Here is a 277,630-nt window from a genome sequence, read left to right as displayed (position 1 = left end):
TATCTGACTAAAGGACATAACCATAACCAGACAACTACGGCGTTCAAAGTTCAAAAAAGGGAGTAGTTTTCAATGACTACATTTTCAAGCATTATGAGATTGATTCTTCTTAGCACTCACTTCCTAAGAGGCACCATATTATTGTATTGACTACCTAAGACAAACTAGATCATAAATGAATTTCATAGACTGCTACAAGCAAATGAAGTCCCAGCGTGTCAGCAGAGTCTCAAATTACATCATTTCAGCACATCTCACCAGCCCCAGGCAAAGGGAGCTTAAAATACTCTACAGCCAAGTGCTGGTGGATACTGAAGTGCCTCTGTTGGATAGTCATTGGCTGCTCACTCAACTTTGGCCCCTTCTATATTTTTAAGTATATGTTTTGAGATTCTTCACACGTAATGGGAGAAAATGCAGTTCCCCAGGTTTACAGGTGTAAGCGTAACATCTCTATTGATTGGAGTTGCTTCCAATTCATACCAAGTGACGTGGAATCGGGAATGTATGTGGGATTATATCAAACAAGGAGATTATTTTCCTCTTTCCCCCATCAACTTTCATAAATCTGCAAAAGCCCCCTGTGTCCCGGAGAGGAAAGGGTCTGGGGGCCTCTGGGAACAGTGGAAGGGCATCCACAAGAGTGTTCGAGAGCATCTCGCTAAGCCAGACATTTCATAACACTGCACAAATTGTACGTCCAGCTTAGCGCGGGGATGCTGCAATGGTCTTTCACCCTTTGAGCCAATTGTTAGCTTTTCACAGGAACCAGCAGGGAAGCACATGTGAAACCTCTGTGGGGCTGGTGAGCGTCTCCATGCCTTGTGTGACTCTGCATGTAGATGAAGCAGCTTCGGCTTTCGGAGCTGCTGCTGCTTAGTTCTCAGAGAAGTCCTTTTCTCCCGCTTGGCTCCCCGCTGCGACAGTCCTTTTCAGTTTTTCTATCCCCCCCAGCCTCTTCTCCTGCACAACACAGTGAAACTTGATTGAAATAAAGACCCAAGAGAACATGGTTTATTTTCTTCTCTTCAGTCCATTTTAGAAAAGCTTTTTAATTGGTTTAAAAAAAGATACTAAACAAAATGCAATGTTTTTCAGTCTTCTTGAACAAGTAATAGATACCACTATTTAAGCATTGCTCAGAGGAACTAGCAGTCATGAGCAGTGACTGGGAATTTAAAGCAAAATGACAAACGTTTCTAATTTATTTTTTTTTAAAGTCTAACATGTTTACTCCCAAAACTTCTGCAAAGTACAAACAAGCTAGAAAAACAGAAGGTTTGAGAATGTGCCCTTCACACACTGCGTTAAAATAATACAGTTGCAATAAGAGGAGGGAAATCTGGGAAGCAGCTTTCATAAACCAATTTAACAGAGACATATACCTCAATGCATAATTAATAAGGTATCATCCCAGAAATGCTCTTCTTACACACATAGCCTACAGTAATTGTAGGAAGCTGCTTGCACATTAAGTATACTCTGCAAGTGATGTGACAACACTGTGTGAATACATAATCTGGGCCACAAAGATGGGAGCAGCAAAGCTGCACTGCCGGAATGCTCTCTGCTTCCCACTCATTCCTTGCTTGCACTTTCAACTGCTTTGTCATTCCCATTCTTAAGCTTTTCAAATCACCTGCGTTCGTATTTTGGGCCCCTGCAACTACTGACAGAAAAGGAAGCCAGGTACTGCCTCCCCAGCACGTTGCCAACAATTTCTCCCAGCACTGGGACACGTATGGTGTATGGTATGAGCCAGGACACTGTTTTTACAAGGAATGAGGAATGAACCTAAACCATGACCCCAATCCCACAGAGATTTGCGTCGGTTTGACCTCATGGAGCAGGTTAGTACCACTGATGTTACTCATGTACATTTAAAGCATTTATCTGCATCTCAAATTACAACCAAAACCCTTGAAACCAGCCATTCCTTCCAAATAAATTGCTCCCCAAGGGAACTAGTGATCTCAGAGGGAACTTCGAAGGGCAATGATTAACCAGCAGTATTATCTCCCTTGTGGGTTTCTCATTTGAGCTTAAAAGCCTTAAGAGTCTCCTTACCCACATTCAATCTTTTTCACAGTAAAGGTTCACAGCAGAGAACTCTTGGCCTTTTCCTGCATGAATCCACATCTTATACACAGTTGTGTTTGGTGTTTTTTTTTTTTTTTTTAAATGAAAGAAATAATCCCCAGATGACATGATTATCACAGAGAGCTCACAGGAAACAAACATGCTAGAAAGAGCCCTATGATCAGAACAGCAAAAGTAGGTCAGCATAAAAGGCCCTTCTAACCTCATGTCCGAATTTCTACAGTAGCCAATAGTGGACACTTAAAAGAAAAGAAAAAAAAGCATCAATCAAACAGTGACATTTCCTCAGAAAACTCTTTACCCTCCAACAATTTATGGCTTAAGTCACCATAATATTGGCTGTCAACCCAAAGTCTTCCAGCCTTGAGGGCATTTCAAACATTGCAAAGTACAAATCTCTAGCAACATGCATAAACTTGGCAAATATCTGAGAGCTTCAAGCCCGGCATCCTGCTTTCGGGGAGACTTGGGTGCCAACAAAAGTGCAACTAAGCAGCAAAATACATTCAGAGGACAGTGATAAAATGCAAAGCCTAATATTATAAATTCCTTGGACTACTGAGCCAAATCATGTTCTATTTTTTCCTGCTGATCTATGGGAATAATCATTTCCTAGTACTATGGGAATACCTAGCAATAGGTTAACGATTACATGAGATTACAGCTATCAAAAACAGGGTTGTGCAGCTGCACACAGCCAGCCTTTCTGTTCCAACTTACATGATAACAGAATCCAAGTTTGATATCAGAGGCTTCACATGGCACAGACAGCTCACTGGGAGAAATCTTTGTTCTCCCAGGTTGACAGCCACAAGGGGAACTTCAGGGTCTGTGGCATTACAATTTAGTTCAAAGTTCTAGATTTGAAAGGTCTTTTCACCAAACTATCTAATGAAAACAATACTCATGCATACATAACTGTTTCCAAGATATTAAAAATGACAAAAAAAAAAAAAAGAGTTCAGCCAGGCTGTGTTTCTCTACTTTTACCTGACACCAACTTTCAAGGTTTTCCTGTTAGCATGTTACTTATTCATGCAGATACTTTCACACACAGCACAGAATTCTAGTGAATGACAGGAAAAATGGCAAACAAAAAAGAAGCGTCCCTCCATGCTCGTCTCATTCAGTGCAAGCTTCAGAAACATTATTGCTTCTGATTTTCTTAAATCTTGTCAAGTCAAAAAAGTACAAATTGACAGGGCCAGAAAGAGATGTAAAATCTGGAGCCTTACTCACCTTTTTTTAATTAACACCTGATAATTTCAAGTTAAGAACAAATTAAAACCCTAGCATCCCCAATCGTACATTACTCAGAAATCAATTCTGAATAAGAAGGGAGCACATGCTTGAGCTAGGGATCAATTTGGAGTGTACTGCTCCTTAGTGAAATCAGAAAGCTCACTGCTTGCATGTTTGAAGTTTACATGCTAAAGGTTTAACCTGTTTCCTTTGTTAGTATTTCTAGGGCTAACTCCGTAAGATTCACCCTTAAATAATTAGATAATTAATGATGAATCCTTTGTGGTTATCCTAGAAATGTCTAACTGAATGAACAGCAGCAGGCTAGGATTAACTTGTCTGAATCAGAGACAATAGCACTAATACCACTGGCAGCACAGCAGTTATCAGCAAGACACAAAGCCCTCCACTGTCAAAATTATTACAGGAATAAGGCATCTCCCTCCTCGATTACTTTCTTACCTGAGGGGGGGCCTTCTTTAGCAGTACAAGAAGGGCTTGCAATACCAGATTAGAGAACCGTGGTCCAATTGGAACGTAATCTGAAATGAAAAATGCATTTTAATGCCCATTAAGCAGTTGCACATATAAACCACTTGACTGTAACAGAAAGCAGTTCAAAGCTCCTAAAGTAAACAGTTCCAAACCACTTCTGGTTTGTGATATTTCAATACTGCAAATATTTCAGTATTTCTGCACAACGGACAACACACTCCCCATTGTCCTAACTCACCTAGGAGTCTCTCAATGTCGTCCACAACAACACAGCTTAGCTGGGACTTGTACGCATCATCAAAGATCTAATAAAAACAGCAAAATGACTCACTGTTAAATCTCATCGGCAAAACTACAATAGTCACAATTGGAACTGTTGATTTGTTTTTAACTAAGCACAGCAATATTTAGAAGAATAAACAGAGAATAAAGAACATAAATACCACAAGACTAGACTCTACCTGCATTTAATAAAGCACTGACAATCTCAAATTCAGAGATGAGCTTTGTTTATTTACCCAATACATTTTGCAAAAAAGCCAGCTGCTGCTGCATTTGATTGTAAAGAATAGACAAAACAGAACACCCTTCCTTTGGTTTTTGGAGCTGGGGCAATACTGAGAATATAACAATACACACACAGACAAAAAAAACCCACCGCCACGATCATAATGCAATTATGAAGTTTTTATATACAGGCTGGATATTGGTTATAACAAGACCTAGTGATTAAGCCTCCATATCACCCTTTATAGAGCAGCAACTGCAAAGATTGGATTTAAACTACGAGTAGCACTAAGGACTTCAGTGGTATTGCAAGCCTACCTCCAGCATACCCTGGATTCAAGTGAAATCCAGAATGATCCTTTTAGAATCTAAATTACAAACTGGGCTTCCAGCTGTGAGCACACTGCTTCTCTTAAAAACTATGCAATCTTGCAATGGGTTATTTCTTTATTCTTAGAGTAACATATCTCATTTACCTGCCTAATCCAGTATAATTCAGCCAGAAGAGTAAATTGCTTTTGTAAATGAAATTTCTTTTCTTCCATTTGACTACTTGAAACAATCTAAGTTGTTCAATTTGTCTGCATTTCCCCTGCTCTCCAAGTTGTTAAACCTCTAATTTAAACTAACTTTGTCACCTCAAAACTGTTCCTAGTTTAATTCAGGCAGGATCTGCTCCTTCCAAGTGCAACCCTGAGCCTTTCCTATCTTCATCTTTGGAGACAAAGCTCCAGGCTTGCTCATCACTGCTCAGATGTTTTGTTCCATTTTTAGTTATGACTATATATCAGACCTGACTGGGCCAGAACCTTGACATTTTCCCTTCCAGAACCAAATAATCCATGCACAAACCACCCTGAGACTTTATTCAAAGCAATCACATGAAATCTCCTCAGCTGGGACAAAGCAAGCAAACATTTTTTTTGAAGACACATGAGCAAAAGGCCTGTGAGCTATAAATTTATACATGCTACTTTCAGCAAGATCCTTGCCTTCTTTCAGGTCTACCCTGTCAGGCACCCTGAAAACATCCAGAACAAATGTGATTCTTTCTATCTAAAGAGCTTCCTTTGATCTTTCAGTGCCTGGAACACAATTATCAAAGCAGCTAATTAACTCAATGGCAACATGCACAGGTAGCATCTTCAAAGGTGCCACTTCTTTGCTTTCTGTTCAGCAGCAGGAGTTTAACCAGAACCCTCTGCATTCATTTATTAGCAGATTATTAATTAGGAAAATAAATTCCAAACACACAATGAACATTTCTTTGTGATCACATATGGAATTACAACTGACCACAAGCAATACCAAAAAAAAAAGTTTTCCTGCAGCTAGAATAATCTATAATACTAGTGATTCTGCCATGGAACTTCAACTGAAGAGACTTCTATTGAATTAAATATAAAGAGAAGACTACTGTAGAATCTAAAGCATTTGGACACTACACACAACAACTGACTTTACTCTTCCAGAATTCCACAGTGCACTTGCTGAGTATTTGGGTGGCCTAGTACGTTATTACAGGCTTTCAGAAGATGGGGAATAGCACTGCTTTAACACAACACTGTTTTTACACAAAGCAATATATCCATTTACATTTTTTCACAACATCTGTTTGGTGATACATAGAGCTTACTGAACTGCTGTAATTTTGTTTAACAGTCACTGGCCAGTGTTTGCTGGGTTTTTCAAAAGGGTTTCTAAAGAAACTAAGTGTCATGGGATGAGTCACTGAGTGTCAGTGCCCCAAAAACATTCATTTAGTTTTATAAACAAACGTGTATAGGAATTTAGGACCTACAGAGGAAAGAAAGCACAATCTCAAGGAATATTCACTTTTCAATCTACTACAGCACACAGAATTGAATTGTCATCAAACAAAAGAGGAGGGTGCAGAAGTACCTTCTTCATAGCCTGGCACTTGGCTGTTTCAGAAAATCCAATCATCTTATCAGGAGAACAGATCTTGATAAAGGGGAAGTTGGATTCCTCAGCTATTTTTGCTGCTAAAGCAGTCTTCCCACTGTGGGGGGGACCTGATCCAAAGGAAAAACAAAATTAAAAAAAATCAAAGGAGAAAACAGTTCTGGTAAGGCTCAGCATGGATGATATTTTAAATATGATTATGATTTTTTTCACAGGTATTTGCAGTGTGAAGTGCCCTTTTCTTCTACTTGCAGAGGGAACGCTCCCTCATCTGGAGGACTGGATTGCAGAAAGAAGGAAATTAATGCAACTATTTGAGCACATGCAGTCTGATTTGCCATGAAACAAACACAAAAGAGAATGAGACATATTTTATAGAAGAGGGCACTGCAGCAAAATTAGTATGTGTTTGTATTTTGCAGAATCTTTCTGAACCACTTTCATGCCCCTTAGAGATATGTTTTCTGGAGGTACCATGGTAAACAAGCAAACAGCATGAATGCCAAGTAAATATTGACAAAGACAACTTATAATTTGTCTGAATTCACACTAGGATAATTCAAAGACCAAAACACATCTGAATCTATACACTGAGTACAAATCAATCTGGAATACAGTAAGGTATTGCATACAAGCAATATGTTGAAATATGCTGACCACAAACACAGAATTATTCAGGGGAAGCTATTCAGGGTTTAATTTCAAAGCAACAAACCACTAAGCAATAGAAGCAATCCAAACTTTTAGACTTCAGGAAAAAGAAAGAGGGAAGTAGTAAATAACGTACACTTTAACATCTGCAACAGAGATATTGAACTAGCTTCCTAGACTCTTCATAGTCAACAACAGTGCTGATGGAGGGCAATCCTCCTCTAACAGTACACACCTAAAAGTGGCCAGATGAACTGTTATTTGAACTCAGTTGATAACACTGTTGAGATCTCCAATGACTTGAAATCGAACAGTGATACCTAACTCAGCTAAAGATGTTTGAACTGTAAAACATCCACATTTAGATCAACCGCATACACTCACTTTTCTGTTGTTCCAAGACCAGGACTTAGATCATCCCCTCAAATTTCATGCTGAGAAGCCAGTGTTAATATCTAAACTAATTTCACCCAATATAGAGAAGGAAATTAATTCTATTTTTCCTCCTATATGTTACTTCTACATGCAGTTGCAGGATATAACAGCCACCATGTGGGCAACAGATAAAAATTATTTACACAAGTTTCTTTCTTTTTAAATACTTATTTATTTATTTATTTATTTTATAACTTTACCTTCTAGAAGAACGCTAACAAGTGGAGTACGGTCACTGTTCTTGGTCTGTTGAACAAGCAGCTCCCCATCATCCAATACCCTTGTTACTGGATCACCCCACTTAATAATACCATTCATGATATAACTCGCATAGTCTTCCTGGTTGGTTCCAAATGCCTATATTAAGAGAGGCAGCATTTATTTTACATGTATCCTCAGCACATATTCTAATCAGTGCAAGTCACCAATGTGTTTTGAATCTATGTCATTTAAATTCTCAAAATTTAAATTCTCAAAAACGGGGCTTAAGTCTCCTGTTACAGTCCGCATGAAAGCTGACATCAATTGACTGAAGTAGCATAAAAGGGAGAGTGTACATACAACAAGGAGAAGAAACTGTGCTGCTTTATTTGTTCTATTGCTTTTTAAGATTCTTGCATAGAAGAAAAGGTATAAAATAGAGCCTTACTGTTGCAGGCAGAGAGCAGCTCCCTGCTTTCCTTCCTACAACACAGGATACAATACTTCAGACCACAGTGAATTACAGCACATCTGATCCCAGAAGGAAGTTGCTCTCTTGCATCATTAACTGTTCTGCGTAACTCTATCACCCAAGTCGCATGCTGCCTACTCACCGGTTTGATGTCGTTCTCCAAAGACGCAAAGAAGTCTCCTCTTGTCACACGCAAGCTTTCTGCCTTCTCCATATCCACTTCCACTTTGTTGCTGGCCTGAAGAGGGCAACAAAACACAGTGAAGTGCAGCACTACTGCACCTGACCCCTTAGCAGCTTCCATCCAAGGATTCAACCCCATAGATGGTATGCAACAACAAAAATGCTTTTTAAAAGTTGTTGAACATCTGCTGAGTACCACCGGAGCAATCATCACCTTCAGATCCACAGCCATCCGCCGGCCCCCAAAAGTCATTGAGTAACAATTGTTACATCCCACTGGGTGAAAAGTGAAGAGCATGGCCATGATCCCACTGCTCAGAGAAGCAACCCCAGATATGAACAGGACAGAAGCTCTGCACCATCCTTGCTGCTGCCTTGCCTCTTTAAACCATCTGTCAGTGAAGCAGACACTAGTGCCGATATGGGACTAATCTCACTTAAATTTAGATTTCTGTAATGTAGAGGAGTTATGTAGGTTCCCCTTTAGAGTAAGGAACCACTCCCCCCCGGCCTTTAGAGGCTATAGAAATATTTCTTTATTGCACAGTCCAGGTGCTAGCTAGGAAGGTGGTGAAGCCTCTTCCATTTTGTGATTTTTTTTCAGAAAGACAAATTCAGGTTTGGTTAAACCCAACTCTAAATTTGCCCACTCCATTTTTGACAACTTCAAACGATTCACTTTCCTCTCCCTACATGAAAGTCTTTAAGGGGATTGGTAAATATTAGACTTCTTACTAGTTTGTCTTTATTTGCTTCAGTCCAACCAAAGCTGTGAATGTTCCCAAGGCAGCACTATCAGCAGCATTACTTGGAATAAACAAGCTACATTTGTTTACTAATTTGTTTACTAAGTAAGCTACAAAGCTCAGCTCACATTGCTCTCCTTTTTGGGCAGTTTGGGAACAGCAGCAGCATTTAAAACCTAGTGACTGGAAACAAACATACAGAAGACAAAGCACTACTGCGATCTTTTCTTGTAAATCATTTCTAGTACCCTCTAGTTGTGACTGAGGAGATAGCTCAAAGCTGCTCAGACTGGAGCTAGAAGAGGTTTTCAAGAATTAAAAACATATTGAGAGTAGCCTTTAAAGCTGTAGGCTTCATTCGGATGTATTACTGACTATGGCTGCAGCTCTACAATATGGAGCAGCTCCACTTACTAGGATTATTTCTAGATCTGCAAGTATATTGATTGCCTTGGGCAACAATCAGGAATTACATAGATTTGAAGCAACTTTTCCACTAAGTGTCGTACAAACACTGGTTATTACAGACTAATCCTATCGGTGCAGTCTGCTGAGAATCCTGAGTGGAGTTACAGATATCAGAAAGAGGATTAGTCACAAAAGGAGGGCAGAAGTTGGTCTGAGAAAAGCAATTCATCTAACTGCTAAGTGGCAAAGCAGAAACATTTTTTTTTAAACATATAAAGTAAATCGGAGATGAGGCAAAAGATCTAAATTCTCCTATGCTTGACTTACTGCTGTCTTGAAAGTCCTTTCATAATTTCTGTACTTCAAACTATACCATAAGAAATTCCTCTAGATTCCAAAACAACTTTCGTTGAAACTTACCTGCATCTTTCCACACTACATGCTTTTACCTGAGAGCATGATGGCCCTACATGATCTCTCTGTTCAGGAGGTAAAAACTTGGGATTTCAAGGCATTTCTCAGAAGGCAGAGAAACCTCTATCGCCTTTTCCTAAGACCAAGGTGATGGAAAAGTCAAATAATATTCCCTCTCAAACACATCTAAAAGACATTATCTTCTGACTAGCATGATCTACAAGAACAGGGACTGCACTTGAGCATGTGAAGGAAACACATTATGCTTATCTTGCAGAGTAACAAAAGCAGCTTCTAAACAGCAACTTCAGTAACCCAGACTGGCCTAAAAAATATTTGTAACCCAAGAACAGCTGAAATGATAGAGCCCCTCCTCACAAAAACGCTCACCCAGCAGAAACAGAGGATGCTAAGAATATAGAGGATCTTTAGTGCACGTTAATCACTCTTCTGTTTTGCAGAGGGAAGCAAATGTACTCAAAACGCTATTAATATATTCCTCAAGTTGTACACGTACAAATAGGAAGCTTCCTTTCTTTCCTAACCTTTAATGGATTGTACATTTTAATTTTTAACATTGAAGTATTTTGAAAGGTTATCAGAAGAACTTAAATGATTCAGAAGGATAATTCCATTTGATTTTCAAACGCTATTTGTTTTGTGGCTTCCACACAAGTGCTTCTGAAATCTAGGTCAGGCATGTGATGTATATTTTAAGTTTTGCAGTACTCATAGGAGAGAATGAAAGACCTTAGTGTATCATTTGGCTGAAGATGTCTTCATAATAAACAGTAAGATTATCCAAAAATACTGTCAAACTGTTTGAGAAGAAAAACAAGTGTGGTTGCTTGACATATGGAATACACATATTAATACATAGTAATAGTACACATAGTACATATAGTAATATGTACATTACTAAGATGTTAATCACATACACACCTAAAGGAGGAGACAGCTCTTTTATATTCATTATTGCCCTTGTCTCCTCTCCCACAGCAAAAGTTGGCACTGCAGGGATCATATCAAAATGCTAATAGTCCCAAAATTCACCCAAAATTCAAGCAAAGAAAATGCATCAATTCTAAGTTAAACTAATTATTAAACGGAAAACACTTTGCTTTTAAATGGATGAAAATATAAGGGGATGAAAATACCTCCAGATGTGATTTCTTTTTTGAGACAGAACACAAGAAAATGAGAAACTGTTCATGTTTGTGCTTTTGGTTATAGGAAACAAACAAATTTTCTTGGCTATATAAAACATAAGCAGAAAGAACAAGAGCTCCCAATAGATATAAATGTCAAAGCAACCAAATTATTTTTCTTGCTGAAATGAAAGCATAATTTGTTTTCTTCATATCTTAGGCTGAACAGACTTTTTATTTAAAAAAAATCAGTGCTGGGCAACTAATGTCAAAGGCTCTCTTCTGCAGTAATTCACACCAATTCTTGGCCGCTGGCGAGGTTACATCCTTCAGCCTCTTTCTTCATGAACTAATCATCTCATATTTCAACACCATCGAATACTGTGTTCTTCATCTGGATTAATATAACCTGACATTTCATGGTCCTTATAACTTCTTTCTACTTAAAGATACACTGACCTCCCATAATCAGCAAAGGATGGAAAAAAGCAAGGCAATCTTCCTCTAGAATGGAGGGAGCTGAGATGACATTATCCATTTGGAAGTAAACATACAATAAAAGACTCTACATATTTTCTCTTTTTCCTTCCCCTCAACATGAGATGATAGGACTGACCTTGATATGTCTGTTCATAGCAGTAGACTGAGCAGCTCGAACTAAGCCTTCTAATTCAGCACCACTGAAGTTCTTAGTCTCAACTGCCAGCTCTGCAATGTCCACATCTTCAGCCAGCAGCTGATGTTCCCGCATCCGTACTGTGTGGATATGGAGAATTTGAAATCTACCCTTCTCGTCCGGCAAACCTGAGATTTTAAACAGAGCGCATCCCAGTCAGTGTCTCAGCACAGCAGCTGCAGCAAAACCTTACCTCTCTTCAATGGTCCTGCTTCCAAAGGCTCTTTCTCAATATAAGCAATTCATTCATAAGTAGGATATTTTTAAAAAAATGTTTGAAAGTATGCAGTTTGCCCTTGGCATCACCCCCACACTACACAGAGAAACAGCCTAAATTTAATTTCCTTCAAGTTCATTGCTCTCAGGCTTCCATACCAGGAATTCACCGTACACAAGAGCAATCTGGTCAGCCTGGCATCCTTAAACGCAGTTCCACCTTGCAATTTTCATAAAATCTTAATTTTCTCAGATATAAGTGATTATTTCCCAGATTGCATCTTAGCAACATAGTGTTTTTCTTTAAAGTAAGGTGTCCATCTGGCACAACATTCTCTTGGTAAAACCACACTATACTTCAGCTCATTTTCCTCCAGAGCCTTTATTACAAGGATCCGATGTTCTAGGGAAGTCTTGCTCAGACTGCAATTTATTTAATTTAACTTTGTCAGCTAAAGATGCAAGTAATACACCTGCAACACAATAAATAAATAAATAACACAATAAATAAATAATAACTCTTACCTGGTTTTAGTAAAAACAGTTGCTCCTACACATTTGTTTTTAAGCACGAGATTGCACAAAGGCAACCACTATTATATATACAGTTCTTCATCCCTAAAACACACTTTCTTTGCTGAGACTTCCCTTCAATTCCTTGTAGCTGTGTCATTTTGTAAAGACTGTAAATGATAATTTTTGCTAGTGCTAGTTCTTTCTCATGATTATTCGTCAGCTTGGCCACTAACAACTCCATGCACTGCTCTACTCTTCTTTGTCCAAGTTTCCTTTTTTGCATACTATGCCAGGAATAGGCACAAGTCTCTTAATATTTTTTTTCCCGCATCCAACTGAATACCTTAGTCTCATAAGCCTTCTAAATTTTAGAAACCATCTGTGCTGCCTGTGCTCCACAAGATTTTAAGTCTTAGCTAGTGCTCCAGTTGCTTCTCTAGTCCTCACATCTCTGAGATATACGCACAATACTGCCTAATACAAACTATTTCCTGCAGTGATCAAATTCAGAGTAATTAGCATTAACTCTGGAGCATCGGCATCAGTTTACTGCCTAGGTTACCTCTGCGGCTGCCTTCATAGTCATCAGCTTCTCTTCTTTTGCCTAAAATCTTCACTTTTCAGCTATCACAAAATCTCTTTGTGTTTCTGGATCTTTGAAAGAGTGATGTTACCCTTTAAGGATAAGAAAAAAAATCCCTAGCAAACACTTAACATTACACTGAAAGTTCCATTTCAAGAGTTTCCCAACATTTTAGACCAATAATTACAAACTCTTATCTTCCCATGTAGTATGTCATATGATTTTTAGGGTTATATGGACATTTCCGTCTAATCTTCCGCAACTGAAAGGAAACTCGCCTTAGCAATGTTAATGGCCTTCTTTGCCTGCGATTCTCATACGGTTCACTACATTTTGAGATTTTATTTATTTTTACCTTTAGACTATTCAGTGCATAGGTCAGAGTACAGAAAATATTTCATAACATTTGTGTGTATGAAGTTCACAGGAAAATGTTTTATGGACTCTTTCAAATCACAAATCTAAAACTGTGCTTCCAACCTTTAAACACCCTTCAAGACTTCATCTTCACTAATGAGACTTTGTCTGTAAGATCAGAAGTTAAGACTTGTTTTCCTGAATCTAAGCTGATGCAGGCTTAATTTCTTAAAAAAAAAAAAAAAAAAAAAAAAAAAAACAACACATAGGTTATAATAAATAATCTATTAATTTGGAGTCGGTATCAAGTAAACGTGTACAATTAAAAAAGTCCCTTCTAAATTACTAACAGATATTAACCTTTTCCAAATCACTAAAAAAAATGGCTAAGAGCGCTCTTTCGCATGTTTTTAGTTCTGTTGTTGCAAGCAATCTAGACCTTCTGGAATAAGCAAGTCTGAAACGTTTAGCCAATGCTATTTAACATTTGCAGTTACTAAGGTTAAATTCACCATTATCACTTTATACAAATAGAAGGATGTTTCTCTAAGTCAAGAACTGCTCTCACACATTACAAGATCAACAGTTCTGCAGTTTCCACCTAGGAGTGGTCCAGTGCTTTCTTTGTTCCTTTCATTAGTGCAAGAGATTCAGGGTCCTGCCTGCCCATCCCTACCCAATTCTGCTGGACAGAATCTGATACTGCTTAATAGCAAGCTGAATACAACTCAGCAGTGAACTCAGGTGGCCAAGGCCAACAGCATCCCAGCTTGCATCAGAACTAGTGAAGCCAGCAGGACCAGGGAGGTGATCATCCCCCCATACACGGCTCTGGTGAGGCTGCACCTCAAACACTGTGTTCAGTTTTGGGCCTCTCACTAGAAGGACACTGAGGTGCTGGAGTATGCCTAAAGAAGGGCAACGAAGCTGGTGAACAGTCGTATGAGGAGTGGCTGAGGGGGCTGGGGTTGTTTAGCCTGGAGAAGCAGAGGCTCATTGCTCTCTTACAAGTACCTCAAAGGAGGCTGCCGCATGTTGGGCGTTGGTCTCTTCTCCCAACACTAGGACAAGAAGAAAGTCTGAAATTCCACCTGGGGAGGCTTAGGTTGTATATTAGGAAAAAAATTCTTCACCGAAGGGGTTGTAAAGCATTGGAACAGGCTACCCAGGAATGTAGTTGAATCACCATCCCTGGAGGTATTTAAAAGACTCACAGACGTGTTTCTGAGGGCCATAGTTTAGTGATAGACTTGTTATTGCTAGGTCAACAGTTGGCCTTGATGATCTTAGAGGTCTTTTCCAACCTAAATGATTCTATGATCAGGTCAATGGCTTATCAATTGGTAAATCTAAAATGGTATTTTAATTTGCTGACTAAGTTAATGTGAGCTTATGTATTGACATATACTAGTTTGCTTACCAATCTCCATTTTCACCTCAAGTCTCCCTGGTCTCAGCAGAGCTTCATCAATCAGGTCAGGTCTGTTGGTCATTCCTAAGTGCAAAATTAAAACCGAAATAAGCATTAACTCAGCTAACTAAATCGGCCTCCATCTCCTGAATATGCTCCCTAAAGCTAACACGAGACCTCAGAGTCTCAGAAAAACAAACAGGACAGACATTTTGAGAAATATTGGAAAAAGCCATGCCCTAAAGTAGAGTCAGGGCAATAGGGATCAAACCTACCCAAGTCCTGGCATCACAACAACTCAAAAAGATAGCTAAAAAAGCCCCAGTCCTTCATATGTCAATATAACAGTGCATACTATTCTTTGCAAGTTTTCTTAATCAAACACTTGCTATTAAAAGTGAAATGAGAAAAATCTTTAAAACAGTAATATCAGTCAATTACATCTCCCTTTAAATATGCCACTGTTGCTTGTCAAATAACAGTCATTCAGATGAGTCCAAACACATCCAATACCAGCAATGGTAAGTTAGCTGACCTGCAGCAAACAAAACAGCATTTTTCAACCTGACCCCATAATAAGAAAGACAGCATTATCATACCAATCACTAGGATGTTATTGAGTTGTTCTACTCCATCAATTTTAGACAGCAACTGGTTTACAACAGTATCGTGGACTCCAGTGCTACCCGCCATGCTTCCTCTCTGCTTGCAGATTGCATCAATTTCATCAAAAATGATGATATGAACACCGCTGTTTGCTCCAAGCTATTGGAGAGAAAAACATGTCAGGAATGCCATGTCACCATTGAAAGCAATCCAAACAAAACAGTAATTTCTCAATAAGATCAGACAGAGATACAAAACATTGATATCTGCAAGTGGTTTTAGTATCACATGCTATGCATCAGACCCCTTTTCAGAATATCATCTTGCTGTCTTGTTGGTGGGCTTTGTCCTAACACAAGATTTCACAGCTGACAGTCCTAAGAGAAGCAGTGTTTCAGTGGACAGGAGTAGAATGAACATGAAAAGCACAAGCCCAAAAGGCAGAAGACACAGCTCAAAGGTCACAGGACTTGGTATCTGTGGAAGCCAGCTGAAAAAGAGATGAAGAACAAAATACATCTGTGGAAGGATGCGCCCAATGTTGGAAATAGCCCAGGTCACAAAGTTAGGAAATACACATCTTGCCACAGTAACTGTGTTCTTAGTATTTTCAAGGAGTCCATTTGTTCAGTGCCAATCAGGAATAGAACTGCTTCTTCCCAGGTTCACTCAAAGGTGAAGCAGTTGCAGCTGGTAAAAGAACAGGATACTTTTTGTGACCATATTATGAAGCTTTTCCCCTTCAAATTCTACCTCTACAACAGCTACTGTGGACAGTGGAGACCATGCTAATAATGGGTAAATGTGCTGTCACTGGCAATCTGCCCCAGACACAAGTCATTACAATACCAACCTTTTTGAGACCTTTTTAATCTCACAACTTGTCATCAAGACCATCCCCTCCAGCCAATATAAAGTCTATTTTAACAGGTGTGTTATTGCAAAGGAAAAGCAGCTCACAGCTTTCAGTTATATCGCAACAACCAGAGAAAAGGAGATTGTTTACATCTGTATGTGTTCCCATGTAAAGCTCAGATTAATAAATCTTTTGCAGAAGAAAATTAAGTAATTTCAGAACCTGCAGCACTGTCTGACATAAAATTAAGGTATACAGTCTCCTTTGCTAATGTTTTCTGAACAGACATCACTACTTAGTAGCAATTTACCTGAAAATATAGCTTCTTTACCATAAAATCTTAATCACAATTAAGTGACAGGAAAAATTACTAAAGCACAAAGGAAAAAAAGTTTTTACACATTCAAAGACTAGGATTCTCATTGCCAGCTCAATCGATTGATTAAAAAAAAGTTTGGAAAAAAAAAACAAAATCTTTGTTTCCAGTTCCACTTTCAAAGATCCATACTCTGGTTCTGAGACAATATTCTTATCCATTAGTTTTCTGCTGAGAAAAATTAAGGGTGTATTGATTATAATTCTTATTATAATACTAAAATGTACACTTAATATTATTATAATGTACCTACACTATAATCCTGTAAACCAAAAACTTGAAGACATGAGAACTTACTTGAAATTTGTCCTAGTTTATGCACCACCTGAACCTACTAGCAAAACTCCAAATGGACTGTTTCAAAAAAAAAAAAAAAGACAGAAGAAAAGCAAAAAATGGAGCAAAATGTTTATGACCCTATTTTTAAGCACTTTCTGAGCAGCTGACACGTTGTATAATACAAAACACAGCAGGATGGGCCCTACTGTATTATCTTAAAATAACTCCACATGGAAGTTAAACAAACTGTCTATCTTCGGCATAGCTAATAGGAAGACCAGCTACCTTTTCAGGTGCTAATGGTTTAGGTTTTATTTTTCTTCCAACTGAAATTGTGTGAATCCGTAGAATACTAATATTCAGTGACTTGCAAGGAGTAACTATAATCACAAGTGAAGCAGTGACTCAATCTTTTAATGCAAGCAGCAATTTTCTGATTATAAACTTCCTTTCCAGTCATTCTTTAAGGCACATTCATCCTGACCATGCTATTTATCTATGTTTGCATTACCCTTCTTTGTTCTTCTTCTGCATCAGCAAACAGCTTGCGGATGTTGGCCTCAGACTCGCCCACGTATTTATTGAGGATTTCTGGACCATTGACCACCTTTGGTTCTCTGGCATTCAGCATCTTGCCAATCTGTCTCGCCATAAGTGTTTTACCACAGCCTGGAGGTCCATATAACAGAATGCCTTTCACATGCTTGCAGCCTAGAACAAGAGGGAAGAAGTTTAGAAAGCAGGCTTACAAAGGAAAGAGCAATACTGTAAAGAGGGAATTGCTGCTTACAATAAGGATGCTTTTACAGTGACCTTGCAGAGATGGGCATTAGCCTGAGCTCTGCATCACATCATCTTTAGCAGTGAAATACAAACATAGAATTGACAGACTGGATCAAACTCATTCCACCAATCTGGCAATGACCAACAAAAAATAACCCAAAGCTCATAACAGAACAAATGCTCACCCTATATATTAAGCATGCTAAATTAAGAGCTAAGGATTGAGAGCCTGAACTATAACTGCTTGTCAGCAGAATGCTCAATAAACAGGTGCCTGCTAAGCAGGTAAATAATATACTTCTCAGTTCAACAAAACCCCAGAGTAGGTTCTAGGATGATCATCATCCCCGGATAGTGAGGGGCTGCAGAAATTTTTTTTTTTTTTTTTTAAAACATCACCTATACACCATGAACACCAAGGAAAGATGCATTAACAATTTAGGACAATTAAATTAAATTAACAATTTAGGATATCTGATTCATTTCTCTCTTCTCTTACAGGGGCACAAAACACATATGAGCAGCATTCCTTTACAGAAGAGATTCAGCTGAGTTTAATTTTCAGATATGTAAGGAAAATGAAGCATCAGATCAAAGTTACTCAACTGATGCTGAACTCTCAACATAGATGTAAGTAAAGCAGATTAATCTGATTCATGAATCAGAAAAGCATGGGATATCATGTAATAATGCCTAACTTTTTAACCCTGCATTGGGCTTAAAGGAGTCTAGGTTTTTAGAACAAGTATTGAGAAAACTGAAAAGGGCTTCTAGGAACTATTAGAACCATTAGAGGCCAAAAAAAAAAAAAAAAGAGAGAACTTGACATGTAACTAGAAGACCTGAAAAACTCCAGTATTCTTACACTACTCTTACAGCTGAATACTATTCTTACAGTTATATTCTTATATTCTTACAGTTATAAAATACTCTTACAGAGTATTTTATGCTCTGCCTTATACTATGCTAAGAAGTTCATGGTACCAACATGTCTGCTATGAAACTGGTTTTAGTCATTTAATGGGACTACCAGCATTTAGACAAGATCTAGCCAGACAGAAAAAAACAAATGCATCAAAACAAAACTTTATTTTTCCTCCTGGAAGCAATCCAAAGGGACTAACTAGCATTGGAAAATCCTGAAACAAGAAAGCAATGATGATGTACAAGCACCGTATTTTAAATACTGAGCACCAGACCCCTCTAATAAACAGAAAGCCACAGCTTTATAGCAAAGGCATCTAACTATGAAAACAGAAAAGAAAAACAGACATCATCTAGAGAAATGAAGACATGGGAGCTATACATGTATGTTGCCCAAATTAAAAGGCATGTAGAAGACTGAGTTAGTAGAAGAGCAAGTTTGGATGTTGTCTGGTCAGACAGTGGTAAGGAAAAAGAAGAGAGATATATGTAACTTATTTTGTCTAGATCTTAGTATTTCCAATAGACCTCTATGTTTCGATTTTCTTATTATTTTTACCCAAAACTACAAGTAAAATTATTTTGAACTTTCAGGACACAGCAAGTGTTTTAATGATTTATTTCTTCCTAGCACAGGAAGAAGTGTTAGGTCCTCACTGTCTTTCCCATGGGCAAAGAAGAGATAAAGGTGTGCATGCAGAGAGTGAAACAGCCTGCGTGGATACCTGGTATTCTGGGATACTTCTGGATTATTCATGGATACCTGGATATTCTGACTGCAGACCACCCTCTCGTGTTTTAGATCCCTAGCCAGACACAGCACCAACACACTGGCAGAGCCTTCCTCCAGAGTCATCCTCACCTGCCAGACCCACAGGACATCCCAAGGAAAAAGACCTGGAGGAAGCTGTATCCACTGTCACCTATGGTTGGAATCTGCCCAGAGCAGCTTTCATCAGCAAGAAATCCCCACTTTGAACACAAGTGTTTAATTACAGGGCAAGGAATCCAGTGGCACCTTCTCCTTTGCTCTTGCTTCATCCAATTTCTGTGCAAAAACCCTACATGTGTTCTGGACAACGAGTGAGGAATACAAGATATCAGTATGTTTGAAGACAAAAAACTGTGTTTCCTTTCAAGAAGATTAGATTTATCTAAAACTTAGAAACTTTCAAGTACTAATTGTTTGTGGAAAAAACACACTTATTAGTGAAAACAGTTCCATACTGTAGACAACACTCATAAGGCATTAATTTTTAGATTGCATTCTTGCCATTTGACTTTTTAAAGCATGTAAAACATGCAACAAGTGCCCTGCAGTGCTTAAGATACACATTAACAACAACAACAACAAAAAAAAAAAAAAAAAGCAAACTGATGGCCCAGAGCTCAGACTTAGGGGACCTGAGTGCAGTTTCTAGCATCATCAAAAACTTAACGAGCTTGGGCCCATCAAGTTGTCATTCACACGGAATAACTATTCCCTCCTGCTTTCCATCTCATCTTAATTACATGCTAAGTTCCCCCCATGCTGCATACCTCACTAGCAAAGTCCTCACTGCTTCTCAGACCTCACAGCAACATCCTGCATTTAAAGAATGAGTGCTTTTCTCCTTCATTAACTTACCAATGCTCAAGTGTGATTTAATTGCATTAACTCACGAATCTTAGAGCGATAAAGAATTAATTTCAATCTGAATAACTGCTCAATACAAAATGTTTTCTATTATCTGCATGCGCTACTCACTCTTTCAGGTTGTTCATACATGAAAATAAAGCCTCAAGAGAACATCACTACGAAGAGCTTCTGATCCCTACCAAAACCTCCAAAAGAGACCCTGCTGCACCAGATAAGCACAATAATAAAGCTAAAAGATTTCTCTGTGCTTCTCTGCGCAGAAAAAAAAAAAAAAAAAAAAAAAGATCTGGTTAAGAGGAATTCATCAGTCAAATTTCAGGGAATCTTGAAGTCAAAAACTACAAACACCACATACTGTCAGCAAAGACCAGTTTCACACAGGAATGAATGAGGCATAGATAAATTAAAAGCTATTCCTGTCAAATCAATGTCATGAAAGGTATTGTTAACATGTTTTGTGGAGGAACATGATCACCTATGTAGCCAAATAGCACAAAGCAGGATTTTGATGATGAGTGAAGCTTTTAAAGGAAATCCTAAGCTAAGGCAGTCACTGGTGCTCAGAAAGCTCCAATGTGCTCAAAGAGGAGAGGCCATCAGAAGGCTACCAACAAGTTGGGGCACGTGCACACAAACAGTCCTGGGAGCACCCTTACTCAAGGTAGAAAAATTGTACTGTACAATCTCATTTTTCCCTAGTATAACTTTAAAAAAAAAAAAAAAGCACAATGCTACAGAGAATGGACTGCTCTAAATTTTTTTTTCTAGTTCTCTCAGTTAAGAAACTCTCCTAGAAAGACATACAACCTCCAAGAAGCATCTCTTCTACAGCTTTCTTTTACTTTCTTCTTCTAAGAAAGAACTTCTTATAGAGCCCAAATATTCTCTTTGTCTGCATGTACTAATACGGTCTTAGCGAAGGGCTCTAGCTGGATGACTCTGGGGAAACCAGACAGCCTTTGGACAAGTTTGCTTGGAAAGCCTCCTTGGATTTTCCCCTCTTCTTATTCCAACTTACTTATCCTGAGGAAGTGTTAACTTTTACCTGATAAGTTAAAAAAAATAAAAATAAAAATAAAAATATGTTGCTGAAAGGACAGAAACTGTTGCGGAAACAGTAAAGAAAGAAGGCTTCTCAAAGTTAGGCTGCAGCTTCAGCACTTAAATCCTCGGGCTGTGCTCGGTCATTAGCCACTCACCCCACCTGAGCAAAAAGAGCAGCCCTGGGACCCAGCAGGACCCCAGGGACAATGTAATAGTTACCTGACAAAGACAAGCCCAGCCCGTTTTGGTCCCTCCACGCTCACTTTTCAGCAAATCACACATGGGTGATTCCCCACATCAGAACGTGGATGATATCACTAACCATCTGCCTAAGGCTTGGTTCACACTGGGCTCACACTGCTAGGGACCTCCAAGAGCCAGGTCTTGCTCAGGTGGAAAAGCATTCTTGAAACTGAAGTAATTAGTTCCTCTTCAAACGAAATTGTCACAAGCTACTCCAGTAGAGATGTTCCTGTATAGCTATGTTCACCTGGCTAAAATTGAAGCTTTAAACACAAGCAGGACTTTATTAAAATAGACAGGTGATGACAAACTACAAATGTTACGTCTCAAATCACAGCGGGATCCTATGCCCCACACAAGAATTTTGATTAAGTTTATCTTCACTCTGCTGATCTCACCAATGCAGCCAAATGTCAATACTATTATGAGTATCTTATAAACACAAATTATTAGCAGTGCAGACATCTAACTCATTAAGCTCACCATTCGGACTTAAAAATCAAAGGTCATTCCTGTAATGGGATACTTAATTATGCGATTGAATGTCATAAGGTTAGAGGCTGAATAAACAGGATAAGGGGAACTAAACTGTACCCATATGAGAAGTCTTCCACATAAAATATAAGGGGAAAATCTTAAAAACTGGTAAGAGCATTACTGAGAGAAATTAAATACTATTTTGAACCAGAATGTCATTTACCCGGAGACAGGATGAAGTTTACTTGTTCGACTCTCACTACTCATTCTTTTAAAAGATCAGAAGAAATGTTTAAGTATAACAGGGATTTTCTACTTGGGACTGTAATTCCCCTTTTAATTAAAATCAAAGCATTCTGGTGTGATTGTATCATTCAGATGCACCTATCAGAAACCTACATCGATAGCAAAATACTGATCCTGAATACATCAGGGAGAGATGCTTATCTTTGTACATTAATCTTCAGGCAGGTTAGAGTAAGATCACGGTCCCCAGACTTCACCTGCCACATGGACAAGATTTTCCAACTCTTGGGTGGAATTTCCCCCTCCTCTCAACCTGTAAGCCCAACATTATTTCAGCCTACATCATTGCCTACAGTTAATCTTCCTGTAGGATTTACGTGCTACTGACAAGTAGCAAGACTGAAGTAACTTGTTTCTGCTTTCATTTCAAAGACGAGACAGGCAAGGGGCTACACCTGACACAGAAGCTTTTATTTTAAGTGGACTCTCAATAGCCAGTTGCTTGACATAAGTCATTTGCCACTGTAAAGAGAGGACAACAAAGCCAGTAAGTTCTTCCTAGATCTTTGAAAGGAGTCCTTCACCTTTCTCATCATGTCTTGTTTGGCTGTGAGAAGTTTAATACTTACATGTATAAAGAGGCAATAACTAGATTTACAACAATGGCAGGACATTTATCAATTTCTGATGGAATGTGATAAAAAAGAAAATAAATCAGCTTTAGAGAAGTTTCCAACAGAATGCCTTTGGCTACACAAACAAAATCATGACTCTCTGAAAAAGGGATTTTGATAAGAATATGTACAAAACAAACCCATCTTAAAAAGAAGTCATATCTGCAACCAAAAAAATAAAAGCAAATGCCTCTGCCTCTCTGAGAGCAGAGCTGCAACAATGATGTCAATTGAAGATAAAGATTATGCAGAGTCCTTGGACAGATTGCTGAATGCAACAGCTAATGTTTACAGTCAGATCCCACCTGCACGTTAATAGCCATAAATCTCGTCGGCATTTTCTACTTTTTGGAAAAAAGCTGGATCATTTCTGTCTACTTCAAGTCAACATGAAGGAATTTGCAAATACCTTTTGGAATACTTACCCACAGAGCACCTCTGAGTAAACAAGTACCAACATAACAGGGTCACTGGGATGTCCCAAGGCCTGGTTTTCCAGCCAGAGCAAAATTGCACTTGCCAAGCTGCGGTGACACGTGCTAAGGGACACCACAACTGCAGCCATACAAAGTAAGTGCAAGAGTCCTTATAGCTCAGTGTCTGGGGATGACCATAGTCATCAATACAAAATAGCATAAATTCTTTGTGGCAGTTTCAGTGAAGCATCCCCTTCCTTTGTTCCAAGTCTGCCATCTCTGGGCGTCATTCCACATATCCAAATCCCCAGGTTGGAAAAGCAAACACCCACTGGTCTCTTTGCAAGGCTGAAGATCTCCAAGCCAACTGATTCCATGTTTACAAGGTTTTCTGAGCCCATTATCATAGAATCACAAAATCACAGAATGTTTTGGACTGGAAGGGACCTTAGAGCTCATCCAGTTCCAAGTCCCGACGATGGGCAGGGACCCCTCTCGCCAGCACAGGCTGCCCCCAACCCCATCCAGCCTGGCCTTGGGCACCTCCAGGGATGGGGCACCCACAGCTCCTCTGGGCAGCTTAGGCCAGGGCCTCACCACTCTCAGAGGGAAGAATTCCTTCCTTATATCTAACCTAAATCTACCCTTTTTTAGTTTAAAGCCATTACTCCTTGCTTTATCACCACACTCCCTGACGAGTTGTCCCTTCCCAGCTGTCCTGCAGCCCCCTTCAGGCCCTGACAGCCCCCTGGGAGCTCTCCCCGGGGCCTTCCCCTCCCCAGGCCGAACCCCCCCAGCTCTCAGCCTGGCCCCACAGCGGAGCTGCCCCAGCTCCTGAGCATCCTCACGGCCTGCCCTGGACCCTCTCCAACAGCTCCATGTCCTGCTGGTGCTGGGGGCCCAGAGATGAACGCAGGGCTCCAGGGGGGCCCTCATGAGAGTGGAGCAGAGGGGCACAATCCCCTCCCTTGTTCTGCTGCCCACACTGCTTTTGGTGCAGCAGGCCAGCGTACAGCTGGCTTTCTAGGCAGCAAGCACACATTGCCGGCTTATGTTGAACTTCTCATCCACCAGCACCCCCAGGTCCTTCTCCTCAGAGCTGCTCTCAATCCATTCAACACCCAGCCTGTGGTTGTGCTTGGGACTGCCCCAGCCCAAACGTAGGACCCCAAGATTCCTGAAGCATCCCAATGATGCCCTGGCTCCAGCATTTTTCCAGTTCTACTGCATCCATTCTGAGACGCAGACAAGAAATGCATCCAGAAATTCAAAATGTGAACAAATTATGGATTTATACTGTGACATATTGTTGTGATTTTTTTTAATTGCTCTTAATTCCTGAATTCAGGTAGGATTTGACTGACCCCCTACTGAGCTTTGAGCAATTATTTTTGGAGTTCCGCTAACCAGATTCAGCCACGATGGCTGCATGGAGCCACGTGTTTTGATGTGAGGTGAGCACTTATCTCACAATCACATCAGGAGAAGAAGTCACAAAGCGTTGGTCCAACTCCCAAATAAGAAAAGCCAATAACAGACAATGCTCAGTTCAAACTGCAAAACACTTCCTACTTGAGTGCTGACTTCATGTCGCATGGCAGCCAACACTAGTGTCAGTGACAGGCAGGCAGGGTCTAAGCACCAAATAGGCAGATAACCAGAACATGCCCACAGTAGCACTTGATACTTACAGGTTATACCTGGGCAAGAACTTCACCCAGGAGCACTGTGAAGCAGCAAGTGAAATCATCTTAAAGTCACTGAGAACCTGTACAGCGTGGATAAGATGCTGGGGCGGGGGAAGGAAGTAAGTGTCACCCTTAACGCTACAAAGGGAAAGAAGAGCTGGGGAAAGAAAAGATGTCGTGGGGCTGGGCTAAACAATTTTGAGAGATCCCTTCCAACTTCAAATATTTTCTCATTTTGTTGTATAGACCTATAACTAACTTAATTCCTAGAGAATTCTGGTATGATGTCCTTCTAAGTAGGTAGAAGAAAACAAAGATAAGAGCAATAGCCAAAAAGAATTTATTAGATTGGTCTAAAGACAACTTCCCTCTAGTTAAGCATATGAAGTCACGCGGAGGGTTTGAAGGGGAAAAAAAAAAAGAGCAAAATGAGGGGAGATCTAAACCTTTATAAAACTATAAAAAGGTCTTACACATCTTCATAAGCATGTATGAAAGACACTGTCTGAATGAAGTTAAAGGTAAATGAAAAGTGGATAAAAAAAACAAAACAACAACTTTGAAGCACAAAGAGAAAGGATCCCTCCTGGATTTACTACTATACAATGTTTTTATTACACTGAAAGGCAAGATTAATTTTTTTTTTTTTCTCTTTTTAAATGTAACTCAATGCACAAGTTTCTACATTTGGGTAGGAATAATAACCTGCATGTTGCAAAACGAAACATGTCATCATACTGAGGATTATACATAAGAACATACACCAAGGCACAGAGAAAACCTGCCAATCCACCCAGAATTCATGAGCACCTCTGACAGTTACTGAGCCCTGCTTGGGTCATCACACTGCCAAGCAGTGAAGAATGACCCAGGGAACAGAAATAACAATGATCAGTGACCTACAGATTGTGACTATGAGAAAGGGTTTCAAAATCTAGGTGCTAGCCTTCAGAATACTGAAGAGAAACGGACAAGTACGTAAAAGTCCCCTCCAAAAACCTAACAAAAACATTTCATATCTACCATATATAATAAACAGCTGCAAGGCTGAGTATAAGCAATTGGAAAGTTTTGACAGTAAGGATACTCCTAAGCAGTGGAATAGGGTGCATTAGGAAGTTAGGGTATTTTTACCACCAGTTACATGTTAGACTTGCCTGACTGTGATTTTTCATAACAAATATCCTATTTTAAAAATAGACTGCATGAGATCCTTCCCAGTGCTATTTTTCTCTTATAGCATCTGAGTACTTCAAGAACATTAGTGCATTAATTTTAAAGATACCTTAAAAGACACATCTCCAAGTCACAGTGCTTCATTAATGCCTTACTTTACCATAGCGAGCTGTACCTCACATGGAGCACTGAGACTGACCAATCCTAAGGGGTCAGAGCACAAGCTGGTTACCAGGAAATAAAAATCACCTCTAAAAAGTCTGATTGAACCTATTTATTGGTGGTAACAGGAGAGCACAGAGAATTTGGGTTCCATTTCAATTTCTCACAAAGAATGCAGTTTGTAACACCAAACATTTCTGTACCTGTTACTAAACTGTAACAACCTGTGCAGCTGAAATCTAATTTTTCTAGGGCCACTGATGTGCTATGTAAGTCATAAAAAACACTCCTCTGCTAAAAGACCATGTTTCAAATATATGGAGACACTGGAGCGTTCTTTAGAAAGGAAAACAGAGTCCAGCACTGGCAGTTTCTTTCAGGTCTGAGAAAACGTTTTTGGTCTTGTTGATATTCAGTGCCTGGAGATATACATTTCAAAAATTTTATCTAAATGGTTGAAGTTGAAGGAAGAAAAAAAAAGGTCTGTTACAGTTTTAAAAAGACAAGAATGATTATAACATGTATTCAGCAACATAATAGTTATCAAATAATAAGGAGGGGCTCTAGCTTGAATGAGAGGATGCTTTTAACAGCAATAAAAGAAAAACCAAAATCAGTCTTAAGGGAACTAAATGGGGATCAATCAATTGTAAGGCTGCTGTTCACAATGTAGTTGTGTGGCTTTACTTTGAGTTAAACATCATAGAGAACCAGAAAGGGCTCAAGAAACAGGGGCAGTTCCCCACAGATACTGCTTTTTAGGCCTGTCCTTTTCCCCTCTCCTACCGGCACGCTGTTTTGACTTGAGTAACTTTGGTACCCTTTGTGCAGTTACACATAAGCACAACAGAAAGCCCTTCAAGATGTGTGAAGTGAACACACAAGTAATTCATACATTAAGTTACCTTTGTTACAAAGACTTCCACCTTACCTCTATCGGCCCCCTGCAAGTATTAGTTTCCTGCCTTAAAAGCATCATCCCTACAATACTGAAGCCTCCAGGATGGCACTGAAAAGGAGCACTCCTTTTGTTTCAAGGTACTTTCTCAGTTCTCATCCAGGTAAGAATTTATTTCCATTTGGCAGTCACATGGTTATTAAGAGCCTAGTACTAAGTAAAAAGATAACTACACCAACTATGTTCATAATACTAAAGAATCTCCAGCAAATTGAATTGTAGCCTTAAAAAAAAAAAGCACTCAGCTTAAACTGATGAAGTCCTACTGTGATGTCCCTTACCCCTCCGGCTGCCATCTGTGTGGCTGTGTCCCAGCAAGCCAACCAGGGAACCGAATGCTGACTGCTCACACACGCACGCTTTTTTTCTTGCTTTCAAATGTTTTAGCTCTTTACAGAGGCATACAAGCCCGCCACAACAGAGGTGATGGATATGAACATGGGAAAGGCGTGGGTAGCAAAAAGGAAATTGCCCCTTTCCAGGGCAGCAGGGAGCTATGGAAATGTTTAATGACCAGCTGAGGTTGATCTTGGATATCTTTTCTTGGATAAACCAGAGATTGTAGCATCAGAGTAGCATTTACACCCTCGGATGATATGGTTAACTAACATTGATTTATATGCTGCAAACCCAGAACATTCCTTGGAAGTTAGATAAACCACACACAAATTGCAAGCAATTTTTGAAGGGTCTATACTGCCTCTGTGTAGTTACAGGACAGAAATATTTATTGCGTTTGGCATGGAAGTTGCAGTCTGTAAGCACTGGGCAAAAAACAGAAGTGGGTGAGCACCAGAGCACCAGATAGCAGGCGAATTCTTTCTTTTCCTTTCCCAATAAATTATATACAAAGGTGAACAGCTGTCACACTGACATTTCAGATCTGAAATATAGTTAAGAGCAAGTTATAACTAAGGCAAAGAAAATGAATGTCAGAAAGTTCTGTTATTTCAAATTTCAGATAAGCTCTTTAGCCCTAGGGTTAATCGGAGAGCTAGAGAGTTCTGTTTGGAGTTTAACTTCTTACCAGAAAAATTTTTCTTTACATAGTATGTGTGTAAACACGCACAAGTAAGGGTATATGTATTTATATAAATAATATGGCACACCTTTAATTCATTGCCCAGGGTAATCAAAATACTAGTGGTCCTTCAGAGAGGTTTCTTCTTCCTGTATTAAGCAACCCCAATTAATGAGAGGAACCATCTGAGCAGCACACCCTGCAAAGCTGCTCCACAACCTCATGTAGCCAGCAAGGTTTCTGACCTTTGCAAGTGCTACCTGTTAGAGATGCAGGTCCTTCATGGCAAAGCTAGCTGCTGTGTGCTATTACCAAACAGTGCCCAGCTGTCAGGCTGATTCAACCACCAATAACACCAAGCAAATGCAATCAAACCTTGACACATCCCTGCTTAGCATGCTGCCAGATTGCATTCAGCCATGGAAGTTGAATAATGGATGTTATAACAAAACGAAAACAAGCTCTAATTATCTCTAGTCTAGTAGTGCATTTCTCATTACAGTCAAATGACACCAATGAGAATTCCAAGTCTTTACCTCCACGTATAGTCAAAGATTCTGCACTGCTGCTATGAACATACATGTAGCTGCTTCAGAAGGTCAAAATACTTCAAGTGAGGGGATGCTGGTCCACCCGAAGGCCAGCTGCCAGCAACATTTCTGAACAGGACAGTGTCCCAGTAAAAGAGCTTTTCTTTCCATAGCTAACACCACTTCCCTCTGCAGAGCAGATAAATACCAACAAATTCAAGCTGTTGCTGTCTTCAAGCTGTGGCAGAGACATCATGATTTGATCACAGCCACAAAAAAAAAAAAAAAAAAAAAGCACAATCAGCCCACAGAAGTCCTTAACAGATCAATATGAAGTAAAAAAAGCAGTAGAGAGAATCATGCACTAACTGGATTTAGCCTACAGGGTTTCTTCAATGTTTCTCCTTAAGTGTTTAAACCACTAAGAAAAGACCTAACACACCTCACAGAGAAGTTTACTTTAACATTAATTCCACAAACACTGGAAGCGGACACACTTGATACAGCCACACACAAACAGGACATATCTTCTGATCAAAATCTGTTTTGTAATCAAAATCATGATTGCTTCATTTGTGGGGAGAGAGAAGGTGGATCAAGAAATATAAACATACTTAGAAATTATGTAGCTCCGAATTCCACGTTTAAATATGATCCCACAAAGATTATTTTCAGAGAATGAAGACTAGCTATACCATCCCTAGCTACTTTATGGGACAAAATAAGATACTTGCAGCTGCATATTGCTTAATAAAATTACTTTTAAAATCAGTACCATTTATCTGCCTGCCAGCACATGTTTACAAAGTAATGGGACTGCCTTTTCTACCCTAGACCCAAAAAGGCTATATTTAAGAATCTGTGCTTTTATTTCACAAACTCCAAGACGTGCCATGGCCTGTGCATCCTCTGTAGAATTTCAAATCAGACCAATCCAAGATCACACAGGACACTCTGTTTATTGGGCTAATGCTGTGAGAAGGACATAAGTTCATAGTGCAATTGCCAGAACAATAGATACTATACATAAGGCAGGATCATTAAGGACAGAATTTCCTTTGATTTGTACAGAAAGCCCATTGCCAGTAAGTTAGAAATGGGAGCATTCAATCTCATTGCTATGAATAAATGAAGCATGCAGAAGAATAGGCAGTGTTTGGGTTCCAACAGAAAAGTATTCAGTTAAACCATATATTTCATTTGCTCAGACATTTCATGTACAGTGTTGAGCATTCAAGTTGCTTCTTTGTCCCCCTTTTTTAGCCAAGTAACAGGAGTACGAAAGACATTCAGGAGCAACAGTGGAAGAAAAGGCTTTGTTAGTCTTTTAGATCTCTAAGTAACTGCCACGTTATAGCATAAGGTTGTTAGTTGATTTCCAGTCTTTCCAAACCAGAAATGGGTCTGCATCCTCTACCCCAGACATATTTCTCTCTATCATACTTACCCATTTGCTCTACAATTTCAGGTGGAAACACTCGTGAAGCAAAAGCTCGTCGGAAAATATCTGAGAATTCTTTGTCAAGGCCACCAATTCCCATTTTCTCAAAATTCCAGTCTGGGTTGATGATCGACTGACGGTTCTCCTTGGTCTTTGATTTACCTGTAAAAAAAAAAAAAAAAGAAACCATTTCAAACATGTGGCATAGCAGAATTACATTAAATAAAAATACAAACACCAGAAAGGCTCCACCAGGTCAGACCTGTGTGCAGGTAAACCAATGTTCCCTTGCAGACATTAGTTTGGAGGACTCATTGTAACAAGCATGCTGAACCAGCTGCTCAGCTTGCTTGGTGCACGATTTCCCCAGCCTTTACCTGTTCCTGTTCAGGGACTTCAAGCCAGGAATTGTTCCTATTCATTTAATAATCCTCAATGGATTTCTCTGCCACAAATTTATCTAGGCCCCTTTAAACCTATGTAAACTCTGAACACCCTGCAGCATTTGGTTCACTCTCTTTCAGGCCACTTCAGGTAGCATCAGACTTGTCCTGAGTTCTCCTCGGTTGTACCTTTTCCAGACACAACAGTCCTAACTCGCTCTTCAGTCCTTACACAGTTGCTGCTCCACACTTGAGCATCCGTGTTGCTCTCCTCCCTGCTCTCTTCTCTATTTCTGCTACATCCTTTGAGAGACAAGCAGACCCAAACTGTGCACACTGAGGATCATCTGCATTTTAAATATAGATGCAAAATTATGCTACGCTTTGTTCACATTTCTTGATTATTAGAGGTAATACTTCTTAACATCTATGCTTAATAATTCTTAACAAGAGCCAGGCAGCTTCCGAGCACAGACCCAGCATTTCCTTCAATCTTTCATACCTGGGATCTTGGCCTTAAGTAGCAATTATATTTGACTGAAGTTAGGAATGTTTTTCCTCCCACGCATCACTTTATGTTTATTTATATTGAATTTCCTCTGCCATTTTATTTCTTAGTCATTCAGCCCCACAGGAGCAAGCTTTGCCATCTCATTACTCAGCCTTTATTCCAGCTTATTTAATAATTATAATGAAAAGCAAAGGCTCCAGCAGAGATTCATGCTGAACTCCACTGGCACTGGCTATTTACCTCTAGCTTTTCATTGTTCATCCATTTCTGTTTAGTTTCTTTTCAAAAAAACTTCGATAAGGAATCGCTGAAAGAGTTTTGAAAAACAAGCAGACCATGTCAGCCCCTATTCCTGTAACAAATTCCAGTAGGATCATGAGGTAGGACTTCCCTTACAGGAAGATAGGCTGACCCTTCCAAGGGTATCACCTTTACATAGATACCAGTGAATTTGATTCTTTGTTATAGTTTGGGTTGATTTTTTTTTCCTGTGCGGATTTCAGGTTTAAGATTTGTAGCTTTCCAGACCTTTTGTGGAATCTTTCTGAATTCTCCTCTGCTCTGCTCTCAAGAGACCCCACCAGGAGCAGAGTGCTTAGCTCTGGGACCCCCAGAAAGATGTGGAGGTGCTGGAGTGGGTGCAGAGAAGACCATGAGGATGCTCAGTGGCTGGAACAGCTCCATGGTGCAGCCAGGCTGAGGGCATTGGGGTTGTTCAGCCTGGAGAGGAGAAGACTCTGGGGAAAGCTTACAGGGGCCCTCCAGTGCCTGAAGAGGGTTTACAGGAAAGCTGTGGAAGAGGGACTTTTTGCTTTTTGTGTGGTGACAGGACAAGGGGGAATGGTTTTAAGCTAAAAGAGGGCAGATTTAGGCTAGCTATTAGGAAGAAATTCTTTACTATGAGGGCGGTGAGGCCCTGTCCCAGGCTGCCCGGAGGAGCTGTGGGTGCTCCATCCCTGGCAGTACCCAAGGCCAGGCTGAATGGGGCTGGGGACAGCCTGTGCTGGCGAGAGGGGTCCCTGCCCAGGGCAGGGATTGGAATTAGGTGGTCTTTAAGGTCCCTTCCAAACCAAACCTTTCTAGGATTCTATGACTGACAGCACTTGCCATCTTCCAGTCCTTGGACACCAGAGCAATTTTAAGCAAGGTTCCACAAAACTATTACAAGTTCAGCTATTTCACCTTTGAGTTCCTGTACAACTCAGGAGAATAAAAGCCAGTCCTGGCAAATTACCACTGCTCATTTTCCCCATTTGTTTGATTACCTCTGCTAGAGATGGTTCAAATTGAGCCAGATTCCCTAAGCACAGGTTTAGCAATCTCTGTGCAATATTCTAACAGCCTTCCTTTCCCTTTTGTTGACAAAATCCACCTAAGTTTTAGTCTTAGAGAGCTCCCTGCTCCCTTTTCAGAGAAGCTTAAAAGTAATTTAGGATGTAGACAATAAGCACAAATACTACAATAAGAGTACAGCTGAGATGCTACCAGACAGATCCACGTAGACTTGCCTTAAATTTATGTGAGGAGAATTTATAAACAAGCACTGATGCTCACATGAGTGAGATCAACATGTATGAATGGCTTTTAGCTACATCACTTTGCTTAGCTACCAGAGAAGCAAACAGCAATATTAAAAGCCCAGGGAAGAATCAAAGATTCTCAAAATATTCCTTAATTCTTGCTGACATTGAACGTCATGTATTTTCTGTGAGATGCACAGTGCTTTACAGGATTGACTCTGGGAACAAAGCATCCCCTAATTTTACGCATCTAAAAGTGCAGTAAGCACACTAAGCAGAAGTTCCATGTTAGCTGAACTAGACCAATAATAACCTTGGTCTAAATACACCTAGAAGAAACACTTCAATACTTAGCTCAACAAAATAAACTAGAGTATGCCTCTAATACAGTAGGGACAACATTTTACCAGCTCTAACATCCAGCACTAACACACAGAACCATGCAGGACAGCAGTGATCATTTGATTCACTGATTGCTATATATTTACCATCTCACTGCTCCACTGCAGTCTTCAGACTAGACCCCTCAGCCAGGCACGTTACTTTTCCTCCAGAACTTGGCCTACACTCCCCCCTTCTGGCTGCATCTGATCACAATAAAATTCTTGTAGATTGAACTAAAACATCATCATTTGTTGGGTTTATAACACAATTTCATGCTACAAACAGGAAACTGAATTAGCATTATTTTTTTTTAACAATCACAATTCTTATCTGCTGAAGAAAATAAAGGCCATTAATGAAAGCAGTCCTCAATGACACTTATTTTTATCTCCTCTCCCAGAATTTAATTATTCACAACTTTACAATTCTCCAGAGACTAACAAAGCACATTAAGTAGCTCTGCCTCAGATCAATGAGGAGATTACATAAAGTAGCAATCAGAAGGAAGTAAATTGAGGCATAAGCAACTCTTTTGTCTTGTCTGCAGGCAATGGAATAAAATCACAGTGAAGGTTTCCTATTTCCAATCAATTAACACTCCCACAGGACCACTCTTCACACCTATCCAGGCTAGGAAGAAGACCGCAGGTCATTTTATGGCTTTGAATATTGACCAAATAAAATACCACTGCTTGCTCTGATGTAATAAATTGGATTATGTTAATATTCACCTCCAGCTGTCCAATCAAAACATGGTCAAAACTAAATGGGCTGTAACCATGTAATTGCAGGTATGAAATAGCTGTTCATGCAAACTTCATTCAGTGCTCTTAGAACTTGTATCCTTGTTAATATGCTTAATTAGTCATTTACAACCCCATCCCACAGGTCTCTAGTGCTTGTTTTATTTTCTCCAGTATAGATAACTGGCTGTGCTTTCAGATAAAAATGTCCACGTAAGATGTGAGGTTACAGAACAGCTTCATGTCTTCCCCCTTCTGCAACAACTGTAGCTTATTAAGCAGACAACTACAGAGCACAAAGTCACAGCCTCACACTTGAGGAAAGATAATACTTCAGTGCAGGGTCAAAACTGCCTTTGCCACAGCTCCCGCAATGCTGAATGAGTTAAATTCTCTTGTCCTAAGTGTCCAAATACTCAAAGGTACTGAGTACTCACAGTCAAGCAGAGCTGTTCTTTGAACACAAACCTACTACAAAAACCCTAATTATTGGACAAGTCACTGAGCTGCCTGGGTTCACCGCGTCCTCACTCACAGCACCCTTCATCTGCTGCAAGGGCCCTGCCACATATCCGTGGAAGAGCAGCAGCAAAAACAAAAGATTCCTTAGTTCATGGGCTCTAGTAAAAGGAAATTTAGAGGAAAAGAAAATAAGAAACAATATACATATTCCTGTACTGAGCAGGCATTCTTATCATACTCAGCAAGGAATACCTAGAGCCATCTTACCACCAAGAGAAGCATTTGTAACTACAGGCTTACTAAGTATTGTCGACTTCATAACACAGATAGGAAAAGGAACAGCCAGACTAATAGTGTCTACCTGTTCTGCAGGGCAGCTACCATGACCCCAGGGAGTGCACACAGCCACGTGCAGGGAAGATGCCCTCACTGCCCACTCTGTGGTCCAGGTCCCCTAACATTCAAGCTGGTGGGTCTGTGGGAAAGCACCAGACTCTTCTCTAGCTCTACGTGAGTTTCTTTCTAAATGAATGTAAGCAGGATGCACCAATTATTCCCTATTTGTTGGCCAGTAAAATCTGAAATTGTACACAAAGATTTGTTTTCCTGAGACCTTAGAACGTGCTTCTTAAAACAAGAAGTTCATAGTTTTAATTAATCTATGTTTTGTTAACGTGCAAGCGGTTAATATAAATCTCACATAATAAAAATGCTGTGCTTTATTTTGCAGCTGTCATCAATTTCTGAAGAGCAGGATTTTCAGAAGTCAAGAAAAATGAAGTGCTCTTCCGAAGCTACCTTCTAGCATCTTTTTAAGGTTCTCCTTGGAGAAGGGATCTCATTAGTGATGGGACTGTCAGAAGCTCTGCACTCATTCTGAAATGTTTGCTTCTCGTTCAAAAAAAAGTTTTCACTTTCCCTTTTCTCTACTGTTTAAAGTTAAACAGGTGTTGGCTTGTTAGTGTTCCTAAAAATATAATTCTCTGATGTTTAAAACCGTTAAAACATTTCAACTAGCTGCTGTATTTCACTGGAAGTCCTGGTCCATGATGCCTCTCTAATCCACCCTTATGAGTCCAGAGCAACCAGGCTTACCTCCTCTCTTCTGATGTAATTTGTTATCGTCTGTCTCTCAACAATGGACACCTTTCTCCTTGCATCACCGTGTATTTCAGATACGCCATGGCAATAAGCATGGCAAGAGGCCTGCAGAACTGCCCTAGCCCCTCAGCCAGCTGTGGAGCTACATAGTGGGCTGACAGTGGCTTCCATACAGTCCCTGCTAGAAGAAGCGGTCTGTAGGAAGGACAGCGCCTTCTCAGCGCAGTGGGTTCCCATAGGCACCTGGCCATGTACTAACTGCATTCTAAAGGATCTGTGAAAGGCTCCTAGGGGATCAAGTACAATCATCTGCTACAAGACATTTTAAGATGCAGTTTTCAATATATTAGGTCAACTCATATAATAGGAAGAAACAAACTTTTGGTATACAAGTCCTTGAGGCCTGAAAAGCAGCAAACTTCAAGCAGTACAAGCAGTACTTGTCTCTTTGGATAAAGATGCACTTACCGATCAAATTGAGAGAGGAGTTCTCAGCTTTTTCAAAGGCCACTTGACTATTTCCAAGAACCAAACCAATCTCAATCTGAAAAAAGGGAAAAAAAACAAATAGTTAAATTTAAGCTATTAGACTCAACTTCAGATTCTTCTTCAGTATCTCCATGCAGATCTCAGCAGGAGAGAAACAGCTGAAAGAGATCTAGTACAAGAGTTTTTGGAAGGAACATGAAATACCAACACATCCTCTAAAAGCAATTTTATTAAATATTATTTAACTCTGAATGCAGTAGTTCATTGGGTATAAGTTGGCTTTTTTAAGTTATTTATTTAGTTCATAACCAACTGTATTATTTCAGCAAGGTCTAGCAAGAGAAAAAAATACGTGCACAGTGTACAAAAGAAAAATCAAAACTCAACAAAGAGTTGTTCTTCTCAAGAGAGAAGGTTTCCATAAATTAGCATATAATGTCCAAAAGATACTCGTATCTCACCCAGCTCTGCACTTTAGTGGGTGCAACTCTAAGCTCCCAACTACACAAGCACACGAGACTGCATGAAACTGAAGACAATTATCTTCTCCAAGGAAAAAGCAGCAGCCAGATGGAACCAAAATAACTTCTCCACATGTGAGTAACCTCAGTTCCTCATTGTAGCAACACCTGCTCCATACTTGAGCCTCTGCAAACCCTAGGGAATGAACATGAATCCTGCGTCCCTACCTTTTGTTTTTTACTTGCTCCAGACTCTCCTTTGAGGATGCTGGGATCCATACCTTCCATGTCCTTTACCACCAGGCCAAAAAGTTTGTCATTAAAATTGAACACAAGCTGTGGAAAGAAGAAACAGCAGTTGATTTTAAGTAATTAAAATGCTAATAAGATTTTGACAAAGCTGCTAAGATATGAAGAGAAAAAAGCTTGAGGACAAAGCTTACCACCCCACAAATTCTACTTCTTTTTATTCTGTAAAGGTTGGGCATACTGAACATGTCCTTTTCATGTCCCATACTTACGGATTACAGAACAAAACAAGCACACCATGAAGTCAAGTGGATAAATACAAAGAATTGCCTTCTTCCAAGAAAAAACTTCTTTTCCTTTCTTTGCTGCAAGAACAAATAAGCTCAAATCTTTTTGATGTTTCATTTTTCAGTTTGACAAGAATACCTCAAAAACAGTGCTAGAGTGGAACTGGACAGAATTAACTTTAAGACAAGTAACAGAATGAACATTACGAGAAGTGGGGTCCCATCACATAGAAAAGAGCATGCTGTCTCCTTGCCTCCAAGGTTACATTTCCAACTGATTTAAGATTCAGGCCCTGCATGTTGCAAACTACCGTCACAGGAAGCCCTCAATCTGTCCTAAGAATGTGACAAACCAGAGGCTATCGCAGAAGTTCTTAGGGGCAGAAACCCATCTATTACAGAGCTGAGAGGCTCTATTATAGGAACGTCAGTTTTCAGAAATCCCTAAGTCAAATGTTTCACGCCTATCTTACCACTGGAAGCTGTAGAGCAGTAATGAATGTTACAATAAAATACACTGCACACCAAAGATGCTATGGAGAATTAATTAAAGATGGCATTCATTTCTGATTTTGTATATAAGGAAGACAAAAGTTACTTCTCGAAAGATTCCAGGAGCTGCCATGCTTATAGCCAAACAGGCTAAGGTGCAGAGAGAACCCAGGTTTCTCAAGCCTCCCGATTTTCCTCACAAAGATACATTTATTTAGGTAAGAAAAAGGCAGATTTTAAACCCCTCTGCTTCTGCTTTCAGTGAAAATCATGATTGTTCAATGTTTAAGAAGATACCAATTACACAGTAAACAATTTCTGCTTCTTAGCTGACCTCTGCAGCTGAAGTCTAATTACTTAGATACTCTTCAGTATTTTATACCATTGCTTATACAAGCACTTAATGTTACTTAAGATCTTTTTAGCCTTTAAAAGAAAGAACAGAACCAAAAGAAAATCACACCTGCTGGCCTATTGAGAAGGCTTGGCTGTTGAACTGCTGGATGAATTCTGCAGCCATCTTGTCTGTGTCATAGGGGTTGGAGTCAATGTTCTTCTTCTGCAGAAAATCTATCTCAACCGTCATCGTGCCAATACACTGCTTCGCCTTGTCGAAAGTATATAAGGAAACTGTAAAAATAAAAATATATAAAAATATTAAAAAAACACATTTCATAAAGCAAGGTCTCCCCAGGTCTCCCCACAATCTATTAAATATGCTATATGTTTAGCAGTGTATATTCTTCCATTCTGAATGATTATTTCATAAAAGTGAATATCCCATTTCAGATAGAAAATCTCATTTCTCTTGCATCCTTCTTCTACTACAGGAGCAAAACCACAGCAAATTTATCTTTACTGAGAATCCCTGCGTTTCTTTAAAGTCTCTAATAATGTCCTTTGAAACAGCTCAAGCACAAGCCTTGGGGATAAGGACAGTGAAAGCAAGTTCACACACACCGTAGAACCACAATAGCTTCCCCTCAGCATGTAAGACTTTGGAAGATATCTTCAGAAAGCCCAAAGGAAGCGTGTCTTACCTGAAAAAGCAACAACCAGAGGTCATAATTGTTTTCCAGTAGCAAGAGATTGACTATCTTGTCTGCAGACTAGGTGGCAGAAAGTTAAATTGTATTACTGCACTTGAACCTGCAGATAAATTAGCAGGCTTCTACAGCCCAGAATGAGGCACCACCCAGCCTTCCTCTCTGACACAGGGAACAACTCCTGCCCAAGGCACACTTGGGCCCATCCTAGCTTTCACCAGGACACCTCTGGCAATCCAGAACCAACTGAACAGCCCTTGGATGTAGGCAGAAAGCAAAGTGACAAAGTTACTTTGCTGCCATTGCCAACTGCCTCCAGTCCCCGCAGCTCTCAAGTTACATCAGGTCAAAACCAGGAGGACACTTGGGACCATTGCTGCTGGAGGAAGAAGGATAGAAGTAAAGAACACAGCTCACGTCAGGGCTACTGCCTCAACAGAGGCAATTAGAAAGGCAGCATCTCACAAAGCAGGCACTCCTAATAACTCACAAAGGACGGAAGCAGTTTCTCCAGAACACTGAAGTACATTACAGGCTTGCTTTGAATCTGGAGAATAAAGTCCTGCCTGCTACAGAAGTCACAGCTAAAGTAAAGCAGTAGGAGGCGAATAAGGGACATGCACCTCTCGCAGGGCTTGCTGTACCCCATCACGCCTCTCAGCAACAGAATGGTTCCAGTCAAATCCTGCAGACTTCTGGGAAGATGGCAGGTTAATACCCGCACCCACCATGCTATGAGACAGGACACACTCATATAGGGAAGGAAAAGAACCTGCCTCTTGCTTAAGATGAAACCAGAAGACACATCGGTCATCACAGCATGCACGTTTAACAGCCTTCCTGGCACACAAGGCCATCTGGAAATGAGCTACCAAAGGAGCTACCTTCTGGGAAACTGGGTGAAGAAGAAACACTAAAACTCCTTCCTGAACTGAGGTATCTTTAATAGCTTGGTAAGGGATATGGCAGCAGGGCAATCACATAAGCTGCTGCTAAAGAGGGAGAGCCGTGGGTCCTGTGAGGGAGCGCGGGGGGCTTTCCCTTCAGGTCACTGCAGGGCGCTGACTTCCCTTCACCCACCTCACCTCACCCCACAGCTTTGTCAGAAAAAAAAAAGTTTCAGGACAGAACACCCCAGAACCGAGGTGTCAGCAGGCCAGGGGCAGTCCTCACAGCGAGGGTTGAGCGCTGGGGAGGCCTGGGACAGAGGAGAACCCCACTGCGGCCCTGTCAGCACCTCCAGCACAGGAGCTGGCAAAGCCGAGCTGCACTAAAGACAAATGCCAGCCCCCACCTGAGGGGCTCAGCACTGAGTCCCCTTTCCCCAAAGACGCTGTTTTGAGATCTGCTCACCTGGGAAGCCCGGGGGGCTCAGCAGCACCATCCCACTAAACACAGGACTGCACCTTAAAGTACAGCTCTCACCTCATCGGGGGAACAAGACAGAAAGGGAGCCCTGGGGAGTCACTCGTTTTCTGAATGTCTCCCTATCTGCAGAACAGCTTTATGGATCCTTTACACTCAGCTACTCAGCAGGCAGTCACGTGACATTCAGTCACCCTGCTTGAAATTACTTCAGTTTTTTTAAAAAACAGAACACATTCCCACAAGGTTTGTAAGTTTCTAGCAGGGTCTTGTACAAGTCCAATCACAAATCTGTTCTAACAACTGATCGTGCTAAATATTAGTGTTCATTTTCCCAAATAATTTTCATATCGAAAAGCATTTATCTGTAAGCCAGCTGGCACACATTACTGATCAACAAACAAATAAGGGTGAGAAAGAAGTTAATCCTGAGTCTGCCCCCAACCTCAAGAAAATAAAAGAGGGGTGATTCTTCAGTGTAAAAAAAAAAAAAATACTAACTTAGCTACCAAAAGAAAAAAACCACCACACAACTTCAAAGCAAGACCTATGAGGCATGTTGTACACAGAGGCAAACAGACCCACTCCAGCTTGTCACTCCAGAAAGGGATTGACAGAGTTCATACTGCTCACCCAAGTAATGATCCATCCCTATGACCTCGCTGAGACCAAAGAAGCTGGGAAACTGACTGGAGTGAGGCTGGGTGAGCCTCCCAAACTGCTTCACATCCACAGCTTTACCAGAGGTAACTGCGTGCAAGTGAAGGACAGAGCATGCAAGCTGAGAGATACAAATCAGCCTCTTTGAACATTAGCAAAGAGGCATCAGGCTCCATTAAAACCTGAGCAGCGGAATACAAATCTTCAGTTTGCATGAACTCAAGATGCAGCCCTTTCCCTTCATCACAACGCAGAATCCTTCACTTCTTGTCAAAACTGGCATCATGGCATCCTTGAGCAGAAAGGCATTTACTGCTTAACATGTTCAAAAGGGAAGTGACAGCAAGAAGCTATAGATTTCAGCCTTCCTGTGGATGGTCTGTCCATGAGCTGGGCATCAAACACAGACACACAGACAATACCAATCAGGCACCAAGCAAACACAAAACAATGAAAAGACTCAGGGATCTCAAAAGCACTGTTCTGCAGCATTGGCCTGTGGGTGGCATACCTTAAGCGTAACTTGCATGAGGAGACATACTCTTCTTATTTTATTTTTAAAAAAGCAGCTGCACTCTGCAGCTGAATTTGCATATGTATTCTCACAGAGTCATTTATATTTCTGGTACAGTGAAGTACCTTTGACCTGAAAGGCATTTGTTTAATAAAGTGCCTAAGCATACAGGAACTATGCACACTGGTCTCAATTTTGCAGCCTCCTGATCAAGAAACACTGAAGAGAACACAGAAGTGTAAATGCCACCCTCATCACTGACTGGCAGAAAACACTCATGCCTCCCACATTCCTGCAAGAGCTCAGGTAAAACAGGAAGGCAAGAAACTCTGAAAATGAGTATGTACAAACACCAACATTCAAATGACTCTCTGCATGAAAAATACACTGCTCTTACTAGAGTCGCCTGACAGGCACACCTTGGTCTTTTCCTGCACAGGGTCATGGTTTCCTGCACTCCAGCAAGCTTGACATTGACATTAAGAAAACCAGCATTATCTTTTGAGATTATATTCATATGTTGATGATCTGGAGGCTCTCCCTTAAGCAATATTCCTGTCAGTATCAGTGAAAACATCAGTGCTATTCACAAATCTCATCATGCCAGCAAATCCAGAGCAGACTGCTGGCCTTTGACAGCTCTTAAAACTTCCCCATTCTCAAAAGTTTAGGTGCAAAGAATATCCTCAACTATAACATCAGCTTTCTGCTAGCTGGTAAGTGTTCTCCAAAGCCACAAGGGCAGACTACCCAGCATACATGTTCAATGTTCACATCTGTGGGGACACTGACGTTCCATACAGAGGTAAACTGGCAGATGTCTGAAGGTAAGTCAAAATACTTGTCTAGGTTTTGCAAATTTTAAGAGACAGGAAGCCTGCAGACACAGGGGCAATTCCCTCTGACCAACGAGGGCCACATGTTACTTGAAGAAGGGTCAAAGATCTGGGATTTTCTACCTCAGTTTCACTTCAGTATGGAAGCACAGAATCCATTATGATCATGCTGCGGTCTGACTTACCGTCTATCTCTTGTCCAATGGAAAGTCCAGCCCATTTTCTCTGTAAGAACAAGACAAACTTCAGAAACCTTGTCTTTCAATAGAACACATCTACTCAAAGCCAGCATCCTTACTTAACAAAACAGCTCCCACCTCCCCACCATGAGAACCCTAAGGAGAAAAAAGGACAGAACCAGACCTTATAAAGACCCTCAAATTAACAGGAAACAAGTCAAAATAAAGGAATCATTTCTATTAATAATCCTATTTTCTGATCTTGGGAGGTGATCGTGTCCCATTTCTTTCATATTATTAATCACACCACTGTCTTGGATGTTAAAGTTATCATATAGGATGTTTTAGAGTTTTCTGTGGGTTATTTTTGTTGTTGTTGAGGGCTTTTTTGGTTGGTTGGTGTTTGTTGTTTTTTTTTGTTTGTTTGTTTTATTTGTTTTTTTTGACATTCTTCTTCTTTCCTACTAAAACTCCATTGATGATCAATCATAGAAGAGGTAGCACAACAGGCAAGAAAGGCTACTTGTGAATTATTTTAAAAGCTTACACATAAAGAGTAGTTGCAGGAAATTGTTACAATGTGAAGTTATAACTTTAAAAAAATATTTTTTTTCAGAGAACTAGTAAGAATGGAGCTGTCCAAAATCATTAGCTTCCTTCAAACTCCTTTAAAAAGATTTGTGCAGCGCAGAACTACATGAGAATTGGGAAATGGTTCAGTAACTACGTGACATGAAAATCCATGACCTTTATAATGCCAGAAGTTATTGTTCAATAATTGCAAAAATGGTATTTTTGCAATGCTTCTTGTGATACAGGCTGGCTAGTGTGTATTTACAATCCACATTCCAAACGATGCAGTATTCACTATCTCTTAAATATCTCAACCTTAGAGAGGCACGAATCACAAAAGTATGTAGGTATCATTACACAAGGCTCTGCTAACATTGCGTTTGAAATGTTGTTCTTCATGGTCATTTATGTTTGACTTTTCATCCTGGAAGGAACAAGTGTGGTAGAAGGCGTACAATGACCTTTTTTTAAAAACAAAACAAAACGAAACAAAACACTCCCCCATGCTTCCTCTCCAATATGTTCACGGTTCAAAACTGGAGTTAGGCTTAAGGAAGTAATTCCCTTGGCTAACAGGGATCAACCTGTTAGAACCAAAGCCCAGAACAGGAAGTTTTATGTGCTGGTATTCCTGAGAAAGTAAAACCAAACTATGCTTCCATACTTAATCACATTCTTTACAGCATTTAACTGCATGGCCAGTAAGAATTCCTCCCTTCCTCTTAACACTCCAGTTCTTCAGCAAAAGATACCCTAAACTCACCTCTACCTAAAATACCAGGGACCACCAGCACAAAAACGGTGGGCCAGCACACCAGTACTCCCATGATTCTTGGGCTTTGCTTGAACCCTCCAAGTTAAGGCTATCAACAGCTTTTGGAACAGGAAGGAAAGCCAAGTTCAGCTAGAATGATTGTTTTGGATATCTCTGTGGCAAGAGATACAGCTCAATCCCTGTGTTCATCTTTCTGCTAGGAAGTCTGTCATTACCGCACTGCCCTTCATCTTTTGCTCTTTCCAGTATACAAAATTTTCCATGGTTTACTATTTCAGCTTGAGAGTTTGGTTTATTACAATCTGAAGGTGGTCAAGAACTTCATGTACATAACAAATGCAGACCAGACTTCCTTGGGGTTCTCAGAGCCTCAGTGTCCATTACGTGACCCTCCACGAATACATGAGATGGGACTTGAGGTAAATTTGCATTTTGTGTAACATTGGCTGCAGTTATCCAAAGCTTTAACAAATCCTGGAAGTTAAACCCCAGCACTAAGAACACTCAAACAGAATATACATCTACCAGCAGCTGTAACGCCTACTAGCAGAGGTGCTTTTTAGGGGCAAGCAAAATACCTATACCTTAGCAGAACTTTCTCAGATCAACAATAACTACCAGAATCTAAGAAAAAAATCAATTCTAGACTACAAATACTTTTATTTCAACTCTGTGATACAAATAACTTCTACTGATAGCTGGTTTTCAGTTTTGGCATCATAAATCTTAACTGGACATATGGTAACTTAACATTCTCTGCACCCACTCATCCGGACAAATTTGAATTTGAACAACACGTCAAAAAGCAAAAAGTGGTTTTGGGGCCTATGCCAAGTCATCTGTTGAGGAACAAAGTCTGTCTGCAGCACAGACACTCAGCAGAGACCCAGCTTCTAGACTAGTTACCAGCAGACAAATACAAAAGCATTAAGCTAGTGACCGTGTTTGTTGCTGTTCTGTATTATGCAACTCACTGTGTAAGTCAGTTGATGGCTACAAGATTAATTTTTCTACTTAGAAGTTAATTGTATCAATTATTTATCTAAGCATCATTTAGCATGCAGTAACTTGACTTAATTAAGAAAGAGGTGAATAGTTAAATCTATTTTATGCATTTAATTGCACATCTCCTCTAGAAATCCTAACACTCAATATAGTCAAGAAAACTTCCTGCAGGTCTTTGAAAGAAAAACACAGCAAAGAAAACCCTCTAAAACAAAAAAAAAACAGAGAACAATTCAAAACCAATAGAAGACATTGCTTATGCTTTTCTTTTTGAAAGTTTCTGGTGGGTTTTAAAAAGATTAAATTATACCTTTTCCAGTATTTTCCAGAATATGCTAAACATACAAATGAATATAAACAAGCTCGCTTCAGCTATAGTAAATGCCTCTTTGAACTTTTGCTTTCAGAAATCAAATTTGCAGTACACATTTATGGAGGCATCTCCCTCCAATTAGTCTAGCTCTCTTCAATCCAAAATGCAAAAGACGCTTATTCTACAGGAAAACAGTAAGTCAAACCAGGCAGTACCTGGGGCAAGCTGAATGCGATGCTGCCAGGAACAACAGAGGGATGGGTTCTCAGCGTGAAAACGTATTTGTGGTTGGGAGAAGTCTTCACAACAACATGTCTAGAAGAGAGAACAATATTTTACTCCAATATATATCCCTGTGCATTCTCCCGGTGCTAGGAGAATTCAAAAGAGATGAGCCAGCTTATGCCTGGTCCTGTAACAGGAAAAAAAATAAAGGCTAATAATTACTATTTAAATTCCCCCACCAGTAGCCTTTTACTTCAGGAATTGCTCTGTATAAACATGACAGAACCAAAATATAACCACAAAGACAAAGGCTGCTATATTTAAAATCAACACCAGGTTCACATCTAAAGCATAACACCAAAACAGTAAGATTTTACCCCAACACAAGTTAATATATATATCCCAGCTGAAATTTTCATATGAAATAGATGCAAAGCCTATAAAAGGATCTTAGTACATCAGTTAGAAGTTTGATCGCTGAAAAAAAAATAGAAGCAAGTCCTGTACTAAAGTAAAATCCAATAGGCACTGAGGCTGTCCCTCCCATTTGCTAGGACCTACAGATCCTTGCACAGGACCTGAAGACCAGAAACACTACTGGTAAAACAGAATACAAACAAACCACCAGAAGCAGACACAGAGGCAACAACTGCACATGCCTGTCTGTCACTCTCAAAGGCTAAGCCATCAGGAAGGGAAATACCCAAAACCCATGCCTGATAGCTCTTACCATATGATAGGCAGACTTCCTTTTGGCACACGAAAGTAAAAGGAAAGGAAGGTGGGATTTGTGCGCGCTGGCAGCAGGGGCGATGGCCGAATCAGGTTTGTTCCTTGCAGCCACCTGCAGTTCGACGACCCACAGGAGGCACAAGGCCACTGACTGCTGTGACCTTTGGTGTCCCCTCTTCCTGAGCCTCTTATCCATGGTTAGAGGCAGAGGGCTAGACAGATCACACTAACAGCCAAAGCCTGTGCTCCCAGCCATCCTCCAGTGAACATGCTACACACACACACACGCTCCACACATCTTTGTTTCCACACACAGTGACTCCAGCACCGTCCAAAAGCAGATCTGCACATACATACGTTGGCTACACTGCACATGCACGACAGCTTCAGCCACGTGGAGAAAGTACGCAGTCCTCTGAGACTAGAGCAAACGAGGGGCCTGCAGACCAGGATGACCAGCCATCACTAGCTTTAGTGTGCACACCGGGCAGCTCGCGAAACCTTGCAGGAATTTCTGCACTGGTGGCACAACAGGGTAAGAAAGCATTAGAAATGCAGCAGTAGGTTTGTGCCTGCTCCACCAGGCAGACAAGTGATTTGGTTCTTTACTGGTTCTGGCCCTAAGTCACCCACTGGTACCCCATCCGCAGCAGTAGAGATGTGCACCCTTCCCCATTTCCTCCTGCCCCAAGCTTAAACCCAGAAACCTGTTAGGTAGTTTGGTTCTTTACAATCTCAGCAAGGGAGAAAAAGGCATTTAAGGTGGCTTCGTGGTGATCAGAGGACTGGAAGGCCTTCAGAGGACTGGAAGAAAGTAGATGTTACTCCTATCCTGAAGAATGGCAAGGAGGAGGATCCAAGGAACTAGAAGGCTGGTCAGCCTCACCCTACACCTGGGAAGATGATGGAGCAACTAATCCTGGAAACCAAATGTCCTGAAAGGCAAGAAAGCAGCTGGGTGTAGTCACCATGAATTTACAAAGGAGAAATCTGTCCTCACCAGCTTCAGACCAGGCACCGGCCGTGTACCCCAGGTGCCCGTACCAGGGCCAACACCGTCTCAAAGCTACCTTAAACCTGGGTGACAGGACAGAGCATCCCCCTAGCGGGTCTGTGGATGGCACAAAACCAGGAGGACAGCCTGACCCATCTGGTGGCTGTGCTCCCACTCAGCTGGGCTTCGTCTGGAGACGTGGGCTGACACAAACACCACGGAGTCCAACCAAAGGAAACGCAAAGTCCTGCAGCAGCACGGAGTGGGGCCAACTGGCCAGGAAGCGGCTTTGCAGGCAAGGGGCTGGGATCCTGGCACACAGGCTGAGCACGAGCCAGCACCGTGCCCTTGCAGCACCGATGACCGCCAGCAGGTTGGGCTGCTGTAGGAAGAGTGCTGCCAGCAGGCCAAGGGCAACCATCCTTCCAGACCATATGGTGCTCCAAGGGCAGTTTTGTTTTAAATTTGTAATAGGAAATAGATACTACATTCAGCCCTGGGGCCTCCAGCACAAGGAGGACATGGACCTACCAGAATGACTCCAGAGGACGGCCATGAAGATGAGCAAAGGGCTGAGCACTTGTGCTGCAGAGACAGGGTGATGGCATTGGGGGTGTGCAGCCTGCAGAAGGGAAGGCTCCAGGGAGAGCTTATGGCAGCCTTCTGCACCTAAAGGGGGCTGGGGAGGGACCCTTTTTCATGGAGTGTGGTGAAAGAACAAGGAAGAATGGCTATAAACTTAAAGAGAGGAGATTCAGATTAGATATAAGGAAGAACTTATTGCCTATGAGGGCAGTGAGGCCCTGGCCCTCACAAAAACCTCTCCCAGCACACTGGACAGCACAGCCTGACGGAGGTCAAGCAGACGTCCAGAAAGGGGAACAAAAAAACACGGGAAAAAAGAAAAAATCTATCAGCTTTCTGGAAAAAAAATAATATATATATATATATAGCCAAATAATAAGATTAGAAAAGATCAAATCCTGACAGACTCTTCAAGAACAGCCACGTCTCTTCTCAGCGACAGCAGAAGCAGAGAGTTTCCCACAGACTGCAAACAACTGAAGTATTAAGAACGTTCAAAATATGGCAACAGCAGGAAAATGAAAAAGCACTTTCCAACATTGATGTTCACCAGGAAGAAGCTTGGAGAGCTCACAGAGACTCGTGGGGGAAATCTACACCTCTTTAACAGCTTCTGCTTATAACCTAATAAAAGGAGTAATGAGTCACCAGGGCCTGCTATTTCCCAAGAGCTCTGATGGATGAAATTGCTGCTCTAATTCACAGGCAAAGCTTTGCCTGAAACCATCAGCACCAAAGCACAACTGTAATGCAGGTTCTTAAGGGCTCCCAGGGAATACCTCCACTCAGTAAGCCTGCTAGCCAGGCTGAGCAAGCCAACAGAAACTGTAACAGGTACCAACTAATGGACACGCAGGTTAATATTATGGTGGTGAAGAAAGAACAAGGCTCTTGTACGGGAGAGGATACCTTGCACATCTTTGTAAAGAACCCGATGAACATCTTAAGAATTCAGTAAGTATCTGCCCATGTTGTTACAGGCATCCTTTTCGGGTGGATGATGGAAACCCATGCAAATTATCCAGCAAGGTTCTTCAACCCAGATAACTAAACAGGCATGAGATAATAGGAATGGTTTCCCCATATAAAAGACAGGAATAAAGGTAAGAATAGTCAGTTGCCAATGGGAAAAAAAAAAAGCCATTCACATAAAACACCCTGGCCTCCTCCCAGACTGCTGTCCCATTCACTGTCCGGTTGCTTTCAGCATCTGCTTCTCTCTCCAAAATACTTCTGGAGTCCTCAGGAGAGAAGTATGTCACAGTAACATCAGACAGTGCTACTTACCAAACCAGCAATGTAACTACAGCAATGCATTGCATCCCGTGAACTCCTGCATCATAAAATCATGATTCATACTTCCCCAAAACACAGGGTGTGGAAAATGAAGCGTGAAAATATCTACAGTGGCATGCTGGGGATAAACCATCTCACTGATCTAAGGTCAGGGTCTCTAGACCACGAGCACCAAACCTAGGTGTGAAAACAAAGCCCTTCGTGTAGCTGTTAGCAAAAAATAAAATAATAATAAATAATCTCTGCAGCCAGTCATGGTTAGGGCAATACAAACCCAAACTGCTGACAGCACGCACAGTACTGCAGCAGATCTTAAGGATGGTCTTGCCCAGTATATCTGCAATGCAGCAGAATGACTACATCTTTCAGTAGTAGCTGAATGCTGAGATGTTTCTCTGTACTCTAGTCTTATACTTTTCCAAACAATTTATAGCATCTGTTCACAACCAACATATGCTGCTTTCTTCATAAGCCCCAATTTCTAGAAATAGGCAGCTCTCCTGGGGAGAATCAGCTCAGTCAGAACTGCGGCCAGCCTGCTTACCAAGCAAGTCTCAGGATACCACTGCCTGCACGCTTGGATAATGAGAGGGGGTTCTCAGACTGAAAGGAAAACAGCTGGCTGCTGCAGGCCTGGAAGCTGGGTCCTTCTAGGACATCCACGCTTCAGGAAATTAAGATTTTTATAATGTATGAGGTACAATGCTCAGTTCAAGTATTTTTCCAAGTGCATTACTTTGAAAAAGAAAATCTACTTGAGGAAAAACATCATTTGAAGAGAGCAGCACACCGCTATCTTCGAGCAGATGCCTTTGCCTGCTTCCAACTAAAAGTTTTGCTGTTTTGGGAGTGAAGTGGTTTGTGTTCGTTTGACACTACAGGTGGGGTTGTGCAACCACAGTTCTGTTGAGCAGCAGGAGGCCAGGCCAGCTCCGTGCAATGCAGGAGCTCTCCAGGGTAGCAGCGCAGCTGACTGACAGCACAGAGGCAAGGCTGCAAACGCAGGGCCCCTGTGCTCCCTGCAGTTCACAGCCACTCATTTTCCGCCCTTAGCAGAATTTATCTGGGCCAGGTATTTTATGCTAAAGCCCAAAGCATATCATAATCATTTGTTAAACATTGTTTCCCATTTTAAAAATCCAAGCCCTTTAGCCTCCTACTATGTGTGATGCTCTCTCTTTCAGCTGATACTAATTACTTGTCTGCAATCTGCATTTGGAAGTCCTTTAGAGAGCCACCTCGCTGCTGCAGCAAAGCAAGGGAACTGAGTAATTCAAATTGGCTTCCTTCAATGCAAAGCCCTTCTGTACATTCCATGCTGAAAAATTAATGTGTTTTCTGCCTTTCTCAGAAAAGTAAAGCCCAGACTCAGCTTCTATCACTCACACAGACTCGTAATTAAAGTATCCAAATTGCTGTGCCCACACTCTGGTTGTCTTGCCCTGTTATTGTGTATGCAAACCCCTAGAATAAGAGATGGTTTCTGCTGACACTACTCAGTATCCCCGTATGATGAGGAAGCGGGAAGATGCCCCTAGTAACACAATTAAACAATAGTCTATTTGAATATTACCCGTTAGCTCAAATATTCTAACTATGTAACAGCAACAACAACAAAAAAAGTCTACAAAGGCCTGAATTCCTTCACTAAGAAGTGTTTATAGTTACTTAAGCAGCTCCATTTCCCAAGCTGGAAACATTTCACAGAAAATGACATTTTTAATATCTCCGTTGCTGATAAAGAGGCACATCCAAAGTTTTGTTTTCTAAAGGTACAGAACTTTTGTCAATTAACATACTGTATTTACGTTCCCAAACGTGAAATTCCATTTCACCTCCACCCAAATTATGAAAACAATCCCTTTTTGGTTAAAAGTTGAAAGAGCAACGCCGCACACTTACTGTCCAGATGGGAAGTCCTTCTCATTCACCACAGCACAGTTTGTTACTGACAGCTCATCGGTGGGACACCTCGCTGCTTGCATAGACTATGAGAAAGAGAGGGAAGGGGAAAAAAAAAATAAAGTAAATATCACCATTGTATTTTTCTCCTTTACTAAGGCAAGTGTCAAAGCTTCTGCAAACCCATAAAACACAAACTGGTCTCACGAGTACTGACATACTGTGAGGGCATAGTCCACCACCACTGATAAGTTCCTCTTTCTCTTCATGGTTTCTCCAAATTCATCCGACTGACAAAGAGGGTTGTAACCAAGACCTTTGCAGTACAGCCTAGTATACCCAATATTTCAGGAAAAATAACAAAAAACTACCTAGGAGAAAGCCTGCAAGGCAAATGATGTTAACTTGTTAATGAACCCTGGTGTTCATGGAACTTCCACGAACTTTGCAGCCTGCCTGAAGGTAGCAAAGTGCTCTCTGGCAGATGTTTCTTGCCAGGTAACACCACCCTGGGGCTTTCTGAAAGCTGGTACAACACAGCAGCTGCTGGCAGAGCCCTACAAGCCTGGGTAACCCCATCTCACACTGCTATGCTGGGTTAGAGGTGCACAACATGGGGAAAAGAGGGCAGAATGAAGATGCTACTTTCCTGCTTCCCTCACATTACTCAGCAAACTAAGATCCAAGACCTCCATGCTGGAGGTGCAGCACAGGGCATCGCTGAACGACTGCAGGAAGGCTTAGTTCTGAGCCAGCTGCTCCCCAGCTCCACTCAATCTCCATAAAACTCTTCTACAAATGCATCAAGATGCAAATGATATTTCCTACTCTATAAGAAACATTACAGATCAGTAATAAATAGAAGAAAATTAAGTTAGGCTGCCAGCTCCAGCCTATCGCTACTTAAATATTATTGCAACAAATTTTGTGGGGGTGTATACCCCCCAGCCGTTTTTGTTTAAGTCAAAGGAGCAGTCCTATTTCAAGAGACTATGTTCAGCTTTTTCCTCTACTTTTACAAGGGGATCAGCAGCTAAAATAACCTGATAGCCAATATTCTGCTGCCCCATCCCAAGAAAGCACCTCAGCAGGGTGGCCAAGGAGCACCAAAGAGAAACCTCACCCCCTTCCTACATCCCCAGCCCCATTTGCTTCTGCAGAATTATGCCAGAGAACAATGGCTGAAAGATCAAAATTGAGCTCAAAATGCCTCTAGAAATAGAAGAAACGATGGGAAGAGTGAGATCTCTATTGTTAGCTACAGAGTGAAATTTTTAATGCAGAGCAAACCTAAATTTGACTGCCCAGGATGTCTTTTTTTTTTTTTTTTTTTTTTTTTTTAATTAGAGCCCAACTATTTGCCAAATACAAATTTGCAGCCAGGGCAACAGAAACCATTTGCCAGTGACAACTTGCTGCTAAGGGCAATCTGAAATGGGTTTTCTCTCAAGATACCCTTAAATTCACACACACGTGCCTTGCTGATTCCCCACGCATTGCCATCCTGCTCAGCCTTCACCCCCACAGTCCTCTGAGCCACTTGAGAACTGAATCACAAAAAATTCTTCTCCACGTGTATTGGAGCAAGCATACCCTGCAACAGATCAGCTTTTTATGTAACAACGCAACTCTTCTAGAGCATTTGCTATTTAGAAATGAATTAATTCATTATTTTTACTGAGTAATGCCTAGTTGCCCTTGACATATGTGACAACAGAAAATAAATCTGTTTTCAGCCTTTAAATCATTTTATCTACCAGAATCTCACGTGTAGTAAGAGACTTTAATTAAATATTCTTGTAATAAAAAATCGTTGATATCAGTGGACTTCTGAAATACACACCCTGCCTGTTAAGGCTCATCAACTGCAAAAGCATTCACTGCTTTATCAGTTCACCTTTCATTTGTGAGGGGACTATTTTCCGAAGAGCATGCCCTGATAAATGCATTAGGTAGGATATTTCTGGAGAAAACCATCCACAGAGCTCCTGGATTAAGCCTTTTTACAGCACTAGTACTCAAATGCGTTTTTAATCCTCGCTGACAAACTGCTTCCTACACGAACCACGAGCGCCTGGCAGAGCTGCCACTCCTCTGCGTTATTTCTGTCCGCCTCTGGGAACGTGCAAGCTTTGCTTTAAGGACCTGCATAAATATAAAGGAACGCATTTCAAATCCAGCACCAAGTGTTCCTTTCCCCAGCAGGACAACACGATAGATGTTGATGCGTGGTGAACCCTAGCTTCTTCTGCAGCAGTACCAGCACAGCCCATGGCAGCCATCCCAGCGCCTCCTCCTGCGCTTGGCACAAGCCCGTTTCTCCCTTAGCACCGACCAACATCTCCTGCTGTACCTAGCAGCTTCGCGGTGCTCCCAGCTCTGCAGTTCGTACTCTCCAGAAGCTACAAAACGATTTCAGAAAACTTCAATATGTTAATGATACACAAGCGTTTTTAGCACCACGCAGCTCGCGCAAGAAAAGGATGTCACTAGACCGAAGCAGGTTTTCCTGAGTGTCCAAGGGACAATTTGAGGAAATCCGGCCATGTAGAAGACAACTAAACCAAAAAGTACCCAGAGAGGACAGAGGAACACACAGTTCCAGAGGCCTCCTCTTACCTCCCAACTCATATCCTCAGCACCATTACAGGGGCACTTGTCTGTCCAGCAATTGAGCAAGGACGTGGGCACTGGCAGCTCCTGTGTATGGTTTCTGGCATAAAGGCACAAGTCCAGGGAGTTACAGGAGCTGCTGGAGCCCAGCGGGCTGCCCTGTGCTATAGTGGCAGCACTGTAAGGGAACACTTGGAGCTCTCACAGTTTGGGTGCCCCCAGCACAAACTGAAGGCCGTGCCTTTCCCCAGCACCGCACAGCAGCAAACAGAGGGAGCAAAATCCCTGCAAGTATGTTTAGGAAACCTTCAAGTATATTTACACAAGCCCTGTTTAAGCTAGTTAGTAGGTTACTGCTAGAAACTAGTCAAGACAACACGAATCTCAGTTCCAGCAAGGCACCAGAGCTGATCTTGCAGCAGACAGCAAACGGCACCTGCTGCACACCACGGCTGTCACCACTGGCTTGAAGGTGACCCACATACATCTTCCCAGGTCCTGGGCCCACAGCAGACACTTATCAGGCTTAAAGGAGCAAGAGAAGTCTTCTCTGCCTCCAGCTGCTGCTCTGATTTATCCAGGGAGAGGACTCCAAGGACAGGGAAGCTCCATGGAGGTGACTCCAGTTCAAGGCAGTGCCTCCTTCCTGAAGCATCCACCACCCCCTCCGGTACTGCAGTACCGGCCGCCAAACCATACCTATGCAGAGCTCTACTCCAGTAACACCCCTGTTTGCCAAGAGAAAAATGTGACTGCACAATGCATTGATAAATCTTACGCTGAAAGACAGACACAAAGGACCTCACCCTCGGATTTCTGACACAGCAGCAATGTTGCCTCTATTCCTCTGCCATTGATGCTAGCCATAAAGATGCAGCACTGGGAGGCTCAATGATCCTGACATGTTTTACTTTTATAAAGTAAAACTTACCCCAAAGAACAAATAGCTTTCTAACCCAAGTGAATACCACGATGTCTGATCTTTCAGAGCCTGGTTTTCAAAGTTGCACTGATTGCAGTTTTCCTCGAGTAAAACGTGACACTGAGCTGTCCTTGTCTTTTGGGAGAGCTCAGCCCAGAAAGCAATGTGAAGTTATTTGGGTATTTTTATGCATAGATAAAAATGTCTCTTCTCATCCTGAATTGCAAGACTAGCATCCTAAGCAAAAACAAAGCACTGCACTAACTGGGAAAGAGAATGAATAATAAGATCTCTGGAATATTACAGAAGAGTAGCGTGGGTGAGCACAGAGCACAAAAAATATGGTTAATATTTGTGAATTGTTAAGGCTGATGATAGAGGAAGCTAAAGAAAAACATGCTTCCCATTACTCAGACCCCACAGGAGGTAAGTTGGTGGTACACAATAGCAGTGAGCTACTACCTGGCAGTTGTTGGCAAATAAGAGCGAAAACGTTAAATGCTAAGGCAAAGATGCTCTTCATGTGAAACAGCTTAACTCATTTAATGTTCTAATCCTAACCAGGGGATTATGAAACAGCTTCTGAAGCTGAGGCAGGTTTTGCTCTCTGCACTAGTTGTTTATACGACAAATATTGTTAAAGCATTGTATGTTTAAAATCTTTTGTGCAAAAACGTATGCACATAGAGGTCTGCACGTATATCTGTGTGTACATACACGTCATAGCTGCCATGCAGATGTTGGCAAACAAGTGCTAGGCAATGTCAAACAGCTCTGAGTAATAGAAAGTGAAGTTTCCTCTGCATCTGTGTACAAATGGGGATTGCCTGTTGCAAAAAGCATCTCAGCTCTCCCATGCCAGCTGTTAGGTGCCAAAGTACCTTCAGGCCTCTGGTCCAGAGCAGAGGAATGGACGAAGAAAGCCAAGTGCCCACTTACCAGGGCAGAAGCGGGTGCACTCCTGCCTGCGTGGGACCACGGCTGACTGAGGCAGCAGGGCTGGAAGGGAAACGCTCACTCACCACTGCAAATAAAATCTGTTGAATATCAAAACGGAAACTGAAGATACTAAAGGAGCTCTGAAGAAAAACAAGAGAACTGAGATGCTGCAACGTAAAACCCTACAGCAATATGTAAGACTATGCTCCTGATGGAAAGCAGGTGTGCATGAGGCATCGCCCAATGCAGTTTGTATCAAAAGATCCAACGCATCAAGTGGCAACAGAATCCAAGGAAAGAAAACAACAAAGCAATGAACATTAAAATTGCAAACAGCAGGAGCCTGCTGCACACAGATGACGAGCACCAGCACTAGCATGCAGAAAGATGAGCTGAGGCAGAGCTGGGTCAGCAATAGCCTGGGAGAAGGAGACAAATTAAGCTCTTCCAGCACAGAAGGCTGGAAGAGGATTATAACTACTTTCTCTCTAAATACACACATACCATAGAGCTAAATAACAGAGACGAAAAATGACTCTACCCTAAAGGACAGAAGAAATAGGTATAGAATGATACCAACGCTACCACTGCTAACCACTGGCAGTTAAGAAAGGGTTCCTAACCAGCAGAGGAAGGCAGCACTGTAATAGCCTGTAGCAGGAAGCAGTACAGACAAAACTAAAATTATGTGAAAATTATGAAAGGGATGACAATATGATGCCTACAACAGGGAGTACACTCAGCAACAGATGCCCTAAATGCTGTGTTTCTAAAATTAAAAATTAAAAAAAAAAAAAAAAAAAAAAAAACCAACTCTAAAGGAGTTAATAACTAGTTTAAGGTTTTTCTGGACATCCAGAAAAATCCTCTGAAAAAGCTCCCAGAGTTCTGCAGCCCTGCTTGCACAAGAAGAGAACAAACACCTACAAATGTCCATTTGGAAAAAAAGAGTCACCTTGGCATGACAGCTTCCTTTTCTGATCTACAGCCGCGCAAAGAGCCCTGCAGCGCCCAGCGGGTCACGCATGGGGTCCCCCAGGACAGACAGCCCTGAGGCGGCTCAGCACCGTCCTTCCCATCTGCTCCTTGTGACTGCTAGGTTAGTTGGCTGGAAGCTTTTGTTCAGATCTGGAAGGAGCTGCATTCTCCCTCTGTGACAAGCTCATAAACATCGATCTTCTCCTATTAAAAGAGGAATGATTGCATTAGGGGCGGCAGCAATACAGACCCCAACGAGCCTTCTTCTGTATACAGATACACAACACACACATTTAACACATTTTCCATTTGCTTCATCTAACAGCAGATGCCTGCTTCCCTCACAGGCCTGAGCAGCAATACAGAGATTACTTCCATCTTACCACCTGAAAGCCATTTTATTAGCACAAAGGCACCTATCTTAGCAATTAGGGGATTTTTTTTTATTTTTTATTTTTTAGTAGGGTGGTGACTTCTGCTTACTTTTTGTTTGCGTAGTTTACAGCCAGGTGATGTCAGTTCTGCAGGGAGCTCTGTTAGTCCAGTGCTATTTTATTGGGTGCAGTTAAGAACCTGAATGTAGCTTTGGGGATTTGGCTATACTACTGCCAGTACTTTGCAGTGTTATCAAAACCAAAAAACATAGTTACAAGACTAAAAGGTTTCCCTGGTCAAAAGGCACATGAGAAAAAGTGTGCTAAAGGAGAACTACAAGATAACAGTATAGTGTCTATAATCTAATTAAACAGGTTGTTCTGCCCCACAAAGATGTCTTTCTCCGTATCAGTTCTTCACAGTATTATCAGAAAATATATCTGTACCCGTGCTGCTCTACCATATAATCAGAAAGCTGTTCCCTGAGCGTGAAAGCACCAGCTCCACTTTCCAATTAAGAAATAATGACCCAGAATACCTGCATTTGTAATTAACACCTCCATTTTTGGAGTTGATGTTGCCTCACATTTCTTCCAAGAGCCAAGCAATCAACTATTTAATTACAGGGAATCGCTACTTGTCATGTTTCATCTAAACTTCTTTGAAAAACCCTTAAAAGAACAAAACTTTACACAACCATAAGATATTAGCCTAGGATGCACGTCAGAGAACTGACATGCTAGCTGGGAAGACACCTGCTGGATGCAAATTCCTTCCATTTATTTAGAAAAATTACTCAATGGCAACAAAGACAAGACTAAAAATATTCTCTTGAACTTGGGATTTGCCCTGTGACAGCCTGAGATGCTGCCATCCCTTGCTTATTTCCAACTCAGCCTGTCAGTGATTCGCTGTATCCAGCACTGACCTATCCAGGATGCTGACAACTGTACCAAGTGCTCCCCAATTACAAGCAGCTCGCTTCTACAGAAAAAGCAAGTAACTTCACACAACTCTAGGGCATAACTTACTCCAGATTTTTTCTGATAGAAGGTCACTGCCTTATTGCGGCCCAGGAGACTGCAGAAACGGGTTCTGTCTTTTTATGCTGCAAATACTTAACCCTTCTGAACTACCTGCCCTACATACATACGAAAGAGCACGCCAGCACTGGAACAGGGCACAAGAGTGCAAGAAGAGTGATAAATTCAGCCTTGATTTAACAAGCAGTCGTACCAGTTGGCTCCAGCCCAGAGGAACAGGATACTGTGCTGACGGCTTTTCTATTAACCATAGTGGCAGTGTTCCTTGCTTGAATTTTTCTGTTCACAGCTCTTCTCCAACACAACTCTCCAACTCCTGAAAGTCAAGAAACTTGTGGAAATGGCCAGTAAGGAAAACTTCACAAAATCAGGTCTCTGCCAGAGAACAGCCTGGATTTGAGACAACATCCTGACGGATATGCCTGGCAAATGGCTGCATCACAGAGACCACACTCTGAACTTGGTCTCTCCAAAATATTTCAGTTACTACCTTGTCACTATCTGTCACAGCATTCAGGGGTCAGCTAACAGTCACTGCATCAGCTCTCCTAAAGCTTGTCCCCTCAGAGTGCGTTTGGCCAGCAGCCACCAACTCCCACCTGGATCAGAAAAAGACGAAGACCTACCATAAAAAGCTGTATTTTACTTTTCAGATTTCTAGTACATTTTCACATAAAAAAAAATGAATCAACAAAAATTTTATTCCACTGAAAACCACGTCCTGCCTGGCAGGCAATTTAGCAGAATGTAACCATGACTATTTTCCAAGGACTGCTTTTCTGGAGATTTAAGCAGAGCCAATGTTGTAACAGTTATGAGCTCCTCCAAATTTACAGCAAGGGCATCTCCCAGACCACAGGGTCCTCCCCTGAACGACCTCTGCGCTCTAAGAACCAAGGATAGGAAGAGAGAAGATCTTGTTATGGAAGAGAGCAGCATTTACGAAATTCACACTTAAAGGAAACCACAAAAGGATTTTTTGATTTTTTCCAGGTTTTTTTCAGCTCCTTGGCTACAGATGGCAAATTCTGGCCTGCCTTGGCAAGAAAGGAAGTGACATACCAACATCTTCAAAAGCAGATGATGAGAGGCCACACTGACATCTCCCTGTTGCATTGTATTACTCAGAATAAGCTTGGGGACACAGTTTCTATAACGCTACGCCAAGCAACAAATTAAAGGTAATCAAAGATGACAAGGTCAGATATCCCATGGCCGCAATCATTTGTGTGGTCTCACAGCTGGCAGAATTTTACTCCAAATAATCTAGCATGGGTTTTCATAAACCAGCAGTCCTGTAAGAACACACAAGTGTATTTGCGATGAGTTCACAAAAACACAGCTGCAGAAGAGATCTAAACCATTCAGATTTTTTCTTCCATTTCCCTAAAACACTGCTAAAAAAAAAAAAAAAAAAAAGTCCTTTACACTATGCTTTTTGATATTTCCAGAAGTGTAAGTGATGACAGAAGAATGAGTACGACACTAAGAAAGAACCAAGCTGATTCCCAAACGTTTCTTATGTTGCCTAATGACACCTGCACCTATGAAGTGAGGTTCCATATGTAAGCAGAAGAGGTAAGAAATCAGAATTCATAGCTTTAATAAACATGAAACCTACCCTTGTTATTTCAAAGCTTCTACCAAACTACCCAACCTAAAATTGTCCTTTGACTGCATGGAGTACAGGAGAGCATGTGTTAGTCCAGCAATGTCTCCAGCGTCACGTTACACCGAGGGGTACAGCCTGTCCCTTGCTGCCATTCCCACAACTGCTGTATTTTCTCTATCTGACAGTCGATTTCAACAGATATCTGCAATGCACCTTCCGCGCAAGTCACACGCTCTTCTAGAGAGGTTATGATACAGTTCTGCAAGATAAACTAAAGGCTACGATTAACTGAATGAAACCAAAATCATCTCCAACCAAATACAGATCGGAATTTCTTCTGAGAGGCAAACAGGCCAGTGTCTCCTACTACTGTGCCAACAGGAATACCATGTGATGCTTAACTTACATATGTGAGTCCCAAACAGCAAATAAAAAAAAACAAAGGTTGGGTTACACAAGTTGCAGCTATCACAGAACTGTAATAATCCTTCACAAGACACACACCAGTCTGATGGGGATCATCACCAACTTCCACTCTATCCGGTCAACATTCAGCACGCATGACTTCCTCTCTGAAAGAGGCCATCCTGCCAGTTGTAAGGGTAGAACTGCAGCCATGTAACCCTGCTTCGTTCCCTACGCCACTCATCTACGTACCTCCTCAATCTGCTGCAGATACAAACAGAAACACAGCTCATTCTGCATCAGCAGCCTGACACTGGCCGGAATAAGGCTGAGAAGTCTCGAAACGCGCCACATGCTAAAAAAAATCATCTGGCCTTTCTACATCCCTTTGAGAAGTAATTCCTAACGAGGTGCACGTCAACAGCCTACAGCACCAACCATCTTCCAGAGGTCCAGTCTCAGTGCAAGGGAACTGACCACAGACGCAGCCAGACAGCTTTATGCGTTCCCTCCTCTCTCGCAGATACTGACCGACGTCCTTGCATGCTCAAGGGGCTGCCTGCGTACCTCGTGACTGCATGCAGAGATACAGGACAAATTGGAACAGAAGCAGCCATTATTTCTAATCAGCATAAACTATTTTTCCTGTAAGCTTCCATCACCGTTAACCACTGTATCCGCCTTGCAACTGAGGAAAGCCAATGCAATTAAGGGAGTAGAGGAATATATCTCAAACTGCACTGGGCATTAATAATATTTGCTCTATCATTTGTATACATTATTTAAAACGTTAGCAGACGATTTTGTCTCTCTTCTACCTCAAGAAAGCCATTCATTTCTGTCTGCAGAAGTATGCATTCAGAAGTCAAATCACCTGAGTCTAATAAAATAGACTAAGCTCTAGGTTGCATTGCAGGACATTTTTTCAGGCCATGTGTACTCAGTAAAGCTTTCTCTACGCGTTCTCCAGGTTTAAGCACCTTTTTAAAATGTTGACAACAGAACAGCATCAGTGTTCCAGCATCAGACTCACCTGCTGTATCTAGAGATATCACACACCTCCATCCTCCTACCCACTGTTCCTTACTTACATAGACAAGGTTCACAACAGGTCCAGTATCACATCCGAAACGTATGCTGTTGCTTGCTCATCTGACCTCTGCATCATTTTTCGAGCTGTTGCTATCCCACATGCAAGCTGGAGGGAGCAGACAGCTTGTTTATTAATTTACATTAACAGCATTCACCATAGTGCAAGATTGGACCAGGCTCAAAAAATGGTATGAAACTCTGTGCTTAAGAACACTCCTCACGGCATTAAATAATCTGATAATTCCGCAACAATTATATTTATAGATAATTCATCAGAATACTGAATAGCAAGAGGCTTCCTGGTAACCCAAAGAAAGTATCACCCTCATGATCTGCCAGATTACGTGACAACAAAGCTCCAATCTTTCTCCTAAATTTGTATAAATCCCCCCTTTTCTCCACAACACAACCAAGTTAGCCAAATAAAGGCAGATTTTTCAGGTTCTTGCGAGCACAAAAGCACAGAAAGAGCTCACAGCAGCAGGAAAAGTTGGGGATGATCCCTCTCCTTACTCCCTGCAACCTCAGTCACCACCACTCAGACCATTCATGAAGCCTTTCCAGCACACCAGGGCAACTGAAAACTAACCCAGCGAACCATGTGGATGGTCCTCTGTCAACTCAGCAAGCCAAATAGGCACAGGATACCCAGCAAGCAGGGATAAGACAAGACGGCAGCAGCCAGATTAGTTTAGGCTACAGGGAGTATCAGAACAGTATCATTCGTTATGGCTAAAATGATCTTTCAACAGATGAAAGCACTGGGCTCCTGATTTTGGCAAGACAAGAAAACTGAAAAACACTAGTCAAACAGAACACAGATTCCTCCTAGATTAGCTCCTGGGATCACTGCAGCAAACACTGGGATGACGAAGAAAGGTAGAAGGAAGAAAGTGAGACCACAGATCTGGAGCAAGGACAGAAGAAAAACTCTTCATAATAGAAAGAGTGCGTTAACACTTTTTTTTCCTCAATTAACAGCAGCATTTTTGAGGTGGCACTCCAGCAGATCTGCTCACCTGTGACACATAGCTTATCACTGGGCCAAATTTTTCCCCTCTGCTCTACACCACAACACTGCACCATCTGCTGTTGCTTCCACCAGACAAAAACACCATAGAAAAAAAAAAAAAAAAAAAAAAAAAAAAAACCACCAGAAAACCTATTCCCCAATCAATGAGACTGTTGGGTCAAGACAGAAGACTTCAGCCTGAAGCAGGCAGTAACGGGAAATGTGCCTTTCACAAGCTGGTGTCCAGCAGAGGATGACTGAGCTCACGGCACAGAGCTGAGCAACCTTAACTGCGGCTTGCAGCTCTTGGAGGTTGGACCTGAAAACAGAGTGGATATACCAGGCAATACCAAAGTGATTTAACAGACAAGACTGTCCTTTTATATTTTAAGGCCTTTTTGACCACTTGCTAATTTTACCTAAGCAGTCAGTCACTAACGATTTATTATTATTTTTTTAATAAGTGTGCAGTAAAACCCCGCACAAACCTTAAGGGGGTGTTTTAACACAGCATAGCTTAGACCCACGTCACAGGATGGTGCTTGGCCAGTGCCAACAGGCCAGAGGACTCAGTAGGGCCACAGAAAACCTGCCCCATATCCCACCAGGGCCTCAGAGCACCCCGAGGGGACCCAACAATCCCACCCCAAACTCCACAATCAGGAAAAGGATCACCTGGGGCACCCCAAAAACCTGCTCCTCACAGCGCTAGAGGGCCATTATAACCTTACAGCATCCTTAGGGAACCTTAAAGCCGCTCCCAAGCAGCAAAGTACCATCGGGGCTCTTAGGGGACCCAATCATCCTGCCACAAACCCTGTAGGGCGAGGGCACATCCAAACCCTCACGGTGCTCCTAGTCATCCCAGAACCTCACCCACAGCACCGAGGGTTCACCAGAGCTTCACAGCACCCTCAGGAGACCCTAAGGTAGCCCCCTGCTCCCCCGCAGGAACCCCACCGCACCCCTGAGGGATCCTAAATCCTACCCCGCACCCCAAAGGGAGAGGGGTCACCAGGCTTCACGGTACCCCTGGGGGAACCCCCTCGTCAAGGGGTCACCACGTCCTCACAGCATCCCTGGAGGACCCCACAGCCAGAGAGCCCCCCACAGCCTCACCGCACCCTCAGGGACCCCCAAAACCCCACTACCCGAGGAGAGGGCTCACCACCTCCTCCCGGCACCCCAACCCTACTAAGCGACTGCCCTGCGAGAAACCACCCCTCCGTAAACCGCTCAAAGAGGAGAAAAGCGACCCGAAGGGGCCGCACCGAAAGCGGCAAGGAGCCGCGTTCCCCACCCCCACCCCCTTCTCCTCCCCTCACTCACCCGCCCCGCCATCTTGTCGCTGCCCTCAGCCCGCAGCACCGCCTCTCAGCCGCTCCGCAGCGCCGGGCCCGCCCCAGAGCCGCCATGGGGCGGCGCAGCGCAGGCGCCGGGCAAGCAGCCGGTGCCCGGCGGTGGGCCAAGGGCTGCGGGACCCGAATAAACCCATAGGTTTTTCGTCCCTAAGGGCTGGAGGATCAGCCCACGGCTCCGAAGGAGCGTAAAAAAACCCTGGGCAGCAGCAGGGAAGTGGGAAAATGTAGAGAGAAACAAGCCCACAAGCACCGAGGGCAATGCAAGAGGTGCTCCAGGCACGCTGCACAAGTTCCCCTGCGGCCTGTGGAGAGGCCCCTGGTGGGGCAGGCTGTCCCGCTGCAGCCCCTGGGTCCCGCAGCGGAGCAGATCTCTGCAGTGGAGCAGGTGGATGTGGTCTGGAGGAGGCTGTGGTCCATGGAGAGCCCCCACGGGAGATGCGGCCCGTGGAGAGGAGCCCACACAAGGAGTAGGGGATCTGGGGGGAGCTGCTGCCCATGGGGGACCCGTGTTCAGGCAGTTGGACCCCTCCGCTCTGCCCTTGTGAGGCCTCGCTGGGAGCACTGTGTCCAGGTCTGCGGCCCCCAGCACAGGAAGGATTTGGAGCTGTTAGAATGGGTGCAGAAGAGGCCACAAAGATGATCAAAGGACTGGAGCAGCTCTGCTGTGAAGAAAGACTGAGAGAGCTGGGGATGTTCAGCCTACAGAAGACAAGGCTGCAGGGCGACCACTGCGGTCTTTCAGTCGTTAAAGGGGACTTATAAAAAAGATGGAGAGCGACTCTTTGTTCAGTCAGATAATGACAGGACAAGGGGGAATGGTGTTAAACTAAAAGAGGGGGGATTTGGATTAGAGGTTAGAAGGAAATTCTTCACTCAGAGGGTGGTGAGGCACTGGAACAGGTTGCCCAGAGAGGTTTTGGATGTGCCATCCCTGGAGGCGTTCAAGAGCAGGCTGGGTGAAGCCATGAACAACCTCATCTAGTGTGTGGCATCCCTGCCTATGTCGGGGGGGTTGAACTGGATGATCTTTGAGGTCCCTTCCAACCCAGGTCATTCTGTGACCCCATAGTACAGACATGTATTGGAGGAGTTCTTGAAGAGCTGCAGCCTGTGAAAAGCCCACGTAGGATCAGCATGGAGTCCCAGCCCCATGGGAGACCCCACGCTGGAGCAGGGGAAGGGAGTGACCATGAAGGAGCAGCAGATGAAGTGTGCTGGGCTGACTGCAGCCCCCACTACCTTTGCTGCCCAGGGGAAAGAGGTAGAGAGGAAGGTGGATGGAGGACAAAGGTGATTTTTAAGTTTGCTTTTTGTTTCTCACTGCTCTACTGCTAGTACTAAGCAATAAATCATATTAATCTCCCTCAGCTGAATCTGTTTTGCCTGTGACAATAATTGGTGAGGAATCTCCCAGACCGTATCTCAACCCATGAGCCCTTTACATCATATTTTCCTTTCTCTTCCTTTGAGGTGGGGGAATGAGAGAGCAGCACTGGGGGCTGGCAGGGTGCGGCAGGAGGTCAGCTGGCTGCAGCAGGGGTCAGGTGGGGCTCGGAGACCCTTCACATCTCCAGGCCCCTGGACAAGAAGTTTTACAGAGCTTTCAATGAGCAGTTTCACAATTCTTTGTGGAATAAGAGGGACTTCAATCTTTCAAATTGCTGCTAGTAGGCAGTGCATCATTTAGCAGCAGATAATACTTTAAATGGGGTGCTGTGGCATTCTCCAATAATTGGTAAATCCAATTACTTACCTTTTCTTGAACTGCCTTTCCATTCAATTGCATATGGCTTATACTAACAGCATCTTGCCATGTTGTGGTTTGTGCTAAAAATTACAGCTGGGTACAATCAGAAAGCCAGGTAAGAGGAGTTTAGCACTACTACTCCAGTCTTGTACAGTGTGCTGGAGCCTGGAATCAAGCCCATTCTTTGGCAGGGAGGGCCAGGGTCTTGTAAAGCAAGTTGCTTGGCCTTCGCTCCTGACATGGCTGTTTTCAGCCCATGCAAGTCTTGCTTCTACAGGCAGCTGGCGTAGTCTGGTCCAATTTGAGTACTCACTGAATCTTGGCAACCAGACTTCTGGATATGAATCTGCATGGGGGCCCCCCATCCTGGGATTTGGCTGAAGCAGTGCTTTTCTCTTAAGAACAAATCATATCGGGTAAACTGTCTCACACTGAGAGATGAAGAGAGCTGCATCCCCCAGTGTAATGTTCCGTGGGAGAATGAAATTCCAATTATGGTCTTTTGTCTTGACTGCTTTGAAGGAGGAAGGCAGCAAACAGTTGGACTCCAAAGCAAGGTTCAATACTGTCTCCAAAGCTGACCTCAATGGCCTGGAAATCAATTCTGGGCACGAGTTCTAGTGCATTAGCAACCTGTTACATCAACTTCCTGTGCAGGGCTTTGACAACATAATAAAATATTAATATTGATTTAACTGCCAGTTAGCTGCCTTGAACAGGTAGTAATGTCAGTGGTAACAGAGCGGGGAATGCAGACTTCATGCATGGGGAAAACGGGGTCCCTTCAGCAGGCAACTGTAAGCTGGTGCTCCAGGAATCTCCAACTAAGAACTGACAGGTATGGCTGCAATTTGCTATGTATTGTTGGTGGACATGAGCTCTGCCGAGTTAGATGCTTTACAAGGACATCAAGACAATGGAAATAAAAGCAGCAACTAAAAACATTTTGCAGTGGCTGTATAGCTAACACCTGCAGTAGTGCAAATAGCCTGTCAGCTTAGGGCAGGTATCTGCTGGGCAGTTCTGCTGGTGGGGGTTTGCTTCGTGGCCTCAGTTGAATGTAAAACCAGCTGTGAGGCTGACATGTAAACACCAGTGAGATGAAACAGCATTTTCCTCTGCAGTTGGCAAAGCTGCCTGGCCTGAAGGGTCCTCCTTGCAGGAGTCAGGTACCGTATTGCTGCACCCCAAGCTGTGAACTCTGGCTAAATAGTGTAACGGGGGGGATTTTCTCAGCACTCTGAGCTTCCCAAAGCTCTCTGCCCTATGGCCTTGAAAAGTCTCTTACAGAAACAAGCACAGGAAATATGACCTCCGCATCTGCAGGGAGATAGTCCTGTTATGGACCTCTCTACAGCTCACAGCCAACTTATAGTATGGTCTCGTAACACCTAAGACCCCAGCCGAAGTCCAGGCTGCTGGGCAGATTTTGATTTGCAGCAACTCTTCCTACTTTAACTGAATGTGCTTATGGCTCCTGATAAATGATTTTGCAGTGTGTGCAGCCCATTTTAATGCACTATTATTAACTTAGTAGAAAATTTGCAGTCTCCAAGACAGAAAACGCTGGTTCAGTCATGTAAAATCTGACTGCTGGCAAGTAGTACCTGTTGAGTCCCTGCTTTGCCCTTACACAGCCACTAACGAATCCATCAGGGCAGCCTTTGTGGCCCAGCTCCTCTGGAATCAGGCCGGGGCACTACTACAGAGCCCCCAGCTCCAGCAAATGGTAGAAGAATGCTCGTGGCACTGGGACCTGTGGGTTAAGCCTTGGAAATCCAGTGCCAGCCTGGTTCACTGATTGTTACTGCTCTGGATGGATAGAAGAAGGGATGGAACAATGGGTGAATGGAAGGTGGAAGTAGATGGAGATGTGGAGAGAAGGGTAGAGGGAGGGGAATAGGTGGAGGGCTTGAACTGAGGAGAAAGCAAGAGAGGGCTGGAGGTGGATGAGTGCACAGGGAGGCAGGAATCGCCATGATCATTCTTGGTGTGTTAGGGACAGCACCAGGAGCCCTTCCTTCCATCACACTCCAGCTCCTCCCCAGCAGGGCCTGCCACTCCTGGGGCTCTACCTGGCCTCTGTCTGTGTAGTCCTGTGGCTGGGGAGGAAGGATCCTGCTCCAGCTCCAGCTCCAATCTCAATGCAGAGGGGAAACTGCATGGAGATAGATTGCATAAGGAGGGAGGCCTGGGGGCTGCTGAGGGCTGTGGCTGCTTGGGCTTCAGGATGGGATCTGAGGAACAAGAGGGCACATGAGGGAATGGCAAGGGTAGGATGTCAAGTTTGTCACGTGGCCTCAGTGTCCCCATATTTCACCTTTATTTTTAGGGGAGAAAAAAAAAAAAAAAAAAAAGCAAATCTTCCCAAACCAAACACTATGGCCACACAAGTTTCTCTTGGATTTCTGTGGGGCAGGGAGTGAGGGGTGATGATGCTGGAGAGCCATGAATGTTACAGAACCAACACCTTTGCTGCTCACCCTGCAGTCTCCCCAGGCAAAACCTGGGAGGCAAACACCTGTGGCCTGAATCCCAGGGCAGGCAGGGTGGTCCCGGTCCCTGCTGTCCTTAGGGAGGCGCAGGGGGCAGGATCAGGCCCAGCACAAAGCGTTTTGCAGCAGCCAGGCTTGTCCCAGTGACCTGCCTGTGAACCTGCTGTGGTGCGCTGGAGGCGGGCTGGGCAGGGATGGGAGTGATGCATCAAAACAAGTCATCGAGTCATAAGAAAACATCCGTGCCTCTATCCAAAAAGAGTCAGCGTGCAGTTATGGCAGCAAAAACAGCATCCCTAGATTGCACAGAAATAGCTGGAGCAGTGAAAACCAAGCTGGGTTTGGTTTCAGGGGTTTTAGGTGTTTTTTTGTTTGTTTGTTTGTTTGTTTTGTTGTGTTTTTTTTTTTTTTTTTTTTTTTTTTTAGGCACGGCGCAGCGGGCGCTGGGAGGGCTGCCCACAGACCCAGAGGGCCCCGGGAATGCCCTGCTGCCAGTGCCCGGCACACAGCAGCCGCCGCGGACAGCGCCTGAGGGGGACAGCGCCTGAGGGGGGCAGCGCCTGAGGGGGGCAGCGCCTGAGGGGGGCAGCGCCTGAGGGGGGCAGCGCCTGAGGGGGGCAGCGCGAGGCCGCCCCAACACCGCAGCCGCTGTCTCCGGGTGAAAAATTCCCTCGAGGGCCCTCATAGGCCGGCCGGCAGCCGCTACGGGCGGGAGGATGGAGCGAGCTGATTTCTCATTGGCTACTCCTTGTCAGGCAGGAGCCAATCGGAATACAGCCCCGTTTCCCCGTAACTCTCGACGCCCGAACAGCCGCGTGGAGAAGCGGCGCGCTCACGCGGCGCGGGGAGGCGCGAGGCGCCAGAACGGCTCCTCATTGGCCCGCTCCCTCAGGAACCGGCCAATCGCGTCGGGCGCGCGGGGCGGGGCCGGCGGTTGCCCCGGCGGAGGCTAACGGCCGCCTCAGGCCTCAGGCAGCCGCCATGGCGGGGCGGGGAGGGGGCGGCCGCGCCGGGGACCGGTAGCGCTGGGGGCCGGGAGGAGCCGTCCTGGGCACCCATGGAGGTGAGGCGAGCCGCAGGGCGGCCGGGAGAGCCCGAGGAGCCGGCTGCGAGGCCCTGGAGGCCGGGTCGCTGCACTTTTCCTGTCAGAACCCAGGCGGGGAAATTGGGGTGCCGGTAACGGAGCAGGACTGGAGGAGGGCGAGGCGCTGTGCCCCGCTGGGATTCCTGTCACCAGCCCGCTTCCCTCAGCGCCCTCACTGCTGGGACTTGGCCGTGGGCACCGCCTGTGAGGGGTGCAGGCTGCCAGTACTGGCATGAGGCGCTGCAAAGCCAAGCTCTAAAGAGCCGTATAAAAATTTATTTGGGAAAAATGATGGTGGGGATGGGGATGTGTAACCCGTCTGTAGGGGCTCCCCGTGTCCGTGTGTCCCTGTGTGCCCTCGTTCTCTGAGATCACACGCCGTGCAAGTACACAGTAAGTGCTGTGTGACCCTCCTGGATGAGGAGATTACTGAGGAGAAAACATGGCGTAATTTGGATTAAAAAGTCACATTTTTTCACATTGTTTCTGGTTTTGTGTGTTCTGAAGAAACCAATGTATTAAAATACATTGGTGTAATTGCGATGTAAACAAGAAAAAAGCTCGCGCTGGACCGCGTTTTCCTCTCATGGACCTATAGATAAAACATTTTAGAGAAGAGCGCTAATTCCAAATAATTTCGGAATGTTAGCACTGTCAAACTTGTATATTTTCTGAAAGTAGAAAGCGTTACAAATGCAGGGACGAGCAATGAAGCTGGTGAAGGGACTGGAAAATGAATTGTGAGGAGCAGCTGAGGGAGCAGGGGCTGCTTGGTCTGGAGCAGGAGGCCGAGGGGAGGCCTCGTCTGTAGCTCCTGACAGGAGGTGGCAGTGAGGTGGCTGCCGGTCTCTTCTCAGGCGATAAGTGCTAGGATGCGAGGCAGCAGCCTCGAGTTGTGCCAGAGGAGGTTTAGAGTGGATGTCAGGACAAACTTCTTCACTGAAGTGGTGATGAGACATTGAGCAGGCTGCCCATGGACTGGTGGCATCCCTGTTCCTGGGGGTATTTAAACCTGTCACTTAAACGTGTCTCACACGTCTCTTAAACGTGTGGACGTGGCACTTACAGACACGTTTTAGTGATGGGTCTCAGCAGGGCAGGCTGGTGGTTAGGCTTGGTGATCATGAAGGGCTTTTCTAACCTAAATGAGCCTATGATTTTAGGTGCTCCAGTAACATTTTTAATAGTATGCAAATAACTTCATTTCTGAGCTAAGTTTTGTTGGTTTTTTTTTGTTTGTTTGTTTGTTGTTTTTTTAGCTAATCAGTTGTATTTTAACTTTAATTTTTATTGTGTACCTTAGTGTTCTGAAAAAGGGAAAAAAAGCCAAGGTTTTCGTGTTTTCATTGCCTTTTCCTGCTGGCTGCTTCTTTCTGAGCACATCCAGTTTGGCGGTGGTGGGGGCGGTTCTTAGGTGGAGGTTGTTTCCCTGTGTTAGAGAATGGGGCACATTTCCCCAGTAGCTCACAGTGTGTGCGTTACAGTAAAATTACAGCTCATGAAATCTGAAAATACACGTATGTGTGTGTATGTAGCACAACATATCCAATAAGAGCAGCAATGAAAGAATCACCAAAGACGAGAGGTGTCTCATGGTGCATAGATGGCCAAACAACCTGTCTGCTCTTGCTGTTCAGAAGCCCAGCGAAGAACACAGGTTTCCTCTTCACCTGCACCTCCTCTGTCTTTAAGCACCTTGTGAATTTCTTATGGTTGTTGGATCAAACTTGGATCTAAGAGTAAATCTGAAAGTGTTGTAATGACGTTATGTAGAGCTAACTTGCTGAGGACTCTCATGAGCAGAATGCACAGGTAAGTGAAAATGTTAGAGAAGTTAAAGTTGGTATAAGATCTACAACTTTCAGGTCTATGTTTAATTATGTCCTTCTACCTCTTTGTTTTTACCCCCTTGTCTTGCATAGCCTAAAGTTGCATGCAGAGGTGGCAGTCGCTGCTGGAGTAGCACGGAAGCTGGCGGGAGGCTGACTGATGTATTCAGTAGTGTAATGACGGGCTCTGGCTCATTGTATGGTTGCTACAAATCACAGGTTCAGTTGATTATAATTTTTTTTTTTATATCTTTGTAAGAGTTTTTGTTGTTTGTAAGCAAAACAGTCAAAAATATTTCTAATATTTTTTCTTATACTGGAGAACACCAATTACAGTGCCTGATTTGTTCACACTACATGTCTGTGGTAGTGATGCGCACCAGAAATGGCAGTGACTCTTTTAGTACAGTCACAATAAAGGCTGTTCACTTGTGTATCCCATCTTTTGCTGCCTCACTTTTGTTTTCAGATTTTGCCTGGTACCATCTGCTGTGCTGGGATAGATTTTGAAAGCTTCCCTGTCATCCCCACTGCACCCAGAATTCCAAGAAAACTCCCCCTAAGAGAGATTCAAATTTGAGAATAACAGAATAACTGCAAATACCATAGGGCCTTCTACCCCTTCTCTCCCTCTCAACTTTCATAGTTCGTGAACTTCCCATAAACCTTTGTTTATTTTGCACTTTCTCTCCCTGTTTCATCCCAAACATCACAGAAATGGGGCTGACAGTACTGGAAAGAGGGAAAGGACAACAGATGAGTTCCATTTGAACATTTCATGGTTTTAGAGGCAGAGTGACAGAAGACACAGGCATTTATGTAGAAAGCTGATTAATGTGTAGAGGTAGCATTAACCAACAAGAGAGACTGCGGAGCAAAATGTGTGGGAGGAGAAATTAGGACTTCAGCTGCAGATGTGCTAAATTTAGCTGAATAAGTCATGGAAGAGTTAACCGCTGGCATGCTGAAACGTGGAGTGTTTAGAGCCAGCAGAGGGAAATGGGTTTAGAGTAAAGGGACATCTGAAGCTAAAAAGCAGTTTTTGAAGTTGCTTGTACTGAGCTCACCTGGATTAAAAAAATGGAAAGTCACAGGAGCAAAATCAAGAGATTGTGACTGAGAGTTAAAGTCAAAAACAATAAAGTGTAAGGATGAAGGGAGGGGATTAGGACTTGGTTAGAGGGTGTCTAATGAAGCATTTAAAAAAAGATTGAGAGATATTATGAAGTGTTACTCAATGTGAGAGATGAAGGGGTAGTGAAGTTGAGGAAGATAATGTTCCGATGTGTGCTTTGTTCTTCTGTTAGCATAAACATTTGTAACAAGGTGAGGAACAAATGACTATTCTAAAGAAAACTGAGAAGGAGAAGCTTAGATCTTGCAACAGGTATTTGAGTGGCATGCCATAGAGTCCAAGCATTCACATAAACCAGCCTGTTGAGCAGGAGGATTAGTCTGGCCAGTAGGAAGCGCCATGATAGTTAAGTATATTAGATTTCTTTTCATTTTGCATTTCATAGCCATAAAGTTTATGGCTGATACGGCCTGGAATTTTTACTTCTATTGTTATCTGCACTGAGCAGTAGCCAGTAGCAGAAGTTACTTTTTGACATAACACTACAACCATGTGGTTTGTGTTTTTTTCTCGTGATCTGGTTACCCCAGGGGTAAACTCACGTACAACCTGGTAGAATGATGAAATGACAATTTGATTTAATATTTATAAAAAGTGTTTAATATTGAAATTAATGCTTTTATTGTATATAAAATGCAGAATGAAGAAAATGTAGACCTACCTCAGACCTACAGTTCTTCCATTTCAACATCAGAATACTCTGCACCTGCGGACCCTTCCCTTCTATATGCACCGTGGTCTGTGTATGGAGATGACAATAAGCAGTCTGCCGCTTTCCAGATTAATGTGAAGTCCAGGTAGGCAGTTTGACAGAGATCATTTGTGTTGAATGAATAGATTTTTTTGTTGTTTTGTGTGATTTAAATCTAATGAAATATTTAAAACAAAGTAATTATTTCAATTTATATTCAATTTGTTCTCAGAATTCAGACTGAAAGGAATGATTATGGCAGTGAAACAGATTTATATGGTCTAGTGTCTAACATCTTGGAAGAACAAGATAAATCGCAGCCATATTGTGCTGAGGGGTGAGTAGGTTGCCGTGAGAGCACTATTGTCATTCACTTTCTCTGACAAAAACTACCCTCACTGTTCTGCATCTGCTTTCTATTTGTCATCTTCATGTCAGCTGCTAGCAAGCAAGTCCTCATACTCTTCACAACTTCCCCTCCTTCACCCTAATCTTCTAGTATTTTACTTGTGATATTAGTTTAGTAGCTTTTGGCTTTCTGGTATTTATGGAACTCTTTTATTAGAAGTTTTAAAATAAGTTCTTAATGAGCCTCCTAGAAATGCTGTATTAAAATAAATCTCCTTGAGCATATACCTTGGCTTAATTTTTTAGATCAAGATAGGGTTCAGGCTTTAGGTTCTTTATTAATTGATTTCAAGTCATAGAAAGAATACACAAAAATAGAAACAGTATTCTTTCACACTCTTGAATTGGCAGGAGGGAAGAGTATTTCTTTATGGATGTGCCACTTAAGCAATATTTATATATCTAAATGTCATTGATTATGCTGATGTTCTAATGCTGGAAGAAACCATTAGGTAGTTACGATAACTTGACACAGAACAATTCAGGTCCCATTTCTTTCTGAATCTGAGCTTTCTAGATCTAAGAGATAAGAAAGGAACCCCGGTTCCCAAGGCAGGCACCATTCTTCCTTCCTGTCTTCCCCAAACTGCTCTACTGGTTTCTGTATGTTTGCTGAGTTATGTTGCTGAAGTGAAGGAAAACTTTAGAGAGAGTCATTCTTGATCAAAGTATGTACCTGGTAATTCCTTTGCTTTAGCCAGTTTTGACTGGATTTCTGTTCTCAGTACTGCCAAATTCAGCTGGAACCAGCTACTGTTCCATTTTTCACTTAGCCTGTTTACAGCTTTCCTTGACACATTGTGTTTGTTCCTGTGTTAATCCATGGTAATTAGTGGAAGGAAAGGAAATTTGCTGAGAAACCTGTTTTTAGTGAGTTGATTTACCTGTAAGAAGCAGCGTAAGCCAGTGTGAAACTCAAGCGATTCTGAAGCAATAAGCAAGATGATACACAGAAGCATTTTGTCTGGAGAACTCTGTCGTGGCTTTGAAGGCCTGTGGGTATTTTGAGCAGTATGATAATCTTAACCTGTTTATCCACCAGGAATATGTTGGAGATAATGCATAGTAAATACTTGGAAAGAATTGGTTGGACATATTTGGTATGTATGCATCACTCAAGGCTTGAAGGCATTGTACATAGCTCCCAAAGTCTATGGGTTGGTTTAGGCAAGCCAGAATTAGCCGTCTAGTCCAGGTACAGGAAGCCGAGCAGGTTACAGGAGTAGATAGAAGTTGGAGAAAGAGATCCTTTAATCAATTAAGAGAAATGGTTGGGGGAGAATTGGATGCTTAAACTTTTTCCTGCATTTGGGAATGGAAGAGGAGCACTACGGACAGAATCTAACCGTGTATTTCTTGTTTTTCAAGGAGTTGCTCTTCCAGCTTAAAGTCAGTTTGGCCCATGAATGCAACCAGAATTGCAGACCACCATGACTTGTCAGAAACTAAAAGACCAGTTGTTGCAGCTGTTTCGCAACAAGGTTTTTATGGTAGTGAATCCACATCTGCTGCTGAAAAACAGTACTTGCAAAGTGGTAATCTTGCATCACAACAAAAAGTAGATGAATGTTATCACGGGTTTACTGGTATAGACCTTGAAGAGCAATGGTTATACTCTCCTAAAAATGAGCATGTCAACTGTTGCAATATGCAGACTAGTGAGAATATTAAGACAACACCTATATATCAGAACTATCCATATATAAAGAACACCTTTACACCTCAAGTGGGGTATTTAGAAGTAATTAAAGACTCGGGAGCTGATGCTTACTCCTACGGAAGAGAGAAGGTCTGTCCCAAAGGAGCAGATGTGCAGTTGCACCAAAAGCGGGCAGAAACACTTCTTCCACAGTTTCACAGATACAACGAAAGTATGGATTATAGTAGATATACTGAGTATTCTCATTCTGGTAAAGCAAAGCCTAACAAGAGCACCAATTGTAGCCTCCAAGAAAACAAGAAGTTAGTAAATGGAACAACTGAGGCATCGTCTCTGGACACAGAACCCTATACTAAATTATTTCAAGTTAAATCGGGTACTCAGAAAAAAATAGAAGATACAATTCCAGATCAGCAAAACTTTACATTTCCCAAGGCTGCAGGACTTCTATCAGAAAAACAATTTTCTAATGAGCCTTCATTCTGCACTGATCTGGGACAAAAATTTGACTATGGACTGAAATCTCTTACAGCTTGTCCAGGAAATAGTGACTGTGCAAATGGTGTAGATAAGCAGCAGTTTTCCAAGTCTGATCTTCAGAATTCTGAATACTGTAAATCAATTCCTTTACTACCAAACTCAGCAAACACTTCAGCAGGTACTAATGTAAGGCCAACTTGGATGAACATTCAAAGTAAAAGCACTGCTTCTGTCCCATTTCAGAGCCCAAGTCCTTTGGTGAAACTGAATAATCATTTATCTGCTTTTCCAAAGCATTTCAGTCATCCTAATGATTCTTTTCCGTTATCATCTTCAAACCTCCCTTTAAATAGTAATTTATTTCATAAGTACTGTCAAGATAATCCTTCGTTTTTTTCAAGTCTTGATTTTCGTTATAACCCTTCAGAACGAGCACAGTCTGCTTCTTATATGGAGGCACTGGTTAAGTCTGGAGAAGAGAATCTCATTGACTATCTGAGTGACAAGAGATTAAAGCAGCCAAATGGATTCTGTGAAAATTACTCAGCTCAGCAGTTTGGGATCATTGAAAATCTGAACAAACACTGTTTTCAGTTGAAGACACAGAGTGGACGTTACGATCTGGAAGGACAAAAACACGCAGACAGTTTGTTGCAGAACATGTACCAAGATCCAGTGGAGTCTCAGGGACAGTTTAGTCTCAGGCAGGGAAGCGGAGACAGTAATGCCATCAACCATGTGACTCGCCTACAGGCCTCCAGCTTTCCCAATAATTGCATGATGGGTGACTTGAGACGTAATCCGCAGCTTGGTTCAAGCACATTCCCTTTGAGATCCGCTCGTCCATTTGGCCATTCAGTTGTCCCTCTGATGGAGTCCTATGACTTGTTCTCCTGTGATGATTTAAATCGCTTCTATCCTTACTTTAATGATATGATGTATGGTGACGGCTCTTTTTCTGGTTTTGTACCAGCATTTGGATTTCAAAGGCAAGTTAAAACCCGTAGTGGACCTGCCAGCGAGCTCCATCTTAGACTAGAAGAGTGTTATGAACAGTGGAGAGCTTTGGAAAAAGAAAGAAAGAAGGTAAAGAAAAAAAATGTATATTAATATGCCATAGCACAGATTTAATTAAGATCTCATCACACTCAAAGGTCAGACCCATTAGAGAACATGGGTAGTTCTCACTGTTATGAGTTGAAACACTTAAAGATTTTGCTTCCATATATATCGGAGAGTGAATACAGAAGTTTCAAAGGTTTATAGCCTGCTTTGGAGCATACCCAATGTTGTACTGCATGTTACACTTAGAGCAGGAATTTGGTGGCATTTTCAGTTTCTGTTTGGGGTTCAGGGAAAGGTTTGTTGTATGACGGAAAAAAATACACTCTAGCACAAGAAACAATGCATCTGGAAACTTGCAAGGCAAATACATCAATTCTATTTTGAATTAGGACTAAACATCAATCCTTTCAAGAATCACAGCTCTTTCAAGGTGTTCTTCTCACTTTTCTGTTTCCCTGATGTTTAAAACCTAACATATATTGTGGGAAGTGTCGTGATATTTTTTTCCCAGAAACTGAAGAAACAGTAACATTAAAACACTTAAACTAAAAAGCTTCAGACAATTCTGTAGGAAGCAGTTTCCCTATGTAAAGCAGTTGCCCTTTTTGGTAATCAGTCTAAGTGCCTTGGGTTCCCATTGTTAAATGTATAAGCTAGCTTAATTTCTTCAGCTTCGGTGGTACGGAAATTCAGAATCAAGCTGGAACCATCATGTTCTCTGAGGGAATTGTGACCAAATGTAACCAGGGAGTATTGGGGGCTGGTTATTTGGTTGTTAGCTTCTCTGTGGAACTACTGGGACTGTTTTCCCAGTCCAACGAAATAAATTTAATGGGGATGTAATGTAGATTTTTGCAAAGCAGTTTGTGACAAAAGCCAGTTGTTACTTTGAATAGAGTGGTTAGAGGGAAATAGGGTTGATGTTTGAGAAAATGAAGCTGCAGCCTTGCCTGGACCACCACCAAACTATCTAAGAAAGGCAACTTTAAAACAGATTTAGTTAGGTCTCTGTTGTTACAGGTGTCTGAGAGTAACGTAGTACTGGACTGAATGAGATTGAAATTTGAAATTTTACGGTCAGTTTTCAAAGTAATTTTCTTACAGGTAAGTAATATTTGATTTGACATAAAGCAGCAACAACAACAAAAAAGCCTACATTTTGTGCAATTTGATGAAACTACAAAATCTTAATTGCTGACTTAGGCAATTATTATTATTTTTTTTTTTTGGATGAGGTCTATACCCGTTTGCCCTTTTTTTTTTGCCTTGTATTTTTTGCTTGCCTCCATACTATTTACAGAAAAAAAAAAAAAAAGGATGCAGGCTGTAATTGAAGTGAGAAGACGTGGCACTTCTGCATGCCACATATACGCCACGCTTTATCTTTCCATAATTACTCTATTTGAACTGCTTTGAGTAAGCTGGTTGTTCGTTTAATGCAGGTGATTGTCATACAAAATGGTTAAATCCCAGGTGTCTGAATCTGCATTATCTACTTCAGAAAATCCAAAACCCCAGGGAAAAAATATTGTGCATCTTACACTTCTTGCTTCTATAATAAAGCACACCCCACAACTTACATTCTTAGGGAGTTATCTTTTGTTTTCCTGCAGACTGAATCAGCTCTTGCTAAGAATTACCCAGGGAAAAAAGTTTCCAGTACTAACAACACCCCAATTCCAAGGCTGACATCAAACCCATCAAGAGTTGATCGCTTAATTGTGGATCAGCTACGTGAACAAGCCAGAGTGAGTTGTAGAAAGATTATAAAAAAACTGTACTTATCACATGGATCTTAGAGTACAGCATAAGATATGTAAATTTATCAGAGCAGCTTATCTCCAAATAGCTTTGTTCTTAAAGGCTGTGCAGGGAATAATACTTCAGCAGGCACAGCTAGAATTTTTACAGCTCCAGGTTCTGTGCTCTGTTAGCAGAGAACCCACTGAGTAGCGGAGGCACACGTTTACCTATGTACATGCCGGGTGTGTTTTCTATTTCAAAAGCGTGCATGCCATGCCAGTAATCAGTCTAATCTAGCCAAGCTGCTTGCACAGCTCTGAGATGTGCCTGCATTTTGAGCTCTTCTGTTTTGAACACCTCTTTTGCCCCTGCTCAGCAGAGAAACGTTCTTTGTGGATTTGTACACACTAAAAAGCAGGTGTTTATTAACATTTATAAGACATTACGACATATTTGCTTAAGAGTCTTGTGTATTTGTTACTGCAGAGTGTTTATTAGATGCAACTTTAGACTGAATTTCTACATCATTCATTTGCTTCTTAAGCCAAACAGCCACAACCTGTAAACGAGACTGGTGTTGTTTGGGCTGCGTGTGGCTCTGTGGCCAAACGATGGTGCCAGTGTGCAACGTCGTGCTGCTTTCTGAGGCAGCAGCCTGCGCAGAATTCTGCGAGGGAGACCAGAGGGAGGAGACAAACACACGCAGCGCCAATCTGTGCTGCCAACAGAACAGAGATGGCCTGATCCAGCTGTTCTGAGGCAGAGAGGCCAGAGCCAGGCTGCCCGTGCTGCAGGAGGAAGAGAAGTGTGTGCCGAAAGCAGAGACACTGCAGCTCGTCCTTGCTAAGGGACATGAGATTAAAGGTGGTGGCTGTTCTGAAAAATGCTGGTTTTTGGAGGAACCAGTGCGACTGAGCTCAGCTGCTGCAGAGGCAGTGGTGCTAAGGTGCAGTCTCACCAGTCTTGCACAGGTAAAAATAAGCCACGGAACTGTGTTTGCTCACAGCCTGCTGAAATCAGTCTTCTGCAACCGCCTGGTTTTGTTCATATGTCTGAGTAGCGAGAATAGTACAAGATGTGTTGATAGGCTGAAGTCTTAGTGGACACGTTTTAAACTACTGTTTTGTGAACCCCAAAAGAGCAGTGTTTGGAAGTTACCTCCTGAATTTGAGAATGCTTGCCTGTCCCTGTCCTACTATTGTAAGATTTTGTCTAAAATAGGACTTAATCTTGTCCAGCCATTTGAGGAACCAAACTTCATGGTGAAGAGCCACAAATGCTTGGTAGATGGCAGCTGAAAAGTAGTTTCAAGGATGCTTGAAAGCACAGTAGGGCTGTTTAACTTGGTTTCTAACATCAAAAAGCTGAGTGACAGCCAAAGAGAAACATTGGCACAAAGGTTCAAGTTGGCTGGATCTGGGATTAGCTCTTCAGAGTGTGGAGCATCCAGTTAAATCCTCTTGGTGGTCACAGACTTTGCATTTCTCATTTGAGATTTCCACTTGCAGTTGCTCTCAGTTCCAGAACAATAGCTGTAGGAGAAGTGACAATAGCTTTCTTCACTGTGCCATCAGTAGCTATTAAAAACACTTTAAACCAGAATCAACTCTCTACAGACTCTCATCTCCTTTGTGCCTGGGGAAATGTAAATCTACAGCTCTTTTGTAACTGGAGAATGCCATCCTGCTAGGGGATACTTGGAGCCTGGACCTTCAGTCTTTCCTGGTGAAGCCTCTCTGTTCTGGGCTAACAATTATTTTTGCCAGAGAGAGTAAATATGAAGTTGTTTCTAGTCGTGAGGTTGTCTGTATGGGCTTGGTGAAGCATCATAGTCCCTGATGCACAGATGTTGTTTTGTGACGAACAGGCATCGAAGCTGGGCCTGAAACTTCAGTCCTTACTCCATGGTGTGTTCTCACCTCTGAGCTGTAGGGTCAGTGCGGTGCTGGCTGTTTCCGCTGTTTCCCTGCAAGCATGCCACTCCAGTGGTCAGCCTCAACATTGCTGCTGGCTTTCTGCTGTTCCCACATGAGGATATGAATTATTCAGCAAGCCCTGTGACAGTCAAAGGGTATTGGTTGTGCTTTACAAGGGAGGGCAGGCTTAAGAAATGCCTCTGAGGCGCAAGTGGGAGCAAATTTCTCTTTGGAGTTCAGAAGAAACTTCTGAAAAACGTGAGGGGGTGGGAATTGGAGCATTTGAGCCTTCAGTGGTTCCCCTTGGGTTGCTGGGGCAGCCCAGTTTTGATGATTTTGTGGACTTTGATTTTAGACACGTGGTATGCAGGCATAGCATAAAGAATGGAGACATTTAACTTGCCACTGTGATCCTGTTAGAAAAGATTGTGGTACCTGAAAAATGAGTCTTGCAGAACCGAACTCCTCCTGTGGATCTGGACGTAAGAGTAGCACATGGAATCATTTAGCCTGAAAGACCTTCAAGATCATCAAATCCAACCATCAACTACTCTAAGCGAGACTGGGAAATGACTGTCAGCATCATCTTATGTCATTTCACTTGCTTATATAATCCTGCTATTCCACTCCTTAAGATTTGTCTTTTTCTTCAGAAACAATTCTAGTGATTTTCAAACAGTCTTAACTTCTGTTTCCTTTCCTAGTCACTGATTCCTCAGCTGTTTATGCGAAGTTCTCCTTGCTTCCTTCGCACTTTTTTTTTTTTTTTTTAATGTAGATCATCACTTTTTGAGTTTACTGGTTGCTGCTGTCACAGTAACTCACAAAAATTATTTCTGCCTATGTTTTTTCAAGGCTTTCACATGACCTAAGGGAGAGCAGGACTGTTCTGGCAGTGGGACCTTGCTTCTTCCCAAATGCTCACTCCTGAGCCTGGTGGCAAGGAGGAGGCTGCCCTAGCTGCTATTGTGGATGCTGTTGTCAAAATAATTGTCTTGCCAACAGTCTGTTCTGAGGGTACTTGGGGCAGGTTGGACAAATTGTCCTGGTTCAAATGCTTTTGTTTCCCACTGTTACATCTTACAAACTCAGGGCTTGTCCTTTTCTTAGAAAATCCTACAGTCTTTTTGCGAGGAAACATCAAGAACTTGGCTTTGCACTGTGCTCCAAGCCCCTGGTAATTTTTTAACCTGTGGATGACCATTAATCATCAGATTTCTTTATAGATCATCAAGTGTAGCCATTGTCCTGTAAGCATTACAGTTTTGGAATTCTGTGTTCGTTTCTGCAAACCAGGTTCTGCAGAGGTCTGTGAACCACTCACCCAGGGAAAATTCATACTAATGTGACTGTTGTAAGGTAAACAAGACAGCAGAGATGCAGGTTTTCAACTGACTGAAAAAAAAACAATGATTTTTGGATGCTTTTGCTTGGTATTCTCTGAGAGAACTCCTTTAGTGTTGAAGGCCCATCTTCAGTTAGTGGTTCCACATCTGGCTTTAGCCAGTCGGAATTGGGACTGCTGCTCTCCCGTGTTGCCGTTTGGTTTACACTGCCGCAAGGAGATCATCTGGGTGAAAACTGGCCAGTCTTGGTGGGACTGGTGTTCACCCAGGTAGCTGCAGCATTGCTGACAGAAAGTAGGGCCATGGTGATCTTGTTTTAGAAGAGGGCATGTTTCATGGAACCACCTCCCATTGCAAATTTGTCTCAAAGTTGGATATATCCATTATTAACGAGTAAGCAGGTGTCCTAATACTTGGTTATTGTAGGTTTTGCTGTTATCATGTGCACACCCATGTATTTTACAGCTTTGTTTTTGGAGAAGAAAAAATCCCAGGTAAGAGTTTAACTACTTCAATTATAACTTTATGAACTGTTCTCAAAGGAAAATAATGGTTATTGTTAACCTTTTCTTCCTACTCTGGTTAATTTTCATGTGAGTCTTGGTGAGTACAGCATGAACTCTTGTAACGTGTGAAATGTTCATTAGGTTGTGACTTTGCTGGGAAAAATGGAGCGCCTTCGCAGTTCTCCTCTTCATGCTAACATTTCTACTGCTCTTGATAAACACCTGGAGGTAATTCATGTAGTGCAGTCACGTAGAAAAGATGAAATTGTAAATGCTTCGAATCGACAGAGGCAAGGAGCTCCCAGATGCCAAGATGACAGAGGTATAACTATGCTTACATCGATAAGGCAACTGAAAAATTCCACAAGTGTTGCAAGTCTGTATTAAAATTTGTAAAGGTTTTTATCTTACTGTTTTATTTCATTTTAAAATAAATTACAATCTTAAATTATTTTTCAGCTTTGAGAGAGGCAGACTATGCTTTCTAAATGATGGTTTTGAGAGGACACGGTAAAACATTGGGTTTTAGAGGCAAATCGTTTAAATAAGTTTTGATTGCATTTATTTGACTAATAAACTAGCAACTAATAAAAGACAGTGGGTTTTTTATGTAATGCAGCTTGGCATTGGAGATGATACTAAGCTATTGCCTCTTTCTTCTTCCAGTCCTTCATAGTCCTGTTACCATCACCCTTCTAGTCCTGTTTGTGTTTCTGCGTACAACTTGGTATCTGAATGTTGAATCTGTGAAGAGACCAAGATGGCCTTGAGTTATGAATGGATTCCCTCTTTAAGTATTTCTGTCATAGATTGACATAAAATGCAAGTAATATTTTGGATGAATATACAATGACACATTGGTCAGAATGTTTTTATTCTTAATGGCATCCAAAATGCACAGAATATTCAGCTTAATCTTCTGCTAGTACACAGGCAGAATGGCAGCTTCTCTTCTGTCATTGTTCCCAAGGTGTGTCAGGTTAAAGTCCTGCCACCTGTAATACTCTGCTTTATGGCCTTGTATTGGAACTTTGCTACATTTCTGTGACTGCACCGTTCATTTCCTGACTCGCTTTCCAAACTGAATTATCTGGATTACTTTATGCCTTTTGTGTGTCCCATCATGCAGTTCTGCAATTCTCAGGATTACACTACAGCAGTTCCCCTTTCCGCCTCTTCACAATCGTTCTCATCTCTCTTTACCTTGAAGGTCTTGTCACTTTTTTTGTTAAGCCCATTCAAGTTGTTGGTGTTGACTCCTCAACCAGATCAGTGACCTCTTTGGAACCGAGTAGACTGGCAAAGACAAGATGTCCTCAAGATCAGTTCCCCAGTAGAAGAAGAAGTGGGGTTTGTACAATGGGACCTGACGACTGAACTAGATGGGTCGCAATTTCCGTGCCTACCTCTCTTCCCTGCTGACTGTCTCTAACATGTTAGCTTGTTATGGCAACTGGGGAGACTTTCAGACAGTAGAATATTCAATCTAGTAACTGCATTTGTTGCATGTCTGGGAAAGCCTTGAGGAAAACACTTGAAGCTGTGCATCTCCTCTCTTTGGCAGAACTTTCTTGCTATGTGAGGTTTGTTTTGCTTGAGAAAAGGTGTCCTCCAGCTCAACCCTGTTTCCACTGCACCTTTCTATTCCATCTGATAGGATATGAAGTATCTTACAAGGCAGAACCTGCCTATTGTGTCCAGTATTCTAGGACAAACAATAGTATTTTCTTCTCCCAGCTACTTCACTTTTGTTGCAACACATATTTACTTCAGTGGGAAGCAGGTGGAGCTGAGCTGCCTCTTATCTGCCCCTTCATGCACAACATGAGTCTGAAAAATTCTGCTTTTACACACTAGAGTTGCAGAACTGTACAAGCTATCTGGCAGTTGTTTGTAAATGTTCATGACCACTTAACAAATGAAGTTCTGGAAGAAGTGGTGATGAGAAAAGGGTTTATACGGAGTGCCATCTGTCACCCAGAACACCCATCAAACCTTTCAATGCAGCATCCAGAGCCATCTGTGACCATACCTCTGTTTTGAGATTGCCCTAGATGCAATGTTCAAGGTCTCTCAGAAGAATCTAGATGTTACAGGTTGGGTTTTTTTGTTGTTTGTTTTGTTTGTTTTTTAAGGGGGGGAAAGACCTTTTAATGTCTGTAACTCTGACACTGCATTCAGCTAAAGACTTTAAAATAACTCTTCCTTATTCCTCTGGGATTTTCCCTTCTTACGTGGTAGTGATCAAATACCTTACTATCTTACTGCTTTGAGATACACGTTTATCTGAGTGTCACTTGTTTCTTAGCTTCTTCTAGGCAGTCCAGATGTTACCATTCCTGTGGTCTGTTCTTGATTTTACAAAGTTTGGTGTGAAAAGTTGGAATTCTGAAAATTCAAAAGTCAGTCATAAAATCCTCCCACTCTGTATTCTGTCCTTAATTTCTCCAGAGCTATCCTTTCAGAGTTCTTCGGGTGACTGACATTTGTGTTGGACAAGTGTATTTCATCTGTGATTCTTCATAGTTACCTACATCAACTTTCTTGTATCACTCCTTCCAGCTACTTATAGCGTTAACTATATAGGAATCAGTGGTCACAGTGCAGAAGATATCTCAGAATGGGTTTCACAGAAATCAGCCCATTGAGCGAGAGCCAGATGAGCTGGTGAGGAAGTGAAGTTAGGCCTTTATTTCCTGTCCTTTTCTGAGGTACCCCTCATATCTCCAGGAGAGAGATACTTTCACCTAGAACAGTGCATCCAAAAATATTAGTTGAAGGTATGTGCCAGCTTTTTGCAGTAGAATGAAACTGCAGTCATGCTTACTGAGCATCAGTGCTTGGAGGAGCAGATCTTAAATCTTCGTCTTCCACTTCTTCCAAGCCCCATGGAAGTGTGGGCAAGTACTCACATGCTTTCTGTGCAGTTCAATATGCAATGGGGTGTTAACCAGCTCTAACTGGAGTGTGCCCCTATCTCAAAATAACATGCAAGTTCTGAGTGAAAATTACAGTGCCTAGAAGAGGGTATTAAATTTGTTTCCTCACAGAGGCTGGAATTGAAATCAAAGAATTATCTACGCATTAAATGATTGTTGTAAGTGTTGAGCTGTTATATAGATGGACCACTGCATCACCTCTGCTTCGTTTTATCTTAAAGTGGTGGGTTTTGTCACTTTTTTGTCGAACATAATCTGTATGCTCTAATAAAATGCTGTAAATGAGCTATCCCTTCAGTTGTCTTGCCTGACATATTAGGCAAGATGGGCAAAGGATCCAGTGTATTAATCTGAAGAGGTCACTGTGAGTAATCAGCAATGAGCTTGGGGAGGAAGCCTTCAGTGTGTGTGTACATGGAATACTTCCAAACACTGAGGTGATTGCAAGGCTTTAGGTGCTCTTAATAACAGATGAGAGCTAAGTAGGAATTTCGACAAAATAAGTACCTAAATTCCATATACCTTTTATTGGGGCCTAAAGGAAAAGACACAAAATGAGACTAAAAAAAAGGGCCTAAAAGGTATTGCTCTTTTTATCAGCACCAGGGTGAATTAATTCCAGTAATGCTTGCTGATTAACTCTGTAATAAAGATTAAAATACCTTTCACCCTCACAGATGTTTTTGCACTTGCTCTGGCAATTAAAGAGATGAGTGTAGCAACACGGAAAGCACGTACAACTCTCTGGTGCGCGCTCCAGATGACCCTACCTAAACCTTCAGCTGGACAAGTAGTTACGGAGAAAGCTCTGCAGGAGATAGTACAACCTGAAGAAAAAGTGTGTGAAAATCTGAACGACTGTGGCATCCTAAATCAGAGGGCTGAAATAAGCAAGCACTAATGAAGTATCAGTTGCATACAGAAGTAAACTTTGCAGTGTGTATGTGTGAAGAGATGATACATTAAATCCTCCTAATTATTTCTGAAGTTCAAACAACTAATATTAATATTTAAATCTCTACCTTGATGAGAAGTTGAATTTTCTTAAGGGCTCTCAAGTTCTGCTTAAACTGTCAACATTACAGGCAGCATCAGGATGTAGTAAAGCCTGATGAATGTAAAAACTGATGCGTTAATTTAAAACAATCAGACTCGCTAAACAACTAACAGCTAAGATATTATTTAACTTTTACAGGTGAGCCCTGGTATAAAATTCTTCCGTTAAGTTCATTTAGTTTTGCTTTAGTAAGTAGGTTTTAAAATAATGAGTCTTAAAGACTGTAGTCTACTGTGGTGTCCAGCCAGTATCAGACAAGATTGTGATGTAAAAATGTTTTCCTTATCAAACTAATACCTGGAAACAGGAAGAAAATGCTAAAAGTACCCAATATTCATGTAAAATTAAATATTTAAAATATTAATATTTATGAATTTGAGATTTTAGAATCTAAGTTTGTGAAAGGAAATGCACCAGGTTCTACTAAATTAATGATGATAAAATTGCTGTTGTGAAACCATGCAATTTAGTGAATGTGTTCAAATCATTTGGGCATGCTCTTGGGGAAAAAAAAAAAAAAAAAGAACCTCTTTTAAAGTATTTAAACATAATCAAAATATGACATGCACACAGTATTAACCTCTAGAAAGCTGTACAACAGCTGAAATAATGAGTGTTGTTTTTAATACCTTCACTTTAAACTTTGAAAAGAGGGTATCACATTGTTCTGAAATCTTTTTTTTTTTTTGAAGTTAGTCTTTCACTAGTTTGGTTTGTGATTTGATTGTCATATTTTAGATATCTTAGTTTACATCTGTATTTTTGACAGCTATTAATACTTGGTGTTTATCTACGTATCTTATCTCAATCTCTTTGTATGGAATATAAATAACTTATTCATTGATACAAAGTGTTGTTATTATGTGGCTCAGGAGATAAGGGGTTTTAACACTTCGAGCATCGCGTTTATAATGTCTGGATTAAATTTATTCAGCTGTGCTTGCCTAGATACCCAGATATTTGAAATGTCTGTGTTCTTCCTACTTCTAGAAATCCTGATACGTAAAAGGTGTAACGACACCACATAAATTGTCATTAGATGATGTGAGAAAGAAACTGAATGAGAATGCAGGAGAAAGTAGAGTAACCGTTTTGATCACTGATATGACCAAAAGTACTGCCAGAGTGATTTTATTGGGGCAGGAGGACAAAGTACATCTTGATACCACAAGTCACTGCATTAAGATTTGTTAAGTTTAACCTAGGACACGTTAATGTTAAAAACAGTACTGTACTGAATGTAGTCTGTCTGGTAAGAAATAAATTAGCTTTTGTTGAAGAGCATTTGTTCTGTGTTTTTCTTCATAGTGTCAGTTCCTAAAATATTCTCCATTAATGGCGATTGTAATTTTCAGTTAGTTATTGAAATAAGAGTTACCAAGCAGTGGTAATACTGAAATTACTCTCTTGATGCTAATAGAGGAAATGACTGTGACTTTAGACAAACTAAGGCAAAATTAGTGCAGTGAATCCAAAGTGGTGTGTGTATACATGTATATATATATAATTTTTTTTCCTCTATTTTCTTGGTTGCAAGCTCTGTACTGTCAGACAAAGCTTGTGCAATAATTTCAGTATCTGCAATAGAAATCTCAGGAGTGTGTCTGGAGTTCTGTTCTAAATTTCTTGGTCTTGGTGCCAGGACAAGGAAAGTAAAATGACAATTTTTTAGATTAGGAACTTCCTAAGCAGGGACTCATGGATCTGCAGTAACACACTCCAGAATATTAGCCTAACATCAGCGATCAGCGCTCTGAATCAACACCAAAATTTATTGACATTTGGTAATAGCTTTGCAGCTTAAAGGATGACCTGTAACATCACAAGCTGGGAAGCATTAACTGCTGAAGTGGGCCAATGGCCAAAGCAGAACTTGTTCCTCAGCTCCTGTTGATTGACACATCTGTGTGCACACACAAGACTTCACCATGCTCTTAGTCTTCCAGCTCCGAACGCTGGTCAGCTGCCGTGGGGAAGTGCTTCAGGCTAGCAGGGGGTCTCTGCCACTGTGGCCCTGGAGTTCTGCTGGGTGCGTGAGGCTGGGTGCCTCCCTTGCTGCTGCTTCCCTGACAGCAAAAGGTGCCTTGCTTAAATATAGGCCCTTCTCTGTGGGCACAGGAGGGGCTGTAACTGTAGGTGCTGCTGGGTGTGCTGCCAGGAACACTGTCCTGACCCACCTGCCAGACATCGCATATTTATACCAATACCCTGCGGCTGCAGTGCAAATGATGTCAGCAGAGGTGAGCCACCCATTGTGAGAGGTTGCTGATGTGGTGTGCTTGGAAGCAGTCTCCTCCGAAAGCCATACAAGTGGCTAGTGAACGTGTATGTGATTTGATGGGTGACGTGCCGCTCATTTTTTTGTTCTTTGAAAGGACAGACTGAACCAGTAACAGGCACATGGGTGTCAGGTCCAGTAACAAGTAGGGTAACACGGGCTGTTTTCTCTTAACCTTTATAAGCAAAGGTTGAAAAAGAAAAAAAAAAAAAAAAAAAAGACATGTAGCAGGCTCTGGTGTACCAGCAGCCATACAGATGGACAGCTCCAGGCTTCTAGGGAAGTGACTGTCCCCTTGTACTTGACTCTGGTGAGGCCGCACCTCGAGTACTGTGTTCAGTTTTGGGCCCCTCGCTACAAGAAGGACATGGAGGTGCTCGAGCGAGTCCAGAGAAGGGCGACAAAGCTAGTGAGGGGCCTGGAGAACAAGTCCTACCAGGAGTGGCAGTGGGAGCTGGGCTTGTTCAGCCTGGAGAAAAGGAGGCTCAGGGGCGACCTTATCGCTCTCTACAGATACCTTAAAGGAGGCTGTAGAGAGGTGGGGGTTGGTCTGTTCTCCCACGTGACTGGTGACAGGACTAGGGGGAATGGGCTTAAGTTGCGCCAGGGGAGTTTTAGGTTGGATGTTAGGAAGAACTTCTTTACCTAAAGGGTTGTGAGGCATTGGAACAGGCTGCCCAGGAAAGTGGTGGAGTCACCATCCCTGGAGGTCTTTAATAAAAGACGTTTAGATGTAGAGCTTAGGGATATGGTTTAGTGGAGGACTTGTTAGTGTTAGGTCAGAGGTTGGACTCGATGATCTTGAGGTCTCTTCCAACCTAGAAATTCTGTGATTCAGCTTTCTGTCCACATCTAAGTTCAGTAGCAAGTTGCAGTTTGTCTTGCCCAGTTTTGGAACATGAGAAAAGGAACTTGTACCACCTGCAGGCTGCTGCCAGACCAGCTGAGGTGCAAGGAGAAGCATTAACACACACAGCTGCCCAAAACTTTCCTGTGGGAGGTACTCCAGAACCAAGGAGAAAGCGAGAACCAGCCAGCAATGCTGGGGTCAGAGCACCCCATTCCCCCGCTGACCCCCATCCCACTGCAGTGCTGCACACCGGTGGCAGCTGCAGGAAAACAACAACCCTGCAGGGCTCCACTGCAGCGCTTGAGGCTGGGAGAACCTGGTCCTGGGGCCAAGCCTAAGGCAGTGCTGCTCCTGTACAATGCAGCCAGGCTGCAGGAGAGGAGAAGGGAGGCATTACACATAGGAACAAGAGGAACAGCACCATGACGGCAACAGATATACTGAAATACTGCTGTTGGGCAAGAGGAAGGGAGGTTGCAGGACCTGGCATAAACCCGCCAGAGGGCAGGCTCCACAACGCTGCACTGCACCCCTGGTCGCCCCAGTTGCTGACCCCAGCACTCACAAAGACACAGAGAGGAGCTCAGCTTCTTGGCCATCCGGCTTTATTATTCAAGTCCAGAGATAAAGCAGTTAGATACACTTGCAAAATAGTTAAATAGGATGCATTACCCTTTAATCAGACTGGTGCTGAGAGCAGGAGATAGAGACAGCTACCACCGGCTGGTCAGGAGCTGCCTGTTGCCAAAAGCAAACCTTGCAAGTGAACGCAGTGGCCAGAACACGAAGCAGCACAGGGGTGAGGCACAGCACTTCTGCGCCCCTGGAAGCACTGCAGGTCTTCCTTCACACACCAATGAGTGTACAGAAGTTGGTGTTCTCCTTACCAGAGGCAGGTGACCCTGTCACAAAGAAGGCTGGAAATGGCAGGTAACGAGCCCTTGCAGGGCAAGAGAAGCCTTCAACCCCTACATACAGCTCCTGAGCACAGCTGGGCCCGGGGAGCGTGACCTGCTGGTAAAGCCAGCGCATCCAAATCGCTTGCAGCCACAGCTGCTCAGCGCTGAGCCTGTATTAAAGCATTTGCCCTGGCAGCTAGTATAGAAATAACAGTCGATGTTCACCCACATGAAACATCGGGGAGCACCATTTTCCAGCTACCAGCATTAAATCTCAGAACAGCATAAGGACTTGACCCATTAGCTACTGCTCTAGCTGATACTCAAATCACTGTGGCATTTCCCTTACCAAGAGCCTGTGGGTGAAGCAGTCTCATAGCTGGAACTCATATATATTTCATACGATTTCCTTTCTCTTGCTGCAGAACAGCATTTGCCCTTGCTGAGGTCAGATCCAAACCCTGCTCCCTCAGCCAGAATGAAGACATAGCACTGTTCTTGGCAGCATACGTAAATGTATTTGCAAATACATTTTTCAGGCTAGTGTAAATTCACATTCACCCTGTAGCAGCATGTCCTTAATTACATGTCAGAAAGGGGCTTTGCTCTGTTCTCAAATCATACAATGCTGATGCTGCAAATCCTAGGCCAGCATGAGGATGCAGCCAGTTTGGAAGCCCTTTCCTACATTTCGTTTTGCTTTACTTTAAGTAGTTAGAAGTAAAATTGATCAATTTGAAACACAGACAATCACTTCACTGTTCTTTGGTACAGACATTGGCCACAATAACCGACTGGGACACTTGACACCACAAGCACATGGCACAATTTGAGTTTAAGAGGTGCTTGAAATTTCTTTTTTGCTAGGTTAAAAAAAAAAAAAAAAAAAAAAAAGGAAATGCTTCCAGAGAACCAGTCACCAGCCACGTGCCCAGAATTTCTGCAGCTTTTTAAACACACACCATATTCTTAATTGATTTTATCGCTTGAGAGTCCAACTAGAAAACCCCAGCTATCGCTTTCGCTCTCCTTTTTGTGTCCTTTTCTTCTCCTTTTCCTTCCGCTCCTGCTTGGCTAGCTTATCCTTCTCTCGCTGGAGTTTATCTTGCTCTTTTTTCTTCTGAAACTCATCTCGCAGCAGCTCCCGTTCCAGCTTTCGGGCATTCAAGACATCCTCCACGTTGGTGTTTCGGAACAGCGCTGGTAGTGAGTTAAGGGCAAACAACATGCTCTGTCTGAGCATGCACAGTTCATCTTTTCAGCAGTATTTTGGGGCTGTACACTAGACACTGTTTTTAGCACATGGGTTGCTTTGTTTTACCTCCCCCTTCACCTAGAGCCGCACCTCCCATCAAGAGGGATGGAGGTCAGGGCCAAGGGGTGTCTGCTGTCACAGCGCAGCCCGTGGCACAGGAAAAGGCAGTGGCTGCATCACCTCCGTTCTGCTTCACCCCCAGGTCCTGTGCTCTCCTGCTTCTTGCTGACGGCTGCACCTTGCAGGATCCCTGCCTTGCTGGGAGCAGGGCAGAGTTCTGCCTCAGTAAGCTCAGCCTTGATTCACCTAAGACAGATCTCAGCTGCTCATTTCTCACCCAAGGGCTCTGCAAAGAAAAGAAACCCTGCATGCCAGCAGCCAGCAACTCTGTAGAAAGTGCTGTGCAAAGAAAAGGAACATTTCTGACTCCCAATTCTCACCAAGCAGGTAAAGAATCTGGGAATAACAAGTGAGGAATGGAAAAACGAAAAGGAAACTCTGCTTGTTTTTCCAAACAGAAAAGTCACGTAGCTTAAACCTGTGCTTCCTAGAAAATGGAAAAAGCAAGTTCTTTCCTAGAAAATTCAAGTTCAAAACCAAGCCTGCAGGTTCTTTAGACTGATTTGAAAAAAAAAGCGAAACCTCTACAAACTAGAAGTAGAAAAATAACGTATTTTGTAAAGCTTCCTTGAGCAGCTTTGCTATAGCTGTATTTATGTGCATGTTTAAACATGTATGTACGTGTATGTATGCACATATAGCTGTGTCCATTATGATTACAGCTGACATCCCAGGCAGAGCTGCCAGCCAGCAGACAACGCATCCCGCTAGCTCTGTAACCATCAAACCAAAGGAAATGGCACTGCAAGGATAGTCCCACGCAGCACAGCTCTACCTGTCCTGCTCGCCATGGAGGAAGGCTGCAGACACAGGCAGAGGTGAGACTAAGGACTGCCACAGCCTCAGGTCATTTCTCCTGCAGGAACTAATGGTAAGCCCTTTAGGAATAACATTTGGAAGAGCAAGTGGGCGTCTCCTTTTCTGTCTCTTCCTCTTTTTCTGTCTCTTCCTATCAGCAATTTAGGGACAAGAATAATTTAAATATTCCACATTTTAATTCTGGGCCGTGATAAAACCTGCTTCCACCTTAAGCTTGCCAGCTGGTGAGTTCAAGGAAAGTCCCAAATTATTGCATTGAGAAAAATAAGAGATAGTTTGGTCCTTGTTCACCAACAAAGTTCAACTGCACCATGCCCTTAGGCATTTCTCAGTAATCTTGTTTCTATTTCACTTTTATTAGTTCCTGATATGATCTGGACACCACTTAGCATTAAACTAATGTTGGGAGAATTATCTTTATCAGTAGCATGTTCTGTGAAGCTTCAGAAAGGACAGGAGAGAAAAGGAAGGGATAAAGGAGAAAAAAATAAAATGAAAGGATCGGTCTTAGCTGTGCACACAAGGCAGTGGGGGGGGAGAGCAGAAATGCAGATGAAACATTTAACTTCATTATGAGCAAGGTGAGGTTACATTAAAAAAAAAAATCACCAGCTTAAATGGTGGCCCTAAAGAAACCGTGAGCATCAACACCAATTAAAAAAAGGACAGGAAACTCACACAGATGCTGCCTTCCTTCCAAGGAGCCCAAGTCATCGAGAAGCAAAGGATACATTTCTCTGATCCAATATTTACTGCTGTCCCAACAGATCCATCCTGTTCATCGTCGCCAGTGAGAGAATTAAGGAAATATGGACATCAGTAACAAGCTTGTCTATCTAGTCACACTCAGATCAAAATACATCAAATAACAATTTTACCAAGCCAGGAGGAAGAAGCTAAAAGCTAATGTTGATGATCAAGGACAAGACAAGCATAAAGCCTGATGTTTAACTCCCCTCTGCTTCTCAAATGCCAGGTAAGATCCACTCTTATCAACTTTCTCTTCATGGAACAACTTGTTCTTCAGCACTATGAAGAGCTAACTTTAAGCTCTCCCACTCTACATTTACTCTCTCTAAAGAGGATCTTTTCAACAGATTTCTTGCCAGAAAGCAAGAGAGAAATTCAATACATTACCTACCACGCACAGATGCTGGGAGCGGATTCACTCATCTTCTGCAATGCACCTAAAGTGGACAAACCTTACCCAGCCAAGCTGTGTTGGTGGGAGTGTGACAATGGTGGAGGACCGAACTCAAAGAAGTGTCTGCATACACGGCACTCCACAAACTAAGAGATTCCATGCTTTTTCCCACGGAAGCTACTTCACTGGGAAAAAAGAAGACTGACAAGTTCCTCCAATTCTTCCACTAGACACTGCAAAGATAGAAAGGCATTTCAGGAGATTTTTTATAATCATCGTCCTCCCAGGCACTCCATCTTGACTGTGTCAGGAAAAGGATATTCCTCCTCATCCGTCACGTTGGCATACTGGGCCAGGAGGGCAGCTTTCCTTTGCTTATCTTCCTGGGAGATCTCCTTTGGCTTCACTACAATCTTGGCCTGCTTCTCCATCATGCTGGCAATCGCTTGGATCTCATCTGGCAAGAAGAGTCAGAGCATCAGTCAGTCCCTGCAGATGCAGGCCACCAAGACCCAGCTGCTCCCTCCTGCAGCTCCCACCTGTGCCTCCGCAGGCCCCCAAAGGCCTTGTCCTACCACCAGGGCCAAGCACGTTGCCCTCCTGCTGCCGACCTAAATGCGAAGCCACCTGGCCAAAGCGATTGGAGCAGTGGCTCCGCGCAGCAAGGAGGAGCTCCCCTGAGCACGCAGCACTGCCCAGGCACTGTTCTCCCTGGAGTAAGGGAAGCTTCATGATTCAACTCCGAAATCAATAGAACTATTAGCTAATGAAAATCCATTTCACCCCAAAGTGCATTCTCTTCTTGTTAAAAGAGGCTAAGTATGTTTATTTAACTATGTAGTTAACATCATGTTAAATAGAAATTCTGGGAAAAAAGTTACTAACCAGTTTAATACTCTTTTTTCACCTAGGGAAATGAGCAGTTGATTAGCCTTTTAATATCACGCTGTCCATTTCTTAAAATGGCATTTATTTTTGACATTTGTTTGTTTGTTAATAACTTACAATTTCATTTCCAATGTGAAACTGGCAGCGTGTAGCAGCCTTTCTACAAGGGCAGGTTTCCATACAGGTTAGCTTTTGTGCTCAATTTAAAAGCTGGAAGATGCACTCCAGGTTTTTAATTTCACACACTTCATTCTTCCACAAGAGCTAACACCTCATATGTATTTTCTAGAAGTTACAACCAGTAGATACTGACTCCGTTTGGGATGTATCCTTCTATGGAGTCACAGTGCAGTAAATCCTTACATTTCTAACAACCTAGCTCTAAGGACATATATTGCTACCTTCTTTCTGTGACAGGTGAGAAAATCCCTGGTTCACTGTGAGAAACCAATGGTATGAGCTGCAGGAGTCCAACAGCAACTTCAGCAGTTCCAGTCACTTGTCCGCAAAAGAGGGATTTGTTTTTTTAATATAAAGAATAACAGAACGTTTTCCTGTCCTCTGCCAAAGGCAAAGAGAGGCCAAGGACAGAGTACTTCAATGAATTTTCAGGGAAAGACACTTAACTGCGGTGTGCTTCAGCAGTTAAGTGAAACTCCAAGATTTAGACGAGAGAAGCGCTACTTAAATGCAGCCCTCATGACAAGGACTCACTGGGGAGAACTATTTCTAGAACAATATCAGAGATGATGTTCTGTCTGCACCTGAACTGACAAAAAAAAAAAATGCAAGGCAACCAAAAACACAGATTTAGCCCGAAGGGATGTTACATTGTCACCCATGCAGGCTGGCAGTTAGGTCCGTACAGTTGGAAGACCCCTAACTGAACCATGCAGTGTGCTGAAACCTGCAAAACCTTTCAGCGTGACTTCCTTGTGCTCCAGAGCTCTGCTCAGTGACCAGAATATGCCTCCCCCAGCCAACAAGAACAAGACGTTTCCACTCCAGAGCCAGCAGCTGAAGACAAGGGATGGCTTCAGAGAGGGTACAAAGGATTAGCAGGACTATATGCATTATTGGGAAAGTAGCAGCATTAGTACAGCAGCAGCCCAACAGAGCTTCCCTCCTGCAAGCATTTAGGGGAAAAAAGGACAGTATTAAGAGAAGACTTTGAAAGAGGAAAGTAAGGATGCTTTCCTGATGCCTGCTGGAGTGAGCAGCAGCACAAAGGGCTGCACAGCTCTCCGTAGGTGCAGCTGTAGTAGAGTAAAACTACTCACTTCCCAAATGAGCATAAACTGAAGCAAGCATATGCATTTTATACCATAACTGCACCTACCATTAGAGCCCTAGCTGTCATTGCTACATCATTAGCATTTAGTGGTGATTAAGCCTTTTTTTTTTTTTTTTTAAACAAAAGGGAATTTTAAAAATCCTGCAGAAAAAACAAACAACTTTTTCCTCTGCAGGATTCTGAGCCCAAAGAGCAGCAGAATGCTAGTGACAGCCAGAAGTGAAACTACTCAACCTCATTTTGTGTTTCAAGACAAAACAGTAAATAAGCATCCATGGCAATGAGAAGTGAGCCAGATCTGCAAACACATTAGCAGCATTGGTTTTAGGTCCTAACCAAGCAGACACACAGTTCTCATCTTAGTAAAGCCCTGCAAAGTACTCATACCACGTGGAAGGAGACATGGAGCAGCAACACTACCTTCTTTTTTCTCTTTGGCGTCAACAATCTGAGATTCAGACCACTTCTCGACTACTTCCCTGCAAACATCGTTTAAGAGATCTTCTTCCTAGTAAGGGAAAAGAGACTTCTCAGTCTTGGAGCAAAGTTGGTCTGCTTTAAACAAGCATGAATCATATAAGAAGTACCAGCTGCAAAGAATCTGAACACCCGGCAATAAGCTCAAGCGATACAGTTTTTCACATGGACCCTACTTAATAAACACATGTAGGACTTCTGTTAACCTGTGGCAGCAGGACAAGGCAAGTCACGAGATGCACTCACTTGATGACACAGCTCAGGGTGAGAGCTCCGCACGGCTGCCCAAGCACAAGCACCACACCAGGAGATACCACATCATCACCACGCGTTACTTTTCCACCAGGTACGGCCCTATCAAATGCTGGTCTCACAGCTGCAGGCTCACTAGGCACAACAGCCCTACCATGACCGAAGAAAGGCGAGCAGGCTGCCATAACTCTAGCCAGCTACTGAGCAGCATCGTATCTCCTCCTGAGCCGGGCTGCAGGGATGCTAGTCAAAGACCACCTCCTCACCGACACTAATAAACGAGACTGGAGACGAGATGGGTCGGGCACAACATGGAACGGAACCCACTCTGGTAGTACTGGTAGACTATATCCTCCCACCAGCAACTAACGGACTGATACTGGCAGCCCCTTGACCTGCCTGGAGCATTCAACATGACTGAGAGAGGTGGCAGTGGAATGCACTTGGTCGCTACAAAGGAAAACCTGAAGCCGTGGGGAGAAAGGAAGCACGCCTGAGCAGCTGCACAGAAGTATTCCCACCACCAGGTCAGGTCCTTCATGCACTGCTCCTCCACCACTGACGCTCTCCCCACTGTCCACCTGTGGCTTCTCAGGGGTCTCACCAACAGCGTAACACGAGCACCAGCAGCAGACACACTGCTCTAGCTACAGCCAGGAGCGCCTGACCAGGAATATGCAGCTGTACAGCAGGCGGAAGGTTTCAAGGTGTTGTGGTGTGGTTTTTGTTCTTTTTTTTTTTTTTTTTTTTTTTTTGCTAATTAACACTAAATCACCCAACAGCAAATCTGCCCACGGCTTAGGAAAAAACAGCTGCAGAAAGTTTGAGGGGCTTGAGAAGGGTTAATACCAAATGGAAACTAGCTGGCCAGGACACAGGCAGCTGGGACTGAGCCATTCCCTCCCTGGTACCCTGGTGGGTCTGCTGAGCACATCGCAGGCGTTAACATCCAGCTAGGTCCAGGCCTGCAGCTTCTTGCAGTCTCCCATACTTCTTCCTTCGGAAGCAGCGCTACATTTAGGCAGGGTCAAATTAGGCACCAAAGCAGTTGTGGCCTCTTACTAGACTTTTTCTACCACCCATGACCGCTGCTTACCCTATCTATGCCAAAAGCTAGCCCTAAATACTTGCAGAAAGCTTGATAACCTCTGCCTAGAAAAGAATATCTTATAAAGGTGCATAATAACCAGGCCTCAGCTGTCCCTTTCCCTATCTCTCCCAGCTTGGCATGCAGTAACTGGCATTTGAAAGCCAATACATGAAACCCCTGCACACAGACTTCCCACCAGACAGGTAACAAGTTCACAATTCTCATCTCGAAAACTTGGCCAACAGGTACCTAAAAAACACCTCCAAGTTCCAGGACAGTCGCTGAAAACATTGCTTATTCAGCAGAGCAAAGCTCACCTGCATGGGGACAGCAAAAAAGCTGAGTTTTCCACAGCCATGGGACAGACAAGCTACAGAAACACACAAGATCTCTTCACCTTTTGCTGCAATACAAATAAAGAGTAACTCAGAGTGAAATCCTCCCACCCTAGGTCTACAACAGGTAGGCAAAAAATTCTGCATGTAACAGAGATGGCAGGAGAACACCACACAGTAATACCATTACACAAGTCTGCTGAGCACCGAGATCATGAGCACAGCACAGGAACAAGGAACAAGGACCCTGGCTTAGGGAGGAGATGCTACAAGAAGTGTGCAGGATACTTGGGGCTGTGAGGCTGAAGTGATGTGCAAACACAGAAATAGCAGAAGGATGAAGGGTTTGTGATTCACACCAACACTTGAAGTAGACAACTTGCCTTGAGTAAACCCAGAGGATGGGATGATGCCCAGTCTGCTAAGATCAAGCATAAGAACCTACAGACCCCATTCACACTGGGAGATGCTGCTCTGAGATCCTCACAGGCACATGTGCAGGATGAGCAGACCACACCAAGGATGATGTGCATAGAAACAACTCCAGTCCTCAGAGAAAAAACACAAGTTGTGAAAAGTTGTGAAAAGATAACAAACATCAACAAGGTTCAAAGACATGAAGGATTTGAAGCACTAGAAACATTCACAGTAAGAGGATCCTCCATGAAGGATGGGATACCCCAAGCACTGGGAATATGAGCCCACTGTCCATTTTGCCAGCCTTGATTTCAACTTTATATTAAACCAGGAAAGAAGGATGGGAAAGACATTCCCCATGTGCCTGCTTTCAGCATGCAGGAAGATGAAAATCAGGTAAGTATTGACAAAGGAATAGCAGTAAGTAGGAAGGAAAACAAAGTGCAGAAGACTAATAATGATGGCAGATACCTGTGCCTTCTAATGAGGATTTGAGCAGTAAGAACAAACCAAGTATTTGTATACCAGCGTAGCCTACGTGGGGAGAACACTAAGATGAGCCATTTCAGATATCCCTGAAACATGATGAAGAAATAACTCAGCCTCAGAGCTGGACAGTCTTCATATTCCAAAAGGAAGAAACGGAAGACCAAGATGACAGCATGCAAATGGACATGAACAGAGCAACAGAAAAAGAAACATGATGGGACAGCCCAGCTGAAACCTTTACAGAAGGAAGCAGAGAGAAGCTCTGCCACATAGTGCAGGGCGTTTGCTATGTAACCCTTCTGTCTTACCGCAGTCTGGATAAAGACCTCTACCAGCACCGATTTCTGGATCTGTGGGAGATTCACCTCCCATGTATGCAACTGAAGAACAAACGCTACTAGTACTGGTGGAGTTCAGGTAGCTGTGGATGTATTTCATTCAATAATCACCAAACAAGAAATTATGTTATCTTAGAGGTCAGTACATACAGAGAAAAAATAACTATAGAAGATATACATGGACTGAGTGACCCAGAGTCTGTTTGGCATAAGGAGGGGAACAGAACGGAAACAGAACTCGATCTGAAACAAGAAGTTTGAATAAACTCAGGGAACTAATGTATGAGAGACTGAGGAACCCGAACATGAGGTGCAGAGGCTGCTCAAAATGTATTTTAGCGATGATTGTCAAAAACAAACGAAGAGATGACCTGGAATTTGTACACAGAACACAGAGAAAACAATTGTAAAGAAAGGCCCCAAATTAACCAAATGAAAGAGTGTCTCAATAATCAATAAAGAAATAAGCTTGGAGTCTAACAAATAAAGAAAAGACACACTGAGTAGAAGAAATAAAAAGGATGTCACAGGGTTCAAGAGGCAAAAATATATTTTACAGGAGTAGATAATCAAACTGACCTGGAACTTGCACATGAAGCGTAAGTCAACTGCAAGAGAGTCAACCCTGACTCAGAAGAGAACACAGAAGAAATGGGATTGTCACGAATGAAAGGCAGCCCAGAACTAGATGCGCACAAAAACCGCACACCAGCCTTCAAAAACCGCACTGCTGACAGTGCGAGAGAAGGGTACCTCAGCAATAAAGAGAAAACAGGAAATATCAGAGCATGCTGCAGCCAGCTGCAGGGCAAGGGAAGGGCAACGAGCTACGTACCTCCGCAGTTCAGAAAGAGCACCCAGACCGAAACACAAGGCCCACCCCAGCTGCAAGTCTGCAACCAGCACGGTCAGGCTTCAGAGATGGGCTCTGCCTTTGGCGATGAGAAGCAGCAGTCTGGCGATTACAGGTAAGGCAATTAACCTCAGCTCCAGACAAGGCTTTAGAACAGCACTTCCAAAGACATCTCACTCTGTCCCTAGCTCCAGAGGAGTTAGTGTTTGCTCCTCCTATTAGTCTAGGCACAGGGCTATGCTGACATTGTTAAACTTCTTTTAGAAACTCATGGCTGGTGCCCCACCAGGGTGGGGAAGTGATGACAGAACATAGTAAAGAGCCACACTGAATTTTAGGAAAACTGGTTTAAAATGGCACGCAGTCAGCTAACAGACGGAATTAAAGTTACCCATATTAACAAAAAGAGCTAACCCCTTTGGGTTTTATGCTCCTATACAGATGGTCTGGGGGGAAACCAGTGACAGCACCTGAGCAGACCATTACTTAATACAAGCGCACACTTACTGCTGAGCATTTTATACTACTGAATATCCATCTATGCAACGTCCTGAAATACAAATGGTATAAAAGTCTTACAGCCCCCAAAATAGCTGACCATTGGGAAGAAACTCTTGTGAACTCTCCTAACTCTTTCCTGGCAGAGCAGGCAGGCACTGCCCATCACTGGAGGCTCCAGGCTCTGGCCAGGCAAGGCTGGCAGCACCTTCAGTCTCTCCCAGTCACTAATTCCAGCTCCAGTTGGATCCCAGGGACTGATTCCTGTACGACCGTGCTGTACTGGGAGAAATGAGACCTGTTTAAGGAATGTTAACAGCCTAGCACAGCTGTTGCTCAGCTGACAAGAGGGTGTTGAACACCACCTCCAAAGCCATGCCCTGCGCCCCTGGGAGCCACCAGCTCGCAGCCCAAGCCTCGTACCCTCTGCACCCCGGCAAGCAGCCAGGCCCTGCAGGAGCTGCAGCTGCAGCCTTGGAGCTGGCACCATGGTGTGAAGGAAGTACAGAATATTTGAATCGGAAGGGTCATAGAATCATAAAGGTTGGACAACAGCTCCAAGATCATCTGCTCCAACCATCCCCCCTGCCAGCATCACCCACTAACCCATGTCCCCAGGCACCACGTCCAACCTCTCCTTGAACACCCCCAGGGACAGCGACTCCCCCCGGGCACCCCATCCCAGTGCCCGACTGCTCTTTCTGAGCAGAAACGTCTCCTCATTTCCAACCCGAACCTCCCCTGGTGCAACTTGAGGCCGTTTTCTCTAGTCCCATCACTAGTTATCTGCCAGGTGCCACCAGGACCACCAAGCCCAACCCCTGGCTCCACACAGGGCTACCTAAAAATCGGACTGTGCATCTCAGACCCTTGTCCAAACACCTGAGCTCCGGCTGTGAGCACATCCCACGGGAGCCCATCGCAGTGCCCGATCTGGGTGCAGACCCATCCCCAACACCACCCTGACCCTGCTCCGTCCCAGCTCCACGCCGTCCCCCCGGGTCCTGTCGCTGTCCCCCTGCAGAGCCCAGCGCCTGCCCCTCCGCTCCCCTCGTGAGGGGGCTGAAAACCGCCACAACCCCGGGACCCCCCCGGGATCCCCCCAACCCTCACGTTTCGCCCCCGGCCTCACACCGCGACCCCACAGCCGCAACCGGCCCGCCCCGGCCGCCCGCCCCTCACGGAGCCCGGCCCGGGCTCCACAACCCGGGGGTGAGGGGGGAGACCCGGTCCCGGTCCCGGTCCCTCCCCTCGGTCCCCGGCCCTCACCAGGCAGGCGGCCAGCACCCCACGCAGCGCCTCCAGCCGCTCCTCGTCGCCCTCCTCCTCGCGGAGCAGCCCCGCGATGTAGGCGCCGTACACGGCGCGGTCGAGCCCCAGCGCCTCCAGCCGCGCCGCCAGCCACGGTTCGAAGCCACCGCCACCGATCCCCGCCGCTGTCGCCGCCGCCGCCGCGCTGGGCGCCGCCATTTTGCAGCGCCGCCGCCACCGGCTGCGCGTGCGCGAGGGACCACGCGGGGCTGCACCGGGACCGGCGCCAGGATCGGCACCGGGCTGGGCTGAGCCTTGCAGCACCGGATCCCGGCCCGCACCCCCTTCCCCAGCACCGAGCCCCGCCGCCGCTGTCGCCGCCTCCACCGCTCCCGGCTCCCCGGGCAGCCCGCGGCCCTCCGCGGCGCCGTTAGGGGCGGGGCGAGCGGAAATTTAAACGGCGGCGGCGGGGGAGAGCGGGGCTGTGCCGGGGGGCTCGGGACCGAGCGGAGCCTCCCCGCCATGGCGGGCCCCGCTGCCACCGGGCGGCCGCTCCGCGGGAAGTCCTTCTACCTGGACGTGCCGAGCGGGCGGGCGGCGCGGGACCTGGCGGCGGCCATCCGGCACCTGGGCGGGGTGAGCGGCACCGGGACCGGCACCGGGACCTGCCCCGCTGCGCCCCTTCTCGCTGCCGGTGCTCGCTGGGGTTCCCCCCCCGGGGGCTGCCGGTGCCTCCGTGCGGGGTGAGGGGGGAGCTGGGGGGGGCCCGGCCGTGCCCGTAAATCCCCGCGGGGAGGACGGAGCCGGGCCCAGGGGCACCGGGCACGAAGCGGGGCCCGGGAGGTGCCCTCTGACCGCCGGGAAGCGCTTCTGTGCCCTGGCGGTGGCGGAGCTGGCACAGGAGAGGCTGCGGGGGCTCCTCCGGGGAGACCTCCAGAAGCCGCCGGGACCGGGCCCTGGGCTGGAGGAGGGGGACCCGGGGCTGCCCTCCCCTCCCCTCCCAACCGTTCTGTGGCCCTGAGGTGTTGCTGCTGGTCTCCAGGCTGTCTCATCTCCCTCCTTGAGGCAGATCTTCTCATGCGCACCCCAAAGCTTCCAAAGTTCCTCAGTGCTACACCCGGGTGTAAAGTCTCTGCGTAGTTCTTGCCTCAGGATCAGGTCCTGGGGAGGCTGATGTATGATTTTCCTTTCTTTTTTTTTTTTTAATCATCCGTTCATGCTTAACTTGCTGGTTTCCTTCTGCCCTCACCTGCATGTGCCATCAACTTCTGAGGGCTCTCCTCAAAGCCTCCTCCTTACTTAGCTGTGTGTTTTCAAGCCTGAGAAATGCTTGCTCCCAGTGGTTAGTGCTCTGCGTGGCTGCCACAGTAGTTGGATCTAATTTTAGCCTTTTGGCTGTCCCTCTGGCTTCTTATCAGGCATTGTCTCGTGTCACTTCGCTCTCTGAAGTGCAGCCCACCCATGGTGGAGTTCTCATTCCTCTGCTGCTGTGGAGATGCTGAATTCAAGAATGTGGTGCCCCTTCAGTGGTAGTATCCAAAACCTGTGCGTTCTTCGAGCACCAGGTTAAGAGCAATTAACTCTGACTTGAATGTGGGGCCTTAAATTTCACCTTGATGTAGGGGTGATAACACATCGAAGCGTTATTTGGATTGGGGTATTTTGAGTTTGTCTTTAATACCTTCAGGTTTCTTAATGTCGTGCAGTGTAAGTCACTGCTGTAGGGCAGCCTATAATGTCACTTGTGGCACTTCACATGTGTGGGTCTGGGATCCTGGTCCACAGGGACTCTGTAGGGCAGCAGAACTGGCTTGTTCAGCAGCCATGACTTCACCTTGTTCGATTGTGTGTCTTCTTGTGTGCCCCATACCTGTGTGTTAGTACCCTGTGACTGCCTTCTGCTGCATTTCTGATAAGCCTACAGTTAGTACCCCAAATGAAGCATGTTTTCCACCTCTTAGTCTTCTACCTTCTGCACAAAGGTGTGCGTGTTTCAACTTTCTGGTTCCCTGGCGCTCTGTTCTTCACTAAGCTACTTGTCCCAGCTGTTTACTTTCTGCTTTCTGTTGCCAAAATGTGCTCTATTGTCCTCAGAACTGAGTGCTTCCAGTGTTGCATGATGTCCAGGTCTGTTTTCTCACCTGTTGGCTTTCTCTGCTTTGAAAAGTTGCCACTGCTTTTTTTCTGAAACCACTGCTAGAGGAGTAGGTGATAGCATCATGCCAAGTAAATCTCAGTTTGAAGATTCTCGTGACTATTTGCAGTTTATCTGTAGGACACGCTGTCTGCATATCACGGGTTCTCCTCCCTCTGGAAGGACGACGTACTTCTGAAGATAAGTACGTTCAGTAGCCCCTTAGCTGCAGAGAGGTTAAGCTAAAGGCAATAGATCTTGCTTAGCAGGATTCTTCTGACTCAGAGATGCTGGACAATTTTAGAGCTGCTCTGTTCTCCCTTTTTCTGCAGGTCACCGAAAGCTTCCTAAGCAAAGAAGTCAACTACGTGGTGTCCAGTAACAAAGAGGCCAAACGAGACAAAGCTGGGACACGGACTGAGAAGAGGAGCAACACAACATCAGAGGATGCAAAAGCCAAGAGCCCAATGCCTTCTACCTCCAAGGGGAATCATACCAGACTTCAGCAGAAGCCACCAGACAAGGTAAGAGCTACCAAGGTTTACGCCACCCCAAAGTTTGTCCCAAGGGATCTATAGAGTAGAACCTGAGACTGGTGTTCAAGGTAGTTGTTTCTGCTCTGAGCAACCATGTTGTGTGTTTTTTTTTTTCTGCTCAGCCTAATCATTCATATTTATACCAATGTTCTTTATGGTATAAATGCATATCTATACCAATGTTCAATGATGCCTTTGCATCATTGTCTGCTCTAATGTGCATGTCACAGCTTTAATAGTAAGCAAATGATATCTACTCAAATGGTAGAGGAAATAGAGGGCTTGGTTAGCTTCCCAACAGAACAGGTAATCCATCCAGACACAGAGGTATATTTAGAAAGCACAGAAATGTAGGCGAGATAAATCCGCATCAGAAGTATTGCAGGCTGTGGTTGTGTGTGGACAGACATGGGTAAGGCACAGCAATTGCCGTGTGAGAGGAGAGCTGCAAGGGCAGCTTTCAAAAAGGGTTTTCTCTAGGTTCTATTCACTCTGCTGGAGCTGGGCTTTCTGATCAGCAGTGCTTGTAGCCAAAGCTCCAGTGTCCTTGAGTGCTGGGGCCTGCTGGAAGCTGTGGCCGTGGGCAGCAGAGATGCTGGCAGAGCCTACTACCCGAATCCAGGCCATAGGCATCTCTGCCAGCTGGATCTGGACCACTTGCAGCATAGCATCTCTTGGAGAAGCCTAGGCTGGTGTCAGGGGGTTCACTCATAGTGTGTTTGTTCCCCACCCTTGCTTGTAGCGCTATCCACTTGTCTTACAATACGCTTAACCTATTTCCTGAAATCATAGGCTATCAAACGAGACTTGCTTCCCAGAAAGGACGAGCAAGGATTGTTCTAACCCCTGCCAGCCTGTTGGCACGTGGAGTTTCAGAACTAAGTCTCTACTTCCTCTTGGCTCCCTCCGGAGCATTCTCTGCTGTTCAATAAAAGCCAAGCCTTGGCTGAATTGCTGCTTACTGTGGATATAAAGGGTGTCTGCGGTTTGTATTCCCTGGAAAAGCTAAGTCCTGCTGTCTTTGAGATGAAGTCTTGGCCAGATTCCTCTCCCCAGCAGAGAGCAGGTATCACTAGAAATTGTTATTACTGGGTATCCATGTTGTCCTCAGCTTGGTGCTGCCTGGCAGCTCTCTGCTTTAGCACAGTACTTGCCTTCTTTCTCTGCAGGCCCTGATCAGCAGGGGAAAGGAGCTGCTGCAGAAGGCCATGAAGAATCAGGTGAGCAGCACGTGGATAAGCTTTCCTGTAGCTGGGTATGTTCACAGCACTGCTGAGCTGTGCAGAACCAGTGCCAGCCACTTCTCCAGAGCCCCTCCCTGCTGACGGGAGCAGACTCTGGGGCTAGTAAAGGTATGAAGCTGTTGCTTGTGGCTCTATGGAAAATTATGCAGTGTTCCTGGACGCTGTTCTTCATGGAGCCATGTCATCCTTCCATGTTAGCTGCTTTCAAGGCCTGTCCCAGTGATTTGGTTGTTCCACATTAAGAATTCTTAACGTAAGACCAACAGATGAATTCTTAGCCTAGAAAGAACTAAAGCCATATGGCTGGGGCAAAGGGCTCCTTTGGAGTCTTCACTATCACAGTGGCCAAAAGAATCTCAGTGCCCACTTAAGAAGTTCAAACTATAGCAGGGATAAAAATCTGAACTAGATGCTAGTTTTGATTTGGGGTAGGTAAAGCCATGAGTATGAGCCTTTTCTTCTGTGCCCTGATGCACATGTTTTAATAATACCTATGTATTGGTCTGTTAATCAGACAGCAAGATTAACAATAAACTAGAGCTATTGCTGCATGTACTGTGTGCTTTGAGCTGTACCTTGCCAAACCTCTCTGTTTGAACAGGACACCTGCAGTGGCAGCAGTATCCTCGCCAATGCTCGATTGTGGGGAGTCCAGATCTTGCACGTGGATGGTATCCTTCTCTGTATGCTGGAATTTAGCTTCTGGTAATCGGTGGTTTTGAAGGAGGATGGGCAGAAATGAGTGTGGTATGGGGGAAGGAAGAAATTGTGAGGAATATATGGTTCTTGAGCTATGCTGCACTGGTTAGGTTTGCACTTCAAAAATTTGATTAACTTTGTATGCATAGAACATGCTAGTGTCACATTTACAATAGCAAACACAGAGTATGTTGTAAAATACTGGGGCTGTGATTTTAGGAAATGTTAATAGCTCAGTCGGTGCCTGAATTTCTTCAAAGGAGACCACTTTTACTAATTGGCCTGGACGTACAGATCACCATAATGGCAGGACTTGGTTGTTTTTAATTAGGAAGTGCTGCTGTTTGAGGACCTGTGCTGGAAGGCGCTTCCTGCCTTGGTGATGAATGGGGAGAGGGTGATAGGAAAGACAGATGGTGAAACTGATTCTAATAATAGGTCTGGAGTAAAAGGTTCCTGAGTGTCCGATGACAGTGACATACAGCCTTGGCTGCGCTTGTCTGGATGTGTGATGGAGGCTGCTACTGTTAGTACCCCTTCCCGAGCAGCCAGCTCTGCTGAACTGCAGCAGTGTTACAAGTCTGCCATGGCTTTCAAATTCCGGGGTCTGGTCTGTATGCTGAACAATCCCTGACAGTGTCTCATTTCTGCAGAGACTCAAAGCCAGCCTCCAGCTCTGCTAAAGAGCAGCATCGGGTGCCTTCCCTCAAAATACTCTTTCTTATCTTGCTCCTGGGTGAATTACCTGTGTAGTAGTGATACTGTGCCAGGTGATGGCAGGCTCAGGCACTGCATGCTCTCAGTGCATGCAGGCAGTTGTACTTGCCCTGCAGTCAGTCCAGGGGGAACAGCTCACCTTCTCTTGCTGAGCTATGGCTCTTTGACAGCCCACCTCTACAGAAATGTTGTTGTATGCTCAACAGCTGCTGCGTGCCATCTCAGGATCGAGGAAGCAGAGCCAGAAGACAGAGGTAACTGACCTAACTCCAGCCCAGTTGGAAGTGCTTGGGATCCCTTGGTAGCTCTTGAGCACTCCTCCTAGCTCATCTAATGCCAGTGGGTTAGTAAGCAGGGTGACCTAGGTTTTCATTCAGCATTGGTGCTTTTGTTCATTGATGGGGATGGCAACAGTCAAAGAATTCTTAAAGTGGGGATAAAAGCAGAGAACAAGACAGATGGTAGTTATCAACCTCATCTGTAGCACAGCTAGTGCTGATTTTGACTTGTAGGGGACTAAGGGTTAAAAAATAAAATTGTATGTAGCTAGTGTACCGGCTTTCTGAACTATCTTTTAATGTATTGGAGAGGTCAGTGAGAAGGTAAGGCAGAAGATTAGAGAGTGGCAGCCTCATATTTAAAGTACCTTTAGGTAATTTGGGAGACAAAATAATCAGGGGGAGGTGATATAGTCTGCAATGCAAGAGCTGTGAAGTGGTGGGTGAGACTGCTGTAATCTCAGTTTGTTGCATCGGGATCAGTAATTACGGTTCTGCCTGCACTGGCTCCCATATTAAATGCATCTCTTTTTCCTTTAGGTGAAATGCCTTGCATCTGGATCAAAAATTCGCAAAGGTAAGTCTGGAAGCTGTGTTCCCCTTCACATTCAAATGTGGAGCTGCTTGAAGAAGCCTCATTTAGAAATTGAACATTTATCTGAAACTTCAGCAAAGCAAGATACCACAACTGTTTAAGGCAGTTTCTCTTGAACATTTTTTGTAACTCCTTGTCTGAGTCTAGCTACAGCCTCCTAATGCAGATGAGAATGTTATGCCTTTGATTTCAGGCAGTGTTTTTAAAATCCCATGAACAGTTTGCAGCTCAACTCCCAGAATCCCAAGGCACTTAAGAACTGTGCTGCTGGCACTGTGTGTTGAATCCGCTGGCTCAAAAGAAATTTTGAAGAATAATGCATCCTAGAGAGGAGAGCATGTTCCTCCTAACCCACTCACTGCTGTTAGGCTGAAATCCGTTGTTGAGACACAATCTAGGGCTAACGCTCCCAAAGGAGGGGGGAAGCCCAGGTTCTCATCTGCAATTAGACAAGAGCCACTTGTGCCACTGGAATTGGCACCAGTGACATAATTGTGCCTATTTGTGACTTTTAGATTTTTCTCGTTGGAGAACATCTTAAAGCAGACTCCAACCTGGATTCTTTGTGGGACGCATAAACTATTTTCCAGTTTTGTGGGAAAGATGTGAAAAATAGCATGAAAAACTGTTGAGTAAGCCAGATTGTCTGCTGCAAGCTCAGAGCTCATAATTGTGGCACACTTTGAACTCTGCTTGGGGACTTGTGGTGACAGCTGAATGGTTTGTCACCATTCAGCACTCTGCCACAAGAGCTTAGGGCCTGCCCACCAGCCTTGGTTTTATCTAGGCCCCTAAATGTGGCCTTGCTCTCAGAAGTGCTAAGCATTTGACAGCATTTATGTGGAAACATTGATCCTGTACTTAAATAGCTCCTTTAGCAACATAACGGCACATTTGGTACAAGCTCCGGATGAGACTCGAGAAACTAACAGGTGGACTCTGCCTTTCTGGAGAATGAGGTTAAAATTTCTTCAGAGAAAATAGCACTGAGTTCCAGGATCACAAGAAAACAAAACACCTCACCCTTCAGAGGCAAGGAGAGAGAGAGGAGAGTGTTGGTTTCAGGTTCAGGCAGATGCTCAGCAGGAATACCCTAGTGTTCTTCTGTTTCTTAACCAGGTCTGTACTCAGATATGTGTGCTAAGCACAGTGTTATCACTTGTGAGTTGAACAGACCTGCAAGGCAAGAGGGGCAAGGTAGTTTTTCCTATCTTGGTCATTTGCCTGCCTCTGAAAACCTTTTCTCTGAATGCACTGCTGAGGCTTTTTTCTGCTTCCTTAAGATATGCCTCTGTACAAAACATAGCTGCTGTTTGACCTCCTAAGGGACCAAGCTAAGGCCAGGCACTGCTCTCTAGCAGAGTTCTCGTGGCAGGCTTGGCTCTGTATCACGTTGGTGTGTCTCCAGCAGCTCTTAGCTATTAGACTCAGCTGTCCTGGCCTGAGCCATTCTGAACTCTGGGCTGCTGTATAAAAGTCAGGGGAGAAACCAGCACTGGAAAGGCTGAGGCAGAGCACTGTGCTTATGTGACTGTAGCTGCGCTTTGTTTCTTCCAGACTTGTTTCTCATGCTTGGTGGCATGTTGCACTGGGGATGCCTGACAGTTCTTAAGATTCAAGTCCAAACTGGAGGTTTGGGGTTAGGCCACTGACTACTAAGGCTGTTGAGATGTTTGAGATGCAAACCTCTGGGGCTGGATGTTCTTTCAAAGGAGGAAAGACTCCGCTAGTGGACTGCCTGTAGGGTTTGTTCACCCTAGCGATTGCTCTGGAGGTGGGGGCTGTTGCAGATTTCCCAAAGAGCTGTTTGCTGGATCCTGTCTTAGCTGCACTTAGCCAGCACTTGGCACACATGGGTGTAAGAAGTACCGATGAGCTTGGCTCTGTAGCCCATTTCTGTTGAGGAATGAATGAATAAGTAGGGAATTTGGCCAGGGTAACTTCTAACCAGCTGTCTTTCTAGCAGGAAAACTGAAGCCCCCTTTTCTGAAGGTTGAAGACCAGAGCAGGTAAATGAGACCATTCTAAGTATCACAGCCAAACTATATTAAAACTTCAGGGCTCCCAGGGAGGGAATCTATTCCTGCTTTTCCTTATTGTGTGGCATTGAATATTCTGTCCCCAAGGCTTCTTTGAAGACCCTGTTACTCACCAGAAAGGTGACACTCTCCTAGAGGAGGCAAAGGGAGTTTAGAGAAATAATCTAGGTGGCTTGTGTGTCAGGGTGAAAGAAGTTGCTAAATGAGACTTGACAACAGAGTTTACTTCCTTGCTCAGATTCCGTATGTGATCCTTGCAGGTCACTTAATCTGTTTGAGCCCTCTGAAATGGGGAAGGAGATCGAGGCACATAAAGGTCAAGGCCTGTAATTTGATTACAGCATCCAGCACAAGGGGATTTGATCTCTGTGGTGTTTCTAACAACTCTGTAACTCTAACGGTATCCACAGTACCAACTAATTATTCTGAAGACAACATTTAAGGCAGCTACAGGGTCAAATATTAGGTTTTACATGCTGCTTGCATTGAAGTATGAGGAAGAGAAATGTGGTCTGGGAATTGAAGCCTTCCAATGCTGCAGTGTAGCTGAAAATACTGCACTAGCTGCTGCTGGCTAAAACATCCCCCCCTCAGTGCCGCTTACTGGGGATCCAGTTTAGTATTTCCCCACTCCAATGAGAAGTAGGAAGTCTCTGGAACAGCCACACATAAGGACAGCAGTGGGCAGTATCCTGTCATAACAGAGACAGTGCCTTGAGCCCCTCTGAGGGAAGGACAGCTCTCTAACCTTGCCATCACAATCACTGCCAGATGTCCTGATGTGCTTCTTTCAGGCAATTCCGGCCCTTCCACCACCAGTTTAAAAGCTTTCCCGACCTGAACTTCCTGGCACCCAAAAGTTCCAGCCCATTCGAGCCTCTGAAAAACCTCTCAAGTTCTTGCAGAGCCAGGTAGGTTGTAGCTACTTCTGTGCAAGTTTTTAATCCTGCTGCCCTGCTGGCTACCAGGGCATGGAGAAGCACTTGTGAGTGTGGGTGAAAGGAGCACTGCTCTGGGTTAAACAGCTGTAGCTCAAAGGCAGCGCTGTGTCCCTGGCCTTGTGCAGGCAGCTGGGTGCCTGCTGCTGCCGTGACATGAGGGCAGGGAAGATGTTTGCTGTTACCTTGTAGGGGTGTGGAGGGCTGTCCAATGCACAGCAACGGGGAGAAGAGCCCCCAGTCCACGCCTGTCACTGTGCCAAAGAAGAAGAGGGGGTTTTGTGAGTGCTGCCGAGAGACATTTGAAGAGCTGCAAAAGGTAAAGGCTCCCCTGGGACCTGGCTCCTTGCAAAAGTTAGAGAGACCACTCAGTGGCTTAGATGATCCCAATGTCCCTGTTATCAATACAAACCCATTTTGGAAGGAAGGCAGGTTTGTACAGCCTTTCTGGATGTAGTGGGATCTGCATTGTAGGTGAAAGCCATGGAATATCTACCCAGATTTCTTGGTCTGGGTAAGCTAGTTATGAAGATCAGAGCATGACATGCTCACTTCTGGGGCTAGGAGAGTCTCAGGGGTCGTCCTGTTACCTGAAGTGTAAGATGAGAACCCCATTCTGCAGCAGCTGGGAGGGATAGGCTGATTAAAAAGGTGAGAAGAGGTTTTTATCTCCTGCAAGATGCTCTGAAGGCCACATTGTTCAGCACAGCCTCTAGTGATAGACAGTACATACTTGGAATCTGCCTTTTTAGTAGCTGCTGGGGAAAGCTGTAGGCTGCTGTTAGATATAGACACAGCCTCCTCATCATCAGGTGTCTATGGGAACAGCATACTCGCTGTAAGCAACTGGGGGTAACAGCGTTGCCTACGTTTCCCAAATCTGCTTCCGAACAATGGCTCTATCTGCTGAAAAGACTGTGTGCCCTCTAGGCTGTGGGAAGTGGCTGTTACTACAAATTCTGTGAAAGGATGAGTGTTGCTAAAAGGGCTTTTGCCACTTTCCAGCATCTCCAGAGCCCCCAGCACAAGCAGTTCGCGCTGGACGACTCGCGGTACGCCCCTGTGGATCGTGTCATTTCGCAGCTCACCAATGACTTTGTGGAGCAGCCAGCCAAGTAAGTCTCTGTGTATGTGGTAACTCCTGGAGCAGAACAGCAGCACCATACTGCGTGGTGTGCTCACGGGAACAGGCCTGAATCACTGTGCTACTGTAGTACTAGATCTTAGTTTGTGCCCTGTGCCAGGGAATATGCCAGCATGGAGCTGAGGGCTGGGATTAACTAAAAAACCAACACGGTGTTGCTGGCTGGGCCAACAAGGCTTAGGCAAGCTGTGGGAAATGGTCTTTCTCAGTTTCTGTGTGTTCTTTGCTTCATGGAACTCCCTGTGGGCTTCTAGTGCCTCTTAAACTGGAAAGAACAGCTTAAACTGGAAAGAACAGACCTGTCTCCTCTGTCCCATGTCTGGCACAAGCCTGCTGCTCTGTTACACTCCTGTGCCCAGACCGTGGGCTGTTGGGCAGCACAAAGGATCTCAGCCTGCTCGTCTCCTCTGCCAGCAGCAGTATCGCTGTTTGCTGAGCCTTACCTGTCTAAAATTTCTTACTGCCTCTGCAGAAAATGCTTCATCTTGCTGGGGGGAGGGTGTCGCCAGGCCTAGGGAGAATGAGCATTAACGGATGGTTCTTTTCAGGGTGCCGCTGTGCTGCCTGACAGATGAACACTTAATGCCTCGAGCACAAGTTACTGGAGGAATTGAGAAGCTGACAGCAGAGCTGGGAAAGGAAAGCCAGCAGGCTGAGCAGGGTGCTGTGGATCTGTTTGATGCAGAGCCTGATCCTGGCCTGAAGATCAAGGAATGCTCCTCTGGCCTGCCCAGGGACAGGGTCAGTAACCCCAGAGAAGAGGGGAGATTGTCTGAGAACTGCTCCTTGGGGCTGTCTGTCAGAGCAGGACTCACTGCAGGGGTCTGTGCTGCACGTGCTACCACGGAGGAGTTTGCTGTGGTGGGGGATACGGACTCAGACTTGGCTCCTGAGTTTGCCTGGGGCACTTGTGTAGCAGCCAGTCATGTCGGAGAGGCAATCGCTTCTTCCTCTGAACCTGATAACCAGCAGGTGCTTGGGTCTGTCAGCCATCTTCCACAAGCACTGCCTGTCTCCAGGAAACGCCAGCTCTCCTCCAGTCAGAGCACCCAGGTGGGAAAGAAGCCCAGGCTGGAGCTGGGTGGTGGCCGCTCGCTGTGTAAGCAGGCAAGCCCAGTGGGTGGTGGGATGGGTGTGCAGGGTGCAGGACAGACGCCTGAGCCAGGCTTGCCTGGTGTGGAGGCTGGCAGCTGGCCCCTAAGCACAAAGCTCTCCACCAGGCCTCATCACCCTCCTGTTTTGGATCTGTGCCTTTGTGGGAACCCTGTGGACCCTGCATCACAGCCAGGTTCCCTCGAAGCTCTGTCTGTGGGGTTTGATCCCACAGAGACTGCTGTAGTGAGCACTGTCAGCAAGCATGGCTGGAGCAGAGGGAACGTGAGTTCCCATGGGAAGCTTGGAGGGGAGAATGGAAATACACCCAGGAATGTGCTCAGTCCTGCTCTGGAGTCCACAATGAGCAAGAGCAGCTGTCCTGCTGGCCAGTCGCCCTCTGCGAAACTGCCTGTGGCTGAAGCCAGATGTTGCTGCTCCCTCTGTGTCAAAACAGGAGAAAAAATAGCCCCTGAACTACCCAGCCTCCCCAGCCACAGCAAGGAACAGACTCCGTGCCCTGGGCTCCTTCACCGTCTTCCGTGTAATACACAGGCTGATGATAACTTCAGAAAGAGTTCTTCTGAGTCAGACTGGGATGTCCAGCTGCTCTCTACACTAACGGGTGTCCAAGACAGCAGGATTCGGGCTGTGGACAGGGATTTGCTCCAAAGGACACATGTCAATGTGAGAGACAGTGGGTACGAGTCTCAGCTCTGCTCAGTCCTGAAGCAGAATTCAGATTTTGAGTGGGCAACCAAAGGTGACAAGAGCTGCCGGAACTACTGCACAGAGACCAAAGAAGCCCCCCTCCCTATATTTGAGACCTTTTTTGGCAGCTGGACAAGCTAAAACCACCTCCTGGCAGTTCTCTGGTCCCTTAATGGGAGCTGCAGAGTGGCTGGAAAGGGATTTAACAAGGCACCCTCGCTGTTAGGGCCAGCTGGGAGCTGGAGTGAGGATGGTGCCTGCACAGCCTCCTCCAGACGGCCTGGGCTGAGCCCGAGGGATTGAGATGTGCCAACACCTCTCCGTTGCAACGCATCCCTGTCCAGCGCTGCCTTCCCTAGGCTTTGACATCTTCTTGCCTGATTCCCTGGAGGAAAGACACCAGCGGCTGCGAGTCACAGCCCGGCTCCTTGTGGCTGCATTTCACTGGATGTGTGAGGAAGCACCACAGGCAGCTCATCATCCTGGCCTGGGTAGGGTAGGGTGACACGTGTCCTCCTCGTGCAGGCATTCAAATCTGAAACTGTTGGGATCTGCTGGGTGCTGCAGTGATTTCACTGTCCTCAGGGGCTGGGATCTTCCCTCCTCTTGTAGCTGGTAGCTTCCTTCTTTAACTCCTCACCAGGCTGCTGACAAGGTGGTCCATCTCTAGTGGTATGTCTTCAGCAGGAATAGGCTCTTTGCCCCATTCAGGGCATGGCCTGTTCCCCCTTCCACACTGTCTTTGGGGTTGCAGAGATAGGGAGGAGGAGGGCTGTGGCAGTGAGATCTGTGTTCTTGTGGTTTGGGGCTGCGTTGGATGTCTTCAGTGTTTACGGATGTTTGTAGCTGGTAATAAGCTGACTTTTTTTAAATGAACTTTTAAACTTTTAAATAAAGTGAAAGAGATACTCTTCTGCTGTATGTTGGGTAAAATTTGTCTGCCTCCTTTCTCGCAGCTACCTCCAAGGAGTGTGAATCTTCCCTGGCTTTGGGCTGGGTGCCTGGCTTTGAGCAGGAGCCTAGCTGAGAAGGAGCTGCAGGGGGCACTGGGTTCAGTAGGAGCCAGCAGTCCCAGAACAACCCCCAGGCTGGGGCTTGCATTAGGAATGTGGTCAGCAGGTGGAGGGAAGGCATTGTACCTCTGCTTAGTGTGGGGACGGCCATGTGTGGGATGGCCCCAGGCGGAGAGGGATGTGGAGAAATTGAAGAGATAGTGGTGGAGGCTGCTGAGATGGCCAGGGAGCGGACCTGGGGTGGGCTGCCCTTACTGAGAGGTGTTGAAAAGCTGCCTGTGCCTTGGGAAAGGGCAATTATGGGTGTGATGGAATCAATCTCTTCTTTCAGCAGTGCCAGGTGGCCCAGGGGGACCTTCTGAGCTTGGGTGCAGGTTATGAAAAGGAAAAGCTCCCTGCCCAGGAGGATGGGACAGTCCTGGGGCACTGGGGGGGCTGTCTGGCCTTGGAAATTCCCCCCTGCCTGAGTATTGTCTGGAGGTGGATGACAGCCCTGCTTTGGGCAGGAGGCTGCACTGGGGACTTCAGCCGTCCTTCTGAAGCTAAACCCTCCCTGGTGCAACAGCCAAACTCCGGCACTTCTTGAGGGCAGCTGAGCTGCTCAGTGCACCCTTGAGGACTGCCCAAGCCTTCCAGCAGGTGCCCAGCTGGCATCAGCTGGCCCAGACCCCTCCTGTGCAGCTCTTGTCCCCCTTGTCACTGCACCCACAGCCCTTCCTCCTGCTGCCACCCTGCTCTTTGGGCCCGGGGAAGGCTTTGTGGGATGTGGCAGCGCGCTCTGGGTTTGGTGGTATCGGAGGTGATGGCAAGTCCCCAGAGCCCGCTCCCAGCCTCATGGGCAACCCTTCCCGATGTGTTAAGGCTCTGTGAAGCATCAGGGAGAGGAAATGGGGAGGGCCGGGGCAATTCGCCTCTCCCATCCCTGCTCCGTGCCCCTTGGTGTGTCCATGCCTTCGCTTCCCCTGCTAAATGCTCCTGTCCCCTTTTTGCACAGTTGTTGACCATGAGTCCCTGCTCAAAATCCTCGACAAACTTCCACCTCCCCCAGCCCCATGGATGTGCTGAGCCCCAGCACGTGCGGGGAAACGTTTCCTTGGGCTTGGCGCTGCCGTGGGGGTCCCCAGGGCCTTTCCCGCCAGCCAGACGAGGGGGGGGGGAGGCATCAGCTCTATTATAAATGAGCCTCTGCCTCGGTCCAGCCGCAGCCGAGCTGTTTTCTGCTATGCTCCGGGGAGAGGAGGCGGCGGCTGCTCCCCGGGAAGCTTTGCGCTGACCCACTTGTGCAGCTCCACACCCCTCCTGCTCCCCCCGGGACCCCCGCGCCGCCGGTGTCTGTGCCATGTCCCTCCTGTGGATCTGCTCCCCCCCTCCAGGCTATGTCACCTTCCCCTGCTCTTCTGCACCCTTGATCCCACGGCTGTGTCCTGCTGCGGAATGAAAGGGAATTCATCGTTTTTTCCAAAAAAACAATTGGTCTTTTTGTCCAGGTTGGAAACGGGGCCTTGCAGCACTCCCCAGAATGGGGGCAGCACGGGAGCACCCCGGGTGTGCTGTTACCTTCCCTGCGTGTCCCCAGCTGGTGCGGGGGGATCGGGGCCAGCTGGGGTGTGAGTGGGGACCCCACAGCTCCCCCGGGTGTCAGCACCCCCCGGCAGCACCCCGGGGTTGCCCCAGTTCCCCAGGCACCTCCATCCTGACCCGGGCCCCCTGGCTCAGAGCTCGGACTTGATACGGGTGGGAGCTCCGGTACCGATGGGGGGCTGGGACCGACTGGGGGCTTCAGTACCGGCTTTAGGGGGGGGTGTAAGGGGTGGCAGGGCTCTGGTACCAGCTTGGTTTTGATACTGGTGGGGGCTGTGGTAGCGGCTGGGGACTCCTGTACCGGCTGGATGTGGGGGCCTGGTACAGGCTGGGGGGGTGATACTGGGGGCGACTGGGGGCTTTGGTACCGGCTTTGGGGGGGTGTAAGGGCTGGCGGGGCTCCGGTACCGGCTCTGATTTGATACCGGGGGGGGGCTCCAGTACCGGCTGGGGGGCGCTTGGTACCGGCTGCGGGGGGGGCTGGTACCGACTGGGGTCTCCGGTACCGACTGGGGAGGGGTCGGTACCGACTGGGGGCTTCCAGGGGGACCATAAGGGCGGCCGTGGCTGCGGTCCCGGCTCCCCTTCGCTACCGGCGGGGGCTCCGGTGCCGCCCGGTCCCGCTCTGCAATGCCGGGGGGGGGCCGCGGCGCTGCGGCAGGCGGGGGGCGGGGGCGGGGCGCGGCGGGGCGGGCCCGGGGCGGGCCCTGCCGGTGCCGGTGCCGGCGCCGGTGCCGGCGGGGGCGGGAGCGGCGGGGCCCGGTGCAGTGCGCGTGCAGGTGGCGGGGGCGGCGCGCACGGGGCCGCGGCCGCTCCCTCGGCCCCGCTCGGCCCCGCCGCCGCCGCCGCCGCCGCCGCCGCCCATGCCCGGCCCGGGCGGAGGAGGGGCCGGAGGGAGCCCGGTGCCGCGGGGCCGCCCGGCGCGGCAGAGCCCGGAGCGCCGCGGGCGGATTATGAGGGAGCCATGAGCCCGCTGCGGAGCTGGCTGCTGGCCGCGCTCCTCTCGCTCACGCCGCGGGCAGGTAGGTGCCGCTCCCGGTCCCGCTCCCGGTCCCGCTCCCGGCCCCGCCGCCGCTGCGGGCTTTTTTGCTGCATCGACACATTTCTCCGCAGCGCCGCCCCGCAGCCGCGCGGGAGGGGCCCCGGCCCCGCCGCCCCCGGCCCCCGCTGCCCCCGGCGGACCCCGACCCTCCCCCGGGCCCGGTTGATCGCGGGGGCAGCCCCCGGGACGGGCCCCGTTCGTGTCCTTCCCCCCCCCACCCCGGTGACCCCCCGGGAGGTGGCCCCCGGCCGCGTTGCTCCGGCTGCGGAGCCGTTCCCTGTGTCCCCCTCCCTGTCCCCTCCGGGACCCGTCGCTCTCCCAGCCCCGTGTCCCCTGGGTGTCCCCGCCGGCACGGGCCGCCCTCCCCACGGCCCCCGGAGCATCCCCGCCGTGTACCTGGCACCCTCGGTGTCCCCTCCCGGGCACAGCGCCATGCTCGGGTCCCCCACCCCGGGACACGGCCCCACGCCAGCCCCCTGTCCCTCGGGGACACGTCCCTGCCGGGACGCAGCCCAGCCTCGGGTCCCCCCCCCCAGGACGTGTCCCCCCGGCAGCCCACCCGTGTCCCCCCCCCCCCACCGACCCTCTCCTCGCCCGCAGGTCCCGCCGCGCACGCCGGCGCTCCGCAGCGGAGGCTCCCGCGGGCCGGATGGCAGGACGGGCGGGTTGTTTCCGAAATCACCCACCCCAGCAGGTTAGTGGGGCAGAGCTCAGGAGGAGAAGTCCAGAAGCATCAGCTGGACACCAGGGTCAGGAATGAGCCTAGAGGAGGAGGAGGAGGCCCTGTAAGTGAACCGCATCCCCCCTCCACTCTCTTTCAGGCTGGGGCTGGGGGCCCCCCGGGCGCGAGGGTTGCTCCCGCCGTACCGGGGCCTGCGGTGGCTCCTGCTGCCCTCACGGTCGGGCACAGCCTCACACAGCCACGAGCGGCCCGATGGCTGTGCCACTGCTGCCTTTCCCCCCCCCGGCCGGCGAGGCCCTGATGGCTTCCATTAAACCTCGGTACCGGAGGTGCGCGTGCGGGCGTTAGGAGAGATTGAAGGGCAGCACGCTGGCAGGGCTCATGCATAATGGATGGGCTCACTGCTCGGCGCTCGAAGCTAGAGCCGTGGCCCCAAACAGGAGCTGTGGCCCCAAATTGGAGCCGTGGCCCCGCGGCACGGCCATGCCGGCCATCGACCCTCATCCTGCCAGCCCCAAACCACGCCAGGCAGGCGGTCACGCGCTGGTACGGCCGCTTTGCCTGGAGCCAGGGGGTGGCTGCATTTCGGGGAGCCAGTGAGAGCCCATCGCGCGGGGGGAAGCTTTCAAAGAGGCGGCAGCCGCAGAGACCAGCAATAATCGATTCCCCACATCCTTGCTGGATAAAAGGAGAAATAATGGGCTTAAATTGCAGCGAAGGTGATTTAAGCTTGGCATTAAGTAAAACCTCCTAACGGCGAGGATGTCATGGAGGGGGGGAAGAATCACCAGGGGATGGCTGCAGCACTGCCAGTGCTGGTGGTTTTTTGGGAGGCATTAAGCAGAGGCATGAGGAAGTGCTGCCGTGGGGCAGGCGGCGCAGCCGCAGGCCCCAGGGGACAGGGTCGGGTGCTGCCGTGGGTCCCAGCAGAGCCCCCGCACGCTGCTCCCAGCTGCACTGCTTGGCCCACTGAAGGACACAGTCTCGGTTCAATGTCATCCACGGCTGGGACGTCCCCTCCCAGGATCAGCTCTGGGGACGCTGTGTGGCTGCTCGGTGGTGGCAAAGGGGCCAGTGGGGCCATCCCATATCCCTGTCACCCTGTGCTGAGCTGTGCCCGTGGATGGCTGGCACCTGGTGGGTGGCTCCTGCTCCAGGTGCCCTTGGTGCAGCACCTGGCAGGGCTCTGCCAGCAGCGTGAGGATGGGGCGCCCTGGGCATGGCCCCTGCAGCCCGGAGACCCCCTCGGTGGGGAAGGGTTGGGAGACAACGGGGGGACCCCACATCAGGTCTGCCAGCCCCAAAGGGGGCATCACCTTCCCTCCACAGAGCTGGAGGTGCCGGGACCATCATCCAGCACTTCAATTTTGGCTTCCAGCTTAACCCCTGGCTGCTTCTCTCCCGCACCCTGGGCAGGACACGGTGCCGATGCTGCTGCCCATGCGCCTGGCGGTGCAGGGACGCCCATCGGTGGCCAAGGAGCAGCTGTCCCTGCTGGTTTTGGCACTGTGCCCCTGACCCATGCTGCAGTCACAGCTTTTTGGTTCAGCAAAGCAGATAACAGGGGCTTTCACCCCAAAAAGACATGGGAGAAGCGTGTCCTGATGATTTGGCTTCTCCTTGCTGTGGCTTCCCCCAGGGGCTGGTGGGTGGCTCGGGACCGTGGCAGCCGGGGCGAGCGTTGTCTCCTGTGGGACACACGGGGACAGCGAGCGACAGCAGTGTGTCAGAGGCGAGGGTGCTTTGGGGCACAGTGTGGGCTGGAGGTGAGGAGCCACCGGGCAGCCCCTCACCCACGCGAGGAGTTTGCCAGGTCTCAGCCGGGCGCTGCAGAGCGCGGCTCCCGCCTCCGGCACACTGCCGCTCGCAGGAATTAGGTCACGAGCGGCGGGCGCTGCAGGGCGGGTGAAGCGCCAGCTCCACACGCTGAGCCTGGGCTGCTGCAGCCCTGCCAGGGCTGGGGGCTGAGCTCTGGCAGCCCCGGGCAGGGCGAAGGTGACTCCCCCCCAGCCACCGGTGTCCGGTTACCGGCTTGGAGGAGTTTGTCTCGGAGGAGTTTGGCACCTTGGCATCCCGGAGTGTGTTTGGCGATGTCCGGCCAGGCTGCGGGAGCAGCAGTGGCTTCCACCGAAATGCTGCTCGGTGATGCGCCGGTCCCCAGCGCTGCTGCTCCGGGATGCTCCCAGCACTGAGACCACGGGCAGCTTGGTTCACAGCTAGTGAAGTTTGGGGTGAAAAAATGATTTCCTTTCCTTTCCTTTTTTTTTTTTTTTTAATTGAAAGAACACCTTCAGAGATCACATGATTGAGCTCTGGTGATTATTATTTTTTCTTTAGGTAAAAATCAGAAAAGCCTTCATCAGCTCCAGGTGGGAGCCTTGGCTGCTTTTGGTGCCTGCACCCTTTATCAGGGCAGGGCTCGGTGCCGGGCACCCATGGGCGCAGGCTTTTGGGGCACTGTGAGCGGGGCTGTCGGAGTGATGCCGTGCTGCATCGCGGCGTGCGGTCCTTGCCTGGCCTGGGGGGTTCAGGAGCTGCTGGTGATCTCACGGCAGGGTTTGCACCGTGCAACACATGATGGCAATGTCAGCCGGAGGCATTCCTGTGCCAGCCCAGCTGCTGTGGGACCGAGGAGCCAAAAAGTCTGCCACGCTCCTTGGTGTGACACCAGATCCGTGACAGGTTTAAGGCCAGATCCTGGCTTGGGGTGGCAGCGGGCACATCAGCTGCTCCTCATTCCCACACTGCCATGCAAACACTCTGCTCTGCTCAGACCTGGCTGTGATTTTTCACGATTCCAATGGGATTTCTCCCGGCACTGGGCGCACGGAGCCGTCCATGCCTCACTGCTGCTACTCTCTTGCAGGGGGTGCACCTGGCACAGGTGAGCTTCATGGTGCGTGCCTTCGGCTCAGCCTTCACCCTCGACCTCGAGCTCAACCAGTAAGTGTCCTGGGGGGTGGGAATGGACTGCTGTGGGACTGCCACTGCCCCCACAAGAGGGATGGGGTGCAGAAGCGGTGGCATCTTGGTGCCCACTGGCACTTGGGGAAAGGGGACAGTAGATGTCCCCACTGTGGCCACTTGGAGCCTGGCACAGCATGTGCCACTCGGCGTGCTGGCACAGGCGTCCTTAATATTTGATGGAGTCGCTTGGAACTCTCCCAGCTCCAGTAACGAAGCCCTGAGTCTGCCTGGCTGTGGGCAGAGCTGCACTCCGGAGGCAGAGGGGGTATAAGAGGAGCCAGTGCCATAGTGGGGGGGCCACAGGCCTTGGGTTTCCTGGACCACAGGGTTTCTGCACCATGGTGATGCTGGGTGCACGGGGCAGCACATGGGTGCATGCCAGAGGATGGGGGCGCATGGGGCAGGGGCACAGCCATCTCCGTCGTCCTCCTGCTCACTGCCCTACGGCCTCTCACCCCTCTGCTCTTCCCTGCAGCCACCTCCTTGCCTCACACTACGTGGAGCGGCACGTCGGCACGGGCAAGAACAGCAGCCACAGCACAGTAAGCATCATGCCACGCTGTGCCAAGCAGCACCACAGGGCCCACAGTTCCATGCCGGGCTGTGAGCACCAATCTCCTGCCCGCTGCAGCCCTCAGTTCATGGATGATGGCCATGGGTGGCTCCTCGTGGAGCCTCTGTGCCCAGCACCAGGTGTCTGGGCACTGCCTCATCAGATGACACAGGGACACGCATACCATGGGCACTGCTGCAATGGGCTCCCCGCTTGCCCCTGGCACGGTTCAGCACATTGCTGTGCACACAGCATTGCTCTGGGACTGTGCTGGTGCCTGTTCGGGTGCTGGGCCAGGAAGGCAGCGAACCCCAGGGGACACCAGCAATGGGTGTAGCCACCTGCGATGGGCAGGATGGGGCCTGGCAGTGCCATAGCTGCCGTGGGGGGGTCCAAGCGGGACTGGTGGCTGCAGGGAGCAGCACGGCTCCAGCAGAGGCGGTGTGAAAAAGACAAATGGGGTTTCCAGAAATAGCTCCTCGGGTGGCTGGTGCTGGCCCTGCCTGTCGTGTGGAGCTCACCACACCGCAGAGGCAGTGCTGGCCCCACAGGTTCAGTGGCCTCTCCTGGCTCTCACAGGGTGCTGGGGAGCACTGCTACTACCAGGGCCGGGTCCGCGGCCGGCCCCGTTCCTTCGCCGCGCTCTCCAGCTGCCAGGGCCTGCAGTGAGTACCCCAAGTCCACAATTTGGGTCAAAACGGATGTTTCGAGGGGTTGCTACACCCCGCCAGCATCCTCTTACACCTCTGGGCTTCCTTTGCAGCGGTGTCTTCTCGGATGGCAGGGACACATACCTGATTGAACCCCAGGCGGGTGCTGAGCACGAGCAGGTGAGCTCACCCCTGCCTCAGTTTCCCCATCGCAGGGTCTGGCTGTGGCTCAGGGGTGTTGTGGGACATGGCCTTAGGGACACGGGGAGCTGGAGAACGGGGGCTGTTGGGTGTTGGTGACGCTTCTCTCCCCACCGCAGGACCTTCGGCCACACGTCATCCAGCGCACTCCAAGCTGCGCCCAGCCAGGTGAGCACCACGCTCCTGAGGGCTGGCATCCGTGCCACTGCGTCTGTGCCCCCTGCTGTTCCCGAGCATGCAGGGCAGTGCCCTCATCCCACACACCACCAGCTGTCTCCCTTCCCTCCAGGCTGCCTCTTTGCTGCACTGGACCACTTCGTCTCGGGCAGTTTGCCCAAGCTGCGGCGGCGGCGGCAGGCAAGTGAGGGTGGCAGGGCTGTGGGCATGGGATGGAGGACACCGGACAGGGGATGGGGCTGCTCAGCCCCAGCCAGGCTCTGTCCATCCTGCCAGCTGTCAGTAGGATGATGCCAGTGCTTCCCGAATGTACCTCGAGCCACAAAACAGGGCTCAAAAATCTCATTCACTGCACTCTCCCTCAAAGCGAGAGGCTCCGCGGGGCCAGTCCTGCCCCATGCATCCCCCCGGGGTGTGGGGAGTGGCTCAGCTCCTGGCTCCTACTGGCAGGTGCGACGAGCCCAGCACACGGTTCACAGCGAGACCAAGTACATCGAGCTGGCGGTGGTGAATGACCATCAGCTGGTAAGCACCGGGCCGAGAGGAGCCGAGCAGAGCGGGCAGCGTGGGCTGGCTGCAGTCCTCCTCAACTCTGCTCCCCCCAGTTCCTGCAGCTCCGCAAGTCTGTGGTCCTCACCAGCAACTTCGCCAAGTCCGTGGTCAACCTGGCCGACATGGTGAGCGCGGGGCTGTCCCCAGCGGGTTCGTCCCTGGCCCCCTCCGGGTTTGTCCCTAGCGCCGTCCTCTCGCCCTCGCAGATCTACAAGGAGCAGCTGAACACCCGCATCGTGCTGGTGGCCATGGAGACATGGGCCTCCGAGGACCGGATCCGCATGGAGGAGGACTCGCTGGAGACGCTGAACGAGTTCATGAAGTACCGGCGTGAGGCGATGCCGGAGCAGAGCGACACCGTCCACCTCTTCTCGTGAGCGCCGTGGCCATGCCGCCTCCCCCGGGGCTGGGAGCCAGCGGCCACTTTGCCCATCACCTCCTACCTCACCCTTGCAGGGGACGGACATTTCAGAGCAGCCGCAGCGGCACCGCCTTCGTGGGGGGCATCTGCTCGCCCGGCCGCGGTGGGGGGGTCAACGAGGTGGGTGAGGAAAGCAGGCGGGTGGGCTGGGCGTGGGGTCCCCCCCCCGTGACCCCGCTGTCCCTCCCGTGCAGTATGGCAACGTGGCAGCTATGGCCGTGACGCTGGCACAGACGCTGGGGCAGAACGTGGGCATGATGTGGAACAAGCACCGCACCTCGGCAGGTACCCGCCGGGCGGGAGGCACGGGGTGCCACCCCTGGGGGCTGCGGGGGGATGCAGCTCCTCTCCTCTCTCCTCGCAGGGGACTGCCGGTGTCCCGATGCGTGGCTGGGCTGCATCATGGAGGACACAGGGTGAGTGCCCCTCAGGGGGCTGCGTCCCTCATGGACCTGTTGGCTTTGGGCAGCCCACTCCGCAGCACCAGGGTGGGGAGATGCTGCCTGGGGCTGGTGTTCCCCAGGGTCACCGCGTCCCCCCGCCGCAGGTACTACCTCCCACGGAAGTTTTCCCGCTGCAGCATCGACGAGTACAACCAGTTCCTGCAGGACGGCGGTGGCAGCTGCCTCTTCAACAAGCCCCTGAAGGTAGTGGGCCCGGCACCAGGGTGGGTGCAAAACAGGGGTGAGCAATGCTGGGGAGGGTCAGGGGGTCCCCTGAGGCTCATGGCCTGCCCCAGCCCTGTGACGCGCAAGGTAATGGTGCTGGCTTCAGCCCCGGTTCTTAATTGACTGACTGAGGTGCACAATTGCCTGCAAAATGAGAGGTTGGCAGGTCCTGCTGTCCCTGGGGGTGCAGAGCCCTTTTGAGGTGCCGGGGGGCTCACCCCACCCTGGGAGCTCTGGGGGTGGGAGTGCTGTGCCCAGCACCAGCCGCATGCCCCCAGCTTCAGCCGTCTCTCTCCCTGGCAGCTCCTGGACCCTCCGGAGTGCGGCAACGGCTTCGTGGAGGCAGGCGAGGAGTGCGACTGCGGCTCGCTGGCGGTGAGCGGGGCCCGGGGCTGGCGGTGAGCAGCAGGGCTGGCAGCGGGCTCACGTGCTTGCCGCCGGCCCCGGCAGGAATGCGCCAAGAGCGGAGGCAACTGCTGCAAGAAGTGCACGCTGACCCACGACGCCATGTGCAGCGACGGGCTGTGCTGCAAGGGCTGCAAGGTGCGGGGCAGGCGGCAGGGACTGTGTCCTGCGGCACACAAAGTCCCTGGGGGCTGCAGGGGTTTCTGTGCCGACGCGTGTGCCTTCCCCTGCGCAGTATGAGCCGCGTGGCGTGTCCTGCCGGGAGGCTGTGAACGAGTGTGATATCCCCGAGACCTGCACTGGGGACTCGAGCCAGGTGGGGACTTGGGCTGGCAGGGACAGAGAGGGGCTGTGGGGCCTCAAGGGGGCTCATGGCCTCACCCATCTTCTTTGCCCACCTCCAGTGTCCCCCCAACCTCCACAAGCTGGATGGCTACTTCTGCGAAAATGAGCAGGTGAGTCTGCCCTGTGGGACGCAGCCAGGGGCTCGGGCACATCCTGTGGGCTCCAGCATCGGTGCTGGCAGCTGCAGTGCATGGGGTGCATGCACTGGGGAGAGCAGGACCCCACTGCAGCTCTGGTCCCTGGGCCGTGCGAGCCCTCCCAGTGCCTGGGGTCGTCCATGCCTGCACAGCAGTGTGCGCACCTGCAGCCATGGTCCCTTTGCCACGCAATTTCCCTGTGCATGCAGTCATGGTCGCCATACCCTGCAGGTTTTCCCATGTGTGTGCATCAGCAGAGATGGCCCTTATGTCACATAAGTCTTCCTTGTGCATGTGTGCCTGCAGGCGTGGTCCCCGTGCGCTGCAAACCCTCTGTGTGCATGGGTTCTTGTGCCGTGCAAGCCATCCCCATGCTCATGCAACTGGGGCTGTGTTTCCGGGGTCGTGTGCCCCAAGCACACGCACCTGGGGTTGCCACCCTGCACCACCCAAGCCGCCTCCTTGGGCACTCACCCACGGGTGCCAGTCATGCCGTGACACTGCTCCCTGCTCCCCAGGGCCGATGCTATGGTGGGCGCTGCAAAACCCGAGACCGGCAGTGCAACGCGCTGTGGGGCCGCAGTAAGTGCCCTGCCCATCCCATACCTCGTGCCCATCAGGGAGCATGGGGTGGCAATGTCTTTGCAGAAAGCCCCAGGGTGCTCAGAGGAGCCCCACACGCCGTCCCCTGCAGCGGGGGAGTTGCTGGGGGTGGGCAACCGGGGGCAAATGGGTGACACCTGCTTTCTCCCAGGCTCAGCAGAGCGTTTCTGCTATGAGAAGCTTAATGTGGAGGGGACCGAGAGGGGCAACTGCGGGCGCGAGGGCTCGGGCTGGATGCAGTGCAACAAGCAGTGAGCAAGCCCCCCACCCACACCCTCCCACCTGCCACGCATCCCCCTTGGTGCCATCGCCCCCCCCCGTGCCTTGCAGGGACGTGCTCTGCGGCTTCCTCCTCTGCGCCAACATCTCGGGCACGCCCCGGCTGGGCGAGCTCAGCGGCGAGATTGCCACTATGACCTTCTTCCATCAAAACCGCTATGTGGACTGCAGGTGGGTGCCACCGCGGGCACAGGGCTGGGGCCACCCTGGGGCGCGGGGGTGCCTGCATCACCCACTTGCTGCCCTCCCGCAGGGGCGGCCACGTGCAGCTGGTGGACGGCTCAGACCTGAGCTACGTGGAGGATGGGACGCCCTGCGGGCCCAGCATGCTGTGTCTTGACCATAAATGCCTTCCAGTGACAGCCTTTAACTTCAGCTCCTGTCCCGGCAGCTGGGATGGGAAGATCTGTTTTGACCATGGGGTGAGGACGGGGGGGCTCGCAGGGGTGCGCAGGGCCATTGCTCGGTGCTGATGCTGCCCCCTCACAGGTCTGCAGCAATGAGGGCAAGTGCATCTGCCAGCCCGAGTGGACGGGGAAGGACTGCAGTGTCTACGACCCCATCCCCGAGCCAAAGCCCACAGGCGAGACGGAGCGATACAAGGGTCAGTGTGCACTGTGCGGGGGCTCCCACCGTGTCCCCAGCTCCCTCCCCACCCATCCCAGGACTGTGCCTCAGCTGGGCACAGCCGGGTCCCTGGGGTGTCCTGTGGCCCTGTCCCTGCTGATCTGTGTCCCTGTCCTCTTCTCCCTGGCCCAGGTCCCAGTGGCACCAATATCATTATTGGCTCCATTGCTGGGGCCGTGCTGGTGGCTGCCATTGTCCTAGGAGGGACTGGCTGGGGATTTAAGTAAGCAGATGCTGCATGCTTCATCCTTCTCCTCCTCATCTCCCAGCATGACACTGGGGAAGGTGGCCCTGGTGCCATCCACTGGGGATGTGAGGATGCCTGGTGCCCCTGTCCCCATACCCCTTTGCCCCCTGGCCCTGCCTGCATGCAGCACCGGGACCTCACTGTCACCCTGACCCCAGCTGTGTCCTGCCCATCTGTCCCCAGGTGCGGGGTTCCGGGGGGGCTTCCCCCAGCCCTGTCCCGCTGTGTCCTTGGGCACCAGCACCCCTATGTGCACAGGGCTATGGCCACTGCCCGTGGAACCAGGGGGTGTCATGGGTCAGGGGGCAGTGGCAGAGGAGGGGACATGAAATGGAGAAAGGGAGACATGGGGGGGACACTGACGCTCCTGTCCTCTCCCCCCGCCACCCCCAGGAACATCCGCCGAGGAAGGTACGACCCGGCACAGCAGGGAGTGTAGCCCCCGCCGCCTGTCCCCCCGTCGTCTCCTCGTCACCGTCAGGCACCAGCGGCCCAGCGGCACGGGACCCCTGTCCCCGGGCTGGGACTGCCGCCATGGGCCCGTCTGTCCGTGTCGCTGTGTGTCCGGCTGCCCCTGTGCTGTCTCCATCTCTGTGGCCCCCCCCATAGCTTCAAAGAGCCAGCCGAGGGGGGGGGACCAACCCTGGGAATAAACTTGCCGGGTGCCTGCAGCAGGCGAGCAGGGCTCTGGCAGCGGCCCCCCCCGGTGCTGGCTCTTTTGGGCTCAGTGTCCCCTGTGTCCCCCACCCCCCCCACCCCCTGTGTCGCATCCCCACACTAAAGCGCTCCTCACTTCTGTGTTGCAGGTCCGGGGGGACCTGAGCGGAGCCTCCCTGCCTCGTGCCCCCCCCTCCAGCACCTAATTAACAGCAATTAAACGGGGCGCAGCTGCCAGGAGTCCGCCTGAGGAGGGAGGAGAGCACAGGGGGGGCCTGGTTGCAGGACCCCCCCCTCCTCGACCCCTGCCGCACCACCACGAATGTCCAGACCCCCCGGGGCTGGAGTCACTCATGGCACCGCGATGAATGTACCTGGGGGGGCCGTGCCAGGAGCCCCCAAACCCGCATGGCTCTGGGGGGGGGGTGGGGCTGGGATTCCTCCCTCCCCCCTCCCCAAACCCACATCAGCATCTTCCAGCTTTGGGGGCAGAATCCCCCAGTTCCAGGCCAGTATCTCCCACTACCAGGCCAGTTTGTTTTTCCACCCCTTCCCCGCCCCAGAGCAGGGCCTGTTCCCCACCACCCCAGGGGCTGGATCCGCACCCCCAGCTGCGGAGACCAAAAAGCAGCCCCCTGGATGTGCAGTAGGTGTACAACCCCCTTCTCTGCCCCCTCCACCCCCCCAGTTTCTCCCCCCTTTTTACTCCATTTCATGGCTGCACTCTTCCGCCTCCTGTCCATAGCACTGGGGTCCAGCACCCATGGGTGCCAGGCTCTCCCTGTGTCATGTGTCCTCCCCCCACCTCCCCAGCCCTGACAGGTGAACCCTTAAAATGGTGGCACTGGGGAGGGCAAGGGGCCACACTCAGGTGCTGAGGTACAGGGTGAGCCCGGGGCCGTGTCACCCTACCCCTGTCAGTGGTCCCCATGGCAGGCACAGCTCGTGCCACATGTCACCCTCATGGCTGTTGGGGGGTGTACGTGTCACCCACCCCCTGTCCCTGTGGCGCCCTGCATGAGGTGTCCCCCCCCAACCACACACCCACAGAGCACTCAGGGCCTCCACAGGTCCCTCGGAGCATCGCTGAGACTCGGTACTATGGGGAGGTCCCCGCTGTCATCCCCTGGAGCCAGCATGGAGGCAGGGGAGGGTGGGTGCCTGGGGGGGGGTGACCTAGGGCTGGAGTCCCTAAGCCCAGACTTGTCCCCTGGTGCGCTGTGAGAGCCCACAGCACCCAAGGGTGCCTCAGCTGTGCTAGCTCAAGCATCACTGGCTGTGGACCCCCACCCAGGGCCAGCACCGTGCCTGTTGTCCCCATGTCCCCAGCCCTATGGGGTGGGCCGGTGTGGGGGTGCAGCAGGACGTGAGGGGGTGGCCGGACATCCCCGGGCTCAGCAGCAGTGGTGGTGGCCCCTTGCGTGCCTCAGACACCGCGTGTGAATGCAGGTGGGTGCCTCGTGGCTGGGACTGAGGGCCATGGGGGTGGAGGGCGGGGGTATTTGTATCGGGACCCCTCCCTGTCCCCTCCGTCCTCCTGCACCACCATCTCTGTCACCACACTGTCCCCAAAGCTGTCAGGGCTGCAGTGGCGGGGTGATCCCCGCTGCGAGGTGACATCCCCTCCCCAGGCCCTGTGTGGAGGGGGGCGCTGTGTCCTTCCTCTGCTGCCACTTTCACAGCAAGAAGCCACATTTGTCACTGGTTTGGGGGACATTAATATATAAATATATATAAATATTTTTTTTCTCAATGATTTTAATGCCGTACAGTCAAGCAGTGCCGCTCACGCGCTGGGGAGGGCCAGACTGGGGGAGAAAAAAAGGGGGGGGCACCCAGTGCTTCCCGAGCCCCCCCCTCAGCCCCCACCAGGCCCAGCCGAACAGCCCCGGCCCAGCTGATGCCAGGAGAAGCCCTGGGGCTGGCAGCAAGCCCCCGGCCCGCTGCTGCCCGCCAGCTGCCCTGCACCGCCTCGCTCGCACTACCCGGCCCTTCCTGCGCTCGGCCTGGCCCTCCCCGTCCCCCCCCCACCGGCCGCACCTCGCCTTGTGCCCACGCTCCCGCTTCGCACGCGCCAGGGAGCTGGTGGGACCCGCTGGGTGCGCGTCGCCCGGCCCCCGGGACGCCTCCTGCAATGTCGCAGACTTTATTTACAATAAAGACTTGGAAAACTCAGCGGGGTCTCTTCCTTCCTCTGGGGCACGGTGGGGTGGGAGCGGCTGTGCAGGGTGGTGTGACGTGCACTGCCCCAAATTGCACCTCTTCTGAGATGTCATGGCCATGGTGACGTTCTGGTCCCACACGTTCCCCGCCACCCTCCTTCCCTGCACCCCATGTGCCACCCCAGGTGGGCTTTGTGGGTTGGGGACACCCCAACCATCATGTTCGACTGAGGGGCAGCAGAGCAGCATGGAGGCAACAGCTGGTGGTAAGTGCCACCACACTCTGTCCCCTTGCCTGTCTGGGGACCCTGCCCCATGGCGGGGACGTGGCTGCTCCCTGTCCCAGCACAGCACTACACAGCCCAGTGCCTGCCCTGTGACAAGGACGTGGCTCACTCCCTGTGCCATGATGCAGGCTTGTGCACCAGCCCCTGCCTCCTGGGGGGGGCCAGCATCTTGCCCACCTCTGGAATGCAAGAGCAGGCATCCCACTGCAGGGGCACATGGGCAGGTCCCTGTCCCTTTGAGGGGACACCACACCTTGTCCCCATCCCACTGCAAGCACACACGAGCAGGTCCCTGTCCCCCCCCAGGGACACCCCAGGGCTGGGTCAGTTCCATTCAGGGTCCTGCCAGTGTTCCCAGGGGACTCATGGGTCTGGAGCAGCCTCCATGGGACCAGCCCTGGCCATGGGCCCAGGCTCGGGGACACTCACCGGGCAGCACAAGGCACTGTCTGAGCCCCCATCCCCAGCTGGCCTCCTGGGGAAGCTGCAGCCTGCACCCTGGGGAAGGGGCTGGGGTAGCCCCCAGGAGAGCAGCACCAAGGAGGCAGCAGCGTCCTGCCTGGCCCTGGGAGCAGGGAGAGCTGCTGGCCCCGGGGTTGCAGCGAGGCTTGGATTTGGCTTCTGGTCCTGTCATGCAAAGATCAGCCCTGCCAGACTCCTCGGCCCAGCCAGCCTCATTCCAGCCAGACTCCTCATTCCAGCCATATTCCTTGGCACATCGGCCACGAGAGGGCTCCCCCAGTCCAGTCCATGAGCATCTGCACGCCTGGACTGGACGGCAGGAGCAGTGCACTGGCATCCCTGACACGCTGCTGGGCCACATGCACTTTGAGGGCCTCAGCTCTGGGAGGACGGAGGCCGAGGATGAAGGCACAGACCAGGGCTAGGGCTGCAGCATGCTGCTGCTGTTTGATGTCCTTCAGCCATATGGGTAGGACAGGGGACATGTTTGTCACTGCTGCCAGCCAGCCCCACACCGGACAGCTCAGAGAACCATGGCCAGCCCCAGCAGCCCTCCGCTGGGAGGCCAAAGCGCATGGTGCCCAGCGCCCAGACCCCAGCTTCCTGACAGCACAGCAGTAACACCCCCAACAATGTGGGCACAAAGACAGGCTCGAGGTGACAGTAGGGGGAGGCAGCCACCGTCCCCTTGGCCCTGGTGGTGGTGGGAGAATCTTCCTCCGTGCCCCCCTGCAATGTCGGGCTGGTGTCTGGATACCACTGTGATGCGTGTATGAGAAATGACCCACAGGCTTTTTTTGAATGTTGAGTTACAGAACGCCCTCGGGGTCAGGAGCACAAAAAAAAAAAAAAAGGCTTAAAGTCACCCCAGCTCCGGCAGCGTGCTTAGAGCAGGCTCCTGGCCGGGGCTCACAGGGAGGGTGCTGCAGCAGGGTTGGATGTGTGTGGCGCAAGGGAGGAGCTCCCCAGCACAATAAAATCTGTGAGAGGCAGCAGGGTCCAGCGCCCAGGTGTACCCAATGCAGATCCTCTGCCCCATGAGCTTCTCCAGCTCTGTTTTAACCACAGCACCCCCCTCCTTTGCCTTGAACAGGGACTGCCCCAGAGCATGCCATCGCAGAGCACCGGCCAGCTGCATGCTGCCCCATTGCTGCCTGTCCTTCTCAAGAATTTTCTCCTACTTTTAACTCACCAGGTTTAGGCTAAAGCCCAGTCGTCACAGGCAGCTCTGAGCCAGACTTCTCAGCATCCCCAGCCAGAAGACACTTCAGCAACACTTACTAAAAGTTAACTGTATGCCAGGAGAGAAGCCACAGACTTCCACGCCTGTGCTGCATGCCGAGATGCTGTCACCAACCTCTGGGCTTGCTGGCACTGTGTCCAACACAACGCTCCTCCAACAAGGGCAGTCCTTGCTGTGCAGCCAGTGCTGGCTTTCCAGGCCCTCAGAGGTCACTTGCAGAGCCCTCTCCCTGATCCCGGTGTGATGTGTCCTCCTGTAACACAGCACACCTGACAGCCTGCAGGGAGTAACAGCTTGGGTACGCACGGAGGGTGTGTTTGTCAGAGCAGCTGTTGCTTAGAGGGCTAAAATCAAAGTTATTTCCCTGTCTTTTCACTGAAAATAGCAATGAGCCTCTTAAGGGTGGATCCTGCCAATCACAAAGTCCATGCTGGGGAAAAAAAAATTAAAAAATCCTCTCATAATTAGTAAAACTAAAGAAATAAGAAGCCAAGTCTTCTGCAGCCTCCTCTGTGTCTGTGCCATTACATAATAGGGAACCCTTGAACCTAAAAATCTCTCTGCTCCTTTGGTTGCAGACACTGATGTTTGACCATCTGGCTGTGACTTTTCAGCTATAATCTAATGAGGCAGACCTTGCTTTTAGGGTACACGCAAGGAAGAAAATCCTCATGGACTCCTCAGGAATATGGTCGCAGCAGAGGCCACAGCATGGCACAGTGCCACGTGAGCAGCAGCTTGCACAAGCAGACGGAGGCTATGATTTTTCAGCTTTTGTACCCGTAAGAAAGTCGAGATGTTTTGGTCAGCTTTAGAGAGCAGAGGGAGATGTCAGAGGGTCATGAGCCAATGCTGCTGTGTGAAACGAAATGGAGAAATGTCACCCTGAAGGGAGTTTTTGTTGGGGGGTAAATCAAAAGGCGAAAGCAAGCAATACGCCAAATATTGGCTTCACACACTGCAACGCAGCTCAAAATCCATGTCCTTGTTTCCATGCAGATACAGCAAATAACTGGAGGCACAGAGCTGAACTCTGACCACAAACCAGTACATGTGTTTTCCATCCAGGAAGCCCGCTGAAGGCTGAGAAGCACGCTCACACTGAAGCCATGTCTTCTGCCCATCTGCCCCTTCCCTGCCAGAAGCCCTCTGGCCATGCCCCACCGCCCACCAGGAGCTGCAGCGCTACCTGCACCCACACCCTGAGCAGCAGGCACTTTCTGCTCTAGTCACTTCACACCCTGGAAGATGCTGCTCGGCTGTGCCAGCGCCTTTCCCTGGTGGGAGACTGGGGTCTGGAGAGAGAGGGGTTGGTGAGGGCAGCGCCTGATCCGGCTCTCCCCCAGGCGCACTGGTGCACGGTGCCCATACCGGGCCAACAAGAATTTGGTGCGGTCCTGCCCCATAATTCTTGCCCCATTCAGCTATGCAAGGCTGCCTCTCTGAGCTGAGGCTCTCCTTTGGCACAGGGACATTTTAGGACAATTTCCTTTTTGTCACAGGAAAATTCAATGCGACCACAGAGAAATTCTGCAGGCAAACATCTGATAAAAGGTATAAAGGAGAACGCGCATATCAAGTGAAAGCAGATCTTGGTTCTGTCTCACCTGCTGTGGGAATTTCGTTATTTAGGCCCCAGCTGGAAACAAGAAACAAATCAGTGCGCCGAAAAGAGGCAGTTCAGGGAAAAAGCAGTGAGTGTCTCCGAGCTGCCTCGGCTCCGCATGGCTTACACAACGCTGTCAGTCCAAATGGCACTCCGGTGCGCTGATCAGAGACCACGCGCTCCAGGGGAAGGAGCAGCGCTCCCAGCCACTGAGGGTTTGCCGAGCATACTGCGCCTGCAGTGGAGGTGACTCCAGCGTCAGGTGAAGCAGCAGGACCTGGGCAGGCTGAGCTGGCCACTCCGGAGGTGCTGAGCTGAAATGGGTGAGGCTGAAGGGTGACACATGGTTTGGAAAATGCTTGTCGCAGCTTTGTGAACAGGTCGCAGAGACCACGCCACCCCTCAGGCTCCCTCCTGCTAAGTCATGCTACCGAGCACCTTGAGGGTAGTAAACACACCCAGCACTACACAGTGCTTAAAGCATTTTGCACAGGAAAGCTGAATCCCAATTTTTCAGTAAACACAAAGCTATCCATGCTAAAACCTTCTGCTGACCCATTTGAGTCACCAGCGACTCGATTTCTAATGGCTAGAAGGAACCCTCAGCAGCAGAGGGACACCTGCACCCAAACCAGGCTCATGCCAAATCCAAAATCTCTTTTAATAATTCTTTGAGGGTTAATGAGTTCAGGTGGAGGGAGCTCCTGGTGGCTCAGGTCCCAACGCAGGGCACTGCAGGCTGGGTTGGTATTCACCCCCCAGCCCCTACAACAGCACCAAACTCTCAGTTTCAGGGCGGTGAGGGGTGAGAAGGGAAGAGCTGAGTCTCCAAAGCCAGCTTAGCCACTGAAATGACAGGTGAGAGCAGTTCGGAGCCACCAAAGGGAAAAGCCAAAGGTCAGATAATACTAATAATAAGACAAAGCTGCTCATGACCAGGGCTACTGCTCGCAGAGGGGGGCTGGAGCCTCTCTGCTGCCAAGGCAGGGGCTGGGGCCTGACCCCACGCATGCCTCATGCTGAAATGGGGCGCGCACACACTGGAGGTAATCGGCAGCTCATGTGTCACCGAGCTGCTGCATCAGAAACTGCTCGCCTCTGAAAGCGGCCCCTCGGCATGCAGACAGCCCACTGAGGGCGCTCAGAATGGAGAAGGAAAGGATTTTGCTAGCCCAGAAGACAGCCAGTGGCCTGAAAATGTGATTGAAGGCTTTTTGTTCTCTGCTTTGGCTGCGCCACTGCTGCCAGCTCCAGTGGGGGTGGGACGGACAAATATCCTGGGGACAATGGGGGAAACCCAATTCTTTTAGTCTGTTATGACTGGGCTGTACAAGAAATTTCCCAATGCCCTTTAAGAAGCAATCTTCTGCTGGCCAGAATGCCGACTGCATTGCCTTATAGGTCTTTTCCAGCTCAAAGATTATGTCATTCCAGGCTTTGGCCAGCCTCGCTGCTGCTCTTTATTAACGGCCCTCTGAACGCTCGAGTTCACATTTCTGCTGCTGGTGAGCTTTAACCCATAAGGAGCCGAGGCAGACACTGGCATGACTCAAAACAACGCCTGATTGCTTCTGGAACCGTGCGCGTAAGATAGGTGCAGCCTGTTTTACAGCTCAGCAGTTCAAATCCAGGTCAGCAAAATTTAATTGAGAATACCCAGTGGGCCCATTTCACCTTGTCGGCGCTGTCAGAGCACAGAGAGATGGCAGCTGCTGAACTCCCCACCCCACAGGCTCAGGCCATCGTGTCTCAGCACAGGGCGCAACACGCCGGGACCCGCAGCTTGCCGGCCCTGCCTGCAGTCCCAAGCTAAGCATTAAACCCTCATTACCTTTACATTAAACTGTATGAGCTAGGGACCAGAGATTGTTGAGTTAAATTGGCCCCTGACAAAGAAAAGGCTGACTTTCCTGTTTTCCTGAGCATTTCTTTCCATGGTCTTGGTTTCTGGGGGCTTTCTGGGGGAGCTAGAGGGCATTGGGTGGCCCTTGTAGACCTACGGAGGATCTAGAGTGCAGGAGAAGACTACAGGATACCTAAAGTGTGCCCAAGAGTGCACTAGAGAGCCCTGCAAGGCCTCCAGAGGCCTCTAGGTTCCAGGAGAGTCCTTATTTTACCTCTAGGGTTCAAGAGGAGGCTCGTATGGCACTCTAGAGTGCCCTGGGAGACCTCCAGGGCACTGGGGGGTCCTGGTAGACCTTCTGGGGGAGCACCACTCCTGGCTCCTCACTGGGCTGGCAGAGATGCTATAAAGGAAACGTGGCACAAGAATACTGCAACCAAATGCATATATATGGAGTTTTCTGTATTTAATTAAGCAGAGATATAAACAGATCAAACTAGTCAGAGGGAAGGTCTCTTATGGCCTGTCACCACATTAGAGGCTTGATATTTTTATGTTTAGTCTTGAAGATAATAGGAGATTAATGCCAGACAGAGGGCAAGCAGGAAAGCTTTACGTTCTGGTTTGCCCAGAAGATGGCATTTCCAAGAATTCTCAAGCTGCCCTGAAGTTTCCTTCACCAGCACGTCTGCTAGAGCACACTGTCCGTGAATATTTCTCCCTGACATACCAGGGGAGGGAGAGTAGCTCATTGCTGGAGCATCGTGGCAGGGGAGGAGCTCAGAGAATGCCACAAGGCTGTAAGGTGAAATTTGAGGTTAATGAGTGGCACTGAAGTCTGTTTTTTCATCACTTATTCCCTTTTTTTGCTGATGAGCTGGTTGGAGCTACAGTGTTATATAACGACCTGCTTTTATTTTTATGCTTTTAATAATAATAATAATAATAATAACAATAATAATAACAACAACAACAACAATAATAATAATAAGTTATGATCCTCTATAATGTTAGGATTTTTTGCATTTCCTATTAGTATGTATGTTCTGATGTCCAGTAAGGAAATAGGAAATTCTGATTAAGAAAGAAGATCCCAGAAAAATGGTAGAAGCCAGCCTAAGGAGATGGTTACATAAATTCTGCTCCAGTGCTCTCTAGCTGCCCCAGAAAGCCTCCCTGTGACCCCCAGTTTCCTATAGGATGCCCTGGAGGCCTCCCAGGGCACTCTAGGGTGCCCTACAGGTCTCCTCTTGAACCCTAGAGGCAAAATAAGGACTCTTCCTGGAATCTAGAGGCCTCTGGAGGCCTCACAGGGCTCTCTAGTGCACTGTCACGCACAGTGCAGGCCTCCTGTGGTCCTCCCCTGCACTCTAGATCCTCCACAGGTCTACCAGCATTTCTTTCCTTTTTTTTTTTCTTAAAAATTTAGATTTGTAACTACATACCAGCAATTGATTAAATTAGTTTTGAAGTCTCTCAAGCTCCAGAAGATCTCAGCTCTCCTCTCTGGAATATCTGCAGCACATGGCACTCCTCTGCCTAGCTACATGTAACACGCATGGTGAAGGGGCTATTTTTATACCTGTATAGCTCCATGGTCTCCAGCCTGCCCTGCAGCATCTAGGTGCTATTCTATGCAACTAACAGCCAGGATTTCCCTGACTGGAGTGCCAGACACTGTACATCATCTGAACTGTGCCAGGTGAATCACGTTCATGCTCTATGCACAGAGGCAAAACATCCAGCTGCACCTCGCTCCCTGCGTTTCCTTTAATAAACCCATTTTCTGTTTGATATAGTCACACGTCTTCTCTTATTTTAGCTCTTGCCACGGAGGGGCTCCTGGCCATGCATCCTCCACTGTGTGCCCGTAAGACCAAAGCCTGCAGGTGCTTCTGGAAGGCTTGGAGCTGCTGCTACATGATCTGCTACCTCATCTTAGCAGCTGCCCAGCCATGCTACACAAGTCCTTGCTAATATTCTTCTGGTTTTCAGCAGAAGCATTTCTGGTTATTGCTGTTTTATGGGACTGGAAACATCCTGAGATTCTCTTTAATTTGCTTGAAGTCAGCCAGCACCTGCAGGAGGGCTAAAAAGAGATACTGAAAAACAAGGCAAGACAACACGTTTCCACAGTGAAAGCAGATTTGCTTTAAGAGACTGAGAACCATACATCCAGGTTCACACCAGGTCTGTAGCATGGATAACAGAAACATCAACCAAACCTTCACTGACTTTACAAAATGCTTCTCAGTGCCATGGTACTAGTAAATTCTATTAGTACACTTGATATTTGCAGGGGAAAAAAATCAATGAAAAATATCAATGAGGAGCTGTTCCACGACTGCTCTTTTAAAGACAAAGAGCACAGCTCCTGCCCTCAGGGGGGCAATTCCCCATTCTCCCTCCTGTGTTTGCATCATGTGCTGCACTGCTCCAAGGAATAACGCACCTTTCAGCTCTCACCATGTCTTATGTGGCACTGCAACAGGACTGGGAGTAACAGACACAGAGTTTATATTTACCAATTTTCTCTTCTGAGTCATTCACCTTATCACAAAATTTACCATGTCAATCCAGCAGCCCTAATTCTGATAAACCCACTCTGTATATTTTCATGTCTGTCTTTTCACCTCATTTTAAGACCATTCACAGTGGTGTGTGTTCATACAAGCACAGTTATGTGCCTTCTCTTGGAGCTTACAGAAAGCACACGCTGCCAGGGAACCTATGTGTTAATCGCACATGCTGAACACGTTCCAGCTGCACGCCCATAGAGATTCAGCATGCAGCTGATGTAATCAAACTGACTTTTCAACAGCTCCTTCAAAGAGCTTTTGAAACGTTAACAAGTTTATTACCAAATATGGTTGACTAATCAGCCCCATTTTCTGATTCATGCTTTACATGTTAGATAAAGGGCTCTGTCTGTGCTGGAGGGTCACTCAGCGCAGCAGAACCCAGCTCATTCCAACGGGCTGGACAGCTAACAGAGGCTACTCTTTATGCAGCTTATAAAACGTCCTACATACCTGGGGGACCAGACCACTGACCACATGGGCCTTCAATTAGTGCTGGAACCGATTAATGAAACGTGCTGCTTTGCTGAGCAAACCCCAGGCGGTTTGATGGCTGTCCCTCTGCTGCCTCTCTCCCCACGCTCCTCGCGCTCCTTCAGGCAGGCACTCTGCAATGAAGCTGATCCAAGCAGCAGTTGGATCTCTCATGTGTCTCTCCACCCTCCATTTAAACCAGACAAAACAGCTGTTTGCGGGGGAGCATTTAACACACAAGGGCTGGGAGACCTCCCTGGTCTTCTAACACCAGTTAAGCTGCTTGCCAGCCAGCAGGCCCCAGTCCCATGGAAAACTTTTCTTTGTAACTTGGTACTTTCACAAAGCTTTTCACCAGGACACACCAGTGGCATTTACTGCGGTCTGTGGTCTAATTCCAGTCAATGGAAACAATCAGAGGACATAATACAAACACCCAAAGGATCTCCATCATTTGTTGTCGTAATTTTCTGTGTACAACATGAGAACATGTGCAGCAACAAATCACTAAATATTGCAGAACCACTTTCAGAGGAAAAGAAAAAATACTGCTATCAACAAAATAAAGCAAAAGCGTTTTTCCCCCATTACATTTAAATTCAGCTTCAATTGGTCTCCTCCCCTTCCTCCCTGCACAAAAAGTCAGGGAGAGTAACAGCCAAAGGTGACTTCAAAACTCTGATACACAGATATGTCCTGGCACCTGCCCATATCCATGTGTGACCAGAAACATTTTCCATATAGAACAAGGGAATTTCACGTGATTTAAAGCTCATGGAAAAAGATACAAAGCCTGGCAAGCAGTCATTAATGGCAGTACTGAATTTCTGGACAGAAGAAATAAAGGGCAAGAAAAAAAAAAGCACTCAAGTCACAATGTTTTTAAGTAAGGGCAAGATAAAAGCTTAGGAGTTGGCACAACACACTACTCATGTGTCTTCCAATATTTCCACAAAGTGGAAATATATCACTGTTTATTTGCTGACATGAAATTTCATTGATGGCGAGAGATTCAGATCTTAATTTCTATCTGGAGACCAAGACCAACCTGCAGCCAAAGCGTGCCACAGAAGATGCACGGGCCTGCACCACCTCGAACCCCAGGACACAAAAAGGAAACCCAGGTACACCAGGAGAAGTCCTGAAGGTGCTTTTCTCAGACCTGAACCAGGGTTAACGTGCACAGATCCTGGGGTGTACAACCGCGAGGCAATTTAGATGCGGCCACGGGAGCCTTGGTTCTGCTCCCAGGGAAGTGGTGGGCTTGGGTCCTCCATGAGCAAACATGAGACTCTTCATTTGCCAAAGAATGAGAACACCCCGTTCAATAGCAAAATAAAAGGGAGGACAACAAAGTCTGAAGTGTAGGTACTGTTCCATACCACTGATTAGCATTGATCAGGTGCCTCTAAATCCCCGTTCTGAGGCATTTTTCCTCAGCTATCACCATGGAATTGAAACAACAACTATAATGTCACTCTGTAGAAAGCAAAATGTCATTTTCCAAGCAATGATGAACTGGTATTTTAAGTCTCCTCTAATACAGAGAAAATGAATGGCAAGCCCCGAAGGAGCTGAAGTCCCCGTGCTCCTTTCCACGCTGCTGTGGAAAGGTGGATTGTGTCTAGCTACACCACTAAGAGCAAAACATAATTTAACTCACACACACAGATTGGTCTTTCAGGAACTATTTCATGGTAACTGCACAACGTGCAAAGCACAGCACGTCTGATTCACAGGAATCAGGAACACCACAAGCGCTCTGAGAGCAACCATGCGTGTCTCAATAAACAGCTCCTTTACAAAGGAGTAACCTCGTAGCTGGCAAGGTGTGCACCTGATTGCAAGAATTCTTCACCTATCAGCAGATTAAGCTATGAGCATTGTGTAGCTGTGACAAGATTGTAGCTAAACTACCCACAGGAATGCTTAATGCTAACAATATTCACCCCCTAACCACTGCTTCCAGCAGGAAAACTGTTCGGGAGAGATGATCTCATTTATACTTACAATACCTGGTACAAAATGTCATGCTATCCTTGCTTTATAGCAGAGGACAATAAGGGGGACATGGTCAGTGACTTGCCTAGAGGTGTGAAGGGTCGGTCAGGATCACATCTGGGGGCATGGTGCTGAGATGTCCTCGCGTACCTGAGGCACCGGCACAGGGCTAGCAGATGCATTGCAGGAGCCCGGGGGACCTGTCCCTTGGCAGCAGCAGCTGGTGGCCACGTGAAACACACTGGAGCATCTCCAACAGCACCAGGCATCTGCACAGAGCTGCGGGACCACACCTGGGGTGGCTGCAGAGGATCCCAGCCCCGACCTCTGCGTTTCCCTGTGCTGAGCACAACACCGACCGCAGCCACCGCGTGATGGTTTCCATGAGGTGATTTCCCAACACACCCCATCAGCACAGCACGCTGCTCTCACACCCTTCTTTTCCAGTTATATTTAAATGCCTGAAGCACTTCAGAATTCCTCGCCACCAATTTGATGTTAAACCAAGGCTTCTGCACGTTGAAATACTTCCGCATGTGCTTAACTGGATGCCTGCAGCTGGCTGCATTGACTCACACAGAGATAATCACGTGCTTAAAGATAACTGCGGGTTCAAGCATCTGGCTGGAGTTGCAGAGGTGAGGCAGTGGGAGCCCAGGCCCCATTATCTGTGCCCAACTGTGCTGAAGCCGAACCCAAACCCATGGCACAGCCGAACCTGTGCCATGTGGCTGTGGCCAGCGCTTCCCAGCCTGGCTGTGGAGGTCGCGGCCGCTGGCAGGCTGCAGGGCAGGCCGAAGCAGCACGGGGCACGTGGGAGGCCGAGGCTGAACCCTTCTGAGGAACAAGCAGCTTTTTATCTCAGGTCCACGCCATCAAATCCACTTCACTCCTCGCTTTCCTGTAGCTACGTGACATGGCAAATGGGTTAATGCCACCTTATGCACGCTTCCAAGGCTGAGGCCAAATTTTCAATGAGGCCAAACAAGGGGAAAGCATGGGACACTTACAAAAGCTATCTTTTGTGACAGCAAAACAGACGGGCATTCAGCTGCAATTTTTAAAAGGAGCTGGGCAGCCAGTTCCCTTATGTTCCTTCAAAAACTGCAGCTAAATTAGGGCAGCTAATGCAGCACAGTTCACTGGACAATATCAGCAGGCTCATTCATATGCATAAATGCAGATTTTTGTGTTTTCATGAGTGGTACCCTTTCCAAGGTCTGACTTTCAAAGTTTACATTTTTCTTTTTTAAATTCAGTTGTTCTTGTCACTGAAGATCAATTCACATGCAGAACGGCAGTTAGAAACTCACTCTTTATTATACTGAACAAGGTCAAATTTTAAAAAACTTCAAGCTGTATTCCAATACAAATCACTGAAATACCCCTATTCTTCACTCTCATATCCAAAGCATATTCATTGTTGGAAAAAGAAGTCGTCTCAGACAATGTTCAGTAATCCACTGGATTTAATACTTTTTTTTTCCAAACTGCATCCAAAACCAGAGAACGACAACACAAACTCAAGTTATGTTCAGTGTTTTTCTTTGTCCAAAAGACTGTTCTGAATATTTATTTCAGAATGGCTACATTAAGCCAAAGCAAGAGAGCATTTTCAAGTAATGCATGTATCATTTCTTCAAAAGGAAAAAAATCCAACCCAATACTTTGAAACTGAATACAGTCACAGACATGAACAGATAGAGTTTCAACATACATCCTCTACTAATAACAAACAGTTTCAAAGAAAATGTGCACTTTATACACAATTAAAATGGAAATAAAACAGTAATAAAAACAGATCCATCACTTTGCATTTTTGGAATGAACTTAGTGTTGGGATTGAAATACTCTACACACTTTGCTTGCTAAGAGAATTACTTAGTGGTTTGGACAAAAGCTCACAGGACTGACCTGAGACGGTAACTTTATGCAGGTAATGGTTTAGATCATGAATTAGGAAAGGGCTCATATAAACAACAGGTGAAGCAGCTGTTGTGAACTGATTGCAAACAGGTTTTATGCCATTAACAAGAAATGGCTGCACTGATGCAGTTTGCATAGAGAGCAACAGGGGGAAAGAACTTTAGCTTCTTGCCGTTCAGTTGATGAAAGGGAGTTCTGAAACCACCACAAGGGGTTAAGGGCAACACAACCCTTTTGGGAAGCTGAAAAGAACAACTGAGATGCAGCGCTCAGGATAATGAGTGGAATGTAGCCATGAATCTGTGTTTATCTCCAGGCTCCAAACGTCTTTCCCTAGTACTTTCTGACAACATGTTTTTCACCCAACTTCTCCATTACATGCAGCTCTTTGCTGGCAAAGCCTCTCTGCCCATCCTCAGGCAGCACACTTCTCTTTAGACTCCTGTTTAACTGGAGGAACACTATTAATAAACTTTCTCACCCCGCACAGCTAGTCCCATCTCACCAGCTAGCCATCCCTGCCTGAAACTCCACTTCAGCTTTTAGAAGTGGGTATATACTTACTGAGTTTATCATCTAAAAGACATCACCCGGAAACTTCTCTGTGTTAAATTCAGAGGTTACTCCTCTTCCAGCACAGAGCCCAGGATGTTCTGTTAAACAAAAAGCCAGAAAACAAGTTTTCTTCCAAACCTTTCTGCTGGCAGCAAACTGGGGAAGCTCTTGCTGACGTTCTGTGGAGGGTTGCACTGGCTCTGGGCACACTTACATCTCTCTAAAGCAGAGCTGAGAGATAGCTGGGAGAGATATCTATGCCTCGACACTCCGACTGTCTGGTGTCCCAGAGCAAAAACAGACGGAGAACAATTCAGCAAAATATCTATTTTCAGCAAGTGCTTGGGTAGATGATAACTGCAAGCACACGCCTGTTTATCCTTAGTTTATATTTAACATAAAGCCTATGCTTAGCTGTTCTGCAGACAGGAATGGAGTACAGGTTTACACGTTCTCTGTGTAGCTTTACTTCTCAGTCCCGCTCCTGGTCAGACTGTAACAAGGGCACTACGGACTGAGGTAGCCTTGAAACAGAACAGTCCCCTTCCCATTGGAAGCAGGTCCCCAAAATAAATTAAATACACAAAAAACCTAACAGAAGAGGAAACAGAGCAAGGCCCTGAACACATTATAAATAATAGCAAAAAGCATACACATTTACCAGCATCCCTCAGATATTAATGCTCATCCTTGCCAAAAAGACACCGCCAGAGGCGATGAATACCGCATTCCCCTTTTTCTAATTATAAATTCAAGTTTAATGCCAAAACCACAGAATGCCAAATCTGACTGGTCTCTCAAGCAGAAATCTAAATTATACATATTGCTCTGTCTGAACTAAGTTCCTCGGACATAATGGAAGGAAGAGGGGTCTGGAATAAGGCATTATCATTCATATTCGGAATGGGCTTTGTAACAGAACTTGTGCAGACAGCTTGTGTGTACAGAGTTGTGGGGGAAGGAAGGTTATTTCTTCAATGTAATGCATCGAGAAACAAAATTAACATGACTCCATCTAATCAGATTACTCTGGAAAATACAAAAATCTTACCCAAAAGGTATTGTAACAACGTGATGCCCTTGGGGAGAGGGGTGTTATGTAACAAGAGACCTCAGAAACATCTTTCCGTAGATATCACATAAATATGTGGAATTACTGAATACAGTAGTTTCTACTTACTTTAACTGAATGTTTTACAAAAGTTTGAAGTCTCTCTTCCCTCCTGTTGAATAAAGCTTGCAGGGAGGTCTGACCCCACTCTGCATTATGGCTGGCAGGCTTGCTCTGAACAAGTACTCTAACACACACGCATTTTTTCCCCCATTTTCCATAGGACAAAAAAATGTAGCACATAATAGCTATAGTTTGACACTTCCGTTTTGTAAGTAGCACATCATTTTTGTAAAAGATACAGTCAAGAGCACCATTAGCAGATGTTTTCCAAATCTTTCTCTGCCCTGCTATGAAGATACTGGCACCCATGGGCTGCCTGAATAACTGGAGACTCTGTGCTGTGTGCATGTTCAAGGCACTTCTGAAATGCAGCATAGAAAGTTTTTACATTTAAAACAAACAAAAAACAACAACAAACCTGCGGACCACAGTAATAAAACTAGCAAAATGCTAACAACTACCTACTGTTTTCTCCTTATTAATATAAAAATGTGTAACTTCAGAGATCCAGTGTACAAATACAAAAATTGTGCATAATAAATGTACTATAATACTGTACATACAGCATAAACCGTTCAATGAGAATGATTTAAATATACCTATTTGTCTCCTGGCTTGGAAGGCAGAAGAATAAAGTTCTATAATCCTAGAATATGCGTATAAACACTTTCTTAGAGCTTGAATCACTAGCCAACGGTATCCCTGAAAATAAGCAGAACCAAATATTTACTTAATGGAAGCCATTATTCAAGGGGTTGCTGGTTATGATAAACTAGGAGAAAAAAACAATATATAAACACGGCCAACGTTAAATCCAGACACAGTTCTTTCCGTCTCCTGATTTGCTACTGGCACTGCTTTTGTTTGAGCCTGCTTTGGACTTCTTCTCTCTGGAGCTGCTGGGATTGTTTTGGTTGTTGTAAGCCTGGATCGCAAGGTCCAGGCGTTCCTGAGCCACTTTAATTTCCCTCTGCAGATTTTCCAGGTCAGCAGGAATGTTTTCTTCATTGCTTCCATACTGCTGTTCCTGAGCTATGTTGGCTTTGTTCTGTTTGTAGGCCATTTTGGCATTGGACAGTTCAGTATATTGGATCTGATCTGGCTTGACTGCAATGTTATAGCCAGGAGGAGCAGATGGTGTATTCCAAGTAAAAGGGTAGTTATAAGTACCAGAATCTTCCAGCTCTTTTCTCTTGTTGTTTAATGTGTCCCGGATTGTGCCAAATCCTAAATGGAGCATCTCCCAGACATTCAAAAGTAAACACATACAGCTCACCCCATACATTATTAGCAGGAAAATGGTCTTTTCAGTTGGCCTTGAAATGAAGCAATCTATCTTATGCGGGCACGGCTTTCTGCTACACACAAATATGGGGCTGACCTCAAAACCATACAAAAGATACTGACCCACAAGAAATCCAATTTCAAACGTAGTCCTTGCCAGAAGCTGTAGCACGTAAATTCTCATTAGTCCATCTTCACGAATTCGTCGCCTGCCATCATGTTTAGCTTTGGCAGGGGCTGGCTGCTCTTTGTTCTCCCGTTCACTTTCCAGCTCTATTTCTGGGTACATCATTGGGTCTTCCTCGTGGTCATCTTCAGCTTCCTCTAAGCCACGGTGTTGTTTCCAGCGCGTTGAGAAGCTTTTACTTCTGATTCTTCTGTCAGCTTCGCTGTGTTCCACCATCCGGGCAATTTTGTGAATTGCGTAGCCTAAATACATCACAGATGGAGTGGCTACAAGAATGATCTGAAACACCCAAAATCTCACATGTGAAAGAGGAGCAAAAGCATCGTAACAAACATTCTCACAGCCAGGCTGCTCTGTGTTGCATACAAACTTGCTTTGTTCATCATAATAAATGGATTCTCCTCCCACAGCAGTTAGGACAATCCGAAATACAATCAACACTGTCAGCCAGATTTTGCCAACAAAGGTTGAGTGATTGTGGATCTCCTCTAACAGACGGGTCAGAAAACTCCAACTCATGGTGGTCAAATAATTTTATCTAAAAAGAAACAAACAAACAAAATCCCCAGATGTTTGAGTTTATCGGCTTAAGCCTAAATGCCACAAATATTCGGTTAAGAGAATTAGACTAGAATTTTACAACCAAACACACAACTTTTGTTTGTGCTATCACCTGCTACCGGGAAACTCCAGCTGCCAGGATTTGCTTGAAGATCCTGTGTCTCCTCTGCAGGCTTTTGAGAAGTCCACTATACATATACATAAATAAAAAAAAAAAAGAGTTATCTGCCATTTCACAAACAAAACTTGCGTTCAAAGCTATTTCCAAGCAGAAGAGAAAGACACAGCTGCTCTGTATTTCAAATGTTAAAAATAACATTTACACTTCGGGCTGAAATCTCCTAAATATAGTGGAACAAAAGCTCAGCTCCTGTGAAATTTTATGGGCACCACTGGCTATGTCCCACCACTGAAATTAGGATTTGTTTTAACTGCGTGAAGGCATCCAAGAGCTGTTGAAGTCTGAGCTGGCAATGTTGGCCTCCACCATAGACAGTGGAAACAGTTCTATCTATGGAGCAATGCCAGCTGCTGCAAGACAAAAACGAATTGCCCAGCCAAAGCCTGAGAGGCACGCAACTGCTATTATCTTTGTTCTAAGGACAGGACAACCTTATATAGATTGTGACCTGACCAATGCTGTCCTGCAGGTCTAAGCCAGAGACAGCGTGTGACCCAAGTGACATCTCACTTCTAACCTTATGGTCAAAGTGCTCATTCTGTGTATTTTGGCTCAATCCCTCAGGGAGGCCAATAGTCTCCCTTTAAGGCACAGAAGACCTTAGTATATGTATCTCGTAGTGTCACTGGGAGAGTGGAAGGAAAATCTAGTTAAAGAAGATACCTATTAGTTAGCAACCAATATAAGTTTGTAATTTTAACAGTAAAACAAACAAACAAACAAACAAAAACACAAAAAAAACCCACACTATCAGTGGAAACTCAGAGCTGGGACACTGCAAAGTATTATAATGAACAAAAAGCTAGCAACACTACAGGCCTACCTGGTGCTTTAAGTAGTAAACCTGGTAAAATATTAAGGATAGAAAGAAACATTTGACATTGCTGTAGCACAGGGGATATCTTTCAGTCCTCTGATGATGTTAAAAATGTAATAGTAATAGAAATTTTCAAGTCAGAAAAAAATGAGGAACACTTGGTCAAAGGTTCAGGATCTTGCTAGGATGAAGCAGGGCAAAAAGTAGTATTGAGACCCTGGACTTCAGGAGAGCAGATTTTGTCTTCTTCAGGGATTTAACTGGAAGAATTCCATGGGTTAGCACCCTGGAAGGAAGGGGGTCAGTATTCAAGTATCACTTCTTCCAAGCTCAAGATCAGTGCATCCCTATGAGCAAGCAAAGGGGCCAGGAGACCTGCATGGGTATGCAGGGAGCTCCTGGTGAAGCTCAAACAGAAGAAGGAAGTTTACAGCATGTGAAAAAAGGGACAGACCACTTGGGAGGAATATAGGGACACTGCCAGAGTATGCAGGGATGTGACAAGGAAGGCCAAGTCCCAGCTGGAATTAAATCTGGCAAGGGATGTCAAGGACAACTAGAAGGGCTTCTTTAAATACATCAGTAGAAAAAGGAAGATGGGAAAATGTCGGCCCACTGCTGAATGGGGCAGGTGCCCTGGTGACAAATGATATAAAGAAAGCAGAGTTGCTGAATGCCTTTTTTCTTCAGTCTTTACTGCTACAATCAGCCCTCAGGAATCTCAGATGCTGGAGACAAAAAAGGAAGTCCAGAGAAAGAAGGACTTTCCCTTGGCCGAAGAAGATCAATCCCTATTGTTATTGCTAGACCACTCTCCATCATCTCTGAAAGGTTGTGGAGAACAGGAGAGGTACCTGAGGACTGGAAGAGAGCCAATATGACACCAGTCTTCAAAAAGGGCAAGAAAGAGGACCCAGGCCACTACAGGCCAGTCAGCCCCACCTCCACCCCTGAAAAGGCGATTCAATAGCTCATCCTGGAGGTCATCTCCAAATCTGTGGAGTATAAGAAAGTGATCAGAAATAGTCAGCATGGATTCACCAAGGGGAAGTCATGTTTGACCAGCCTGATATCCTTCTATGATGAGATGACTGGTTGGGTAGGTGAGGGGAGAGCAGTGGATGTGGTCTGCCTTGACTTCAGCAAGGCTTTTGACACTGTCTCCCATAACATCCTCATAGACAAGCTCAGAAAGTGCAGCCTAGATGAGTGAACAGTGAGGTGGATTGGCAATTGGCTGGATGGCAGAGCTCAGAGGGTTGTGATCAGTGGCACAGATTCTAGTTGGAGGCCTGTAGCTAGCGGTGTCCCCCTGCAGTCAGTACTGGGTCCAGTGTTCAACTTATTCATCAATGACTTGGACAATGGAACGGAGTGCACCCTCAGCAAGTTTGCTGATGACACACAGCTGGGAGGAGTGGCTGAAACCCCAGAGGGCTGTGTTGCCATTCAGACGGACCTTGACAGGCTGCAGGGTTGGGCCATGAGGAACCTCATGAAGTTCAAAAAGGGCAAGTGCAGGGTCCTGCACCTATGGAGGAAAAACCCCAAGCACCAGTAGAGGCTGGGGACTGACCTGCTGGAGAGCAGCTCTGCAGGGAGGGACCTGGTGGTCCTGGTGGACAGCCAGCTGACTGGGAGGCAGCAACATGCCCTTGTGGCCAAGAAGGCCAACAGGATGCTGTGCTGCATTCGGAAGAGTGTTGCCAGCAGCTCAAGGGAGGTGTTCCTTCCTCTCTGCTCAGCCCTGCTGAGGCAACGTGTGGAGTATTGTGCCTAGTTCTGGGCTCCCCAGTAGCAGAAGGACATAGAACTACTGAGTGAGTTCAAAGAGGGCTATGGAGATAATGAGAGGAATGGAGCATCTGTTGTACAGGGACAGGCTGAGAGAACTGGGCCTGTTTAGCCTGAAAAAGAGAAGACTGAGGGGAGACCTCATAAATGTGTATAAATATCCAAGGGGAGGGTGTCGGGAGGATGGAGCCGGTCTCTTTTCTGTTGTGCCCAGTGACAGGACAAGAGGCAACGGGCACAAACTGAAGCACAGGAGGTTCTGGCTCAGTAAAAGGGGGCACTTCACAGTGAGGGTGACAGAGCACTGGGACAGGTTGCCCAGAGAGGTTGTGGAGTCTCCTTCTCTGGAGGTATTCCAAACCCACCTGGATGCCATCCTGCGCAATGTGCTCTAGGTGATCCTGCTTGTCAGGGGGGCTGGACTAGATGATCTTCAGAGGTCCCTTCCAACCCCAGCCATTCTGTGATTCTGTGAAAGGTCCTAAAACCAGAACTGGATAAATCTCTGGTATTTCTAATCTTAAAATTTATTTAGTCTCAAAGCAGAGAAATTTGAGGAGACTGGAAGAAAACTAAGATTTACATCTATTCAACTTCTTTCACACAACTACAGAGTTGTTCACAGGCAATGTAACAAAATTTGAAGGGATGCAATCAATGCAGAATAAAATCTTTAACTGAAAAGGCAACAGCACGGGCATGATGTGGTTGGGCTCTGCAGAACATTTGATTTATTACTTCATAACAATGAGAAAAAAAGATAGCATGATAGAGTATTAAAAAAAGCACACGTTAAGAGAATTAAAGTTACAGATCTTGAATAATGATTCCCACATTAGAACAAAGATCAATCACTCTTAATTACAGCAAGTCCTACAAAGACTTGAAACAGGTCTGGCAACCAGTCTGCTTTTTCCCCTGAACAGAAAATGGCTGCTGACAAAATCCACAAACAGCCCAGAAGTTTGCAGACTGATAAATAAAGATAAGAATATCGGTGATGCAAAAAAAACGCATTGTTTGAGAGGCTGAGTCCGCCGAAACAACAAAAAAAATGCTTTAGCCAAGCTTAATGCAAGGACATAGAGCTAAGCAGAAGAACAAGTGAGAGAGCAGTTACTCTGGACAGCAGTTAATAGGAAAGGGAGTCAGGGTCCTAATGGGCAAGGGTGTCAACGAGTACTGGCAACAGAACAAAAGTGATTAATGCAATCCTTGGTAGTGTAACATGCAAACAGGAGCAAGAAGGGTGACCTTACCTCCTTACTAGCGAGACAGCATACAATGTCCGTGCCTGCATCCTTCAACAGTTGCTTAAACGTCAGAAAGTGAATGTAGCAGTCTCAAAGCCATCCGAAGAATGGGGAGGATGCCTGAAAGTGAAAGATTTAGAGAGTTCAATTTGTTAAGCTGGGAAACATGGGAAGAAAGGGATGGATTACTGGTGATTCACTTAACCTAGTGTCCGTCAGTTGAGCATGCAATCAACCTAAGGCTTATAATCGACACTCTTCTTAGTAGGCAACTATACTACCACTATGCCATAGACAGAACTGGCTGAAAAAAAAAAAAAAAAAAAGGAAAAAAAAAAAAGCATTTTAATGGGCAAAAGAGACCAGAGGGGTCCAAGCCCAAGCTTCAGGCTCTGACCCCTTGTCTCAGAAAACTCCCCGACTTCAGCTTTGCAACCCTGAGTTCTACGTTACAGCAAGATGTGAGAGGCTGCTTCAGACCCCTGTGCTTGGCATTTTCCAGTGGCTCTTTTAGATTAGGACTCAACATGGGTAGCAGAGGCTGGAGATACTGTGTGCTTGAGGACACTCCCATATGCTGAACAGAGAGCTCAAGCGACACCTGTGTCCAAACCCAGGGAAAAGAGTTAAGAGCCACAACACTCCCATTCGCACCGAGATGCTTTATCAATCCAGGCACCAAACAAGAACATACAATGGCACGTGCACGCTGCTAGCTGATGTGTTTTAACTTAGCAATGAGGAAAAAAAAAAAAGTTTAAAAAGGGGTTAATTTTCACTCACTGACAATGTTAGGGCCAAATTCTTTTCTATAAGGAAGCTACTGAGTAAACTCAAAAACAAACACTGTTGCCAGTTTTAATTTGGACTAAGGGCAGGAACCAGCCTTTAACTTTTCAGGTGGCAGTGTTCATTCCTGGATGGCTGCTAGCAGAGAAGATTTAAATTAGAGCAGTATCCATATGAGAGAGGAATCTGAATCTTGAGCTTTAGATGAGCTGCTACCTTGGGATGGCACCATGTTTTTCAAGGTACACGTCAGCCTTTTCAAGGTGTGTGTTCTACCTGAGGACGGCATCACGAATGCACACAGACACTAACAAGGCAGACATTTACATTTCGATTAACCACAGCTTTCAAGTGAGGAAGCCATATCAGCTATATATGTACTAACCAAGATTTCTGTTGATTAGAGAGCTCTTACTGCTACAATTTGAAGTTGCTGAACAGCTCTGTTTCTCTTTGATAGCAAGTGCCATTTATTCTAAAATTAGTTTCAGTCCAGAGCAGCGCTGCTGATACAAATATGGGAAAATCCACCAGCTGGCAAAGAATGTTTGGCACCTTCTTTGTCTTTTAGGAAACCTTTAGGCTCAAGAGAAACAACCTGGCATTAACCCGCTGTTCTACTGAGGTGCTCGGCCCATCCTAATGGGAAGTAACTGGAAAAAAAGTTATAAACAGGATTAGGCACTTAAAATTCTTGAGTTTCATGAGATCAGCCAAGGCTAGAGAACACATATTTCTGCCTCTACAACATGTGTACTGCAGGACCAGATATACTGCAGTAACCTTCACCTAATGTACACTTAGTGTCTCCTAGATTTGTTGTTCTGGCAACATTTAACTCAATAATTTTCCATTGTTTGAAGCAAAAGTCTATGGACACTGACACACATCTGAAAAAGGCAAAATGTCAGCAATTTTAGCTAATTTAAGTCATGCCAGAAAGTGCATTTGAGAGAGACTTTCATTCCTTGTATTTGTCATAAGCTCATCCCAGCACTTAGAGCAGAGGCAGCTCCTTGGAGCAGACAGGACGCGGGATGCAAGCAGCACAATGCTATCTCTGACAGCGAGCTGGCTCCTGTGAATTAAAGTTCCGTGCACCAGCTCCCTGCAGATACTGACATCCAGACAGGGAAAAGAAAAAAGAAAAAAAAAAAAAAGGAAGAAGAAGAAGAATTTGGAGCAGGTAAATGGAAAAAAAAAATCATTTTCAAGTTAACAGTTTCACTGCAAGAAACCTCCGAGCTGATTTACCACATCCCTGTTGTTCAAACACTGACACAAGCACTGAACAGCCCCTTTCGTGGAGCTTCTCCTGTCCAACCCGTGTGTGCTTCTGAATGTGTTTAAACACGGGATTAATTTCACCTTGTTCCAGCTTTCCAGTCTAGCTGTAATAGCCTCCCTGCGGTCAGGGAAGAAAACGCGCCTCTGAATGGCAGATTACTCAGCTACCTTAAAATCCTGTCTCCAGGTGAGGTGACCGAGATGCAGCAGGGACAGGAGGAGTGGGGGCAGCTTGGCCCAGAGCAGTTCCTGGGAAACGCTCCCTGCGATGCCTCCGTGCCCTGTGACATACGGCACCTACAGCTCGGTGCGCCGTGCGACAGCCAGGCTTGAAGAACAGGCTGTCGAATCCCAAAAGCCTTCCATAACCCAAACCCCTTCCGAATCCAAAATGCCTTCGTGATGTCCGACACCAGGCTCGGGCTGGGCAGAAGGAAGCTACACCCAGCTTTGGCCACGGCTGGCGGGCTGCTGCCAGGGCACACAGGCAAATCCTGCGAGACCCTCCCCCGACCACAGACAACCCCAGTAGGGGCTTCAGATCCCAGCTTGGCTTCCCCTGCACGTACCTGAGGCACGGCACAGCCCCGTGCTCCTTCTTGCCCCGAGATCCAGCTCCTGGGGGAGAGCAGGAGCCGAAGCTCTCAATGCCACCGACCCTCAGCACGACACCGGCACCTCGCTTAAACAGCAGGCATAGGAGAAAGCCTCTGAAGCCAAAAGATGATCATAACCGGGAATGTTTTTATAAGAGCACTTTTTGTTTTTCTTAAAACATATCCTACCGTGTCATCCTAATTAAATTTGATTAATTTATTGCTGAAATATTTGTTTTGTTTTGTTTTTAAGCAGTGTTAAAAGATGTGTGCTGATCAGAAAAAAAAAATCAAGAATAAATGCATGGCAATTCTGTTGATAATCAAAAGAGGTTTCATGCTGCATGAAAGTGAAATTAGGCCCAGAGGCTAATTAAAATAGGATTTGAATTAGGATGAATGAATAATTAGCATTATTCATTCAAATCTCATTTACATTGAAATGTAAGAAATTGCATGATTTACAATTTTTGAGGAAGCACAGCATTTTTGCATTTATTTTTTTTTTTTAAACCTGGAAAATGAGTCAGAACTCACTATTAAGAAGGGAGAAAGCCTCGGCCATACCCAGCACCGGCAGAGTATGAGCCCACCACGCACCCAGGCTGGCAGCATGCTCCCAGCAGCTCCAGCACCCGTCCTCCCCGGGGGCACAAGGGGAAGGACCAGGGGATCCTCCTGTGTGACAGAGCCCAGGCAGCTCCTCGCTTCCCTCACTCGCGAAGGAGGCATGCTCAGTCACCATTATTCCAGTCATCATTATTACCTTTATTCCTGTGTTTTAAAGAAGTGCTTGCAGCACCGTGTAGCTGAAAAACGGTATGAAAACAACTGTACTGATTTTTATTTTTATTTTTAAATCTGTATTATGTAACATTTTGGAGTTAAAAGCCTGGTACTTTTCAGACAAAACACAATGCTTTCCTAAGTAACTGGAAGTACCCAGTCGTCTCGTAAGCCTCATGGTGGCAAAGCAGAGAGAGCAGTTCTGAAAAAGCCACAGCATCAATGTCAATTTGGGAACAGCTTCTGAGCAGCGCCTTGAAATCCCAGGCACGTTGTTAACAAGGTTCTGCTGATCCCCAGACCAACCCCCCCGAGCCTAAAAACCCCTTCGTTGAACGATCAGACCGCAGATTCTGTGCGGAATATAAACAGCATACTGAAATGTGGGTAGGAGGTAGAGATATAATAAGATTCTTGTGCTGTCAGAAAAATAAAGATGTCAAATACGTATCTTTTTGAAAATCAACACACATATATCCACCCAAGCATTCAGCTTAAAGATAAAGTGGAATGTGCAGCTAAGACATGAACCTCCAGTAGCCTCAGAGTGCCCTCTAGGTAGTGCTAACATGGAAAGCCAAGTGACAATTTTAGCAACACTCCCCCGCAGTGACACAATTCAAACAAAATTGTTGCATGTTCTGTGCTGGCCAGAACGAGCATTTACTTCACCTACAGCAACCAGGACGCGGCGTTTCCAGGGCAGACACCTCGGAGTACACGAGATCCCTTCCGAAGAGCAGCGCCCATCGGGGCAGCTCCAGCACAAGGACAGGACAAGCTGCAAGCCCCACTCAGGTACACTGGGGACTGGAAACCTTCATCAAAAACAGAGGCTGAGCTGTCGAGTCTCTGTCACGTCGAGGGATTTTTGGAGTCCTGTTTTTGGGTCCCTGTCAGCCTGTGTCCTTTTATACAGGCTCAGCACTCAGTGCCCTTCAAACCAGCAGGGAAGAGGTGGCTCAGCTGCAGAGTGGTACAGCAAGATCCCAACTTGGGCATTTCTGTAGCAGCTCGGGACAGAGCTGTCAGACGTGCAATAAATTTAAGGAAGTTGAGCTTCAGATCCGTCCTACTGACTCGAGACACCAAGAAACTTCAGAAGCAAGCCCCAGGTGACGCTGGCGCTCTGATGTGAAATATAATAATGGAGAAAATAAAGGGGTCAGCAGATTACACAACGAGACTCGGCATATTTGACAGTCTTTGCAAGGAAACACTCGATCCTCAGGGCAGTAAGGCACAGTCTCAGACCAAACCTGGGCTGTAGCAGCATGGTACTGGGCTGAGGCTTGTATGCCAGTAAGCCTTCTCCCTTCACACAGTTCGCACGGATGAAGAACTGCTGCTGGAGCTCAAACAGCCACCGGGCTCACTCTGCTCAAGCTCTCCACAGCTCTCTCTTTAGTCTGAACACCTCTTGAGTCTCACACACTTCAAAGCATTTCTCTGCAATGTAATCTAAGCCCGTGAAGCCCAGGTGACTTTGAACAGCTCCTATACGAGCTGGCCTTGTGTAGCACTGGCAGAGGCCCACCACCATTTACTGACTCGGGCTCTGCCCTGCACTGGGCCCCAGCATTGTTGTGCTTGCTCTTCTCTGCACAGGAGTTGGGAACGTACACCAGCTCCTTCCCTGTGTCAGACACTGAACACAAGGCGTTACAGGGTTTGAAAAGGGCAATTTCTTTTTGAGAAAAGATTGAATCTGGACCTCAAGCCATATGAGAGGAAACAGCCAAGCCTGGTGTTTCAAGGCCAAGTGTTTAACCAAAACCTGACCCAGAGCAGGCTGTCTGCACACAGCACAGCCAGGGACTGCTACGCTCACCCTTGTAACATCCAAGGTCAGCAGTGTGTCCTCAGGAACGACTGTTCCTACCAACACAAATGACTAACCAAATTGCTGAGTTGGGCCATGATGGATTCAGGACTACAAAATACTCCTGGCTGAGCTGTTGGCTCCCTTTATTCCACAAGAAATGGATTCTGCAGGCTTTTCTGAGAGATGATCAGAGATACTCAGCACTCATCTTCCAGATACCAAGAAGTTCTCGCCAGGAGCTGCTCCCAGCTAGATATCCTTTCGATGAGATAACACGTGCTCCTTGGCTCAGGACATGAAGTGCTACCACTTGATGAAATGCTTCAGAGCTAAGCATGCCAAACGCCCAACGAGTTCAACGCTGTGACAGCTTCATTTTAAGCAACAGAAGCACCCACTCACCTCAGTCATTCATTTATACTTCGACAACCTCTGGTTTTCCTTGTGCCAATATGCATTACCCTAAAAAGTTACAGTATTCTGCCAACTTGCAGTTGAAACTACTAATTCTATCTGCTGTTTTCAGCCTACTACCTCAACAGAACTCCAGGGCAGGCTCCCGAGCAATGGCTATAGACTCAGACACATCCTATGCTCCAAGGATGCATTTTTGGGGAGTTGCCTTTCACAGGCTCATCGAGTCTGTGGTGGGGACCTCTAGAGATGCCCAGCAAAACATGCTGCTCAAAGTGGCAGTGATCAGAGCGGGCTGTCAGGACCACGTCCAGTCGGGCTTTGAATACCTCCGAGGATGGATAATCCACAAGCTCCCTGAGCAGCTGGCTCCGACATTTGCCCACACTCACAGAAAAACGTTGTTCTTCCTCTAAGTGGAATTTCCTGCATTTCAATCTGTGTCCATCACCTGCAGTCCCTGCACTAGGTGTCACTGAGAAGAGGCTGGGACCACAGCAGTAAAGCTGTTTTTCCTCTAAGAATGAATGTAACAGAGAGGAAAGGTTATACAGAGACTTGAAATACACAGGAAAGTGATATTGGGTCATAAAACCTTTTCCATCCACAGTGCAGGCTGAATGCCCATATAAGCTTGGGTGTGCAGTCACCCACAACACGCCATGTGCAGTGCTATATAAACAATACCTAACAGTACAGTATTTTTAACATTTAGTAGCCCATCACACCTGTGTCCTCAGCAGTTATTTTAGCATAAACAGCTATGGGCAGTGAAAGGGTAAAGACGGAAAGGCAATACAATGGGGCATAGCACAAAAGCCAGGTACCAAGTGACAAACAGCACTCCAAAGTGACAGCAGGCTTGGGTTACTGTACACACCTGCTGACTAATCCTACAGGTTCAGCACACTTCAGGACATTAAGCTCCTTTCAGAGGGAAAAACAGCATCTTCCGACAGGCCCAGCACCACTGCTTGGGACTGCACTGGAGGCAAACAAGTGAAGAGCAGACCCCAGGTGAACCACAACAGTTTGCACGCTCAGGATGCAAATCGGAGCACAATGCCCTACCTGAAACAGCCCTGCAAGATGGACACATGCTGCTGCAGAGCAGCCACCTTTGTACGTGCCCAGGCGTGTGAGCACTTACAGGGTCCCTCTGCCTCCCTCGCAGCGAGGTCTGAGGTTGGCCATCTTCACCCGCGCACCGTTTCAGGCAGGCATGAGAGATATTTCCCCATCGTGACATGATCAGTGACTCAAATAACCACAAAACCCCTCTAACCACTCCTAATTCCACTGCAGCCAACAGCACCACAGCTTTTCCCCACCAGGCTCCTCTTACACACTCAGAGGGATGAGTGTCAAAAGAAAATGACACACGCGAGGCAGCTGACCCAAATATCACTCTCACAGCCATTTTTGGGGAAAAAAAGAAAAAAAAAAAAAAAAGAAAAAAGAGAGAAGCCAAAAGAGAGCAATTCTGTCTGCTCCTGTAAGTCAGAGGCTCTCAGCTGGAGACAATGGAATGGGTATGAACACCTAATTCACCCAGCACCGTATTATGACAGGAAAAAGGAACTCTGCTAGTGCTTGCTTCATAAGGAAGCCTCAAAAACTGGCGTGAATGACACACAAATACAACAGACACCCTGTGCCATGACACTGTCTGCCACAACGCCCCCGATCAGTCACTCTGCAACATTTAAGAACGGCCGCGGTTTCACTGTGACCCAGATTCCAAGACGACTGCTCTTTCCCAGCTCTGTCAGCTGGTCTAGCAAGAGATGCCACCTCTCCCTACAACGGCATTACTCAAATCCATGTAATTGTTTCCTCAATGGCAGCTTTGTGACTTGACTGTACAGAAAAGGATATTCTGAAGGCAAAAGAGGAGCCTGCAATGGAACGTGTATTCCAAATCCTTACCAGAGACCGCTTCACAAGATGTCCCGCACTTAAATTAGCTCTGCTAAACCTGGTCAGGACTTCCCACCTGTTCAGACAGGCAGGACAGCTTTCCAGACCTCTGTGTCTTCACACGACTGTGAGGCTCCTCAGACAGAAAGCACTAACCTCAGGAAGATGGAAGCTGTCAGCAGCCAGCTAAGCCAGGAGGCCGCCTTCTCGCCGTCGGTTACTGCAAGTTACTGGCACACCGCAGCTATGCACAAGGGTCATGCTGACCGACAGCCAAGGACAGAGAACCCCAGACCTCCAAAAGCACTTTCAGTATGACCAGGTATCCAGCCTGCACGTGGCTGGGTGCAGTACAGATCACACAGATGCTCCTTCCAGAGTGCCACGCGAAGAGGAAGCTCTGCGCTAGAACAAGGTAACGGCAGAAACACAAGCTTGTCAGGCAAACTGTTTCTTCTGTCATATACTGCCTGCTGCGGCAACTTCCTAAACTGCAGAAATAATTGAGAAGTTTGTTTCACTTAATCTGTTTTCAGTACAATTTGTTTTGAGGAAAAGGAGTGCGGTGAATCCGAGCAGATTGCTGAACTGTAATTAAAATTTTACTCCGGCTTGAGTGCAATGGGAGTTTGAACAGCTTTATTTCGCCAAAGATAAAAAATACAGAATATTAATGTGGATAGAAACTTACTACGTGAAATTTTTTGTTGGAAATTATTTCCTAGAGTGAAATAAGAAGCCGCAAATTGTCATTTTCCCTGAAAGACCTGAATACGTTTACAGACCCCTTGGGAAGGAAGCTGAAGCATGGATTGTGCCCTCCACGCTGCTCCTCACACAACCACCACAGCAGCCATGAGCTGCCAAAACACACATACCAACTTTATTTTTTTTGCCTTCCTGAAAACAGCCACAAATAACTTTAATTTATGAAGAACTAGAAGCCCTTTTCCCGCTGTGCTTCATGGAAGAGGATGCACTAAACCAAGCACAAAGCAGCAGACAGTTCATTTCATGTCAACTGCCTGCTTTACCCCACCATACACTGCACCAGGCTCCTTATTAACAAGGATCATTAAAAGTGGCAGCACCTACGATGCACATTAGCCTCCCCAATGCAGGGAAACTGCTTAAATCAGGCACGTGACCTGGAGATGTAGCGGCATACTGAAAAGCTTGGCACTTGAGTTCAGACAGACCACGGTCCCTGCTGCTCTCTGGTACTGCTGGAGACGGAGAAAAGCACCTTGACTACTGCCAGAACCGCCCAACAATGCAGAACTTCCCCCAGCTTCTTATTTCTGAGCTTTCAGGATTCCAGGCAGGTGGTCACTTCTTAACCTAACCTTGTTAGTCACCGAATGAGCTTCCTGCCTGTGTTGTACATGTTCTGAGCTCTGCCTGGGAGACAGCACACAGCTGCCATTTAGCAAGGCTACAGAGCCACCGAGACCCAATGTTCAGCTTCACCTCCACACCAGGTGGGCAGCAGCAGCAGCAGGACTGCAGCACGCTGGCCAGGTTAGCGGTTTGGCCTTAGAAGACCTTGCTTAGACAGTTACCTGTAACAGCAAAGGGTTATGAAAATTATTTTTGTTTTCTTTTATAGCTAAAGAGAAACAGAAAGCAGAGCATATCAGAACAGACCCTCTACCAACACAGCCTCCTTTCAGCCATCGGCTGGAGGCCTCTGCAGTCTTTGGACAACCATTTTACTCCCAAGTCTGGCTAAGGCTTCACCATCAGTTCGCTTACAATTAATTTCCCAGTGACATTACAAGAATAAAATACTCACGGGAATATACAAGCTTGTGAAAATACATTAGCACACTGGATGCTGTGGAGGTAAATGCAGGCACAGCCTCATATACTTAAGGATGTGTCACAAACTACTCCTGTGATTGCTTTACCAGTGTGCTGACCGCTGGCAGGCACAAGCGGCCCAACCACGCTCTCGCAGAGGGGCAAGCTTGCCTTGGGAAACATCCTCACCACAAAGGACGCTCCAGCAGCTCGAGCTGCATCACTTCTCACTCCCTCGGAGAAACAGGGGATCAGCTGCCAAGCGAGGTAATTCCTAGCAAGGAACTGCCAATGATTTGGTGGATTCCCTTCCTAAGGTACCTGCCCCACGCTGCTGCCATCTGGCTCACCCATGATGACCGCAGCTCCTGTCCCACCACTGCTGGAGCCACAGGCAACCTGGGCGTCCCTCGAGGGGAGCCTCCCTGCAGGAATCCACCAGCAGGAGCAGGCTCGCTTCTTCGTGCTGCTAACAGAGGGACAGTGGCTCACAGGAAAAGTGAAACGCCTTCTTCGCATTTCTACTCACGGTACAAAAACCAGACCCATCTGTTCCTCTGGGGACTCTGGCAAACTGGCTGACACTGAAATGGCTGGGAAAAAAAAAAGAGGTCACAAAACAAAGAGCCAAAGCGAGGAGCAGCGGGTTGCCAGCCCTGGGTGGCGTTCACCAAAGAGGAAACCTGCAAGCCAGCTACAGCCTTCCTAAAACCGCCTTGGTACCTGGGGACAGCAGGGAGGTGAGCGTGATGCCACTTGTGTAAGACAAAGAAACCCTGGTGACTTGTAGGCCTCCAAACCCAGCACTCTTCCAGGAAAAATAGACAATATTTAAAATGCAGACAAGAATTAGCAGACTACTGATGTATCTGTACAAATATGATACACCAGAAAAAAAAAGAAAATCATTGAAACTTCTGTAATGGGACTCCCAGCCTCGCAGAAGGCAGCGCAGCGCACTTCAATTTTCAAAACTTGTGGCTTCCTCAAAGGCTTCTCACAAGGAATCCACAATGCCAAACCGGAACAGGGACTGTCCCCGCAGGGATAAACAACTGGGCAAGAGATAACAAACAAGGGTGGGAGTAAACAGTCACTTCCAGCAAGGGAGGGAGTCACAGCAGTTTTTCTGGGACCAGGCAATTATCTGAGTCAACGGGACAGTAGGAGGGTGGGCAGCGACCACGTACGCTGATGGTAATACCCCAGGCAAGGAAGTCAAGCAGCTGTGAAGAATAGCAGAAAAATATTATGGCTGTAAGTAACCTGGTAGTAAAGTGGTAGATGAAATTGCATGTAGATAAAGTGAGGCATACACCAGTAAGTAATAAAATCCTATTTCCCACTAAAAAGGATGAGCCCTGAGTTGACCTCAGCGCAGAGAGAGAGATGCTGAGGCTGACAGGCTGCTCCAGAAAAGCTCCAGCGCTGCTCAGCACGTCCCAGGAAGCAACCAGCACTTGACCAGTATTGGAGAAGGAAGGCTCCTGCTCAGAGCACGCTGCTGCGGCTCCATGAGCACTGGTGGCTCCCCACATCCCGGACACAGCATCACCCACGCCGTCCCCACCACAGAAACAAAAGAGCAGAAGCAAACAGCTTCGGAGAAGGACAAAACCCACCACAGGCACACGCTGGCTGATGTAGGAAGATCAGTAGGGGAAAAAAAAAAAAAAGGTTAAAGGGGCAAAAGGGTAGGGAGCTGCAAAGAACGGAGTAGCCTGGAGGTGGAATGCAGTCGATTACTCACTGCTCCTTCAAACCCAAAGAAAGGGACAGTTGTTCACGCAGTGGGTGAGTCTCCAAGCACAAAGCAGTCAAAATGCTGCAAGGGGTTTCAAAGATGCTTCTGTTGGGCTTTCGTCTCAGCCCCCACCGCGGGCCGGTGCCACACCAGGACGCGAGGCCAGGCGGCCACCCCGGCGCGGCTGTTCCTGTGCAGCCGCGATTTGTTTCTGCCAGCAGCTCCGCAAGGCAGCACCCCAGGGAATCAGGCCTTCCAGACATCCAGATCAATAAGGGCTTGGCTACAGGCTGCAAAAAGCACAGGAGCAGGCTGAGGAATACAAATCAAGCTGGATCCTGCTGGAGAGGTGCAGATTCCAAGTGCAGTGGGAGTGAAGACTTCAAGCAAGCCAGGGACTTCGGAAGATCACTGCCATATGGCTGCACGGGACGTCGATGTGTACATCCTCCCGAGCGCTTCAATTTTGGGTTTTGAAATATCCTGGGAATCCGTCTCTAACATGAAAATATTTCTCCTTTTAAAAATAGTTCAGCTATGCATTTGAAAGCCAAAGGAACTCTTGTACACGACTGACTGCTTTATTTAAAATTGAGGCATTTGTTAATCACCTAAAAAAACATATTTAGTGGGAGAATCATTTTTTTTTCTATTTTTAAGTACAATCAGGAGTAAATGTTGCATCCATGACAGCATAACAGCAAGACACACATTTTTCATACATAATTTTGTCTTTTACACCATTTAGGATCACCCTACCATCTGTACCAGCCCGGTGTGCACAAGCCACCCACCCCAAACCCCCGACCTGCACAGCACCACCCGTGTAACATAACAGCAAGGCTCCCAGAGCACCCAGGGAGCCAGAAACTCCCCCTCAAGGTAACAGGGGAAGCATCCCCATGCACAAGAAATACATGTACAATCCCCCTTCCAGGCTCGACTAGCCTGTCCAGCCCCGGGATGTCACCGCAGGACCCAACACACCTTTATGCCCCAAGAGCTGCCCGACATCCCGCACACCACCTACTTCAGAAGCACACCGTAGCTATCCTTGGTTTGAAAACCACAAATCACCTTTCACGTGCCTTCGTTAGTTCAGCTCAATCGGAAAAAAAAAAAAAAGTGGAACCATGAGGTTGCGTCGCGGTGCTTTTTGGGGATGGCTTCTGGGATTTTTAGGAGAGAGGAAGCAGCGTGCACAGCCACCTGCAAGGCAAATCCAACAATCCTCAGAGGCAGATTAATGGCTGAGAGGAACACGGTAAAAGGTACTCAAAGGAAAATCATGAAATACTATTGTCATCCACCTCTCTGGCACCGCTGAACGCTGTATTTGTACTTGAGGAGCACAGCAGGCAAAATGTGCCCATCACCTAGAACAAACGCCTCCTCTCCATACCTCAACAGCATCAGGGTCAGGTATATGCAATCCTGGCTGTCCTCTGACAGACGTGTAACTAAAAAGGTGGAACTAACATCCGTAAGAGCGGAAAGCTGGTATCGTGTCCTTATTTAGGCAAAAAGCTGGCTGGCTCCAACGATTTTCATCTAAGAAAGCTAATAGGGAGAAACCCCTCGCTCCTCTGCAAAGCACAAATCCCAGTTCAGCGAGACATTTAAGCACATGCCTAATTTAAAGCTTGAAAGAGATCCTCCTAATAACCGGGCTGCTTGCATATTTACTGCTAGGCACAGGATTGGCTTAAGTACCTGGATGATCTGGAAATACCCCATAGCCCCCGGAAAACAGACTAAACCAGCTCTGTTTCTAAATTAATCACAGGGATCCAAACAGAACGGCTAATATTAAACCGGCGGGGGGCTGTGTGTGCGCACACATCTGTTCAAGTTTAGGCATATAAAACATTTTTCAGTCCAATGACTCCATAGGAAAATGCCTCGTACATCAGCTCATCTGACTCAAATTTTCCATCGCATTTCCCTTGATACACTTTTGCCCATAAATACACTATTTTTCCAAATATAGCTTTTTATTTGTAGAGTAAGAATGCCCTGTATCTCGTGTTATTATAACCCCTGGGTTCTTTCTTGAAATGTAATCATTAAGAAATTATTATGGAGGTATGGAACGAAGCTACCTACATTTGCAGAAGGAAAAATGCTTTTTTTTTTTTTTTTTTTTTTTTTCCTGCACTATTTGCCATTCTCAGTACTGCCTTCAGAAGCGTGTTACCCAGAAAATACTTGGTAGCACCCTACCTGCCCTGCCACACGTAGCCGTAGACCAATTTAGCTCAAAATGACGGACTAAGGTGCACTATATTTCAGAGAAACCCAAGTTTTTAAAAATCCCAACCAGATCTTCCAGACAGTCCACAATTTGGATTGACCTGTGTTACTACCCACACAGTGATAAGGATTTGTGTTTATTGTAGGAGTAGCACGGAAAAGGAAATCCAACAATGCAGCCTTCCCTTCCAAGAAGGGATTTGATGATAAACTTATTTTTGTGGCTTCTAGTAGAAAGTGAACAGTCAATCAAAAAGATGATAAACACTGGGGAGCGAACAGATTGTTTGGGTGTTTAAAGAGTAATTCTTTCCAGAAGCAGAATTTAAACATCGAGCAATGTAAGTAAGTAAAATGTAAGTAAAGTAAGTAAAATAGTAAGTAAAATCTGAATTCCTATCATTCTACCATTGTTAGCCACAGCTTCAGTCAGAAGCGAACGCAGCACAAGTACGAGGTGCTGCAATTCCAGCCCCACTGCCCACAGGAAGCCCAGTGAGCAAATGGGATGGCCGATAATTAGTTGGGGTCCTGCAATAATTAGGTGGGGTCCTGCACTGCACCTCCACCACTGCACAAAGTGCAGCCAACAGGGCTGGTCCCCAGAAGGCCAGCAGCAGTAAAGCCAGAGCTAGCATAAGGGGAAAAATATAAGAAGTGGGAAGCATTTGTGAAATGTTTCTCACTGGAGTAACTCCTGTTATCTAGGAGACACTCCGAAGGTGTTTGCAGGATGAAAAGCAAAACCTGGAAGCAGCATGGGAAGAAAGGATCACCTTCAGCCAGACATCATCCCTCCTCACAGAGCCGGTCGAGCTGTGGGGAACAAAGGGGCCCATTATCCGCCCAACTTTTTACTCCAACTGTTTAATGATCATTACCATTGTCTGAGTCTGCATCACCATTCAGAGGGTCCGTCTGAGCAATCAGGCTAAAGCACAAACAAGAGACCTGTTGTAATTTGCGTTGTTGCCTACATGCAAGAAAAAGGCTGGTGAAAATCCAAAGTGGCATCAGAAAAACAGCCACCAAATCACCTCCCTCCCGCTGGCACAGCGCAGACAGCAAGTCTGTAATCTCCCTGCTCGTCCCAGCCTCAAAAGGAGCAGCAGAGGATGGCTCATCACCCGTCACTATCTATGGCGTGGCACTTTGGACAGGCTGCTGCGAAGGAAGAGCTGTGGCATTAAACCCCTCGTGCTGGTGGAAGAAGGAACCACGAGCTCCCCAGCCCTGGTGGCCACGCTCGGCTCCCACGCAGGAGCGAGGCACAGCCCGGCTGCGACGCTTCCCAGCGGGGAAAATCGGGGCACGAGTGCCCTGCGCTGCCTCACAGCAGGTGAGCGAAACCACGACGAGTTGGTGAAGCCAATGGGAGAACCCAGCTTCTGTCAAAGCTGTTGTAAGAGGACAAAGCACAGCATTAACGGGAACTACAGCTGTACAGCTACAGAGGACGGGGCACCGTGCACCTGTGGCTGCGTACAAGTGACCGCCGGGGCAATACTGGTGAACGGATTCAAGAACATTCACCAAAAGTCAGGGGATGAGCACAATCTGCCTGGGTTTCTCCCTTCCCATCTTCCACAGACCCCGTTTTGCTTTTAGAAGGAGCTGAGGGGTCACCACACCGTAACACGTCCTTACCCCCAGCGGGGCTGCTCAGTGAAAGCTGCGCAGGGTGCACTGAGGCTCCTGAGCAGCAGGACCCGACCCACGCATGTCCCAGGCGCTCGGTCCATAACGCAGCCACCAAAAGAGCCACTGTCAGGAGAAAATTACTCCTGATAAAGTTTCTACGTTACTTTGTTGGTCTTAAGTGTCTGAATTACACCTGCAGACAATTCCAGGCACCACAAGAAATGTTCTGGATCTCACCCTTGGCTTGCTCTGGACGGTAAAAAAAAAAAAAAAAGAAAAAGAAAAAAGGCTGTTTTAGGGGAATTTTGGGGACTTGGAGGAGTTGCTGGCAGTCAACACATTACTAAGTGAACAACTCTGTACATTAAAAACTCATCGCAAACTTTCCACCACCAAGTAGATTTTAGTTTAAGATTTTTGCCCTTGAATCTTGTCCTTGTCAGATACAAAACTATGCAAAGCCAGAAAAATCCTTTTAATATTTCACCTATGCAGCACAATTCCCAAATTAATTATCTTTTTAAACCACAGAAAATTCTTTAGAAAAAACGTGTCTAAAATTAAAACCGTGGAGCACGCACTAAAATCTTTCCTGGATTCTTAAATTGGTCTGAACTTGCCCAGAGTCTTGCTGTGCCTATGTTAGTCTGAAGCCCATTCTGCTGCTCCAGCTGTTTTCCCCACAAACACAGTTACCAGATTTTTTCTTTCAGCCTTCCCTTTGTTGAGCAGTGGACAAGACCCGCTGGCAGCCTTCATGTCAGATGGTTCCTGACCCCTTCTGGGCTCTTCTCTAACTCGGTCCAAGTGAGCCACAGCGCTCTCAATCTACGACCCTAATTTTTCAGTTATTTACCGATATTTGCATCACCTGCATGTTATCTGTGATGACTGGGATGTTTTCTTCCAAGCAACAAACACGAATATTCACTTATGAAGGGCTAAGAATGGGTACTGATGGAATCCATCTAGAAAATGGGCAGAAAAGGACAATTCCTCATTTGTAATCACGCATTCAGACCTGTAAATCGATTCAAACTCACACACCACTCAGTGCTGCTGCATCAATTTAAAAAACACTTAGTTACATTGCTTTTTTTAAATAGAAATGTTTTCTATTACCGATAATCCAAAGTCTGCTCCATCACTGATAACAAAAACTTGCAATTTTAGTCTTAAGTCCTGAAGTCCTAAAGGTAGGCACTTTGGAAGGGGTACAGCCAGTCATTACATTTTTTAATGACTTTTCACATTTTGAACTGAATTGAAACTCGATAAAGCCAGTCTTAAAAGCAAACACAATGCCGAGAGAAGGCAGGCGATAAAGACAAGTACCACAACGAATACTAACTGCACAGGTCTTTGACAGTTGGAAAAAAAAAAAAAAGAGATGGTCTCATAAAATAGGTTTCATCTTAAATATAAGCCTTCAAACGTACGTCAAAGCATAACAAAATACTTTCCTTGTTCTGGTTTGCCCCATCCTTTTGCCAGTTCAATTCAGAAACATTACTCTGGGCACTGTTTTCCGAGGGGAAAAGACACTGCAGAAGGGTGATTCTCCTCCGAGGAACCACAGAAATATTCCCAAGCCTGACACCAAGCTCAACACAAGTGACCGGCAGCACGCAGCCACGGTGCCCAGCCCCACCACGCATCAGCTCAGCCCCAGCGCTGCTCCGCGCCCGGCGCTTCCCTTACCGCGGCTGTGTCACAGCTGCAGGCATGGCAAAAAGCCGGCGGCTGCAGGAGGGTCGGAGCCTGCTCTCAGATCCTGGCTGCCAACACTTCACTCAGCGAGGCACCGCGTTCAAACTACAGGAACGCCGGGGCCATCCGCTAGGTACCAGCTTGGCCGCTGACCAGCGAGCAGAGGACGGCCGGCGAGCAGCCTGCGCATCCGTCAGATGCAGAAAATATGCAAGAGTTATCCCACCCACGGTCACGCCCTCGGGATCTGCCTCAGTCACGAGCGCGACAGCAGAGGGAACGCAAACGCTGTCCTCATGCTCCCTCGGAACCACAAACAACGAAGTGGATTTTAGGATTGCTGCAAACACAGATCCTTCAGCTCCGTTCAGCTGTGTGGGAAGAACGAGGAACGGTATAATAAAGCTCAAGTTACCTCTGTATTTGTATATTAATTGTCTTTAAAAGAAAAGTCTTACTTATCTAGCTTCATATATCAGAGCAGAGCTTTCTTGTTCCCCCAGGAAAGCATACGGATAACTTCAGTGCATTCTTCAAAAGAATCCAAACCAAGGAGAAGGGCACCTTTTATTTTCCTAGCCACAACTCTTGACAACAACGTCGTTTTTTCTCATTTGCAATGAGCTCAACAAAGGTGGGTTTGGGTAACTGCACTGACAGCAGGCTTGCTGAACGTCACTGAGAAACAGCTTTCTAACAGAAAAGGAACAGGAATTTTTTCTACCAATTATCCCTGGCTTACAGAGTGCAGAAAGCATGGAAATGAGACACGGAAATATCAAGAACAATTGCCTATAAAACGCAAGTGTTTTGTTTTCCCTCTTATTGGTAAGGGCTAACTAAACATCCAGTAAAAGAGCTGAATCCAGTGCTACCAATTGTTGCTCAAGAATCCATATTGGACGTACATGCCCTAATTAAATCTATACACAGTCTCCTGTTTGCAATCAATTGGATAGTGGAACAAAATTAGCACTTCCCTAGGAAGCAAGGTCTCAACAGCCAGAAAGTCAGAATGGATTCCTCCCAGCACAAAGGGAACTGGATAAAAAAAAAAAAAAAAGTAAAATAAAATACTAAAAATAACCATACAGATGTGATCCTTGCAAAATTTTCAAACAACAGGTGAAAGGCCTAGCAGAGGCCAAAACTTTGATAACAACAGCATCGTTAGCTGATGCAGGGGCTGAATTTTTCTCTTGGCACCCTGCATTCAGACTGCCCAGGCAGAAACGCCAAGCAGCACCGCTGCACAAGTCTACCTTGAGACGGGGCTAAGCGTGGCGGCAGCGTTATAAGCGTGTACCTGGCCAAGGACCGCAGGGCACTGTGCATTTTGTAGCTTGTTCTGGAGACACAACAGCAGCCGTAACGGAGAACCCAGCGCTCGGCTCAGCCCAGACCCAGCCGTGGGTGGCACGGCCACCTCTGGGTGCTGTCAGTGCCCGGGGTGCCACTGCTGGTGCCTCTTAAAGAGCCAAAATACCTGTTCCTAGGGGCTGACGCCTTCCATACGAGTTCTTACGGCACGAAACAGCCACATTTACCACCGAGGGCCGTGAAACCGCTTCAAAGTCCGCCTGCTACAGCACATCTCCAACACCAAACGCTGCGATGAGCTTCTCCATTCCTTCCCTGGGGAAAACCTCGCTCCCAGCCCCCGCCGCTAAAAGCCACCTCCGGGCAGGACCCAGCGCGGGGACAGCCGCGGGTCCTCCCCTCGGGGCACGAAGGGCGCCGGGGGCGCTGCGGGCGTGCAGCGAGGAGCCCCCCGACCCCTCCAGCCTCCCCTCAGCCCCCGGTCCCCTCTCAGCCCCCCCCCGGTCTCCCCTCACTCACGCTGCCGCCGCCCGTCTCCGCTCCGGCTCATGGCCGCGGCGGTCCCGGCAGCCTCCCCCTCGCTCCGCCGCGGCGGGCTCGCCGAGCCCGGGCAAGGGGGCGTCGGGGAACGCATGCGCGGAGCCCCGTAACCAACCCCCCCCCGGCCCCATGAACCCACCCACGGCGGAGCTGAGGCGGGCTGGGGGCTGAGGGACCGTGAAGATGTTGGGGTGACACCGGCCTGGCTGCCCCCAGCCCCAGCCGGCCCTGGGATGGGGCACCCACAGCGCCTCGGGGCAGCCTGGGCCAGGGCCTCACCGCCCTCAGAGTGAAGGATTTGTCCCTTTGATCTCGTCTCAAGCCCCTCTCTGTTTAATTCTCCCTCACCCTGTCACTGCACCCCAACAAGCAGTCCCTCCCCAGCTGTCCTGCAGCCCCCTTCAGGCCCTGACAGCCCCCTGGGAGCTCTCCCCAGGGACTTCCCTTCCCCAGGCTGATGCCCCCCAGCTCTCAGCCTGGCCCCACAGCGGAGCTGCCCCAGCCCCTGAGCATCCTCACGGCCTGCCCCGGACCCTCTCCAGCAGCTCCATGTCCTGCTGGTGCTGGGGGCCCAGAGCTGAGCGCTTTTGAGCATTTTGAGCATGACCACACAGCCACTTCCTCATCCCCCGAGCAGCCCATCCATCACATCCACGTCTCTCCAACTTGGAGACAAGGGTGTCACACAGGACAGCGTCAGATGCTTTGGGGATGGGGACAGAGACACTGGGAACAGGGCAAGGATGGGGACAGGGACACTGGGGGCAGGGCTGGGTCACCCCAGTGGGGCCCTGTTGCTCAATGCTCCAAGGCCCCTTGGGAGTCAGGCGGGATGGGGACAAACGGGGATGATGCAGGGGCTGGTCTGTGATCGCTCAGCTGGGGCTGAGCCCCATTGCTGAGCCCCGATGAACTCGTGCCCAGGACAGAGCCACAGTCCCCACCATCATGGCTGTGCCTCAGTTTATCCGCTGCACCACTGCTACAGCTCGGCTGCCCCCGTGGCCGGGCCGCTGGGGGGTAATTCCAGCCGCTCCGCAGGGAGCAGGGTCAGGCCCAGCTGTGCACATTCCCTGTTCCCAGGGAACAACCATTTCCGTGGAAAATTCCCAGCCTGTGCACGAGGCTGCATGCTCAGCCATGGGTCCAAGAGCTCGCATGATAGCCCCGGACCCGCCACAGGTCAGCGTTTTCCAGCTGCACTCCCCGTTGGGATCGGCCTGCCTGAGAACTGGCTCCTTCCCACGCTGCTGGGCCGCATCCTGCATCCCGGCCTGCGGGTAAACAGCCTGGGGGACGTGCCCGGCTCAGGGACGTGCCCACAGTGACCAGAGCGGTTGGCAGAGCAGCCCCAAGGCTCTGCTCTCTGGCAGGCAAGGGGTGATGCATGCTGATGGCCATCAGTGCACAGGTGTGCCCACTGTGGCGGCAGGACTGCTGGCCTTTACACCCAGCTCTGGAGAGGCTGGAGCTGGGAATGGAGCCACCCCAGAGGGCTGACAGATGTCCCCTTCCTAGGACAAAGCCCTCCCTGTGCTGTGAAAGAGCGGCCGAGCACTTGGCTCCAGAGCTGAGGCTGCAGCCCCCAAGCCTTGGGACGTGCGGTGCTGCGCCGAGCATGCCGCCAGCCCCACAGGCACCGAGCCTGCTGCAGCCCGGGCCCCTGGCTTGATCAATTCAGGGCTTGAGCAGCTCCAGGAGATGGTGAACCTGGCCCCCAGGGCCCAGCTGGGCACTGGGTTGCTCCCCATGCTGCCCTCATGGTAGGCACAAGGCCACCAGGCACTGCAGGAGGTGGTAGGAGCACAAGGCAGGAGCCTTCATCCTCCATGGGACCTCTCTGCTGAGGCTGCACTGCAGCAAGGCCGTGGGGCCAGGCCCTATATGGGAGGTGATGGGGCAGCTCCTGGCACTGCCTGGGTGGGACGGCTGAGCCCCAACACGGCAGCCTGCCAAGTGTGTGGGCGATGCCCCTGGCCCCCAGCAGCTGCAGGAAGCCCTTCCCGGTGTTTTCCAAACCTGGTGGCTCCCAGGCCCAGCCCTCCATTACCCCCTGCCCTGTTCAGCTTCCGCAGAGAGCCAGCACACCGCGGGATGCCTGGATGCTCTTTGACAGGGCTGCTTCCTCTTTCCCTGGGCCTACGTCAGTCCAGTGCCTCCCTATTTCCACCAGTGGCTGGGAGAGGGTTTAGGAGGTGCCTCAGCTTTACCTTCTGCTCCTCGGGTGCTGTGTGCTCCCACGACCTGTCCTGATGCCTCCCAGGGATGCTGATGCTCTGTGGCAGGGTTGCTGGCCTGGACCACAAGGTGCATGCTGCCACCACACTGGCTGCTGCAGCCAAATTCAGCACAGCTCCCTAAGAAGGGTTATGAACACTGTGGAAGGAGGAAAGAGGGCTGGGTATTGTGGACAAATCCAGACCCAGATCCCAGGTTCTCCCAGGACCGTGCTAGCACCAAATTGTGCTCTGAGAGCAACAAGGTGGGGCTGGTGGTAGAGGGATGGTGGCAGGACATGAGATGTAGCTTTGTCAACACCCAAAACATCACTAGTACCCAGAAATGTTTTTGGTGGTGGTGGTGTTGTTTTTTTCCTGGTGTTTCCTGTTGTTTTTTTCTTGCATACAAGAGGATTGCCCACGGATAAATGACTTCCCTTGGCCCTACAGGAGTTAACAGCACCGAGATGCTGAACACATCTGGGGTGAGCTGTGAGCCCTGCTGAGTTCCAGTCCCCAGTGCAGGGCTGAGCATCCGATGGTCCCAGCCCCAGCCTGTGCTCACACAACGCACAAGCGGCACACGAGGATGGCACCAGAGGGCTGATACCAGGCATCTGCTCCATGAGAGCAGGGCCAGGAGGCAGACAGGCTGTAAATGACACAGGGAGATGTAAACTAGGCCCAGCTGCCCAACACACACTCAGGAGTGGACAAGGGTCTGAGCAGGGAGCACCAAAAGCAACATGGACAACTGCTGACATCCCCCGAAAATACAGCAGCAGCCCAAAACAGAGAGAAATAAGGAAAAGCTTGGGGTGGGACAGGATTGTCCTGGGCTAATTAGCTACAGGAGGCAGGACGTGAGATCTGGGTGGGGGACACACAGGCCTGGGGGGGGGGGAGGAGGGGACAGTGCCAAGGGCAGAGAAATCAGCACCGAGCTGTGGGGAACTGGGGCACGGGGTGCTGTAAGCACCAGGGAAGGAAGAGCTTCTCCCAGCTCTCCCTCCTGTGGAAGAGATCAGACTGAGCTCCGGTTTAAAGTTTGTATTAAATGTTTATAAGGGTCGAAAAAACATGTACAAAAAAGGTAAAATCCACACTTGCTGCTTCTCCTGGAGAGGCTGGTAGAAACACCCCCTCCTCCCCATACCTCCACCTGTCCAAAGACAGGATTTGCTCAGAGGAAAACAAAAACAAACAAAAAAAAAACATCCTGACAGCAACCTGGAGGGGGGCAGCGTTATCAGAAGCACAGCCAGGAGCTGACCCCAGCACAAATACTTGACGCATGCTTACACTCAGCCCCTGCTGAGGTTAACACTATATTCCAACTGCTCTGTTGCAGCACAAGGATAACGTGTGTGCCTGGAGAGAGCAAATCCAAAGGGAAAATCTTGCTGGAGGCCACAATGGCTGAACTCTAATAATACAAAAAGCATCAGTGCCTTGGGCTGATCCCTGTATGGGACAGGCCCTAAGCACACAGTCCACAAATGCCCTAGAAAACTTCTACAGTTGTGAAAGAGCAACCTGAGGGGCAGCTGCCCGCTTGCCTCAAGCATCCAGGAGCCAGGGCTGGGCAAGTGGGGATAGGGAAGGACAGGCAGATGCTGGCCAGGACTCATGTCAGCCCTCACAAGGCAGCAGCTGATGCAGCACGTTCACATGGGGTAGTTGAGAACAACATCTTGCTTGGCCAGCTCCAGCAACATGGGGTCATCGAAGAACTTGCTGATGCTCACATCCTCGCTCAAGCCCTGCAGAGCAACCACAAACCTGGGTTATTCCTCTGGATGCCTGCACCCGTGCAACCATCTTGGCAGAGATCCCATCAAAAGGCCCTGGCGTCCCACAGTAAGAGCATTTTTCAGGCTCGACAGGAGTATTTGCAAGGCGCCAGGTGCTACTCAGCAGATAACACCTAACAAACACACCTCCCCTCTCAGGAAGCTGCCAACAGGCGGTTCCTGTTGCTGAGCATATACACACAGCAGCTCACTGCCCGCCCCGGCTGGAACTTGATTCTCTCTGCTCCCTCTGCAGTCCCACTCACTAAACCAGCACAGAGAAAAGAGCTGCTCCTTTTTCTGCGGGACTAATAGGCTAATTCAGGCCAACACAGAACACTGGGGAGGGAACAGGGCTCAGTGGATGCTGTGCAACCCCGCTTTGGCTGGGGCTGGTGTCAGGTCAGTGCGCTCATGGGGCCATCACAGGCACCAACAGGCAGCACAGGGCGTGGAGTGAGGGAAGTCCCAAGGCACAAAGGACATCGGTCCTTTCTGGGAACACAGAGGGGATGTGGCATGTCCAACACTGCAACAGCTCAGCTGCTGCTACAGATGGACAGAGGGATGCTCCAGGGATCACGCCCAGCCATACCTTCCTGCGCCTGGTCTTAATCATGAACTCTCTGGCCAGATGTGGGGCTGGCTGTGGCTCCAGGGGTCGGATGACGATGCTCTTGTCCAAGGGGTCACCAGGCACAATCTGAAACAGGACCAGGGCATGAGAGCAATGCTGGAGGCTGGTTTTATCTCCAGGAGAGCCTGAACTACAAGAGGAAACACCCCTGGGTCCCACAGACACCTCCAGCTTTGGTGTTACAAAGCCCCAACATGGCATCTGTTCTCCTGGCACAGAAAACTGTCACATCACCACCTGCGATCGTTCCTGCGAGGAGCCACTAATATGGTGTTGCTAATCCAAGCCAAGAACACATCCCACCTTCTCCGCCTGCCGTCGTACTCTAAGACCTCTAAAAACCTGCTAACCAGAATAACCCACATGGGTCCCCATCAGTGCTCCCCCCTCAAGAAACCAGGCACATTTACCTCATCAGAGCTAAGCCTCTGGCTTTTACATCCCGACATTCAAACCAGCCTTGGGGCTCAGAACGCTGCTGCTCCCACCTGGATGCACCACACGTAGCTGTGTGTCTCACAGGCTCAGTGTGGTAGCTCCCACAAAACTCAGTTTGCCCCAGATAGGGAAGAGGCCACACCACAGTATTCTGTCCCAAACCTTGTCTTCTGTAGGGTTAGAAAGCCTTCTCTGAGAGGTGAAACTGAACTGTGGCAATCTGTCTTAGGGCAGACAGACAAGTTCAAGCCCTGCTCCCCCAGCTGCAGAGAGCTGCATGCACCCAAAGAGCTCCCTCCTGCTGGCTGAGGATGCCCTGTCCCCAGGCACTAACGGACCTTTATGCTCAGCACGCAGCAACATTCTGCACTGCCCAGCTAGGGCAAATAGATGTAACCTGGAACAAAGATGCTGGCTTCTGGCAGACACTTAACAGCTGGTGTACAAAGCCTCCACCAGCTCCCTAATGCCTGCATTTGAGATCGTCTGAGAATAATCTCCAGAGAAGTTCACCTACCCAGTGCACGCTGTGGCACTAAGCTCTGCTGAGAGCACCTTGCACAACCTGGTGCCTGGTCTTACCATGCTGCTCTTCCCCATCTCACCAGCGCATGGACTCACCTGCCAGTGGTGGAAGACCGACAGCGAGAATGCTTGTCCCTGCGTGTGGGTCCTCAGGTCTGTCTCGAACCCAAAGGAATCAATGGCTGGGATGAAGGCTTTGATGGTGTAGAGAGGGGAACCTGGGATTGGAGCATCCTGTGTCACGTGGCCTCTGCCCAAAAGTCAAAAGATCAGTCTTCCTGTATGTCCCCTGCTATTTGTGATCCTGGCCATCCCCATCCCACAGTATGGGGCTGGGATCAGCCAAGGAAAAACGTTCAGCTATTGCTTTGTATAGATTTCACCCTCCCCTCTCACTTTAAAACTAGCATGTGCCAGGACTGTAAATGTCTCCAGCAACCCAGATCACAGACAAGCAGTTTTTTTGATGGTAACTGGTCAGAGCAGCTCACCTCCGCCGGGCCAGCACCGTGTACACCGCAGAAACGCAGTCAGCAGGGGCCTGCACCTCCACGAAGTAGTAGGGCTCCATCAGGCGAGGGGTGGCCTGTGGGGAGAAAAGGGCACCACGCCTGAGCCTACAGCAGCACCAACATGATGTGGCTCATGTGAGTCAGAGGCTGGCACACTCTGGTCAAACACAGCGCCTGACTGGGGATGAAAGGGTTCCTCCTGTCCCAGGGGTGCCCAAACAAACCCCAAACAGACACTGAATGGAACTGTTCTCTTTCTGTTCGTGACTGGTGTGCTTCCCTCTCCCCCACGGCCACCCTCCCCTACATGTCTAACACTAGGGAAATGGGAGGCAGAGCAGATGCAAGCAGGTTTCCAGCCAGACTTCAACATGAACAGTTGTAAAACCTGCCTGCCAGCCTGAAAGGGCACAGGAAGCATTAATGGATGGATGAGTCCGTTTAAACCGATATCCTTGGGGCACATACTGCAGCACGTGTGCACCCTGCAGTCCTTGGAGCCTCCACCCTGCCAGACCCCATGGGAGCAAGCACAACACGAAGCTCGGTCTTTGTCACACACAGCATAGTCCTCACCATCAGGAAAGCAGAATACACCACTCTCCGTGCCGTTGGGATGATCTGTCCTCCGCCTCTGTGCAAGGGCTCCTGAGCAATCACTGCATCCAGAATCTTAAACTTCACATTACGGATCACTGAGGAAGGGAAAAAATGACAGCAAGTGACTCGAGGGGGGATGTTCTTTGCCATACCAGCACCAGCCATGCATCCCCAGAGACACAAACCCCACAGCTCCCAGTATAGAGCTAGAGCCACCAGAGAAAGTTCTCCCAAGTTTAATTTCAGCAGGGAAAGCATGACCACGTCCTAACCCTGCACACTGCAAGAGAAGCAGTTCAGCAGCTAATCTTGCAGGGTGCTCAGCTGTCTGCACCAGAACTGTATGAGGGCAGAGTCAAGTTGCCTGCTAGCAGCCCCTGGTTTGCAAATAGGCACCAAGTGTCAGTGCCCAGGTGGAAGCTACAGCAGGGAGAAAGGGGGAGGTTCTGTTATCTCCCTCACTCGTTCCCAGAGCTGTCCCCAGCTGTGGCGTGTGAATGGAACGGCCACTGAGGGACTGCAAAATCACTGGAGTGCTTACAGATGGCAGAATTTATTGATCTTGTTAGCTCCACTTCTACCCAGGTTCTACTTACATTCATCACAGAGAGGCCCTTCCCTGGTCCCCCACTGAAATCCCTGCACGATGCTGTCCTTCACAGAGCCCAGCAGTGCCTTGTCCACCTACAGACAGACAGACAGACGGAATGACTGCTTAAGAGACCAAATGTGCATCGTGAGGCAGTAACAGACAGACCCCAGTGTTTAAAAGTCAGTTGTTAGAGAAGCAGCCATATCCCCCTATACTCTCTCTCATAGTTCAGGAACATCACCACTTTCAGAGTTTGGCATCTATAGTTATAAATTAAGAGTCCATGTTTTGGTAATCCCAAAAGACAGGCTGTTTAGTTGCCAATTTTGAGGATGTTGGCCCAAATAGCAGAGCTTGAAAAGTAAAAAGGAAGTTTAGTAGCCTATGGTATGACTACGGTAGAAGTCCAACAGATCTGAGATGATATGGCAAACCATCAAGTACTCCAACAGCCTTAGGACCTTGCTGCAGGTCCTAGAAGAAACCGTCACCTCTGGACACCAAAGGACAAATGTTTCACTGAAATACAACCCCGGTGCCTGTGTTTCTCACCTCTGAGGGTAGCGTATCATCTACGAGGATGTTTGGGCCAGTAGCATCTGGCCCAAAGGCCCAGATGGAACGGGCAGCCAGCAAATCCCAGTCATATTTGGTCTGGAAGAATTCACCCAGTTTCTTTCTGATAGAAGAACAGAAGGCAGTTCAGGAAACAGGTCTCTGCATTGCACTCACAACATATTTATAAACCTGTTCTCTTCGCGCATAAAATGGTCTTTTTTTTTTTTTTTTTTTTTTTAACCTGAATGCAAAATGTTTGCTGGGGCAGGGATGCTTGTGGACTAGCAGTAACAATATTGGACACAGGACCCCTGCTGAGGGGCTGTCTGATATTGTAGATCCCAGCATTCCCCATCTCCCCAATTATCCCCTTCTAGAAGGATTCTTGCTCTCCCCAAATTGGTCATACCTGTTCCACGTTATCTGGACCACTTCATTTTCAATGTCCTCCGCAAGTCCCTTCTCCAGAGGCTCAGCAATCATCGTGATCTTGTTCCTGAGAAGAGAGACAGTTGCAATTAGTCCACGGAATGATGGAAATGGCAGTAATTGGCAGGACCTAAGGGACTGCACAATGCCTTGAACGCAGCCAGGGAGAGGAAGCCATCCGTGTCTTTCAGTGTTACTGTCTCGCTTGTAAAGACAGCTCACACTCTCAACAACTGCTCTCTGAAGCCTGCTCCTCTCCAGCAGCAGATTGCTAAAGGACAGGACTGCTCCATCCCCCTGCCAGATGTCCAGCGCTTGTAAAGGCTGTGGAAGGAAGCACAGCCAAGCCCAAGCAGGCCAATAGCGCAAGCAATACGCCTCTAGCAGCCAGAATAAGCTGTGTCAGACAAGTATCAGACACAAGGGATGTTGCCTTGGAGAACCCCACTCAAATGGGTGCTCTTGCTCCCAGAACAAGTCATTCCACATGTACAGCACTTCAAAGACTATCCTAAGACTAGAACCTTTCTGTTCCCAAAAACAAGGTTGCCAACCATGGAGAGTCTACATCAAAACAAAGGAGGGCAAGAAGAACCAGAAAACGCAGTGGAACAAAGGAAAACTATCTTCAGCATGACATCATCATTGCCATGAAAGCTCATTTGGTCATTCAGCCCTACGTTCCCCACCAGACCTCCCTCTAACATGTACTTCTCATAACACACTGCCGCAGGAAGAAGACAAGACCAAACTGTAAGGCTCCAATGCACCACCACAAAGGAACAGATTCATTTCAAGATTAAGAACAGATAAGAAGACAAAACTTTTGCTTGTGAAGTTTGGGGCGTTGCTGAAGGCAGCACTGGACTCTTTGGCACCTGCTCTAGGATCCCAATACACCCCTTAGTCTTGGAAACAACACAAAACTGCTGAGAGGGTGTGAAGTTCAGTTAAAGGAAAGGAGGATTATTTTATTCCCTCCATTATGAGGAAATTATTATGAAAAAAAAAGCACAGAAACATCCCTGGGACTCAGGGTGTTACTGAGAGGTTCAGCAGGCTGCCAGCTCAAGCACGTGCCACTTGTCTGGCCAACAGGAGCTGAGAACAGACCCCTTGGAGGGGGGTGAAGCCCAATCTCCAACAAACCCCTCCATCTGCCTGTCCCCAGTGACCAGCTCACCAGGGGTGCCAAGGGCTCTTACTTCTTATTGGGTGTCTCAGCAAAGCACTTCAGGGAGGACGTTTCCACCACTGTCTCGCAGAACGTCACAACTGGATCAGCGACCTGGAATAACAGCAACAGGTTTGTGGAGGTGTTTGTTTTACTTAGTTTTCCAGTATGTTTTCTGTTTTTAAAGGGCTGTTTAAAACCTTTGAACACCTCCAAGAAAAAAAATAAATCTGGCAGTACTTTAATCAGCATTTTATATGAAATGCTGAGGCTTGTACAGGAAGTGTTAGCAATTCCTTCCAAACAATAAATATTTTCATCTAATTCCAGGTAGAAAAAAACCACTCTATTTATTTATTTGATGTTAGCTAGGCAGTGGCTGAGGTGCAGGAAAGGGCTGGAACACAGTCACACACCCCTCCGCACACCAATTTTCAGGCTCTCAGTCACAGCCTGTGTCATACCAGTGTAAGTTATCTCTGCACCCTAAGAACCCTTTTTATTTTAAAGAGAGCTGACAAAAATTGGAGAGCTGACGAGTGGAGAAAGGGACCCTGACTGCAGCACAACAGATCTTGGCACTGATGACAGAGTCTCAACTCCTGGCAATGAAGGGACCCCTACCCCCATCCTGGTCCTCTTATCACAGGACTGTGAATATGCCAAACCTCACCGCCTCCTGTACAAGTGGGTTCCACAGGACTGGCTGCCTACACATGGCAGAGCCAAGGTAGGAACAAGCTCCTGAGTACCAACCAGAGAAGCCTCTCTACAACTTGCAAGCCACAAGGAAACATACTGCAATAAACCTCACCAAAACCCTTCAACTCACACTGGGGAAGAATCAGAGGAAGACAATCACCTTGTACATTTTGCAAGGTTTATCTTCCTGTCCTTCCGAGTTTGGGGAACAAAATCCCTCCCTAGCTGGGAAGGCACCTGTCTTATTTCCTCACCTTGATATCAATCTCCGAATACATCTTCCGTAGATCATGCATCACACAATCCAGATAGAGCTCCCCTGTCCCCAGGATCACATGTTCCCCTGACTCTTCCACCTGAAAAATATGAAAAGGATTCAACTTACAGCATTATTGCTCACAGGCGCTTGCTTTCCAGTCCTATATAAGCCTGAGGATTTATCAGCTGTAAATAATTCAGCTGGGATCAGAGCACCCAAGAAAAGTTCCCACAGGCACGATCCCAAGCAATGCAAGTAGACAGAGTGGCTTAACATTGCGTGGAAGGAGCAAAACCCAAATGCATCCCAGCCCCAGCAACAGCACTGCCAGTAACCATCATAACTGCCAGGCCATGGCCACACTTGTGGCAAACTGATCTCCAGCCTTTTCTAGCAGAAAGTGCTAATGTGCTCTGCAGAAAGCTGCCTCCTGGGCACAGCGAGGTGTGAGCTTTTCTGCCAAATTTACAGTTTTCTGCTATTTCCACATGATTTACGAGATAGACTCCAACCACATGAAAAATTCAGAGCAAACAAAACCAACCCACAGTAAAAATAATTTTTAAGATCAGCCTACAAGGCATCCCGTAACATAAGCTAAAAACAGACAGCACACATACACCCAAAATACCTTAGTTGTAAGCGAGGGGTAACTCTTGTTGACTTTGCGAAGACCATCTAACATTTTGGGGAGCTCAGAGGGGTTGACTGGCTCTACAGCTATTTTGATGACAGACGTGGTGTTGAATTTCAAAGGACGAAAGATCTGAGCCTGAAACCAGATAAGGACAAAGAGCTGAACCTCTACATCATTAGATAGTCGTGGAGTTTGACACAGCATTTGAGTTATTCTCCTTTTATGAGATGCTCTCATGCCCCGGCCTTTGGCAGGCCAAATTTATTTAACGTCACTACTGGAGCTTTTAAGATGCACTCCAGCCCCCTGACTCCCTGTAAAGCCAAGAAACAGCAGCCACACACAGTACCTCCTCATTGCCTCGAGGCTCCGTGACAGTTGCAGTCTTCACTATGGGCTGGTCCACTCCTTCTATCAGCACCCAGTTGCCAGCAGGAACCCGGTTTACCTCAATGTGATACCTAAAAGGCAGGGGAGCATGACAGCAGCATAGAATGGTCTGAGTTGGAAGGGACCCTTAAAGGTCATCTTTCTTGTTCATCTACAAGGCAAGGACCTTCCACTAGATCAGGCTGCTCAAGGTCCATCCAACCTGTCTTTGAACAGTTCCAGGGAAGGAGCATCCACAGTCCCTGGGCAACCTGTTCTAGGGCCTTACCACCCTCACAGTGAAGAATTTCTTCCTCACATCTAACCTAAATCTACCCTTCCATCACGGCAGTGCTCACTGCTGTCAGCCTCGGGCCCCTTGCAGCAATGACTCCAGGTGACTTCTCTCAAAAACAAACAGTTTTCCATACCTTGCCACCGAGATCCAGAGGCGTCCAACAGTGCAGATCTGTGAATCCTCCTCATCTTCCAGGGTATAGTTTTCTCCTAGGACCTTCACAGGCTGGCCAGCATGGATGGTACCACTGAGCACTCTGCCGAAGGCGTGGAACTGAACGCCATCATCTGTGCTGTACATTTTTGTTGTGTGACACATCAGCGGACCCTTCCCAGGGAAGAGAAAGAAGACCCTTTCAAAATACAGTCAGGAAATTGACACATGCATGGTAGAACTTATAGATATAAATCCAATCAGGGGATGGAGCTTAGAAATACTTCTTTCAACTTGCCACTTTCAACTTAATTCCCTTCCCCTGGAAGCCTTACATCTCTTTGCCTTGGACAGAGACCCCTGGGATGACTGTGGTGTGCTTTTCTGAAGTTCTCCTCCCTCCTCTTGTGAAACAGTGAATAGTGGTTGGGACAAGGCCATTCGTTGGGTGGATTACAGAACAAAAATGTCAGCTGCTGGCCTGCAAACCAGTGCCATCTATCTGCTGGGCAGAGCACCTGAGCCCCCACAGATCACAGCTTTAAGTCCCACGAGGGCACCCCACAACTGAAGACCTGGCAAGAGCCACCACTGTATTATTTTTGGAGGTTAATCCACAGCTCGTTAAAATAAGAGATTAATTTTCTCTCTAGACTCTAGAGAAAAAGTCACAAGTTCCTCACTAAGCTGCTGGGCTGGCCTTTGATGGTTCTTGACCACTCTAAACATAAGCTCAATGCAAACTAGGTTTGAAGAGGAATTTTCTTGCAAGGCTTTGGCAGGAAAGAGGCTGACTAACTAAGGTAGGCTTATTTTATCAGTGTAATTCACATCAGTTTTCTCAGAGTTTGAGTGAATCAAACTTCATGGAAAAGGGACAAAAAGACAGCAGAAGGACATGAAATCACCCTGCAGTTCCCACGTGCTCTGAAGTCCTGACCTAGCCTCTGATCTTCTCTGAACACTGTCAAACAATTCTCTCTCTCAAGGGCTGCCCTGGCAGGCAGCTAAAGTTTCTCAGAGTGAAGAAATTTGTTTCACTATCGGATGAGAGGTTTCAAAACGCTGGAAGTCAAATCTGTGCAGATGGCTGTCTAGGAGGCAGCTGCTCTGTTAAGTCAGTGAAAGGAGTGCATGTTTGCCACACTTTTGGACACTCAGAGCAAAACAGAAGTTTCCTTACATCAGGGTCGCATTCACTCATGGCTTCCCCTAGATCAGAGTCAACGCCACCAGTGTAGGTATGCTCGATTTTCGTCTTGGCTCCCACCTTTGGGGAGGGAATATGCTGCACGCACATGTCCACAAAGCCTGGAAAAGTAATACTTCATGAGAACACGATTAAGCAGGGTAGAGGAAAGAAATGTACTCCAATAAACAAGGCAAATCCTTTCCTAATGCACTGCACCCATGGCAAAGGGGATTTGCCCACTGCCCTTTGGGCAAATGGTTATATTTGAGAAAGCAAAGCTGAGAAGGGATCTGTGCAGGTGGACACTCCATGGCTGCATTACAGCCCTTAAACTCAGCCCACGTGAGACTAAGCTATTGGGAACATTGCAGAGGAGAAGACAAACAGCATTTACCTGTGAATTCCCCAAAGAACTTCTTGCAGACAAGCCGCAGGAGCGGCCGAATGTTCAATTTCAATTCCTCTTTGGTCAGGTGGATGCCGAGTTCATCCAGAGTCCTAGGCAGGGTCGTGTCCACATCCCCCACCACCTGCAAGACAACGAGCAGCGCTGTTAGCTTCGCTGCAGGTGTCCAAGTCACAAACTCCCAGGGGCACCCTCACACACCAGCCCATCACCCTCAGTGCTCTTGAGCTGCTCTGCTTTAGAGCTCACGTGAGAACTGCCTGGCCCGCTCGTATTATCACTTGGCTGATACCAGAGCACATTACAAAGAACATAAGCTGTTCTACTCACTGTACAAACACAAGGTTATATTTGCAAGAAACAACTGCAAGGGTATGCCCATCATTTCTGTATGCTCAAAGCCAGGAACACAAGATCACACTGCATTAATGGGACCAGAGCCCCACAGGCACCAGACACACCACCACCTAGTGCTCAGTCCTTGAACACTCGTGTCTGGAACTGCAGGAAGAACAAATCACCACATACCTGAGCCAAGATCTTGTACAGGGGCTCAAGAATGAACTCCACAAAACTGCGCTGGGAGCTACTAGTTGGGGCCTTTTTAGTGAACTTCCGTCTGTTGGGAGACAAAAGGAGGGCAATGAAGAGCACTCTGCAGGCACCTACTGCCGACATGCACACAGCCCCTGCTCCTCTCAGGTTATCTTCTCCCTCCCAATCTCCCCAGGAAGCAGTCATGGATACAGGAGTTGTGCCTGCTCCCAAGGAAGACCAGAAGAGGCTTTCTGCTCCCACTCATGATTACCACACGGATTCACACCAAGCAGGAGGCCTGACAACCCTTCCCACCTACTACTCCATCACAGGACCATAGGACAACTCAAGCTGTGGGGGACCTCAGGTGGTCACCTAAAACACATTTTACAGAGGAAGGAGACAAAAAAAAAAATAAAACAGCAATAAGGTAATAGACATTTAAACAGCTTCCTTACGTCTTTGGATTGAAGTAGATGTCACCCCAAAGTCGCTTCGCGAACTCTTGGTAATTGATATCTCCTAGAGGAAAAAGCAAATGACAAGAGACTTTTAAATAACACTGTATTTCTCTCATTTTGCAAATCTTTGGTTTTTGCCTTTTACAACAACCCTGAGGATTCAATGCAATGCTGGTGAACAAACACTTGGTACCAACTCTGAGTAAGTGACTAAATACTGATCTGGGGAGATTAGACAGATAAATGGGCAGAAAACAGTCTAACAAGGACCATACCAGCAGCCCAGGTACACCGTGGGCTCACTCATTTGCTTCCCAGGAGCATTTCAGTTGTCTTGATTATACACAAGGTTAGAGCTGAGAAGAGCTGGCCTGACAGACTCTGCGCTGCAGGAACCCAGTTACATCTGCTTCATTTTCCAAATGTTAACAGTGCAACCTGACTATGTAGTGCCAAGGTGCTGGGATGGCTCACACCCCATCTGCCCCACAGGCTTATCACAAGCATTTTCTGCCTTGCTGAACATCTCCAGGTTCTTTTCTCTCTTTCAGCTGATGCGTTAAGTGCATAGCCAAATACCCAAGCGCGGAAGGAATAGTGAAGTGCTTGGCTGTCATGGTGGATTTACAAATAATAAGACAGCGGTGATAATTTACAGCAGTTTCCAAACAAGCTTTTGCTGTGGGCAGATGTGCAAGCATAAGAAATTTCATGGTGGCTGCGGTTTTGACAGTTAAACTACTATAACTCATGTTATTTGAAGTGTGGTGGCTGTACATAAAATCCCTGGTGGCCACAATCAAACGTTACTGACTTCAGGTACCATTCAGCTCATGTCTTCCCCACATGGATGACATCTCCTACCGACTGTGCCTGCATGCTTTATTAGTCCCCAAAAGAAGGGGTATCATCCTAGCAGGCACTGAGTTAATTCTGTGATGCCCAGGGAGCTCATTTATTTCTCCAAACTCATGAAGACGCATGATAGCCCTGGCGCATCAGTCTCTGACCTCTACAACTTCTTCCTCCCTTGGGCCAACTTCTCTGCAAGAGCTAGGCCAGCTGCTCTACAACATCCTTGTCCCCTGCTCACTGCTCCTACAGATCACCCTAAATTCCCAATGTGAGACTTCAAAATCTTGGCTCTATAGCTGGCAAATGCAAGCAAAAGGCCCACTTTACAAGTGGCAGATTGCCTTGAGTGGGCACCTGGGGAACAGAAAATTAAATCAAAGGCTGAAAAAAGGCAGTTTCTTAAAAAAGACCAAAGGGCAAGAGTGCAAAACCTTGTGGGCCAAGCTTGCGCCTGGCTGCAGCTGAGTCTCAGACTCTGGAGACTTCAGGGGAAAGGCAGGCAGAGCTTAACTGCTTCATTTCTGAGCTCTTCTGATAAGCAGGCAGAGTGCAAAGCATACATTTGCCTTCAACTGCCAAAGCAGGAGTTGCTTTTTCTGCTTAAGAGTACATATAAAACACTGACTTCTGACTCCAGAAATATTTGTCAGGAGAAACCATTTGCGTAAAAATAAGTTAGAATTATATTTTTGGAAAGACTGCAATAATGTTATCTGGGGCTCAGATCTGCAGTACTTTTCCATTTCTGAAGTTCAAGAGTGCATATATTGGCTATACATATCTACATGCGGTGAAAGCTGAAGCAGAAAACCTCAACAAAAAAAAGGCTAGGAAATGAGATGTTAAAGCATACAAGGTTTCTGGATAATCCTCACCATATGTGTCTGCATAAATCTTTGCAAAAGATCCCAGTGTGAAGCAGATGCTGTACTGTGAACTGGAGAAACACACGTTCCCCAGAAGGGGAGACAGAACAAGGTTCTCATCGGTGGAATACATGCTGAGAGGAGACAGTTTTTAGAGACAAGAAAAAAAACATCAGTGTTATGAACTAAGAAAGACACTTAAGTCTATTTCCCACATCAAATAGCAGTATGTGATAGGTAAGGATTTTACGTTGCCAAACAGTGGCTTAAAACCAGCTGCAACATGCTCACCTGTTGGAATTTCAGGATCAGTATCATATTATGACTATGAACTTCAAAACATTTGCATACAAAGAAATATTTAAAGACCTAGAACTAAAAAATTATCAGCACAAGTGCTCTGTACTGTTTATCAGGTAGAGTTTTTCTTCCCCTAAAAAGCCAGCAAAGTCAGTCAACCAAGGGAAAAGATAATACAAGGCAAATAACAAGGACAGAATTGAACCGAAACAATTTTAATGAGTTCACAGGCATGTTAAACAGGATGAATTATCCTGCTACGAGCTGCATCGTGCCAGTAGCGACTCAACAGAAGCATGCAAGTGAGCTCATGTGCAAATTCACTTTGGGGTTATCCAAGCTACAGTGCCAACACAAACTGAATACTGTTAAGAAAGTCACCTGAGTGGCAAAAGAACCCACAGAAATGAAGTCTTGCAATTGTCAAGGTTAGAGAAGATGACCCTCCCTTCTCTGAGGAGGGTCTTGCAAGGAGATTTGACCACAGCAATATTATAGCCTCTGTTTAGGGGTTGGGACAGCAAATTCCCTTTATTTTTGTAAATAACTTTTAGGAGCTTTGAGACATTTCAGCCTACTGTTTGGGATACTGCCTGGACTTCTTAGGGTATTTGAGACATTTGGGAACACGGAAGTTTCCCCCCTCTTGCCCTACATCCACTTTCCATACTTTGTAATAGGGAAAAAAGTGCTGATCCTATGAAGCCTATCAGAAGCCATACAACAGGAGCCAATCCTGCCTAATCTGAGATGAACTTCCACTGCTTCTTCTTGTCCCATTTTCTATGATTTAACATATTACGAGACAAGCTCGTGAGACTTTTCACACACACAGGGCTCCCAAAGAAAAGCATCTGCAATGAAACAGGGACAGCAAGCGCTAGTAACACACCATCCCAAGCACATACCTTATCAGACCGTTAACTTCATCTACAATATGCCGGAGTTTGTAATAGGCATCTGTAGGGGGCAATTTCAGCTCCAGGATCAGGCGGTCTATTTTGTTGATGCACACAGTCACTGCTAGTCTTTCCTGCACCGCGTGCTTGATCAGCCTCTCTGTGTTCAGCATCACCTGAGGGGAACAATGAGCACAAACACCCTAGCAAAAGCCCTCCACAAAATGCTATCTAGGGCATGACAGGCAGTGACCCTTACAGGCAGGGTTGCAGCCTGTAGAAAAGCCTAAGCTCAGCCATCAGCGATGAGCTGATCTTCCTGAGATTTAGAAGTAGGTGCTAACCCAACCAAATTCTTTGAATCCTGCCCCTTGGACATCTCTGATATAAATAACCTGTTCACTTTTAGATATTATGGAGATAGAGATGCAAACAACTTAGGGAATCAGCCTACAGGTCACATGTGTCATGCCCAACTTGGCAACAGAAGCTGGAGGCTTGACTCCCTGATTTGGCTGAAAAACATTTCCTTCTCAAACTGTCCTTCAGAAACCCTTCAGTACCGAAAGCAGAACCCATTCCGGGCCTTCACAATAAAGCAAGATCCAGGACTCCACTGTAAGAGTCTGAAATGAACCTCTGGCAGAACTTGACACTCACCCCCTCAGCTGCATCAATGAAAAGCACAACACCATCTGAGATACGAAGGCCTGCTGTCACCTCATCGGAAAAATTCACATGACCTTCAGAAAAAAAAAAGAAACAGAGGTGAGAATGAGAGTAAGCTCAACCCTGATCCCAGCATCAGAGAGGCTGGAAAGCCACCCCTCAGCTCTGTGGCTTGCTCTGGTCACCAGTATCCAGTGAGGCAGAACAAAGAGTGCTTCCTCCTTGGACAGTGACTCAGGAGTGGCTGCAGAGCTCTGCATAGGGATTTGCTTCAGTTTTAATGTCATTTTTTGAGACTAACCACAACAACTAGTTGAACAAATTCTTTTCCTCACATTTGTTATTGTGTTTCTCACAACCCTGTGCAAGTACCTCAAGAAAAGGAGGGAGATTGCTCTCCACCAGAGAACAGAGGCTCTTCTCTCCCATCTTCCTGTGTTTTAACTTCTCTTATCTTTAGCTGTAATTCAACAGATGTGTCCCAGGACCCTCCTAAAATTTTGCCTCAGCTTCCTGCAGCACATTGATCTGTGATTACATCCCCCCACAGGAACCTGTCAGAGGACTGAGAGAACTCCTTGAAGGAACAGTGGGCAACAGCATTTGAGAAAGACACTGTCCACACTGTGCACACCGGTACCTAGAAAATGTAATTCTACACGTGCTTCCCATATACTAGAGTCAAACATTTTCAGCCCCATTAACCTTCACTGTGCCCACTAATCAGAAACACAAGCCTAGCTACGAGCCAGCAGTACAGTCATTACGGCTGGAAGTGATTTCTGAAAAAAGAACTTAGTGAAAGGCTTGGGTCCCAGGACTGGACTGAAATCATCTACAGAAACAAAACAAAGCACAGGGTTCCATCTTAAAAAACTTCCCAGAGTTTCATTGCACTTAAATGCCATTTCCAGGTGGATCAGTGAAGTTTCAGGGTATAGATTCTCACCTTGTTTTTCTGAGAGCCAATGCTACACAGACCCACCACAATCCAACATAACAGTTCTTTGAAGGCTCTCATTAACCACTGAGCTGTGTGTGTTTTTGCTGTTCTGCTCCTACCCATGGCACTGCCCAGAGGACCAAGGAGTTTCATTAATGAGAGAAACCTTGAGTCACATGGTCATGTATCTGCCTCACACATCAAGCTGCCTTCAGCTAAGTGCATCTCAAACCAGGATTTTCAGGATTATACAATCACCTGGAGTGTCGATGATGTTGAAGAGAAAAGACTTTCCTTTGGTGTCTGGCAGAACAATAGTCACTGGTGTGCTCTTGATCCCTACTCCCCTCTGAAAGACAGGAAAGCAGGATTATCAATTAAAAGAAAAAGAAAAATCACCATGTAAAAGATGAACAAGGATAAATTAATCAAAAGGACTGAAAGAAGTAAACATCCACCCAGCACAATCTCTTCCTACAGGGAGGGAGCAGCAACCTCAGATCACTGCACTGCCCAGCCCAGCCCCCCCACCCACACCAGCTCAGACTGGTGAGCTACCACTCCTGGGCCACACAGGCTGTGCAGACTCCAGCTAAGGAGTTATAATATGCAATGCCAGAGACAGAAGATCCATATTTTTCTGTGCTTTCACCCTTCTTCTACTATCAAGTTATACCTCAAAGCACAAGATTTAATCATACAGAGTATAGAGCACAGCAGTAAGGTGAAGAGAAAGCAATGCTTCAAAGGATTGTTCTGGCCATGACAATATCTAGCGAGCAGGACTAAATAAAATTCCTATCCATGCCACACCACATGGAATCAGAGCACCCAGCTAAGATTTCCCATCAAAAGAAACCTAGGAGAAATGTGTATTTTGACTTCAGTTTTAATCCTTATCCACCACTGCTGCAAACCCTTTCCACCTCTCTCCCTCAAAGAAAATGGTTGTAGTTGCCTACAACCAGGTATGTTGGGATAACTCCAGCGCAGATCTTCAGCTTTACACAGGTAGATAAATAAAATCACACACGGAGAAGAGGGTTGCAGGAATTGGAAGAAAGTTGGACCAGGGACCTTACTAAGGCAAAGTAAGGCACTGATAAAGAAAATAATCTAAATGTAGAAGGCATATAAAGATGATAAAAGAAAGAGGAAGAAACTGTCTACAGCAATTAACTGTGAGTAAAGCATAAGACAACTGCAAAAAATCACTGCCTGTTCTGCAAGGCTCACTTACCTCTTGCTCTGTGAACAATATATCGGTGTAGCAAAGCTGCAAATACAAAACAAAAGTCAGAATATCACATTTTTGTATCAAAAACTACGTTTGAAACAGGATGTGATAACTCTCTATACATGGTTAGCATGGCAAAAATAGAGCCAGAATTAGGACTGTACTCTGGTTTTCCAGCCCTGTGTTCTGATCACAAAACCACATTTTCCCCACATATGATCCAAAGGCAGGAACATGCTGAAAGCTCACTTACATCCTGGTCGTAGCGCTTCCGGATTTCTGGGTGCGTCTGTTCTATCAGGCAGTCAACAAAACAAGTCTGAAAAATATCAGATTGTAAGAAAAAAGAGGTGACCATGTTCAAACAGACGAATACAAATGAGCCCATCAATCCTATGCAGTACAGAGAAAGGCGAGTACAGAACTATTTCCACATGGCTGAAATAAAAGCCACAAATAACTGCAGAGCAACAGGATCAGCCAGAGAATGAGAATGCTGCCACAGAAATCAGGGGGTCAAAAGAGCAACAGCAAAAGCAAGCAAGAGAGATCGTTAGTACCACCCAACAAACTTTGGATATTCACACTACCTTGCCATGGTGAAGGTGCCCACACAGAGTCACATTTCGAATTAGCTCCGAGTTGTCCATCAGATCTGCCAGGAAACTGGGGAAATGAAACACAAAAGACTGTTGGAGGCTTCTGCTGCGTCTAAGAAAAGTAGGTGCCATTTCAGCTATGCTTTCTATCCAAGGTCCCTCCAAATCTTCTCCAAACTTTCATTCTGCCAATGCCCTGCGGAGGAAGAATCCCACTTTCCAGATGGGGAGGACAAGAGAGTTGGAATGCTAGACAGATGGCAGTGGGTGGGAGGAGACAGAGCTGGTAAAACTGCCAGTGATGAAATATTACTGAATATCTTCCTTCTCTTCTAGTCAGTATTAGAGCAAAAGTCACATCCATGTACGCAGATGATGAAATACTTCCGCTCAAATAGTGGCAGGTAGTCAACTAAATCACAGGGGTGGATAACAAGCACCCCACACATTTTTAAAAGATGGCCACAGGGCTCCACAGACGATTAATTCTGATTTTCAGGTCTTAGAACAGTGACAACCCCAGGGACTCAAGGAAACAGTAATGGAATTTAAATGTTTTTAGAATCAGCAACTGAGCTAGGGAATGATGGACTGGTCACTTCTGCATACATCCTGCCCAAAATATAATTGAGATCCTAAATTAGCAGCTACTCTAAAAAATAATGGGAAGCTATAAAACAAGTATCAATTATTATGGGTTTGTAGATATTAAGTCCTGTCAAATAATCTCCTTTTTAAAACTCCTTTAATTTTCTCTGATGCGGCAGACTTCTTAGCATACAAGATTTTGATTAAGAGCTAAAAAAATACAAAAATCAATAACAATACAGATTAAAAGCTTGCTTATTGGTCTTAAAACAAGGCTAAATGTGAAATCAATACCAAGCTCGCAGGTTTCTGGTTAAGTCCCACAGGGACTTACTCTTGGCCCCATCGTCACCATTTATATCAACGAACAGAAGAAGAAGAATTCATTACTGAAGGAACACGCAGAGGACACAGGACTCAGAAAAGCAGCAGATAATGAAGAGTACAGGCCATCAACCAAGTGCAAAATCGTCTGCTTAGAAAAATAAGACCAAGCACACTGTTTGCTTTACATCTGGCTATTCTGAAAATCTCCCTGGTCAATGAACACAGCCATACCAATAACAAAGGGGACAGCCTGTTTCAGAAAGGTCCTGGGCATCTGCATATGAACTCCAGGGAAATTTTGCTGCCAAAAGATAACAGGATCCTTGGAGGTATAAAGGACCGCACATGTTGGTGTCTGCTCAGCATACCGGGAACTGCTACTAAGCCTGCATGTGGATTTGGTATCAACACTTGAAGACAGCTGTTGAGAACTGGAAACAGCTCTGAGTACCCACGAAGCAGTGCATGGGTTGAAACACCAGCCTAGCAAAACACTTGCGCAACTCTGCCCATCCTCAAACAGAAAACAGCACACAGAAACACCACAAACGTGAGGATACAGAACCCCTCCACCCATCAGCAGAACGCAGTGCCTAGGCATCAATAATAAGATCGTGTATTTTCATAGACAAGGTAAACAAGTGTTTTTATTCTTTACCAAAATCTCAGCTTTTAAATTTGTTTGGATTTTTTTCTCTCCCCTCCCACCCCAAAGATTTTCTCCTGGTGTACCAGGGGCTGCTTTGTGGGGTACAACCAGCAGACACCATCAAGCACAGCAGTGCAGCTTGGCTGAGCAGCCTGCACTGACCCACACACAGCTTGGCAGTGGCTTTTGTGCAACCAGCAGCAGACAAATTCTCCCTGGAAACTCCTCCAGGAGAGACAGGAATGAATTTGAGACAGCCGTAGGCCTGCATGCACTGGGATGAAATCAAAACGTCCCTTTTGGCTGTAGGAGGACGAGGCATGCCCCATGCTGACTGAATAAATACTTCTTGAGCCAGTCAGGAAAACTTGTGTTCAGCAAATCTAAACACAAAGGTTTCCAACCGCCAAGCTTTCTATCAGCTGCTGAGATGAGAAAAGATTTACATTCTAGCGTCAGATAACTGCACTATGCTGTCTGCTGGGGAGGCAAATTAACTGTAAAATGTTTAGCCTTGGACTTTCTTCCTCTTCTTTTCGGTTCAAATTCTGGTAAACAGCTGCACTCCATTACATTGCTGGTGTTAGTAAGAAACAAACCCACTGCCCCTTGTAAGCTTCCTCCTCCATACAGTACACAGCCTTTCGACTCCCTACCTTTGCCTGTAAACAACAAAAAGCGAGGAAATCGCAGCACAGATGGCTTTATCCAAAGTACATGCTTAAAACTCTACATGTTACTTACTCCATCTCATAGACAGTGACCGGTAACGTCTGTTCCATCAAGGAGAACTTTTTGGTTTTCACAGGTTTAATAATAGGCTCTGAAAACAAGAGAAAGAACAATGCAGTGCTGTTATCAGTGACCTGAACCCAGCACTCTCAGAAACAGTCATGCTGAAGAGGGATATTTGCAGATAGAAACACATTTTTAAAGCTGACAGATTCTTTTATTTTTTTTATGTGAGGATCAAACAAGATGTCTTAAACACATTTTCATTTCTCTTTAAATATCTTTGCAGCATCTGTCAATATCTGTTTTTCAAAAGACAGTTTGCTTAGCTTTTGCAATAATCCAGAGTGCTAAAATGTGGGCATCGCTAGACAAACAGAAGAGTTTGACCTGGGGCAGACAGGAAATTCAGAAGGAACATTAAAACTGATTGGGAGAATCAGAGGGAATGTTATTTTCCCTTTTCCAAGGATCCATGACAAGCTCTCCTCACCCCATACCCACCTCACTGCTTTGTCACCACTTACCAGTGAGAGGCTGCGTGTCTTCCTCTTGCACTATCGTCTCTACTTCAGGCCCATAGACCTCCTCGGCAGTGGGATAGTATTTCTTATCCTCGTGAAGCACCACCTCCATCCCAGGGTGGTCTTCATCGTGGTCCCCCATATCATCATCGTCATCATCATCCTCAAGCTGCAAGCAATGTTCACATTTAGCCACTGCCGGCACCGAAGCACTCTATAAACCTTAACTGCCCCAGAAAGCGCTTGGCATCATATATCCAGAGAGCCATAAACCCACAGGCAGCCAGGAAATCACCAGATGTGGTGGCCCCGGCACGTCACAACCAGCTTTGGAGAAATCTGCAGAAATGCCCTCGGGAAGCAGCACACATCCCCACGATGTGTGCCTGCTGCTGACGGCCCCACTTCAAACAGATGGCACAGGCAGCAGCTCTGCCCTTCACTCACAGACACGACAGAGCCACACGGGCACACATAACACAACCCCCACACACACAAACCCCACTTTTAGGCTTCTAACACAAGAAGGGGCACCGCTGTCCTTCATCGCCTTCCCTGGTGTCACACAGCACAGCACAGCCCCTGCTGTCCTCAATGCTGCCCACATCCCTCACTGCTACATCTGTGGAGCTTTACAGTGTTTGCCACCAGGGAGCTGAGCTACTTGCAACAGCGCAGCGGCATTGGCACATAGTGGGGTCAGATAAAGACCTTACATAAAGCACACGGATCCTTTGAACACACAAAAAAAACCCAAATGTGACTCGAACTACCAAAGCTCCCAGTTCTGGCAGCGAATCACGCCAAAGCAGCGTTTCCTTCTCCTTATCACGGTACCAGCAGGACACCTTTTACGGGACCTTTCCGAAACCAACCCCACCGTGATCCTCAGGAGCAAATCCAGAGCCAGCCCCGTGGCTGCAGCAAGCCGCGGGCAGCACAGCGCGGTGCGGGCCGGGCTCACCGGGCACTCAGCACCCGCTGCCTGCGGCTCCCCCCCGGCACCAGCACGGGCAGCGAGGGGCAGGGCCAGGCCTCGGCACCCCCCCCCCTCGTCCAGGTCCCCGCTCACCTCGTCCAGGTCCTTGGCCTCCCTGCCCAGCTCGTCGTCCTCATCGTCCGAGTCCAGCTCCGGCCCGATGTAGTTCCCGAACTCGTCGTACAGGTCGGTGTCCATGCTGGGGGCGAAGGGACCGGCTCAGAGAGGGGACACGGAGCCCCGGGACCACGGCCTGGACCCCCGGGGGCCCTGCCCGGCCCTGTCCCGGCACCCCCAGCACCCAGTGCCCCCGGTGCTCCCAGCCCTGTCCCGGTACCCCCGGCCCTATGCCCTCAGTACCCCCGGTACCCCGCTGCCCACCGGTACCCCCAGCCCTATACCCCCAGTGCCCCCCTCCCGGTCCCCGCTGTCCCCCCGGTGTCCCCGTCCCGGTCCCCCCGGTACCCTCCGTCTGTCCCCGCCGCGCCGCCCAGGCCGTTGGCGCCGCCGCCAGCCCCACAGAAGGCCCCGGGGCTGCCCCCGCCGCCTGCCGCCACCGGCACGGGCCCAGCCCGGTACCGAGGGGGTCCCGCGGGCAGCGCGGGGCGAGAAGGGGCCGGAGGGACCGGGGGGAACCGGGGGGGACCGGGGGGAACCGGGGGGGCCGGGCCCGGTTGTGTCAGGCGCGGCCCGGGCAGCCCCGCCGGGGCCTGGCGCCACGCGGCCGGGCGCTATGGCAACGGGAGAGAGCTCGGCCCGGGCGGCGGGGCTGTCGCGATAGGAGTGAGGAGGGTGGGGTGTGCAGCCCGGCGTGGATGTCATGATAGGATTGAGGGTGCCGGGGTGCAGTGCCTGGCAAAGTTGTCGCGATAGGAGTGAGGGGGGTGGGGTGGCAGGGTGCAGAGACCGATGAGGCTGTCGCGATAGAAGTGAGGGTGCTGGGGAGCACAGCCCGGTGGGGCTGTCGCGACAGGAGTGAGGGTACCGGGCTGCGTGGCCCAGCAAGGCTGCCGAGACAGGAGTGAGGGAGGCGGGGGGGGGGCGGTGGGGTGCAGTGCCCACCGAGGGTGTCGCGACAGGAGTGGGGGTGCTGGGGTGCGCAGCCTGGCAGGATTATCACGACAGGAGGGAGGGAGGGGGGCCGTGCGTGCACCCCTGCAGGGCTGTCGCAACAGGAGTGGGGTCCCCCTTGCTGTCTGTGCATGGTCTCATGGGGCTGTCGCGATAGGAGTGGGGTCTCTGGGGCCGGCCACGTGCCTGGTAGGGCTCTATTGCGATAGTAACAAGGATCCGTGTTGCCATCGAGGTGCTCAGCCAGGCTGCGGCAACAGGAGGCACTGCCCCCACAGCTGGCCAGTCGTGCCTGTCACGATAGGAGCTCCCTGCCCCCTCTGGGTGCCCACAGCCCCGTGCCGGCAGCCGCAGGGCGATGGAGGCAGACGGAGCCCTCGACCTGGGCGCCCTGCACCGGGAGCTGCGGGCGGCGCTGGTGGCCGACGAGAAGCACGCGAGGGAGGACGAGGCCAAGTTCCGCGCCGTGCGCCAGCGGGTCAGCTCCTACGAGGAGTTCAGGTCCGGCCGAGGGCCATCCCCAGAACACCTTGAGGGAGGATTCAAATTATTCCATACCCCGTGGAGATTCGTTAGTGCCATCAGCTGTGGTCCCTGGCCTTGGCACCGAGGGGGTCGTGTCACGTCTCGGCACCACGAATGCTCTGCTTGGTGCCGGGTGCTCTGGACACGGCGCTGACACAGCCCCCAGGGGGTGGTGGTGAATTTTTAGACCTCTTGTAGCACAGATGTAAACTCACCACAGGCTGCTGGGGTCACCCAGCTGCTTCTGAGCTCACGCCTTGTTCCAAAAGGCTCCAAAAGGCTCCAAAAGGCACCCTTCGCTCCCAAGCTCCCTGTGTGCACTTTATGCCCTGGGTGGCTCTGAGCATGGCCTGACGGTGCAGTAAACCTGGCTTCAGGGTTCCCAGGGGGCTTGAAAACTCTGTGGCCCCCGTGACACAAAGCGCTGATCTGACAGAACTGGTCTTGTTTAAGGGTGGCTGAAAAAATTGGCAGCTTAACTCCTGCCTGCTAAGATCTCATCCTAGAAGTCTCTTGCCAACTTGCTGTCACCAGCGTTGTGCTGAGTCCGAGGCACTGGTCTGTGGAAAACCAGCTACCCAAAGGCGTTGGGTTTACCCCACTGCGATGCTTTCCCTGGTGCAGCGCAGCCCCTGGCAGCCCGTCCTGACCTCCCGTCCTCCCCTCCCACTCCTCCAGCCCCAGTCGGTGGTGGTGGTGTGGAAGGACAAGGCGGTGCACCCAGCTCGGCGTGTTCTTGCTCCCAGACCCGTCATCTGAGGCAGTTTGGGAACAGATTTATGATCTGGGGATGTCCCCATCCCTTGACATATGCAGAAAGATCTGCAGACAGATCCAGGGCTCTGACCAGGCTTATCCAGGAGTGGAGCAAATTGCATTCATGGCCTCATCCTGCTGGAATTTGGTCACACTGTCAGATCTGTGAAAGGGAGAAAGTTTAAAATGGCATTTATGGCATTTTTTCCTGTTACTTTCTCCCCAGTCCCTGTAAAAGGATTCCCTGCTGCAGTTTTGTCAGTGTAGCTGCTAGAGCACAATCAAAGATCACACTCCTGCTCAGTACAGAAAATCTGCAATGCAACCGTAGCGTTAGCAGCTAGGAGCCATCCGAGGGAGGCGGCAGAGCAACTCCTCGCTGTGGGTGCAGCATCTTCACCAGTGAAGGCTGCCGGTGTAGCAGCAGGGACCTGGACTCCTTCAAAGATCTCCCGCTGGTCGCTGGGAGGGCTGTGGGCTCAGATGTTCATCCCATGGGGTGAGAAGAACGAAGTGAGCCACTGAGTCCTGGCTGCTGTAGGTAGTCGTAGGCATCAGTGTAATAAGGCGCTTCAAATGAATCCACAAACATGTACCTGTCCAGCGTTCTGCAAGCTACAAAACAATCCTTAGGGCCTGTAGGATTGTAGGGCCTGTCCTGTGGGGGGCCCAACACCACAAAAGCTTCACTGTACCATAAGAAAAGAGCAGGAGAAGAGTGTCCTGCCAGTTCCTTGAGCCCTGGCTCTGACAGGAGCTGCTGGGTTGAACTGGCAGCGCCCTGCCCGTGTCGGGCAGGAACCACGGTGCTGAGCAGCAGTGCAGCCTACAGGGCAATTCCTGCCTCGTTGGGCCTGATGGCTGGTTTAATATGTGTGTGAGTGTGTGAGGAGGATGTGCCTGCTAAGTGTCCCACGTGCTGTCTTTTCTTTTCTTCTGATCCCTCTCTGATGCCCCATGATCTGAAGTGAACGCCGGTCTCGTTTGCTGTGTATGGCGCAAGCTCGGGAATGGTCTGCCTGGCAGGAGGCACTGCGGAGGAGTGTAGCCTCCAAGTTTTTGGTCTTCTGTCCCCCTTCCTGTTGCCTGCAGGGACATCGTGCTGGCATCACACCTGAAGCCTCTAGAGAAAAAGGACAAAATGGGGAACAAGAGAAACGTGCTGTGGAACCCTTGTGCAGGCCACACTAAGGGCCAGCAAGCCGGTGACGTGGAGATACCCCAGGTAAGGGAGATGCTTTCTGGGACTTTGTCCACATCTAAAAATTACTCCAAAATAATATGAGTGTTATTTTAAAGCACAAGAATTATTCAGAATTATTTCTACATGTGAACAAGGCCTCAAAATCCCCAGGAACACTGAGTTAGATAACCGCAGGGCTCAGTCTTGGCCCCTGCTTTGTGGCTGGTAAGGGCTTGCACCAGCTGCTTCAAGGAAAAGCTGCTTCAACCCTGTGGGAATGTTGGACCAGCTGCACAGCGTCGGGCCAGAGCTCCCGATACCCTGCCTCTGCCGGTGGCCAGTAACAGATTCTTGGGGAAGAGTGCCCTCCCTTGACCGTTCTCCTCCAGCTGGCTGCAGTTTAGAGCCCGGGAGCCAGGCTGTGCATCTGGATCATCATGCTTAATAGATGCAGATAACGCATCTTCTGTGAATGTAGCCAATTCTTTTTCACCCCACGGTTTAATTATGCATGATACAGAAAAGTGCTATTTCATTTTAAACCTGCTGCCTGATGAGTTCATTGGGTGCTCCCCTTAGTTCTTCGGTTGTGGAAAACGGTGACAAAACCTTTTATATCCAGGCCATTTGTGATTTGACTGACGTCTTTCCTGCCACCTTCAGCGGACTTTTCCCAAGCTGGAGAGTCCTGGTTAGTTGAATGTCTTCTGCTATGGAAGGCATTTTACACTTCCATTGCCTTTGTTTCCCTTCTCCTCCCTGGTGCTGCGTTATCTCCTATGGATAAGAGGGGCCCAACTGCAGTCAGCATCCAAGGCTCAGACACCCACTGGCTTTACAGAGATATAAAACAATCGTTCTGTTTTATTCTCAGTTGCTTTCCTATTAGCTCCCAATATTGGCTTTGCCGTTTTGACTGCTGCTGAGAATGAGCTGATGTTTGCAAAAGAGTATCTGTGGTGACTCCTGCTAGCCCAGTGACACGATGACAGTGAGACTCACCTGCTTGATGGGAGCTACAGTGGAGTCTGTCACTGGACGTTTCCCTAGCCAGAGATGTTTTGCGTGGATGTTTCTCACAAGCATTGCATGAATTTTTTGACAGTGAATTTCATTTGCCTGTTTATTATGACATCCTTTTGCAGCTCTTCTAGGCAGCTTTGTATTTGCTTGGAGTGAGCAGAGATCTCCCCAGAGCAAACTCTGTTCCTAATCCCATTAGTGCTTGGGCTCAGATCTCCAGGGCTTCTGCATTTTGTGTTTAGACACAGCCTGATGTTGCTGTGCCTTGTTCCCACTGTCTGTATAAAAGCCTAAACATTTTAATCCTTCTTCAGTCTGTGCATCAGTTAAGTCAGCAGTGATGAGTTCAGCAGTTCAATTACATATTGTATAAAACAGGATTTCCTTTTATCTGAGATGCCACATTGAGCTTGGCTCTCTCTTCTAGTCTGAGGCTTGTATGAATGCAGTATGTTACAAGACAGTATGTTAGAGTCATCAGTGTATTTTATGGGTTTTATGCCCCTTATCTTTTATCTGCTCACCTGTTTGATTTGCCTGATGGTGCTCAAGGTGGAGACAGGTTTTTTGCTGAACTACTGCAGTTCCAGGAGAGTGTTTAGTGTGTTTGGTTTTGGTTAGGGATTGGATTACCCCACTGATGGTCTGTGTTCATCTACACTGTGCTTCAGGTCTCACCTATTCTTCCTTTATTTTCCTCTTAAGTTTTCTGGTTTCTTCTGGGCTTGATGAACCTGATATTTCTTCATCTTTCTGCATGTTTTGCTACCTCACAAGCTTTACGCAGCCCTTTGTGCTATCAAAGCCTGTATTAAAAGCATCTGTCAGACACACCCACAGACTGATGAGGGGGGAATAAAAATCTTCATGTGGGAACAAAACAGAAAGAACTTGACATTTATTTTTTTTCCTTCAGGAGCTGGATCAACTGCCTGGAACCTCTGCCGAATTTTACCGAGATTGGCGCAGATGCTTAAAAAGTGGAAAAGAAAAATACCAGCTTTTGCTTAAGCTCGAAGGGAAGGCCTTGGGCAGAATCTTTCAGGCTGACTTGGGTTTTGGCCTCCTGGGTGAATTCCTTGCTGTGCTGGCAGAGAACATCTGTCATGAAGACAGAGATGCTGTCCTTCAGATCTTACAGAGCCTTTCTGGCACCAAGCGCTTTGGGTTAAACGTGGATCTTCTGAGTGAGTCGGAGAAGGAGAGCACCAGGGATTTGTTTAGGAAGCTGCAGAGCATGAGCAGGGATTATTGGACCCCTGGCCACTTTAGTGGCCCAGCCAGCTGCAAAGCAGAGAGGGAAGCCCACCTCACAGACACCAGCTTACAAAAGGAAGCTGAGGAAAGGATGATGGAGCTGATGAAATGTTACCAAGTCAGCTGAAGGAGCAGAAGCACCAGGGTCATGCAGAAGGAGAGTGGAAAAGAGGCTTACAGCTTGGCATTAGCATCAGATACTGTGTGAGACAGTTAAGGATAATTCAGATACTTCTGGAGTGTTGCTGTACATTTCCCTGTACCTGGGAGCCACCCAGAGCAATAGTTCTGCCAAATAAAAGTTAGTTACAGAGAGGACTCTGTGTACGTTGTGATCTCTGGGGCAGTGTTCTCACAGGACAATTCTGTGAGAATCTCTTAGATGGGGAGAACAAACGAGAGAAAGAAAAATTAGGCAGGCATTTATGAAAGAGAAGCCAAAATGCAAGTAGTTCCCTCCTTTTTCCATCTCTGCCATTGTCACTCAGGATTTAAGAAACACAGTCAGTGTCACTTCAGACTTAACCATGCAGCCGCTGAAATTAGGCTGATGGGAGTGGAAATACTGTGTGAGGTGGTATATCTGGGGCTGATACAACAGCTATTTTAAGCATGTCATGAGGTAAACCTCTGAGATACTGTCCTATGATCTTGGACACTATATGGTTTGCCTAAATTCTACGTAAATTTAAATTCAAAAGGAACTGACCAACATCAGTCCAACAAAGAGACTCTCCGGTGCTGGCAAATACTGTGTCTAAACTGACTAGCCTTTCTGTTTAGGCTGCAGGCTTCAGGAAGACTCTCATACTGTACAGCTCAGCACCTACCCACCAAGTTCACTTTTATTTCTGGTCTGGGAAGATCCTCAAGCTTCTCCCGAGGGTGCTGAGGAGCCCAGTGCATGTTAGTGCCTGCTCAGGTTCCTTTGAATTCAGCTCAGAAACTAACAAGTCCATTTTGTTTGAAAATCCAGGTAGAGGAGAAAAAGGTAGAGTCACCCCTGGCTGACTACAACTCACCCTCTCCCACCTTCTCTGTAGAAAACACTAAGCCCCTAATTTCAGGCTTTGTGGCATCAACCATGGGGACATGTGTGTCCCTGCGATCTGCTGTAGGTGCTATTCCTGTTGCCTTTGCACAGTACTTGTAAACCTGATGGCTAACAGAAAGCAAAGCACTGATATCTCAAACGGAAAAGATCCTGGATGGTCCCATGGTCAGGATGCAGGATGTTGATGCAGGAATGACCATGGTATGACAGCCTGCACTAGCTGCAGTTTCAGCTGTGGTGGGAACACCCCAGTGCTTTCAGCAGTCCTGCAGCTCAGGGCTTGCACTTACATCCAATGTGAAGGATGGAAGCAGCCTGCTGCATCCCCACCACTTTGGGAAAAGCAAAATCCCTGTTGTTTGGTGAGAAGACTCAGGAGAAATGAAATGCAGGCACAAGCACTGAGCTCCTCCTCAAAGGAGTGATTGTGTGAATGTCAGCAGGAGGAAGGGCTGTTGGACTGGCTGGGATCAGTTTCCCAAGAAGTCATGGTCTGATCAGGAGGTGCCAGAACCTGAACTAAAGGTCTGGCCAGAGTCAGTGGGGAGCAAATAATTCACTTTTACCATAGGAGAGATGCATTTAAACCTCCAGGGTTGGTTCCAGCATCAGTCAAGGCAAGGAGGATGTGAATGAAAAGCCTCCCTCGATCACTCCAAGAGGGGGAGTCTCAAACATTGCCTGTGTGGTGGGTCTTCAGCACACACTTGGACAGCCAACAGGGAGGATGCAGAAGTCTAAATACCGTGTTTGTTACCTCTGGTTCTGGGCTACAGAGGCCAGCTGCCATCAGGGGAGGCTCTCTTCCATGATCACTGCACTCAGAAGAGTCAGTGCAATCCTTAACGTTTATGTCTTTCAAGAAAACAGCAGCGGTTCCCTTCTTCCCACCACGCAGGCTGCATTTTTCCTCCACAGCCATGCTACAGGAGCGATCTCTGCTCGTTGCCCAGTGGCACGATGCGCTCTAGAGCAGCTGGAAACATTCTAGAGTCCACCTCCCAGACACGTGGGGACAGGGACAGGCCACATCCCAGACAGGGACAGGCTGCCGTAGGGCAGGACAAACATTCTCTGCTGCAACAACAGATGCATGCAAGTGATTCCCAGCAGTTGTTACGCTGGGATGAAAGATTTCGACTGCTATTTGATCCCTGCTGTCAGCCACAGGCTGGGTGTCCAACTTCCGAAGTCTCTTACAAGCCCCATCCCTGCTGAGCAAGCTGGTGTGTGTGCCCTGGTCCCTGCCCTGGTGCCGACACCACCAACCCCGTGCCACACCAAGGACGTGGTGGCTGGGTTCGTTCTGCTGACGGCAGAGGCTTCTGGGCATGATGGAGACCGGGTTGCCAAGAGCTGTACTTCTCCTCTGCATGGTCGATGTGCTCCACTCTTTTGCGATTGAAGAGAAAGAAGATGTCTTCAAGCGAATGGTTTGTCCCGCTTTCCTGATGTTTGACAACGCCGCTTACTTGGCTGACATGACCTTCGAGCTCCCTTGCAACTGCAAGCCCGAGGAGGTCTCTAATGTTGTCTGGTACTTCCAGAAGACCATGAGAAGCAAGGAAACCACGGTCCTGACCGACTTTGCTGGCAACGTGGTTGTTGACTCGGGCCATATCCACGTAGGCAGCAACGTACTGAAGCGTTTCAGCATCCGGATGTTCAGTCTCATCGTCTTCCGGGCCCAGGTGACAGACTCGGGCCTCTACCTGTGCGGCACTAAGAAAGGGGACTTCTTCTACGGCTACGACGTGGACGTGCAGCCAACCAAGCACATCACGGTGGCTTTTGTGGACAGAGGCGAGCACGTCCAGGATGACTACACAGGGAAAGTCTTCAGTCTCTTCACCACCTTCTGGGACTGGACCAAGTGCGACCGCTGCGGTGTGAGGGGCGAGCAGCGGCGGATTGGGCTGTGCTACATGCGGAGCGCCAAGCTGCACCCCCGCTACCGCACTGCCCTGCCCAACGTCACCTCCTGCGGCTCCAGGGCTGTCTCCACGTGGCTTCAGCGCCGCGGCCGCCGCTGGAAGCCCGAGGTGGCCATCCGAAGCTGCCTGGCCCCTTGTGTGAAGGAACAGGACCCCCAGGAAGGGGTGCAGGCCATCTCCAACATAATTTACAAGCTGGGCCAGAAGCCCTGGCTGCCCCATGTCCCCACGCAGTTCCACAAGCATCCAGTAGGAAGAGATCTGATCATCGCCTGCCCAGGAGCCCGGCCCGAGCACGCCGTGGCCTGGGACAAGGACTCTGTCCGGCTCTACCGCTCCAACTTCCTTGTGGGCATCAACCAGAGCATGCGGGTCTTCATTGACCATGGAAACCACCTGCACATCCAGCGGGTCCAGTTCAGCGACAAAGGCACCTACTTCTGCTGGCGGGAGGGCCAGCTGGTGGCCGGCTTCCGTCTCAGCGTGGGCCACCAGCGCCAGCGCAGGCGGACACTCGATGATCCCGAGACGATCTACGCCGTCAAAGCCATCAGCACGAGCTACGTCCTCATCAGCATCATCTTCGTCGGTATCCACGTGTGCCGCTGCTGCCGGCAGGTGTTCAGGTGTCCCGGAACAACGTAGCGTCCCCACGCAGCCCCGACAGGTCACTCCTACACCTTGGACCATTATTTCATGATAAATTTATAATGTTTGGACCATTAAAAATAAATGGGATCGAAATGCTGCCAGCGCCCACTCATCCTCCATTTTGGGTCGAGAGCACAGTGGTGAGGACTGAGATGGAAAAGTCCCTGTGCTGCTGGGCGGTACGGCGTGGTGGGACAGAGGGGATTTCACACCACCACGGGCTGTTCCTGGCCCCTTTTGCGGGTTTCAGTAGGCTTTTAAGCTCGATATAATCCTTTTTGAATAAATACTTGGAGTTGTTGCAGTATTTTCTTGCCAAGCGCTACAGAGTTCTCAAACCACATCAGTGATTTATTAGGGCTGTTTTTCTAAGAGTCCACTGTAATCCACCAAACTGTTTTACTCCAATTAATTCTGGCTTTTCTTAGATTTTTTTTTTTTTTTTTTTTTAGTTCTTTTCATTGCTGAAAACTTTGACTGCCAACGTTTCAAAACATCCAGTGTTTGTTTGAGATCCTTGCTGGAGCAAACCTGTCTTTAAAATTTTGAGTTGAAACATTTATAATTTTGAAGGAAAAAAAAAATCCAAATGAAAACAGAGGATATCTTTAGAAATTTTCTTGTTTGTGTTTTGGTTTTGGTAGTAGTGGTTTGATGTTTGAATTTGCCCAACTCAGCATGGACCTGTGAGATATTTGGCTTTTTATTAGCCATTATTTATGCATTGCAAAAGATGTCCTCCAAAGAGGATGGCATCTCTTCAGGGTTTAGGTGGCCTCTTGTTTGCTCCTCAGTGTGGAGCATGACTTTTCTGCTGGGCTCATCTCTGGTCCTTTTTCCATGGAGGTGACCTGGGGGTTTCAGCTTTCCTTTCTTTTTCAGGAGAAACCGGCTATCTGGGTGGCCAGGCAGCACTGAGGGTCCCGCAGTGCCCAGAGCCTGGGCTGCTTTCCCGGTGTGCAGGGTCTCATGGCACCCTCTCCAGTGGCTATATCCAGCCTACATGCACTGGCCGCATCCTTCCACCCAGGGCCAGGCTGGGACTCCCAAATTCCCAATGCCCCGTATAATCCCCACTCACCCGCAGCATTTTCTGCTGCTTGCCAACACAACCCATCCTCACCGGCCCTTCACGAAGTCATTAGGAATTAATCACTGGTCCTCAGAGATGCAGCTGACACCCAGGGCTCCTCCCAGGGGCCAGGTTTGGGGCTGAAGACCCCCAGAACAGGTCCGTACTTCCCCTCCCTCCCGCTAGAGAAGGGGATCTCTCCTGCCACACTGCTGGTTTAGGGGGTTATTCCTGCACCACGCCACAAGCCCTTGTGGGTGTTCAAACCACACACAAACGTTTAAATGCATTGGCCATGTCCTGGGGTTCAGGACTGAGCCTTCATCCCCAACAAGGAAGCTGCCAGCAGCAGGTTTGGGCTTCCAAAGGGCCCCTCTGCCATGGTTAATCCCAAATAACCCATGGCACCAGCAGCTTGTCCTGCGGCTGGGGCAGGGGCTGGCGCAGAGAGGCAGCTTGGAGGCACAGCCATAGAAGTAGCACTTGTGTAAGCTTTATTTCTCATCTCATGCTGCCGCAGACATTAGGACGTTAATTTTCACAGAGCTGGGAGACACAGGGGACGAAGGGGGCGAGGCGGATGGCAATGGAGTGGCATCCGTGTGCTCATCCCTACGGGCTTATGGGGTATGAGAAGCGCTGCTGGGTGGTTGCTCCTACGTTAGGTGGCAGTGGGGCAGGTTTTGCTTCTGGTAGTGGCTAAATCGAAGGTTGGGGACGGGGGCTGTGGGTGAGCACCAGGCTGGGTGATGGCCCCAACTGGGTGGTACGTGCTGGTCTGGGCAGGGGAAGCAAGGGAAGATGCGTGTGGGGCCAAGGCCACGTGGAGCCTCGGGACAGGGAATTTCTGCCGAGTCCCTCTCACGCAGGAGCCGGGCTCAGGCTCCTGCGTGGCCAGGGCTTGATGTGGGCAGCCCCGGTGCACTGCGGTGGTGGGACTCGTACTGTGAGCTGGTTGGGACAGGGAGGGCTGCCTGTCCTCTCCCAGCACTCCTGGATCACGGGAGGCACCTCCTGCTCTGAGAGCACCCATGGGTGCCTCAACACCCTCCTCCTCCTTCTCCTCTTCCTCTTCCTTCTCCTCCTCCCTCTGTCCTCACTCCCCTCACCCTCATCTCCACTTTCACCTGCATGGGAACCCCTCAGGTGAGGGGCCAAGCACACGGCCATGCGTCCCCCCTTGCCACAAGCTCCTCTGGACTGTTTCCTCCACCATGGTGATGGAGGCACCTTGGTGGGGGCACCCACTCGGGGCTGGGACAGCCCCATGGCTCTGTGTCCTGGAAAAGCAAATGAGGCCGCCCCGCCTGCTGTGCCCATCGCTGCTCCAGCCCCACACCCCCCTGTGCCCCCAGGCACCCCTTGTTATCCCCACTCCATCACCTTTCACACCATCCCAGCAGCACCTGGCTTCCCTGCACAGCTCCATCCTCCTCTTCCTCCTGCCCGTGCCTCTTGGCTAAGCCCACCCAATGCTCAGGGATGGGAAATGCCCCTGGCCAGCCGGTACCTTGCCCCCTGCAGCCCCCCCAGGATGTTCAGGGCCCAGGAACAGGGGCAGATTCAGGGCGGCCTCCTGGAGCAGAGAGTGGGCAGCGGGGTGGGATGCAGGGAGAGATGCTCTTTGCACCATTGCCTTTTCCAACTGGCATGCAGAGATCGAAACAGGATGGACTTCCTCGACAGACATCAGTGAGCCAGAGACCCAGGGCGCACGCTTGGCATGGCCCCCAAAATGCCAGCCCTGCCATGCTGTGGGACCGGACTCTGCGCAGTACCACTCACCTCCCCCCATGTCTCCCATCCCTTCCCCACACAGTGCCCGGCCCCAGCCAGGGGGTCCCGGGGTAGTGGGAGAGGCGAGGGTGGGCAGGAGGGAGGTGCCCCCCAGAGCACCCCCACCTCATCCCACGGCTCCTGCCCGGTCACCGGGGTCCCTCGCAGCATCGGACGGCACCTACGGGGCTACGGCTACAAGCGTGGCTGCTGCGGCTCGCCCGCCCTACGCCACCTCCTTGTGCTCCTGCTTGGACTCCTTGATCACCTGAAGGCAGAGAGAGAAGGACAGCCACCGTCACCCCAGCTCCGGCCCTCCTCCCCTCCTGAGCCTTCCTGGGCTCTGAACGAGCTTGGGGACTGGGACGGGGACGGGGACAGGGACAGGGATGGGGACAGGGATGAGGATAGTTTTGTCTGAGAGCTGCCAGGCTCAGCTCCACCACGGTCTGGAGCCAGCTTGCACCATGCTGGCAGGGCACCAGGATGCCCCGCTCCCTGCCCAGGCTGCTCCTGGGGCTGAGGGATGGTGGCCCCACCTGCGTGATGAGCAGCTCCCTTTGGGGACACCCTGCGGGCAGATGGGGATGGAGGGGAAGCAGCGTGGGAGGCATGGATGAGGACTTCCCACCTCTCCATCTCTGGTCTCCACAGTTTTGACCACGATGGTCCTCTTCAGGTGAGCTTCTGACAGGGATTTGGCATCCAGACTGGTCTCTGGGGGACGCGGGCAGGACACGGCAGTGACCCAGTGTCCCGCGTGCGGCCCCTCCACACATGCACAAGTGTAGGGGCCCAAAGGGAACGTGTTGGGCTGGAAAACCCCAGTGGAAAAACCCATGGCAGTGAGCAGCCCTGGGGACGTGATCAGCCTCAGGGACATGGATGACCCTGGGGACATGGTTTGCACTGGGGATGTGACTGGCTTCAGAATGTGGTTGGCCCTGGGGACACAGCTGGCACTGGGGATAGGATCGGTCTTGGCAATACGTTTGGGCTTTGGGATGTGGTTGGCCTTGGCGACAGGGTTGACCCTGGGGGGACAGATGGCATGGTTGGCCCTGGGGACGCAGCCACGGCACACTCCTCCCCTCCATCCTGGGGTCCCCTGGGGCACAGGGACCTGGCAGCAGGTTGGTGCCAGGGACAGGACCCTGGAATCCTCGTTCCTTGAGATTTGGAGGAAAACATCCCACTCCTTCTGGATGGGGCAGGGCTGGCCAGGATGACACCTCCTCCCAAGGAGCCCCCAGGCCCTCCCGGCCCTCAGACCCCACTCACAGCACCACCATCCTGCCCACCTCGGATCTGCAGGTTGGAGAAGGTCTGCACGGGGATGGTGATCCTGTGGGAGCGATGGGGGCGTCGGGGAGAGTACCATGTCCCCACCACCCCACACAGCAGCTCCGCTCTGCCCAGGGCTGGGGCAGGAGGGCTGGGGGCTGCTCCCCACCCCCAGAGGGACCAGGAGGACGTGGGGATGGTTCGGGGCAGGACGAGGCCCCGCTCTGCCATCACCTGCTCTCCTCGCCCTCCAGCAGCTTGCGGTAGGTGGCGATCTCGATGTCGAGGGCCAGCTTGACGTTGAGCAGGTCCTGGTACTCCTGCAGGTGCCGCGCCATCTCCTCCTTCAGGCTGCGGATGTCCTCCTCCAGCCGCACCACCGTGTCCTGGTAGCCAGCGGTCTCCAGCGCGTAGCGCTCCTCCAGCTCCCGCAGCTGCCTCTCCAGGGACTCGTTCTGGGGGCCGCCAGGGGATGCGGTGCCCTCAGCGCCCACCTCCTTCCAGGAGCGAGGGGCTCCCCACAGTGCCCACCCAGCTCCCACCCCTGACCACTGGCCGTGCCCCCAGCCCGGAGCACAGCTCCTCAGCAGCATCCCCATGGTGGTGGCCCCTGCCCAAGGCTGTGTCCCCCCCTTTGTGGAACCTACCGAACCCCGCAGTGCCTCCAGGTCGCAGGTGAGGGCCTGGAGCTGGCGCCGGTACTCGTTGGCCTCCTGCTTGGCCGCACGCAGGGCCTCCGCGTGCCGGGCAGCCGCGTCCGTCAGGTCTGTGAACTGGGGGGGGATACGCCATGGGGCAGGAGCATGGGGACATGACCCTGCTCTGCTCCTCGGGAGGGACACGGTCCCAGTGGCACATGCCAGGGGGACCTGTCCCTGCTTCCACAGGAGGGATGTGGCCACGGTGACACAGGAGAAGGGGGAATGTCCCCGCTCCTGCAGGATGGTGGGATAGCGCCATGTGTCACTGGGGACATGTCCCTGCTACCATGGGATGACAGGACAGTGGGTGTGGGGCACAATCCTGATGGCACCTCGTAGAGCCATGTCCCTGATCCCTTGGGGTGGTGGGATGGTGGACGTGGGACCTGACCCTGATGGCAGGTGTTACAGGGGACATGTCCCTGCTCTTGCAGGAGGGAGGGATGGTGGTGTGGGATGTCAATGGGAACACGTCCCTGCTCCTACGACACAGTGCCCGTGGGACCTGTCACTGCAAATGCCTCTCTAGGGACTGTGACTCACCAATGGGGACATGTCCCTGCTCCCCCAGGGCCCAAACCAAGACACGGGACACGAGTGGGGACAGCAGGGATGCCAACCCCCCAGTGCCACCACCCTGCAGAGTCACCCAGCCCCAGGAGAGGCTGACCCCCTCCCCGCAAAGGTGGCATCCCAGGAGGGGGACGGCACCCGCCCGGCAGCCAGGTCCCACCCTGCACCTTGGACTTGTACCACTCCTCGGTCTCCTGCATGTTGCTGGCGGCCATGGCCTCGTACTGGGTGCGGATGTCGCGCAGGGCGGCCGTCAGGTCTGGCTTGCTGGCGTCCACCTCCACGTGCACGCGGTGCCGGGCCAGCTGCTCCTGCAGCTCCCGCAGCTCCTGTGGGGCACCGGGGGTCAGCACAGAGCCCTCTCCCCCTCCCCAGTTCCCCCACGGCGTGATGGTGTCAGTGGTGTCAGTGGTGTCAGTGAGTTACCTCCTCATGCACCTTCCTGAGGAAGGCCAGCTCGTCCTGCAGGGACCCCACGCGGCGCTCCAGGTCGAGGCGAGCCAAGGCGGCGGCATCGACATCCTGCCACCACAAGGAACAGGACAGGAAGGAACGTCCCCAGGGTGGGCTCGGGGCGCTGCACCCCACACCCCTCAGCCCCGCTTGTCCCCATCCCAGCCCTGCCCGGTCCCACCAGGAGCCCCGGTGCTGGGGGGGGCTGAGCCCCGCCCCACTCATGCCCTGGGGCTGGCAGCATGCAGCCAGGATCCAGCCCTTGCCCTCACCTGCCTGTACGCAGCCAGGGTGCTCTCGGCCTCCAGTCGCAGGGTCACCTCCTCCTGCAGCCTGCAGTGTCGCAGAGAGGCACCGTTACTCGTTAGACACCTTTCCTCGTTACTCGCAGTGGCTGCTTGCAGCTCAGGCACAGGCACCCCCCCTTTGGGTCCATGCAGCTCCGTGGTGCTGCCTGCACCCACCCTGTCCCCATGTCTCCCACGCCACACACGTGTCCCTCACGTGTCCCCCGTGTGCCACACATGCTCCCCGCACGTGACCATCTTGGCCCTGCATCCCCAGCACGTGCCCTGCGCCCTCATCCCCACCACCTGTGCCCAGAGCCCTACCAGCCCCCAGCTCGGCCCGTGTCCCATGGAGTCACTGTTCTCGGCCCTGTCACCAGCCTGGGGACAGCCTGATCCCCTCCTGAGGTCACCCCAATGCCCTTCTGGGGACACCCTGGTCCTTGTCACCATCACAGTTCCAGTCACCACCCTGGTCCCCAGGACAACTCTGATCACCATCCCAGTAGCCACCCTGGTCCTGGTGGCCACCCTGATACCAGCCCCAGTGGGTACCTTGATCCCTGGGGACAACCTGGTCTTGGTGGCCCCCCCAGTCCCAGTCACCGCCCCAGTCCCCAGGCCAACCCCAAGCGGGGCAGCATCTTACTTCTGCCGAAGATTTCCGAGGTCCTCAGCCAGGTTGTCCCTCTCGATCTCCACGCGGGCCTTGGCGTTGGCCAGCTGCTCCACTTGGCGCCGCAGGTCGCGCAGCTCCTCCTGGTAGACGTCGGCCAGGCGCGAGGGCTCCTGGTCCCGCGCCTGGTTCAGCTCCAGCACCAGCATCTTGTTCTGCTGCTCCAGGAGCCGAACCTTCTCGATGTAGCTGGCGAAGCGGTCGTTGAGCTCCATCATCTCCACCTTCTCGTTGGTGCGCGTCTCCCTGAACTCTGAGTTGAGCGCCTCGGCCAGCGAGAAGTCCATCCTGCCCGGCCCGGGGCGGGGGGCCCAGCGGAGGCCCGGCTGCGCGCTGAGGATGCGGGGCCGGCCCGGGGGGCTGCCGGGGAGCCCCCGGCGCACGGAGGTGGCCGAGCCGAAGCGGCGGCCGTAGGAGGACAGCCGCTGGCTCTCCATGCTGAGGGCTGGGCACGATGTGTCCCGGCCCCGGGCGTTTTATGGAGTGTGGGGGCTCCCACCCCTGCCAGCCGCCCCCGGCGCTGGCCATGGGCCAAGGAGCCACAGGGCGAGCACAAAAGCCAGCCTTTGTGGCGCCCGGCAGGGACGGATGAGCCCTGGCAGACAGCCCGGGCGTCACGGCAAGGCCTCCGGCCCCCTGCCCAGACCCCCCCGCCCCAGGGTTTACTCCACGGTCCCATGGGCACTGCCAGCACCCGGGGCGGGAGGCAGAGCAGGACCATGGCCATGGGCACCCGTGGGGCACCGCTGGTGCTTGGTGCAGTGCCAGGGGCACCGTGGGTGCTGGCTGGGTGCTGTTTCAGAGGGTGCTCACTGCAAGGGCACGGGGTGTCCCTGCGCCCTGGGTCCTGTCCCCACAGCCACTGACCCCAGCTGTGTCTCCAGGTGCTCAGTGGGCTGAGGTGTGTGGTGCACAGCCGCACACACACCTGCACACACATCCTCGTACACACACGTGTCCATGCACACCCACACGCACAAAGACGCAGCCACGTGTGCACACCTGTGAAAGCCTTTTCAGGACACGGATGTGCTCACAGACATGAAAAGGCACCCACATGCACGCACAACTCCCTCTCACTTGTGCACCTACAGATACGCACACGCGTGTCTATCCATGGCCAGGCACACACGCACAGGGGTGCACTTGCACGTCCTCCCCCATACGTACACACACACCACGTGCAATGCAGCTACACACATGCATGACATGAGTGTGCAACAGCATGCACAGACACACACGTGTTGCTTCCCTGAACACGCGTGCACGTTGCACGCCCTTAGCAGTGCACACACACATTGCTCCTCCCAAGCACATGCATGTGGTGTGCAGTGCAGTGCAGACACATGTGCATGGCCACCCCATATGTGCACATACATGTGTGCACAAGCACGTGCACGCCCACCCGGCCGTGCACACACACACACACACACACACGTCCACGCTCACACTGCCCGTGCTGACCCCCAGAACAAGCCCTGGCTGAGCACCCAGGCGCCACAGCCCCGTTCCCCATGGCTGAGGCACCCCGTGGGACGCCTGGCAGGGCAGGTATGCTGCTAATTAAAGCTGCTTTTAATTAGCCATCTGAAGCCTCCCAAGTCCGTTCCAGCCCAGTGGGGCTGTAAGGGCGCTGGGCAGCGCCTGCCCCTCGCTGGGGCCTGGCTGGGGCTCGGGGCACCGCGTCCTGCTCCCAGCCCCGGGCCTGATCCTGCACACGCGTGTGCACGGCCTTGTCCCCGCCGCCACCCCCTGCACTGGCCTCGCCGGGGTGCTCACACGTGCGCCAAGGCCGAGGGGGGGCTCTCTCCCCGCACCAGTCCCCGCGGCCGGGTGCCAGGGCTGCATGAAAGGGGCTCTGTGTGCCGGCGGGCGCAGGCCCGGCATGGCAATGAGGGGGCTTTGTGCGAGCCCGGCCCTGCCGGGAAACGCGGGGCTCAAGGCCACAGTGACGGGCACAGGGCCACTGCCGACCTCAGCCCTTGTGAGCTGCTGCGGTGTGGCCATAAAGTGGGGTTACGGGGCTTGGGGACATCCTGGGGACAAGCCGGTGTTGGAGGGGACTGTGGTGCAAGGGGTGGGCTGGAGAGTGTTTTGGGGACCTGGGGATGTAAGGGACACGTGGTGGCATCGAGGGTGGCCGGAGGCAGCGGGTCCCTGGGGTGCTGGCTGGGGACACTGCAGTGGTGGGGACAGGCCTGGGCGGCTGGCAGCTAGGTGGCAGCCGATGGCCGGGAAAGCTCCCGGCCCGCCGGGTGGGGACGGTGCCAGGTCCCACTGGGCCATGTCCCAGGCAGACTGGGGAGATGCACCGGTGGCACTGGTGGCACGCTCAGGGACAGCCTCCTGTCACCACCGCCCCGAACACCCCACAGCTCCCTGCTCCCAGCCCGATGCTGGTCCCACACTGAGGATCCTCGGTCAGGTGCTGCCGGTATCAGGATGGGTTTTATACCCACGGAACCGTTGTGGTGCACGTCTGCACCCCATAGGTGCCGGGAGCTGCCTGCTGTCCCCAGCCAGCTGGAACAGGGACCCCCCTGAGGACATGCATTGGGGGGGGGCTCTGCGTCCCTGCAGCCTTTCCCAAACCCACTGGGAGAGCGCAGGGTGCCCGGCCGGCCCCCACTCGGTTCCCCGGAGATTTATTTTCTCCCAGCTCCTACGCAGCCGGGATCAAAGCGCTGCTGCCTCTTGCGGAAAGCTGTCACTCCCAGCGCTGCAGGGATGCAGATCTGGGCTCTCCCCCCGCCTCCCCGTTCCTCTCATTAAGAGGGGAACGAACTCAGAGCGGGCTGGAAGTTTTAATTAGAAGCTTCCAGCCTCCGAGAAGACAAAGGCGAGAGCTGCGGCTGCCAGCCAGCGAGCAAAGTAGGGCAGGAGGAGCCAGTGACCCCGGTCCCCACGGGGAGCAGCCTGCGCAGGACGGTGCTGCTGGAGCAGGGCGAGGGCCGCAGGTTAAACGCAGCCGCCTGGCCCAGAGCCCACGCGGCTTCTGTGACCTCTGCCGGGGCCCTCACCACTGCCGGTGGCCCCAAGGAGCTGGAGCAGGCACCGGGGTGCGTCACAGGGCCCAGCAGTGTCGTGGCAGGGTGGGGAAGTAGGACAGGGCACGGGGGACAGCTGCAGGGGCGATGCTCTGAGTTCTGCCCCAGAGCTGGGGTTGCAGCAGCAGCAGGAGTGAGGGACCCAGCAGGAGCCAGGGCTGGAGCTTCAGCAGGGGGAAGACAAGGCAGAAACGCCCCTGAAAGCACTCGAAGTGGCAGGAAGGACGGGGCAAGAAGCTGCCCCCCACCCATCCCCACACCAAAGCCCAGAGCAGGGGCCTGCCCCCCCCCCCCCGGCACCTCCCCTGCAGGGATGGGAGATGGGGCTGAAGCCTTGGGGCCGAAGGGGGAAGCCACAGGGAGCCTGCCCCTGGGGGCCAGAGCCTTTTCCAGGGCCACTTCGGAAGGAGCCAAAACCCAACCACTGCTCCCTGCGTGAGGCGGAGGCAAGAAGAAGCAGCCACACGTCTCCCCGCGCCCCTCTGGTTTTAAGCTTAAAGATTTATTAAAAGCGTGTTAGTTCTTAGCATCACCCATCTGTTAGCACTCGACACCCCGGCGCGGAGTAGAGAGGGGCTGAGAGGGAACAGCAATAATCCATCTGCTACAAAAATACGCGGCGCTGTGCCCGGGGAGAGCAGGCGCGAGGCAGGAGGCAGCTGGGACCCCCCCAGTGGGGGGAGCTGGAGGGTGGCAGGGGAGGTGGCCCTTCTGCGAGGAAGGAGATGATGGGGCCCAGAGGAAGAAGTTTGGCAGCTGGGTTTGGGCCCCCAGGAGAGGACTGGGCCATACTGGGAGCCATCAGCACAGGAGTTTTGGGGCTGGCAGTATGGGGGCAGTGGAGGCGCTGCCGCGCGCTGTCAGCTCCTTGGTGCTGTGCTTGCTCTTCCAGCCGAGACCACGCCGAGGATGCTCTGAGGAGAGAAACAGGAGACGAGGCGATGAGGCAGCTCTGGGGCAAAACCTGAAAGCCAGGCCCCCTCCTGAAGGAGATCCCAGCACTGCCAGCTCTGTCCCCCTTTACAACCTACTGCAAGCACCCCGTGCCCTTCCCCCAGGGAATATAAATTATATTGCCCCCAGCAGGCTGAACTTCACAAGAGGGGTGCCTGGCTGGGTGGGGGGCTCACCTGGGATGCTCGGGGGCTGCGCCGACCTCTGGCTGCTGCTGGAGAGCTGGCCAATTCTGCTCTGGAGCCCGCCCAGCGAGCACGAAGTGGTGCTGTGAAAGAAAAAGGGGACACAAAGGGAGGGCCGTCTTAAATGCCAGGCTCAGGGCAAACCTGGCTGGCCCCCGTCCTCCCCATCTGGCCGCAGGCAAGGAGGGGGCTCCAAGCCCCCAAGGGGAGCAGCCCCCAGCCCTCGCAGAGCGCTCCTGGCCCCCATCTATTGTCTCACCTCACCGCTCGCCTCCGCTTCCGCGCAGATGCTTTGGAGACAGAGGAGGGCTTGGGGATGGAGGAGCCCCTCGCGGCGAACACCGGGACGGAGGCCCTGCAGCCAGGGAGGAGAGGGTCAGCACTGGGGGGCCTGACCTGACCGCCTTGCTGGGAGCAGAAGCCACACACAAGCAGGACAGCAGCCCAGTTTGCAGCCCCAGGGGAAATGGTTCAAACACAGTTAAAACCTCAAAAGATCGGCACAGGAGGAGGCAGCAGCTGCCCCACCACTGCTCCCCGAGACACTCATGGTCGCACCATCCCCTGTGCCTCAGTTTCCCCAGCTGCCCTCTGCAGGAAATGTTCCCTCAGGTCTCCCACGTTACCTCAGGCATCACGACCTCTTCCCAGCCGGCCACCCAGTTCAGCAGAAGCACTGGCAATCAAGGCAATGCTGCACAGCCCCGCTCCTCACCCCAACCTCTCCTTAGGTAGAGGCACTGCCCCACCTGCTTCCCAAGAAGTACTTCGGGCTCAAGAAGCCACCTGGAGGATACTTCTCCCAGTCCAAAGGGAAAAAGGAAAAGGAGGAATAGATTCTTTGGAATACTTCTTCTGCCTGAGCAAGCCATTCATGCACAGGCTCAGCCCACTGCTTGCAGCCTGTTTTCTGCTCTATCTCCCCTCCTAGCCCAGCTGCAGGGATCCACAAAGGCTCTGTGGTGCAGTTAACTCAGAAAGCAAGATCAGGGAGGGGGAAATCCCCAGCCATGCAGGCAGCCCATCCACGAGCCTGGGCACAGCAGCACTAACCTGGGCACGAAGGGGCCACCCTGCTTGTTTAAGAGGCACTGGGCATTCTCCCAGCCAGGGAATTCGGGCAGGTTGAAGGTGTCTGGCTTGGCCACGTCAGGTGAAACGATGTCCTCGGAGAGGTCAAAAGTCCTGTTCAGGTCACGGGCAGCCAGGACAGTCGGGGTGCAGCAGTTCTGGGCAGCCGATGTCATCAGGGGCACGCGTCTTTTGGTGACTGTCAGCGGGCAGATTTTGGGGGTGCAACTCCGCAGCAGCTGGGAGGATTTGGCCTCTTTGAAGCAGGGTGTGCGCGGGCTCTGCATCGCCTCGGGAGCCTCCGCTTCTCTCCTGAAGCCCTTCCGTAGGCCCGGCGGGGAGGATTTCCTCTGACGCTTCGCCTGCGTTTTGAGGCTGTGGGGAGTTTCCAGCCTGGAAGCACTGCTCATCTCAGATCTCCTCCTCTTCCTCGCCAGGCCAGGAGCTGCCAGCGTGGGACTGGAGAGCGGAACAAGCTGCTGCAAGCGCCGCAGAGCTGCCCTGGTCAAGGGGACGCCGGGCTCAGCAGCAGGCGTGGTGGCTGCTGCCATGGCTAAAGGAGAGAAGCGAGAGTCAGCCCTGCCCGCAGCAGGTCCCAGGCATCCCCAGCACCTCCTTCTGTCCCCGGCACAGCTCCGAGGTGCCTGCCCAGCCCTAGCTGTGAGCCCAACAGCAGCAGTTTGCCAGCAGGTTTTGCCACCAAACCGTGCTCACACAAAACCCAGAGGGAGAGGCAGCGTAAAGCCCGATGTCTCATCAAACTACAGGCACCGGACTGGTTCCAAAGCAAATGCCCCGTGGCAGTGCCCCGTCTGTCCCTAAGAAATGGGGTCTGCAGAGTCCACAGCTTCACTGCTGGGTTCCTGCCGTGGCACTGAGGGTGTGGAGGAAGAGCTCAGCGCTGCTCAGACACAGGCTGTCAGCTGGGAGACTGCAGCTGGGCTGACTTGGGCAAACGTACCAAGGAGTAAACAAGACTAGAAAAGATGAGAATCCGAGCTGCTGCTTTAGTCTCGTGGACAGAAATATCGCTCACGTTTAAGCTGACTCGTGCACACATGCTGAACTCCCCCAGGACAAGTGCTGCTCACTGCTCCTACCGTGCCCCGGGCTGCCAGAGATGCTGGCTGGCCTGAAACGCTCGGCAGCAGGGCTGGGAGCTGCTCTCGGAGTTCCCCGCCAGGCACCGTGTCAGGAGGAAACTCAGCTCTCGGCCTGTGCCCACGGCTGGGAGCTGCACCCTCCCACAAGCATCTCCTCCAAAGCACCCCTCCAGCACATGCTGTGCCCCGAGGAACGGGAGCGGGGACAGCACCAACTGTCCCAAATCCTTACTGTCACAGCCCTGCTGTGCCCCCTGGGCATCTGTGGGTCCGTTCGGCAGCGGGGCTTGCTCCAGGCTTGCACCAGCCTCCTGGTGCACCAGGCGCTCCAGTTCCTCGAATTCAGAGACCATGTCAGGAGTTAGGAGGTTGGCAGCCTTCAGGAGGGAATACTGCTTTCGGGCAACACTCAGGATAGCAGCCACGAGCCTGGCACAGAGAGGGACACGGTGTCAGGTGAATGGACCCGGCCCAAGGCAACCCCTCTGCATCCAGACCCAAGAAGCAATTCACAGCTGAGCTTGGGTCAGCCTCACTCAGACCAGAGGCTCAGCACCACCAGCATCACCTCAGGGACCTGCTCGAGGCGGGGCAGAACCCATTAGTACAGGTTTGGGCAAAGATGGGCAAACTTTGAGGCTGTGAGGTACCGAAACTGTAAATCTAGCGGAGGACCGGAGCCGCAAGGTGCACGTTCACCTGGTGGTTACAAGGAACACAACGGCACCCGTGCCCTTTCTGCCAGGCTTCAGGCACTCGTTAGCTCAGATAGAGGCAGACAGAGATCCAGGCACACGCTGAGGCCAGCCTCCCTCAAGAGACCTTTCTAGAGAGGTTCGTTCTGCCAAGATGCTTGGGGCAGAGACATCAGCAGATGGTGCCGCGGGAGCCCTGCCAGGGCAGGACCTTGGGGAGCCAAGGCAGGAAAAAAAGACTTTGCAGAGGTAATTTCAGGACTGACAATTTGCACTTAAGGCTCCTGCAGCTGCTGTGCCTGGAAACCTCCCTCTGTCCATGGAAATGGCATTTCCAGGAGATCATCCCACGGGATTAGATCCCTGGGAGCTAAATCTGTTCCTTCACACACGGCAGTGTCTGCAAGCAGAGACCTGCTCCTGCAGCCGTGTGGGCTGTCCCTGGGGGGGCTGCATGCAGCAGGAGGGTGGACAACACATCCTGTGTGGGAAACAGCACCCGCAGGCAGGAAGGGGCACGTGGGGGCAGCACAAGGACACTCACGTTTCTGTCTGGCTGCTGGACAAACTCTGCGGAAGGCAGCTTGGTTTCCTCATTCCCGGCTGGAGATCTGTCCCATCAGTTGCTCTGGGACTCCTGGGAGGAGTTTCCTCTGGAGCCTGGAGCAGTCATCCAGAAATGAGAACTTCTCTAGCCCAAGATTAGTTCATATCTCAACTGAGTCTGACCCCCACAAACTGTTATGTGGGAAGTTACGGGGTTTTGCTAGCAACTTGCAGCTCACGCTGAGCCAGGACCCCACAGCCCAGCTGAGCTCCTGCCTTCTCCAAGCACGCCAGCTGTACCCCAAGTGTGTCTGAGCCCCCAGCTTGTTGTGCCAAGCCCTCACGTGCTGCAATCCCCTTCTCTCACCTCCTCCTCCCGTTCCAGCTGTGGCTGAGCAGCCTGTCCAGCTCCCAGCTCCTGCTGCCCTCCGTCGCTCATCCCTTGAACACCCAGGGCTGAGCACATCTTTGGGACAGCTTCCTCCAACCTACAGCAGTCAGAGAGAAAGTCACTGAGCCAGAAGATCCATTGAGAAAACCATCACGTTTGACTAAGAAGTTTGGGCATGGATCAACCAGGACAAGACACGGCCTTTGCAGGACAGCTTCCCTTGGAGCTTGCACGCTGTGGTCCCTCAGGCCTGTAACTACACCTCAGCGTGGTCAGGATGACGACACACGCTGGTGGAAGAAGCTCCTGGGATGACACCTGGGCTGTGACCAGCTCTGGAGCTGTGCAGCCCTACTTGGCACAGGGGATGCCAGGACCCAGCAGCTCTGCCCCAATTCCTTGCCTCACCTGGGCAACCCTGCTGGGCTCGAGCTAGGGGCAGCCAGCGGTGCTGGTGGCTGCTTCTCTGCGTCCCGGGCGGTGTCCTCATAGGCACGGAGCTTCGCCCGCAGATCTGCCACCTGCAGGGAGGGATCAGCTGCTGCACAGCTGGCTCTGTGAGCCCAGGGAGCTCAGAGCTCCCCGAGAAGCTGACGCCACTTTCCCAGTGGGCAGCACTGCCACACAGCTCAGAGAGGACCACAGAGCTCAGAGGCGCACGTCCCAAGCAAACCACGGCTAAGGACAGTGCCCCCCTCCTTGCCAGCACCTCACCTCTGCTTTCAGCTGCTCGCAGATCACGGCGTATTTACTGATGTGGCAGTCGAGGCTGAGGACGTTGCTCTTCAGCTGCAGAGACAGGGACGAGTGGGAGGTTAAAGCACTGGGCAGCACACACCCCTCAACCAGAGCTGGAGCAAAGCCTGCTCCCGAGTGGCTGCAGTGGGCACCACCAGTGCTCAGGGACCTGCTGTGCCAGCCACGAGCCCTGGGCTCTAGGCTGAGGGGCTTTATCACAAGACCAGGCACTCAGCGTCCTCAGCCTCATCCTGCCTGGAGCAGCCCCCGTGGCTGGATGCTGGAGCACGGAGACACCTCCTAACCTACCCCAGGGACCAGGGCACGTTGCAAAACCCAGCTCCTTCCCACCCACCCCCAGCAGCTCCCCAAACCACAGCAGGTCACGAGGTCCTCACCGACAGCTTGATCTCCTTGGCCCGGTTGGCGTACTTGAGCGTGTTGTAGGTGTCCTCGTAGGCCAGCGCGGAGGGGCTCACGGCAGCAATCATGATGGTGCGGCAGTTCCCTCCGATGGAGTCCTTCAGCAGGCGCGTCAGCTTGCTGTCCCGGTACGGGATGTGGGTCTTCTTGCTCTGCACCGAGAGATCAAGGGGCTGCTCAGCTTTTGGGACCTGCGTGCTCAGCCCCAAGTCCCGCACCACAAGGGCACGGCCACGCTCATCCCACTGCACCTTTCACAGCCCAGCCCAGGCTGCCAGCCCCACCACAGCAGCAGAGCCATCAGCCCCGGCACTCGAGGACCCCCCTCGCACCCACCTGCCCTGCAGAGCCATAGCCCAGTGGGGCCATGCAGGGAACAGCCTTACCTTTGCGTCAGCCAGCGCGTTGATGACGTTGATGAGGGCCAGCAGCGAGCGGTTGATATTGGCACCTTCCCGGAGCCGTTCGCCCCGGGTGTTGGTGACCGAAGCTCGCTCTGAGCCTGCCAGGTCGATCAGGCTCATCTTGGCTACTTGCAGGTCCTGAGCGAGGCCGACAACACGGTCCTGCTGCTTCACGTAGATCTGTGAAGAAAGAGATCCGCGAGGCTGCAGCTCAACAGGGCAGGTGAAGCTACCAGCTGGAGGCAGCTTCACCCGTAGGACAAGGTGTCAGCATGTATAAAAGGATGGTGAAATGGATTACAAAGGCCAGGAGATGGGGCAGGGTTCAAAGAGGATCCCAGCACACTGAGAAGACAAGCCAAGACTCTCTGATGGCCTGGGTAGCAAAGCCACAGGAGGGATCCAACAGGGATTGACAGAGCTATGGGAAGTGATCGGCATTTCCATGTGTGTGAGCAGCGCACAGCTGGTCGGGTCCCCAAAGGACACAGCCAACGGGGAGCCCTGGTGCCACCCGGGAAATGCTCGCAGCATCTCAGCCTCTGCCCCAAATCTGGCCGTGGATTTTGCCTCCAGAAGGATGCTGGGAGATGATCACCATGGTACATGCTGGGAAACCCAAAGCTGACAGGGGCTGCGAGCCCCCAGGCACAGCCTTGCAGCCCCTGGGAGCATTCAGGCAGGGTTCTCAGTGCTGAGCCCAGGTCCTGGCTTACGTGGGCAAGGCAGAACTCAGCCACTGAGACTGCAGCGCTGCTCCACAGCTTCCCCTTCTGCAGGCCTAGAGATCCCCCAGGAGCAGCAGACACCTCTCCCACCACCCCGTAACATCCTCAGCAGGCTGCTCGCCCCCCTGCCCAGCTGCCTGCCACGGGCCAAGAGACGTCCACGCTGGAGGTGCCACTGATGGCAACCAGTCGTGCATCCTCACGCAGAGCCCAGCTCCTCCACGGCCCCTGCTCCAGCTGCCGGGAGGCAGAGCTGGCAGCGGGAGGGCAGCCTTCCAGTGCCACTAATGGATTCGCAGCAGGCAGGAGTCCAGCGCCCACCGCCGTGCCCAGCTGGGGAGCCGGCTGGGAAGCCATCCAGACACCTGGACTTCCCCTGCAAGCAGCCACGGGCAAGGCACCAGGTTCACACTGAAATTACAGTCAGAGTCCTCAGTCTCCCCACGCAGCCGTGACGGCCCTGCTAATTCAGGGGAGGGCCTGGCTGGAATTGAAATCAAGCGGCAGGTTTGTGCGGGAGAGCACCAAGGAACCAGGAGCAAACTTACAGAGCAGGGAACAGAACTCCTGGCTCAGAGCCGAGGGGGATGACGGGGCAGAAAACGCGCCTGCCCCCGTACCTGCAGGGAGGCACAGCCCCAAGGCAGGTCCCCCCCTTGCTCTAGGTCAGGTTTGGGTACATCTGCCTGCAGCTTGCACACTCAGCCTGCTATAGTCCAAAGCAGCAAGTGGGTTTTCAGCCCCTGGGGGGTGTAACACCAAGCTGGGCCTGCTGGGACTGCTGGCTGGGGGGTGCAGCCACCAGCACGACCAGTACACTCTGTCCCAGTGAGGAGCAGGCTAAGAGGCCTGCCCAGCCCCGTGTCCCCTCTTCTCAGAGCCACAGCCGTGTTGATTTTCCCTGCAATTCACCAGGAGCAGCGATAACGACCCTGCTGGGCTTGCCTCCTATCTCCCGCTCAGCACAAAGCCTGCTCAGCCAGCAGCCCTCACCTGGAACACGGCGTGCGAGCGGGAGGAGGTGGCGTTGGCGTCTGTGGGGTGCTGCGTCCGGTTTTTGTTGCCGTTGGCCAACATCTCCAGGAGCTGCTCTGCCGATTTGGGCTGGAGGAGAACACAGAGAGGCAGGGATCAGCAGGCTGGGCGCCCCCTACACAGGCACTGAGACAACCTGACATCGAGCAATGGCAACGGCTCAGATGAAAGGCAACCCACTGCTCTGCGGGGTTCGCTTCAGCTCGGGGTCATGTTTGCTGCTAGGAGCTGCACAGAAAGCACAGCCCCTGCCTTCCCTATGTTTGTTTCCAGAATTGGTTTAGCCGCAGCACCGCTCAGAACCTGTGCCCATCTTTTACACCCACCTGATGGAAGGAGAGGCCCTGGACCACGACTCCTTTCTCTGGGTCCTCCCGGATCGCCAAGGGGCCCTTGGGCTCCAGCAGGTCGTGAATCTGCTCGTTGTAGACCTGGAGGGGGGAGCCTGCAGTGAGGCTGAGCTCTGCTCCCCCAGCAGCGAGCAGAGAGAAGCTCCAAGCATCAGGATCACACCCGACCCGATCAGACGTGCCCCCCCCACTGCAACACCCTGCAGGCCACTTCCCAGGCCTGACACGGAGCAGCCGAGGGTGCTCTAAATGCAGGGGACGGCTCTCGAGGGCTTTGCTTGCAAGTCACCGTGCCAGCGCTCCCCTGCAGCCCTCAGAGCCGGGAGGAGCAGATTGCTATGCAGACCGCAGGCAGCGCGGCGTGTCGGCGAGCAAGAGAAACTTCCCGGGCTCCAGGTGGGGGAGAGGCAGGGAGGAACCAGCAGCACCAGTTCACCCAGCTGCTCAGGTGAGCCTGGTTCCAGCAGCTCTCTGGGCCCCGGGGGCACTTGGGGGTCTGCGCCAGCCCTGCCTGGTAGCAGGGGAGCCTCGGAGGCAGGAGGGGACGCAGTACGGGCACGGCGTACCTCCTGGTAGGAGACGAGCACCTCGCAGCTCTTCTCGTCCTTTCTGGCTTCGATCCTCTTGTACAGCTCCACCATGGTGAGGTACATGATGCCGGGGCTCTGCTCCGAGCCCAGCATGGTGTAGGTTTTCCCCGCTCCCGTCGCCCCGTAAGCAAACACTGGGAAGAGGAAGGGCAGACGTTGGAAGCTGTCGTTACCAGGAGCCGCGCAACGTTCCTGCAGCAGCCCCTGCAGCAGGGCTGGGGTCACTCCCTGCCTTCGGAGAGACCAGGCAGAGCGGTTCAATAGTTAATTATCCTCAGCACTGCCTGCACTATCCTCTAGTGCAATTTCTTCCTAGTTTCAGCTGTCAGCATCTCTAATTTAGCAGATAAAGACAGAACGAGTCCCCAAACCGTCACCCATTTAGACACTTTGAGGCCATACTCGAGTCACCCTTTAACCCTCCCTTTAACAAGCTGAGCAGCCCCAGCTCCCTGCCTCTCGCTGGAAGGTGTTTCTTTTTCCCGACCTTGCAATTCATCTCATTTTTAACCCCGGTCTTTCAACACCATTTCTGAAGCATTAACATCAGAGCAGGCCACACTAATCTAGAGAGCCTCAGCCCTTCTACCCCATTAGCGACACTTTGTGAGCGCCTCATTTGAGGATCCGGGCTTTGTTTTATGCAGAGAGAGACGCGAGACATGCCTGCCAGGTGGGCACGGTGACAGAGGCAGCCTTCAGCAGCTCGCCGGGGAGCCAGGAATAGCATCCTCCGGTCCCGCTGCCCAGCCCGGCGCATGATGAGACAGGAGAGCGGCCGTCTCCCGCTCGGCGCCTGCCTGGCAGCAGTGACATGCTCGTTACGCCGCTCCTCTGACAGCCCGCGAACCGCACGAGGATCCGCAGCGTCGGGCGAGGAGCTTGCAGAGCCGGTCGTTATGTGCTGCCAGCCTGGGAGACGTGCAGGGGGCACGGCAGCCCCCCCAGAGCCCCGACACGCGGGCGCCTCACCTGGGCTCCTGCTCTGACGCTCAGCGGGTGCCCCCCAAGCACCGCTGGGGGGTGAGGGCTCTGCCCATCGCAGCCTTTTGGGATGGGAAAGGATGGCAAAACCAAAGCAGCCTTTGCACTGTGAGTCCGCTCCACCTCCTGCTGCTGTCCCAGCCCCAGCACAGGCTGTCTGCCCCCAAAATGCCACAAACACCTGGGAAATGCCTGCCCGATCTCATTGCCTATAGCAGCGCCCTTTTCCCTCGGACATATCGCATCTCCTACAGTGCTGAGCCCCATCGTGGCCCTCACAGCTCTGCTGGCTGTGGCCCCAAAAGGGCCCAGAGCCCTGGCTGCTGCCCCCCATAGCAGCACAGCCATCCCTTGGTCACACAGCTCCTGTCAGCCACGCAGCACGTGGCTCGCTGTGTCCACAGCTTACTCCAGCCACCAGCAGCACCCAACCCCCGCCCTCCACAAACCATCTCCCACTACACCTCAAGTTTGTTTTATCCTCCTTGACCTGAGGAGTCCACTCAACACTTTTGTGCCAGGAACACCCAAGTCCACACCTCCAACCACCCCCAGCTCATCGCCACTGCTTGGGCTATCCCATTAGCCCCAAAAAACTCAGGTGTGAGAAGAGAGCAGCAGCCACCTGCCCCCTTGGGGACGTCCCCACATGGTGACCGGCAGCACGAGGGCTGCATCCTGGCCCTGCTGAGCCCACCCAGGTGGCATCACACGGGGTGGAGGCGCTGGCTGGGCCTTACCGGAGCAGTTGTAGCCATTGAGGACGCCGTCCAACACCTGCCGCGTGGTGTGCTGGAACACCTCCTCCTGCGTGGCCCCCTCCCCGAAAACCCGGTCGAAGACGAACTTCAGGTCCTTGCCCCGGTGCTTGGCCCCGCGGCCGGGCAGCGCGGTGCCGGGGGGGCCGCTGGGCTCCTCGGGGTCGAAGACGAGGATGTGCTGGTCGACGACGTGCAGCACGGCGTGCGCAGCCCCCTCCCGCTCGCAGGGGTTTGGGGGCCGCACGCGCACCACCACTGCCACGGTGCCCTCCTCGGGCGGGGGTCCCAGCGCCATGGGGCCGGGCAGGACACAGCCCGGGGGGGCCACACGCTGCGGGGGAAAGGGGTCAGCCCCGGGGCAAAGACTGAGTGGGGGGACCCCCACACAGCAGCCCCAGCTCCCACCTCCCCAAATTCCTCCCCACCAGTGCCACCCCTCCCCCGGTGCCCCCGTTCACACAGCTGGGGCCTAACCCCCCCCAAGGGCCCTATGGGGTCTGCCCCTCCCATCCCCTGTCCCCTCCCTCCAGGGCCCTTCCAAACCCCCTCCAGGTGCCCTGTGACCCCCAAACCCCCACCCCTGCTTTGGGCCCTAATGCTGACCCCTTCAGGCCCTATAGGGCCGGAACACAAACACATGTATGTACGTATGGCCCCCTGTGGGGCCCTACAGCCCCTCACCGGGCCCTATGCCAACCCCTCAGGGCCCTATAGCCCCCCCCGAGCCCCGTACTGACCTCTTAGGGCACGATACCGACCCCCGGGCCCCAGACTTACCCTTTAGGAGTTACAGCGGCGCCTCTAGGCCTTATGGCTCCGCGCCCTACACCGACCCCTTTTGTGCCCTACAGCCCCTCCTTGGGGCCCTATCCCCGCTCCTTTGTGCCTTATGACGACCCCTCGGGGCCCCACAGCCCTCCTTGGGGCTCTGTACAGACCCTTTGGGGCCCCGCACCGCCCCGTTGGGTGCCCCCAGCCCCGCTGTGAGCCCCCGGCCCCACACACGGCCCCCGCCCCCGCCACTTCCGCCCCTCCGCGTTCAAACCACCCGGCAACCCCCGCCCGCCCTCCTGATTGGCCGCTCGCTCCGCCGCCTCCCATTGGCTCCCCCGCACCACGTGCCCCCTTCCCTCCCGCGCGGGGCCTCACGGGAGTTGTAGTCCCGCCGTGCCCCGTCCCGGTGGGCGCGGGGCGCCGCCATGTCGGGGTCCCGGGGGCGCTGCCGGGGCTCGTCCCGTGCTCGCCCCTTCCCCAGGCGGCAGCCCCGGGTCGCCGCTCCCCGCCTCCCCTCCCGGCTCGTGGGGGCTGAGAAAGTTGCACTGGGGGTCCCCAGCCCGTCCCCGCAGCCACCCCATGTCCCCAGGGTCCACCGGGCGATGTCCCCACGCCCGCCGCCACTTCTCGAGAGGTGTCCCCGTGTCCTGTCCCCATGTCCCGTCAACCACACTCCCGTGGGACCCCGCCACAGGGACAGCGAGCCCCTGAGGGGTCAGACATCCTGGCAGCCCCCCGAGGGGACAGGCGGGACCCTGCCTCTGGGCAGGACCCTCTGGGGACACCTTGGTGGCATCGCCGCATCACCCCCAGCCTGGCTCCCACGGGGACACCGGCACCCGGGGACAGGCTGCAGCCACCCAGAGGGGACGTGGGCCCCTCCTGGCACCCCCATTTCCCTCTGCGGGGCTCTTGGGGACGTGCCCCAGGAAGGCCACGAGGCCACGGGATGCCGTCCCCAGGGCTGGGGACACGGATGTGCCCGACGCGGGGACAAAGACAGCACACGGGGGAGGTCACAGCTCTGCTTTACCATGGAGTCGCCCGGGACCGGGCAGCGGTGGCCCCCCCAGCACAGCCCCAGCGCGGGGTGGGGGCACCCACAGGGCTCCTGTACATATCTACAGCCCGGCGCGCCCGCGGCGGGGACCGTGGGGCCAAGCGGGTCACAGCCAGGGGACACGGGGTGGGAAGGGGCAGCGCAGGGCATCCCCCGGCTCCTGCCTGCCCGCCACCCCTCTGCTCCCCCAGCCCCGAGTTAGCAGCGTTGGGGTGAGCGGGCGGGGAGGAGCGGGGTTTTGGGGCCCCACAGCCAGCCGGGGTGGACGTCCCGGACCTCAGCGGGGGTACACCGCGGGGCTGGACAGCAGCAAGGGGACGCCGTGGGGCTGGACAGCAGCAGGGGGTGGCCGTAGGGCTGCACAGCAGTTGGGGGGAGGCCGTGGGGCTGGACGGAGGACGGGGATCCCATGGGTCCGAACCATGGCAGAGGGATGCTGTGGGGCTGGGTGGGCGTTGGGGGGTGCCGTGGGGAGATGCCGTGGGGCTGGACGGCCGCGGGGCGATGCCGCGGGTCCAGGCTCAGTCCGAGTAGATGATGAAGCCCGAGAAGGTGCTGTACTTGTTGTTGTTGCCGCCGTGGGCTTTGCCCCCGTCCAGCTTGATGAAGACCTCGTCACCCGCGTCCAAGTGCAGGATGACGCTGTTGCTGGCGTAGTCGTAGTTCTGGTCCGCGTCCTGTGCGATGGCGCTGGCCCGCACCTGCGCAGGGGACACGGCGTTAGCCTGGCCACGTCCCACGGCCCTGCCTCACCTGCAGGTCCCTATGGCCCCATCTTCACCCCACGTTCAGCCACCTCGAGGGACACCCAGCCCTGGGTCCTGATGTCCCTGCCTTGGCCCTGGCTGCGGGGAATGCAGAAGAGCAGCTTCTGTGCAGCTCCTGCACGCCCGTGGGACACCCATGGGTGCCCAGGGACACGGTTTCCACTCCCTCCAGGCTGCCTCGGACCCACACCCACGGGTAACCGGGACCCAGCTAGAGGAGACAGCGCCGGCATGGGGATATTGGCAGGGCTCTGCCACCACGGTGGCACCCAGCAGCACCCTGAGCCTCTCCCATCCTGGCAGGCTCGGACACGGGGCCACAGCCCGGGTGTGGGGCAGGAGGGGACGCTCACATCAACTGCTGCCTCCGAGCGAGGACCCGGCAGAGCCCGCGCCTGCCCAGCAGACGCAAAACCTCCTGGAGAAGCAGCGCCGCGGCTGGAGCCTGCTGCTGCTACAGAATGATTTGGGTAATCAAATCTAAGCCGGCGCCGGAGCCTTGCAGCGAGATCTCACAGCGCCGGGTGACAGTGACAAGACGGCAGGTAAAATCCCGTGTGAAATACAAAGCGATGCGCCGGGGAGAAGTGGCTCCTAATTATAACTGACAAGAATGGGCTCTAAATTGGCTGGTGCTGGTCGGGGAGGCTCCGCTGAGCAGCTGCGGGGCCCCAAAGCGGTGGCAGGAGGAGGGAGGCACCTGCGGCACCCACAGCAAAGGGTCGTGGCCACCTCTGGGGACAAAGCAAGGCCACCCCAAAAGCCTTTGGGTGTAAAGGCAGCACAGCCTTTACAGGCATCTCCCCAGCCTGCGGGAGCGAAGAACCCCTCCAGCCAGGAGCTGTTCATTCTGGAACCTACTGATGGCCCAGCACAGTCCCTGGGGATCGCTCTCACACACACACAGACCCCTCATGCTGTCACGAGCACCAGCACCGTCACCACAATAAAATTCACCCTATTTCCACCCCACCACGTGGCACTGTGCAGCTTGCAAGCACCCCCGTCCCGGGGGGGTTCCTCTCAGGTGCAGCACCCCACTCCCTGGGGGATGCAGCCGGGCTGGCGGCCGGACACACGCTGCCACTGCACCCCGTGGGCTGCGGTGAGGAAGAGGAGGGTGGGAAGCATCAGAGGGAAAGGGGAGGCAGGAAGAGCCACTCGGCTCTGTCCCCCCCCCTCCCCAGCCCTGTCCCCGCTGCAGCGGGAGCCGCGCGGTGCCATCCGTCTTCCCTCGTTAAGGAGCCGCCTCGTCACCGCGCGCCCGCCAGCCCTCCTCGCTAACCAGGGAAGATAAATGGCAGCGCCGGGGCCGGGCTGAGCAGCTCCCAGCTCCTCGGCGGCAGGGCAGGCGGGGGTGCCACCACCTCGTCCCCACGGCCTCGTCCCCAGGACCACGGGGGACACAGGGAGCGGGGAGCTCCGGGGTGGTGCAGGCGGCTGAGCACTGCTCTGTGCCTCGGTTTCCCCACAGCACTGCCATGGGGAAGAGCGCAGCCCCCAGAGAGGGGTGGGAAGGGAGAAGCAGCTCAAAGTGGGGACATGGCACCCAGCTGAGGGAGGGGCTGGCCACTGTCACCAACCCAGGTGACCCTAGGTCTGCACTCAGGGGATGCAGGCAGCCCATGGCCCCACAGACCCCGCTCACTGCAGCCATGCCCCAACCCCTGTTGTCCCCCACCACGGAAGGACATCACAGGGTGTTTGGGGACACCCTGTGACACATGCCTTGGGGACACTGGTCTCTCCAGCACACGCCTGGGGCCAAACACGCAGCCCTTGGGCGCATCCAGGCACCCCAGGACGCAGCGGGTACCCATGTCCCCACAGACCCACGGACACCTCTCCCTCTGTCCCACCTTGGGGACAGTCCCCGTGCTGTCCCCGTGGTGCCCACAGAGTCACCTGCACCCTGCTCTCACCACCGTCAGCTCCGTCGCAGCCCAGCCGTCACTTGTCACAGCCACACGGCCAGAGACAGCGCTGGGGACGGTGCCTGTGCCGGGACACCCAGCAGCACTGGCACTGCTGCCAGCCACAAGGGACCGGGGTCCCTAATCCCACCCCAAACCTGCTGTGACCCCACGGGACGTGGCACAGCCACAAATCAGGCACTGTCCTACAAAACGAGGACGGCCCTTGCCCTGTGACAGTGACACTGTGGCTCGCCCTGCGACAGTGACACCGTGGTGACATCTGCTCCCGCATACACGTGGCACCTCCGGACCCTCCGTGGGGGTGGGACAGGCTGGGACGAGGCGGCGGTGGCACCCCCCGCACCCCCACCCCAACCCAGCTCCAACCCAACCGAGCCGCCCCGTCCGTCCGCCCGTCCCCACCGCTTGCCTTTCTCCCAAAGACCAGCTCATCGCCCCGCTCTCTCCTCGCCGCTCACCGGAACGGCTACAAGCTAATACAAATAAGAATAATTAATGCTAATTAATCATCAGGAGCTGCTCCCTCCCGGCACTGGGGCTCCCCTGGCTCTCATTAACTCGAGCACCGGGGCGGTGGTGCGGGGGCGATGGGCTGCGGGACTTTGCGCTCCCCAGGGCCGGGGCTGACGTGGGAGCGGGGCAGGGGCCGGGGGGGGCTGGCGTGTGCCCCCCGGGACCGACGGGGCCGGGGCTGCACCAAACCACAGCATCCTCCAGTGCTCACCGCCCCGCAGCTGATTCCTGCGCAAAAATTAACGCGGGGGCTGCCGCTGGAGCTGGGGGCTCTGTTCGATGCCGGGAGTGACATTTATTCATGGGGAAGCCAACCGCGTCCCCCGGGGCATCACCTCTGCGAGGAGCAGGTCACCGAGCCGGGCACGAGGACTGCAGAGAAGTCCAAGGGTGATCTGGTGATCTGCAGCCTTCCCGCGGGGACGCTGCCGGCGCCGGCTCGCCCCGCGCAGCCCTGGCAGCAACAAAACCCCGAAAGGCGCCGCGGTGGCCCCGGCCCCGGTGCCCAGGGGTGCTCAGCGGGTGCCCCCTGCACCCCCCGGGGTGCAGCCCCCTGGTCACAGCACACCCCGGGCTGGCTGAGCATCGCCTGGCTGTCACAGGGCTGTGTTTCCAGAGCAGAAAGCCCAATTCCTCTGCTTTTTTATGCATTTTTTTTGTACCTTTGTAAACTCCCTCCGCTCCAGCCCCGTGCCAGCCCTCCCTCCCGCCCAAAGCACTCAGCCACCTCCCGAGCTGCTTATTTATAAATATTTGAGCGGTGATATCTTGTTGGTAATTAGTACCCGGCGCGTGGAGATGGCTGCGATTCAGGCGCCCGACGAGGACCGCCGTTACGATGATTAAGCTGTATTGCAGGCGCACGCCCGACTGATTTTATTTACTCTTGACAGGGGCTTTGTAGCTTCTGGAAACGCATCTGTTAGCGCCTCGCCGCGCCGGCACAAGCCCACGGCGCGTGGGCCCCGCGGTTCACCGGAGGCTCGCGCTCGCCCCGGCGACCCAAGCTTTGAACGGCGAGGGTGCGGAAAGGGATGGGGGGGTCGTGCCCCCCCCTTCCAGCTCGGTTTCGGGGGGGTCGGGTTCCCGAATCGCTGCGTGGGCTTCTTAGGGAAGGAAAAAGCCATCCAGGTGCCGTGGGAGATGCTCACCCCGCGAGCAGGGGATGCCACGCGGGTGATGCTCCGAGTTGTCGCCATGGGGAAAAGCAGCCTGTGTGCTCAGGCATCGCCACGATCCCCCAGTTCGGGGCTGTAAAAAGCAGGTGCAAGTGAAGGGAGGGAAAAAAAAAAAAAAAAGAAAAGAAAAGAAAAATCCAACTGCTCGGTCACAGCAGCCCCGGTTACGATGCTGGGGGCTCCTGCCCTGCCAAGCCCGAAGCTCCTCGGAGCGAAGCGCTGGAGCGCAGCAGCGGCTGTGCCGGGGGTGCTCGGCTCCCCAGCGATCACAGCCTGAGGATGATTTTGGGTTCATAACTCACTCTTGGCTTAATCTGGCAGCCTAGAGGCTTAAACTCGGGTGCGTGCTGAAGTGCATCAGGGTGCCAGGAGCGGGGCTTCGTGTGGGGGGAAGACAAAACAGCAAAAGCAACGGCAGGCAGGAGCCGGGGGCAGCGGCAGTGCTGCCGCGATTCCCTGCCCGTCCTTCCCCGGGGATGGATCCCGGCCGCGGCAGCACGACCGCACCGCAGCCGCCACGGTGACACCGGAGGAAATTCAGCTCGGGTGACATTTCGAGTGTGACAGCCAAGGCTCCAGCAAAGGCTGAGGATCTGTGCCTCGAGTCGCGGATGGGGAGGACGGCGGGGGGAAGAGGCACCGTTCCGGGCATCACCAGAAAATCTTGGGAATGGTGCTCGGGGACGGCTTGGGATTTGGAGGATTTGGGGATGGAGAGGGCTGGGGGGGCTGCCGGAGGGCAGGGGTGGCAGGGACAGGGCCAGCTTCTGCCCTCCCTCCCCCCCCATTGCGCAGATGTCCTTCAAGGGTGACGCAGGGACCACCACGGCCCCAAGCTGCCCTCCAGCATGGGGGGGCCACCAGCACCAGGGGGAGGCACCAGGACCGGGGAGCCAGTCCCATCCTTGGGTTGCGAGGGTGCCCCAGGGGCTGTCCCCAGGGCAGGTGGGATGTCCCACGGGTGCGTGGCTGCGCAGCCGGCCACAGATGGGGACATCGCTCCCAAAACAGGTGCCGGGCACTGTGGACCCGGCTCCAGGGTTGCAGTGCCCAGGATGCAGGGCAGGGGCTGTGCAGCCCCCTCGGTGCCCCTCTCGAGGCCACCACAGATGCTGTCCCTGCGGAGGAGTCCCCAGGGCAGGGCAGCCTGCATGGTCCATGGGGATGCTGGCATGGCCGGGGAGGACAAGGGACCTCAGGGACATGGCAGGGGACCACGAGGACACCCTGAAGGCATGGCAGGGCACGTCTGCAGGGCCAAGAAAAGGACAAGGAGGACCCTCGGGGACACATCGGGGCCCCCTGGGTGCACGGACAGAGCACATCTCCAGCGCTGTGAAAGGGACGGGGCGTCCAGAGCCTTGTCTGTGGGGCTGGGAGGAGGAGAGAGCACCCTGGGGGGGCACCCAGGGCACATCTCTGGGTGGGAGAAGAGCACAGGGCACCTCAGGGTGCTCCTGGAGCGCATCCCTGGAGCTGGGAGAAGGAGAGGGGGCACCCTGGGGGGGATGCCGAGCACGTCCCCGGGGCTGGGAGAAGGGCAGAGCACCCCGAGGGTGCACCCGGAGCACACTGCTGCCAGCAGCAGGCGGGCAGGGCGCTCCCGGGGTGCATCTCCAGGGCCGGGGGGAGCTCAGGGCACCCCGGGGAGGCCCCGGAGCCCTTCTGCGGGGCGAGGGAGGTGGTGGCAGCTCCGATCCCTGCAGCGCGCAGCCCGGCGCGGCGGCTGGCCCTTACCTGGCCGTTCTTGCAGAGGTCGGCCCACATGCTGGTGCCGTCGCCGCCGCGCATGAGGACGTGGTAGGTGAAGAAGTAGGTGCCGGGGATGGCGCAGGTGAACTTGCCCGAGGCGGCGTCGTAGCTGTTGCCCAGGTTGGTGACCACGTCGTCGAACTTGAGGATCTCGTAGCCCTCGTGCGGGTTCTTGAGGCCGGCGTAGAAGGCGACGCGCGGCACCGTGCTGTACGTGGCCGTGCTCACCGCCCCCGTGGCCCCCGGCCCCGGCAGCCCGGGGGGGCCCGGCCGCCCCGCCTCGCCCCGCGCCCCCGGCGGCCCCGCGGCCCCCGGCGGCCCCGGTTCCCCGGGGGGGCCCGGCGGGCCCGGCTTGCCCGGCCGGCCCGGTTTGCCCTGGGGCCCCTGCACCAAGGTGGAGGGCGGCGGGAGGGGGCCCCGCTCGCCCAGCGGCCCGGCGGTGCCGTAGGGCTCGCAGACCATGCGGCAGGTGCCCAGCATCTCGTAGCGGCCGTCGGTGCCCGCCGAGCTGACCAGCACCGGGATGAGCACCACCAGCACCAGCACCATCACCACGCCCGCCGCGGCCGCCAGCAAAGTTTTGCGGCCGAGGCTGAGCCGCCGCCCGGCCGGGGCGCGCTGCCGCCCGCCGGGGGGAATGGTGCCGGCGGGGGGGGGCGAGGCGGCGGCGGGCAGGGCGGCGGCGGCGGCGGCGGCGTTGGGCAGGGAGGCGGCGGCGGGGGCTCGGCGCTGGCCGCTCCGCTCCGCTCCGCTGGCTCCGGTGCGCTCCGCGCCCGCCCGCCCCGGACACGCCCCCTCCCGCGAAGCCACGCCCACCTCCTGCGAGGACACGCCCACCCGGCGCTCGGGACACGCCCCCTCCCGCTCTGGGCACGCCCCCAACGGCTGTGGGCCCGCCCATTCCCTCCGTAGCCACGCCCACTCCGCCCACAGACACGCCCGTTTTATCGATAACCACGCCCTCAACCCCCGTAACCACGCCCACTCCCTTCATAACCACGCCCCTTACCTCCATAACCACGCCCACTTCCTCCATAACCACGCCCACTCTTCGTCGACTCGCCCCCTCCCGCCGCAAACGGGTGGGAGCCACGCCCCCCGCCACACCCCTCGAGGCCACGCCCCCTCCACCACGCCCCCTCCCCCAGGCTGTGCCACCCCCCCTGCCCTGCGGTCCCCCGATGGCCCCCCCGGGGACACCACCACAGCTCCCCCCCCAGCGTCACCCGTGTCACCCCCGCGTCCCCTCCGGCCACCCCATGCAGCCCCGCCGGGTCCGGAGCTGTCCCCCCGCAGGACACCCGCACCCATGGGACCCTTCCCGGGGACACCCTGGGGACAGGGGACACAGCCCCCGGGGCCACACCAGGGGACGTCCCCAGGGCCACCCGCGGTGTCCCCAGCAGGGCCAGAGGCAGCCGGAGCAGCCAGACGGCTGGGGACAGACGCAGGCCACAGGAGCCCCAGCACCCTGCGGTGCCACGCTGCCTGTCCCTTGGGTGCCTGTCCCAGAAGGGCACCTGGGGACAGCCTCACTGCTCTGAGCACCCTGAGCCCCAACCCAGTGCCCGCTGGTGGCCACATCCCCGTGTCCCCACGGTGTGCCACCAGGATGGAGGGGTGGGAGGTGGGCGGGTGCCCGGTGGTCCCTCAGATGTCCCTCCCTGTCCTGCATTGGTGCCTCCAGCATTACCTTGGTCCTCGCTGTCCCACTGCCATGTCCCCATCACCCCAAAATCCTCCCCCAGCCCCACACATTCACCCCAACCTGGAGATCCACATGGGGCCATGCGGTGGGATGTCACCGCTGGTGGCATCAGGGCTGAGCACGGTGTCCCCAGCCTGGCTGTGCCACAGGGCTGTGTTCCCCCCCCCCCCCCAGATGGCACCGGAGCGCTGCTGGGGGAGCGGGCGCACGCGTGCACATGGCCATGGCGGTGGCAGTGGGGACAAAGCCCTGCGGCAGAGCTCGCTCTGCGCCCCAGGGCTCGGTGGCCCAGCTCTGCCGCTTGTCACCCCGCGTTCGTGCCGAGGACCCGGGGGCTGGGGGCCGCGAGCCCGCTCGTCATCGCTTGGCATCTTGGGCGGCCGCAGCGGCCGGCGACGTGATGGGAAGTGACAGCCGCCTCCGGCACCGGGGCCCAACTGCAGCGGCGGGGAGCGGGACGAGGACGCAGGGACCGTGGCAGCAGAGCAGCTCCCGGGGCCGCTGCCGGTGACACCCGCCCGAGTGACACCGCAGCCCCGGGACGCGCAGGGCTCGGCCGCCCCGGTGGCCTGGGGCTGCTCGCCGCGGGTGGCAGCGTGGCGGTGGCATCAGCCCCGGTGGCACCCCACAGGGGGTGCATCTGCGCCTGTCCCCTCTCCGTGGGGACACACTGGGGACAAAAACAACGCCCAACCCCCTAATGAAGCCGGGGGTGCGGGGACCATCCCCACGCAGGGCCATGGGGGCTTTGGCAGCCGGAGAGGTGCCCGCGTCCCCCCGCCGCTCCCACAAAGGGCCCCGAATTTAATCAGCGAGCAGGAATCAATTAGCCAGCTCCGACCCGCGCCGCTGCTTGCCGGAGAGCAGGATGGAGATGCCCCGAAAGAAAAAAAATCATGTTTCATAAGAAGCTCCCGAGGAGGAGGCAATTATTCCTGGTGGTTTAACAAGGCGCTGGCTCTGGGGGCTTTTTGGGGTTTGTAGGTATTGTGGTGTGGGGGTGCTGCCCCCCACACTGGCTCCGTGTCCCCTTCCGAGCTGTCACCAGGGGAAGAACAAGTCCTGCTCCACCGCCGCTTCCCCCTTTCTTTTCTCCTTCTCCCCCCCTTTTCTTTTCGTTTTCTAATGAGCTCCTAAAAATACGCCTCGGCGAGGCCACGGTGACGTGAGTCACCCTCCGGCACGGCACTGCCGCGGGTGGGCACGGGGCTCTGCGTAGGGACGGGGACAGGGACGCGGACAGGGATGGGGTGGCCGTGGAGGGATCCCAGTGGGGCACCCCTGCTCATAGCAGGGCACGCATCTAATGCTGAGGGACAAGGGGCAAGGGACAAGGGACATCTCTGTCCCTGCCCATTGCGTGCCTATCGGGGGGGCACAGCCCAGGGGCATCACGTCCCCACACCACAGCCACCACCCCGAGCCACCGTGTCCCCATGGCACGGCCACCACCACACCCCACCTCGCCACCCTGGGCCACCACGAGGTCCCCACAGCACAACCACAGCCACGTCCCCACCCCAGACCACAAGATCCCTGTGTGGCACTGCCACCACCCTGAGCCACCACGTCCCCATGGCATTGCCACCACCTCCCTACCCCAGACCAAAAGGACCCCATGGCACTACCACCAGCCCAGCCACCACGTCCCCATGGCACTGCCACCACCCTGGGCCACCACGTCCCCACAAGACAACCATGGCCACATCCCCCCCCTGAACCACAAAGTCCCCGTGGCAATGCCACCATCCCGGCCAACACGTCCCCATGGCGCTGCCACCACCCTCGCTACCACGTCCCTGCAGATCCAGCACGGGGAGCACTGCCCTGTGCCCGCAGAGCTGCGCAGGTGGGGACAACATCCTGGGTGACCCATGAGGGAGCCCCCAGCGTGTCCCCATCCCCACCCCCTACACGTGGCCACCGCAGCCCCTCGGAGGAGCGCGCCGGGAGCCAGCCTGGCAGGGCCCCGTTGGCAGGCGCGGGCTGGAGAAGGACAAAGCCGAGAGGCAGCGGCTGCGGCTCCGCTCGACGCGAGCAGCCGCCGCTCTCTGCAAAGGTTAAGCAAACAGCAGCTCCCGCAGAATCGATGCGCAGCCGAGCCCACGGCTGTTTGCTCTGCATAATGAGGCGGAGGTGGGCGGCCGGGGGGCGCAGAGGGGCCGCTGCCGGCGGGGGGCCCGATCGATGCTCGGGGGCCGCGGGGGACGGCGTGGGGGCAAGGGGCGGTGGTGGGCGGCCACGGCCCCGCTGCTCGCTCGGGAGCTCATTAGGGAGGATTTGGGGAAGGGAGAGGGCAGGCGGTGCCGGGGCCGCGTGGTGGGGTCGGAGCTGCTCCGTGCCTCAGTTTCCCCTCCCGTGGCAGCTGAGCGGGTTCAGGAGCTGATGAGGAGAGCTGGACATGGTGGGGGTGCTGTGGATGTGGGGTGGCACTGGGAGGGCACCCAGCCCCCAGCCCCATCTCCAGGGGGTGCTGCAGAGCTGAGCATGGCACACGCGTGGCACACACGGGGGAGAGGAGCTGTGTGTGTGTGTGTGCACAGAGGGGCACGCGTGTGCGTGTCTTTAGGGTGCACTTGTTCCAGCAGGGCGTTGCACACGGGTGCCTGCAAACGCAGGTGAGCGCCTGCATCGCCCACGCTGGGCGCCACCACCCACAGTCACACAGCGTCCCTTGCACCAAGGGTCCATGACAGCCTTGCTAGGAGGCAGAGGTGATTAAACGAGGCTGTTAATGAGTTTTTTCAGCCCAGTGATGCCTGTGAAGATGTGGCACAGAGCCTGGGCACTGCAGTGGAGCTCTGGGGGCATGAAACAAGGGAAACTGAGGCACGGGGCAGGGCCACGACTGCACTGGCAGCGCTGCTCATCCAGCCGCCTGGTGACCTGGAGGCTGACTGACCGCTGGCTGGCTCTTTGGGCTGGTGGCTGGTGGCCAGGTGGCTAGCTGGCCAGTTGGATGCACGGATGGCTCTTTGGCTGGTCACGTGCTCTGCGAGAGAGCTGGTCAGTCGGCTGTCCTGGTAGCCACACAGCTAGGGGGCTGCTTGGCTGCCTGGTCAGCAGGTCACTGGCCAGATGGCAAGTGGCTAGCTGGCTGGCCAACTGGCTGGTCAGCTGCTTGGTAGATGACTAGGCGGGTGGCTGGCTGGCCAGACGGTGGGTTGGTTGCCTGGCTGGTTGGCTCGCTGGCCAGCTGACCAACAGGCTGGTTGGCTCGCTGGTTGGCTAGGTGGCCAGTTGTCTGACAGGCTGGTTGGCTAGCTGGCTCATCAGTTGGCCAGCAGGCTACGTGGTTGACTTAGAGGGCTAGCTGGCTGGCTGATGGGCTAGCTGGCCAGCTGGCTTAGCCCCGGTATGGGGCCGTGGCAGCACGCCCAGCCCCGTGCCCGGCACTGTCCCTCGTCCTGACGGGTGACCCCGTTGTGGCTGGGGGGGCGATGCGGGGGCACCACGTCCCCCTCACAGCCCCCAACCCCGCCACATCGCGCTGCCTCTCGTTACGGAGGCTGCGGGCACAGCAGGGCCGCCACCCTCCCACTGCTTGGCAATTAAGGGCTGCCAACACCGACACTTAATTAGAGCCTGGTTGATTGGGACAGCCGGTGACTGACGGAAAATCACTGCTCGCCTGGCAGCAGGGGATGGGATGGGGTGGGCGGAGGGGACAGGCTCAGGGACCACGGGGACATGTCCCGCTGGTGGGGCCGGGAAGGGCGGGTTCAGGGCTGGTTTGAGCCCGGAGTTCACTGCTCTCGGCCACCTCAGCGTTGTCCCCTGGGCACGTGAACACGGTGTCCCCGAGGTGACTCGTCATGCGGTGGCACAGGGACCGATGCCATGCAGTGACCGGTATTTGCTGGGGACCTTCCTCCCGCTGTGCCCTTGGGTAGCCGGTCACAGGGACGCTGTCCCCAGGCTGTCCCCAGGGCTGGCAGGGACGGGGCGCAGCGCACCCCAGGGGCGTGCAGTGACACTGGTGACAGCCTGCGGGACGTGCAGGGGAGTGGCTGTGGGGGATATCCTGCGCTGTGCGGTGACACTGTGACACCCCATGGGCCATGCAGCGACAGCAACACTGGGTGACACCCGTGGGCCATGCAGTGACAGTGACGCTGTGCGATACGCTGCGGGACGGCAGTGACGGTGACGCTGCGTGACACCCGTGGGCCATGCGGTGACATGGCGCGGTGTGACACCCCCTGCGCCTGGCACTGACGGTGACTCCGTGTGACAACCCATGGGAGCTGCAGTGACACTGTGTGGCACCCCGTGGCCACGCTGTGACAGTGACACCCTGAGCACCGCGCGGTGACAGTGACGCCGTGTGACATCCCACGGAGCAGGGAGGTGCAGTGACGCCGCGTGGTGCCTCGGGGCCGTGCGGGACCCAGCGCGTGCGGGACCGTGCAGTGACGGTGACAACGTGTGACACTGTGGGGGCCACGCAGTGACAGCGACACCACGCCATACCCCAGGGGCCACGCAGCGACGCCGTGTGACACTGGGGAACACGCAGTGACAGTGAGACTCCTGACACTGGTGCCACCAGTGCCACCATTGAGCCTCCTCCAGCTGTCCCTTGGGCTGCTCCCTTGGGCGCTGGAGCCAAGACCAAGCCCATGCTCGGGGACTGTCCCCACCGGGGGACACCGCCCTGTCCCCAGGGCACAGTTGAAGCCCCTCACCCAGGCAGGGACCCCCAGTGCAGCTCGTGCTGCCCTAGGAGGGGACGCACCGGGACAGGACACACGGGGAGGGGGCGGTCCCTGCCCCCACCAGCCGCAGCGTAATTGATCCAGGTGCCAATTAGCAGCCGCCAAATATTTGGCTTGCGCGCCGAGCCCGCTGGGCTCCCTGCTCAAACAGAGCCCGACGAGAGGAGACGGGTGGGCAGGGGCGAGCGGCTGCTCAGACGCTGCCCGATCGATGGCGTGAGGCGCGGTGAGCTGGGCCGGCCTCAGCGTGCGGGCTGGAGGACGTTGGGGACACGGCGCGGCGCCTTTGGGCCACCACCAGCCCCCGTGGCCACCTCCTGCCCACCCCACTGTGGTGGCTCCCTCCCGCCCGCAGCACCCCGGGGTGACCCACGGGTGACGGGAGCCCGCGTGGAGCCAGGTCCCCGGGGTGACCCCCCAGCATGACGGGCACACGGGGCTCGGGCCGTGTCCCCGGGCTGGGTGCGCGCTGCCCTTCAGGCCCCCTCCAGGGCCATCGATTGAGCTGTCGATGTCACGGAGCAGCGCTGCCAGCCCGCAGAGCGGGGCCATCCGTCACCAGCACCGGCTGCGGGCCGAGCCGCGCGGCCACTGCCGAGCGCAGGGGGACAATTGTCCCCAAGAGGGACGGGGATGGGGACACGGGTGTCCTCACGGCTTGTCCCCTGGGCGGGGTGGCTGCAGGAGGGGACGTGGGACCTCAGGGAGGAGAGATGTGTCCTGGGGCACCCACAGCAGGGGGAACCACGGGTGGGCACCCACAGGGGGAGCAGCAGCTGGGTGCCCACCGGGCTCGGTGCCCCCCCAGGGGTCCCAAACGCCCTCTCCACGCACCAAGAGGGAGCACGAGGTCCGACCCCGAAGCACCGTGGCCGCCCCCAGCCCCTTCCCACCAGCCCGTGCCGGGGGAGCGCTGCGCCTCGCAGTCCCCCTGAAAATCCCCCCTCCCTCGGCCCTGCTAAACTCATTAGCGGCTGGGAAACGTCAGCAGGGCAGGAACGAAGAGCCAAATGTGATTACTGTGCTGGTCTCGCTCCCCCCGGCCTCATCGCAGCCCCATTTATCGCGGAGGCAGCGAGCCGGGAGGGAGGAGCGCAATCAGTGCTTATCTCTGGCTTAGACCGTCCTGCTCCAGCCCTGATTTATGGCTTGCTGGGAGGGACTCCCAGCCCCGACGTTCCCACTGCAATTAAAGGCACATTAAAAAGGAGGCGAGGGGCTGGGTGAGGAGCGTGGCGTGTCGGAGGGTTATTGCTTGTCACCAGCTCCTCCCAGCGCTGCCCGAAGAGCCTGGGTGCCCCGGCCAGGTGCCCCAGCTTGGGGACGCTCTCCCACAGCCGTAGGTGCCAGGGCTGCGGCTCGGGGACCAGCAGAGCCCCACAAAGAAGCCAGGCCCCCGGGCACCCCACTGGGCTTGGGGCGGGCGAGGTGTTGGGCTGGGGACAGGGGAACGGGGGCGCACACGGGCTGGGCAGGTCTGAGACAAGCTGGGAAAGGTGCCCGTGCCCGAGGCTGGTGCTGGGGATGGGGGGCATGGTGCCTTGCTGCTCTGCAGCCCTGAGCTGATCAGAGCCCAGGCACCCTGCAGGGTCTTGGGGCGAGCCCAAACACCACCGCACACAAGCAAGGGCAGGCAAGAGCCTCGAGTGCCCAGAACTTCAGCACCCACCTCTCCCCACAACACCCAGACGTGCTGGTGGCAGCAGGACGCAGCTTCCCCAGGGGTAAAGCACTGAGCTCAGCCTCAGCAAAACGCCCCGAGCCCCTGAGCCAACACCGGGCCATGGCCCGGAGCCCAGAGCTGAGCTGGGGCTGAGCCCTGAGCCTGGCGAGGAAGCTGATGCTGCGGCTGCTGCCCGTGGAGCTCCCTGGGACCAGGGCTGGGCTCAGCACCACAAAAGCACGAGTGCACTCATAAGCTTTGCTCACACGCGGTGAACTTTACAGAGCACAGCCGTGCCCCGGCAAAGGAACAACCTGGGAGCTGGCCAGGAAAAGAGCAGCGCTCGCAGCCCGGAGATTTCAGAGCCACGGGGAGCCGGCTGCTGTTCGGTGCTTTATTAAAACAAACGCCAGGAACCAGCACCCGCTTTGCCCAGACTCGTGCTCTCCCCCCCCAGGGAGCTGCTGAAGGCGAACTCCAACTGCAGCAATCGCATTTCCTGAGGCAGGTCCCAGACCCCTGCAGGGTAGGTCCCAGACCCCAGACCCCCTTCAGCAGGGGTGACCCACCAGGAATGGCCACAGGATTATTGATGCTGCAGAAACACAGGGCAGGAGGCACCACGAGCAGCCAGCTGAGCACCTATCCCGTGTGCAGGGACACATTTAACACGGAATAAGGGGAAATCCCACACCTGAATTCCGATTAGCTGGGGCTGTGCACTAGGAGGGGACCAACCTGGGGACACCCGGTAGCAGCCCCGGGACCTGAGAGCCCCCATGGCTGCCCCAGGAGACACTGAAGTGCCTGAATTCACTGCATAAGTCCCAGCATTCAGGTCCACAAGGGGGAAAACAAGAACCTCATCCCCTCCAGGGGCAGCCACCCCACCCCACAGACAGCGGGTGGGCAACTACCTGAGCAGGAACTTAAAGAAAGGAGATGGGAGACGGTGCTGGAAGAAAACTCGTATTCACCTTGGGAAGGCTGCAAGGAGACGCCTCACCCCCTGTCTGCATTCAGCTGGCAAAGCTCATTAAAACAGGTGGCCTTTCGCTGCCCTTTTCAAACCTGGAAATCCAGGCCCTTCAAAGACACAAAAAAAAAGCCCCTAAAAAAGGTGATTTAAGAGATGAAGTGCTGGAGGAGGAGGTACAGCAGCCCTCCAAGCCCAGCCACAGCCGCCCCCAGCGCCAGCCGTGCCCAGAGGAAGTCCAGGGAATCCTCCAGCCGGGCGTGCAGCCTCAGGACCTGCCGGCGCGTGCTCTCGCGGTCCCCGGAGTTGTCGATGACGTGGCTCGCCAGCTTGCGCTTCTCGTCCAGCGGCAGCTGGGAGGCGATGCGTGCTTCGGCCTCGGCCTGGCACAGCCCGTTCCTCTTCATCAGCCGCGACAGCTGGGTCTGCGGGTCGCTGTCAGGGTGGGAAGGCAGCGCTGAGACAGGGGTATGGGAGGGAAAAGGGGTCTGCGGCCAACCCCATGCGCTGACGGGGTTCGTCTGGCTTGGGCACGAGGGAAAATGGCCGGGATAGGGGGGAGAGATGTGCCAGAACGTAGCAACTGCCACCCCGCTGCCCAGGTGGACCCGGCTGCATGGTTCTGGCACTCCCCTGGCCCACAGGAGCAGGGTGGTGCCCAAAAGCCTGCCCAGAACAACAGGGCACAGCTTGTGCGAGCCCCAGGGACAGCAACTGTCATTACATTTAGAGAAACCTCGGTAGGAAGACTGTGGCACTCCTCCTCTAGGATGAAGGAAGGTGCTGCTCCTTGCGAGCACCCACAGAGCAGAGCCGGGTTGCACGGCTTCACGCCAAGGCAGCGGCCAAATCCTCCCCGGAGGGCAGGGGAGGGATGGCACAGCCGCCCCCAGCCCCCGAGAGACATGGCAGCGCCCTGGGCCTCTCGTGGCTCGTGTGGCACTTACCAGTAAACCAAGACCGTGTGTTTCATAAACTTCGTCAGCCTGTTGGTCTCAAAGAGCAGGGGGATGTCGAGGATCACGTAGCGGTAGCCTGCAGAAACGACAGCCCCCGCCAAAAGGAGCAGTCTCGCTCGCGTTCCCCAACCCCTCGCCCCGCACGTGCGGCGCAGCCACAGCTGCTCGAGCTTTACAGCTGCTCCGGAGGGAAGAGCAGAGCGTGCCTGCCCTCCTCCCTCCTCCCTTGGAAGGAGGAAACGGTTCAATTCCAAGCTTCCACAGGAAAAAAAAAAAAGACAAAAAAAAAAAAAAGACAAAAAAAAACCAACAACCCTAACCTGGATGATCTCAGACCAAAGGTGAAGCTGCAGAAATATAATGAGGAGCTGAAACAAGAAGCTCAAATGAAAGCGCCTGTGCATTGCTGGCAAGAGCGGCAGCCTCAGCGCCTTCGCCGGCCTCTCGCGGGGAGCAGTGCCCACAGCACAATTTGCTCCTCTCTCTTTTGGCTGTCCAAGTCTCTGCCAGGCTGCAGTCAGTTAAGCCAAGGCTTCCCAGTTCATTTCTCAACTTAGTTTTCTTCCCTTTTGGAAAGCTTTAGCGCAGCAGTCCCACTGTTCCCTAGGGGAGCAAGGAAATCCTTGCAAACCTCTCGCAGCTGAAACACGCGCATGCCTCCGGGTACAGCTCCAGGGCCGAAGAACTCACCAGGATCCCTCAAGGTTCTTTAAAACACCCCCAAAACACGCACACAGCCCCAAGACCCCTCCTGGCTGCACCCCGGGACAGGACTGGGCATGAAAAGTGTCGGTGGCACCAAGCACTGGGCTTCCTCCTGCACAGAGCCACGGGGACGGCTGGGGACAGCGCGGGCAGAGGAGAGCTGAGCCTGCCTCGGGGCTGGTTGGAGCGGGCAAGCTTTAAATCCCCTCCTCTCCACCTGTGGTGCTGTGACTGCGAGGGGCAGCTGGTGGAGGAGTCCGTCACCGTGAGCCTCCATCCTCTGGGGCCCTGCAGCTGATCCCAACCTCTCCACGTGCCTCCGCTCCTCTGCCTGCAGGAACCCAAGCTCCTACAGCAGCTTTTGGGGCAGTGCTGCACAGCCTGGATGAGATGGTGAGGGCAGGGACAATGCCGTGTGCTGGGCCCTCGCTTCCCCGGGTCGTTTGCTCGGACACAGCCGGCCACAGGGACATCTCCAGCTTCACTGGGGTCTCGGCTTCACAAACCAAGCCAGCGCTCCCAAACCGACCTGCCCACAGCAACGAAAGCCTTGACGAAGGCGTAATCATCCAGCAAACCACCATTTTACCAGCATCTCTAGATAGAGAGACTTCTTGCTGCCCTATGGCTTGATCAATAGCGCTTTCCTTACAAAGCAATCCTTAGAGACAGCATCCAGCTATCCCAAATCATTAAAGCCTGACTAATGAGGACAAAGCAGCCTGCTGAACACACACAGCGCTCTCGCCAAGGGGCAGGACAGCATCTTCCTTCTGCGTCCGCGGCCTGGGTTCGAACCTCCAGCACGGTTTAGCTCCCAGCTTCCCAGCCTGGGGCTCCTCTCCTTTCCTCCTCCTCCTCCTCCTCAGCCCAGGGGAGCGGGGCCCCATTCAGCTGTCACACGGCTCAGCTTTGATAAGCTGCGCAGAACCAGTCTGACTCTATTAAGACATCCTTCTGTCTACGCGGAGACCTCCAAAACAGCTGGTGATCTTATCTGGCATTTGATTAGACCAAGTTTGACAGCTGTATTTGTTATATTTATCAGGGGAAAAAGCGGGACTTTGGAAACCACAGCTGTCAGCCCATTCCTCACCTTATCGGGGCTCAAAGCGTTTTGCAGCTTTCATCGAAGCCCAGCGAGGCCAGGAGCGGGGGATAATACTTGGCCATTTCGGAAGGTATGACATTATCCAGCACGTAATCTCAGAAGAGGCCTCACAATGCTTTTCTCAGGCCCTCCAGATGTACTTTACACCACAGAAGAAGAACGTGAAGGGCAGCAGTGAAAGGCAGGGAGGGCAGGAACGAATCCTCCGAGCGCTGGCGCTAAAGGCCAGGGCTGGCAGACACAAAGGCCATCACTCAGCGCCGGCTCCCTCCTCTTCCCCATCCCTCTCCCCGCTTGAACGCCGAAGCCAGCGCGAGCGGGGACGGCCCGCATGGCTTACCTAGCACAAAGTACTTCAAGACCTGCTTCAGCATCTCCTTCTGGATTTCGGGGTGGGTGATGGCGTTCAGCAGCTGCCGTTTCTCCGGCTGGGAGAAGATGATGCTTCCCAGAGCCTCGCGATTTATCTCGCCACTCTCCAGGAGGATGTCGGTGCCGAAGTGGCGCACTATCTGCTGATAGGCCTTCAAGTGGGGCTGCACCACTGATAACACGAAACAGCCGGAGGTTAGAGACAATTCTACGGCACCGCCAGCGCTTGCATCAGCGATCGGCCTCAAATGGGTTTTGTTCATTAAATAACCGTGCTCATTCTCCTCGGCAGAGCGCATCTGGCTGCCAGCACACGCTGAGCCCGGCGCTGCAGCCTCGCAGCCACCTGGCAGTGGTGCTGCACGAGCCCCGTCTGCAAAGCTCCCAGCCCAAGGTGCCTTCGAGGTCTGACGCCCAAGAGATCGAAGCGCCCTGAGGCATTAATTCAGCGCCACGACCCGCCTCGTACGTGCGGGTGAGGAGTCAGCAGGCCGGGCGAGGGAGTTGCTGTCACAGCAGGGACAGACCGAGCCTGTTCCCACCGCAGGCAGGGCAAGGATTTGAGCGGGGGGGATCTTAAAGAGATTGGTTTCCTTCAGCTGAAACTTCACACGAGGGGAACGCAGCCTGGCTGCACGCTGGTGGTTGGCTCTGGCTGTTACTAAGGGTTTTTTTTTTCCACTGTCGTTAGCCTCAGTCACCAAATTCTTTGTGAGCACAAACAGAAACCTTCTACAGATCCGTTCCCAGCAGGTATGTGCAGGGACTCTGACATCACACAAACACGGGATTTTAGAGCCATCAAAATCACCAACGAACAGGATGAAATAATAAAAAACCGGAATTAAGATCAAGCTGGGGCTAACCACAGAGAACGACAGCCTGTACATAATTTTCTCTCAGAAATCCAGGAACGTTGCCACAGGTTGTAACCTCAGGGCAACCTAATAAAAGGCTTTAGGGCCGATTTCTTTCTCTATTTGAATTTCACATTGAGGCAGTTTCAGTATGGGTGAAATCCGCATAGTAAACAGACATCTAAAAAGGGAATCGGAGGAAAAGGAAGCGATTGGCAGAAAACAGACACCGAGTATCTGGGGTGTTTTCCTATGGTCTCTGAGGGCTTTTAGCACCTCTAGCAAATCTTCCACACCTCGAGGGGAATCACGGTGCAGCAAGATGTAGGAGCATCACAGCTCCGAGTGGCTACAAGGTGAGTTCCTCGACAAACAGCACGGCGCAGGCGTGGCCGTGACACAACCGGCACCACTCCTCCGCTGCAGACCCGAGGCCCCGCGCATACAGAACGAGGGGGCCTCGTGGAAGCAAGCGCTGCTCTCCCCAGGGGCACTGACATCTCGCCCCACGGCGCACCTGGGGAGAGCAGGCTCTGCTCCAGGCCCACTGCTGCAGCAGATCTGGATTTCTGGGTCTTTGCTGTAGGCAGGCAAACAGAGCAGCAAGATGCAGATGTGCCGGGCGGAAGCACAGACCCAATTCCCTCTGATCTGAGATATTCGCAGCTGCTTTTTCTGAGCACGTTAAGGCACAAGTAATTCTGTGATTGATCTTTGTGTGAAGAAGAAAGCAACGCCCAGCACAGAGGGAAATTCTCCTCCAGCACCAGCGATCCCACCTGCCATAAGCGAGGTCTGGGACGCGTGTCCTGGGGCTGAGGGAGGAAGTCGGATGAGCCGAGGGGACTCGCTGTAAGGAGCGCATTGCTCTCGCCAGGAGTTGGTTTCAAAGCCAGGAAGCGCTGACTGCACTGCACTCCAGGAGAGGGAAACTCAGGGCAAGATGTCCCCAGGGCATTTGTTATTAGGACACGATCCGTTTTTTTGTTTTTGATTAGAAATATATCCCAGTTCCAATCCCCCGAGACAGCCGCTCCGCACATCCTCATCGACCGGGGAATGGGAGGCAAACGGGCATCTGATGTACCCAGAGCACCCTCTGCTGTCTGCGCCTCACCGCACATCAATGCCAGTCGTCAGGGGAACCTCGGGGAGAGATGAGCCATGCACAACTCACCCTCTCTGGCAATAACATCGGCATCGATCACGGCACACGGCCACCACCGTGCTCTTCCCCGACGCGATTCCACCCGAGAGTCCGACCAGGAACATCGTGCTCTGAAACAGAAAGAGAGAGCTGAGAACACGCCGGGCCACGGCTGCTTTGTTCACGCTGTGCCCATCAAACATTTACAGCAAACAGGCGACTTCATTGAGGTCAGTCACACGCTTCCAGGGAGGCACCGAGACCCTATTACACGTCTGACATCCTCTGCACTGGGTGCCCCGGCTCCACAGGGTGAAAAACAGCCGGGTTAAATGAGGCTTCCCGAGGCCCTGCAAATTCTGGCTGCGTGGTTTGAGCCAGCTCTAAGCTCCTGCACCTCCCTGAGACTCGCTGGGATTGCTCCCATTTAGCACCCATGCATCAAGCCACAGCCTCGCCTCCAGCGCCCCAAATTCCAGGACATTGAGATCTCCGGCGGGGCTACTGAGGGTGACCAAGAATCAGGGACAAATGGGAAGAACTTCCCCAACATCTCAGCCCACGAACACGAGGGCTGATAGCGAGAGCGCTGCTTGATCTCAGCAGATGGGGTGTAAGAGATGAGCTACCTCTGACATAATCGGGCCGCAAAGCGCGGCAGCCAGCGAGTAAATCCCATCCCCACGTTACCTGGAAGCCTGAACTGTCTGTGGCAGCACGCACTGCATGGACAGCACTACGGATGCAAGGCGGCACGGCTCCGTGCATGGGGCTCGTGTCTGTCAGCTCCCAACGGCAGCACTGCGCCCACAGCCTGGGCTTGCCGACAGCCTCGAGGCTGGGGGGGGCCCTGCAACCACCCTGCCGACCCACGGCAGCTCTCGCTGCTCCTGCGCTGAGGTCCCAGCTCGCTGGGAGATCTCTCCCTGCTCAATCCACACCCTGAGACCACCTAAAGCTGGTTTTCACCTTCTCACCAGAAGGCTGAGCAACACAGGCAGAAGTAGGGAGTCCTGTGAGTGAGGTGGTGTCTGAACCGCAGGTCTGGGAACGCAGGAATCCTGCAGCACCCAGGGCACCCACAGCAGAGCAGGGAACAGGCCTTGGTGCAGCTGAGTCCTGCAAACCCCCAAGGGCAGAGCCCCCAGCCCCACAGCACCTTCTCCAGGGCAATGACACCCTCAGGGGCCAGGAGCTCTCGTGCCCAGCCGGAGCCTCCCAAGCCCCAGCAGTGGCTGCTGCTCCTTGCTGGTGCTGCTGAGCAGGAATTGGCTCCATGTCTTTGGCAGTGCCCCTCCTGGAATCACCGTCTGCTCTTGGACACTCCTCAGCCTCCTCTTGGCCAGACAAAGGAAATCCGGGTCCCACCACCTCTCCTGGAGAGCCGCCTGCCCCAGCCCTGACAGCAGCCCCTGCTCTGCCTAACCTGGCTCCTGTCTCACACCTCTCTCCATACACCTCAGCACCAGCTCCAAGAGCTCAGCACGCAGCTACCAGGTGCCTACTGCCCACGTGGGCTCCCACAAAAGGCTGTTGGGACCATGCTAAGGGCAGGACCGTGGGTGTGCAGGACTGCTGGGGATGAGTGGAGCATCCCAGACACGCAGCACTGCTTCCTTGCTGCTAGGAAAACGCCACCTTTGTTGTGACTTGGTCCTACAAAGAGGACCCAGGTCCACCGCAGGGGCTGGATGTGTTCTGCGGCAGCTGGAGGCAATTCTGCAGAGGGAAAAACCAGGAGTGGGAGCGCAGCGAGGCCGCCAGCAGCACCTGCCAGCAGCAGCGTCGCCAAGCGGCTTCGCTCCCTGGCTGCCGGGAGCCGACGGCAGCACCACGGGCACCTTCCCCTTCCAAAACCCCAGCACACAGCCGGGGGCAGCTCCAGCAGCACCGGGGGGGCACGCACAGGGCCCCCGGCAGGGCGGTGCGGACACAGCAGCGCCTCGCGAGGGGCGGACGCAGACCCCGGGCCTCGCTGCCCCGCCAGGGCCCGGGCCCCGCGGGGAGCTGCCGGCGGCTGCGGGCCCGGCCCCTGCCGCCAGGATCCCGGCCGCCCCCTGAGGCAGCCCGCAGGGACCACCGGCAGCGCCAGGAGCAGTTTTTGGCCCAAATTCACCGTTTTTGGGGTGTTTGGGGCCTGCGCCGAGCGGCTCGAGCAGGGGGCAGCCCCCGGGGCCGGGACCCCCCCGGTCCCTCTGGAGCCCCCCCCAGTCCCTCCCGGAGGCCCCGCCCGCAGCCCCCCGTTCCCTCACCCGCTGCCCCCCTGCCCGGCTTCACTCGCTGCGCAGTGTCCCGCCCGCCCATTGGCTGTCCCCAAGCGCCGTCCCTCTCCCAGCCAATCGGCGCCGCGCTTATTGGTCTCGGTCCGCCCCGTCGTGCAGGAAGCGAGTGGGCAGCCCCTCCCGAGGAACGGGCGGTGGAGGGGCCGGAGGAGGAGGCTCCCCGCCACCGCGGGAACCAAACGGGCAGCGGGGGGCTTCCGCCGCCGCCGTGTCCGCCCGGCCCCGCAGCCCCGCCCCGAAGCCGCGCGGAGGCTGACGGGAGTTGTAGTTCCAACCTCCGCCCGGCCCCGTCCACGCCTGCCCGCGCGGACTACGGCTCCCGGCACTCCCCGCGGCCCTCCGCCCAATCGCGGCGCGCGTTGTTGTGGGGGCGCGGCAGCCGCCGAGGCCCCGTCTCAAGATGGCGGACGACAGTGAGACAGCAGCGAGGCGGCCGCCGGCGAGGCCTCAGCGGCCACCGGCGGAAGAAAACGACCGCGAGCACTGCAGCGACTGCGAGAACGAGGCGGAGCGCGGCTCGAACCGGGGGTGAGCGGCGGCCGGGCCGCGCTCCGCGGTGCCTGCCGGGCCCATTGAGGCGGGCAGCGGCCGGGAAGTGAGCGGTGCCCCGCCCCTCGCGCGCGCTGATTGGTCGGCGGATAGCACCGCGCGCTGCGATTGGCCGAGCCGCCTGTCGATCGCGCCGGGGGGGGGGCGGGCCGTCTGGCTCCCATTCACTCCCGTTGCGGGAGCGTGTCCCGAAGCTAAGCAGGGCCGGCCGCGTCCGTGGCCTGGATGGGAGACGGGATGGGGCTGCGCGGCCTCGAGGCCACCCTCAGCCGAGTGCCGGTCCCGGGGCGATGCCACCCCGCGTCCCCTGCCCCCACCATAGCCCCCGCGGCCCCTCGCGGTGTCACCCAGTGTCACCCAGTGCCACACCGGGGCCTGCAGCTTGTCACCCTGCGACAGTGCCACCGCCACCCCATGGCCTCGCGCTGCCGTCCCTGGGGCTCCCCGTGCCCTTCGTCACCCTCTTGTCCCCGGGGCAGTGCCTGGGACACAGCCCAGGGCATGGGGGCAGCCGCAGGCAGCTGGCCAGGGGCTGAAGCAAGCAGTGAGGGGCTCACAGAGCCCGGAGGGGGGGAGCTGTGAGACCCCCACCCCGTGCCCGTGGCACTCCGCGAGGTGCTGAGCTGCCCCGAGGCGTGCAGGAGGCGGCGTCCCCGTCCCTGCCCCATAGCAGCGGGCACAGGAGTGCCCTGAAGCTTCACCCCCCGCTTTCTGAGGGGTTTTGTGCCTTTGCCCCACTCCTGCCGCTCGCCCGGCCCCGCTGCCCAAGGAGCTTTTCTCTCCCCGTCAGCAGCTGACGTCGGCTGTCCGGTAACCGAAGTTAATAAAAGGTCACCCAAGAAATATGACAGGGGCCTTCTTTGTGACAGCACAGATGTGCATTTGTATTTTATTTGCCTCCCGGGTGTGGCACGGTGTCTCGGTTTAATAGGTTTAGCCATGCTTGGGGAGATTTTTCTTTTCTTTCCCCCTGACATGATTAGGTTTGCGGAAACCAGATCCAAGCAGCGAGGAGACACGGCACTTAATCACTATTACGGGATGAGCTTTCTCGCCGTTATTTCCCAGCCCAGCTGTTTGGGCTGCTCTTTGCCAGGAAGAGGTGTGTTGGAGCGCTCGGAGTGCCCCGCTGCGGGCATCGCGCCCCCTGCGACCCCGGGGAGTTGAGGGGAGCTTCCTGCCCCTGCTAGGGCTGGGCTGGAGCACCACAAGCTGACAGCCCTGTAACAAGCACGCTTGTGGAGTTCCCAGCTCAGATAATTTGGGAAATAACCTTAAAATGGCAGGGCTAGTGATGGCCAGGAAGATTTCGGCGCTCGCAAGCGCGTCCCCCACCAAGGCTTCTGGCTGCGGGGCTGCGCAGGGGAGAAAAGGCCGAGCAGGAGAGGCTGTGGTTTGCTTTCTCGACGCGTATCAGTCCTGTGGATTTCCTATCGCCCCGCTGTGCTGAGGTGCAGACGTGTTTCTGGTACAGGGCGAGTGCTGTCCCAGCCCACGGGGACAGCAGGGGACGGGGAGCTCTGATTTCAGCAGGAATTTCCCAGCCGGGTGTGCAGAGCGCTGCCTGGAGTCCTGCCCCTGCCAGTGCCCAGTTTGTGCTGAGAGTCACCAGACCTTGGCTCTGGGATTTAAAAACACAAAAATCTTGCAGAGCAATAGCAATACTTCCTTTCCTTTTAAGGACAGGAAAGAGGAATTGAGTTTCCTCCGCCCTGGGCCCGTGTCAGCGCTGGGAAGTGGCTGCCCGGCCCTGGCGAAGCCGGCTGAGTTTATTTTCCAGCACAGGCTCGAGCTTTCGTATTCGTCCTCATTTCCTGCACGTGAGAGGGGCGTTGCGCTCGCGGGCGCTCCAGATCTGAAGCCTCAGCTTCGTTTCTGGCTTCCCGTCGCACGGAGGCAGCGTGCGGGTCGCTTTTTGGCACAACACATCCTGCTGACCGCTCTGTGCCGTGGACGTCTCGGCGGCCCCAGCCCCAGCTGTCTCATGTCCACGGGGCCATCGCTCTGCTGGTGGAGAGCCCGCGGGCAGTTCCCTGGTTTCACACCCGCTGCCTCCTCTTTCCCCCCGGGGCTGACAGGCAGAAGCGAGCTCGGTGCGCGGCGTTGTGCTGTGTGTGTCCGCGCCGTGCCCCGCTGCCCTCGCACCCCGCTTGGTGACGTCCCCGCTGTCTGGGGGCCTCCCTCTGCTCCAGCCTCGCCTCCGCCCCGCAGCCTAACGAGATTACCTGCCTACGTCTGCGCCCGATTAGCCGCAGGTTTGCCAGGAGGATTTGCCAGCAGCTAAATGCGGGACAGACGCCGTTCCTCGCCCAGCGCCTTTCTGGCTGCGAGGCTGTGCCCGGGAGGAGTTGCAGACGTACGTCGAGCAAAGCTGTCGTTTCCAGCTTGGTTCCTGAGGAGCAACCAGCAGAGCTGGGGCCTCTTGGCTCTCTTAGGCGAGGCGTGAAGCAGGCTGAGAGCACGAGCACGGCGTCTCGGTCTGTGTGCTGGCAGAAGCGCTCTGATGGCAGCAGCACTCACACAGCCCCCCTCATGGCTCAGGGCTGGGAGCTCCCGCTCCTGCTGGGTTTGGGGAGCCGAGGGGGCTGCGGGCAGCCAGCAGCAGCCCGGGCACGGTCAGAAGGCCTGGCTGAGCGTTGAGCTCTTCCCCCTTGGGCTTCCCTCCTGCTGCGTGATGAAATAAAGCTTTCAGATGCAGAAACACAGCAGGAACACCTTCCTGGTGCACCCGATGTCGGCCGGCTTCCAGCGGGGCTGCGCAGACAGCGGCCCTGAGCTGGGTGAAGGTTGGTGAGGGGCTTCCAAGGGCCGGCTCTGGAGATAGCTCGGGCTGTGAGCCTCAAGTACGGTGCAGAAAATCATGTGGGCTCCTTTTCCTCTGGCTGGAGGAGCCGTTCCCAGGGAAAAGTGCAGGAAAAGGCGATGGAGGTGACACTGAGGGTGCCTTGCCCAGAGCACCGAACGACCAGGTTCTGTGCTCGGGGGTGGTGGAGCCCCCCAGAAGAGATCCTGCAGGTGCTTGGCAAGTCGGGGTGAGACAGATAGCCCCTAACGCAGCCAGCCTGCCCTCCTCCACCCGCTGTATCTGTCACTGCAGCACGGGTCAAAAAGGAGATAGGAGAGGAGGGAGGCTGGGAGCACAGCTGGGAGCGCCGCGGGCTCCGTGCGGGGCTGACAGTTATCGGCTCCTCGGCAGATGGGAGGGGAGGGCGCGTGGCAGGGCACGGCATGGGGAGCACCAGCAGGGACTGGGCACCCTGGCGGGTAAAGACGAGGGCATTGGGTGCGCTACATGGATGTGAAAATAGAAAACACCTCTGAGCGTTGCTGGGGGTAAGCTGGCAGGGCTTCTGCCCACCCCAATTTCTCCCTGGTCACGACAGCTTTGCTCATAAATCAGGGAGGATTTTCTCCCCGCTTTTACCTGAAAGCCCAGCGTGTCGGTAAAGTGAAATCGCTTGGGCTCGACTCATTAGCGGGAAGTTTGGACTTGGCAGCTCTGATTTATGAAGCGAGGCGACGCCGGCTGCATGCACAGGGACGGGCAGGTGGGGCTGGAGAAGGCAGGAGGGGTTTGGCTGTCGCCTCCGACACCCGCAGCATCCCGAGGTGAGGGCAGCACCGCTCAGCTGGGAGAACCCATCCACCTCCCTGGTCACTGGGACGCGCTCACACCCCCCCCTTTTGCTGCTTGGGGTATCAAAATGGGTAAGAAATCCCTGAAAGGATCTATTGCAGCCCTGGTGTCTGCATGGTGCTTGGTTTCACTCCTCCCTCCAGCTCAGGACCCGGCTGCTGCCGCCCCAGGGGACGCTGTGCGGGGACGGCACCGTCCTGCCCCTCCGCCAGCACCTCCCCGCTCTGCCGGGGTCTCTGCGGGGAGTTAAAAAACCCATCACGCGTCTGCCACCAAAATCAATAGCCGTGTCAGGGCCGCTTTGCTGTAATTACTCGTGCTGTCATGTCAGACCGCGTTCCTCTGCGTCCCGGGGTGAAGTCGGAGCCCTTCCCCTCGCCAGGAGCAGAGCTGAGACGTCCCCTGCGGGCACCGCTGCGCACAGCCCCCGGCCGCCCGTCCCTGCAGAGAGAAGAGACGGTTTTTCCTCATCAGCTGCCAGAGCAAGTGCTTGAAACAGTCCTGCAGGGATCGGGGGCGCTGAGCGAGCTGAGCTGCCTTTGCCAAAGAGCTCCCTGAGCGGGGCAGCGAGCGGCCGGGTGCGACATCGCCCCGCGTGCTCACGAGCCAACACTGCCCGTCTCCACGCAGGTAGCACCGACGGCCTCTCGCTCTCCACGCCGGGATTGCCCTGCACACAGAGGAGCTGCCAGAGCGGTCTGAGAGGTGCTGAGCTCCGGGAGCAGCTCGCGGTGCCGTTAGGTTTGGTGTTTCACAGGGGCCTCAGCAGCAGCCGCCGGTACCGGCGCGGCGGCTCCAAAGCACCCGGCTCCCCTCAGCCTCGGGCTCGGTCGCGGTGCCGCAGGAGCAGCACGAACGGGACACGAGGAGGACGGGCAGCAGGCCCGCGGGGCGTTGCAGCGTCAGGGGAAATGTGGAAAAGCCTGGCCGTGGAGGATCCCAGTGGGCAGGAATCGTCTCCCAGGGAAATGCCTCCTGCAGGCGTGTGGAGGAAGCCCGGCCCCGGTCACTGCTCGGTGGTGCAGAGACGTCCTGGAGCCACAGGTCGCTGCCTCGCCGGGGTGATGGCTCCACAGCACGTCGGGTGCTGCAGCACTCAGCAGGAGCAGCTTCGCTGTCAGCACTCAGCCCTGCGCCCGGCCCTGGCTGTTTCATCCCCAAAACCCAGCTCTCGCTCCCCTTTCCCCTGGTTTCAAAACTCCCCTGCTGCTCCGTCCAGGTTTTTTTTTTTTTTTTTAAGCCTTATTCCCCCTCCTGGCTCTCTCCTTTTCCTGGCCTTTCTGAAAGAAATAGTTGGATGGTGCCGCAGCATACTTTCCAGTGTGTTTCTTCTTTCCTTTCTCTGCTCCACCCTGCTCACCGCTATCTGCTGCTTGGTGAAGTCGTTAAGGAGCCCCGGGAGCAGCCGCACCGAGGGGTTTCCACGTGTCCGGAGGTTCTCCATGCACCGCCCGGCCGGGTCAGCGCTGTGGTCGCGCTGGGGCTGCAAGGAAGAGGCAGCCTCTGATTTGTAGGGTGAAAAATGTGCTGGGCTGGGTCCCTGGAGACCTGCACAAGGAGCTGGGGAGAGAAGAGGAAGGAGGAGCGGGTGTGAGGCGTGCTTTGAGGGACACCGAGGCTCCCCGGGGGCAGGACAGCGTGCTGAAGGCCACCGCACGTCCCCTGTGGTGATCTGTGCCACGGGATGGGGCTTTGTGCCTGGGGGAGATCCTAACGGACAGGGGAGCAGGCAGATGATCTCCCAGGGAGGATGTGGCCACGTATGGAGAGATCCCTCGGCAGCAGCTGTGGGGTGGCCCCGAGACCTCCTGCAGGACAGAGGGGAGGCAGGAGCCCCAGCGCCCGTGAGCGGGCTGAGGTTCTCCAGGAAGCCTCCGCGCTCCTCAGCGAGGATTTTCCGTGCGGGTTGGGTTTTCCAGCTCCGCTCGAGGGTTTGATGTCCTTTGTGAAAAGCAAAAAGCCAAGGGGCGGGCGTTTTTTAGCCAGACAAACTCAGTAAGGCCGTGGGGATGGGGCAGAGCTGGGGCAGGTGGGTCAGCGGAGCCCGCTGGGTGTGGCTGGCCCTGGTCTGTGCCACCCTGTGCTGCGGGCGGTGTGGCTTCAGCTCGCTCCCTCTGCAGCCGTTTCAACCGGAGAATTCCCACCTGGGCCCTGCCCAAGGCCGCAGCCTGGCTTTGGGGACCGCTGGCAGGGGGACACCGGCACTGCCCGTCCGTCCTGCTGCCATCGGGCAGGAGCCGCCTGCAGCCAACCTCTGCAGCTCGTCCGTGCAGCCGAGGACACGAAAGCTTCGGGGGAATCCGCTGCCTGCCCTCCTGCCCGCCTCCCCCCTCACCTCCCCTTGCTGCAACTCGCTTGCTCAACCCCGCAGTTTCTTAAGAGGGTGACGGGAGAGTGGTGGAAGAGCCGCCGCTGGCTTTGCAGGGACGAGCTGACGGGCGTGTTCCCAAGCTGGATCCCTGCTCACGGAGCCGTGCTGGGGACGGGCGCCTCCCCCGTGCTTTGTCCCGACACGACGTTGGGTTGCTGCCCGCACAGGGCAGGGGCTCACACCTGGGGCTTTGGGGTGGTTGCTGGCTGCACGGCCAGGGCCTGCCCTAAATCCCTGGAGAGAGCCGCAATGCCCTGGCCTCAGCGCTTCCCACCCTCTGCTCCCAAAGAGAAGCTGTTGCCCTGGCTCGTTTTTCCAGCCCCAGTCTAACAATAAAATAATTTCCCAATCTAAGCACCACCCATCTCCGGAGCTCGTCGCCCCTGCAGGTGGGGTGAATTTTGCTGCAGCCTCCTTGGCCACGGTCCCTCCGTGGGGCTCAGCCAGGACCTGCTGCAGTGCCTGCTCCCGGGGCTGGACCCACACGGAGCCGGGCAGCCGAGCAAACCCCCGGGGCAGGAGATGTTCCTGCTCGTCCCATTTTGGGAGCTCGTCGAGCAAGAGCTGGGCTCGAGGGATCCTGGGCACAGTGCGTGTGGCTGCACCCCTCGTGCCCGGGGTCCTCCTGTCCTGGCGGCTTGCTTGGGTTCAGAACAGGGAGCTTTTGTTTTCTTTGTAGAGCTTCAGAGACCGTGTAAGGACCGTGTAAGTGTCCTTTAAAAATAAACGTAAAAGGCTGCAATGATGTTTCTTTTGTTCCCCAGTGGCTTGAGTCCAGCAAATGACAGCGGAGCCAAAAAGAAGAAAAAGAAACCAAAACGGAAGAAAGAGAAAGGAGGAGACCAACCTGAGCAGGCTCAGGACCAGCCAGTGAAGGTGACCGACCCCTTCCCGGTGGCCGAGAGCGTCCCAAACCTCTCCCACGTGGCTCAGGGCGAGGAAGGAGCCTCCCAGGGCTGACACCGCCTGTTGTGTTCAGCCACTTGGCTCTTCAAAAGACCCAAGATTCAGTTCCCCGGCCTGGCTTGGCGCATGGGAATTCCCAGCACTGCAGGAGGTGCCAGGGGAGGGCTGTGGGGTGAATGCTGCCCTTCAGTGGCTGTCACAGCCGGGCACAGCAGAGGGGTCCGACCGGCGCCTCTGACTTGTTCCTTCCCCAGATGAGCTGGGTTCGGCCGGGAGCCACCGCTCTGTGCCACCGAGCCCGGCCACCGCCTGCCAGCTTCCTCTGCTGCCCGCGGCCGGCACAAGGAGCGCATTTTCCTTCTCCTTGGACCACGGCCGATGTTGTTGATTTTTGCTTAATTAACATAAGAACAGCAGGGGCTGGCTTGCTCCTCTTGGCTGAGCCCTGGGCTAGCAGCCGGTGCTCTGGGGGGGAGCTCGGGGCACGCACGGTTTGTCCCCGCTGTGGCGGCACCCCCAGTGTGGGAAGTCAGCCCCATCAGCCAAATATTTCTTATATCTTGTCTATCTGCCTGTGCAGAGGATTGAGTTGGGCTTTCTGAGGGTTTCAGACTTTCTTCCTGGGGAATCAGCGAGGAGCTGGGGTCGCGACTGCAGCGCAGAGCTGCTGGAGGTCTGGGTGGGGAGGAGGAAGAGGAGCGTGTCCTTCATCCGCACTGGGCCTCGCAGCCTCGCCGTGTGTTGTCCTGGCCCGCGGTGCCCAGTGACTCCTCTGGAAGTCACGGGCTGAAGCAGTGGGAGAAGAGACTGCAGAAAGCCCAAATGCCACGTGTGGGCTGGCCCAGGGGGTCTGCGTGGCTGTGAGGCAGAGCTGTTTGCTCTGTGTGCTCGCAGCACCTTCCTCAAGCACCACGCGTCTTAAGGCGGTTCATCTTCTATCCCCTTTGCCCCAGGGACACCCAGTAGCTGGGTTTAGGTGTGTGGCAGGTGGCTTCCAAAAGGGTTTGTCCATCTGGTAGGGGGTTAGGAGAAGATGCAGGAAAGGGAGGCTCATCTCCCCTTCCTGGCAGCACACCAAGGCAGGGTCAGCCCCAGTTTCCCCATGTGAGGAGCTGAATCACAGACCTGCTAGCTCAGCATCCTCATTTTGTCCTTTCATCTCCCTTTTCTACCCTCAGGTCAACTCTTTGCCCGCTGAGAGGATCCAGGAGATTCAAAAAGCCATCGAGCTCTTCTCTGTAGGTCAGGGCCCTGCCAAAACCATGGAGGAAGCCAGCAAGCGCAGCTACCAGTTCTGGGACACGCAGCCGGTGCCCAAGCTAGGTACGTGCAACCCCTCACCCTGCTGTACCCCGTGGTCCTGCCTTGTGGTCCCCAGGCTGTCCGAAGAAGCCCTCGTGGGAGCTGTGAGGGTTTATGGCCAGCGAGTGAGTCCTTGGATGGCCCCTCACTGCTGTGTCTGGGCTTTGGTCAGCACGGATCCCCCACCTGCAGACCCTGCTGCAGGAGGGCTGCACGCATGGCTGGGGGGGCTGGGGAGGACAAGCAGCCACCTCAGACGTCTGCTTTGGTGCCTCCTCTATTTGGGATCCCTCAGTCTCATTCTTTAGCCTTAAAATGGACCTTCTGAGCCCATTGTGGCTGAGTTTCACGTGAGGTGTTGCCGGTCTTCCTCTTACCAAATCCCAGGCTGGGAGAGGAGGGGGGCAGACACAGCAAGTACCAGCACCTCCAAGCTGTGGTGCGCATCCCAGTTTGGGGAATCCCACCTCCCGAGCCCTCCTCCCCCTGCCAGCAGCCAGACCGCACCTCCCGCCTCTAGTACTTGCTCCAGCCCTTCCTCCCATCCGCTCTTGATTCTGTCAGCGTGTGTCAGAGTGATTTCAGCGTGTGTCAGAGTGATTTGCTGTCGGTAACGAGGTGTTTCTCGGCATGGCAGGAGCGCTTAGCAGCTGAGCAGACCTGCAAGGAAGAGAGAAGCACAGAGAGGGGTGGGCTGCTGCAGAGCTGCCTTGCTGGAAAGCTCGTTCCCGAGCTAATTGGAGCAAATCTGCAGCGCTCCTGTGGTGCCTGGGATCGTTTTGCTTGCTCTCTCCCCCTGCATCTCCCAGCAAAATCCATGCAGAGCTCCAGAGAACTAGCGAACGAGCCCAAGCCCACGGTGTCCAGATTTCCCCGAAGCTTGTTGTGGCTGCAATTAGCTGTACAAACTTGGCACGGTTGTGTCCGGCCCCTCTTGCTGCAAACACCACGACCGACTCCCTTTTCATGTTGTCAGCACCAGTCGGAGGCTTTGTTTGCTCTCAGAGGACCGTTTGCTGGAAGTGACACTCGGCTTTGGTCCCTCTTTGTGCTCATGCTGGGAAAACCATTGTGAGATACCCCGGGCACGGGGTTACTGAGGCAGCAAAGTCTGATCTTGTGTTTGCCCCTTTCACCAGAGGATCCTGACGTGGCAAACATCATTTCTGCCTCGGTAAACCCTGCTAGGTGGAAATTTCAAAAACATTTTGTTTCTTGAAACAGGTGGAGAGGAAGAGGCACAACACAGCCACAGTGCAGCACGTTGCTGGCCGCGCTCTGGCTGACGGTCACACTGTGTCTCTTGGCACTTGGTCAGGAGCACTTTGGCACGCAGCGTTACATGCACGAGGCTATTTAGGGTCTGGTAGCAAAAGTGCTGCAGCATTTTGGGGCCAGATTTCAGAGTCGTTCAGCACCTATTCAAAACAGAGGGCACTGCCATGGGCGAGCATTTCAGGAACCTGTCCTGTTTCGGCTGTGATGGGGGCAGTTCTTGCTCCGGGTTTTGTTTGCTTCCCCATTGCCTGGAAACCTTTTTGAATCCCTTTTTAAGGGAATTCCTAATCGGGGGGGTGTGCTTCTCTTGGCAGCACTCAAGTGATGCTGCTGTTTGCAGAGCTGTGTTGACATCTCTGAAAAAGCTGGTGCTTTACCCAACACCTCTTGGCTGAATCGAGCGCTTCAGGAGTCAGTGTTTTTGAACAAAAGTTGTCCTGTTCGCGGCAGCTCTCACTTAAGCGCAGCGGGAAGGAAGCCCTGCTGCTTGCCAAATGGCAGGGCCAGAGCTGGCAGGGAGAGAGCCACCGGCCGAGGCTGCGGGGAAGGTGGAGCAGAGCATGGGAAACTGCTGGCTGGTGCTGGGGCTTGGAGAAGGGGAAGGCCGTGCTCTTGTGGTTGCTTTGCCTGGCTGAAGGCTGAAGTTCTGCTCGGCTAGGAAAGGCTGGGCTGGCTCAGTCTGCGAAGAGCAAGCCTGTGGGATCCTCGGCGCGTGTGCACAGGGTGCTTACAGCTCTGCGTAGAGTTCCCCTGCTGCAGGGCGAGCAGGCAGGCAGGTAGGGGCACCATGGTGGTGCTTGTGGGCACAGCTGATGTTGCTGTGGCCTTGAAGCTCTGATCAGTTCGGTCGCTTCCTCTCTGCTGCCTGCTTTGCTCTGCCGTTGCCCTTGAAAGAGCAGGTTTGAGTCTCTGCCCATGTTGTGTTGAACACGTGGCACGTCCCAAAACGGACGGGTGAAACAGCAGCAGCGAGGGTGGGACTGCGGAAGCGAGGCGTGTTGGTCAGACGAGAGTCATGGAGACTTGACCTCAAAGAGCAGAGCACGTCTCCATGTCTCCCTGCTCTCTTGCAGGAGAAGTGGTGAACACCCACGGTCCCGTTGAACCGGACAAAGACAACATCCGTCAGGAGCCATACACCTTGCCCCAGGGCTTCACCTGGGACGCCCTGGACCTTGGGGATAGAGGCGTGGTGAGTAGAGGCAGCTCAGCACACAGAATCACAGAGTTGTAGGGGTTGGAAAGGACCTCCAGAGATCATCAGGTCCAACCCCCTGCCAAAGCAGGTTCCTCAGAGCAGGCTGCCCAGGTAGGCATCCAGACAGGCCTTGAATATCTCCAGAGAAGGAGACTCCACAACCTCCCTGGGCAGCCTGTCCCAGTGCTCCGTCACCCTCACTGTGAAGGAGTTCTTTCGCATGTTGGTGCAGAACTTCTGTGCTCCATTTTATGGCCATTGCCCCTTGTCCTATCCCCACAAACCACTGAAAAGAGGTTGGCCAAATCCCTCCATCTCCCCCAGTTCAGGTATTTGTGCACATCGATAAGATCCCCGCACACGCTGGGTGGGTGTCTCTGGAGCATGGTGAGCAGTTCAGTGCTTGGACTGCTGGGGGTGATTTTGGGGACTGGAGCATACCTTTCACCGCTCCGAGCAGCTCTCCATCTCAACACCTCCTTAGAGCTGGGTGACTCTGACTTCCCCCCAGCGTGCACTTCGCTCTCGTCCCACACTGGCCAGGTTTGCCTGGTTTCTTCATGGGGAAGAACGAGAACTCCATTTCTGCAGCCGCACAACGTTTGGGTCCCATTTCAGGGCAGCTGGGGGTGTGATGGGTGACTGACTCGCTTGACCTGCTCAATCTCTCCTGCTTTAGCTGAAAGAGCTGTACACACTCCTCAACGAGAACTACGTGGAAGACGACGACAACATGTTCCGCTTCGACTACTCTCCTGAGTTCCTGCTGTGGTGAGTGGCACTGCCACCGCGGAGCAGAGGGTGTTGGATGCTAGCGAGCTTGATCCCGGTGATAGCACTGCAGCTGCCTTTGCTCATCCCTTCTCACCTCCTTCCAAAATCTTCTTTTCCCATCTGTCACCACACGTCTGTCTGGGAGCTGCGTCCCAGGTACCGTGTGAGAGGGATTTCTCCCAGTCCTGCCTGCTTCTGGCTTCTTTCAGATACAGGAGCCCCAAACTGTTTTGTTTTGTTTTGTTTTGTTTTCCTCTTTGTTTTCATCCCTCGAGAGCTGCAAAAATCCTGGTAGCTGAGGAGCTTCCCAGTGACCCAGAGCTGTAGGGTGAAGGTGACTGCCAAGTAATGCTGCCAGCAATAACACTTGGAGACCTGTTACAGCTGAGCTGCTGTTTCCTCAGGGCGTTCATGAATTGAGGAACACAGATTTGCTCCAGTGTTGCCAGTGAGAACTGGCCTCGGCCACAGAGTGCAGGAATGTCCCTGGATCCCAGCCGTCTGCCCTGTGACACCGTGGTCACCTCTTGTCCTCCTGCCTGCACACCCACAGCTCTCGGTGGCCTGGAGCAGGACTCAGAGTGTCCCAGGACAGGCAGGGAGGTGGGAGGCAGAAGGAGATGCACAGGGGACCTTAGGTGGGATGTGACCACCGCCTCTTTTCCAGGGCCCTACGTCCCCCAGGCTGGCTGCCCCAGTGGCACTGCGGTGTCAGAGTTGTCTCCAGCAAGAAGCTGGTTGGATTTATCAGCGCGATTCCAGCCACAATCCACATCTATGACACGTAAGTGCTGCTCAGTTGAATTTCTCATCCTTGATGGCATTCCCAGGAGGTCTGACTGAGCCAGCTCTACGCTGTTCAGCCATGGAGATGCTTTGCTGCTTGGAGGAGAAGCTGGGGAATGTTTAAGATGGGTGGCAAAGTTCTGTGCAAGGATGTCTTGGCGCTGAGAGCCACGAAGGGGGATATTGGCTCACCAGTGAGTGAGGTCAGCTTAGAGCTCTGGCTTACAGAAATCCTCCACGGCTGGATGGAGACTGTATTTCCTGGGAAAATCTTGGGTAATAGCTTAAATGAGAGTTCTCCAAATCCAGACCTTACCCCTTGGCCTTCCCTGGAGCTTTGAGTCCTCTGTGCCTTGAAGAGGCTGGAAGTAAATTGCCCAGGGCGTTGGGCTGATCCTCCCAGGTCAGGACAGTTGGGTTTCATGCTATGCGTTGTTTCTTTCCCAAGAGAGAAGAAGATGGTGGAGATAAACTTCCTGTGCGTCCACAAAAAGTTGCGCTCAAAACGAGTGGCTCCAGTTCTGATCCGTGAGATCACGCGGCGGGTTCATCTGGAGGGAATATTTCAGGCTGTTTACACTGCGGGAGTGGTGCTGCCGAAGCCTGTGGGGACTTGCAGGTGAGTGTCTTCAGTTCTCCAAAAAGATTTAGGGCTAGCGAAAACCTCTGCAGACCTTCCCGTGCTGGGATCCCTCCGTGGCATGTTGCAGAGCGCCAGGACGGCTGCGCTTACAGGTGCGGGATTCCCCAGGGCAGGACAGATCAACTCCAGCCCAGGTTTCTCCTCCCCGTGGTGCCCTTCAGGGATTAAGTCCAGCAGCTTTGCTTAAGCTGCTCATTTATCACAAGGCAGCAGAGTCTGTAGCACATGCTCTTCAGGCCGCCCTGGTTTTGCTCTGCGGGAGCTCCTGGCCTGTGAGAGCCCCTCGGTGAGCTGTTGCAACGTTCTCGCTTGCCCTCTGATGGCAGCTACGAGAACCTTGTGCTCTTGCAGCCTGCTGCTGTCCAAGAACAAGTCTCCCACAGCGAGTGTGTTTCTGCAGGTACTGGCACCGCTCCCTGAACCCTCGGAAACTCATCGAGGTCAAATTCTCCCACCTGAGCAGGAACATGACTATGCAACGTACCATGAAGCTTTACCGGTTGCCCGAGGTGGGTGGCAGCAGGGCTGTGAGCTGCGGAGGCAGAGCTCGTGAGTTTCTCCTTGCTGAGCAAGGGATGAGGCTCTGAATCAGGCACACAACCACCTCAGCTGAGGTTCAGCCCTCTTCCTGGAGAACTGGGGTTTCTTTCATGTAGTAAATGGCTTTGTCAAGCCACTGGGCTTTATTTAATTTTTATTTATCTTGCCTTGGTACCTGCATTTTAAGGGCAAATTCTTGCAACTAGAGGACCCTGTGATCTTTTATTTCATGGTGAGTCATACCCTGTCGTCCTAGTAAAACAAGAATGCAGATATGACAGCCTTCATCTGTCCAAACACAGCCCCAGAGTGACCTTGAATTGGGTTAGTCCCTCATTCTTCAGTCAAACTGATCGGTTCTGTCACTGCAGTTGTCCTGCTGGGGAAGTTCACCAGCTGGATATGGGAGAAAAGAAAAACAAAGCATTAAAATTGCCACCACCTTCCCTGACCTTGTTTGCTTCCTTCTGTCGGTCGGAGCTGCTCGCCTCATTTGGAGAACGCTGGTTTAGCGCTGGGCAGCACATGGCTCCTGTCTGCTGCCTCCCGTGTCAGCACAGGCAGCAGCTGCTGTTTTGTGGCTACTTTTTGTGCACGAACCCAGACCCAGAAACAGTCTGTGCCGCTTCACTTGGGCTTCACTGAGCAATCCCAACCCTAGAGCAGGAATTGAGTCAAACGGGAAATAACGGCAGCTCCGTGCAGCACCCTGCCATGCCCGGGGCACCTCTCCCAGCCCGTCCCCACTGTGCTCGGGAGCAGAGACCTGGAGGAAAGCAGGGATCTTGTGTCATTAGTGCCTGGAGGGAGAGGGCTCGGCAGGGGCTGTGGGACTGCAGGTGGGCTGATCTCAGCACAGAGCAGCTCCGTGCTGCTTGTCTGAGGCAGCTGAGAGTCCTGGGGAGGGAAAAGCCACCTTACAAGCAGTGCAAATGATTTGTCCCGCTTCTTGTAGACTCCCAAGACTCCCGGCTTGCGGCCAATGGAGCACAAAGATATCTCTGCAGTGCACAAGCTGCTGACCGAGTACCTGAAGCATTTCCACCTGACACCCATCATGAGCCGAGAGGAGGTGGAGCACTGGTTCTTACCTCAGGAGAACATCATCGACACCTTTGTGGTAGAGGTGAGGGAGCAGGAACAAGACCGGGGGGGGAGGTTCTGGGAGGACGCTGGGACGTGGGAGCTGCTGCAGGGTGGTGCCTTTCCATCCTGGGCTGCCCCGAGCCTGCTCGCAGGGAGCTCTTGGTGGCACTGGCATGTGCACAATGACACTGGCAAAGCCCCTCAGAGGCTCTAAGCAGGCTTTAATGTGCCTCTGAGGGGCTGCGGTGTCACAGAGGTGTCACTTTTGGTTTTTAGAGCGCCCAAGGGGAGGTGACGGACTTCCTGAGCTTCTACACGCTGCCCTCCACCATCATGAACCACCCAACTCACAAGAGTCTGAAAGCTGCTTACTCCTTCTACAACGTTCACACCAAGACGCCTCTCATTGACCTCATGAGCGATGCTCTCATCCTCGCAAAGTCGGTGAGCGCTGGCGGAGCAGCGTGGTGGGGCCGGGCAGGTTGGGAGCGGGGCCGTGGAGCACTGGGCAGCTCCCCACGAGCATTTCCTATCGCCTGGCTGCTCCTGGGTTTGTGGGGAGGGCTGGCAGTGGGGTAGGGCTTGTACGTCCCCCCCAGGGCTGTGCAAAGCCAAATCCTGCAATGTCTGCAACCCAAACAGCCTGAGCCTGTGAGGTCAGGGCACAAAGGTGGCGCTGAGCTGAGCTCAGGGTGCCCACTCGGTTCTTAGAGCAAACAATATTGCCATGTTACCTACAGATACGTACAGTATGTCTGATATCTACAGACATATGGCAATAGGTACAGATATAACTTGGAACACCAGTGCCATGTTCATCCCCAGCACCCTCACTCCCTCCTTCTGGGGGCGCAGAGCTGGGCCAGAGAGGGGGCAGGCAGCACGCACAGAGGAGGAAGGCTGCCCAGCGTGTAAGCAGGTGGGGCTGATGGCCTTGTCTTGCCTCTGCAGAAAGGATTCGACGTCTTCAATGCACTGGATCTCATGGAAAACAAAACCTTCCTGGAGAAGCTGAAGTTTGGGATCGGGGACGGGAACCTGCAGTATTACCTGTACAATTGGAAGTGTCCCAGCATGGCACCAGAGAAGGTGAGAGCCTTGTGGGGTCCGGCAAGCATGCGGGACGGGGTCTCATCCCCACGGAGCCCCCAGGGAGATGAACAGGCTGCCGGTGCTGGGCACTGCCTCTTCGCCTTGCAGGGATCCTTGGGATCCTGCCCGCGGGCTGCCACATCCTTGCCGTGCGAGCACAAGGGTTTGCCCTCACACACGCCCGCTCCCAGGCCAGCTGCTGTCTGCTGCAAAGCTGCACTCAGTAACATGAATCCCATGACACCACGTGCTCCTCTCCACCGTCCCCAGTGTGTCTGCACCGGGGTGGCCCTGGAGAAGAGCACCCATCTCCCCAGGCCCATTTTACGTTTGCACTGGTGCAGCCCCGGAGTGGTTCAGGGTCCTTAACCCCACACACATCTGCGCTGGTGACCTCTGTACAAGGAGGCAAGGTACAGAGAGGAAACAGGGAGCTAAGGCTGTGAAGGGGCAAAGGGCTGCAGGTTCACAGATGTAACACCAGTGGTTGCAGCAGTCACTTCTCCATAGCCTGCAGGTGGTTGCTGTGCCCCTGAGCCCATGCAGGGCTGGGTGTCCTCCTGCAGCCTGTGTGTCAGTGTCTGCCATGGCACGGAGGGACACAACGAACAAGAGCCCCCTGGAGGGAACAGGCGCTCCCAAGGGCCGTCGGGTTGCACTGTGAGGGACCCCACGATGATGGGGGCTCTGCAAGCGTGGCACCCACAGCGTGGGTGCTGCACTGCCCCCACGGCCAGCAGCCTGCTCCCCGCCCCGCCACTCTGAGCACTTGCAGGTGCTTGTAGCTCTGTCCGTAGACTTCATGGCTGCTCTGGGCCATTTTAGGCAGCATCTCCACCCTGAAGGCATTGTGGCTCAGCATCTGTCCCATTCACAGCTGTGGAGAGGCTGGAGCTTGAAAGCCAGCAGCTGCAGCACTCGTGTCCGTGCTGCATCGCGACAGCAGGCGAATACTGCTGGCACTCTCTGGGAGAGTTGGTGAAGCCAGTTTCTGTCTATGTCATGCAGAAAGCAGGAGAGCCCTGCAGACAGGTAGCCAGAGGTGTGAGGTCCGACAGGTTGACTAATGCCTGGAATTAAGTATTTCTGTGGCCTTCTCCAGCTGAGGCGTCTGGGTTGCTGTCCCAGCGGTTCTGAGTCACGCAGCACCCGCAGGTTACAAATCCACGCTCTTCAAAGCAGCTTTGCTCTGTCACTGAGCCTTCTGAAGAGCTCTCAGAGGTTGCTGGGAGGCTTAAGCAACTCCTCCCCTCGCCGAGAGCGCTGATGGGTTTGGAGCCTGGGTCTGAGCCCGACCCTGCGCTGCAGGCACATCCCTGGGACAGCCACCAGCTCATCCGTCCTGCGGCGGCCAGGGAGCGCCCAGCGTGCCAGCTGCCTGCAGGGGGACCTGTCAGGAAGCAGCTTCTCCCAAATCTATTGTTATTAGCTTAGAGATAACCTTGACTAGCAAATCAAATCACCCCAGCTGCTGGAGCCCTGGAGCTCTGTGCTTTGTACAGCTCTCTGCTGTCCTCGCTCTCGCAGAGCATCCAGGCTTGTCATGCAGCTGTGAGCTGCGGAGCTGGGGCAGACCCCAGGCCTTGGTCACCTCCCCAGATCTGAGGGACTGTGTGCACACAGCATGCTCGGCTAGCCAGCAGGGAGCTGCCTGCAGCTCTCATTGGTCTCAAATCTCCTAGCGCTGGTAGCGAACGGAGCAGAGCCCCCCAGCAGGCGTGGCGAGGGAGCTGCATCCGACCGGAGCCGGGTGTGGGGCTGCAGCCACTCGTGCTCGGGCGCTGCCTGACCCGCGTCTCCTCCGTTGGCTCCGCAGGTCGGACTGGTGTTGCAGTAAGCGAACCCGACGAGGAGAGCGCAGCGCCGCGGAGGAGCCTGGCCCAGCAGAGGGGCTGCCCTCGCTGCTTCTGCCAAAACCGGAGCCGCGTGCGGAGCGGTGGGAGCGAGCCAGCCACGCAGACACCGGCTGATTTTAACGACTGCATCACGCAGCGCCGGCCACGGCTCCCCCAGCGCCGGCAGTGGTCTCCTTTGTTTTGATTTAATTGCATCCTCGTAAAGACGTGATCAAGGGAATGTAACTGCTGAAACTAGCTCATGATTGGCATATAATGGAGTTAACGGGTGAATAATAAAAGTATATATTATATATATTTTAAATCTTTCCTGTTCCAAACTGACACGAGCGCATTCATCTGCTGAAGGTCACCACCTGGTCGCTGGACCGTGACTTTTCTCGACGAGAAGCCGGGCTGATGGAGGTAGATGCTTGGCGTGCCGGGCTTTTCCCTGCGCAGAGCTGTGCGCGTCCCGCCCCAGCAGATGAGCGAGGTGTTTCCTCCTGAAGCGCTGCCACCGCTTCAGCACCGACACGGCGGAGCACTGGGCTGGTATCGGCGCGGTGCCGTGGCAGGGCTGCAGCGCTCTCCTGCGGCTCTGTCCCCGTGCTCGGCCGTCTCCATCTGCTCCCTCCTCTGTTTAACTCGGTCCTTGCTGGCCCAGCTCTGCCGCAAGTGCATGGAAAGGGAGGATGGTGCCGTCCCTCCCTGCAGTCCTGGGAGCACCTCGATATTTGTTTTTAAGGGCTATTTGTGCAAGCAATGCCTTGTCCCTTCTCCCCAGCCTTGGAGACTCAAAACCTCTCTGCTCAATGGGGCAAGTGCTAAACGGAGAAGCAGCAACTCCCAAAGACCTGGGGGACCCGGATCCTTGCCACTCTCGGAGCATGTCCTGTGCACCCAGCTCTGCTCGAACTCCGGGGTGCTCCCCCTCTGCTGCCCCAGGTGGCACCAGGGCCGCATGGTGCCTGCTGCATCTCCTCTGCCGCACCTCGAGGTGCCCCGCTCGGCTGCTGTGCTGTCCACGCTGGTTTTCTGAATCGCTGAAATGCAACGCGCATGCCACTGATTGCCCTGTGACGTGCCATCAGCCTTCCCTGGGGGGTCAGCCTCTCCAACCACCCCAGTGCCTCTTCCACCAGGCTCATCATTGTGTGCTGCGGGAGCCTCAGAGGTGAAGGGAACATTTTCTTCCATGGAAACCCTCTAGACCGTAAGACATCTTTGAAAACCAACCCCTGAGAAGCTTGCTGCAAACCCCAGCCCTGCTGCGAAGCTCAGCGCTGCCTCTTCCAGGAAATGCTGCAGGCACTGGGACTCAGCGTGGGGAAGGAGCAGGGTAGGCTGCCTGTCCCCATGCTGCTGGTAGCCAGAGGGGGCTGCGCTGTCACCACAGCACGATGGTGCAGCCCTTGTGGTTTGTCTCTGCTCCCCGGTACTGTCAGCTCGCCTGTTTCCATCGCTCCGAGATGCTCTTGATCTCCATGCCAAAGGTTTCCAAAGCTGCACGCAAAGCCAACGCCCATCTATGCACTCCCAGTGTCCTTGTCCCCCTGCGCGCTGTGGCTCTTGTGCCCCATGGCACGTCCCTGCCCCATGGGCATCTGTTTGCCTACCCCAGCCTGGGCCGATTTGGCTTCAGTGGTGGACCAGGAGCCACCATGCCCCTGCTGCCAGCACTGCTGCAGCCCGGTGCACAGGGTCCTGTCGCCTATGCAAGCACCTCTGAGTCCCCTCCTGCTCCCCACAGAGCTGGGGGCCACCCCACAGTGGTGACAGGGGGACACCAACCATGAGGGCAGTGGAGCCAGGAGCCATGGGGCTTTTGGGGGCTGTGGGACCATGGGGCGAGCGAAACCTGGCTCCAACCAGCTCCTAGTTGGGAGGACATCAGAAAAGGGGGCTCCCACCATCTCCTCCTGCTGCCCATGGCCACCAAAGCCACCCTTGCAGATGCCAGCAGGTGACAAGGACGCCGGGCAGGCTCTGTTAAAATAAACCTTTATTCGACTCGCTTGACAGCCGGGTATCGATCTCTGCCCATCGCCAGTACTCGAGCACAGATCCGAACGCAGCCGGCCCTGTGTTCGTCGCTGAGCCAAGCAGAGGCTCAGTACCACGGCTGTGGTGGCAGTGTCAGGGTCCCCTTGGGGACCTCGTGGTGGCAGGCACCACCCCCACAGCCCAAGGGGCCAGGATCAAGCATGGCTGGGGCTGGTGATGTTTGCGGGGGGGTTGCTGTCACTCTTCGTGCCCCCAGAGCCGTGCTGGGCTGGTGGTGGCCTGGCCACCCTGTCCTGGCTGTCACAGTGTCCCTGTCCCCATGACGGGAAGAGCAGGGTGTGCAGATGGGGTGGCACCATGGGACCCAAACAGGGTCCCCGAATCCCACAGGGACCCCAACCCGCCCTGCTGGCACCCTGCCCAGCTGGCACCCTGTCCCACACATGGGCGAGCGGTGTCCCCAGCCTGTCTCCGTGCCCCGTGCAGGGAGCGGGGCATCCACGGCGCGGGCGGGTGCCCAGCCCCACACAGGGGCACCTCGACCCCACGTGCAGCATGGGCTGGGGACGTGGCGTCCCCCCTCACCGCAGCCACGGGGACCTCAGTGGCGCTTGCATTTAACGTGCACGAAGAGCGTGGCGGGGGACAGGGACGCCCCGTCCTTGGAGAGCAGGTGGATGTGGCGATACCCTGGGGACAGAGCTGGGCTGAGCGGGGGGCGCGGGGCCGTTCCCCCCAAAGCCCAGCAGCGGGGCGCGGGCGCCCACCCACCTTCCCGCATGCTGGCCAGGGGCAGGGTGAACTGCCCCACGAAGTCGTTGCAGGAGGTGCTGTCGTGGTCCTCCACCACGAAGCGCACCAGCGCCAGCTCGGGCGCCTGCAGCTGGAAGGTCAGCGTCTCCTCCCAGCGTGGGTTGAAGCCTGTGGCACCGTGTCAGGGTGGGCACGGCCACCGCGGCCAACGGCCACCCCGGGCACGGGACCAGCTCGTCACGCCGCCGCCGTGCTCGCCCCAACTGGGTTTGGGTCTTTGGTGGCTCGGGTGTCACCCCAGGGTGGGGTGTGGGGGGAGTGAGGGAATGGGGGAGGCACTGGGGGTGGTATGCTGGGGTATACTGGAAGGAATGGGGTTCATGCTGGGATATACTGGGTGGAATGGGATCACAATGGGAGCAGGCTGGCGCGTACTGGAGGGAATGATGGTGACACTGGGACTGGGCTGCGGTATACCAGGGGAATGGGACTGACATTTGGGCCAGGCTGGGGTATACTGGGGGAGTGATGGTGACACTGGGAGCAGGCTGAGGTACACGGGGGGAACGTTGGTGACAATGGGGATAGGCTGGGGTATAGTGGCAGGAAGGGGGGGCCATACCGGGAGCAGGCTGAGCTGTACTGGGTGGGATGGGGATGACAAGAGAGACCAGCAAGGCAGTGCTGATGGAAATGGGAGTGACACCGGGACCAGACTGGAGTATACTGGACAGGAGGAGGAAGCAGAACTGGGAGGACTGGGATGCCCTGGGTACCAGCTCAGCCTGGGGCGCACAGAGGACCTCTGGGCCATGGAGGACCCCCCACCCCTGGGTGCCCCGGGGCCCGGCCGTGCTCACCGTTGTTGCTCCTGTAGCCGGTTTGCTGCTTGCTGCAGTCGGCCGGCACACCGTGGATCTCCACCCGCACGAAGGGGTCCACGATGGAGCTGCGCTTCTCCTGGTTCAGCTTGGGCAGCTGCTGGGCCGTGATGACCTGCGGGCCAGAGGGTGCAGGGGGCTGGCGGCATGGCAGGGACGGTGGCCTCGGGGGAAGGGACAAGGGTGGCACATGGCTGGGAGCGGGGACAGGGCTGGTGTCCCCCAGGAGATGGGCAGCACCTGGGTGGGCATTGGGATGGGGTCAGCGCCACGCAGGGGCAGGGATGTGGGTGGTTCTCAGAGAGATGCAAGGACAGCACCAGTGTCCCCAGAAGAGAGGTGGGTGGCACCTGGCTGGGCATGGGGTTGGTGTCACCCAGGAGAAGGGAGCTGGGAAGCGCCTGGCTGGGCATGGGGTTGGCATTGGTGTCACCCAGCGGGGCTGCAGGTGGCACCCACGCTGGCAGGAGGGGGGGACGCTCACCCTGATGTGCAGCACGAGGCAGCGGGGGCCCTCGACGTGGGGGCTGCGCAGGAAGGGGGGCTTCAGCACGTAGCCACAGCACCCATTGCCCAGGAAGCGCCCGGCGTTCAGGTCCATCTCGTAGCCCGGCGTCTGGAAGTTGAGAGCCACTGCGGGGACAGGGACGAGGACGGGGACAGGGGCATCACGCTGGATGCTGGGCCCAGGGGTGCAGGTTTGGGGGTGCCCAAGGGTTCTGGGGGCTCACCCAGCTGGCAGCCGGCGTTCCACATCTCCTGGGGGTTGTAGTTGGAGGAGTTCATCTTCAGCCCCAGCGGGTAGACGCGGCTGAGCTGCCGGGCGTTGTAGCGCACGAACGCCGGGCCTGGAGGGCACCAGCTGAGCAGGGCAGGGGCCGCAGCACCCATGGGTGCCACGCGTCCTGCCCACACCCCTGTGCCAGGGGACGCTCGCAGACCCTGCCCAGCCAGCTGGGCGCAGACCTCAAATCTTGGCCTGGACCCCAAAACCTGACCCCAACCTCAGACCTTGAACACGGATCCTGACCCTGGACCTTGGCTGCAGACCCCAGGCCCTGAGCCTGAGCCCAAAGCCCAGGCCCTGGCCCCAGATACTCCCCCAATGTCACATCCCAAGCTCTGACCTTCAAACCAGAGCCCCCAGCCCCACCAGTCCTGAGCTGGCTGTGGCCGGTGTGTCCCCAACCCAAGAAGCCACCTCAATGGCAGGGCCCAGAGCATCCCCACCGGGTCCAGCCCTGACCCGTGTCCTGGTGTGGCTCCGTCCATGTCCCTGTCCCCATCCCCGTCCCCATCTTGCTGCCCTCACCAGCCTCCTTGATGAGCCTCCGGGCCTTCCTCTCGCTGAAGGAGGACATCTCGCAGGGCCGGGGGTGTTGCAGGGCCTGGGCCAGGCCAGGGAAGGGCACGGCCTGGCAGTACACCACCACCGCCGACAGCTCTGGGGCCACCTGCGACGCGTCCTTGGCCTGCAGGAGCCACCGTGGCATCAGGGCCACCAGCAGCCACCTGCCTGAGGGTCCTCAGAGCCCCCACACCGCTGGCGCTGAGACCAAAAAGGCTATGGAGGCTACCACAGTGATGGAGAACCTGAGGCATCAGAGACCTCCAAGGCGATGGAGACCCCAAAGCGATGGACAAGCCAATATATCAGAGACCCCAAGGAGATGGAGAACCTGAGGTGATGGACAGCCCAAAGCAACGGGGAACTTGAGGTGATGCAGACCTCAAGGTGGTGGAGACCACGAGGTGATGGAAAACCAAGGCAATGGAGAACCCTCCCCAAGGCAATGGAGACTGCGAGGTGATGGACGCCCCAAGGTGATGAAGACCCAAGGCCATGGTGTTCCCAAGAACATCCCAGAAATTGAGCACCAGACCCCACAGGGCAAGAGAGGCACCACCGGGGGTTCCCCAAGCTGGGCAGTGACAGCCGCTCGCCCCCCGTGGCCCCCACCCGCCTCCAGCACCCAACCCACCTGCAGCGGTTGGATCTCCTGCAGCGACTGGAAGAGGAGAGAGCGAGGCTGTGCTGGGGACACCGCAGTGCTCACCTGCCCAGCACAGCCCCAGGAGAGCCCCTTACCCGCTGGCTGCTTCTCTCCTGCAGCCTCTCCTCCTCCTCCTCTTCTTCCTCCACTTCCTCCTCCTCTTCTTTCTTCTCCTCCTCTTCCTCCTCTTCCTCAGGGTCGGGGGTGGCGGTGACACCCCGGGGCTCACCCCACGGCTCTGGCAGCTTCTTGCCCTTCACCAGGACCTTCCCCTTCAGCTGCTGCAGGACAAAGGGCCGAGCTCAGGGCGGGCCGGGGACACGGGGATGCGGCGGCAGGCGGGGTGGCCTCACCTCTGGGGACGGGAGGTTGTCGGGGTCCTGCCCGTCCAGCGGCTGCGTTAGCAGCATGTCCCCAAGGATGGCCTTCATGTGCCGGGCCATGGTGGCCTGCTGCTCCAGCCCGCAGTGGTTCTCCAGGGAGAGGATGACGGGGTAGGGCGATCGCTGGGGACGGGAACAGGGATGGGAACAGGGACAGGGACAGGCAGCGCTGAGCACCCGGCACCCAGCACCCACCCCGGGGCTACCAGCGCCGGCCTCACCTTGAAGGCGTAATCGCGGATGCTCTCGATGACATCGCGGAAGAGGATTTTGGAGGTGAGCGTGTGGCCGTGGTAGATGATGGGCTCCCCGTCGGCACCTTCCCAGCAGTCCAGCTCCACGCAGCGGCAGCCCGTCATCAACGCCCTGCCACCGCGCCGCCGCCAGGTGAGTCCCTGCGCCACCCGCAGCGACCCCGCCGTGCCCACGGGCACCTCACGGCACCCACCTGACGTAGGCTTCGGTGCTGCTGGTGCCGCCGATCTGGTTGTGGGTCAGGTAGGTGTTGTGGGAGGAGGAGATGAAGTAGTGGCACAGGGGCTGGCTCATGTCCTGGTGCACCTTGGTGTGCTCCTGGTTGAGGATGTCACCGGCGGCCGAGAGCAGGTACATCATGAAGCCGTCCAGCATCATCAGGTCCTGCTGCCTGGCTGAGGGACGCAGCAGAGGGGAGTCGCAGAGGGCTGGCATGCAGCCGGCAGGGTGGCCCCGCATGCATTGTCCCCATGTGGGTGTCCCCTGTCTCCTGGCAGTGCCATGTTCACCCCAGGCCCGGTGCTGTGGCACCCAGGGAACATGCGAGTCTCCTTGGGTGTGCCATGCCCACCCTGATGTCCTCCATCCGCCTCTGCCTCGACCACCCTGGACCTGGCATGGTGGCACCCACAAGATATGGAAGTTCCCTGTCCCCACCCCAACGTCCCCCATTTTGATAGCACCCCCAGGCCTCGTACTGCAGTACCCAGAGGACACAAATGTCCCCTTGGTGTCCCATCGCTGCCCAATAGCCCCAGGCAGCGCCACATCCACCCTGGGGCTGGCATCTCAGCTCCCATAGGAAATGGAGGTTTTGTGTCCACCCAGATGTCCCCTGTCCTGATAGCACCATGCCCACCTGGCGTCATACACCCAGGGGATGTGGAGGTCCCCTTGATGTCCCACCTCCACTCAGATGTCCCATGTCCTGCTGGTGACATGGAGACGACTGTCCCCGCCCTGCTGTCCCCCGTCCCTGTGCTGTGCCACATTCTCTGTGGGACCGGCACTATGGCACTAAGGACGTGGAGGTCCCTTTGGTGTCCACCTCCACCCGTATGTGTTGGCGCACTGCCACCCGGTGCCACCACAAGGGAAGGACCAGAGGGACACAGAGCCACGCACCCCAGCCCTGGAGAGCCTTGTGCTCACCTGGGGGACACCACCACGTCCCCCCCATGAGCTGCCACCCCTTTTGCTCCACACCCAGGCCACCCGCCAAGCTTGCCGTCCTCATCGTGGGACATCCCCGTCCCTACCCTTCTCGTTGAGCTCGTGGGCGTGGATGATGGCGCGGGCCTGGCGCAGGGTGGCCTCCTCGCCCTGGTCACGCAGGAACTCGCGCAGCTCCTCGGCCGACAGCACGCAGTCCTCGCCCGAGTAGTGCCCGAAGAGCTCCTCCAGCTCCGGCCGCCGCAGCAGCCGCCGGCAGAACTCCTCCAGCTCCCGGCCCTCCAGCCGCTCGTCGCCCGAGCGGTCGCACTCCTGATGGGACCACGGCCCGGCCTCAGGGACCGTCCCCTCGGCCAGACCCACCCAGGCTGGGAGTCTGTGTGATGAGTTTGGGGGTCTCGGCTACCTGCCAGGGGGCTTGGGGATGCATAGTGGGTGTCCCCTCTGTGTCCCCCCCCCGCCCTCTGTCACCTGGAGCACGCGGGTCACATCCCTGCTGTGTCCCCACAGTCCCTATGCCCCCCAAGCTCAGGATGGAGCCAAGCAGAGCGCCGTGCCTCAGTTTCCCTAGGGGTAAAGGGCCCTGGGGAGGTGCTGCTGTCCCCAGAGAGCCACCTGGGGAGGTGTCACACCCTGGGGACCAATGGAGCCATGTGAGGACAGCGTGGGGACAGCTCCCATCATGACAGGACCTAGACATTGGCAGCGCTCAGGGTGCCACGAGTTTGACAGTCCTCTGCATTGGGCAGGGAAGGAGCCAGGGTGCCCTCAGCCAGGTGACAGTGGGCGACGGGGCACAGGGTGGGTACCTTGAAGAGCTTGTAGGCGTAGATGTCGTTCATGTCGATGTTGATCATCCGCAGCATGCTCTTCACCTCCTGGAAGCACATCTTGTTGTCCTTGTTCTTGTCGGCTCGCTGCAGGATGCCGTGGATCCAGCTGCACCGTGCTAAGGAAAGCACCCTGGCCACAGCCCCGGGCTGTCCGTGGGCTGTCCCCACACCGTGCCCCGCTGTCCCACAGAGGATACTGGTCGAGCTTCTCCCGCTGGTTCATGGCCTGCAGCCGCGCCATCAGCTTGGTGAGCCCCTGCACCCAGTGCTGGGCGTCCTCCTCGCCCCGCGCCGCCAGGTCGAGGTTCTTGCGCTTGCCCTTGAAGACGATGGTGAAGCAGTGCCGCTCGGGGAAGGAGCCGCCGTACTTGCGCAGCCCCTCCGACTGGTGGCCCTGGCGCACGCCCTCGATGTGCATCACGGAGACTGCGGGGACACGCGCTGTGACGGTCCCCACCCCGTGTGGAGGCGGCCACCGGTCCCCAGCCGAGCCGATGGCTCAGCACGGCCGTGGGATCTCCCCCACCCACCGTGCCCCAGCACCCCGCTGGCGGCCACCCCCGGTGTCCCCATGGCAGTGCCGGGTGTCCCCTCTGCTCCCCAGGGTGCTGTGGGCAGGGACCGGGCGCTCTCGGTGCAGCTGACGCTGCAGCAGTGCTGAAGCCACTAATCCCAGGCGAGACGGGGCCCAGCGGGTCCAGGCCACTGTCCCCTGCGGGGATGGGGGTGGTGACGCCAGCGGGGGGATGGCGCCGTCTCGCAGCAGTGCCAGCACTGGGCAGACGTCCCAGTGAGTGTGGAGAGAGCTGGGTGACGCCAGGGAGCGGGGACAGAGCCCGGCCAGGATGGAGCCGGGTCCCTGCGCCAGTCCCGAGGGGGAGAGCAAAGGGAGTGGGCTCTGGGGGCTCGGCTGGGGGGCACTGGGAGGCACTGGGGGCAGTGGAAGGCAATGGGCACAGTGGAAGAAACTGGGTGCACTGGGATGTGATGGGATGTACTGAGAGGCAATGGGATACACCGGGTGCACTGGGTCACAAGGGGGTGCACTGGGATGCACGGGGATGTAATGGGATGCCCTGGGAGGCAATGGGTACACTGCGAGGCAATGGGATACACTGGGTGCACTGGGACACACTGGAATGCATTGAGATGTACTGGAAGGCACTGGGATGCACTGGGTGGAATGGGATGTACTGGGAGGCACTGGTCCATGGCTGGGGGCAAAGCAAGCTCAAGGAGGGGGGGGCCGTGGCTGAGTTGGGGTCCAGATCCCGGCTCCCACCCACACCCACGTGGGCTGGGGCTCTGCCCCCCTCCCCACCGCTCCCTGCAATTCGAGGCCAGCAGGACCCAGCCCGGGGACCCTGGGGACGCCCCCCCCAGCGCCAGCACCTACAGATCTGCTTGGAGGGGGCGCGCCTGAAGCGCCGCTCGAACCAGACGGTCATGCCGTCCTCCTGCAGGCGGTACAGCCGCTCCTTCGCCCGCCGCGACTTCACCTTGCGCAGCAGCGAGCCCCGCAGCATCAGCTGGATGTCCTCATCCTCCGTCAGCCCTGTGAGGGGACCGGCCCCATGGGTGCACCGGGGTGGGGGCACCGGGGGCACCGGGTGGGAATGGGGGGGGGCTCTGTGCGCATTAGAGTGTGGGTACGTGCACGGTGCAGGGCACACGAGGGGATGGGATGGGATGGGATGGGATGGGATGGGATGGGATGGGATGGGATGGGATGGGATGGCACGGGACATGACACAACAAGATGGACAGGACAGGACAACGGTTTGGGATGGAATGGGACATACATGACAGGATGTTACAATACAGATAGGACATGACAGGACAAGATGGGACAGTTTGGATGGGATAGAAAAGGGTGGATGGAACATATATGACAGGATGGGATGGAGTAGTATAGGGCAGGACAGATGGGCTGGGCTGGGCTGGGACGGGACTGGACAGGATGGGACAGGCTGGGACAGGACAGGACAGGACGGGACGGGACAGGACAGGACGGGACGGGATGTGACAAGCCACTGCCATCAGCCCAATTTGGGCACTGCAGGGCCGGGACAGGGCACGGCAGCGGTCACGGAGCCCAGCCCTCGGGCCAGGGCTGCTGGATCCCAGCAAAGCCGCCCAAATCCGGTGTGGGATTGCTGGCAGCAGGCGGGCCCTCACCCGTCCCCTGCAGCCCCAACCGCGCCCCCGGGGCTGGCGGGGACCACGTGGCGGTGACGGTCCCTGCCCGGACGGGGCTGTGACCAGGCTGGGCACAATGACGGGGTGGCCTCGGGGGACCTGCACACCCACAGCCTCACCACCAGGACTTTTCCGTCCATTCTCCATGAAAGTTATTTCCTCCTCCTTTTTTTTTTTTTTTCAGTTGTTTTGTTGGGTTTTTTTGCAACCATTCTTGGAGAACGGCCCCAGTGACTGTGCCCCCGCGCCCTTCAGGAATGCTCCTCCTGGGGTGGGAAACGGCAGTTTCGGGTCCCTGAGCTGGCCACAGCCTCGGGGACACGGCCACCATCGCTGCCACCACCTCCTGTGACACCTCCTGGGGGATCTGTCCCTGTCCCCATCGGGCCACGTCCTCGCCTGGCAGCGGCAGCCCGCACATGAGCCACAGCCGGGGGCCAGGAGCTGACCACGCCGTGGGAGGACGTGTGGGTGCGGGGACATACAGACGGGCAGGGCTGCAGGCTGTAGGGCTGCAGGGACGCCTGCACATACAGGTGCAGCCATGCGAGGACACACGGACGCATGGACGGACGGACGGACGGGTGCACTGATGCAGGGACACCCAGACAGCCGGGCACCAGGACGCACGGACACGCGCCTGAAGCCACTGGAGCCAAGCTCCTGCCCCGACACCCGCGACAAGACCCAAACCAGGACCCCCCCCCCATGTGGGGCCATACCCAGCCCCCTGCCGCCACCCCAAGCCCCCAGCCCATTGTCCCCCTGTGTCCCACGGGACAGGCACTGGTCACCCAGAGGGGGTGGCACGGGGGTGACGAGGGCTCTGTCCCCTTCTGCTTGCAGTGGGGACCCCCCCCGGCAATAGGGACCCCCCCAGCCATGGGGACACCCCTGGCAATGGGGAGCCTCCGACCGCGGGGACCCCAAAATCACGGTGACCCCCCCCACCGCGGGGACCTCGCCCACCTTTGGGGACACCGCCCAACCGGGGACCCTCGCTGCCGCGGGGGGTAGGGGGGATAACGGGACAGTACGGGACAGTACGGGACCCTCCCCCGCTGCCCCCCCCGGCCCTCACCCATCTTCCTGAAGGCTCTGCCGGCTCGGCGGGGGCCACCGGCCCCGTCCGGGGGGGGCCGGGGCTGCTCGGGGCCGGGACGCGCCCTCCGCCCGCAGATCATGGCGAGGGCCCGGTGCTGCCGGTGTCCGCCGGGCCCCCGGGGCTCCCCCCCCCCGGGCTGGGCGGAGGCGGCGGGGAGGGGACGGGACGGGACGGGAGGGGAGGGGAAGGGCGGCCCCGCCGGGACCGGGGCCCGGAGTGGGGAAGGGCCGGGAGGGGCCCGGGAGGCGTAACCCGGCCGGGAGGAGGGGGCAGCGGGAGGGGGCCGGGGGGGCAGTACCGGGGGGGGTCGGTACCGGAGGGATTGCAACGGGGGGTGTCGGTACCGGGGGGGGTTCGCCACCGGGGGGGGAGCACAGGGGGCTTAGGTACCGGGGGGCTCGGTACCGGGGGGTTCGGCAACGGGGGGGTGGCACCGGGGGCGGGGAACAGGGGATTCAGGACCGGGGGGGTCGGTACTGGGTGGGTCGGTACCGGAGGGATTGCAAAGGGGGGAGTCGGTACCGGGGGAGTCGGTAACAGGGGGGTTCAGCACCGGGGGGGCAACAGGGGATTCAGTACTGGGGGGGCGGCGCCGGGGGGGGGGGCACCGAGGGCTTGGGTACCGGGGGGTTCAGTAACGGGGGGCACCTGGGGGCCCGGTACTGAAGGGATTCGGCACCGGGGGGATTGCACCGGGGGGGCACCGGGGCTTCGGTACCGGAGGGTTCAGCACTGGAGGGGGTCGGTACCGGAGGGGATGCACCGGGGGGGGTCGTTACTGGGGGGTCGGCACCGGTGGGGGGTCGGTACCGGGAGGTTCGTTACGGGAGGGGGGCGGCACCGGGGGGATTGCACCGGGGGGGTGGGGTCGGTACAGGAGGGAGTCTGCATTGGGAGGGTCTGTGTCGACGAGGGTCGGTACCGGGGGGGGGGAGGCACCGGAGGGGGGCGGTACCGAAGGGATTGCACCGAGGGGGGGCGGTACCGGCGGGGATCCATATGGGGGGGGGCAGCACCGGGGGGATTGCACCTGGGGGGTTCAGCACCGGGGGTGTCAGTACCGGGGGGGTTCAGCACCGGAGTGGGGTGGCACCAGAGGGGGTCGGTACCAGGGGGGAACGGTACCGGGGGGGTTGAACCCAGGGCCCTACACCAGGGGCCCCCCATCTCCGGCACAGGCCCCCGCTCTGCCCAGGGGCACGGCTGCCGGTGCCGGAGCTGGTGCCCAGCACCAGGAGGGACCCGTGGGCCACCCCTGTGCCACCGCGCCTGGGGACAGCGACAGCGCCTCGTCCCAGCCCCGGTGGCACCCGGTGCGCTCAGGCTGGGTGACGCTGTGCTGGCCTACCCGGGTGGTGGCAGCCTGGTGGCAC

General features: G+C 51.8%; 15 protein-coding genes across 40 annotated transcripts in view; 6 read left to right on the top strand and 9 right to left on the bottom strand.

The window, feature by feature from the left end:
* The window catches only part of NSF (N-ethylmaleimide sensitive factor, vesicle fusing ATPase), an 81,613-nt gene extending 18,947 nt beyond the window's left edge, over positions 1-62,666 (bottom strand). Inside the window, exons 1-18 of one of the 4 annotated variants that reach the window (XM_082779200.1) lie at positions 57,372-57,481; positions 55,738-55,964; positions 50,309-50,394; positions 44,790-44,889; positions 41,915-41,954; positions 37,772-37,938; positions 36,509-36,616; positions 35,799-35,874; positions 30,233-30,388; positions 17,316-17,515; positions 15,287-15,452; positions 14,697-14,771; positions 11,545-11,732; positions 8,172-8,267; positions 7,557-7,713; positions 6,247-6,380; positions 4,076-4,142; positions 3,805-3,884 (exon numbers count right to left, since the gene is read on the bottom strand). In XM_082779200.1, the coding sequence (XP_082635326.1) occupies positions 3,805-3,884; positions 4,076-4,142; positions 6,247-6,380; positions 7,557-7,713; positions 8,172-8,267; positions 11,545-11,732; positions 14,697-14,771; positions 15,287-15,452; positions 17,316-17,515; positions 30,233-30,388; positions 35,799-35,874; positions 36,509-36,616; positions 37,772-37,938; positions 41,915-41,954; positions 44,790-44,889; positions 50,309-50,391 (1,893 nt within the window). In that variant the 5' untranslated portion in view covers positions 50,392-50,394; positions 55,738-55,964; positions 57,372-57,481. Of the gene's footprint in view, positions 1-3,804; positions 3,885-4,075; positions 4,143-6,246; positions 6,381-7,556; positions 7,714-8,171; positions 8,268-11,544; positions 11,733-14,696; positions 14,772-15,286; positions 15,453-17,315; positions 17,516-30,232; positions 30,389-35,798; positions 35,875-36,508; positions 36,617-37,771; positions 37,939-41,914; positions 41,955-44,789; positions 44,890-50,308; positions 50,395-52,661; positions 52,674-55,737; positions 55,965-57,371; positions 57,482-62,628 lie in introns of those variants that run through there. The other 3 variants (XM_082779199.1, XM_082779201.1, XM_082779202.1) reach the window with 3 other exon arrangements.
* Positions 62,667-67,959: 5,293 nt separating this feature from the next.
* MEIOC (meiosis specific with coiled-coil domain) lies at positions 67,960-84,605 on the top strand (the record flags this gene model as incomplete). Its single annotated transcript, XM_082778969.1, has 8 exons — positions 67,960-67,965; positions 69,909-70,034; positions 71,590-71,747; positions 71,874-71,978; positions 73,418-75,275; positions 76,868-77,002; positions 80,907-81,087; positions 84,382-84,605. 8 exons carry the CDS (start codon positions 67,960-67,962, stop codon positions 84,603-84,605), a joined length of 2,793 nt encoding a protein of 930 aa, XP_082635095.1.
* Positions 84,606-88,478: 3,873 nt separating this feature from the next.
* CCDC43 (coiled-coil domain containing 43) lies at positions 88,479-100,604 on the bottom strand. 4 transcript variants are annotated; one of them, XM_082778879.1, is made up of 5 exons: positions 100,327-100,604; positions 94,696-94,816; positions 92,448-92,583; positions 91,714-91,772; positions 88,479-89,988 (listed from the first exon to the last, which is right to left on the bottom strand). In XM_082778879.1, exons 1-5 carry the CDS (start codon positions 100,525-100,527, stop codon positions 89,801-89,803), a joined length of 705 nt encoding a protein of 234 aa, XP_082635005.1. In that variant the 5' UTR covers positions 100,528-100,604; the 3' UTR covers positions 88,479-89,800. The 4 variants fall into 4 exon arrangements, with proteins under 4 accessions (XP_082635005.1, XP_082635006.1, XP_082635003.1 ...); XM_082778880.1 differs by having other exon boundaries at positions 94,729-94,816; XM_082778877.1 differs by lacking the exon at positions 88,479-89,988 and adding an exon at positions 90,009-90,389 and having other exon boundaries at positions 91,661-91,772.
* On the top strand, positions 100,597-113,262 carry DBF4B (DBF4B-CDC7 kinase regulatory subunit). 3 transcript variants are annotated; one of them, XM_082778875.1, is made up of 11 exons: positions 100,597-100,944; positions 102,775-102,966; positions 104,148-104,198; positions 104,824-104,893; positions 105,822-105,892; positions 106,457-106,493; positions 108,478-108,520; positions 109,345-109,461; positions 109,681-109,807; positions 110,494-110,603; positions 111,181-113,262. In XM_082778875.1, exons 1-11 carry the CDS (start codon positions 100,831-100,833, stop codon positions 112,574-112,576), a joined length of 2,328 nt encoding a protein of 775 aa, XP_082635001.1. In that variant the 5' UTR covers positions 100,597-100,830; the 3' UTR covers positions 112,577-113,262. The 3 variants fall into 3 exon arrangements, with proteins under 3 accessions (XP_082635001.1, XP_082635000.1, XP_082635002.1); XM_082778874.1 differs by having other exon boundaries at positions 108,475-108,520; XM_082778876.1 differs by lacking the exon at positions 100,597-100,944 and adding an exon at positions 103,771-104,044 and having other exon boundaries at positions 102,830-102,966; positions 108,475-108,520.
* Positions 113,263-115,840: 2,578 nt separating this feature from the next.
* ADAM11 (ADAM metallopeptidase domain 11) lies at positions 115,841-126,701 on the top strand. 9 transcript variants are annotated; one of them, XM_082779171.1, is made up of 27 exons: positions 115,841-116,051; positions 116,672-116,856; positions 119,620-119,696; positions 120,196-120,262; positions 120,853-120,938; positions 121,037-121,103; positions 121,244-121,292; positions 121,414-121,481; positions 121,752-121,826; positions 121,907-121,978; positions 122,060-122,226; positions 122,310-122,394; positions 122,469-122,559; positions 122,639-122,690; positions 122,822-122,921; positions 123,246-123,317; positions 123,393-123,485; positions 123,583-123,663; positions 123,752-123,802; positions 124,348-124,411; positions 124,584-124,683; positions 124,763-124,882; positions 124,965-125,133; positions 125,201-125,315; positions 125,471-125,561; positions 125,979-125,996; positions 126,392-126,701. In XM_082779171.1, the coding sequence occupies exons 1-27, from the start codon at positions 115,994-115,996 to the stop codon at positions 126,405-126,407; spliced, it is 2,289 nt and encodes a 762-aa protein (XP_082635297.1). In that variant the 5' UTR covers positions 115,841-115,993; the 3' UTR covers positions 126,408-126,701. The 9 variants fall into 9 exon arrangements, with proteins under 9 accessions (XP_082635297.1, XP_082635299.1, XP_082635295.1 ...); XM_082779173.1 differs by lacking the exon at positions 125,471-125,561; XM_082779169.1 differs by lacking the exon at positions 125,471-125,561 and having other exon boundaries at positions 125,979-126,143.
* A 13,505-nt stretch (positions 126,702-140,206) lies between these two features.
* Positions 140,207-167,768, bottom strand: GJC1 (gap junction protein gamma 1). Of its 4 annotated transcripts, XM_082779141.1 has the most exons (5): positions 165,391-165,568; positions 148,638-148,751; positions 147,744-147,859; positions 144,699-144,774; positions 140,207-144,563 (listed from the first exon to the last, which is right to left on the bottom strand). In XM_082779141.1, exon 5 carries the CDS (start codon positions 144,542-144,544, stop codon positions 143,363-143,365), a length of 1,182 nt encoding a protein of 393 aa, XP_082635267.1. In that variant the 5' UTR covers positions 144,545-144,563; positions 144,699-144,774; positions 147,744-147,859; positions 148,638-148,751; positions 165,391-165,568; the 3' UTR covers positions 140,207-143,362. The 4 variants fall into 4 exon arrangements, with proteins under 4 accessions (XP_082635267.1, XP_082635269.1, XP_082635266.1 ...); XM_082779143.1 differs by lacking the exons at positions 147,744-147,859; positions 165,391-165,568 and adding an exon at positions 167,239-167,768; XM_082779140.1 differs by lacking the exon at positions 147,744-147,859.
* Positions 167,769-170,519: 2,751 nt separating this feature from the next.
* EFTUD2 (elongation factor Tu GTP binding domain containing 2) lies at positions 170,520-192,527 on the bottom strand. Its single transcript, XM_082779181.1, has 28 exons — positions 192,383-192,527; positions 192,011-192,116; positions 190,942-191,107; positions 190,427-190,505; positions 188,110-188,185; positions 187,773-187,838; positions 187,523-187,558; positions 186,541-186,631; positions 185,331-185,413; positions 184,680-184,846; positions 183,481-183,605; positions 181,748-181,811; positions 181,281-181,371; positions 180,741-180,876; positions 180,338-180,465; positions 179,135-179,328; positions 178,684-178,795; positions 178,329-178,469; positions 177,693-177,794; positions 176,768-176,850; positions 175,543-175,629; positions 175,128-175,254; positions 174,580-174,667; positions 173,960-174,078; positions 173,363-173,457; positions 172,968-173,121; positions 171,867-171,974; positions 170,520-171,241 (listed from the first exon to the last, which is right to left on the bottom strand). Exons 2-28 carry the CDS (start codon positions 192,113-192,115, stop codon positions 171,146-171,148), a joined length of 2,919 nt encoding a protein of 972 aa, XP_082635307.1. The 5' UTR covers position 192,116; positions 192,383-192,527; the 3' UTR covers positions 170,520-171,145.
* Positions 192,528-192,648: 121 nt separating this feature from the next.
* DNAAF19 (dynein axonemal assembly factor 19) lies at positions 192,649-198,043 on the top strand. Of its 2 annotated transcripts, none has more exons than XM_082779183.1 (4): positions 192,649-192,709; positions 193,224-193,489; positions 195,362-195,494; positions 197,392-198,043. In XM_082779183.1, exons 2-4 carry the CDS (start codon positions 193,347-193,349, stop codon positions 197,857-197,859), a joined length of 744 nt encoding a protein of 247 aa, XP_082635309.1. In that variant the 5' UTR covers positions 192,649-192,709; positions 193,224-193,346; the 3' UTR covers positions 197,860-198,043. The 2 variants fall into 2 exon arrangements, with proteins under 2 accessions (XP_082635309.1, XP_082635308.1); XM_082779182.1 differs by having other exon boundaries at positions 192,652-192,752.
* Positions 198,044-200,120: 2,077 nt separating this feature from the next.
* Positions 200,121-201,395, top strand: FAM187A (family with sequence similarity 187 member A; the record flags this gene model as incomplete). The annotated part of the gene is made up of 1 exon (XM_082779260.1): positions 200,121-201,395. The coding sequence occupies one exon, from the start codon at positions 200,121-200,123 to the stop codon at positions 201,363-201,365; it is 1,245 nt and encodes a 414-aa protein (XP_082635386.1). The 3' UTR covers positions 201,366-201,395.
* Positions 201,396-204,445: 3,050 nt separating this feature from the next.
* Positions 204,446-208,630, bottom strand: GFAP (glial fibrillary acidic protein; the record flags this gene model as incomplete). Its single annotated transcript, XM_082779319.1, has 9 exons — positions 204,446-204,487; positions 204,851-204,936; positions 205,521-205,564; positions 205,738-205,958; positions 206,151-206,276; positions 206,945-207,106; positions 207,204-207,299; positions 207,503-207,563; positions 208,167-208,630. 9 exons carry the CDS (start codon positions 208,628-208,630, stop codon positions 204,446-204,448), a joined length of 1,302 nt encoding a protein of 433 aa, XP_082635445.1.
* A 3,120-nt stretch (positions 208,631-211,750) lies between these two features.
* On the bottom strand, positions 211,751-223,087 carry KIF18B (kinesin family member 18B). 2 transcript variants are annotated; one of them, XM_082779306.1, is made up of 16 exons: positions 222,976-223,087; positions 222,178-222,529; positions 220,430-220,587; positions 219,840-219,944; positions 219,472-219,582; positions 217,733-217,930; positions 217,322-217,498; positions 216,900-216,974; positions 216,594-216,706; positions 216,162-216,282; positions 215,793-215,908; positions 214,786-214,982; positions 213,433-214,003; positions 212,639-212,734; positions 212,371-212,462; positions 211,751-212,154 (listed from the first exon to the last, which is right to left on the bottom strand). In XM_082779306.1, the coding sequence occupies exons 2-16, from the start codon at positions 222,491-222,493 to the stop codon at positions 212,042-212,044; spliced, it is 2,559 nt and encodes an 852-aa protein (XP_082635432.1). In that variant the 5' UTR covers positions 222,494-222,529; positions 222,976-223,087; the 3' UTR covers positions 211,751-212,041. The 2 variants fall into 2 exon arrangements, with proteins under 2 accessions (XP_082635432.1, XP_082635433.1); XM_082779307.1 differs by lacking the exon at positions 212,639-212,734.
* Positions 223,088-223,989: 902 nt separating this feature from the next.
* On the bottom strand, positions 223,990-230,933 carry C1QL1 (complement C1q like 1). Of its 2 annotated transcripts, none has more exons than XM_082779324.1 (2): positions 230,165-230,933; positions 223,990-224,733 (listed from the first exon to the last, which is right to left on the bottom strand). In XM_082779324.1, the coding sequence occupies exons 1-2, from the start codon at positions 230,726-230,728 to the stop codon at positions 224,554-224,556; spliced, it is 744 nt and encodes a 247-aa protein (XP_082635450.1). In that variant the 5' UTR covers positions 230,729-230,933; the 3' UTR covers positions 223,990-224,553. The 2 variants fall into 2 exon arrangements, with proteins under 2 accessions (XP_082635450.1, XP_082635449.1); XM_082779323.1 differs by lacking the exon at positions 223,990-224,733 and adding an exon at positions 228,170-228,500 and having other exon boundaries at positions 230,165-230,875.
* Positions 230,934-239,224: 8,291 nt separating this feature from the next.
* Positions 239,225-245,304, bottom strand: DCAKD (dephospho-CoA kinase domain containing). The gene is given in 6 exon segments (XM_082779322.1): positions 239,225-239,679; positions 240,192-240,279; positions 242,360-242,563; positions 244,426-244,457; positions 244,459-244,526; positions 245,086-245,304. Coding segments are annotated over 6 exon segments (756 nt in total). The 5' UTR covers positions 245,164-245,304; the 3' UTR covers positions 239,225-239,393.
* Positions 245,305-247,032: 1,728 nt separating this feature from the next.
* NMT1 (N-myristoyltransferase 1) lies at positions 247,033-265,008 on the top strand. The gene is made up of 12 exons (XM_082779312.1): positions 247,033-247,205; positions 253,999-254,110; positions 255,319-255,463; positions 257,794-257,912; positions 258,598-258,689; positions 259,360-259,476; positions 259,927-260,097; positions 260,522-260,630; positions 261,617-261,787; positions 262,024-262,191; positions 262,699-262,836; positions 264,656-265,008. Exons 1-12 carry the CDS (start codon positions 247,078-247,080, stop codon positions 264,674-264,676), a joined length of 1,491 nt encoding a protein of 496 aa, XP_082635438.1. The 5' UTR covers positions 247,033-247,077; the 3' UTR covers positions 264,677-265,008.
* On the bottom strand, positions 260,644-276,376 carry PLCD3 (phospholipase C delta 3). Of its 4 annotated transcripts, none has more exons than XM_082779309.1 (16): positions 276,234-276,376; positions 274,350-274,508; positions 273,151-273,379; positions 272,930-273,059; positions 272,207-272,432; positions 271,141-271,342; positions 270,914-271,058; positions 270,663-270,815; positions 270,405-270,587; positions 270,298-270,324; positions 269,628-269,787; positions 269,047-269,163; positions 268,800-268,948; positions 268,295-268,430; positions 267,453-267,602; positions 266,671-267,371 (listed from the first exon to the last, which is right to left on the bottom strand). In XM_082779309.1, exons 1-16 carry the CDS (start codon positions 276,334-276,336, stop codon positions 267,283-267,285), a joined length of 2,358 nt encoding a protein of 785 aa, XP_082635435.1. In that variant the 5' UTR covers positions 276,337-276,376; the 3' UTR covers positions 266,671-267,282. The 4 variants fall into 4 exon arrangements, with proteins under 4 accessions (XP_082635437.1, XP_082635435.1, XP_082635434.1 ...); XM_082779308.1 differs by having other exon boundaries at positions 266,672-267,371; positions 270,405-270,590; XM_082779310.1 differs by lacking the exon at positions 276,234-276,376 and adding an exon at positions 275,272-275,831 and having other exon boundaries at positions 266,672-267,371; positions 270,405-270,590.
* Between the last annotated feature and the right edge of the window lie 1,254 nt (positions 276,377-277,630).

The sequence above is a fragment of the Aythya marila genome (assembly GCF_965140915.1).
Source record: "Aythya marila genome assembly, chromosome: 25".
Classification (NCBI taxonomy): domain Eukaryota; kingdom Metazoa; phylum Chordata; class Aves; order Anseriformes; family Anatidae; genus Aythya; species Aythya marila.
The sequence above is the reverse complement of the archived record's forward strand: the minus strand, read 5'-3'. Positions and strand labels throughout refer to the sequence as shown.

What these genes read in the sequence shown, in the direction of transcription:
- C1QL1 (XM_082779324.1), bottom strand. Translation starts at nt 230,728, where the DNA reads ATGGTGCTGGTGCTGGTGGTGCTCATCCCGGTGCTGGTCAGCTCGGCG. An exon ending in ACCTCTGCAAGAACGGCCAG is followed by an intron (nt 224,734 to 230,164) that starts GTAAGGGCCAGC and finishes TCCCCTGCGCAG; the next exon opens with GTGCGGGCCAGCGCCATCGC.
- ADAM11 (XM_082779168.1), top strand. Translation starts at nt 115,994, where the DNA reads ATGAGCCCGCTGCGGAGCTGGCTGCTGGCCGCGCTCCTCTCGCTCACG. An exon ending in TGGTGAATGACCATCAGCTG is followed by an intron (nt 121,827 to 121,906) that starts GTAAGCACCGGG and finishes TGCTCCCCCCAG; the next exon opens with TTCCTGCAGCTCCGCAAGTC. An exon ending in ACTTCTGCGAAAATGAGCAG is followed by an intron (nt 123,803 to 124,347) that starts GTGAGTCTGCCC and finishes CCTGCTCCCCAG; the next exon opens with GGCCGATGCTATGGTGGGCG.
- CCDC43 (XM_082778877.1), bottom strand. Translation starts at nt 100,527, where the DNA reads ATGGCGGCGCCCAGCGCGGCGGCGGCGGCGACAGCGGCGGGGATCGGT. An exon ending in AACGTGACGGATGAGGAGGA is followed by an intron (nt 91,773 to 92,447) that starts ATATCCTTTTCC and finishes TAATTCTCTCAC; the next exon opens with TGGCGACGATGAACAGGATG. An exon ending in GGAAGGAAGGCAGCATCTGT is followed by an intron (nt 90,390 to 91,660) that starts GTGAGTTTCCTG and finishes TTTTCTTTGCAG; the next exon opens with AGCCCTTGGGTGAGAAATGA.
- DBF4B (XM_082778874.1), top strand. Translation starts at nt 100,831, where the DNA reads ATGGCGGGCCCCGCTGCCACCGGGCGGCCGCTCCGCGGGAAGTCCTTC. An exon ending in CCATCCGGCACCTGGGCGGG is followed by an intron (nt 100,945 to 102,774) that starts GTGAGCGGCACC and finishes CTTTTTCTGCAG; the next exon opens with GTCACCGAAAGCTTCCTAAG. An exon ending in TGGATCAAAAATTCGCAAAG is followed by an intron (nt 106,494 to 108,474) that starts GTAAGTCTGGAA and finishes CTGTCTTTCTAG; the next exon opens with CAGGAAAACTGAAGCCCCCT.
- NMT1 (XM_082779312.1), top strand. Translation starts at nt 247,078, where the DNA reads ATGGCGGACGACAGTGAGACAGCAGCGAGGCGGCCGCCGGCGAGGCCT. An exon ending in AAGCCTGTGGGGACTTGCAG is followed by an intron (nt 260,098 to 260,521) that starts GTGAGTGTCTTC and finishes GTGTTTCTGCAG; the next exon opens with GTACTGGCACCGCTCCCTGA. An exon ending in CCAGCATGGCACCAGAGAAG is followed by an intron (nt 262,837 to 264,655) that starts GTGAGAGCCTTG and finishes TTGGCTCCGCAG; the next exon opens with GTCGGACTGGTGTTGCAGTA.
- EFTUD2 (XM_082779181.1), bottom strand. Translation starts at nt 192,115, where the DNA reads ATGGACACCGACCTGTACGACGAGTTCGGGAACTACATCGGGCCGGAG. An exon ending in GGAAGCGCTACGACCAGGAT is followed by an intron (nt 187,559 to 187,772) that starts GTAAGTGAGCTT and finishes TTGTATTTGCAG; the next exon opens with CTTTGCTACACCGATATATT. An exon ending in TATTGTTCACAGAGCAAGAG is followed by an intron (nt 186,632 to 187,522) that starts GTAAGTGAGCCT and finishes CCTGTCTTTCAG; the next exon opens with AGGGGAGTAGGGATCAAGAG.
- PLCD3 (XM_082779308.1), bottom strand. Translation starts at nt 276,336, where the DNA reads ATGATCTGCGGGCGGAGGGCGCGTCCCGGCCCCGAGCAGCCCCGGCCC. An exon ending in ACGCCTACAAGCTCTTCAAG is followed by an intron (nt 272,433 to 272,929) that starts GTACCCACCCTG and finishes TGGTCCCATCAG; the next exon opens with GAGTGCGACCGCTCGGGCGA. An exon ending in TCCGCGATTACGCCTTCAAG is followed by an intron (nt 270,816 to 270,913) that starts GTGAGGCCGGCG and finishes TCCCGTCCCCAG; the next exon opens with CGATCGCCCTACCCCGTCAT.
- KIF18B (XM_082779306.1), bottom strand. Translation starts at nt 222,493, where the DNA reads ATGGCGCTGGGACCCCCGCCCGAGGAGGGCACCGTGGCAGTGGTGGTG. An exon ending in ACGCGCTGGCTGACGCAAAG is followed by an intron (nt 217,499 to 217,732) that starts GTAAGGCTGTTC and finishes CTCTCGGTGCAG; the next exon opens with AGCAAGAAGACCCACATCCC. An exon ending in AGCTGGAACGGGAGGAGGAG is followed by an intron (nt 215,909 to 216,161) that starts GTGAGAGAAGGG and finishes TGACTGCTCCAG; the next exon opens with GCTCCAGAGGAAACTCCTCC.
- GJC1 (XM_082779143.1), bottom strand. Translation starts at nt 144,544, where the DNA reads ATGAGTTGGAGTTTTCTGACCCGTCTGTTAGAGGAGATCCACAATCAC.
- DNAAF19 (XM_082779183.1), top strand. Translation starts at nt 193,347, where the DNA reads ATGGAGGCAGACGGAGCCCTCGACCTGGGCGCCCTGCACCGGGAGCTG. An exon ending in AGCTCCTACGAGGAGTTCAG is followed by an intron (nt 193,490 to 195,361) that starts GTCCGGCCGAGG and finishes TGTTGCCTGCAG; the next exon opens with GGACATCGTGCTGGCATCAC. An exon ending in GTGACGTGGAGATACCCCAG is followed by an intron (nt 195,495 to 197,391) that starts GTAAGGGAGATG and finishes TTTTTCCTTCAG; the next exon opens with GAGCTGGATCAACTGCCTGG.